The following is a 229,868-nucleotide window of genomic DNA, read 5'->3' as shown; positions in this document are numbered from 1 at the left end:
CAGACATATATATGAGATTGGAAGACTGATTTTGAAAATATAATAACAAGTATCTAATTAGATCCCTATGATTCAAGGATATTTCCGTTATACATTTTAATTATAATATGCTAAAAATGGAAGTAATAAAATGCGATTGCTAACATAATAGATTTCATATTAGTTTTAAAGCAGGCAGACCCGGCAGACCCAGCTTGATCGCCAATGGTCCTAAATTATTAAACGCACACGCTTTAGATAACAGAGTTCATGTATAAGGCATGAAGTATCAAATAATCAATTGTACTGCTGTACAACTGCAAGGTTGAAAGAGGCCTCAATTCTATGAACAATTTATGCTAATAAGACAACCTGAATTTCTCTAGCAAGTTTCTTCACTCGATCATAATCCTCAACATCAATGTTTTTACTCTTTTCAACCACCTGAAGAAAGAATGGAAAAAAATTAGAAAAAAAGGAAACTGTAGAAGAAAAGAAGTAATACATTGGCATAATTTACTTTCAATGTTTCAAATGAATATACCTCCAAAATACAACAGATGTTACCAAAATACATTTCAACTAACATGTGTCAGTTCACGCAATTTCTAAGAAACTGAAAGCTGCAAGTGTTAGTAGCAGGAAAACATAACACAATACAATAGATGTTACCAAAATACATTTCAACTAACATAATCTACATTTTTCTATTATGATACCTCCAAAATCCTTTTCTCCTAGCCTGTCTAAAAGCATTGCAACGAAGTTCATGTATTGGAATAACAAAATCAGACAATGTAATTGGCATAGCTGTATACCTGGCACTGTGTTTATTTTCTTCCCTGAGCTGCATGTTGCTCTCACGAAGTAAGTTCATTTCTCTGACCTACAAAATATTTTTAAAAAAATCAGCAAATTATTTGATTGATTGAACAATAACACCACTAAGAAACACTTATACTGAAATCTATAATCCTATTATGTTTTCAAGAAGCAGGCCAAAGATAATATAGAAAAGTAGATTTTGATGATAGGATTCTCAACCTGGATTTGCAGCGATTTAACTCTTCTTCAGTAAACAAAAATGATTTTGATTTTGTATGCTCAGATTCTAGTGATGAGTGTGCAGACCCTACTGCCTTCAAAGCACTCTCAAGCTACACAGAACCATGAGATCCCAGAAGATTATATCATTAAATACACAAAATATAAATAGCAATATCTCCACCCCATCACAAATCCTTACAAAACCAAGCACACTTATCACCAGTTCAAAACCAATCCCCACCAACATAAGCAAAGAGAACGAGCAATTATCAGATAGTAAGAATCTAATCAAACACACAAAGAGTTAAGGTTCATAAGTAATAAACAAATTTTCAGATAAATGTTTGATTGCAGCAATAGTTTCATCCTTTGACTGGAACTGCATACGTTCATTCAACTCTAGAATGACATGTTCAGATGATTGTGTGATGTGGTCGTCGTCATTGTTGTCATCGTGAAGTATGTTATCTAATTCATCATCGGTGCTGAATTCATCAACATTATCTAATATCAAAGGTTGTTCGTCAATGATTTGCGATGATGAAGATGGGGCAAAGTTCCACGATGCCATCAGGAAATAGATGTGTAGGAGAAAAAAATAAGATTAGAGTAGAATGAGATTTGTTGGTAGTGGAATTTGGATGAGAGGATGGATTGTTGAAGGATTGATATATATAATGAAATTTCAAGTGTGAAGGTAACTTTGTGCATTGTAGGTGTTACGGTTTGAAGTAGGGAAGTACTGGGCAATAGAGTAGTGTGATATATGTATAGGGTTGCATGCATGCAGTAAGTACTGGACAATAGAGTAGTGTAATATATGTATAGGGTTGCATACATGCAGTAACTTATCAGCTATGTATAGGATTACATTTATTTCATAAGGTGAAGTCGTGCACCCCCCACAACTTCACTTTTCCCATTTTTATTTTTATTTAAATCATTTTATATTTACAAAAATTAGTTTTTTACTTTAAAAAAATGCTTAAAAATTCAAAAATAATTTTACAAACTTAGATACATTTAATTTTTTAAAAAAAAATATTTTGGGCCATGTATAAGGTCTTATAATAATTATAATAATAATAACATAGTGTTTGGATTATTAATTGAAGTATTACATATGTACTTCACCTTAGGCTTTGACCTTTGGTCTTAGGTGTGCTATTCATTATGCATGCTTTCTTATTCATTATGCTTGTCTCTCTTCACCTCTGCAGAATTAAAGATTCCTTCACGTTGCACCACTCATTTGTCATTGTTGTTGTGCATCCCATCTTGTCAACCACGTGAAGTTGTTCGTATGGGCATCAATGCTTCGTCAATAAATTGGTGGAGGGAACCTTACTACCATTTTATTCTGATTCTGAATTGTTTGTGCCATCACAAACCACTTTAGTTTTTTTATTGGTTTTACAGTCCAGTTTGAAACAAAATATTTGAAATGGCTTTCGCACGTCAACTTCCCGTTGATATATCCCTTCTACGTCTTCAAGACAAACACATTGTGAAGGCAATTTGGGAAGGTAATGAACAAGTTATTTGTCCACGAAGACATGCAATCTGGATAGCAAACCATGTTAACAAACTTGATGAAAGAATCATGAATATTCTACAAGCAGCGGGGTTTACCCATATTTTGAAAGCGTCAAATATGGAAATAAATCACCAGCTAGTGACTGCCACTACAAGAAAAGTGGTAATTTCCGAAGGGATATTAGCGACGGCCTTTGTGCCCTTCGGTAAATTTTGTTTACCGAAGGATGTACCGACGGTCATGTATGTTGTTCATTACCGAAGGTTTTTTGAATTTACCGAAGGCTCCGTAAGCCGTCGGTATAGGCATCGACCTAGTGAAATGAAAATTTGGGATTTCCCTCTCCCATTCTCCAAATTTTAGGTTCCACAGAAGCTTTCCCCCAATTTTTCGTCTCTCACCTCAGAACCCCCAAGCGTTTTCCTCTGTCGTTCTACTATCAAAATTAACCCTGTTTTCCTGCAATTGGTTTGTCCACGTTAGGATAGTGTTGGTGAGTAGGGCGGTGGTTGAGGGATAACATTATTCCGAGGGGGTTGTTGGAAGGTGGTGGTAGCGGCGTCACGACGGTGTTGTGGTGACCTCAGGAGGGTGTGCTCAGAACTTGAAGGAACTTGGTTAAGGGAGTTGGAGGGGTCGTTGTGGGCTTGTTTGGCTCTCGTGCTATACAAAGGTTGCCAATGTCTACGGCTTTCTTGGTTGAGGTAAGTTGTGCGTTTAAAAATTCATGGAGTAACAATGTTGTTGAATTTGGTTGATGTTCTTGTGGCAGTGTATGATGTTGTTTGATTTGTGTTAGTTTATTGGTTTGTTGCCTTTGCTTCTAATGGGTGCAACTGTGTGCTCTAAGTAGGCAAAACTTCAACTACGAAGTGAACCTTTGATATTGATTGAATGGTTTAAAGTGTATTTAGTAGGACTTGTAGGTTAAAAATTTTAGGTCTAAGTCTAAGTCCAACCTCCATAAAAATCAAATAGTTAGACTAACCACTTATATCGAGCAATTCGTTTAATCGGTTTGATCTTAAATCCACTAGCTGATCACCCTACAATGAAGAATGGGCGCCCTCCTGGCGCCCTCACCATACCACGTCATGCCTGAGGTGTAGTTCACTGATATCGGATTGCATTCATTGCTTGGTTTTAAAGGCTCAAAATCATTTTGTCCAGTTGCAAGAAGCTCATTGTAGTTTAAGGTACCTGGGGGGATTTCCTTAACTGAGAAAGATGGTTCTTGGTCATAACATGGCATTAGAACAATATGGGGTGGCTTGCATTTTCTCTGGGAGAGAATTTCAAACGCCTTGAGGGCAGAATGAATTAAGTGGTAGTCCACAAACATGATTTTGCATGGCTCTAATTGTTCCAATATCAGAGCCAATACTGTCACATCCAATTGAGTATTCAGTGCAGAAAGAACACCCCCTGCCATGGGAACACCAAAATGAAGCTCGTACAGTGCTGGAATATTTGGTGCCAAAGCTGCAACCTGCTTATATTTATGGAAGAAAATCAAGGTCTAAAGAGCATAACATCTTTTGCTATAAAATATAAGAGAAAATATTTATATATAAAAATGTTGATCTATGTAAAATATGAAGTTTGCACAGAATAAAAACGAGTTTCATGAACAGTGTGAAAATATTAAACAAACACAACTGCAAGTTGACATAGAAAATGAAACAATAATCATATGCATTTAATAAGATCACTGAGTTAGAGCAAAGAGCGATTTTCCACTTGAGTGAGTGTCATATGCTAGAAAAGGTGTACATTATGTTATGTTTTTTCTTAATCAAGAATATGTTTCAGTTATTATTTTTTAAAGGTGTGGAAACCATGATCTCACTTTCTATGGATTGAGAATGTAAAAATTTACTTAAGGGTTTAATTTGAACATATCAGCGTAAATTTACACTAAACTGTTAGGATATAATAAGCGCTGCAATAGTAAACAGAACATAGTTAGCTTGATATGATAGTTTATCTGTCTTATATTTATTAGCATATAAAAGTGTAAATACACTACACTAATGTAGCAAATTAAACAACTACACACCTCATTCTAAGTTATAATGATTGAAACAGCTAGCTATCAATGTAAATGACTGTAGAAAGTGTAAATACACTAAACTAATCTTGTAAACAACAACTAAGCATGATCAAACTCGAAGTAGACATTGCGAGGACATTTAAGACGGTAAAAACCATCACTTTTTGAGTTAAAATACAAGTGGAGTAGTGATTTTGAGTTGCAGGCTGTTTATAACTCATTGTAGAGTTTAAAGACAATTAAAATCATCAAATAAACTTATTTGAACATTCAGTTGTGTGTTTAAATCACTTGCATATGTTTTCTAGTATCAAACCACCAAACTAGGACTTTTTGTAGTGCAGAATATTTTTTCCAACTAAGGTTTGATTCTTTTCTCTAGCTGCAGTGCATTGGTAGTCATTTATGAATGATATAAGGGAATGAGACAATGTGTAGCCTTGATTATATGTGCTACATCAGTTAAAACATGATTCTATTTCAAAAATTCTGCACAAAATAGAATAAATCTGGTGCAATCTCATAAATCTGTTCCAGTGTAACTGTTTTGTTTATTAAGTAATGTGCAAGTTTGTATAATGATATTAAACATGTTCCAATTAATAGAAACCTGTATTAATCACAAAACTGCAAAAACCATAGTTGAGTTGGTAATAAATCCTGAAACAAGGTGCTATTATTGCTTTTTTGATCAATCTTTTCACCGTGTTTCATATAATTTCTTGTGCCTTAGGTGTTTAAATTCTTCCAGTTGATTCTGGTAATCGATTACAGAAACCCTGTAATCGATTACAAGTCAAACCCTACCCTATAAATTCAACTTTTTCTCTCTCCTCACGAACACTTACCCCTTCCCACTCAATCTGCAGCGCCTCCCCACGGTTTCAGCACCTCTCCAACCTCAAAAATCACTTCCTCTTCCACTAGTTTCACTTCTAAACAACATTGTTCCACTCTTCTTTCAATTCTCTTCAATTTGCACCGATTGAAATCTCAAATGGCGGAATCTTCAAAGAGGCAAAGGGTTAGGGGCTCATCTTCTACAGTTGCGGGACGTCGCCACTGTCAACCTTCACCCCCTGAAAGCTCACCCTCCCCCTCACCACCACCGTCACCGACTCTAGCACACTAAAATCTTCAATTTTCCACTCCTGCACTATCTGAAAGGTATTTCTCACTTTTTAGTGACCGTCAAATAATTGACCCAAAACACCTAGATGACGAATATTTCGAAGATCACAGTTTTGAATTTTTTGGCATGCTGAAAAATATTGGATTGGATGATTTTGTCTGCGATGTTGTGCCTTATTATCCTTGAATATCTGCGTTGTCATTTTGGTCCACATGGTGGATCATCTTCCTAGATACATTTCAATGTTATTGTACTCTTTTTTTTTTTATTTAAGCTTCTTGCTTTTGTAATGCATTTTGAATTCAATAAAAGACTACAAATTTCATTTATGATTTTGCCTTATGATTTTACTTTCTTTGTTCTATTTACATTAAATTAATTATTCTTCCTACACATAACAATAGATCACAATGTCATCAACAACAATGTGTGCTTACAAATATTCAAATCATTACACATAATTAACTTCAAATAATGCTTTACAACACAATAGAAATTTTCATAAACCAACCAAAACACACTGGTAATCGATTACAACAAGCTTGTAATCGCTTACCAAGGTAGTTCTTGCACACTTAAAACACTGGTAATCGATTACAGAAGTGTAGTAATCGATTACCACTATCATTTTTGCCTACTAGACTGAAGTCGTGTAGGCGAGTAACGATTTCAATATTCTGTAATCGATTACAGGATCTTGTAATCGTACAAGATCCAGAAGTCGTTTTTGGAGTGCACGACTTCAACACTGGTCAAATGAACAGTGTGAAGTCGTGGAGGGGGGCACGACTTCTTCATTTGAAGTCGTTTTGGCCCCCCACGACTTCATATTTGGTCAAAAAAATGCCCATTTACGTAATATGCTAGGCAAATATGCCTAGTTTAGTGCAAAAGCCCATTTTCTAAGATCAGCTCAGTTCAACACAATATGTAAGTCTTCTTCTATTCTCAACACACTTTTGTCGCACATCTCCTTTCCTTTCTTCTTCATTATTTAACTTCTTCAACTTTTCTTAATTATAAGGCTTTGAGAATTGTTTTACCAAACTCCACAACATCTTCTTTCTCCAGGAAACCCCGTAAAAGACTCAGATGCATTAAGTCAGAACTGTCAAATTCATATAAGGTAAAACATTATGATATAAACCTGTCTCTATATATATTAAGTCATGTGTCTACAACTTCAGTGACTCACTTGCAGTACAGTTTTTTCTTCCGTATTCTATTTTTTTTAATTATTTATGTTCATTATGCTTTACTTAGTTTATATTATGGCTAATATTAATATTTTTGTGAGCATTTCTTGTTTAAGAATAAATATGTGAAAGAGTAGGAGCATGAAAATAATTGAATTTATTTAAAATTGTTATACTTGTGTACTCTTTTTATTTGTTTTGTGATGCATCCTTTGATACTTTGAAATATAAATATGTCATTGGAATCATAAATTATTTAAATTTTATATGTAGAAAAACACGTTATGATAAAAAAAACAATTTTTTTATTAATATTAATATTTTTATTTATTATAATAAAATAAATAATTAATAGAATACTATAAAAATAAAAATGAAAAATTAAATTTTCAATCTTAGATACTACAATGTTTTACTTCGATTTACTCATATTAATTGATATGGTTTAACAAATCGTAATTCATAAAAGTTATTGGTCCTTCTTGACTATCATTTAGGACAGGTATTTTGACCTACTATTTTGTTGATAGCATTTTTTATGAGATATATTTGTGGAAACACGTCTGAATCAGACCTAGACCTAATGATAGTGATAATAAATACAGATGGCCAATGCTGATAAGCACTCTACAAATTAATAATTGCGTCTGACTGCTATTTCCACATAATTGTGGTTAGGTAGAATAAAATATTAGAATTTAAGTATTATTGTTGAACATAAATTGATTTTAAAATACCATAAAGAAGAAAGTTAATAATTAAGAATTTACATAAACAAAGTTGGAACCCTTCTCTCTTTCTCAGAAGCCTTTCTTTTTTATGTTTACTTTTGTAATATGTTTCTAAATTTATAAAACCATTTCCGAAATGTTTCAAGCGTGAACAACACGACTTTTTTTATCAGAACAACAAACAAATGAGAAGGAGCGACACGCAACTAACCATATATTCATGTTTATGTATTCCTCGTAAAACAACACCAACACTCTCTTTCTTATGCTAAAATCTGATTTACATCTTCAATTGTGTGTGTTAGAAAGAACTATATTCTTCAAAAACTATTATTATTCTTAAAATTAAAAGAAAATTTCTTCATTATTTTTAAAATTATATAGAAAATTCTTAATATTTATAAGTTTAGAAGAAAAAATTTAATTTATTTTTAAAATTACAAAAAAAATTCTTTATTATTTTTAAATCATCCTAGCTCTATTTTTCACATGTAAAAAAGGTAAACATAAATCTAATAATTATATTTCAATAATATAGTTAGTATTAGTTAAAAGTAATGAAAAAAATATGGGTTAAATATGTTTTTAGTCCTTAAACTAACAAGCGAATTTGTTTTTAATCCCTCTTTTAAACTAATGGTCGTTTTGGTCCTCCTCCTTCAGAAAAACTTAATTTTTCGTCCTCCAAAACCAACGACGTTAAAAAGAAGCTGAGTTGGCTAATCGTGGAGTGTGACGTCTTTGTTTATGACAATCTTCCAAGCTTTTCTCCCTCCGCTTCGTTTCCATTGAAATCTCTCTCATCTTTCTTTCCCTTTTCCCATACATCTTTCATCCATCAACATTACTTCATCTGTTCAAACTCAAAAATTTTGTCTCTGTAAGACCCAAGAAAAATATTTACCTTAATAGTAACAATTTTATTACTAGTAGTAATAAATTTCTTTGTGAATGGAAAATATAATAAGTTTATAAAATGTGTAAAGTTAATAAGAAATTTTGGTAACTTAATTGGTAGAAAATTTTGGTGATGGGTTCAAACTCTTTTCAACCTTTTTGTAAAAAACAAGTAAAATAAAATTTAAAATATTGATAATGGAGAAAGCATTCATATTTGAAGTCATTATTAAGGAATCCATTAGGAATCCATTAGGAATCCATTATGTAAGTGGAAATTAAGAATTAATAAAAAAATAATAATAATATTTAAAAAATTGATGAATAGTAAAATTTTTGGACTATAAATAGCCATGAAGGGGGAGGCTATTTTGCACAAAGAGAGGAAGAATCAAGTGAGAAACCTTGAGAAATAGAGAAGAAAGAGTTAGGAAGAAATTTTTAGTTGCAAGAAGAGTAGAGGCTCTAGAGGATTTTCGGGGAAAACAAATTCGGAGGAAGAGAAGTCTGGAATAGAGGTAGGAGGAGCTAACCTTTCTATGCTTTTATATTATGATTTAGTATTGTTTATTAGTATGCATGTCTTGAAATTATGTGTGAATACGGTTAATGCTTACTGTATGCTTATCTATATTGAATTTCGGTGTTAGTATTATATGCTGTTGTTTTGAATCTGTAAATAAGAAATTTGTTAAAAACTAGTTGAGGAACACTTTGGCTAAGGAAAGACTTGGTACTTAAGTTGTCCATTGTGACACACCTCTCTTTCCTGTAAGTCTACTCGACAAGTTTTTAACTTAAATCCTATTGAACAGATTATGTACTGTTAAATTATTGTGCAATATATCTTGTTGGAATGAATTCATGTTATTGTGGTAGATATGGAATTATGAAATATAATTGTGATGGTAGGATAGAGGAATCTTAAAAACCAGAGTTGGTACATCCCTAATCATAGAGCAGCCCTGGTCTAATCTAGTAAGTTGTGACTAGTCATATGTATTGGCGTTTATGGTCAGTTTGATTCGTCAAACATTTTATTCTTCTCCGGTGACCATTTATGGTGATATTTTAGAATTATTAATTTATTTTGTGATTTATGTGGGAAGTATGTGAATGTATGAGATATGTGGGATTCACTATGATAATATGATGGTATCCGGTTATTCATGTCTTGGGTTAAGTTTCAAAGTGACAGTATGGTTCATGGACGTAATTCCATGATCCTCAAGGAGAGGATACATGGTGGTGCCCTGGTGGTGTGTAGAATGATTGCATGGTAGCTCAGTTTTGGGGGTCATCCTGAAACTCCAATGGTCTTTCTTTTCACGTAGAGAGGATTGAACCATGTGGTGAGGAGTAGCAGAAGGTCCTAGTCTTGGGTGCTTCCAGTATGGCCCAGGGTGAGTGATAACGGATTAACCTTGTGAGTGTGGTAGGGTGGGGGAGCCCAAGTTTCATAAGCCACCATGAGTGCAAGACCCGCCATAGCTCGGTAATCATTCTAGTCCGGACGAGTCGGTTTATAAAGTAACAAGTCGAGTCGGTTTATAAAGTAACAAGACGAGTCGGTTTATAAAGTAACAAGTCGAGTCGGTTTATAAAGTAACAAGACGAGTCGGTTTATAAACTAACAAGTCGAGTCGGTTTATAAAGTAACAAGTTGAGTCTGTTTATAAAGTAACAAGTCCTGTGATGTCATTTTACCATGTTTGAGTGATTATTTTTGCATGTCGTGTGAAGTTGAATAACATGCTTTTATGTCTAGCTCACCCCTACTTGTTTGTGTTTGGGTATGTGCGATGATCGTATAATTCGTTATACGGGAGCAGATGAAGGAATATCGTCTGACTCAGTGCCAAGGAAGGGAAAGATAAAAGAATAAAGTAGAAGAACTCAAGTTAGGATTTTTTTTTTTACAACATGTATGGACATATATCAACAATAAATTTTTTAAAGGGTAAGATTACGAGATGTTACCGTAAATGTAAGGTTAACATATATAAATTATGAATTATCTAGTATGAGATATTTGGGATGTTACATTAATGGTATCAGAGCAGTTCGTCCTTAGGATGACCTTTGTGTTGTGGGTCTGTCGTGTCTTCTCTGTGAGGAATTGAGTCTAAATGGTATAATTTACCATTTCCTCCAAGTCTAGATAGTAGAGTATTGTGTCTAACTACTCATGACTGTTACCAGAGATGATTTTCCTTTCTTAATTCTGAAGGATTGAGGAAAGATATTAGAATTAGTTAAAGCCTTCGAAGATAGGGAGATATAATACCAGAGTTTAGGTTTCAAAGGATGAGTGAAGATGTTGGTGTTTAGAAGTAATGTTTTAAGAAGTTTTCCAGAACCAAATCAGGAGATTAGATATCTTACGAAGAGTTGAGTTCAAAGGCTAGATTAAGAGAAGCTTTGGATAAGCATGAATGTATCAAGGTTTGAGAAATACGTTTGGTTTAGTATATCAGTAACGTTAGAAGTCAGAAGAGAGGGAAGTGTTGGTGAGAAACAGAGTAGCATTGTGTGAGATGGATCGATGTATCAGTGAAGGTTGGAATCTGAATAACAAAGTAGTAGATGGCCTAAAGTTTAAATTAAGAAAGGAATACGAAATTCTAAAGTGCAGTAGGGGAGCTAATCCTTCTTATATATGATTTTTATACATGTTATGATCATGAATATGAGTTATGAACATGTTAAAATTTTGGTAATGGTAGTTATCTATTCACTTGAATAAATTTAGTTTTCATTATTATAATTTTCTTATTTTCGAATTACTGTGGTAAAAGCTTCCTTTTAATTGTTTTTACCTTTGGATTTAGCTAAAAGTTTAATATATGAATCCTAAGACCTATTTCTTCACTTTGACCGTTCGGATCATCAATTAGAAGTCTCTACTTGGAGAAATAAATCCTGCATGTTTGAGTAAATTAATTACCCGTATAATTTGGTTATTGAGTCCTCTCAGTAAAATATAGATTCTGACCTATTTGACCGTTAGATCAACCTGAAAATTGGATATAGGATCCCTAAGATATATTACTACACCTTGACCGATCTGATTTGTAATTGGAAGTCTATGTTTTGAGAAATTAATTTTGAAGGTTTGAAAAATCTGATGAACACTATATTTCTGTTCTTAAGTTATCATGGTAAAAACTTCAGATATATTTCATTTACCGTTAGATTTAGCCTAAACTTTAGTATGTAGTTCATAAGACATATTAAGTCATCTTGATCATATAGATTTGTAATTAGATGTCTGTGCTTAGAGGAATTCCTTCCGCATTTTGAGTATAACCGAAAACCACTTAAAATTCTGTCCCTGAGTTACCTCGGTAAAACCTCAATAACTATCTAGTTAACCGTTAGATCAACCGGAAAGTTTAATATGTAGTTTCTAACATATAGTGAATTACTTTTACCGTTCAGATTTGACATTGGAGTTATAGATTTAGAGATATCAATTTTGTATTTTCTCAGGGATCTCTATATTGCTTAATTTCTGTCTTTGGACCATTTATACAAAAATTATGAGTTTTGCCTTATTAACCGTTGGATTGGACTGAAACTTTTACCACATGATCTAAATATGTTGTTAATTGGTTTGATGGGTTCAGATGATTATTAGGTGTCATTCGGTCAGGTGTTGAGTTGGGCAGGTATTAGAGTTGTTACCGTTTGGTCGAGTGTTAATTGGGTATCGTACGGTCAAGTGTTGAGTTGTTACCATTCGGTCAGATGATTATTAGGTGCCGTTTGGTCAAAATCGTTTTAAGATGGTCAGTTTTAGAGAATCAATTTTCTTAGAGAAAATTTATCAAACAATGGGTATGCGTAAAAAATGTAAAGAGTATAGAGAGCAAGAAAATTCAACACAAAAATTTTATCCTGGTTCGATTCAAAAGAATCTGCATCCAGTTGTTAATCACCATAAAAAGTGATTAACGTTTTCACTAAAAATTAGTTTAAAGATTTACAATAGAGTAAAAAAAATGATAAAAATTCTCCTTCGACAAATGAATCAGAACAGCACAGATTAAAATCATCTTTTGACAGATGAACCGGCAGATGCCATCTTGCCAACTCGAAGAGGATCGCTCCGACTATCGACACACTGTATTCTCAAGCTCAAAGCTCTTTCCTTAGAGTTTTGGAAGAACCTTATATAGCCAACTATTCTGAAATCACAGAGATGAATTATAATTGCCACAAATAATCGATTAACCATTACCCCGAAGATGGTCTTACCCTTGTGATAAATAAAACATATCTTACACTACTTAAACAAAATAAATAAACAAATTAATGCTACTAGATAAAAACAAACCGACAAATCTGACTTACCTTACCGTGAATCAAGGAATCAACTAAAAAAAATGATAGTTAGCTAGTTTACGTTAGATTTAACTCTATAAATAAATATATAATAATACTAATAATACTACTAATAATAATAATAATAAAGATGTTCAAGAGTCGATCACAAGTGATCGTTAATTATTACAGTTCAAAAAAATAATAATAATAATAAAATACATAAGGACAATTATAGTCTCCTCAAGGAGACTATTCATCGACAGAAGGCGGTCGTAAGGAAAGCTCAACGGAAGGAGCCTTCACCTGGAATTGTAGGGGAGGAGAGACCTCTTTTTTTTCAGGAATGGGAGGGATTGGAAAAAGATCCAACGTCACTCGATCTGGAACCGACGGTGCTATCAATGGAAGATCTCCAAACAAACAAAATTAGAAATGTTAAGAAAAATCAAAATAAATAAATAAATAAAAATACAACGTGTTTTACCATTCATAAACGGCGGCAAGAGGGGCAGTGGAGAGTAAGATGTGGTGGCGGTGCTTTGTTTCAAGCATCGTTGCTTTTCATGATACCCATAGTTTTGAAACCAACAATAAACACTATACTCTCCAATTTCTTCGTAAACTTTAAGTCTCGTTGCAATTTCGTGCACTTGCTCTCTATTTGGATTTCAAATCCCAAATGCAAAAAGGGCCTCTAGTAGAGCAATTTGCTCTTTAGTAGGACTCCATCTTTTATACCCGATCTTGTCTTGAACTTCCAAATTCCTTACATTTTTGTTCATTTTTCTAAGGGGCAAAAGTGAATGAATATTATGTTGGTGTCAAAGAGGGCTTATACAATTAGTCTTCTTTTAACTGATATTGTCCATAAGTCCAGTCTAGATGTATTTCTCCGGTCATCGCAAAGGATCTTACTAGATATAAGTCCAAAAAGTTTATATTCATGATTTATTTAAGTTAAATTAATTTTTAGGGTTCGTAGCAACTTAACAAAGATTTTTCGGCTTATATACCCCGTTATTAGTTTATCAGTATATATATAAAAAAAAAGAGGTGAGAGTAGTGAAATAACAAAGCAGACAAACGAGTATAACAAGAACAAATATTAGTTTATCAGTATATAAAAAAAAAGGGGCGAGAGTTGTGAAATAATAAAAAAAACGAGTATAAGAAGAACAAGTAACGAACGTAAATGTAAAAAGAAACATGGATTAAAAGAAAGCTTAAAGGAAAGAAGTAATAAAACGACAGATCGGAAGGAGGGAAACACTTACACGGATACGAAAAACGAAACGCACAGACGCTCCTCACAGATTTAGGACACTCAGACAGAGAAAACTGACGCTCCCTTATGAAACTCGAAGTGTCGCTCAACGCGGAGGAAAGTTCTATTTATAGCCAAAAAATGTTCACTGTAGCAACAGTTCCGGTTGTTGCTACCGGTTGTATAACAGTGCCGGTTAATATATATATATATATATATATATATATATATATAATAATAATAATAATATTGGTATACGTGAGGAGTATGAAAAATTATTGGATAAATTTCTTGTGTATTGTATTTTGATTTGTGAAAGGGCTATTTTGTTATATTAAAAAAAATTAGTATATATATAAATATACACATATGTATCGTACTATCATATTTTTTTTTTTTGAAGTATAGAATTTTCGAGGTCGAAAATTTTTGTTATTGGGGAGAATGTAAGACCCAAGAAAAATATTTACCTTAATAGTAACAATTTTATTACTAGTAGTAATAAATTTATTTGTGAATGGAAAATATAATAAGTTTATAAAATGTGTAAAGTTAATAAGAAATTTTGGTAACTTAATTGGTAGAAAATTTTGGTGATGGGTTCAAACTCTTTTCTACCTTTTTGTAAAAAAAAAAAGTAAAATAAAATTTAAAATATTGATAATGGTGAAAGCATTCATATTTGACATCATTATTAAGGAATCCATTATGAATCCATTATGTAAGTGGAAATTAAGAAATTAAGAAATTAATAAAAAAAAAAATAATATTAAAAAAATTGATGAATAGTAAAATTTTTGGACTATAAAAAGCCATGAAGGGAGGAGGCTATTTTGCACAAAGAGAGGAAGAATCAAGTGAGAAACCTTGAGAAATAGAGAAGAAAGAGTTAGGAAGAAATTTTTAGTTGCAAGAAGAGTAGAGGTTCTGGAGGATTTTCGGGGAAAACAAATTCGGAGCAAGAGAAGTCTGGAATAGAGGTAGGGGGAGCTAACTTTTCTATGCTTTTATATTATGATTTAGTATTGTTTATTAGTATGCATGTCTTGAAATTATGTGTGAATACTGTTAATGCTTACTGTATGCCTATCTATATTGAATTCCGGTGTTAGTATTATATGTTGTTGTTTTGAATATGTAAATAAGAAATTTGTTAAAAACTAGTTGAGGAACACTTTGGCTAAGGAAAGACTTGGTACTTAAGTTGTCCATTGTGACACACCTCTCTTTCCTGGAAGTCTACTCGACAAGTTTTTAACTTAAATCCTATTGAACAGATTATGTACTGTTAAATTATTGTGCAATATATCTTGTTGGAATGAATTCATGTTATTGTGGTAGATATGGAATTACGAAATATAATTGTGATGGTAGGATAAAGGAATGTTAAAAACCAGAGTTGGTACATCCCTGATCATAGAGCAGCCCTGGTCTAATCTAGTAAGTTGTGACTAGTCATATGTACTGGCGTTTATGGTCAGTTTGATTCGTCAAACATTTTATTCTTCTCTGGTGACCATTTATGGTGATATTTTAGAATTGTTAATTTATTTTGTGATTTATGTGGGAAGTATGTGAATATACGAGATATGTGGGATGCACTATGATAATATGATGGTATCCGGTTATTCATGTCTTGGGTTAAGTTTCAAAGTAACAGTATGGTTCATGGACGTAATTCCATGATCCTCAAGGAGAGGATACATGGTGGTGCCCTGGTGGTGTGTAGAATGATTGCATGGTAGCTTAGTTTGGGGGTCATCTTCCAATGGTCTTTCTTTTCACGTAGAGAGGATTGAACCATGTGGTGAGGAGTAGCAGGAGGTCCTAGTCTTGGGTGCTTCCAATATGGTCCAGGGTAAGTGATAACGGATTAACCTCGTGAGTGTGGTAGGGTGGGGGAGCCCAAGTTTCATAAGCCACCACGAGTGCAAGACCCGCCATAGCTCGATAATCATTCCAGTCCGGACGAGTCGGTTTATAAAGTAACAAGTCGAGTCGGTTAATAAAGTAACAAGTCCTATGATTTCATTTTACCATGTTTGAGTGATTATTTTTGCATGTCGTGTGAGGTTGAATAACATGTTTTTATGTCTAGCTCACCCCTACTTGTTTGTGTTTGGGTATGTGCGATGATCGTATAATTCGTTATACAGGAGCAGATGAAGGAATATCGTCTGACTCGGTGCCAAGGAAGGGAAAGATAGAAGAATAAAGTAGAAGAACTCAAGTTAGGATTTTTTTTTTTTACAACATGTATAGACATATATCAACAATAAATTTTTTAAAGGGTAAGATTACGGGATGTTACCGTAAATGTAAAGTTAACATATATAAATTATGAATTATCTAGTGTGAGATATTTGGGAAGTTATAGTCTCACTGCCAATTACCAAAAACACAGAAAAAAAACACCCGTCGGGTGACTTCAACTTCTACCGAAAAATTACACGCCTCGCCGCGCTCTGCGAGAGGATTGCGGCGTGCGCCACTCTCGTTGAGAAGTACTCAATGTCGATTCTAGAGTGAAGCAGTTCTTCAGTTCGGGTCGCGGCCTTACGGGTTTTGGCCTCACTCCAGTTGAACTTCGACCAACTATTCTTGCTCAAATGTGTGGTTGCTGCCGGGCAGGAGCATGTACTATGTTTGGACGGAATAGAATCGCTAGAATCTGCCACGGTCGCTGCGGCTACCCCGAGCGCCGTGAAGAGCGTGCTCTACGCTATTGCAGATAGGATTGAGAATTTGAATTCCTTTGATGGCAATGGTGGTATGGGTTCGGGAATGGCATTGGGGGATTACGAGATTATTGAATTGAACAAGTTGTTAAAAACTTTGGCCGAAAGTGGGCAATTCTATGGCCGAAAGGTCAGTTCTTCGTTTTCCTACTTTTACCATTCAAAATTGAGCAAGTGTTTTTTTTTCCTTTGTGTTTTTGGTAATTGGCAGTGGGACAACGCTCTTGAGTTTGAACAGATGAAGTAATGTCAATGGATGGTGGATGTATGGGGAAAAGGGAAAGATGAGAGAGATTTCAATGTAGTCGATGCCAGTGAGGGAGCGAGAAAAGCTGGGAAGATTGTCAAGAAAAAAATGACGTTACACTCTACCGTTAGCCAGTTCAGCTTCTTTTTAACGCCATTTCAGCTTCTTTTTAACGCCGTTAATTTTGGAGGACGAAAAATTAAGCTTTCCTAAAGAAAGAGGACCAAAATGACCATTAGTTTGAAAGAGAAACTAAAAACAAATTCGTTTATTAGTTGAGGGACTAAAAACATATTTAACCCAAAAACTATTTAATAAAAATATAAATTTTAATAAAATTAACTTTAGTTTTAATATAGACAAAAATGAAATTGGGATTCAATTGAACAAAACTAAAAACCCAATGAAACTAGATTAAAAAACCTTTACGAAAATTAGGACTCAATTAATATAAGACATGTAACACTAATAGTGATTTGATAGGTAGCATTTATATTGTCATGTAGTACAATGTTAACTGGACACAAACAACTTTTTCTAAATTAAGAAAAAAAATATTTTAAAAATTAAAAAAAATCATGAATTTACGCATGATACACTCTTTATCTTCCGTTAACTTAAACAGTGTCATGAAAGCTTGACATAAATAGAAACTAAAAAAGTATTTATGTTTTTTTTTTAATTTTTTTTTTGCATTTTACCGTTGTATTTAGAGATGACAATGGGTCGGGTCGGGCACGGATAGTACCTATCCGCAACCCGATCCGCTACCCACTGGATATCCGCATAAAAAATCCGTGGATACCCGTTTTCAACCCACAAATATTTAAAATATATATTTCGTGAATTTTTAAATAAGGTTTAAATTAAATTACAAGTTAAAGAGAACAATTTAATATATTTTCTACATATTAAATAGACACAATGTAATTTTTAAACAAGTTAAAGAAACACCTACACTTTAGTCACATGTTTAACCAACAAATACCTATCAATGTATGAAACAGAGATAAAGAATTTCCAAGAGAACGCAAACAGAACCCTAAACCCAAATTTCGAAAACGAACCCAATCACAAAAATCTCCAAACCGTGATAACCACCATGGTCTTCAAAAATCCAATCTGTATCAATGAACTAAAATCCAAAAAAATTCAAAACACTCATTTAAATCATAACCCCAAAATCGCGTCACCAATCAACAGGGAAGAAATAAAAAAAAAAACAAACTCCCAAAACGCGAATCAAAACTTACAAAAGAAAGCCCCAAAATCAAAGAACAAATAAAACCCTAATTCCAAATCCCAAATCGGAATAAAACCCCAATCAGAACCAAGAGAGAGAGGAAGAGGGAATGGAGCCTACTCCTTACGCAAGCTGAACCAGAAGGAATAAGAAAAGAGTCCTCTGCTAAGAGAGAATTTTCTAATGGGATTCTATGTATATGTCTCTCTATTAGGGTTAGGTCAAAAGTAATGTAATCTCTTTTTTCTTTTTTTCTTTTTAAAAAAAGGTAATTGAAAGGAATCTAAATCATTGTTATTAAAATTTCCCTTTTTGAAGAATAATAAAAAAAATTAATTTTAAAAAATATTAATTAAATTATTATTATCTTTTTTCAGGTAACGAGTATCCGCGGGTTGGATAGTATAATACTCGCATCCGACCTGCTTAGAAGCGAGTATTAAAATACCTACCTATAACCCGCGGGTAATAAATATTCGCGGATAGTAACTATCCGTCGCGGGTTTTATCCGCAAATATCCGCGGACATGGATTTTTTTGCCATCCCTAGTTGTATTATTAGGTGCAAGAGATTATTTGTAATGAAATAAATAATAATTATTATTTTAATGATAATAATAATATTTTTATTAATGATAATTTTAATTTCATTTTAAGATAATTTTACATATATACATATATATTATCAATAACAAAAATAATTGTAATTAGAAATAAATATAATTATAAGATGGATTCTTGAGCTGCAAGGTTTATTGGATTTGAACGTATGATCACTCTGCACAACAAGGTGTATATTGCTCGATCAGGAACTTCTGCAATCGTGAAGATTGGCTGGTTTCCATGTGGTGTTTGCAGGAAGAAGAATTGTGTTCTTAACTTTGAGGGTGGATCAAAGGGTTTGACAGCAGAAGAGCGTGCTCTTGTTGCGTGTCTTGTTTATTGTATTGCCTATATTAGATTAGAGGGTTAGAGAGGTGTTTTACATTTTTTACGTGAGGTCGCTGTAAAAATCTTGGTGTAAAAACCTTGATCTCTATAGTGCATTTTCTTCTTATAGTTGGAAGGACACTGAATGTAGGCTTGGCTGAACCAGTATAAAAATCAGTGTTTGAATTTTTTGATCCCTACACTTTTTGTTACAGTGGATTCATTTGTTTCTGTATTTGATTAAGTGAATTGCTGCATTACATACCATTTAACTTGTGATTCAAGAAAAGCATAAAAACATCATATTTTGTGAAAAAGATTTTGAAAGCTTATATTTTTACACTTCACCAATTCACCCTCCTCTTGGTGTGAGAATCTAAGTCTTTCTTTTTTAACAGTTTTACATATTTTATTTCATTGTAAGCTATATTTAGGTATTTTTATGCAATGCTAAGATGCTTTTGACTATTTTGAGATGCAGTTTAGGTCTAGAATACATAGTTCATTTCTAATAGTGTAGAATCTCTCTTTTGAAAGAGGTTTTGTAAAAATATATGTCTATTGATGTAATGTGTCTACAAATTCAACTTTGCATTCTCTATTGGACACATGATCTCTAATGAAATTATGCTTGATTTCAATGTGTTTGGTTTTTGAATGCACGACTAGATTTTTTGTTAGATTTATGGCACTGGTGTTGTCACGTTATAGAGGAATTTTATCTAGAAAGATGTTATAATCTTCTAACTGGCTCTTGATCCATAAAGATTGAGCACAACAACTTCCAGCTGCAATGTATTCAGCTTTTGTGGTAGATAGAGTCATACATGCTTGCTTCTTTGAGTGCCATGTAATTAATGAGCACCCTAGCAAGTGGCAAGTGCCACTAGTACTTTTTCTGTCTAGTTTGCGTCCACCAAAATTTGAATCACTATATCCCTCTAGAGATATATTTGCACCTTTAGGATACCATAGTCCTAGTGTTTTTGTTCCTTTTAAATATTTCATGATTCTTTTAACAACTGTTAGATGAGACTCTTTAGGACAAGATTGAAATCGAGCACACATACATACACTATGCATGATGTTTGGACGACTAGTAGTTAGATAGGCTAAGGAGTAAATCATACCTTTGTAAATTTTCTGATCAATATTCTTACCTGCATCATCTTTGTCTAGATAGCAGTTGTGGCCATTGGAGTGGATGATTCCTTACAGTTGTGAATTTTGTACTTCTTTAAGAGCTCATTATAGTATTTGGATTGATGAATGAATATCCCTACAAAGCATTGTTTCACTTGGAGTCCAAGGAAGAAGATCAACTCCTCCATCATTAACATTTCAAATTCCTCATGCATGCTCTTAGAAAATTCCTTGCATATTTGAGAATTAGTAAAGCCAAACACAATATCATTTACATAGATTTGTATAAATAGTAAGTTATCTCCAGATTCTTTTAATAAAGAGAGTGGAGTCAAGTTTACCCCTTTGGAAGCCACTATTAAGTAGGAACTCACTTAACCTTTCATACCATGAACGAGGTGCTTGCTTGAGTCCATAGAGTTCCTTTCTTAGCTTGAAGATGTGATTAGGAAACTCAAAGTCTTGGAAGCTAAGAGGTTGCTCTACAAAAACTTCTTCTTTGATGTATCCATTTAAAAAGGCGTTTCTCACATCCATTTGGAATAGTTTGAAGATGAGTATACATGCAATAGCAAGTAAAATTCTAATTGCTTCAAGTCTGGAAACTAGTGCATATGTCTCATCATAGTCAATCCCTTTTCTACTAGTTTGGCCTTATTCTTTATGATGGCTCCTACATCATCCATCTTGTTTCTAGATACCCATTTGGTTCCAATTATTTGATGGGCATTGTTTCGTGGGACAAGCTCCCAAACATTGTTCCTTGTGAACTGATTTAATACCTCTTGCATGGCCAAGTAATAGTTTTCATCTTGTAATGCATCATTGATGTTTTTTGGTTCTGTTTGTTATACAAAGGCTACATTCATGCAAAATTGTCCTAGTTATTTTCTTGTGGACATACCTTTGGTGATATCACCTATTACATTGTCTATTGACATGTCTCTTGGTATTGTCCAATCCTTGGGAAGATCTTTTGTCTTCTTATCTTCTATTTCAGTAGGTGTTTTTTCCTCTTGAGTGTCTTCCATGTCCTTTGACATATCTGAACTTGTTTCACCTGTATCTAGATTTTTTCTTGGTTGCATAATGTTAGTCAAAGTATCAAAGTTTTCATCAAAAGCAACATGAATAAACTCCTTTACAGTTAGAGTACGTTTATAGATCCTATAGGCCTTGATTGTTAGGGAGTAGCCTAGAAAAATTCCTTCATCTGCTTGGAGTCAAACTTGCCAAGATTACTTTTACCATTATTTAACACAAAGCCTTTACAACCAAATACCCATAATTGAGTGATGTTAGGTTTTCTTCTTTTGAAAAACTCATAAGGAGTAAGCTTTAATATTGGTCTTATGAGGTTTCTATTAAGCACATAGCATGTTGTGTTAACTACATCAGCCCAAAAGTATTTGGACAGTGATTTGATTCAAAGATGACTTTTAAGCCCTTATCAGAAAGTTGACTAATGTTAAGTAGATTGTGTTTAAGTCCATTAACTAGTAATAAATTTAAAATTGTATATAAGAAAGGAGTTTGCACTTTACCAATACCAAGGATTTTACCCTTATTATTGTCTCCATATGTGACATGTCCATTGGTTTTATGAGATATGCTGCTGAATTTTGTAGCATGTCCTGTCATGTGTCTTGAGCATCAACTATCAAGATACCACATGGACTCCTTTCCTCTTCCATCTCCCTATAAAACAGTTTAAGTGTTGATGACATGTACCAGTTAAATTTGGGTCCTCTCATGTTAGGGGGTTTCAATGATTCCTTAAGAATCTACTTGAATTTGCCTTTTGGAACACTCACATTTTTGTAATAGCAAGATTTTGATGCATGACTTATATGGTTACAGTAAAAACATGTAATTGATGATAGTTTGCTAGTGTCAACAAATTTTCTAGCTTTTATTTTTCTATTTTGGCCTGTGTAACCAATTCCTTGTTTGTTTAACTCACTTCTTTGTGATCCTATAAGAGCTTCTAAGTTGGAGCTTCCTAGGGTGAACTTGGATAGTGTTTTCATAAGGTATTTTACTATTTCCATTTGACTTGAACAATTTTCACACTCTTGAGTACACACTTTGTTTCCATGTATATTTTGCCTAGGTGCATTTTCTAAGGACTTTAGTTTAGATTTCAGACTTTTCTTTTCCTTATCCAGATTTTCTAATTTTCCTTCTAGGCATTTGTTTTCACTCTTAAGCCTATTATTTGTGTATTGAGGTTTCCTAGCCTCTTCATGCAGCTCTTGAAATGCATCAAGCAGTTGATAGTATTTATCTTCTATGCTTTCATTTTCAAGACTACTTACACTATTTTCTTATGAAGTTGATCCACCCATCAAGCATAAGTTTGTCTTTTCTTTAATGCTTTCACAAGATTCATTGGAAGTGTTGGAAGAATTGTCTTCCCAAGTTATATACGTGATAACGGTTGAAAATACTGTTATCTGTGATGTGATTTTGATACTAAAAACACCCTTTTTGACTTAAGTTGTGTGAATAAGAGAGTTGAGGTTGAATTTGATGATTTTATGACTAATTCCCTTTGTTTTGATAGAAAATGAGTTAATACAGAAAGCAGAGATGAAGTGCTAATGAGATAGAGCTCAGAAAGGCCTGGAAAAGCATCAAAAGGGGGAACCGCACAAAGCTTGGGCGCCCTACAAGAAGCTTGAGCGCAAAAAATCGACGTCCGCCCCCCGGGCGCCGTCCTAGACCGCCTAAGCGTTGGCCCCCGAAGCTTGGGCGTCCAATTGAAGGCTCAAGCCCTACGGAAATCAACGTCCACAGCCTAGGCGCCCGAGCGTCACGCGTCGCAGATCTGGCCCAGTTTTTGCTCTGTTTCGACTCTTTTGGACCGGGCCATGTTTCTACTCTTTTCCGACTCTATTTAAAGGACCCAGGAACTCAGGTTTTTTATCTCTGGCTGGAGCAACACAACAGCACACTCTTCTACTCTCTGAAGGCAGATTTGAAGGCGGAAGCTTCCTCTTCTACTCTTAAGGTTTTACTATCTCATGCTTTTCCATTATTCATCTAGTTTCTCCATGTCTATGGGGAACTAAACTCTATTTGTTGTTGGGGAATGATGTAACCTTGTGAACTCTCATGTATTTGAATTGATTCTTAATTTATATGTTTTATTCATTAATTGTTAGGGAATTCATATGTTTCAATGCTTGCTCTATTTAACTCATTTAGTTGCATGATTTATGAATTGCATGAGTGCTGGGAGGTTCCTTACAATTCTGGTTCTTGTTGAATTCTCCCAAGGGTAATATTTCTCAAGGATGAGGGTATGAGTACTTGGTCGTCTTAAGCTCTTGATCTTCAGACTTAATTTTCTAGGAATGCTAGGAATTGCACGAACTAGGAATTAAGGCAGACTTATTGCGCCAAGGGATTGGGTTCTAAGTAATTTAGTGAGTGACGTTAACATTAATGCATAAAGAGGAACTTGGTGAAATCTAACCCGAACAACATATGCATCTCATATTAAACAACATCTGTTCATCTTTGTGTTACTCTACTATTGATCAATTTGCATTCATATTTAATTTTTTGTCTTTGCATTTCAAACCAATGAACTCGTTTTATTTAAGTCTTAATTAATTGAGTTATCACACAACTGTTTAGTGCCGAGAGTCTTCTGGGATACGATACTTGGTCTTACCATTTTATATTACTTGTGTGATTCGGTACACTTGCCGATCCATTAACAAGTTTTTGGTTTCGTTTCTGGAGATCAAAAATATTGTCAACAATACGCTTTCTTCTTTTTCTTGTTTCTGCTGTTAGATTCATTCTTCTCCTCCAACTTTTGTTTCATCTTTAAAACAGGGCACTCTGGTTTTATATGGCCAACTTTGCCACATTCAAAGCATGTAGGAGCAACATCAAATTTTTCTTTCTTTCTATAGGACCTTATATGCAGAATCATTGTTAGTTCTATTCACTGTCAGAATTTTCAGCCTCTTGATCATCTTCAGAGTCATTCTTTCTTGAGTTGGGTTTGTTGGTTGTTCTTGCAGCTAATTTAAGGGAAATTGTATGTCTTTTCTCCCTTTCTTCTTCTTCTTTCAGCCTTCCTAATTCTAGTTCATGTTCCCTTAATTTTCCAAACAATGTTGTCATGTTCATGGTGGTAAGGTCTCTTGATTCAGATATGGTTGTGACCTTGTGTTGCCAAGTTCTGTTTAGATTTTTCAAGATCTTGATGTTTAATTCTTCTTTATCAAAGGTTTTACCAAGGGCAAGGAGATGGTTGACTATGTGTGTAAACCTTTTATGCACATCATATATACTTTCTCTATTTTTCATTCTAAACATTTCATACTCTTGAATCAAGGAGTTCTTTGTAGCCCTTTTAACTTCATCGGTTCCCTCATGTGTGACCTTAAGAGCGTCCCACATTTCTTTTGTTGATTCAAACACAGAAATGCTATAAAATTCATTAATGGTTAATGTAGAAGAAATTATTTTTAGCCCTCACATCATAGTGAGCCCTTTTGTTCTCATCCAAAGTCCATTCAGAAAACTCCTTAGGTTTGGTCTTTCCATCTTCAATCTTGGTTGGTTTATAGGAACCATTTATCACAGCATCCCACACACCCTTGTCTACTGATTCCAAAAAGATTTTCATTCTAGTTTTCCAAAAATGATAGTTCTCACCAACAAACAGTGGTGACCTGTTTGTGGATGCTCTTCATCAAAGGTTTGAGATAAATTGGCCATTTAGGATCTTGTTAATCGATTAAAATTTCAATTAACCAACTTTGGTGTCAATTATTATAAAAGAAGCTCTCATATCTCAAGCTAAGAGGGAGTGAATTGGATTAATAAGCTTTTTAAATTCTTTAAAAGACCTTTAATCTTGAAATTATTAGTCAATGGTATTTGAATCAAAGAAAAGTAAAAACAATATCAAGATACACCAAAATTTATAATGGTTTGTCTCTTAAAAATTAAATTTATTTTTAGATTTATAAGTAATCCATACGTTGTAAAGTTATTTTTAATTATAAGTATTGAGAAATGTATATTTTGGATTTTAGTTAGGGGGGTGAGTGTGACCTTTGGGTTGACGTGAAGTCGTCTTCTTTAAATATTACTATTATTACATACGTTGGATGAGTGATGCTTTCCTGATTAAAGGATGAAGACCGAATTATTTAGGAAATGAAGAGGAAAATGAAGACACCTTATTTTCCTTTTTATTGGAAGCCGTGTGGTGTGAAGGATGTTGGAAGTTGTGAATGGAAAAGAGTGAACTCCAAGTTCTCCACAGTGAGAGTGGCCCAACTCAAGTTTGGCTGACGACTGGAATTCAACCAGACAATATATTAATTACCTGGATTTTTTGTCTTCAAATATTTGAAGATTCTCGACTTGTCATTGTGTGTGGAGGATGAAGGTATTAATTACTAAAACTTCATTGCTCTTTACTTATGATTTTGGTTTGATATAGTACAAGTATTTATTTTATATAATTAAAAATAAATAAATACCAATTGAAATATATTAATTACTCTATTTTTAAAATTTATAATAAATCATATTTTCAACTATAAATTATATTTTAAATTTATAACAAATAATCTATATTGATATAAATTTATTTTTAGTTATAGCATAATTGTAGAAGAAGGATGTCTATTAGCTATTTTAAGCCCATCTTTTTAAATTATAAAGAATGAATTTTTATATTTTTATATTAATGTCTTAACACCTTTACTTTACTTCTTATCTCTTTGGATTCTTCGTGAGTCATGGCTAAAGAATCTTCCATTTCTTTAGTAGAATACATTGCATGTATTTGAACAATTTCTCGGACAAAACACAAATGAGAGAGTTCTTCAATTTTGCATTTAATTGATATACATAATTTTAGCAATGTCTAATTTGTTATGTGTAGCAATTCTCCTTTGTCATCTAAGAAAGAGGAATATCTTTTTCAATGATATCTCGCAAGTTTATGTTCATTGCTAAAATATGTCAATATTCTCGATTTTCATAGGTTATACATCTCACCTTTAAAGAGTGGAGTGTAATTTGTGTGTTGATTACTTATTTTCTTTGCATTTTATTGATCAATAATCTCTCTTTCTGTTAAGGGATTTTTCTAAAGATCGAACTCTGATACTACTTGTTGGTGTAATATGACTCTAAAAGGAGAGATGAATAGATCCTAAAAGCAAATTCAAAAACTATGTGCACAAGTATACAATTACAAACAAATTTGAAAATAACAGTGTAAAGATAAAGAAAATGTACACAACAAATTTATATTGGTTCATTTCCACCTAAGGCTAGTCTAGTCTCTTAAGCAACCTGCTCAAGAAGTTCCACTAATCAAAAACTTTGATCAGTAACAAGTATCACCTTTTTCCAAGTTACACAAATTTCAACATCTCTAAATACACAAGTACAAACCTCTCCAGGTTACACTGAATTGTATTTGAAGATGATTGTGACTTTTGGTTGGATAAGTCACCCTTTGTTTTTGGGTGGACGAAATAATAAGCTATACTTTAGTGAATATATATATATATATATATATATATATATATATATATATATATATATATATATATATAATATATATATATATATATATTATACAATTAAAATTAAATAAATAATAATTAATTGAATAATACTAATTATACATTGTTTCAATTTATGATAACCTAATATTTTTAAGTGTATAAATTATATTTTAGATTTATAATAATATTGATATGTCTTTTTTTTTTTAATTATAGAATAATTGTAGACGTATGTCTATTTTGGGTTTCACTTGGTGTTGGTTTTAGCTTATTAGTTGACGTGAAATCAATTTGTTTTCTTAAGTCTTTATATGTTTTAACAAGTATTAATAAGAAGGTCAATATATAATTATTTTTCATAATTAAAACCAATAATATATAATTACCTTTTGTTTACAAAACGTACTTTAAATTTATGAAGGATAATTATTAAATATATAAATTATATTTATTTTAACATTTATAAGTAATTTAAATAGTGTAAATTTATTTTTAATTATAACATAATTGTTGAGAAATGTATGTTTCAGATTCATCTTGAACTTTGAGTTGAGCTCATGTTATCATCTATAAAAAAAGGTTTTCTCTTTCTAATGTGTAATTATTTATTTTTAATTTTAAACTTTTAGTATTTTTTTAAAATTAATATAATTAATAATATTAAAATAATTACTTATATTTATATTTTTAATAGAGGAGATTATATATATATATATATATATATATATATATATATATATATATATATATATTCAATTTTATCCTAACAACTTTTTAAAATTTAAATAATTATTCATAATGAAAAAATTATTTACACAATAAAATAATTATCTATAACAAAATTATGAAAAATATTCTTTTTTATAATTATCTTTTATAAACATTATTTTATAATTTATTGATGTGTTTATTTTAATAATTAAAAATTATTTTATAATTTAATAAATTGGAAAAATATAAAATTAAAAAGTATAAAATTAAATCTGGTGAAAAAAACACTCCTTAAAATATTCTCGTTCAGATAAGCATTATTATTCATATATTAAAAAAATAGAATGAATATATTTTCATTAGTTTTCTTAAGCCGCTGTTTTTTTTATAGAAATGAATTAAATCTGGTTAAGACTTATTCTGTTTAAGATTATGATCGATGAGATGTATAGACTATTTTATAGTAAATCTACAACTATTCTATTATCGTCAAACATATATGAGAGACAAACTCAAAAGATTAAAGAGAAAGAGAAAAAAATTTTAGAAAAAATTGTAGATAGATTATGATTCTTGTAAAATGAAACTCAATTAATAGAAATACCTATTTATATTATAATTTTTATTAATAAAATAATTGAATATCAAAGACTATCACTATTTTTTGTTAGCTTTTAGATCCTTACATAATGAAATTAATAAATAAATAATCTTATAATTAAAATGTATGATAAATAAATATTATTAAATATATAAACTATATTTTAAATTTAATAATTCATATTAATGTAATTTCTTTTAGTTATATCATAATTATTCAGACATGTCCATGTCTATCTTGATGGATGAAGTCAAGTCATCCTCTTTTGGTTTTTCCTTCGGTCTTTATATGTTTTAATTATTAATATTTATTTTAATTAAATAAAATCGATAATTAATAAACAGAGTTTCATTGAATGCTTTATATTATGGTTAAAAACAATAATAAATATTTTTTTTTAAATATGATTTGTGTTTTAGACAAAATTTCATATTATGAAATTTTATTTTATTAATTATACATAATTACTGAATTATGTTTATCGTGCATTTTGAAGATGATTGTGACTTTTGGTTTCATAAGTCACCTTTCTTTGTTTTTGGATGGACTAAATAATAAGCTATACTTTTATATATATATATATATATATATATATATATATATATATATATATATATATATATATATATATATATATATATATATAATTAAAATTAAATAAATATTAATTAATTGAATAATATTAATTATAGCATGTTGAAATTTATGATAACCTAATATTTTTAAGTGTATAAATTATATTTAAAATTTATTAGAAATATGACTTTATTTTTAGTTATAGCATAATTGTAGATGTATGTCTATTTTGGGTTCCACTTGGTGCTGGTTTTGGTCTATTAATTGACATTAAATCAATTTGTTTTTTAATTTTTTATGTCTTTATTTGTTTCTATAATTATTAATAAGCAGGTATATATATAATTATTTTTTATAATGAAAATTAATAATAAATAATTACTTTTTGTGTACAAAACGGATTATAAATTTATGAAGGATAGTTATCAAATATATCAATTATATTTGTTTTAACATTTATAAGTAATTTAAATAGTGTAAATTTATTTTTAATTATAACATGATTATTGAGAAATGAATATTTCGGATTCATATTGACCTTTGTTTGAGTTAAGTTATCATCTATAACGTTGAAAAAAAAGGTTTTCTCATTTTTAAAGTGTAAGTTTTTTTAATTTTAAACTTTTTGTAATTATATTTTAAAATCCATATAATTAATCATAATAAAACAATTATTTATATTTATATTTTTAATAAAAGAGATTATATATATATATATATATATATATATATATATATATATATATTCAATTTTATCCTAACAATTTTTTAAAATTTAAATAATTATTCATAATGATATTTTTTACACAGTAAAATAATCATCTATAATAAAATTATAAAATTTATTCACTTTTATAAGTATCTTTTATAAAAATTATTTTATAATTTATAAAACTTTTAACAGAGACACATGCGCTAGTCTTATTTAAATACAACTCGTAATTTAGTAAAAAGTATAACATATTCTTTTATGTTATTAAAATTTATATGGATTAAATATTTTTAATGTAAAAAGCATACTAATAATTACATTTTTTAGTAAATAAAATATTTTTGAGCTTTTAAACTTGAGTGATGGTTTACGGCTTCAACGTTGAAGTTTCCTCTCTTAGTACGTTTCTTTTATGTATGGTTTTGATATTTTGGATTGGAGTTGCTAAGTATTACTAAGGAAGGACTTTTTATAGCTTGAACTTTAGGCTAGGAGTTGAGGAAAATTTATTGGGTTTCTTCTGTGGCTTAAGCCTTCATAATGGTGTTATAGCTGTATTGTGACATATTCTCATAAAAGTATTATATATCTTTTTATTTTTCTCCAAATTACAGGTTCGACTCTTTATAGTAGCGTTTTTCTGTCACAGTTATCTATCACGTTTATTCTGCAAAAACAAGTGAAATTGAGGTATTTATGATGGATTTTACACAAATCAAAGCAATATAAGTAATAAATTAATATTAAAAACTACTAATATCAAGCATTTATTATCTAGCCCTTTATTATTTAATGTCGTAGTCATCTAACACTTTACTCTGAAAAATAGATACTTAAGTCGTCTAATGTATTCATTTGATGATTTCAAGACTTGTCTAACATCTTGACTCGTATAATACTAATGATATGGCCTTAATTTTTTGAACTTATTGCTTTCGTTGACATATGTAATGCATGAGCATAAATCAATTTAGCACATGTAAGCAATACTACACATCATGTATTTTGATCTTCAAACAACATTGATCAATTTCTCATTCTCACTAAAGGCTTTCTCTCAGTCGTTTAACCACATCTTCACTTCTATCCAGAGACTTACTCATCTAGTAAAGTGTTTTGTTATATCATCAAAATCTTATTGATTGTTGGAACTCATCTACTTTAACAAGATCCTTCCAAGATTTTCCCTCGAGAGTTACATTGTCCCTTGGTGGTGTCCAATGCCAACAAGGGTACTAAAGTTCCCCCAACGCAAGCAAAGTTAGAGACCACTGCTCGATTGACATCCAATGACACTATAGGGGCGCCTAACGCTACACTAGAAGCTTGAACTTCTTCTCTAAGTTTTAATTAGGTAAATTACTCTTCTTGAATTATTCTCCACTTAATGAATTTTAAAAATCTATAGTATAATCATATCTTAACTCAAGAAGTACCAATTTAATCAATCAAAGGTTTCATAAAGAAGCTCTCATCAATAATCCAAAACCCATGTTTTACAAGAGAAAAACACACTCATTGATACCAATTGAATAAGAGTTACTAATTCCTAAAATGGAACCATCTTCAATTTCACAATTTCACAAAACAACATTTATCATAATCATCAATTTGATTCACATTCTGAACCAATCAATTCATTCCAAACATAAAATCCAATTAACCCAAATCATAATTAAACTAGAATACCATTAGAAGACAATCAATTTTAAATATCTAACTTCCCTTACCCATACACTACTCTTCACCAACAAATTTACTATATCAAAGAATCATACTCCTAAATCAAACAAAACCATAATACATGTTAAATTAAATTTATCATAAGAGCAAATTCACCAATCAACACATTCGTCAATCTCAACAAAGCTTTTTAAATATCTAGCTTCCATTACATTGGTTAAATAACCCTTTAACTCAAAGTTGTTCCTTAGAGCTCTATTTTAACTACTTACGCAGACAATATATCTCATGTATAACCATATCATTACGATTAACTAAACAAATATCAGAATCATGTGTGCCTCTAAATGCTAAACTAATTAAAAAATAGAACAAAAAGTGAACTTACTATATTAGAGATATTCATCAGTCAGAAGTATAGTCATCTCTATCATAAATCTATTAGTGGTCTCTGATTGTCAAACACAAGATAAAAAATCAAAAAGTTTGAAAGAATGACATAAAATGTCTATAAAAGGTTTTAAAGTGATAGTAACTCTTGTAAGATGAAACTCGTTCAATAAAAACCTTCATTTATAATATAAATATTATTAATAAAATAGTTGAGTGTCAAAGATTACTACTATTCTTTGTTATTTTCTAATCCTTACATAATTAAATAAATAAATTATCTTATAATTAAATTTTATGATAAAATAAATATTGTTAAATATATAAACTATATTTTAAATTTAATAATTTATATTAATGTAATATCTTATAGTTATATTATAATTATTGAGACATGTCCATGTATATCTTGGATTGAAGTTGGTGGTGGATGAAGTCAAGTCATCGTTTTTTTTTCTTCGTCTTATATGTTTTAACTATTAATATTTATTTTAATTAAATAAAATCGGTAATCAACAAACATTTAAATTGTATGCTTTATATTACGATTAAAAGCAATGATAAATCTATTTTTTTTTTAAATATGAGTTGTATTTTAGATTTCTAAACAAGATTTCATATTATGAAAATTTATTTTATTAATTATAACACAATTATTGATTTATGTTTATCTTGAATTCTATTTGAAGATGATTGTGACTTTTGGTTGGATAAGTCACCCTTTGGGTGGACTAAATAATAAACTATACTTTAGTGAATATATATATATATATATATATATATATATATATATTATATATATATATACATATTTGTCTTATATAATTAAAATTAAAATTAAATAAATAATACTTAATTGAATAATATTAATTATACTATGTTTAAATTTATGATAACCTAATAGTTTTAAGTGTATAAATTATATTTTCAATTTATAAAAATAATCTATATTGATATGACTTTATTTTTAATTATAGAATAATTGTAGACGTATGTCTATTTTGGATTTCACTTGGTGTTGGTTTTGGCTTATTAGTTGACGTGAAATCAATTTTGTTTTAATTTTTTTTGAGTCTTTATATGTTTTAACAATTATTAATAAGAAGGTCAATATATAATTATTTTTCATAATTAAAATAAATAATTACCTTTTGTTTACAAAAACGTATTATAAATTTATGAAGGATAATTATTAAATATATAAATTATATTTATTTAACATTTATAAGTAATTTAAATAGTGTAAATTTATTTTTAATTATAACATAATTGTTGAGAAATGTATGTTTCAGATTCATCTTGAACTTTGAGTTGAGCTCATGTTATCATCTATAAAAAAAGGTTTTCTCTTTCTAATGTGTAATTATTATTATTTTTAATTTTAAACGTTTAGTATTTTTTTAAAATTCATATAATTAATAATAATAAAATAATTACTTATATTTTTATCGTAACAACCTTTTTAAAATTTAAATAATTATTCATAATGAAAAAATTGTTTACACAATAAAATAGTTATCTATAAATAAATTATAAAAATTAATCACTTTTATAATTATCTTTTATAAATATTATTTTATAATTTATTGATGCTTTTATTTTAATAAATAAAATTTATTTTATAATTTAATAAATTGGAAAACTATAAAATTAAAAAGTATCAAAGTAAATCTGGTGGAATAAACAATCCTTAAAATTTTCTCGTTCAAATAAGCATTATAATTCATATATTAAAAAAACAGAATGAATGTATTTTCATTAGTTTTTTTTAAGCCGTCTCTTGTTTTTTTTATTTTTATAGAAATGAATTAAATCGGTTTCTCTAAAAATTAAAAAGTCACTTAGCAAAACTTACACATGGACTTTCTAATTCAAATTGAAAGTATAGATGCATTGGAACATAAAGTATGTATAGGTGATGCTTTCCTATTTAAGAGACGGAGAAGTTGTTCATTCAATGAAGAAAAAAAATGAAGAGTGTGAGAGTGTGTTTCCTAATTTTCCTTTTATTGGAAACAATGTGCTGTGAAGGATGTTGGAAAGAAGAGAAACAAGCACTTTTGGGTCTACCTTTAGATGATACTTTCTCATGGAACTTCTACCCAGATTCTTTCCTCTCTTCGAACATCGACACAGATTCTTTCATCTCTTGGAACGTCGACACAGATTGCTGTGAATGGTATGGAGTGTTCTGCAACTCCTCCACAGGGAGAGTGGCCCAACTCCATCTTGACAGGGTCTGGTGGAAGCCAACAGAACAATATATTAATTACTCGGATTTTTCTGTCTTCAAAGATTTGAAGAACCTCTCCTTGTCATATAACAATATAGTTGGTTGTGTTGGGGATGCAGGTATTCTTTCCTATAATTCTATTGCTCTTTGCTTACTCAAAACTACAAATCTGTCTGTTATGTTTTATGGAATACTCATTATTTCAACTTTCTTTTACATACTTTCCAGAGTTGCCAAATCTCGAACTCCTTCACATGTCTGATAACAAGCTGGATACTGCTGCCAGTATTATATCTTGTTTGGATGGCCTTCCATCTCTTAAGTATCTTTATTTAAGAGATAACAGGTTCAATACATCTTCATTAAACCACGGTGAGACTAGCTATTTTTTATTTTTTTAAGAAAATGACAACTATATTATTTTTTATTATCATGAAGATCTTCTAATTTTTTATAATATATATATATATATATATATATATATATATCTTTTTTTTCAAATTTGTTGGGTTCTTTCACAACTTTTGGTGTGTATATGTAAGTTTTTGAAAGTGTACCAAAGCTACGTAGTAATCTGAAGGCCCTTGACATAAGGTGGAACTATTTGACTAATGACATTTTGCCATCCCTTGAGGGATTCACATCTTTAAAGGAACTGTATTTGGGTGGAAATGAATTGGACTCGGATCTTCACTTTGAAGGTAACTTTTCCATTTCATTAATAAGGCTGAGTAATTGTTAATTAATGGATGATATATTCCTTGCTTGCAGGTTTATGCTCAGCACTGAGGAATCTAGAGGTCCTTGACATAAGTTGGAACTATTTGACTAATGACATCTTGCCATCCCTTGAGGGATTCACATCTTTAAAGGAACTGTATTTGGCTGATAATGAATTGGACTCGGATCTTCACTTTGAAGGTAACTTTTCCATTTCATTAATAAAGCTGAGCATTTTTACGTTTTAATTAACGAACACTAGTAAAAAAAGACTTTTTTAACGCGCTATATATGCCTCGGTTCTACTGAAACCGAAGCGTATAAAAGTGCGATGGCATTTCAGTAATTATTGAGTGGTTATATGCCTCGGTTATATATGAACCGATGCCTATAGATGTTACTGTCTCAGTAGAAGGCCAACCGGGTTTAGACCCCGGTTTGGGGTTTAGGCACCGGTTTTAAATATAACCGAGGTTAAAAACCAAACTTCGCCTCTCACACCTCGCACTCTCGCGATTCTCACCGTCCGCCTCACGATTTCTCCTTTCCCCCAAACTCCACTCTCCCCCAAACTCCAGCACCAGGTCGCCACCACCACCAGCCATCGCCGCAAGCACCGCCGTTCAACCACGCCGTTGGCCACCATGCGCAAACCCGCAAGCCGCCACCACGCGCAAACCCGCAAGCCGCCACCACAGCGCCTTCGTTCTCGTCCAAACTCCATGGACGCCGCGATCACCATCTTCATCTTCTCCGCCATAAGCACATCCATGGCCGTCAACCGGAGAACGCGCAACCATTCCAAGTCGCGCACAACCATCACCTGCAAAGAGGGAAACTCAAACAGATCCAAAAACAGAAACCCCTCTTCTCCACCATCGCGCCAGCCACCACGTTTCAACCTTCTTCCATCACCATCACCGGACCTGCAACTCTACAACAAAAACCCTTAATCGCGCCACCGTCAACAGAATCCCTAAAGCATGCCGCCCCCGTGTGCGATTAGGGTTGATGCAGTTCGCGTTGCTTCCGGAGGCGCGATTTCTGAATTGGATCCCTGTGTGATGGTTATATGGTGTTAAATCTGGTTTCTGCAGATCTGATTGTGGTTGCAGGTGGAGGCGCGATTTTGATTTAGGGCTTCCCGTTCAGTGTTCGCACATGGAGGCTCACATCCCGTTGCCATGGTCTTCCCGTTTCCAATCTCTACTTATTCTGCAGATTTTTCTGGAAGAGGCTTTGTTGGTGTTCTGCAGATTTTTCTAGACTCCTTGGATGACAAAAAAAATGGGAAAGATCAAATTTTGAAACCTATGAAGGTTCGATCACCAGCTGTTTGTTCAAAGGACTCAAAGAATTTCATGTCTCCAACCATTTCTGCTTCTTGCAAGATCAATGAGTCTCCCCCGAAAGAGAACCCTACCTGAGCGGAACGATGAGGATACCATCTTACCACTGAAAGAACTGATACTGATACTGCCTCGGTTCAATTAACCGAGTTGAATCCTAGATACCGTTTCGAGTAAAGAGAACCGAGGCGTATACTTTTTATCAGAGAATGAGACATTTAAATGGCCAACCAATTTACAATATCTACACTTGAGTTCAAACCGTTTGAGCAACAAATTTCTTTCATCTCTTAATGACCTTCCACATCTCCAATATCTTGATTTAAGCTACAATCAATTACAAGGAGCTGTAGATATAAGCGGTCAGTATTTTTATCTATTATTTCAGGACATTCATTATTTATTCTAATGTTTTAGAATTAATATTTAATTATTCATTCAACATTATAGATATATTAGGGTAAATTAATATAAACATCCATATCAATAGAAATATACTTTATATTCATGTAAACATATTCGTTTTACATCAATAACACTTCATCTCAACAACTACATTTTCATACTAAAGAAGTTGCAAAAAAAATTACTATTGAATTACTTTCATCTAAGATATATCAGAATAACATTTTAGCCTTATAACTTTCTCAACTATTAAGAATAAAATATACTTATAATCCATTATCATTTCTATATAATCAATTATGTTTATTAATAATAAACATAAAGATCTACTCCTTATCCTCACTAGTGCAGAAAGGGCTTTAGACGTCTGTTCTTTTGGCTTTTTGACGTCCGACCTATACTCGACGTCTTTGTGAGTGACGTTAGTCAGACGTCGGGGGTATAACTCGGACGTCTATATAGACGTCCGATGTGTCAGGCCCGACGTCTATATAGACGTCCGACGTGTCAGGCCCGATGTCTACGTAGACGTCCGAGGTATACCATCGACGTCTACGTAGACATCTGAGGTGTATCCACCGACGTCCATATGCCTGAAACGGGTTGTTTAGGGATTAGGGGTTGGACGTCGGTTTGTGCACTGCCAGACGTCTATAGACGTCCGTTAGTGCACTAACCGACGTCTACTAGGTGTTTTTTTTTAAATTAATTTATTTTTGCAATAAAACCACACCTAAAAAGCAGAAAATTGTCCCAAAACAATATAATATAATATATATATATATATATATATATATATATATATATATATATGCGTTTCATATAAAGAAAGTTCTACTTAATGTAAAAAATAATCCAATACCAAAACTATCAAGATATAAACTTAAACTAAAATTAAGCAATGTTCAACAACAAATAAAACTATTCCTAACTCCATCTTTGCAGAAGATAAGCTGTCTACTCCTGCCTTATGTGCCTAATTGTTTCCTCTGGTATAGGAGATGTACTCTTGAAGCGCTGCAAAATTGAAGAAAGATTCATTATGGTTTCATATACCTTTGAAGATGAATTTGATTTGTAATGTATTCAAGGTATGCATCATTACCTCATTCCAGTCCTCTGTAATGACAGCTCGAATGATGGTCTTAATCCAACACATGACATAGAAGCCACATTCCCATGAATCTAGCTGCTGGTTACACTAAAATGAGAAACTAAATAGTCAAGAATTTAGATCATTCAATAACATAGGAAATGAATTAGAACTATAAATGACTTACAACCTTTGGATACAAAATTTGAACTAGTTGACCTCGAGATTTACCAATAACTCTGTACAGATTGAAAACACAAAGTAAAATTAATATAACTATATTTATCATAAAAGTTTAAAGTGAACATCAAATTCAAAGTCATTTTTGGAGAAACACTTACCTTTGAAGCATTGTTCTCAAGTCATTTTTCATCTTCCTGTGCAACGAACAAAACCATATAATTTTACATTGTTTGGGAATAATGACCATCAGCTGCCAGTGCGACCTATCACGAAGCACAAATAGTTATTTAACTAATTAAGGAAACTTTAATAATGAACTTTTACATATAACAACACCTACCCATCAATGTATGGCACAAGGTATACGTCACTTTTTGACTCATCCATCCATGTTTGCAAATAACGTTGTCTGTTTTCAAGTGTGTTATCAGAAGGTTGAATGGTCTGAGGTTCAACAAATCTGTACATGGAAGACCAACCTTGGTCTACAACGATTGTGTCCATGTACCTAAAACAACAAAGTTAAGTTGTTAGAAACTATAGGAATCTAAATAAAGTAATATGGAAGACAAAATTAACTATCTTACATGCACCACAGTTGAATGATGGAAATATTCAACATCCTGTCTCCCCCAATCACCTCCAATGCATCAGACAATGTGATATATACCGGCACATGGGGGCGAAGACCAAATACTCTCAAATCCCAGTATAGTTCTAATGGTGCTTTCTTCAACCTGGGTAATCTTGTCATTAACTTTGATAGAGGATCATCCTCCGCTTCAGCCATGTCATCATCTTCATGTATGACGGTATCATGAATCGGCTGCTTCTAAGGACGTGTGAACTGAAGATAAGAATTTCATCAAAGAGTTATCAACAAATATTTTTAAACTTCACATAGAAATACTAATAAAAAAAACATTATACCTGTGGAGTAGCGATGTGTGACATGACCAATCCTCTAGGCCAGGCTATAAATGATCCTATGGCCTCTCCCACAAAATTAATTTCTGGAGTGGGTACAGGCACCTGAGCCTGGGGATCCCGAATCTCGTTAATCGTCACACGCACGTGGTGGGGTAATATGGGAACACCATGAATAGTCTGCCCTCCCTCAAGCACTCGTCCGACAGCCACAATGCGTGGGGGATCCCCATCAACCAATAGCTCATATTGACCGCTATACTGAGTAGGTTCTACAGCATAGCATGATCCTCTATTGCTGACACGAGATGGTGTGGGAGTTTCAGCGGGCCCCATGTTGCCTTGCGTCATGGAATGCAACTTCTCTTCAAGCGCTCTTTGTATTTCTTTTTGTTCTTGTAGCTGCTCCATGAATCGTTGCTCCATTAATCTCATGCTTTGGTTGAGTCTTTTCTCCCACTGAAGATCCATCTGCTTCAGTGCCTCCTGAATCATTAATTGAGTGGTTTTCTGTGTAGGGCCAAAGTAGTCACGAAGACCAATCGCCCCAGGAACTCCACGTACACGTCTTGGGTGCTCGGGCTTTCCAATGGCCATTGTTAGAATGTTGTCCCTACCTTGGCCAACAAATGTTCCCTGAGTCTGCTGCTCAACCAACTCATCCTGCACATAAAAAAACCAAGTTACTTAGAAGACATGCTGTGATAGATACACAATCAAACAATGTTTAGAATTTGAACTTACAATTCTTTGTGAGATCAAGGCAGCTGAGGAAGATGTCATGTTCCCATCAGGTTTAGTCCGAGCAGCCTTCCACAGCTCGTACCTAGTAGGTGCAGGTGCAAGGTCCGGCGACTCAAGTCCCAAGGCATCCGCTCTAGACTTTCTAATTTTCTTTTCCAGTTTTGCATAACCACCTCGTTATATCAAGTGTGGTGCATCGTTTATCTTTTGTCTTTCTTGGGCGGCTAACCTTTTATCCTGTGAAACCATGTATATAAATAAGTGTAAAATCATAAGAACTCAATGAAAGACTTTTCAGATGTTAAGAAACATACCTTCCATTCCTCACACTCTCTAGATGCACGAAACTGTATCCACCCCTCCTCTGTGAAGGTATAATGCTGACATGGATTTTCATGTTGTCTGTCTCCAAAGACATATACTCGTGTCAGCCTTGTCTTGAAATCCCTCCATCTTATCGCTATATGCGATAACACTTTCTTTCTAATTTGTATTGTGTTTGGAATATCATAATGTTGTTGTTTAAAACAAAAAACATGTTATTGATAAGAAAAGATGAAAGAAATAAGTATATCAAAATTCTTTTAAGTAAACGTACCTTAATATCTTGCCATAAGAGGTTCTTGTCGACCTCTGGGACGTCATCCCAAGTTGCATGAAGGATAGAGACATGGCTTTTTGCTAACTTACCCAGATAACTCTTAAACCTATCAACATTTGGCCCTGATGTTTGACCAAATCTGGGGTCAATGTCAACATGTTTTCTCTGCCCATCCACGCGTCCGGATGTCACATCTGCCAATCGTGTGACGCCTCGACCACGTCTGGTCTGTCCCGATCCTGAGTCTGAGGCTGACATACCTGAAAAATTATACAAGGTTAGTAATAATTCAATTATGATGAACATACATATAAAGTCAATACAAAAAATATCACAACTTATTAAGATATTGTTTTTTCCCAAATCCCTTCATTGTGATCATTACGAATTGCCTGGATGACATCGACAACGTCATCAACTGGGTCTTCAATGGGTCTAGATGCAACAGATGTTGTTTCAAGTATATCAAGAGAATCGTCATCATCATGTCCATGCATGTTTTTTACTTTTAAAACCACTAACCATTTTTTATTCGCTGGATGATTTACGTAGAATATTTGTCTTGCTTGACTAGCCATGATAAATGGTTCATCAGTGTAATTCATCTTGTTCAAGTCTACCAATGTGAAACCAAAGTCATCTCTCATGACACCAGAATTTATATAAACCCATTTACACTTGAAAACTAGGACTCTAAAAGTGACATAATCAACTTCCCATATTTCTTGTATTATTCCAAAATAACTCATTGATGCTGTGATTGAATTTTTGTCTTTAGAGCTAGCAAAGTGCACAACCTCAGCTTGTAGTGTGACGCCACTATTTTGAACTCTACTTTTGTCATCTTCTACCTTTGTCTGAAAAGAAATATTGTTTATATAGTACCCACCATATGTAATGACATCTGTGTTCGGCCCACAAGATAACCTCAATAAACTTTCAGAAACATGTGGAGTTGCATAAATCTTTTTCTTAAACCATTGTAAGAAGGTTTTCACATGTTCATTAAGATGCCATTTTTCACTCATTGGGTTTGCTGCCTTTATTTCATTAACGTGGTTAGAAATGTAAGGAATCAGATCAACAGTGTTGTTTAAGATGTACAAATGAGCTTGGTCAACTTCTTTTCTGCTAACACTTTGAATTCTCACACCTCGAACACCCTTACCTTCACATTTTCCTTCATGTCTGCTCTTGGGAAGACCCACGGGTTCATAAGATGTCATATAACTTGAACAAAATTCAATGGCTTCTTTTGCAACGTATCGCTCTATGATTGAAGCTTCTGGTCTATACTGATTCTTGACATATCCCTTTAAGATCTTCATGTATCTTTCAACTAGGTACATCCACCTTAAGAAGACCGGCCCACATATTCGAATTTCTCTGACTAGATGAACAATCAAATGTACCATGATATAAAAAAAAAAGGTGGAAAATACATCTCCAATTGATTATTCCTTCATTTTCCAATTCATCTAAACCTCGAGGGTCAATAATTTTCTTGCAAATGGCATTAAAGAACAAACTCAGACGTGTCAGAATACCCCTAACAGAAGGAGGTAATATGCCTCGAATAACAACAGGTAATAGTTGTTGCATCAATACATGACAATCGTGAGACTTTAAACCAACTAACTTTAACTCTTGCATAGAAAAAAGGTTACTAATATTTGAAGAATAACCTTGTGGAACCTTCACACTTCTTAAACAGTTACAAAAACTTTGTTTTTCTTTTTTAGAAAGTGTGTGACAGGCTAGGGGCAGATAGGTGCGTCTTCTATTATCTGTGGATGTAACTCAGATCGGATTCCCATGGCAGCCAAATCTTGTCGTGCTTTTATTCTGTCTTTGCTCTTCCCTTTGACATTTAATAAAGTTCCGATGACACTGTCACAAACATGTTTTTCAACGTGCATCACATCAATACAATGTCTAACATCAAGTTCACACCAATATAGAAGCTTAAAAAATATTGATCGTTTCTTCCAAATGTTTTTTGCAAAGGTACTTTTATGATGTTTTCCAAACACAATGTCAATGTTTTTGACTTTGTTGTACACCTGTTCACCATTCTGGGGTCTGCACACAACCTCATCCTCAGCACTTCCATTAAATGCTTTTTTCAATCTACGATAAAGATGATTACGAGGAAGGAATTTTCGATGTCTTGTATATACCGTCTTCTGACCATGCTTCAATTGAAGGTAAATAGTGTTTTCTTCACATATGGGACATGCAAAATGACCTTTAACACTATAACTGCTCAAGTTTTCATACGCTGGAAAATCATTTATAGTGCAAAACAACATTGCACGCAAACGGAACTGTTCCTCAACATGTGAATCAAACACATCGACCCCTTCTTCCCACAACAATTTCAAATCATCAATTAAAGGTTTTAAGTAAACATCAATGTCATTTCCTGGTTGTCTAGGACCCGATATCATCATGGACAACATCACATATTTTCTCTTCATGCACAACAAAGGAGAAAGATTGTAAATCATCAACATAACTGGCCATGAACTGTGTTTGCTACTTAAGTTTCCATAAGGATTCATACCATCAGTTGCAAGTGCAAGTCTTAAGTTTCTTAGATCTGCACCAAATTCTGGAAATTTTTCATCAATCTTTTTCCATTGTGGTGAATCAACAGGGTGTCGAAGAAGATTATCGCACTTTCTTTCGTCAAAGTGCCATTTAAGGTTCTTTGCATCTTCTTTAACAGAGAACATACGTTTGAACCTAGGTATTATAGGCAAATACCACATCACCTTAGCAGGTGCACCATCATTACCTTCATTAACCGTGTTTCTGTCAGATTTCTTTTTAAAACAGGATAAACCACATGTTGGACAATACTTTAGCGAAGCAAACTCCTTTGTGTACAAAACACAATCATTAGGACAAGCATGTATGTTTTGATATTCAAGACCCATTGAACATAAAAAAATTTTTGCCTTGTAATTACGAATAGGTAGAGTATTATTTTCTGGAAGCATCAACTCCAACAACTCGGTGAAACTTTTATCGGTCCATCTATTCCTTGCTTTTAAACTAAACAACTTTAAAGTTGCAGATAGACGTGTAAAGTTCGAGCATCTTGGGAACAACGGTTGCTCCGAATCATTTATAAGAGAATCATACAAATTAGCTCTTCCAAAATTATCTTCACCGACATCACGTATCATGTCCTCTAAATGGTCACTCATCCATTCTTCCACATAATCCGTTCCTCGTGACGTGGTAGGCTGGTCCAGTACTTCTCCATGCCAAGTCCAAACGGTATAAGTCCTCATTATGCCGAACATGAATAGATGGTCACGCACATTGCCTAAGTTTTGCCGTATTTGATTAAGACAATGAACACAAGGACAAAAATATGTCCCGTTCACAGACTTAGCATTTTGTTCAACGTATTGCAAGAACTCCGAAACACCCTTATCATATTCTTCACTGATGCGACGTTCATTCATCCAACTTCAATTCATACTATGTTCGTAAAATCATCAGTATAAGTTTTTTAACTCTCACAAGGTTAGGCCCTACCCATTCAAAAAAATTATTTTTGATAATTTGCTAAGACACGTGCAAAAAAGTCTACATCATAAATTTGATAAGATTTCGGTAGCATTTCGCATTGGTCTCCGAAATACACGAAATGGGAATAGTCAACGATGACCACAATCAAATATGCACCCGGAGAACAACACAAATACTGAACCGAAATTTTATTAATCTTATCCATAAAATCCAACTTACATCTTATTGTAAATTATGAAAAATAATTTTCTTAAATTGTCCAATCGGACAATTCAAAATTTAATACAAACGATTAAAAGATTAATCGTTTGTGTTAAATTTCAAACGGGAACTAAGTTTCACTCAATGATTTGATACTTATAATCTAACATGTCAATTATAATAACACAACTAATACATGCATATTCAAATGCCAATAACACATGCAGACCTTAAAGTAAAAAACATGCATATACAAAACCCAATAACATGCATACAAAAAAATTATCAACAAAGAAGCTAACCTTTTTAGCATATTCCAAATGAAATGGAGGGAAATGGAGGAGTGCACGACCTAAAACGTAGGCCAAAAAGAGTCAAAAACGCCGCCCAAGAACACGCAAGAAACTGCACAAAAACGCACCAAAAATTATTTTTAATCAGTTCAAATCAAAGATATTTCATCACAAAGTAATTTAATCAGATTAAAAGTAAATTTAAACGGTCCAAAAGAGAGAAAACACACCTGGAAATGCAATGCCGCAGAGAGAAATTGCGGGGAAGACGATGAACAGTGAGCGTAACTCCTCGCGGGTTCGTCATTTTAGTATAAATGGCACTAGACGTCGGGTACTGGGGGCCCCGACGTTTATAATATTATAGACGTCGGGGCCATAACTAATATGACGTCTTTTGGATTTAAATATTCATATTCGCGGGGGGGGGGGGGGGGGTGGTTTAGACGTCCGTTAGAGGGGCCCCGACGTCTATAATATGATAGTCGTCGGGGCCCCTCTAACGGACGTTTAAGTGGCTGAAAAATATAAACTCTTCAACTACCCTGTTAGTCCTTTAAACGTCCGTTGTGGGGGGGAGGGGGGACGTCTATAATATTATAAACGTCGGGGCCCCTCTAACGGACGTCTAAGTGGCTGAAAAAGTTAACTCTTCAACTACCCAGTTAGCCCTTTAAACATCCGTTGTGGGGGGCCAGACGTCTATAATATTATAAACGTCGGGGCCCCTCTAACGGACGTTTAAGTGGCTGAAAAAGAAAACTCTTGAACTACCCAGTCATCCTTTAAACGTCCGTTGTGTGGGGGTCGGACGTCTATAATATTATAAACGTCGGGGCCCCTCTAGCGGACATTTAAGTGGCTGAAAAACTTAACTCTTCAACTACCCTGTCAGCCCTTTAAATGTCCGTTGTGGGGGGGGCCGGACGTCTATAATATTATAAATGTCGGGACCCCTCTAGCGGACGTTTAAGTGGCTGAAAAAGTTAACTCTTCAACTACCCTATCAGCCCTTTAAACATCCGTTGTGGGGGGGGCCGAACGTCTATAATATTATAAACGTCGGGGCCCCTCTAACGGACGTTTAAGTGGCTGAAAAAGTTAACTCTACATATTCAAGCTATTAGCATACACTGCTAGGCTGACCATCTCTCTCACTGTCTCTTTCTCACTCAAACACTTAGGCTCTCTTAACTTTATGCCAATTTGTTAGCAAATTTGACGTTCAATAATTTCTGGTGTATGCAAAAAGGGTTCAAAAGGGAGGATTTTAATTGAGAGGAAATGTTTAAAATTAGAAATGAAGACTTAGGTTCAAGGTTTTTGATAAGGAAACATTTTCAGAGTGAAAAGAATATGATTCCATGACTTTATGGGATTTTACATTCAGTGAACTAATCCAACCGTGAATTAAAAATATTCAAATTTGGTTTAATATAGGACGGGTTAACAGATTAAACGAGTTGACTCATTTAATTATAATTTTTGTTGTTTTTTCATTCCAAAAAAAATTACAAATTTTTTAATTGAAATCAAAATAAAATTCAATCTAAATACAATCCAAAATGATGTTAAATTCTAAATACAATTCAAAATCACAATACAATTCAAATATATTTATAGATACGAGAACATTCAGAAATTTTAAATTTTTTTAATATAATTTAATATTTAGAATTTATGAGTCAACCTGGATAAATTGGGTTCTTAGTGAACTAAATTCATTTTTGATCTATGTCAAAATTTGTAACTTTTTTAACTTGACTTGAACCCATGATGAACCAAGTTAATTCACCGATTTTATTTGATTTGATAGGTCTTCCAGATCTTTGAGTAGCCTACAAAAATAAATAGCAACTAATCAATACTTCATCAAAAATTAAAAAGCTGATGAAGATTACACGAAGTATATATCCATAGTAAAAAGTGAAAAGATCATGATTCTTACCACTCCTTTTCATGTGCATTGCTCTTAGATTTCAATAACCTATATTATTAATTCAATAAAGTAAACAAAATGAATATTTCCATTGACGAGAATACTTCCATTGACGAGCATATTTCCATTTGGCCGTGGACACAATGACCAAGTTCATCTTTGTTTTCCTCTCCCCAGGTGGCTGATACCTTCCAATATTAATATTTGTTCTCAACCACAAGTATAAAACTCTGCATTAGTACTTAACTTCATAGCTTTGATTCCCGAACAACATATACGTATTAATATTACTAGTGATTCTATCATACACATCAGCCACGAATTCTCCATCTGGAAATCGGTAGAAGAAATGGCCATAAAGCTGTCGAAGTGCCTTTCCACTCGCATCTTTTCTCTGTTTTGAAATTCCCCTTTTGAATCACCAAAAGTATATATTCTTTCCTCTCCTGTCTCTTAAGATTCTCATTGTGCCTGGTGATCATAGCCAGCCGGCAGGCATCCACAACAAACCTACCATGCCCCGCCGACAGCCATCACCGCAACCTAGCACCACCGCTGATCATCTTCACCATCAATGCCGCCGCCATCAAACTCTAATTCACACCACCACCATCAACACAAACCTGCAATCAGAAAAACTCCAATCGAAATTCGCCGAACTCATCTTCTTCACCAGAAACCTCCATTGACGCACCATCACGAAAGCTCCGTTCATCACCACCTAGCTCCGCTGCCAACCTACATGTTCGTCTTCATGGCGCAACCCCGTTCAACCTCCATTCATCATCATCATCAGGCAACGTCAACCTGCAAAATCAAACCAAACCCTTAAATAGATAAATCCTAAATCCCAAGTCGCGCCTCCATGACTAAAACCACAAAGCTTCAACCTCCAACAAGAAAAGCACCATACAGAAATCGAAACTTGCAAGGGATGGTCTGAACCCTAGAATTGCAATGAAGAGAGGGAACCTTGACTTTTTTGGTGTCGACACTGAGGATGGAGCCTCAGCTGTGGAAGAGTCCCAGGCTCTGACAAGCCACCTGGAGCCACCCTCCGAGAGTGCAACCGAGATCGAGAACAGTGATACTACGGTTGATTATGCTGAAGCAGTTTAAAGGCGGAGCTCATTTCACCCATGCTTCTAAATTATTCAATTAACGTGCAGTTTGAAGGCGAAGCCATCTCTCTCATGTTTCTAAATTATTTAATTAACGTGATTCAGGTCCCTTGGAGGTAGAATATCAGGATTAAAAAACAATTTTTCATGTATTAAGGCATTGGTTTTAGAAGTAGATAATGCGAAATTTTACACAAAGGTAATATTAGCAATTAATATGTCCAGTGTTAATTTATATCCAATGATGACCGTCTCGGGCATAATGACCACAAACTTCTACCAGCAGCAACTAATTTACCTACATACGAGAGATTGTAAGTCTTACATTATGTCTGAATTACTGACAAAAACACATAAAAGTTTATTCAACATCTATCTGTGTTAACGTTGAAAGTTATACCTCGATTACAAATAAATTTGATTTATAATATATAATTTAATTTGCAAATCTTATTTTATAAAATTGAATCAACGTAACATAATTATGAGTTAAAATTTATCTTAATAAAATTTGATGTTTGTTAAATTAATTATTCTATCTATTATTAAACAATTAATTATCTAATTTCATATTTAATATGTATATACATTAGTTAAGGTGTGTTAAAAGTTTAATATCGATTAGAAATAAAATTAACGTATAAAATATAAATAAATATAAAAGTGTCAGTGGACTCTCATCTCTTTCAACTTTTTATATTTAAGAGAGTGGATTAAGTTGGAAATCAATTAATAGTAGGGCACCATATACTTTCCATATTACAAATCTTCATCGTTTGTTTTTCTTATTAGAAAGTATATCTAACAGCCTATATAAATGGTTAGATATTTAAAAATTGAGTTATTTGGAGGTCCTTGAGTTAGGAGAGAACTACTTGAATGAGTTTGAAATTATATTGCGGTATTCAGGTTAGTTGTGATTAGTATTTGATATTATTTTATATTTGAACAAGATATCACTTATTTTGAACATTAGCATATGCATCCTCCTTATTATTAATTAGTGATTACTCTTTCAATTTTGTTTTTATCAGAGAATGAGACATTTAAATGGCCAACCAATTTACAATATCTATACTTGAGTTCAAACCGTTTGAGTAACAAATCTCTTTCATCTCTGAATGACCTTCCACATCTCCAATATCTTGATTTAAGCTACAATAAATTAGAAGGAGCTGTAGATATAAGCGGTCAGTATTTTCATCCTTTACTTTATTACAACATTAAAAAAATGATTATATATGCTTTCAGTTTTGTTTTATTTTGAGTGAGTTGACTCATAACACATGCTTTCAATTTTGTTTTTATCAGAGAATGAGACATTTAAATGGCCAACCAATTTACAATATCTAGACTTGAGTTCAAACAGTTTGAGCAACGAATCTCTTTCATCTCTGAATGACCTTCCACATCTCCAATATCTTGATTTAAGCTACAATCAATTAGAAGGAGCGCTAGATATAAGCGGTCAGTATTTTCATCCTTTACTTTATTACAACATTAAAAAAATTCAGATATTATATTATAATATTTTAGAATTAATAAACATACATACACTTGATTACAAATCATAATTAATTTCATGTTAAGATAATTAAGATTAAAAATATCCACAAACTACCGTATATATAATAGTTTATATTATAAAATATTGTAAAAAAATACACTTTTATTTAAGTAGATGTGACTCCTTTCCAATATGCATGCTCCTTATTTTTATTTATAGTGATTACAGATAAGTTGACCCTTGTAGTTTTTAAGAGTAGATAAAATTTGTTTAATTATTGGTAAAAAAAATATGTATTTTTGTATTCTTTTCCTGTGTCACCGTTATCGAACTCATGTTGAACCACTCTTAAATATGGAATTTTATTCTCAATATTCTTCAACCTAAATAGTTATATATATATATATATATTTATTGATTGATTGATTGATTGATTGATTGATTGAGTTTAACACTGATGTGGTAACACTAATGGAGCATTGTCCATGGATGATTTCACACCACGTGATCCGTGGATAAAATTGAGTTGTGGGCATATTTCAACTATTCTTTTTCCTTTCTAAATGATACTTTGCCTATTGGATAGCATATTCTCTCTTTGATGTAGCTTCTTTTCCCTCCAATCTTCCCTTTCTTTATAGAATGTTGAATCAAATGATCCTCCATCAGTACCTAAAGACAAACGCTCCTTTTGAAACAAACTTTCACGAGTCTCAATCTGTTGCAATTTCATACCCAGCTCTGCATTTTTTCTGTTTACCTGACCATCTCTCTCACTGTCTCTTTCTCACTCAAACACTTAGGCTCTCTTAACTTTATGCCAATTTGTTAGCAAATTTGACACTGAATAATTTCTGGTGTATGCCAAAAGGGTTCAAAAGGGAGGATTTTAACTGAGAGGAAATGTTTAAAATTAGAAATGAAGCTCGGATTGGACATTCAGAGTGAAAAGAATATGATTCCATGACTTTTTGGGGGTTGGACCTTCAGTGAACTAATCCAACCTAACAGTGAACTAAATATATTCAAATTTGGTTTAATATAGTAAATTAAACGAATTGATTCATTTGATTATAATTTTTGTTTTCTTTCATTCCAAACAAATTACAATTTTTTTTAATTAAAATCAAAATAAAATTCAATCTAAATACAATTCAAAATGATATTAAATTCTAAATACAATCTAAAATATGTTCAATTCTAAATACAATCCAAAATCACAATACAATTCAAATTATTTATTGATACAAGAACATTAAGGAATTTTGGTTTTTCAATATAATTTAATATTTAGATATTTATGAGTAATTTGGTGAGCCAAATTCAACTCATCACAGATTCAACATATAGGTAAGTTAGATTTTTAGTGGGCCAAATTCATTTTTGATTTGTGCTAAAAGTTGTAAATTTTTTTAATTTAATTTGACTCGAACCCTGAGTGAAGTTGATTCACGAATTTTAATCTATTTTACAGTTTCATTCTTAGGTAAATTATCTCATTCTCCTTTTTCTTCATGTAGTCAATATGTTTTCTGCTGTTATAATCCGTAGATAACAATAATTTATATACTGTGGATAATTTTTTATGAGAAATTTAACATTTGAAGTCACTCTTATTTTAACATTTATCCAATGCTAACGTACGTAAAAGAATCTATTTAATCAATCAATTAATAAATCATGGTTAATTTTATTTTTAAGATAATTAATATTTCAAAAGTTAAATTACAACACAACCCGTTTGTATTATAAAAAAAGTATTACAGATATAAACTATCGATAGTTATTTATTCACTATAAGAAAAGCATATTAGGATAACTATGTTTAGATTATATTTGGACTATTTATCTTTTAAGTTTTGGATTATGGGTGAAACTAAACTTCATTAAAATTATGTTTCAATTTATTTGAATATTGGATTGTGTTATGTTTTAATTTGATTTGTATTAAATATCATTCAATTTGATGAATTATGTTTGAATAAATTTATTTTAAATTATTATATATGATTAAATAATATTGTATTAGGTATTATATAGAGCAAAGGGATAAATAATTTTGATTGTATGGATTTTTTTTCGTACTAATAAATTAATTGACAAAATTGGTTTTGGAAGTAAATAATGTGTGTGAAATTTTACACATAGGTAATATTAGTAACTAATATATCCAATGTTAATTTATCCAATAATGACGACTTGCATGCCGTGAATAACGAACACAGATTTCTAATAGCAACAATTTACCTACATAATGTGAGGCCCAATTACCCACTCATGACATCACAACACTCATAAATTCTCTGCATTTCTCATGAATGTTATCATCAATAACTGTGTTTTTCAATGGTTATTTGTCTGGTCTTTGTTTCTTTATCAAATACTTAGTCAAAGTATTGCAACTCTTTTATGTATTATGCTTGCTAGAAAGATTTCTAACTATCATTTCTACCTCTTTTTTTTCTATGAAAGTGGTGTAAGTAAATATAGTAAAAGTTAAAATTTACATTAATATCTTTCATCATAGTCAACTTTTAGAGGTTAAACTTAGACTAACTTTTTGGACAAATATTACTTTTAGTTATTTGAAAGTAAACTAGTTTTGTAATGCTTCTGGGCGAAGAAAAATATAACTCTTCACATTAATGTTTGTTGACTTTTATTAATTCTTTTTTTTTGCAGGATTATCAACTTCATCCAATTTGACGAATCTTTATCTAAGCCATAATAATATCCATAATTTTGTTACCCATCAAGGTATTAAAGAAAAAATGATTTAAAATGGTTTAATTTATTGTTTAGAGACAAAGAAAAGATATATTAGATAAATTTATAATACTAACACATTGTAGAATCCCATAATTTTCTCAAAGTTGGTATATTTACTTTGCACAAAATATATTTGTCACCTTCCTAAATGCATATATTATCTATCTCATTTAGTCTAATGCTTATTTACATTTGTTTTTAATTTAATTGACATATCTTTCAGGCTTAAAAGGTCTCAGTGGATTGGATGTCCTTGATTTAGATTGGAATATGATAGATGGAAACAAACTAAGAGAGTCATTACGAGCTTTATCATCATCCATTAGAAAGCTTTCTATATCTTACAATTACTTCAAAGGAACAATTTTAGCTGAAGGTAGTAATATTAATGATTTTCACAAAGATAAATTAATTTCATAATTGTGTTACATTAAGATTTATATATATTTTTTCTACTGCGCAGATTTTCATGATTTAAGTAACCTAGAACGTTTGACATTGGATGGAAATAATAACATGGAGAATGAATTTTTCGAAAGTATTGGAAACTTGACATCCTTGAAAGCTTTGTCTCTTGCACACTGTCATATAAATGTCACCCTTCCTGAAGCTGGTAATTATATTATTATTTAACGTTATTCATGAAATAGATGTTATATACCATTTTTCTTAGTTTCATTGAAATCTTTATACCTTTCTGATTATAACCTTTTTTGGTTTTTTCTTTTTTCTTCAAATTTTCATTCAGATTGGTCTAAGATGAAGAAGTTAGAAAAGTTAAATCTAATAGACAATGGATTTGAAGGATCTCTTCCCAATTCTTTTGTTAACATGACATCTCTTCGGATATTGGAACTTTCTCAAAATAATTTCATTGGAAGGTTTGATTCTAACATTGCAACACTTACATCACTTGAAGAATTTGGTTTTGAAGAAAACCAATTTGAAGTTTCTATTTCTTTTTCGTCATTTGCCAATCATTCAAACCTTAAAGTCATCCGGGGTAAAGGCAATAAAATCATAGTGGACTCACAACATAATTTGCGCACTTGGATTCCAAAATTTCAATTAAGTGAACTTAGCTTGTCTTCAAAAATTGAGACTAGCTCTTTTCGGCTCCCAAGATTTCTTCTTTATCAAAAAGATTTAGTTACACTACATTTTAGTAGTTTGAAGTTGGAAGGAAGGTTTCCTCATTGGTTGTTAGAAAACAACACAAAATTGATTGAAGTAACTTTCAGAAATGGTTCTATGACTGGTACTATGCAATTACCATTGCATCCCCTTCTTCAGTTGGAGAGCATTGATGTGTCTAGCAATACCATAATTGGTGAAATTCCAAGTAAGAATATCAGTTCAATTTATCCAAATTTGAAATATCTAAACATGTCTAGAAACCACATCCAAGGTTCAATTCCGCGTGAGTTTGGCCAAATGAAATATTTGTCTGAGTTGGATCTTTCAAACAACCAATTGTCTGGAGAAATATCAGATGACATATTTGAAGCTGCACAACAACTCGTTTTGTTGATACTTTCAAATAACACGCTCGAGGGGCCCATCTTTACAATACCCGCTAATTTAGGGTCTTTATCATTAAATGATAATAAATTTAGTGGTAAACTTCCAAGCAATATTTTTAACACATCCATCGTTTTATTGGACGTAAGCAATAATCATTTGGTAGGAGACATTCCAAGCCTGTTGACAAATTTTTCAAGTTTATCGGAACTTCGTATGTCCAATAACCACTTTGAAGGGTCCATTCCATTACAATTGACACAACAACTTGGAGATCTAAGATATTTAGATCTCTCCCAAAATAATTTGACTGGTCTTGTACCATCATTTCTAAATTCTTCTGTGAAATTTATCCATTTGAGCAATAATCGTTTAACAGGATTGTCCAAAAAGATGTTCAATGGAAACTCTCCTTTAGTGATGTTAGACCTTAGCTACAATGAAATATCTGGCAACATTCAAGATATGATGCAAGACCTTAGTTATACAAAGTTGAATTTTCTCCTTTTAAAAGGTAATCACATTAGTGGGAATATACCTAAGCGATTATGTCAGTTGATAAATTTAACCATGTTGGATCTTTCAGACAATAAATTTTTTGGAGAAATTCCCCATTGCTTGGGGACAATGCCTTTTGATAATAAGAACCTTGATCCATCATTGAAAGCATCAAAGGGAAGCTTCAATGTTGAAGAATATGCTCAAACACCATTACCATCAGAGCATAAGAAAGAGAAAGCAAGTTTCAGTACAAAGAGAAGTACCCTTACTTTCACTGGAAGCATTCTTGGTTACATGTCTGGAATTGATTTATCCCTAAATAAACTGAAAGGAAATATTCCACATGAGCTTGGAAACTTGACAAGAATTCGAGCATTGAACTTGTCTCATAATGATTTGACTGGACAAATTCCAAATTCTTTCTCAAATTTGAAGCAAACAGAGAGTTTAGATCTTTCTTTTAACAAGTTGAGTGGCCAAATTCCTCCTGAGCTCAATGTCCTAACCTCACTTGAAGTATTAAGTGTGGCACACAACAACTTATCAGGCCCAATACCTAAACAGACAAACCAATTTGCCACATTTGATGAAAGTAGCTACGAGGGTAACCCATTCCTTTGTGGACCTCCACTACTAAAGAGCTGCAATCCATCTTCTGCAATTTTTCCAAAGAACTTAAGTATTGATAAAGACAATAATAGTTTGGTGGACACGTATGTCTTTTGTGTGAGCTTTGTTGTATCATTCACATTAGCATTGTTAGCAACCATTGGAGCTTTATACATCAATCCTTACTGGAGGCAAGCATGGTTTTACAACATGGAATTGGTCAGTTTAAATTGTTATTACTTTATTGTGGACAATTTTTGTAGGTTTTGTAATGTGAGGAATATGTAGCATGAACCTTGTATTCCTAGGATATCTATTTCAGAGTTATTCAATAAAGTAAATCATGCCATTATTTCTAAGTTAAGATATGTATATAATAAATAAACTTTTACTCCATGTATTTCTAATTTAAATGAAACCTAACTCTAACCAACAAATTCATCACATTTTAACAACATATATGAACTAAAGTCAATTGAAAAAATGTAAGATATATTAACTTCTTACATGGAGACATCTCGTATTACAAAAAACACAATTTTGATATCCAATAACTTTAAGATGTGTGTTGGACTGCAAAACCAACGACAAGTGCACCAATCGTAGTATAGCAAGTGATAAATATCATTCTCTCCCAAAAGACTCATGCAACACATGACATCAAAGTGAACAAAAACACAATAAACTCTTTTTGGTATTTTTATCAAATAGTTTGTGTAAGAAATTTAACATAAAGTATCTACAATTTGTTAAAACTAGAGTTTATCCACTTTATTCTCATGTATTAATAATCATCTCAATTCCATATTCAAGACAAAATCACAATTATACTTAAAGCCTATCCCTAGTGACTTTGCACCTATGATAAACTCATCAAGTTTCAATTCCTTGAATCCTCAACAAGCAACCATGCATTAAGTTCAAGAGTTTTAAAATTATTAATGTATCATGTTCTATCCCTGGATACAAGCTTCATTAGATATCCAATTTTAGTTCTAAGTTCATTTCATATTTCCCAATACATCAAGAACTACAATTCAAGCCATGGGTGATCAAGCCACAATAAGCATTAAGCACAAAAATCAAATACTAACTTTGAAATAGAAAAGCATATGTATTAACATCACAAAATACATAAGATTCAGTTTATTACATCTAATCTCAACAAATAAGAAAAGCCCTTCATGGAGGAGAACTTAGGGTTTTACAAAATTGAAGAGATAAGGAAGAAATTGAAAACGTAGAGAGGTGCACAACGTTTCTCAAGGTTCTTTGTAGTTGTTCCATGCTCCAATTATGCTTCCCCTTCGCATTTTCACCTCCAATTCATGTCTGTTAAAAAAGAATGTCTTAGTTTCTCACACCAAGAGGGGGTGAATTGGTGAAGCATAAAAATATAAGCTTTCAAAATCTTTTTCAAAAAATAGGATGTCTTTACGCTTTTCTTGAATCGCAAGTAAAATGATATGTAATGAAACAATTCACTTAATCGAATACACAAACAGTTTAATCGACTATAATGAAAAAGTGTAGGATTAGAGAATTCAAATGCTGGTTTTTATATTGATTCGACCAAACCTACATCCAGTGTCCTTCCAACCACAAGAAGCAAATGTACTATAAATATTAAGGTTTTTACACCAAGGTTTTTACAACGACCTCACGTCAAAAATGTAAAACACCTCTCTAATCCTATAATTTAATATAGGTAGTAAACAATACAGACACGTAGCAAGAACACCCTCTTCTGTTGTCAAACCCTTTGGGCCACCCTCAAAGTCAAGAACACAATTCTTCTTCCTGTAATCACAACAGGGAAACCAGCCAATCTTCACAGATTGCAAATTCTTGATCACGCAGAGTACACCTCTTTGTGCACATTGATCAGATGCTCAAACCCAACAAATCTTGCTTCTCAAGAAACCTCTAAGCCTTGATCACCACGGTCAACCTCTGGTTCTTGGAGCTTTTCTTTCCCCTGTAAGGAATCACAGTGTTTTCTGAAAGATATGAAAGTGTTAAAATCCAAAAGTCCTTACATAATTCAAATCAGCGTCAATTTATAGTATTACACACATCAGACACATTTCAATCGATTTAGCTATTAATCTAGTCGAATACACTTTGCAGTTATAACATACTAACAACAATCACAACATTGAATTGAATGCACATTTAATACAACCGACTTGCAATAAATGCTTGGTCAACATATTTAAAAATATGATCGGTATGTTAGTTGTGACAAGCATTTAACAGTTTTCAAAAACTTCACAGACTTAATCGAATACTAGAAGCATACAGTCGATTAAGTAAAACACTTAGAACAATTTTTGAAAACTTTTCTCTTCAAAATATCTCACAGCACACTTGAAAAGAGTTTGTGCAAACCCACGAGTTTTAATCGATTCATCCCATAATGTAATCGACTTAAAACTGTTGTTTTACCAACATTAAAGTTCAACCAAAGTGCTTGTGGTTTTTCATTTCCGAACACTTATGTTATGCATACACATATAAAATCACATATTAAACACAATGGTATGCTTTACACAACACAATAATGTTCACACATATGCTTGTACAAATATAACACAGTAAGCAAAAACATATAACATGTATAACACTGTATACACATGTGTTATTATTAATTATGTGTTGTCATCATCAAAAACACAGTCATCACTGAGATTGTGTAGGTTTTAGCTAAACCTGTGCTCCTCCTATCATCAATCTCAACAATCTCCCCTTTTTCTGATGATGCACAACCATGATTAATAAAATCACCTTCGTACACACATTCACAATCACAGATTATATCAAATTCTCCAATTACATCAAATTCTCCCTCTTTGGGCATTATAAAAAAAGATATACAATTTGTAATTGAAACATTGATAATCAATCAGATAAAGATGCATCAGTTATAGTAATTGAATGATCTAGATGCTCCCCCTATCAATGACAGTCACATGACATTTATGTTTTCTCCCCCTTAATGAAAACATGTGAACTAATCATCAATATGCAATGCTCCCCCTGTCATTACACATGTATTAATCTCAAAGCACAAATACATAATGCAAACATATCAGAGTAAGTATCAGAGCATATAAAAACATATTCAAACAATGTATCAGATCAAATTTTATCACTTCTTGTTTGAGCATATTGATACATGATGAATTATGAAAACATTTTAGTCTCTTATTATCTCATTAATCATATACACAGCGGATAAACATAGAGATATAAGATGAATAAACAATCAAGAGATAGTTAAACAGGTTTAAAGCTATCAGATATCATAAGTTTGGAAACTTCAAACCCAATGACGAAACCCAATTGATTTGAATATCATCATAATCAACTTTCTTTGCTGTACAACATTGTTGATTTTCCATTTGATCTCAGACAGCAAGCATTGTTCCTACATAACCTTTCAAGCTTTTCCAGATCAAGCTTTTTTAGCATTTATTCATTACAATAGTTAACACAGTTAATGTATGAATAAGGAATAATGTGAATGTAACAATATAATGAGCAAATTGCATTCATACACACATGATAAACAATTTCCAATCTGATTAAGTTGATATACACATCAAGTCATTCAAACACAGATTGAAAAAAAATAAATCTGATTTCATTAATAATCAACCAATGAGTACAATCAGATATAGACCAAAAAAGAATTATGGAAAATAATGCCAACCATTACAAAATAAAACATGAAAACATAAGATCGCAACAAAACAACTGATTGATTTTAAATTCTTTTCTTATTCTTCTTCTTCTTCAAGTAATTATTAAGAAGCATGTCATTGTTGCTCTCTTCACCAACATTGTCATCATGACTTTCATCTTCTTCCATCTCATTCGTTTTACTCCCTACTGGTGTACTACCTTCCTTACTAGAATCTCTTCATCTGCCACCTCCTCATTTTGAGCATCCAAAATCAGATGCTCTTTTATATCCAATGCATCTTGCCTGATTCCTTGGCAAACAATCTTTAAAGACCTTATTTCCTTTAGTATAGCATTTTCAAATTCAGATCGAGGTCTGTAGGAAATGGAAGATGATCCTACAACATCATTATCTTCTTCAATATACTCATCTTTAAATTACCAACCATCAGGAGTATGTTGTAGACCCATGTGGTGTAACGCAGATTTGTATATCATGTTTGTCCTGCCATATGACTCGCTTGATTCATTGACACACTCTACTCCAAAATGAATCAAAACATTGGAGATGAAGACACGATAAGGTAGCATGGTCGACTCCAATCTTGTTACCTTTAGCATGTTCTCAAATACTACAGTAAGTCAGTCAACTTAAATGTTCTCCTTGATATCCTTTAGAAGATATAGGTCTTCCGTAGTTGCTTGTGCATGGTTACTACCCCTTGACATCAATATCCAGGATATGACAAAGACAACCAACCTTTCATCCTTCTGAATCTGTCCGGTCTTATAGTGAGAATAGTCTTTTATTTCATCTGGATTTCTTAGACTATCCTGATATACTGAGAATTTATGAAATCCTTCTATGCCCAGATAACATTTCTCTCCTCCTAACTTGAAGCCAGCAATATTCGTCCATACTTTATCAGTCAGCTTGATATCTACACCCTTAACTCTGGAACAAAGTGTTCCATCACTTATTTTTGGATTAGAGTAAAAGACCCTTACAAGTTCAGGGTACCATGGGTCGACCATCTCAATGAATTTCTTTAAGCCTTGACGGCTCAACCAACTTTGAAACAAAAATTCCTCTTTCCTGAAAAAGCTAAGTTTTAGATATTTGTGAGTGATCAGCTTCCTCCTTTTCCAATAATCTAGGAAATTTGACTACGAACTATCGTCGTTGATCCATCTGTCCAAGTTTGATCCTTTCCTCATATTCTTGTGGCCTAGTGTCTTCACTCTCTTTCTTTGAGATGAAGAGGATGCCATTTGATATAGGGTGTGGAAGATAAAACTCAGAATACCAAAGAGGAAAGGATTTCAATGTTTACGGAGAAAGCGTGAGTGACAAATTTCTTTGTTTAGAGTTAATAGACCAGTAAAACTAATTTGGAGGGAACCCAAAATTTCCACTTACGTAGTAAAACAAAATTCAATCGATTTCAACAGTTTTAGGTTTTCAAAACAGAGGAGGCTCATAACAGAGAAATAATCGATTTTGTTAATTTGATAGTCAACTTTGTGTTTTACAAAGCATTTCCAAAAATAGAGAAACACATACAAAGAACATAGTCAACTCTATTCATAATACAATCGATTAAAAATCGCGTTAACAGATTTTCACACAAACAAATCAATCATACAAACATTTATCAATCATGCATATAACAATCATTCATACAGTTATTTATGATGCATGAATGGATGAAAAATAAATTGATACAGTTACCACAAGTAGATACTTCAGAGCTTAAAATTTGTTGCACTTGAAGTTCATCCTTGAGCTCTGTTTCTGGTACAGTAGTAGCTACTTTCCTGCAAAACAACTTAATGGTTTTGATGCAGGTACCCACACAAACTGTTTAGTAGGAATGAAAAATTTGTTTTAAAAAAGAGTGAAAGGTACCCTTGAGAACAATGCATAATTGAGCATCAATTTTCAACCAACACGTAATCGCAACGAAATCAATAGTTTTCATGTTCTGAGTAATATGATTAACATACATCTGACTCTTAAGCCAAAGTTTAACATCTCATGCCCAAATCGCATAATTATTGTCATCTAACTTATCAATAGATAAATGTTGCACATTGACATAGTTAGTATATATGGACGAGTCAGACATATTAGTGATGAAAGAGATGTCAGAAGGGGAAGAAGCCATGACCAAGCAAGAGAGAGTAAAAACCTAAAACCTGAAAGAGGCTCAATCAACACAACAGGATATATCTAAAGAAAGGAGGTTGCGACGAGTCCAACGAATGTGGTCAGCGCCGAAGAGGATGACACACGCACTGCCACTAACGGCTAGTATAGCGGAAGCAAATTGTGATTGGTGCATGAGAATGCGTCTGGACTCCAATGATAGTGATACCAACAGTATTCTGGTCGCTTGGGCGAGACGAGCAAAATCATGTGTTGTCGATTAAAACTGATGCTCGAACGATAGTGATAACGGTGGTAGCGACAACGACGATGATTGTAGTTGAGCACGAACGACGAACATTTTTCCAAAAAACTTGACTCTAGATATTTATGTTGAATATAGTGAAAATTATGTATAAAATTAATCTCTTTTGTGTTGAATATACACATAAAATTTTTTATTTACAATAAAAAAAATATGAACTAAACTCAAAATACAGATAAAAAATAATAACAAAGTAACTAAAGATAATACTCTAATATATAAAATATCTAATACTGTAATATATAAAAAGTTTACCTCTTTTTGTTTGGGTATATCAAGATGCTTTTACTTCTATATACTTAACTTTCGACATCATTAGACTTTATTTCCTCTTTAGCCCCAAATATTGTATTAGATTCAGTAATAATTACTATATAGTTTCCTTTCCAGTATATATCCTTACAAAGACTTTTACGCCTTAACAATTTATTTTATTGGTGGATATGGTCAACATTCATACTTTTGCAAAATAGAAATTGAATGTTTATGGTTAACATTCAATGGTATATTAAAAAGTATGGAAAGGACAATGAAGAAAAAAATTATAAATTTGCAATCAGAACAATACGTATGATAATAAAAACAAAGCACATAAAAGAAATAGAAACAGAAAAAAATAATGCATGCACTAGTAAAAAAACTAGATTTAAAATCGCACAAAAGGCCTCGTTTTCAGTGGAACCGAAGTCTATTAAAACGCGGTGGCAGTATTGTAAATAAGGTGAACTTTTCTGACTCGGTTCACACTGAACCGATGCCTAAAACCTAGAAAATTCTGCACATTTGACTTTAAGGCTGACAGTCAGCTCTATTGCCTCGGTCAACTTGGGATCCGAAGCAATACGTTTTTGAATTCCGCTATACTGCCTCGGTCATCAAGGAACCCGAAGCAATATGTGTTGTCCATCTGAACATCTGACCCATTTGGACATCTGTGCACATGATACGGCATCGGTTAACAACCACCGGGTGTATAAAGCTCGTCTACTACTTCGGTCAGCTGGAGACCCGATGCGATAGGTGCTGCCGTCACGTGATCTTGATGCCTCGGGTGACTGGTAAACCGAGGCTTATAACTTGTTTTTCTGGGCATCCTATAACTTGCTTTATCTTACCTCCAGACGCGTAAAAACATTTTTACGCTACTCTTGTTCCTCTTTCTTCTCCCCGCAAAACTGGTCTTTCTTCTCCAGTCACTGCCACCACGACCGCTGCACTCCTGGACCACGCCTCCACTGCCACCACTGGACCGCGCCGCCAACGCTGCACCGCTGCCACGGCGTTCATTCCGTTTCTTTGTTCTTCGTGGTAAGTTTTCTTAAAACTGCTCCCTTTTTGAAGTTCCACTGCCGCCATGTTCTTTATGATTGTGTTGGGTGAGAAAGATGCCATTGCTGGTGGATTTGCAGACTGTTGTGTCTCCGGAGATGTCGATTGTGAGGTGATTTTGGTGAAGGCTGTTGTAGATCTTGAGCTTAATCAGCTTGAGAGGAAAGCGTGTAGTTTGGTTGAGGAGTGGCTTGCTTCAGAAGCTCGCGGATGTGTTGTTGTTAAATAACTTTTCAGAATAAGTTTGGGTGGACCTGTTACGGGCTATTAATACTTCAAAACAAATACTTGCTTTTTTTTATGAATATCTTCTCTTTCTATATATATTATTTATATTTTTTATAACTTAAATATAATAAAAGATAAAGTAAGAACAAACAGTAGTTACATTAAATGATCGAGGAATCCCCATTACATTAAAAAATGAGATTTTTATAATTTAAAATAAAAGAATGAATGAAACACATTCAAACTGCTTTATGTTTCCTGCTTTGAATAGTTTAACAAGTTTATCTCACCTACAACGTGAATTCTGAGGTCAACTTCAAATTTAAAAAACACAACCGAGGCGGGAAAAAAAAGTCTACTGCCTCGGTTCCTGCTACAACCGAGGCAGTAGGGTGGGATATATTGCTTCGGTTAAGGCTGAATCGAAGCCAAATCCTTTACTTTTATGCCTCGGTTCTCAACCGAGGCCAAAAATATCAGACTTTTTGCCTCGTCTGCATATGCCTCGGTTCGAGAACCGCTGCCTATATGTAAAAATAACCGCTATCGTTTCTGTTTATTGTACTAGTGATGCCTTGTCTCCAAGTTCAAACGGTTACGAAGTTTTATTCTTTTCTTATCTTTCCTTTTGTTTAAATAAAATGTAATTGGTAGACAAAAACATTTTAAGTTAGTTTTTATTTTTTAAAAGATTTCAATTACGTCCTAAGTTCTAAAAGAAATTCCAATTACTTTTTAATTTTTGAAAGAGTGTTTCGATTATATTCTCTTTTTAAAAAAATATTTTAGATGTATATAGTTTGGGTATATCAAGATGCTTTTACTTGCATATACTTAATTTTAGACATTATTAGACTTTATTACAGCGCCAAATATTTTATTAGATTCAATAATAATCTTACTAGTTGAACAAATTTGTGGATATATCCACGCAACATTCATATTTTTATAAAATACAAATTGAATGTTTATGGTCAACATTCAATGGTATATTAAAATGTGTGAAAAGGACACTGAAGAGAAAAATTATAAATTTGCAATCAGAACATTGCGAATGATAATAAAAACAAGGTTTAAATATGTTTTTAGTCCCTAAATTATTTTCCGGCGGTTCTAGAAATCCCGAATAATTCCCGGCGGTTTATGGAAAACCGCCCGTAAAATATTCTTTTTTTAATTTTATAATACTTCCGCACCCATATCCCCTTCCCCGCGCCTTTGGTCATTCGTTTTAGTAACATCTGTTCTAGTTTCAGATATTTTGAACCCTAAAACCTTATCTTCGTGTTCATCAAAATTTCCCCCAAACCCTACCCCGTACCACAATCTTCTCCTTCTTGGCTTCTTCTTTGGCTTGGCTTCATGTTCGTCTTCTCTTCTTGCTTGGCTTCGTGTTCGTCTTCTTCTGCGAGGTGGAGCGTCGAGGTGGAGACGTCGAGGTTGAGGCATCGAGGTGGAGGCGTCGAGGCATTTGTGGGTTGAGCGAGTTCGAGGTGCTCTGGTGGGCTCCCGCACTGACCGTCAAGGTAAGACTGTGTTCAATCTTGGCTGTCCGGTTTTGGCTCTCTCGTTCTTTGTTTGTTCGATCGACTGATGTTCGATCTTTTTGTGGTAACTCAAAACATTTTGTCTCTGGTTTGGTCTAACACTTTAATAACAATTTTTGAAACATTGAACTCCACAATCTAATCTTGCCATGCCAAAATCTGATATCTTTGCATCTCGGCATCTAAAAGAATGTTAGCTTACCTTCAATCTGTTTCCGTGACTTCCTCGTTCTTAAACAGATGCACATAAGAATTACTAGTGTGACAAAGGCTATTGCTATTACAGTTAGAGAAGTGTTGCTCTTTCCTGCCAAAACAGAAACTTCAATAATTAATATATTTATAGGATTGAGGATAATAAATTAGTTCTCAACAAGTCTAATCACTTTCATGGAAAATAATTTTATCAAAAAGTGTTTCAATTTTGTAGGTTGAGAAACGGTAAAATGCACTAACTAATTTCTTAGAATTTATTAAAATCATCAAATTTTGAGTTTCAACATTTCAAGAAGGAGTTGACGTTTACCTTATATAGACAAGGTATCTATCGGAGGAAGAGGAAGAGCAGACACATTTGGTGCTGGTGCTGCTGGTATTTCAACATTGGTAGGATCATAGAAGTTGTATGTCTCATATCTGAAGTTACAACTAGGCCTTACAATTCGACCACCTTTCTTCAAACATTGAACTCCACCGTTGGAACAGAACTTGTAAGAGTTGCTTATAAGTGATGTGGCATGATGATACCCATTGAAAGTAAAATAAGACTTCATGAGAGTTTATTATAAGATCCTGGCATTGTAGTTGTTGTAATGCAATCTTTATAAAGGCCTACATATTGATGTTCAAAGTTGTTCTTTAACAATTTAGATGAGGCAAGGTAGTATCACTCTTGGTTAGGTGTGTTTGTTCATTATTCTAGCACTAATGCATTGGATCTTGTTAGAATTCTGGGTGTTTTGACGCGGTAGCATATCTTGTTCATCCTTGTTGAGTTCTTCTCTTCTTAGGAGAAAACCAACCTGTTTGCTTATTTATTTTATGCAGTGGGTTTTTCCTGGTTTCCTCTATCTAGGAACCTAACAGTCAGTCATCATGCTATTCTATTAGGATCGATAACTATGAATTTAATTGACGCTAAAAGTGTGTTCTATAAGAATAATGTGACTTTCTATGGAGTTGTTACCAGAGCTAGTTTTTGTATTTCTGTATCTGTAATGTGACACTGAAAACAACCTATTTTTTTCATCATGAAACAACACCATTCACTATCTGCTTTATCTGAAATGTTAATTGATTGTCAAATATTGATTTATTCAAGATAGTCCTGCTTAATAATTCTGAATCTGTGGCTGGCAGTAAGTCTTGGATTCTTTGATGATATTTATGTCCCTGCACATCATATGCCCTACCTAAACCACTTTGTTGAGGAATACTTTTGTTATTAAACTTACTTATAATTTAAGCATTTTCAGAAGATATCTTGTGTTGTTTGTAGTTCTACTTGCCATTTCTTATTTGTGAGTTTGGTTTTTCCCACATAGGCAGCAGAGTTCAATGTTCAAGCAGCTCAACAAGGGATTGTTTACATTGATGAAGTGGACAAGATAACTAAGAAGGTTCTTTTCTAATTTTAATGGCTAAGTTCATAAATGCAATATATAACCAAAAACTGTATATTCTTTTTGCTTGTTGAGAACTTAGTTTTTAGATTCAAAGTACTGTTTGTGGGGACTATTCATTTAGAGGATGCTGACTATTTTTATTAAGGGAAACTTGTACTGCAGATATTTAAGATCGACAATGTTGTAATGATACTGAATGTTGAATGTAAAAGGGCAACAAGAGAATATAATGTAGTGGATATCATCTATAAATAACAGAGGTTGATAGAGAGATCTGTTTGTCATTTTAATAAATGATTATACTTTCAGAAAATAGAGACCAGTAGGGAACATGGTCTCTTGAATACCCTAAATATTATTAAAGTTAATTTCTTTTATACTCAGTGTCTGTTAGTGAAAAAAAGAAAAGGTGGCTAGCTAGGTTGAGAACCTAGCTAATAATTTAGTTAATGACTGAACATTTTGGTGCAGCTACCTTTTCCAATTATTATTTTCCTTTAACTTCCTCCTTTGTGTCCTTTCAAAATAAATTAAACTTTGACCAACAGTCGAGTAATTTTGAGGTTCAAAGTAAGATGCCATCTATGCACTAGCCTAGTACCTGCTTGCACTAAAAAAAAACATTATTCACAGTAACATTACACCATATATATAGGTCTGGTTTACCACCCTTAGATATTAGGTCAGTAAGTAACACACTTGCTATTATTATTACATCTTCATTAAAAAAAAGTCCTATTCTTTATAAAGCATCTTTCTATAATATTTTGACATTAATATAAACACAAAAGCTTCTTTTCTCAATTTTGTTTTAGTCAAATCGATTAAGCTTTGTCATTAATATCCATTAAGGGAATAACAACTTGGTGAAGTAAAGAGCAGTTGAAGAAAACAATAACCTAATGCAGATTGATACCTTTAAACACTTGATTGGTTATGTGTAAAAATACAGATTTTTGTAGTATGTGTAATATTTGTTTTTCTCTTAGCTTATAGAAATATTCTTCATTTATTTATGCGGATAATATGGTGGGATTTAGATAGAATCCAATGCCCCAGTATGATTATAAGATATGATTCCTGGCATCTCAACCAACACCAAAGACAAGGGGTTATTAAAACAAGACACAACCATAATAAAAAAACATTATTCTAAGACATAAGTTATTATCATCGTCTCTAACTCAAAATTTTAAAACAATATTAATTTTCTTCTTTATATTATACTATTTTTATTTTTTCTTAAGTTAACTTCATGCTTAAATTCCTAGCAAGAAGAATATTTCTGGTACGCAGCTCCTTGGACTAATATGTGAAGAGAGGAGGATGTGGTTGTGAGAGAGAGAGTTGAAAAGAGGAGAATGAAATAAGTTGTGGGAATGGTGGTGGGGCATGAGATAGGAGTGTTTCTTTAAATCAATCATAGGAGGTGACCCTTGAAAGTTAAACCAGCACTGCCCACTCTGCATGTAGCAGAATTCTCCAAAGTTTTCAACTCTCCTCCAAATTAAAAATAGCCAGATAAAGTTACTAATAACCATATAACTAAAAGTACAAATGTTTTCACTAATGAAATAATTAGGAGACAGGAAAACAGAATTCAGGCATCAGAAGCACAAATGGTATATTATGTAGATGATGAGTTTGATAAAAATTGGTGCATCCCTGTACATATAAAGCCTAGAGACTTGTACAACATGGGTGAAGATGATGTTGACAAAGTTCATGAATGTGAACCGTTTCAACAACAAAACTTAGAAACATTATTTCCCGATGATGAAAGAAATATACCATTAACAAGGTTTTAATTTTAATTTTAATTTAGAAACATTATTCCCCTGCTTCCTCTCTGTGATGAACCAGTTCAATAATCCCATCTTCTCAACTACAATTTAATAGTATAACTTATCTCTAGATGGTCATGTGTATAATTGAAGCTGCTTTCTATTTGAATTAGTTTTGCACTTTATGTCTTTCTTCAAAGTATAAGTGAGGGGTGGATTTAAATAATGGTGGCTAGCACAAACAATGCTGAGTTATAGCCAAAAACTTCCTTCATTAGCCTAGAATCTAGGCTAGCATTAAGATGTTGCTATTGGGGGACATAAGGGCAAGGTTCTTTCAAATTTATATAGTTTATGATTAAGTGAGTGAATAATGGAAACCATGAGGTGTTGTGGTGACAGTGGATTTAGTGATATTAGGAGACAGAGGGGGCAATCAACAGTGATGTTTCTTCTACCTTGGAAATTGATTTCTTAGCATAATGAAAACATTACAGCATATAAGTTCTGGTGCTTCTGTTGGGTTGGTGGCTTGTATTAGGAGTAGAGAAGGGAAAAGGGTTCTTAAGGAGTTTATTAAGGAGTAAGGGGAGCAGTATTAGAATCACATGTTAATTGTATGGCTAGGAAGGTGATTCTTCTTGTCTCCTGTGTTTTTTTTTTCTGCATGCATCTGCACCTTAAACAACATTTCGTTTCAAGAACAATGTACCTAGCAAACATATTTTCCCATAGACAGCATAACAGAGGCTAGAAATACTTAATGCACAAATAATATTGTCATTTTGGAGTGATTTTTCTCGATAACTTAACAAGAGAGATAAAAAGATAACATCAAGAATTATGAGGTAAGATGAAAGTATCTAGTTTTATGTCTACAAACTCTCTGTTTTAGTCTATACTTTTATGATTTTTTTTATTAAATATATTATCGACTAACTATTATGTTATATTGTAGGTATCTGATCAAGGGAGTGCGCCAAACAATGGATGTAATGAAGAAAAAAATTAGATATTGTTATTGAATACTTTTATGAGTCATACTTTTAGTATTGAACATCTATATTGAACATATGTAATGAACCTCTTTCTTTTTAATTTTTATGTATGAACAATTAGTTGTATGAATGATATTAGGTTGAACAATGTAGTTTATTTTATACAATATTATTAAATTTTAGTTCATATTAATTTATTGTTTGTTTTGTCAATAAAACCATTTTTATTATAATCTAATTTTATTACAATAAAAAAAATGAACTATACAAATTCCCGGCGGTTTTAAAACCCCGGTAAACTAAACCATCAAAAGTAGGGGCCGTTTTGAGATAACCCCGGCTAGTTCCGGCGGTTTTTGAGTAGTCCCGCTATTTCCGGCGGTTTTCATAAAGCCCCAACTAATTCCGACGGTTTCTACAAAACCCCTGGAAATTCCAGCGGTTTCTACAAAACCCCTGGAAATTCCGGCGGTTTCTGGGAACCCCCGCTAATACTGGCGGTTTTTTCAGAACCGTCGGTACTTGCTTGGCGACGGACGATTTCCCACCGGTTTTTCCAACCGCGGGAAATATGATTTGCGGGGTTAAAACCGCCGGTAACATTTTAAAAAACCCCCGGTAAAAATACAGATTTTTGTAGTGTTATTATCTTAATTTTAATTCTATTTATATATATGTTTTCTTATTCAATTCAATCATAATTTTTCTAAAAATAGAACAATATTGACTACCTCCAAATTGTAATAAAATTTATTATTTGTATAATGTTATACTAATATTTTTATGAAGAATTATTTTTTAACATATTACACTATTATATATTATTAAGTCATGTTTTGTTAATCTATGTTTTTTATAAGATTAAAACTAAATAAGTATAAATATTTTTTAAAAATTAATATATTATTAATCAATATTTTTTATAAGAATAAATTAATTAATACAATTTATATAAATAATAAATTTGGTCCTTTTTAATTAAGATTAAATTTATTATTTGTATAAATGTTATATTAATATTTATATAAAAAAATTAGTGATTAAAGTTATGTTTACCAAAACATGGGTTAATAATATATAATGTAATATGTTAAAAAGTTATTTTAGTAATATTTATGCAAATAATAAATTTTGTCTTGAATTGGATAGGGATAATATTGCTTTCTTTTGAGAAAAAAAAGAAGGATTAAATTGAATCAAAGACAAATATAAAAAACTAAATTGAAATCAAGACAATGACATTTGATACTGATTCATGATAATATTTTGTCATGTGTCATACTAGGGGCCTGACATATGGCAACAAAATTTCTTAAAAAAAATACATATTGATATGTGACAATGTCATTAATGTTGTTTGTTTTTTTTTTCTCAAAAGACTTTAGACTTTTTTTTCATAAGTCAGGGATTGAATTTTTTTTTTCAAAAGTTAGGATACAATTGGAGCTTTTTTAAAAGTGATAAAACATTCTAATCAAAGTGGGACCAAACGAGTAATTAAGCCTTTAAATAAATAAAATTTAGCCTCTTATTGACAACTCAAAATTACTCATATATAATTAGATATTCTGTTTTACATTTAAATTGTTTTGTTTTCTGATTCCATAAATTTAGGTCATGTTGACCAGAGATATAGGAGGCTAACAGTTTAGCTCCTTAATTTTAGGAAACCACCAACACTTCACGCATGGAGTGGGTAGGATTTTTGCTTCTGAATATTTCTTTAAATAGTTGTAGTTCATTTTTACAAAGTGTGAAATAAGAAGCATCTGTTTCAGAAATCTTATTTACCTGTGTCAGTTAACAATCTGGTATCAGAGCTCCGTAACAGGGGCCTGAACCAGAAATTCTGAGTGAGTTGGGTGGTGAGTTGAGTGATACACCGAGGGTTTTTAAATCAAAAATTGGGTAGAGAGTGAGTGGAACAATCATTTGGAAGAATGGTTGATTCAAAGTATGCACAACCTACAATTCCTAAATTTGATGGACATTATGATCATTGGGCAAAACTCATGAAGAATTTCCTTCGATCAAAGGAATATTGGCATTTGGTGGAACATGGAGTAAAGGTTGTTCCAGACAAAACTACAGTATCAGAGGCAGAAATTAAAGTCATGGAGGAGTAGAAACTTCAGGATTTAAAGATAAAAAACTATCTCTATCAAGCCATAGATAGAGAAATTTTGGATACTATTCTCAATGATGAAACGTAAAAAAATATATGGGATTCCATGAAGCAGAAGTTTCAAGGTTCAACACAAGTCAAACGTGCTCAATTATAAGCCCTAAGCAAAGAGTTCGAAACGCTACAGATGAAGGAGGGAGAATCTGTGAATTCTTATTTTGCCAGAACATTGAAGATTGCCAAAAGCATGAAAGCTATTGGAGGAAGTATGCAAGAAAGTGTCATAACTGCGAAAATCCTACGGTCTATGACAATCCAATTCAATTATGTGGTGTGCTCCATTGAAGAATCAAATAACTTGGATTCCATGACAATAGACGAATAACAAAGTAGTCTATTAGTTCATGAACAAAGAATGATACTTCCAACAACTGAAGAACATGTTATGCAAATCCTAGTAGATGACAGAAGTGGAAGAGGAAGAAGTAGAGGGGGATTTCTAGGTAGAGGAAGAGGAAGACAATCATTCAACAAGGCCGAAGTTGAATGCTTCAAGTGTCACAAGTTTGGACATTTTCAATATGAATGTCCTTTGTGTGAAAAGAAGGCACATTATGTTGAAATGGAGGAACAAGAGGAAGAGGTCCTGCTGATGACCTCGGTAGAATGTAAAGAAGAAAAGAAAGATAAATGGTTCTTAGACTCAGGATGCAGTAACCACATGAGTGGTAACAAGGAGTGGTTCTCAACACTAGATGAGAATTTTCAACACAAAGTAAAGTTGGGAAATGATACCCACATAGCTTTGAAGGGAAAAGGAAGTGTTCGAATGATGGTGAATTGAATTATACATGTTATTACACATGTATACTATGTTCCAGAACTCAAGAATAACCTATTGAGTATAGGGCAGCTGCAAGAAAAGGGATTAAGCATCATAATTCAGAACAATAAGTGCAATATTGTTCATTCAAAAAAAGGGTTGATTTTGGAGGTACATATGAGTGCAAACAGGATGTTTTCTCTGACAACAATCATGAAAGGGGAACCAACAACAATCATAAAAGGGGATCTGACAACCTGTTTTCAGACAAATGAAGAAGACAGCTCCCAACTCTGGCATAATAGACTATGGCATTTAAGTTATGATGGCTTAAAATCTTGTGTCACTAAGCAAATGGTGACTGGACTATCAACAATCACAACCCCTAAGGAGCTCTGTGTACATTGCTTGGTTGGAAAACAACACAGAAATTCAATATCAAAAAAATGTATGTGGAAAGCATCTAAACGGCTACAGTTGGTTCATGCAGATTTATGTGGACCCATTCAGCCAACATCCAGTAGTAATAAGAGATATATCCTAAGTTTTATTGATGACTTATCACGTAAAACTTAGGTGTATTTCTTAAAGGAAAAATCTGAAACTTTCTCTTTCTTTAGAGATTTCAAAACTTTGGTAGAAAAGGAAGTAGGAGAAAGCATCATCTGCTTAAGAACTGACATGGGAGGTGAATTTTCCTCAAAAATATTTGATGAATTTTGTGGAAGTGAAGGGATAAGGAGACAGTTGACTGCTGCCTATACTCCCTAACAGAATGGGGTTGCTGAAAGAAAGAACCGAACCATCATGAAAGAAAGAATGGGGTTGCTGAAAAAGAAAACAAAAGCAAAGATAACCTAAAACCTACCTTTGAGCTCGCCATAACACTGACCTAATCTAGTTCTTTCAAATTTGTTCATCTATTTAAATTGTCGCCACCTAAATGCAGCTCCCAGCTTAGTTTATGTTTCTCTGTTTATTCAGAACTCCATGCTAGATTGCTACTTTTCCTTTGTCAGATACACTTAATGAGCCAACACTACTAGTGTCCCGGGGAAGTCAAAGAAATCCAATTTTTGAAATCTTCAAGATTCTGGTAAGCATACTAAGTTATGTAAGAATTCATTCAGTGCCGCTGGCTACAAATAACAAAAGCCAAGACAAATTTTATGGAGTTTCAGTCATGGATGCATTTAAAAAGGATACGCAATTCAAAACCTGAACAAAATTCTAAACTCAAGATTCAATCAGAATATCATAACAATTTCAAGAAGCTTAGAGCAAAAACTGTGGGGTTGGGAACAAAATGCGAGTGGACTCATCCTGACAAAATGAATGATGTATATGAATGTGAGATAAGAAATGTTATTGGGATGACTGAGTAGGGAAGAGAAGAGAAGATATTGTCAGAACTCAAAATCCTAACTACCACTGCTCGATCTTGTTCATGCACCGCTCGGCCTTAGTCATGCCTCCGCTCGGTTGTCAGGACTCAATTCACCCACCGCTTCACCGACCGCTCGGTCTCGGTCATGCCTCACTGGAAATGCATCCTAATAGTAAAAGCTCCATTCAGGATGCACAACTCAATGCAATTGAAGTTTTCAAAATCATCAACACAACAGGCAGTCTTGCTGAACCGAACCTAAACCCTCTTCCACAAACCCCTAATAAACAAATCTCAAAGAAGAAAAATAGCAGCACCAAGAGACCCCTAACTGCTGAAGTTGTTAGTGCAGTTTTCGGTGTCGTTTTCCTCTCCCTTATCACCTTTTTGTTCCTCATCAAACACAGAAAGAACGTTTATGTCAACAAGGCTCCCAATAAAAAATACGGAACTTCTCTGGGATTTGGTTCATCGTCACTACCCACTCACCTCTACCGCCACTTCTCAATTGCGAAAATCAGAGCAACAACCAACAACTTCAATAAACTCTTAGTCGTTGGCGTGGGAGGCTTCGGTAACGTGTGAACGAAGACTCTTCTGTAGTGAACGAAGACTCTCGAGAAATTACACCTCTAGCGGTGCAAAAGCCACAAGGAGAGAGCTTTGGAGAGGGAAGGTCGATCGGCGACGAGACTTTTCCAATGCGGTAGGCGCTTGGAGCGGGTTCTCAACAGTAACGACAACCTTTGGGTAACTGTTAAAGATTGACTAGATTGAAACGTTTCGGAAAAAAAAGAAAATGGATGTGGCTCGTCATTTGCCACATCAACGAAAGCTTAACGTCGTTCAATTTTAAGGACTAAAAATAAGAGTTTTAAAACTAAGATGATGAAAATGAACAAACCTTTCGAAGAGAGATAAAACCCAAAATTATTTAATAGTTTAGGAACTAATAACATATTTAACCCTATTTTTAATTATCCTTCAAATTTGTTTCCATTTTAAATTATTCTTATTGTTTTTTGAAAAAAATTATGCTCATATATGCCAAACTTGTTACTATTATAATCATCAAATTGGTGAAAATATTCGCTTTTGTATTCAAGTGATACCAAATTGTTAATGATTTGTGAAGACGACACAGAAGATGAAATACCAACCCAGAAGTCTTTCTGAAAAACAAATCTAAGAGATTGCTTCATGTAAATTTCATCTTGCAAATCGCAGTTAAGGAATGAATTGTTTATATCTAGTGGATAAAGAGGTATTCTTGAAGAGTCACCACAACTATAAATAAACTAAAAAAATCATATTTGCCATGAGAGAAAAAGCATATATATGGATGGATCAAATGCAATGGTAACAAAATAGATGTAAGAAGATATCGTAGCCGAAGAAGACATTGATGAACGAGAGAGAATCCTTAAAAATCCAAGATTCTCCAATCAAGACACTTAAAATAGGAAAAAGAGTAACCTCGATGCTTTAAATAGCTGCGTACAACTCACGCACAACGAACTTGAAAGAGGAAAAAGAGCGACCTCAATATTCTAAATTGTTGCCTAGGAAGAAAAGAGACATGTCACATGCACGATGAGAAAAGGAACATATCCATAAGTAGTTGCAATCGTAGACAACGACACTGCCGACAACAGTAGACACTATTATTATTAAAACAAATTATAAAATGAATTTAATTACTTTTAAAGGATATAAAAGTTTTAACATTTAGTATTAGAAAGTAAGTTTTTAAGCATAACTCAACCCCACAAAATCAGTTTGTAAGATGAGTTTGCACCTCACTTATATATTGGTATTGGTGGTATGATAGCAGCCTGACAACAGGTGGAAACAGAAATGCCCACTTAGAACTCGCTAGGATAGGCTCTAACCATGACTCTGATATCATATTAGAAAGTGGGTTTAAGGCTAAGTCAACCCCACAAAATCGACTTGTAAGATGAGGTTTGCATCTCACTTATATATTATAATTTGACTTTATCTCTAGTTGATGTGGAATTAATAACATACTCCCTTCACGTCGAGGTATAAATATTTATACCTCGGCGTGAAGGGAATGTGTTAAAAGTTCTACATCGACTAAAAATAAAACCAATTCATAATTTATAAATGGAGACAAACTATCTATAAACCGATTTTGTACAGTTAAATTAGGTTTTAAATCCACTTTCTAATATTTAGAATGATATTAATAAAAGAAAGTGGAGGAAATTTAAGGATAATATATGCCCTGGAATTTTGTTGGTAGCATTTTTTATAAAACATATTTGTGGAAAACAAGTCTGAATCAGATCTAGACCTAGTCATAATCATAATAAATAGAGATGGTGAATGCTGACAACCACTGTACAGATTAAATAATTGAGTCTGACAGCTGTTTTCAAATAGGTTTAATGTCTCCGTAGGTCCCTATTTTGGTCATGAATTTCAAATAGGTCCTCGTCATTTTCGGCGTATCAATTGAGTCCTTGTTTTTGTAAAATTGAATCAATTACAGGCCTGCCGTTAATTTGGACAAACGGCCGTTACGGTATTGGTTAGGTGGCATGGTTGAGTGCAGTAACTAATCAGACGTGGCATTTAAAACGGTTTTTGTATTAAATAATTGGTATGCACGTCTGATTATTCAGTTTTGGGTAAGGGCATACTAGGAAATTTGAAAAAATTCAAGGCCAACAGGTTTTAATTGACGAATGCACATGAGATTGGGGGAAGAAATTGAGGATTTTTAATATTAGGGTTCGCGTGAGAGGCCAAAAATGGGATCCTAAGTTGGATCCAAAAATCAGGTGTATCTTTGTTCGATTGGAAGTGGGAGGGTGCGCGTTCTTTGTTGGATTCGAAGTGGGAGGGTGCGCGTTCTTTGTTCGATTCGAAGTTGGAGGGTGCGCGTTCTTTGTTCGATTCGAAGTGGGAGGGTGCGCGTTCTTTGTTCGATTCGAAGTACGAGGTCGAAGTTGTAGTTTTGCGACGCAGCAGGGTGTAGTACTAGTTGTTCGAAGAGAATGTCGAAGGAGCACTCTTGGTATTCATCGAGTTGCAGTGCCAGGCGGAAGGAAAATGGTACGCCTTCACCGATCTGCTACTGTGGTCAAAGTTGTGTGGTGAGAACTGCCAAAACTACGAAGAATCGGGGCAAGCAATTTTGGGGATGCTCCAAGTATAAGGTATGTTAGATTCAACTCAACCTAATCAAGTTCTGGTACTGTTTGTGAGAAGAAGGTGGTACTCCCTAATGAAGTTGAATGCTGTCTTTACAGAATGGTGGTGAAGAAAGTGGTTGCAACTTCTTCGAATGGTGCAATGATATTGGTGGTGACGAAAGGGGAAGTTTGTTCAACAGTGAAGGAAAGAAAGAAACACTAGTGAAGAGTGAAGACATGGATAGTACTAGGAAAATGATACTGAATTTACAAAAATCAGTTTTCATTGTTGAAAAGTTGATGAAGGTGGTGATGTTGTTGGTGTCTGTTTTATCTGTAATACAGATAGTTTTAGTTTCAATGTTGATGACGAAAGGATGATTCCTTGTAACTTTGTTGTAGGTTTGGTCTGTTGTAATGAAATTAATGAAATGAATGAAATGGAAGAGTTGTTATAAATTCAGTCCATATACTGTGTACAAAATTGTTGCTAAATTACACAATTGTTATAATGGTAAATCATATTTATAGAATAAGCAGTTTCATTGTTGAAATGCTAAATTACAGCATTGTTATCCTGATCAGACCACAATTTGATTGTTACATTGCTGAGATACTATTGAATAAGCAGTTTCATTTGATAGCTAAATTACGAGCGCCCTCTTAGCTCGCTGGACGAGCGTCCACTGCGGGTCCTCGCTGGACGAGCGTCCACTGCGTGTCTTCGCTGGACGCGCGTCCACTGAGCGTTTTTTCTACCGTGTGTATCGCTCGTCAAACTAGGTCCCTGTTCCCTAGCGTTCGGTTTAGTCGTCCTCCCTCGTGTACCGCTCGTCCACCTACGTCCGTGCTCAAGACCTTTCGGTGTGGTCGTCCTCCCTTGTCTAGCGGTCGTCCAACTACGTGCGTGCTGAAGACCGTTCGGTGTGGTCGTCCTCCCTTGTCTAGCGCTCGTCCAACTACGTCCGTGCTGAAGAGCGTTCGGTGTGGTCGACTTCCCTTGTCTAGTGCTCGTCCAACTACGTTCGTGCTGAAGAGCGTTCGGTGTGGTCGTCTTCCCTTGTCTAGCGCTCGTCCAACTACGTCCGTGCTGAAGAGCGTTCGGTGTGGTGGTCCTCCCGTGTGTAGCGCTCGTCCAACTACGTCCGTGTTCAAGACCGTTCGGTCTGGTCGTCCACCCTCGTGCATCGCTCTTCCAACAACCTCCGTGCTGCAGAGCGTTCAGTCTGGTCGTCCTGTATCGTTGTATATAAGACGTCCGTCCAAGAAGGAAATTGTAATATAACCAAAACATTTTAATACATCCAAAACAGTTCCTGGTCATTGACAAAATAGTTCCTCTCATTGTAATACATCCAAAACAGTTCCTGGTCATATCCAAAGTAGTTCCTGCTCATTGTAATACATCCAAAACAGTGTAATACATCCAAAACCATACATAGTTGGCATCATTGTAATACATCCAAAACCATACACACATCTATAGTTCAGCAAAATTACAAAGCAGTAAAACAATCAACCTTGTTCCTTAGACTATTACATAACCAAAGTTCCTTAAACTTGGCATCATTGTCATTTATACAGACATCTATAGTTCAGCTTCCTCATCATTCATACACACTTCAGATAATTGCGATGATGGCATGATTGGTTCTTGGGTTGCTTTCGGGCAACGACTCCTGTTGTGCCCAACCTCCCTACATATCCTGCATCTCTTCCGCAAACCACCCTTGCTCACTCGTGAATCATCCTTTCTGATCTCCCACTGCTCCAGTCTTCTTTTCCTTTTAGGTCTTCCAGGCATAACCTTTTTCCTAGGAGGCATGACATCCGGATATGGTGTTAGGTCCCACATGTTGTTGCCGTTGATGGGATATACGATTGATGCATAGGTTTCTTCATAGGTGGACTTTAGAAAGCAAGCCGGAATGAACTGCTGGCCATCAATATTAAGAAACTTCATTGCGGCAAGGGAGTGACAACATGGAATTCCTGTGATGCTCCATCTCCTGCACGAGCATGAGAACTCGTCTATGTTTACAACAATTTTTTCTCCACTTTGGGAGACGTGTCTTACTTCAAACAGTTTATGTGCTGACCAACTATAAAGAAATAAAAAATTTAAACAACACATTTAAGTGGCTGACATAAAGTTTACCAAGGAATGAATAAACATTTATGAAGTTATGAAGAAAGTTACCTAGGTATCCAATTCTTGGTTGCTTGGGATTCCTTTGTAAATCTGGCCTGGATCTTTGGACAAATTGGTCCTGAAAATGATTGTATCTTAGCCCTGTTTTTTGCCCATCTTTGCATTATGTATACCCTAATTTCTTCCAGCATTGTTATGATTGGTTTAGTCCTGGTGTGAACTAAGACACTGTTGAAAGCCTCACTGATATTGTTGACCAATGTGTCACATTTTGGTGTTGGACTGAATCTGGACCTTGACCAATATCTACAACAGATGATATATACACATGTTAAAACTGCAACTAATATGGACAAACATAAAATAATATACAAAGGGCAAAAATAATTAATACAAATTGTCAACCTTGGAGGGATGGCAATCAAATGCTTGAATGCGTCTTCATTTATATCTTTAATGTTTCTCATCTCCCTTTCCCAGTTTTGTGGATGAGTGGCAGTAGCTGCCCTCCACTCAGCTGTTTCAGATTTTTACCAGGAAACTTTTTCCTAAAGTTTGAATATAAGTGTCTGACACAAAATCTCTGGTCAACACCTGGGAGTAACTGTTGTATGGCTGGTAGTAGACCCTGTGGTGTTAACGTAAATGATTTATCACCATATCAAATTAATGAACCAATATACGAAAGAAGCAATTTAAATATGATTATTACCTTTTGTTGGTCCGAGACAAAAGTAATTGAAGAACACACTTCTCCACCACCAAGATCATCAATTAAAAGTTCCAAAAACCACATCCATGAATCTTTGTTTTCGACTTCTACCACCGCATATGCAATGGGCAACATTTGATCATTTCCATCCCTCCCAACAGTCGTCAACAGCTCACCACCATACTTCCCTTTCAAAAAGGCTCCATCTAATCCAATTATTGGCCTACAGCAGACAAAACTGTCTTTGCATGCCTTCAGACAACAGTAAAATCTCTTGAAAATTAACTCACCCTCATTATTCTCAACATGGACCTTAACTGTAGATCCTGGATTTCTTTCCAACAACTCATGCGCATAATCATATATCCTCTTATATTGTTCATTAAAGGACCCATCAATTTCATTAGAAGCAATAGCTTTGGCTCTATAAGCTATAGACCTTGATATACCTATGTTCCACTTCCTTTGAACTTTTTCACGAATATCAACACCCTTCATCTTAGGATTTTCCTGAACTGTTTTCACCAACTTTTTGCTCAACCACTTGGCGTCAACTAACTTCAGGTTGAACTCCCTGCTGCATGTATGAATGTCTTTTTTAGTTCTCAGCTGCCATGATTTTACAGCCTCCATATAACCAAAGTATATGGTCCATGGGCATTCTCCTTTTGCACCAAAGCACTTCATCCTCAATCTTCTCTTGTCATTTTTTACAAACTTTATATTCCTCCCATTTTCCAAGGCATACCCTTTTACAACATCTAAAATATCTTGCTTTTCTGCAAAAAAAGTCCCAACTTCCCATGTAAAGTCTACCATACTTTTTGGCATACAAAAAATACCAAACCTCCCATAACCTTCACTGTCATTAACCTCTTCATCACTATCTGTTGCACTAAGAAATTCCTCAGATTTCCACTCAAAATCTGACAATCCTCTATCGTCATGATCATCACATTCAACACTGACATTATCACGGTCATCATCACTATCATAAAGACTTTCTACTTCTACTTCTGCTTCGACATTACAATCTACATCACCATCTATATCACATTCAACACTCACATCTACTAGGCCCTCTAAGCACTCATTAATTCCATGTACATCACCTTCTTCAGTAGATGTACTCCAACTACAAACATAAACTTCTTCCTCCACGACTCCTTCACACACATTCAACTCTTGCTCTTCTTCAACCTCATGCAACTCTTCTACGTGACCATGACCTTCAACCTCTACTTCAACAGCACCACCATCTTCTTCACCCTCGTTCACCTCTTGTAACTCACCATCTACTTCAACAGCACCACCATCTTCTTCACCCTCGTTCACCTCTTGTAACTCACCATCTACTTCAACAGCACCACCATCTTCTTCACCCTCGTTCACCTCTTGTAACTCACCATCAACTACATCATTTACTTCAACACCGTCACCATCTTCTTCACAAACATTGACCTCTTGTAAGTCACCATCACCTTCACCATTTACTTTAACAGAATCACCATCTTCTTCAACCTCTTTTTGTACTGTACCATTACCTTCAACTTCTCTTTCATCATTAGTAATGTCTTCAAGCATATGAATGACTTCGGGATCAGAAACTACATGGACAACATATAAGTGAACTTCACCATTAAGCCTAGCTAAGTTAGCCATATGCATGGCACCTCTGTCATCAATCAATTGTTCCAACCTATTTTCCAACACTAAACCCCCTCCTAAACAGTACCACAAATTTTTAAAATTCTCATATCCTAAACTTTTGACTACACTGACAATCACAAAAAAACTCCACGTGTCAGGGTCAAAGGACAAAGTTGTTGTCTCCCCTTCATACTTTAGGGTACTATCATTAATGAACTTTCCTCCATGGTGGAACACACACACAATAGCGTCCTCCATTACGCACAACACAAAATAAATATATCTACAGACCTATTATGAAAACATATCACGACAAAAAAAATATATATTAAAACAGGCACAGAGATCAAATAACTTTAAACATACGCACTCAGACAAAGTCAAATAACTTTAAACATACATGGGGGACCACCAAAATGCAATCAAAACCAGAGACCAAACCATACAGCAATGGGGGACCACCACAAGTGATTGTAGTTTCGATTGAATCAAAACGAATACAATAAAGCAGAAACACTTACCTCCACTGACCACGTGCTTCAGCTTCTTGCTTCCAACAACAAAAGGACCCACAGACACCGCCCACTGCATGCACTCTGCCGCTTCAGTCTCGAACTTACGATCGCGATTTTTGGCCTCTCACGCGAACCCTAATAATAAAAAGGTTTAATTCTTTCCCCAATCTTAGTTGCCCTTTTAATTTTTTCAAATTTCCTACTTTACCCTTACCCAAAACTGAATAAACACACGTGCATACCAATTATTTTATACAATAACCGTTTTAAATGCCACGTCTGCACTCAACCATGCCACCTAACCAATACCGTAACGGCCGTTTGTCCAAATTAACGGCAGGCCTGTAATTGATTCAATTTTACAAAAACAAGGACTCAATTGATACGCCGAAAATGATGAGGACCTATTTGAAATTCATGACCAAAATAGGGACCTACGGAGACATTAAACCTTTCAAATAATAGTGGTTAGGAAGAATAAATATTAGAACTTAATATACCATCAAGACCGAAGTTAATAATAATTAAGAATTTACATAAACAAAGTTGGACCTGTTCTCTCTTTCTCAGAAGCCACATAATTGTAAGCCTCTGGTTGCTTCAACAAAGTTGGACCTGTTCTTCAATTTATTTTAACGGATTTACAAATAAGTAAAACCACATATTTAAAAGAAAGGGTTAGATTTTCATTTTCACAAAATAAAAGAAGTAATGTGGACGAATTTTGTAATTGTCGTATGATTTGTTTTTTTAATTCCTTTTACATTTTACAGTTGTATGAGATGCAGGAGATTCATTTGTTATAAAATAAAAATAATAATTATTTTCATAATAATAATAATAATAATAATAATAATAATAATAGCTTTTTAATTACTCCACCCAACTAAAGAACTTCACCTTCATCAATAATCTTTGTCAGTGTTCGAACCTAAAAACGCAGTCTGGCAAAAACCTACAACCAAAAAAACCTACAACGAAAATGCATTATGGTCGTTATAAAATAGGGTTAAATATGTTTTTGGTCCCTTAACTTTTAACAAAAATTGAAATTAGTCCTTTTTCATAACTTTGGTCTAATTTAGTCTCTAAATTTTAGAAATGTGTGAATTTAGTCATTTTAACTAAATTTTGTTAGGTTTATTTGATGTTTCAAGTACGTTTCATGATAGTATTTGAGTTGTTTATACCATTTGACACATTTTTGTTTTAATATTCACTTAGAAATGCATTTGAAACATCAAATAAAGTTAACAAAATTTGGTTAAAAGGACTAAATTCACACATTTCAAAAGTTTGGGGACTAAATTAGTCCAAAGTTTTGAAGAGAAACTAATTTCCAATTTCGCTGAAAGTTAAGACACTAAAAACATATTTAACCTTATAAAATATAAAGGATAAACTAATATTTTGAAGAAAAAAAATCAAAGTACAATAATAAATCGTCAGAGTAGAGAAAGAAAAAGCTCAGTTTCTATTATTGGACCAATAGATTGACCCCAAAATTTTAATAGTAAATTTCACATTGTACTCATTCATTCATTCATCATGTTTTCTTCCTGCACCCTTGTAGCCTTATTGAAATAATCTAATTATTCATGATAAAAAATTTAATAAAAAGAAATCTAAAATCACTTCACTTCCACTTGTTCTTGTGTGTTCCTCTGCACAACGCCACAACACCCACCTTATCCTCTCCACATCTATTTTTTTCCATCAACGGTAAAAAGCTTTTGAAAATGAAAGTGTTTGAACTATATAAAAAGTAATTAGTCTTTTCAAACTATTTAATCGAACACTTCAATTCAATACAATATTTAAAAGTATTTTATTATCTTTATTTTTTTTATTAATTCTTTATCAACTTTACATATCACTACAAATAAAATAAACATTATTGATAGTCAAAATTTGTTGAAAGCGTAAAAAAATAGTTGGAAATAACTTATTTTGAAAAATTTCTGATGAACCAAAATCTATCAATAAAATGCAGTTGGGAATATGTTATCGACGGCAATGTTGGTAAATATTAAAGAAAAAATTCGTCAATAATTGTTGAAAAAAAAAATCTATCGATAAATTTCATATCACAAGTTAATTTTTCTCTTTCTTCTCTTCTTTTTTTTTTTCTTTTAGGAATGAAAGTATTTATTTTTCATCATGCAAATGCTTCTACACCCCTCAAGATTCAACTCTCTCATTTTCTTAACCTCCATAATAAGGTTTTGGTAGTTTAGATCAATGGCCTCTCAATTAATCTGAGAATGAAAGCTACCACCAAAACCAAGAGTAGGAGACAATGAGATAGTGATGGAGATGAACATTTCAATCATGCTTCATTAAGATCAAATATGGGTATAATAGAGTAAAAAAAACATAAATAAATGCCTACAATCCACCAATACTCAAAGCAAAAAATGCTCTCAAATATAAACAACAAAGAAAGAGAAACATAAAAAGAAGCAATCATGAGAGACAAATTTCTCTAACCACAAACTTCCAATTGGAAATTTCAACTATCAAACTAAAGAACTATATATCATGAAGGTGCTGCAAAAATTTTAGTTTGATCCAATGAGGAATGAAACAAGAATCACAGTATCAATAAGATGACTATGTGAATTTGCTAACAAATTTTCTCTCTTTTTCTTCTTCCAAAGACAAAGACTTTTTCACACTCTCTTTTGATTGAAAATATCTCTCACCTCTTAGGTTAAGCGCGTGAGAAAACGAGTTTAACTAAACTGGACTTTTCATACGCAACGCTATCACCAAATTTGAAAGCAATGAATTTATGGATAAGCAAAGGACAAACACCTAACTGAGTTTTCAAATTAAAATAAATATTATATATTTTTATATCAAATTTATATTGAATCTTATATATATATTTTTTAGTTAAAAATATTGTGTTAAAAGTTTTATTACTTAATTAGATAACTTATTAAAGAAACTTAATTAACTAAGTTAAAAATATACAAAAAAAAAATAGAAAAGAATAAGAGATCATAATTTATCTCTTAATATACTAATATTTACACTCAAAGTTTACTTACTTTGTAATTTTATATATAACAAAAATATAAATATAAAGACTACGAAACCTCTAATTAAGCACAAGAAAATAAATTATGTCTATGCTATAAGTTGACGTCAAGAATCCATGCTTAGAACTAGTTTTTATTTTTTAAATAAAAGCCACAAAAAAAAACTCAATGTAACAAAAAAAATCCAACTCGTTTCATATCTAAAATGTCTCTTTAGATGATACTTTTTAAAAAATATATAATTTTAAAAAATTCACGGATTTTTGTAGATATTCATAAATATTTAAAAAATGATATTTATAAATTTCTAAAATAAAATATAAATAAATAATAGACGCCACTCTACGGACTATCCAAAGCGAAATTTATCTCCACACAGCAATATTTTTGTCATTCCTAGATACCACTCCTTTGAATATACAAGTGACATTGGAAATAATAGACGCCACTCCACCAACTATAAATGTGACTATAAACTAACTTCTTCATTTTTCATGAACAACCTTATGATGATGTGCTTTTAATGTTGTGGTTATTTATAAATTATTCTAATATTTATAAACATTTATGTTGTGTTTGTTTGAATGATTTATCTATTATCATTTAGGTAAAAAAGGACTAATAGTAAGAAAACAATTAAGACGGAAGCGTCCATTATCAAGGCATCATGGATACAATTGTCTCTACAACTACTGAAAGTGCACTTAATATTACAGCAAGTATGGTCAAACGACAAGTGGGTTACTTTTTTAATTACAAAGACAAATTTAAAGAGTTGGAATCTTACATTGAGAAGTTGGAACATAATAAGGAGAGACTACAACATCAAGTTGATAGTGCACTAAGGAGTGGAGAAGAAATTGAAAATGACGTTCAACATTGCTTAACGCTCATTGATGAGAAGATAAAAGAATATAAAAGTTATATTAATGATGAATGTCATGCAAAGACAATTTGCTCAATTGGTTTCTTTCCAAATAATTTCCGACTGAGGTATCAATTGGGTAGAAAGGCTACAAAGATGGTTGAGGAAATCATAGGAGATGAGCTTTGGAAAACTTCTTTTGACAATGTTTCGTACCAAGAATTTCCATCCATTGATGCTACTTTTTCAAACAATGGTTATGAAAGTTTTGCATCAAGAAATAAAACTATGGAGATGATCATGAAAGCACTGCAAGACTCTACAGTTGGTATGGTTGGAGTTTATGGGCCTGGTGGTGTGGGTAAGACTACTTTACTCAAAGAAATTGCTAACAAAGCACGAGAAAAGAAGTTGTTCAAGATAGTGATCATAGCGAATATTACAGGAAATCCTGACTTCAAAAAAATTCAAGAGCAAATTGCTGGTATGCTAGGAATGAAATTAGAAGAGGAAACTGAGATTGCAAGAGTAGATCGTATTCGAAAGAGGTTAAAGAATGAAAAGGAGAACACCCTTATTATCCTTGATGATCTTTGGGGTGGATTGGACTTTAATAAACTTGGGATTCCATGTAATGATGATGCAAGCCAACAAGAAGTCAATGACATGTCTGATTTTGGTTCCAACAATGACATATCTGATTTGGGTTCGAACAATGACATATCTGATTATGGATATAATAAGACAGAAATGAAAGAGTTGTCAAAAGTTGATTTGGATAAGATGAAAAAGGAAAAGTTGTCTAAGGATTATAGAGGAGGGAAAATTCTTCTAACATCTAGAAATAAACAAGTATTATGTAATGAAATGGATGTGCAACAAAGGTCAATTTTTTCGGTAGGAGTCCTTGATGAAAAGGAATCAGAGACTTTGCTTAAGAAAGTTGCTGGTGTGAAAAATTCTGAGTTTGATAAGAATGCTACTGAAATTGCCAAATGGAGTGCTGGGTTTCCAATAGCCTTAGTTTCCATAGGAAGGACACTAAAGAATAAAAGCTTATCCACATGGGAAGATGTTTGTCAACAAATTAAAAGACAAAATTTTACATCAGAATGGGGATTTACGGACTTCTCGATAAAGTTGAGCTATGATCATCTAAAAAATGAGGAGCTTAAGTGTATTTTCTTACACTGTGCAAGAATGGGAAATGATGCTTTGATTATGGACTTGGTGAAATTTTGTGTTGGTTTGAATTTGCTTCCAGGAGTGCACACAATTACAGATGCTAGGAAAAGAGTAAAGGAGATGATACAAGAGCTAGAAGAGTCGAGTTTGTTGGTGAAAAGTTATTCTATTGACCGCTTCAACATGCATGACATTGTGCGAGATGTTGCTCTTTCAATATCATCCAAGGAAAAACATGTGCTTTATATGAAAAATGCAATACTTGATGAGTGGCCTCACCAAAATGACTTTGAAAGGTACTCTGCCATTTTTGTACACTTCTGTGACATCAATGATGAGCTTCCTGAGAGTATACATTGTCCTCGACTTGAAGTCTTACATATTGACAATAAAAATGAATCTTTTGAAATACCAGATGAATTTTTTAAATCTATGGTTCGACTCAGAGTGTTGATACTGACTGGTATTAATTTATCTTGCTTACCTTCATCAATTAAATGCCTAAAAAAGTTGAGAATGCTTTGTTTGGAGCAATGCACCTTAGGAGAGAACCTATCAATCATTGGTGAGTTGAAGAATTTAAGAATCCTTACTTTTTCAGGATCTAATATAGAAAATTTGCCTCTTGAATTTGGGCAATTGGATAAGCTTCAATTTCTTGACATAAGCAATTGCCTAAAACTAAGACAAATAACTTCCAATATCATACCGAGGATGGCCATTTTGGAGGAGTTTTATATCAGAGACAACTTGATTATATGGGAGGCTGAAGAGAATATGAAAAGTGAAAGTGCTAGTCTCTCTGAGTTGAGGCGCTTGAATCAATTACAAAATCTTGACATACACATCCACAGTTCTTCACATTTTCCGCAGAATTTGTTTTTTGACAGGTTGAATAGTTACAAGATTGTTATTGGTGAATTCAACTTGTTTAACTTGCTTAAAGTGGGAGAATTCAAAGTCCCTGACAAGTATGAGGAGGTGAAATTTTTGGCATTAAACCTAAAAGAAGGTATTGATATTCATTCTGAAAAATGGATTAAAATGTTGTTCAAAAGTGTTCAATGTTTGTTGTTGGGAGAACTCAATGATGTTGAAGATATTTTCTATGAATTAAATGTTGAAGGATTTCCAAATTTGAAACATTTATCCATTGTAAACAATTTTGGCATTAAGTATATTATCAATCCAAGGGAGCGGTTTCACTCTTTAGTCGCTTTTCCAAAATTAGAGTCCATGTGGCTTTACAAATTGGATAATTTGGAAATAATATGTGCCAATCAGCTTGTACGGACCTCTTTCCGCAATTTAAAGGTCATCAAGATTCAAACATGCATTAAATTGGTAAACCTTTTCCTATTTTCTATGGTTAGACTCCTCACTGTGCTTGAAACAATTGAAGTGTGCGATTGTGATTCTTTGAAGGAAATAGTTTCAAAAGAAATTCAAACTCATACTATCAGCGACGATAAGATTGAGTTTCCCCAGTTACGACTTTTAACATTGAAGTATCTACCAACATTTATTCATTTATATAATGTTGACAAGATTCCTGTTAGTGCACACTCGTTGCAAGACCAAGTATTCCAGCAAAGGAACAAAAATATTGTTGTTGAAGTAGAGCACCAGAACACCAATTATTGTCTTCCACTCTTCAATGAAAAGGTACGTGAGAACCTTATCATAATTACATGTGTAATGTTTAATTTCTATGTTGTTCTTCCCTTAATAGAAATATAAAAAATCTATTTGTCTAAGTTTTGTCATTTCTCTTGAGGGAAAAGTCTTTGGAAATGAAGTGACATTTTATGTGTTCTTACAGGTCTCAACTCCCAAATTAGAATGGTTGGAGTTATCCTCCATCAACATTCATAAGATATGGAGTGACCAATGTAACCATTATTTTCAAAATTTGCTTACATTGAATGTGACAGATTGTGGTAATTTAAAGTATTTATTGTCATTCTCCGTGGCTAGAAGTTTGGTGAATCTTCAAAGCCTTTCTGTAAGGGACTGTGAAATGATGGAGGATATATTTCGTCCAGATGATGAAGAGGTGTGGATTCATTTAATATTGAGTTTGATTAATGCTATCATTTGTTTCTAGATAATGTATTACTATTTAGGTCATTCACTTGCTCACCTATCAATGGTTTTTACTGTAACAGTATGTTGACATTTTTCCTAAGTTGAAGAAAATGGAGATCATCTACATGAAGAAGCTCAATACCATTTGGAAATCCCATATTGGTTTACATTCCTTTTGTAGTTTAGACTCCTTGATAATAAGAGAGTGCCACAAACTTCTTCTGATAATCCCTGGTTATATGATGAAAATATTTCAGAGCCTTCAAAGCTTGACAATCAAAAATTGCAAGTTAGTGGAAAACATATTTGATTTTGCAAATATTCCACAAACTTCCGATACAATTGAAACAAACTTGGATAATATACTTCTAGAAAAGCTGCCAAAATTGGTGAACGTTTGGAAGGATGGCATCAATGCAGTACTTAAATATAATAATTTGCAACGCATAAAAATTGCTGATAATCCAAATTTAAAATACCTCTTTCCACTTTTTGTTGCCAATAACCTAGAAAAACTAGAAGTCCTTGAGGTGCGGAAGTGCTGGGTAATGAAAGAGATTGTTTTTTCTGACAAACATTCAAGTGAAAGTGATATCAACTTTAAGTTCCCTCATCTACACACTCTATCATTTATAGACATATATGATTTGAGAAGTTTCTACTCAGGAATTCACACTCTAGAGTGGCCATCATTGAAGAAATTGGATATAGCTGATTGTAGCATGCTCGAAGGCTTCACTTTAGAAATCATAAATTCACAAGATCAACCGATTACTTTAGCAACAAGAAAGGTACACAGAGTTTGTTTAGATTCAAGTCATATACTTTTTATAGCTTTTCTATTGGAAATATAGAACATGCCTTGTTTTTACGAAAAACATGAAGTAGCAACCCCTCATTAGGATATGTGAGATTATGACTTTTATTTTTCTTTTGAAGAAAAATAATACATTATGGTTTAATTGGTATATTTTGATATTGATAAATCTTTTTGTTTATTTATTTAGGTGATATACAACTTGGAGTATATGTCAATGAGCTTAAAAGAAGCAGAGTGGTTGCAAAAATACATTGTTAATGTTCACAGAATGCACAAACTAGAAGAACTTACTTTGTATGGGTTGAAGAATAATGAAATTCTCTTTTGGTTTCTTCATAGACTTCCCAATTTGAAAAGGTTAACATTGGAACTTTGTCACTTGAAAAAGATTTGGGCTCTTAAAGGTCTTATTTCACCTGAAAAAATTGGTGGTGTTGTGCAACTTAGAGAGCTTAAACTAGAAAGCATGTGGTCTTTAGAGGAGATTGGCTTTGAGCATGAGGTGCTTCTTCAAAGGGTGGAACGCTTAAGCATTCAACGTTGTACAAAATTGAAAAATTTAGTGTCATCTTCGGTAACATTTAGTTACTTATCATATTTAGAAGTGATGAACTGTAAATCAATGAGGAGTTTAATGACATGCTCAGCTGCTAAAACCTTGGTTCAACTCACAACGTTGAAGGTATGCTCCTGCCCAATGATTGTGGAAATCGTTGCAGAAAATAAAGTGGAAAAAGTACAAGAGATTGAATTTAAACAATTAAAATCATTAGAATTGGTGTCTCTACAAAATCTCTCAAGTTTCTCAACTATCAAGAAATGTGAGTTAAAATTCCCATTATTGGAAAAATTAGTAGTGAGTGAATGTCCTCGAATTACAAAATTCTCCGAAGATCAAAATGTTCCAAACCTACAAAAGGTACATGTTGTAGCTGGAGAAAAAGACAAATGGTATTGGGAAGGAGATTTGAATGCCACTCTACAAAAACATTTCTCAGACCAGGTATGCTTGAAAATATTTATGGACCATCACAAATTTTAATTGTATCATACCTCCACAGATAATTTAATTTTCATTTCATTGGAATTGTTGGTAACTGATAATTCTATTGTTGTGAGAAACTATATGAAGCATGCACATTACGTCGTTTTGTATAGATTTAAGTAGATTTATATCCTACTTTCAAAGGCCAAGGTTTATGGTTTGAATCATCAAGTTTGATTTGATATCTCTTGGCTGGAAACTTTAGAGGCTTGAAGGAAGTGTTTAAAAATTGAAAGAGGTTAGAAAATATTGAGAAAGGGAAAGACTTGTAATTTTGAGTGCTTCTAATTTTTGGCTTGATTACATATGATGCAATTACAAACACATCCCCCATGTTTATACTAATGAGACCTCATCAACCAATGGTTAGGATCTTGGCACTACAACATTTATCTAAGGATTATAATTCATTCTCTATAAGTTTCTAAAATATTTTTATGATTCTAGACATTATATGGACTTATCTAGAAACATCTTATAAATAAGTACTCTCTAGGTACTTTTATACTTCATTATAAAATCCTTCTAAATAAGAGATTTCTTGAATTCTAATTGGGTATTTTTTAATCTTGGGCTTTTATCTTATAGGTTCAAAATACAAAATCAATTTATCATTCCAACACTCCCTCTTAAATATGATTTTGTACTCAAGTAAATTTCTTAATTGTATAAATACTTCATTCTTTAGTGATTTGGTGAAGATATATTTTACCTGATCATGCATCTAATGAACGTGTGTGGATGTGCTTACTTCGATCATGGAAGACTGGATTTTTTGCTAAAGCTAATTCTTGTCTATGAAAATATTTGTTAGCTCCAATTGTGGCAAGCTCAACTCCTTCAATAGGTTTCATAGCCAAACAACATGACAAACACATGAATTAGAAACTACAAGCTCTGCTTCACATGTAGAAAGAGTGACAATAGGTTGCTTCTTGGACATCCAAGTAAAGGTTGTGTCTCCCATGTAGAACACAAATCCACTTGTGCTCTTTCGATCATCCATATCTCCACTCCAATCGTTATCACTATATCCAACAAGCTTGTAGTCGTTAGAAACAGAGTAGTATAGGCCAAAACTCATTGGACCTTTGATATATTAGAGAATCCTCTTTGCAAACTTGAAGTGAGTCGTTGTTGGAGCTTCATATAGCGACTCACGACTCTAACGGGATAGAGAATGTTTGGTTTTGTACAAGTTAAATAATGCAAACTTCCAACTAGAATTTTATAGAGTTAGATCCATTTTTTCTCCCTCTTCATCCTCACTCAACTTGATGCTGCATTCCATAGGAGTACTATTGGATTAACATCATCCATCTTGAATTTCTTAAGGAGGTCTTTAACATACCTTTTTTAAGTGATGAAAATTCCTTCATCTCCTTGCTTTACTTCTATTCCAAGACAACATGCCATAAGCCCCATGTCGGTCATTTCAAATTCCATGGTTATATCTGTCTTGAATTCCTCAAACATGCTTGGATTGTTCCGTATGAAAATTAAGTCATTGACATATAAGCATATAATCAAAATATATCCTCCTCGAGCTTTGATATAGAGTGCATGCTCATACAGACACTTGATGAAATTCGCTTCTTTGAAGTACTTGTCAAATCGAACATTCCAAGCTCTAGGGGCTTGTTTCAACCCATAAAGAGCGTTCTCCTTTGGAACGAATACTTTGTCATAGTCGATGCCAGATTTTTTACTATAGCCTTTTCGCACTAATCTTTCCTTATATCTTTGAACTTATCCTTTGGAGTTCTTCTTTGCCTCGTAAACACACTTTGAACCAGCTCCCATGTATCATTCTTCTTTATCGCCTTGATCTCTCCATCTATAGAATTTCTCTAATGCTTCTTGGAAGTTCATGGGCTCACAATCTTCAAGTTGACAAAATAGGATAACATTGTCTAGATTTTCAATTACTTCAAAGATATCTTATAGACTTAAAAAATATGGAGTTCTTTCACTTGAGCTTACATTTTCTTGAGGGGTTGGATTTGGTGAAGTACGTGGGGTAGCAAGTGCCTCTTCGGGTTGTTATGGTTGTTCCACCTCATCTACTTCAACACACAGGAAGAAGTTATAGTCCTCACAATTTGTTGACCGGTCTCATTATCCGTCTTCATTAAACACTACATTTCGACTTATGATTGTTTCCCTTGTATTAGAGCTATAGAGCTTATACCCTTTGGTGTTGGCGTCGAAGATATATTTTTCACTTTTGTCATCAAGCTTATTTCGCTTCTTATCTGGTACATGGACATAAGCTATGCTTCTAAAAACTATAAGATGAGAATTACCTAGCTTTCTTCACTCCATGCTTCTTATGGTGTTTTTCCACTCATGTTTCTTGTTGTAGAGTGGTTGGTAAGATAAATTTCACATGCAACAACTTTAGCCCAAGACTCCTTTGAGAGTCTCTTGCTTTTAAGCATGCTCTTTGCCATCTCCAGGATTATATTTTATTCTTCTTTTCCTCCACTCCATTTTGTTGAGGGGATTTGGTACAATCAATTGTTGTCTAATTCCATTGTCTTCACAATACTTCTGAAACTCTTTTGATGTGAATTCTCCTCCACGGTCAGATCTTAAAGCTTTGATCACAATGTCACTTTTCTTCTCAACATAGGTTTTAAACTTCTTGAAGTTCTTGAATACCTTTGATTTTTCTTTTAAGAAATATACTCATGTTTTTCTTGAAAAATCGTCAATGAAGAGAAGGAAATAACCACTCATACTGAGTGATCTTTCCTTAATTAGGCCATATACTTCTGTGTGTATGAGTTTTAATGGCTGTTGAGCTCTTGAGTTCGACTCATTTGGAAAACCCAATCGGAATTGTTTTCCAAGTAGACACATCCTTCATAAACTTGATTGAGGTGAGTAATACAAGGAAACCCTCTCACCATTGCCTTCTTGGAGAGCAACTATAATTCTTTAATATTAAGATGGTCAAATCGAAGATGCCAAAGTCATGATTCGTATTTGTAGCACATCTTGAGACACTGAGGGCTATCACTTTGAATTTTGAGCATAAACATTCTATTTCTTGTCATTGGAACCTTCGTAATGAATTTAATTGTATTATCTCTTATAGAAAGATTATTATTTTCAAGTTGAATATCATAATCTTTCTTTAAGAGTTTTCTTAAGCTTAAGATGTTGTTCTTCATGCTTGGCACATAATATACATTGATGTTCTCCATTCTTTAGTTAGATGAGGACATTACCTTTACCTTTCATTTCCACCTTTGATTCATCTCCAAAAGCCACGTTTTCCATCAATAATCAAGCTCTACAAACATGGTTCTTTTTTCACAGATATGATTACATGCTCCACTGCCAAGGTACCATTAATTATCTTCACCTCTATCTTTGCCCTTGTAAGACAGTGACAAGGTACCATCTTCTTGGCACCTTTCTTCAACATAGTTGACTTTCTCTTTGACTTTATTTCTACTAGGGGTTCTACATTCAAAAGCATAATATCCGAATTTATCCCAATTGTAACATTTGATGCATGATTTGTCATACCTTGAATTTAGATTTCCTTTCCCATGACCTCTTATAGGGCTTTCTCCTCTTTGGTTATTATTGTTAGGTCTCCATCTTTATCCATGTCCATATCTACGCCCTCGTTCTTGTTATTGACTATAACTTCATCTTGATTGGTTGCATGCATTTTCTTCTTTTATTTTGAATTAACTTGTGCCTTGACAACTTGCTCTATGATATCTTCCTTCTTTTATTTCTTTTCTTCATAAGCTTGCAACGAACTAAGAAGTTTCTATATTGACATGACCTCCAAGTCTTTGGTTTCTTCATAATGGTGACAATATGTTCAAACTTTAGATCTAATGATCTAAGAATTTTCATCATAATTCTTAAAGCATATAACTTCTCACCATTTCTTTTTAGATGATTAGTAACTGTTATAACTTATGAAAAGTAATCAAAGGCAAGTTCACATTCCTTCATATGCAAAGCTTCAAATACTTCTCTTAAAGATTAAAGACATACCTTTCTTACTTAAGCTTCTCTCGTGCTTCCTTGGCTGACTTGACTCAAAAATATTCCCAAAAGTATCCTCATATAATCCTTGATAGGTTAGGCAAAGAGCTCTCATATCTCTCTTCCTTGAGTCTCTTAAACTATCCTTTTGAGCTTGAGAAAGACTATCTACATTCTTTGGCTTGGTGTTTCCCTTCTCGACCATCTCCCACACATCGTGTGCACCAACGAGAGCTATGATCCTTAACCTCAAATTGTCGTAGTTGCTCTTGGTGAGCATCGACACTCGAAAGGGAACTTCGATATTTTTAATTGTTATGAAGATCTTCTTGCTCTTGATAACACTTTATTGGGACAAAACTTTAGAGGCTTGAAGGAATTATTTAAAAATTTAGAGATGTTGGAAAATTTTGAGAAAGAGAAATGCTTGTTGTAATATTGAGTGCTTCTAATTTTTGGCGTGATTACATATGACACCTTCTCAACCAATTGTTAGAATCTTGTCACTATAATATCTAAGGATTATAATTCATTCTCTAGAAGTTTTAAAAATATTCTTATGATTCTAGACATTATATTGACTTATCTAGAAACATTTCTAGAATTCTATTTGGACATCTTCTAATCTTGTGTTTTTATCTTATAGGTCCAAAATATAAAATCAATTTATTATTACAACCATGTTTAATTAGCATAATTTTGTAATCAAATGTGTACAAAAGGTGACCTATATCATACTCTTTAAATTATTTGAAACATTTTTAACTTTTCTTCCTATTCCAAATTTATTTCATCACAATTAATGTACTAAAGGGGATACATATACCTTAAGGATTATTATAAAAGCTTTTTATACCAATCATTGATTGTCCTGTGTTTGTGATATTTAGTTTCTTGACTTTTCAAGGTTTCTTTTGAATATTCAAAGCATGCAAGACTTGTTGATTATCCTGAGAGGAAAGATGTTCGACTCGGAAAATCTGCTTTTCCCGACAATTTTTTTGGTTGTATAAAGAAGTTGGAATTTGGTGAAACATGTACAAGAAATATTTTGATTCCCTCTCATGTACTACCTTACTTGAAGAATTTAGAAGAATTGAATGTAGAGAACTGTAAACCAATACAAGTAATATTTGACATAGATGAGAGTGAGCTCAAGATGAAGGGAATGATCTTTCGTTTGAAAAACCTTAATCTAAACAAATTGTCAAATTTAAAATGTGTATGGAAGGTAAACTCTGGAGGAATTGTCAGTTTTCCCAATTTGCATAGAGTTGATATTAATGGTTGTGGAAGTTTGGTAACATTATTCCCTTTATCCCTTGCTAGAAATATTAAGAAGCTCGAGGTACTTGGAATAATCGAGTGTGAGAAATTGGTAGAAATAGTTGGGAAGGAAGATGGAATGGAACATGGAACGACAATGATCTTTGAATTCCCTTGTTTGTCGTGGCTACTTGTTGATAATGTGCCACTACTGAGTTGCTTTTACCCTGGAAAGCATTATCTGAAATGTCCGTTGTTATATAGCTTATTTGTGGCCTCTTGCCCTAAACTAAAGCTATTCACATCAGAATTTGATGATAATCAGAAAGCAACAGTTATAGAGGCTCCAATTAGGCAGCTACAACCTTTGTTTTCGCTTGAAATATTGGTAATGTATATTTAGACCCTTTTTTTCTTCCTTTTCTTTCATTATATATTGTCCATCTATACCTTCTAACTAACATTAACTATGTATTCTCTTTTGAATTTTTATGGCCTCAATTGGCAGGCTTCTCCCAAACTGATGAGATTGTCACTCAATGAGGAAAATGTTATGCTGTTGAGAGATGCACAATTGCCAAAAGACCTCTTTTGCAATCTAAATATTCTTCGATTGTACTTTGAGGATGATAACAATGAGAAAGATAGTTTGCCTTTTGATTTCTTTCACAGGCTACCTAGTTTAACATATCTCATGGTAGAAAAGTTCTTTGGCCTGAGGGAGATATTTCCCTATCAAAAGCTTCAAGTTCACGAGAATGTACTTGCAGGATTGAAACAATTATTCTTGTTGAGACTAGAAGAGTAAGAGTCGATAGGTTTAGAGCACACGTGGGTACAACCATACTCTGAAAAGCTTGAATCATTAAAGATTCACTTCTGCCCTCAATTACAAAAAATAGTTTCTTGTGCAGTGTCTTTCATTAATCTTAAAGAGTTGAGAGTGACATTCTGTGACCAAATGGAGTATTTATTCACACTTGCAACAGTCAAAAGTTTAGTGAAACTTGAGTCCTTAACTGTAAAGTACTGTGAATCAATCAAAGAAATTGCAAAAAGTGAAGATGGAGATGATTGTGATAAAATATTGATATTTGGACGACTTAGATCAATTGAGCTGTATTCCTTACCAAAGCTACTAAGGTTTTATTCTGGGAATGCCACTTTGCGATGCTTGTGTTTGAAAACTGTGATGGTAGCTAAATGTCCCAATATGATAACTTTCTCTCTTGGAACAATAAATATGCCATTGTTTTCAGGGATTAATGTATCATCGAAAGATTCTGATTTAACCTTTGACGACGATCGCAATACAACGATCGAGAGATTCTTTCACGAACAGGTGAGAATTTAATATTTGAGCTCAATACTTATTCTTTTTTCCATCCAACAATCATCTCCTTTTTTTTATGTTCGACATTTCATTAAGCTAGAGATATAGTGTCGGATCATAATTAACCATTTAATTTACTTTAGGGGTGTCCTTTTTTCAAAGTTGTTGGACACCGACTATATATTACAAGGACAGATTGTATAATATCTTACATAATTGGAACTCATTATAAAAATAAATAATAATAATAATAATGATAATGGTAATAACAAATAATTGGGTTGTAGGCTTATTACCAAATAATTAAGACTTAAATAACTCATTCAAATCCAAGTATAGAGTTTTCTACAATCAAAGGTAAATCTGAGTGATCTTATTAATTATTTACGAAACGTATGAAACTTATTAATTATACCCTGATATTGAATTTCTTGCTTTTTTTTTAGGAATTTTTCAACCATTCAAAGCACATGATTCTTGATGAATATCTTGAGATGAAGGGAGTTCAGCACATAAAACCTGCTATTTCAGACAATTTCTTTGGTAGTTTCAAGAAATTGGAATTTGATGCTGCATGCAAAAGAACTATCGTAATTCCATTTCATGTACTCCCTTACTTGAAGAACTTAAAAAAGTTGCATGTGCACAGTTCTGATGCAGTCAAGGTAATATTTGACTTTGATGAGAGTGAGGACAAGACAAAGGGAATAGTCTCTAGTTTGAAAACACTTACTTTAAACAACTTGTCAAATTTGAAATGTGTATGGAAGGAAAATCTCGAAGGAATTGTTAGCTTTCCCAATTTGGAAGAAGTGATTGTCACTGGTTGTAGAAGCTTGGTAACACTTTTGTCTTCATCCCTGGCCAAAAGTCTTGAAAAGCTTAAGAAACTTCAAATGGAGAGGTGTGAAAAATTGGAAGAAATAGTTAGAAAGGAAGATGAAAGGGAACATGGAATGACATTAACGTTTGAATTTCCTTGTTTGACGACGTTATATCTTGAAAAAAATGCACTCTTGAGTTGCTTTTATCCTGGAAAACATTATCTGGAATGCCCCATATTAGATGCATTATATGTGGTCTATTGTCCTAAGTTAAAGCTATTCTCATCAGATACTGGTGACAGTCATAAAGAAGAAGTTATAGAGGCTCCAATTAGCCCGCCACAACAACCTTTGTTCTTGGTTGAAAAGGTAACAAAGCATCAACATTTTGACATTTTTGTGCTTCCTTTTTTTCTTTTAATCATATATTTTCCTTCTTTAATTAGCTTCTAGCTAACTACAACTACATTTTCTTTTAAATTTGATTGGCCTTAATTGTTAGGTTTCTGCCGAACTGAAGGACTTGGCATTCAGTGAGGAAAACATTATGTTATTTAGAGAAGCAAAATTGCCACAAAACCTTCTTTGCAACCTAAGTCGACTTTGCTTGTGCTTTGAGGATGATTACAATGAGAAAGATAGTTTGCCTTTTGACTTCTTTCACATGCTACCCAATTTAGAACATCTTATGGTAGAAAAATGCTTTGGTCTGAAGGAGATATTTCCCTCTCAAAAGCTTCAAGTTCACGACAAAGTACTTACTGGATTGAAAGAATTAATTTTGTTCGAACTAAGCGAGTTAGAGTCCATAGGTTTTGAGCACGAGTGGGTGCAACCATACTCTAGAAAGCTTGAACTACTAAAGGTTGACACTTGCTCTGAAATAGAAAACATAGTTTCTTGTGCAGTGTCATTCATTAATCTTAAAGAGCTGCATGTGACGTTTTGTGAGGAGATGGATTATTTATTCACATTTGGTACACTCAAAAGTTTGATGAAACTTGAGACCTTAATCATAGATAATTGTGGATCAATCAAAGAAATTGCAAGAAATGAAGAGGAAGATGGTTGTGATGAGATAATATTTGGACGACTCAGATCAATTAAGCTGGAATACTTACCGAAGCTAATAAGCTTTTATTCAGGAAATGCCACCTTGCAATGCCCATCTTTACAAACTGTGATGGTAACTGAATGTCCCAACATGATAACTTTCTCTAAAGGAGTCATAAAACTAGCAATGTTTTCGGGGATTCAAACATCCGAAGATTCTGATTTCACTTTCCACGTAGATCTCAACACATCTGTAGAAAGCTTATTGCATGAAAAGGTCAGAATTACTTATCCTAATTATTATTTTTTATATATTCAAAGTAGTCTTCTTTTGTATTACTTTACTATTTTTTTCTTGTATCATAAAATACTCTTCTCAACCTCATATCAATTAGAATATATTATATTATTTAGCAGTAGGCTTGGTTTGATGGATAATTATTTTAAAAATAATTATTTTACTAGGTACACAAATATATTACACATTAATACCCATCATATATATATATATCCTTTTGGCTTGAAAAATATCTATCCCTGATACAACAAACAAATATTTTCATACATGTTCATATCCATTAACAAGTCCATCATTATCATAGTTTCATACATAATTATACACAAGCAAATTAATCAACAAATCCATCAACAATTCCATAAATAACCACAGTATCAAAACTTTGAACCACCAAAACTAGTAAAAGAAATGCAGGAAACAGAGTAATAGAACCAACAACAAGATTGACCCTCAGCGACACTTAAGGTGTGCCCAATGGTAGCGTGACAGGGGCTCACTGTCCAAGTAGGACTCAACGACATAAGCTAGCCACAAACAACAGAAAATTTCTAAAAAGTTTTCTAATGGCACATATGCAAGAGAAAAAAAAAGGTGCTTCATGAAATCTCAAAGTGACTAAAAAAAATAAGGGTAACAATATTCACTTACCCTAGGCTAATATGAGGTGAGTGGAGTTAAGAAGTTATCCTCTTTTGATTGTGCTCCAAACCCTAGACAAAGAGAAAGGAGAGATATGAGATGAAACTGCCTAGTGGGTTTTTTTTTTTTAACCAGAAAAAAGAGAAAGAGTTTGGAGAGTGGTTGCAAGAGAGTTCTGTATTGACTTTTAGAGAAAAGAAAAAAGTTTTACAAATAACACTAGAGATCGATTCTAAAATTGTAAATGTTAATAACTTTATTTTAACATAATGAAATTGTTACAAAACATTTAAATAAATTCTCAGGAGACTTAATATAATCACACTCAGATAAATTTAAAAGTTAATTAGCTTCGACATAACTCACTCTTAATATAAAATATAATTAATTTATGAATTAGTTTTGACTAAGTTACCTTTGACAATAAAATATTAAATGTTAATTATTTTTCCTATTATAGTAAATTTTAAAAGATTAAGTTGTTATATTACTCACCCTATTGACTTTATAATTATCCCATGTTTACTTTGCTTCCTCTTCTTCAGCTTCCTTTTCTCCTCATTTACATTTACTGTCGAAATTCAACAAATATATTTTGCTTTCTCTTTCTTACTTGGTTTATATATTGTAATTTTTTTTTCTCTTTTTTTCATATATATTTGCTCACTCTTTTACGGAGCCTAAACAACACATTTTTTTCTCTAAAAACTATCCTGAATATTAATGAGATTGTGTTGTTCTCTTTTGATATTTTTAATCTTTGAGTCTCTCTCAATAAAAAATGTCTAATTATGCTTTTATTAATAGAAATTTAAGATAAATGTGGCTTTGGACTTTTAAATTTAAGAAATAATTAATCTTTAATATTTGAAAAAATATTATTTTAATTTCCGGACTCTAAATTTAGTGGTTTAAAATTATTTTAACCCTCAAAGTTATTGTTTAAGTACTAAAATTATACTTTTGAAATTTGAAGAACTACACTAGTTTTTTTTATAATTTGAAGAGTATTTTTTGTGGAAAATATGCCAAAGAATTTTTTGGTGACTTCTTATATAAATACGAAACCAAACTTTACATGTAGTAGTGAAAAAAAAATGAATTGAGAATTACCTTCAATTTTAAAAATAAAATTTACAAAAATATTTTAACAAAATTCGAATTGATTCTTCAGGACAAAACTGTAATTTTTGAAGCTGATTTTGTTCGAGTTTTCCAGTTTTTATCCATTCGATTGGAGATTTAGTTTGTAATTCTAAAAGGCCAAACACTAAATGAGTTAACAGATTTTTCTCTTCAAGTGGTCAGTCTATTTCTCAAAACAAAGTTACTTGTTATCACTCCATTGTCTTTTTATAATTTTTTTTTTCATTTTGGTCGGAAAACCTTTAGCCATCTTTTATTCTCATTTTTCTCTTTTTATATCTTCGATAATTGGCTCCTATTATAAAAATAAATAAATAAATAAGCTGCAGGTCTATTACCGAAATGTGACTTAAGTATTCATTCAAATCCAAGTGATCTTAATCAAATATAAAACATATGAAACTTGTCGATTATCCTGACAATGAGTTTCTTGTCTTGTAAGGATATTTTCAACTGCTCAAAGCTTATGATTCTTGATTATTATCTTGGGATGTCTGGAGTTCACCACAGAAAACCTATTGTTTCACACAATTTTTTTGGTAGTTTCAAGAAATTGGAATTTGATGCAACATGCAATAGAACTATTTTAATTCCATCTCATGTACTTCCTTACTTGAAGAACTTAGAAGAATTGAATGTGCATAACTCCGATGTAGTGCAAGTAATATTTGGCAGTGATGAGATTGAGGTTGAGACAAAGGAAATAATCTTTGGTTTGGAAAAGCTTACTTTAAAACACTTGTCAAATTTAAAATGTGTATGGAAGGAAAATCTAGAAGGAATTGTCAGCTTTTCCAATTTGCAAGAAGTGGAGGTTGATGATTGTGGAAGCCTAGTAACATTGTTCCCTTTATCACTTGCCAAAAATCTTGGCAAGTTGGAGACACTTGATATACGGAAGTGTGAGAAAATGGTAGAAATAGTTGGAAGGGAAGATGAAATGGAACACGGAACAACAATAATGTTTGAATTCCCTTGTTTCACATATCTAGTTCTTGAAAAGATGCCACTGTTGAGTTGCTTTTACCCTGGAAAGCATCATCTAGAATGTCCCTTGTTAGACAAGTTATATGTGGCATGTTGTCCTAAGCTGAAGCTATTCAAATCAAGTTTTGATGATGATAGTAAAAAAGGAGTTTTAGAGGCTCCAATAAGTTTGCTACAACAACTTTTGTTCTCGATTCAAAAGGTAACAAAACATTCAAATTTAATTCTGTGCTTCCTTTTCTTTTCACTATATATTTTTCTCTTATAGTATCTAACTAACATCAACACTTTACCTTTTGAATTTCTTTGGTTTTATTGTCAGGTTTCTCCCAAACCGGTGGGATTGACACTCAATGAGGAAAACATTAAGCTTATGAGTGATGCACGTTTGTCAGAAGACCTTCTTTGTAAATTAAAATATCTTATACTATCCTTTGAGGATGATAACAATGGGAAAGATAGTTTGCCTTTTGATTTCTTTCACAAGCTACCCAATTTAGAATCTCTTAGAGTACAAAAATTCTCTGGTCTGAAGGAGATATTTCCCTCTCAAAAGCTTCAAGTTCACAACAAAGTACTTGCTGGATTGAAACAATTATATTTGTCGGAATTAAGTGAGTTAGAGTCTATAGGTTTAGAGCACCCGTGGGTACAACCATTCATCAATCTTACAGGGTTATCTGTGAAGTTCTGTGAAAAAATGGAATATTTATTCACATTTGTAACACTCAAAAGTTTGGTGAAACTTAAGACTCTAATTATAAAGAAGTGTGAATCAATCAAAGAAATTGTAAAAAATGACGATGAAGATGGTTGTGATGAGATAGTATTTGGACAGCTCAGATTAATTAAGCTGAATTCGTTACCAAAGCTAGTAAGCTTTTATTCGGGGAACGCCACTTTGCAATGCTCATATTTGAAAAACGTGATGGTAGCTGAATGTCCCAATATGAAAACTTTCTCTCAAGGAGTCATTAAAGTGTCAATGTTTTTGGAGATTCAGACATCAAAAAATTCTGATTCAATATTTGACGGCGATCTTAACACAACGATCCAAAAGTTGTTTCACAATCAGGTAAGAACTCATTAATAATATTTTAGTAATAGAATGATGTTATATATCCTAAGTCTTTTCTTCACTCATGATACTTTTAGAATGAAACTCATTGGTGCTTGTCCGTTATTTTGATGCAATTGTCATTTGCAATACTCAATAAATTTCAGATATAGTGTGTGTTGTTCAGAGAAAAAACAAAATAGAAAGGAAGGTAGCGAGCTTCTTAAAGTAATCTCCCTTCATTATGCTAGAACAGGGAGCATTCAGAAGATAGTGTCAAACACTGTATTCCTAGCACTTTATTAAATTGAAATTGATAGTGTCTTTTTCAATACAATATCAAAACTTTCATAGTAAATCTCAGGTTTTTTATAAAGTCTTTTAGCTTTTAAAAAACCTGAATCTTTTATATAAAGTTTCTCCTATCAACTCACTTTTTTTTCATATATTCAGGTAATCCATCAGTCGTAACGAACTTTTGGAGTTCTTCTTCCTATACCATTTGGTAAGTATATATGTATTCCTGCATTTGAAGTTCTTATTCCTGCATGTCAACCACACTGCAAATTCTGTTAGTATTTTGAAGTTGTGAAATAAATAGTTAATGGAGTAGAAAAAATGTAGAGATAGTGGAATGTAGAGAAAATATGGAGATAGTGGAATGTAGAGAAAATGTGGAGATAGTGAAATGTGGAAGTAGTAAATGGAAGAAGTATTGTAGTTGTCTTTAGTTGTGTTGTCTTACATCAAATGGTGGAGTACATGAGTATTTATAAACACATAGATTATTCTAGAACATGTGCTTGCCACAACTTATATGGAATTCCTAGCTTGCTTTGCACTTGTGACACCAATTATTATTGAAAAAATTGTGTATCAACTGCTTGTTGAAGGGCAAATAAAACCCTTGAATCCTTCTGTTTTTTTTTTTTTTTGCTTAAACTCCTCCTTATGAGTTGCAGTAAGAGTGGAGGTATCTTCTGAAATAGTGAATCTCTCCTCTATGATGTGTCATAAATCTTGAGAGCAAAAGAATGTCTTCATTTTGACACTCTAAAAACCATAATTTTCTTCTATGAAAATAAATACTAGAATTGATGATGTTTGATTGGGAATTATAGTTTTGTTTGAAGTAGTTGAGAATTTTATATATGCCTAGTAAATGACTGAACGTATCTTTGGTACCATAGTTGGTATTTTGAGGTTGTGAAAGGAATAGTTGATGGGATAAAGAAAATGTAGATAGTGGAATGTAGAGAAAATGTAGATAGTGGAATGTAGAGAAAATGTGGAGATAGCGGAATGTGGAAGTAGTAGTTGGAAGAAGTGTTGTACTTGTCTTTGGTTGTGGTAGATGTTTTCTTATATCAAATGATAGAGTATACGAATATTTATAGATCTATAGATTATTCTAGAACATGTTATCCAAAATTTATGTGAAATGTTCTAGATTTTTACTTATTCTTGATTTGTTCTTCCTATCTTAGGTTTTTCTACAATATTCTGAATCTTTTATTACATTTGAATACTTCTATCTTAAGATTTTCTATATTCTTCTAGAATTTGCATTATCCTTTAATAAATTCACTTCCCTTTTAAATCTTAATAGTGTTTGATATTTTATTCAGCGTAATATCCCTTTCTTCATATTCATATAGAACACTAGAATTGAAATTAATGACTAAATAAATCAGAATGGAAAGATTATCGCATTCAACGATTCAAAAAGTTCAAAACTGCCAATGTTATATTTTCCATAATATCTTGCAAAGATACTAATGTATTTTACATGTCCAAGTTGGAGAGCAGTTACCAATTAATGCCACACCCAAAATTATATATTTTCTTTCTTTGTATACATAAATTTGAAAATAGCAGTTATATTTATTTAGGTATAACTACTATTAATTCTATTATTATGATTGTGTGAGATTTATTTATTTTTCTTCTAATTTAATTACAGTTATATATTAAAACTAATACAATAAAATTCGTTCACTATAAATTTTTGTTTTTCGAAACTCTTAATCTCTCTCTTTCTTTTTATTTCAACATCACCAAATGATTAATCTTTTAAAATCATTTTCTAGCCACAATTCATTAATTACAAGACTATATTTTACCAAAAGTAACAACTTATATGTTTCTTTGTGCTCTTTGAAACCTTCCATTTGTATATATCTTTAAAAGCCATATTCATTATATTGTTAAATTACTTTTGTCTCAAATATATCACAAACATTCCATTGTTTAATGAACTTAATTAGAAATGTTTATAATGAGACGGAGTTAAAAGAGTGTAAAATACTAAAAAAAATCATTACTTATAATCAAGACCAAAATTCGGTAAATAACACATGTTATCTAAAAATTACTTATGAACAAAAATTTATAGATAAAATAATTATAAGCAATATTACCTCCAGATATATCTGTCATAATTACTTACAAATTTTGACACACTTCAACTTTAAGAAAATAGTGTAAAAGCTCGATATCTTTTAAAGGATATTAATTTTGAGGTATAGAAATAATAGAATGTATATGGCTTACCGAATTACAGATGATGCATCTACGTAAACAAGTAAAAAGAGAGAGTAGAATTGTCCCATAATTTGATAAAAAGAGATGAGTCACTTGTAGTGGAGTGAAAACGAAATGCCGTTAAAGTTTGATTGAGTTTATTAAACCATGATTTTGGAGCTTGTTTTAATCCATATATAGCTTTATGAAATTTATATAGGATCATGAAAAATTGAAACCATGTGGTTATTGCATGTAAGCATCTTCTTGCAAAATACCATGAATAAAAGCATTATTTATGACAAGTTGATGAATAGGCCATTTAGCTGAAACAACATATAGGTGAGAACAACTCTAATAGTAGAAGACTTGATATCTGATCATAGGACTAAAAGTTTTATTAAAATCCAAACCTAATATTTGATCATAGGACTTAGTAGCATTCAATTGGGTGGGAAGTAGATTGAGGTGAGGAGAAGGGGACATGGTAATTTAGGGACCCAATATGTGTGAATAAATGTGACAATCAGTGTGTCAAGCGGTGGGTTTTTATAATAACTAGTTTAAAATAAGCAAAAGATAAGTCTGATGAATTTCGTTACATAAAAAGTAAAGTATGGAGACCCGTGTTTATTCATTTCTCTTAATTGTCTCTCTTATTTAATAAGTGGAGACACATTAAAAGATAAGATCGGACATTAAATCTCAAAACAGTAAAAAGAATTCTTTTTAAAATACTTAGGATTTCATTTGAATAAATTAGGTTGCCAACTACACATGGATCACTGTAAATATAAGAAATACAGTAAGAGTATGCTGTTTACTACATACCTTTTCCTAGCTATTTACAATAAGGGGCTGTATGCTTCCATCAGAATAGTTTAATATAATTCTCATTTCTTGTCATTGCATGAATTTGATTACTTTATTTGAAACAGATTAGTTAAACTTCTGTACATATAATTGTGCTTTTATTTATAATTGTTTTGTTAGGTTAGCTGTGATTTCCGCATTGCATTCTCAGAGGCGGAGGGAACAATGATGATACAAGTATCATGAACAAAAGTTTATTCTAAGTCTCTTTTTTGTTGTTTGAAATGCTTGAAATACAAATATACATGGCCATCTATTGTATGGGATTAAGTTAGTTATATTCTGTATGCATGTTAGTCCTGAACTTAAAATACTTTGAAGATTGAACTTCGTAACAATGTCATGTCTGCAACACCTTAAAAATGTGTTTGAATTGAGACTTTAAGATCATCCATTATTTACTGCTTTTAGGAATTTAGTCCTTTATTTTTAATTTCTTAAGTTTTATATTCTTTATATATTTTGGGGGCATGGTTTTGGAAGCGGTGGGCAGGGATATACTTGTATTTCATCACAGAGAGACATATCTCTATCAGGTTTCAAATAGACCTGCGTGAGGGTGAGGGTGACTGCGACTAAGTAACTTCAGTCAATGTACTATAGTTATAAAGTGGTGAGAACGACCAAAGGTTTGATAACTTGAGCCTGTGAATAGAATTAGGTGTTAATTAATGTAGTTATCTCATATCCTTGAGGAGACTAAGTAAGAATCTAAAAGGAAAGGGGAGGAAGATCATACCCATTGAATGTGTTGGTTTGGTGAGGTATCAATCAGACCTGTGTAATCATGGTAATTGAATTTGTTCAATAACTACAGCTGCTATCAATTTTTGAATCTTTATTTAGCCAGAGCTAGAAATGCTTGTTAGAATAAGACTTGTAGGGCTGCAGGAAATCAAAAATGCATGAGCAGAGTGTATGTTCTATGATATCTATCAAATGGGTTCTGTCAGAGTGTATGTTATGTGTTCTGTGATATCTCTGTCATGTATTTTGGTGATGCATGTTTCTGCGGAAATGGGACTAGGATTGTGAAGTTCCTGAGTATCGAACGTCGCCTTGCGTCGATTGACCAGTCGGTGTATGGGAGGTAACTTGCAAAATATACTCTGACGATCAAGTCAGAATTTTTCTCTGTAGGTCTTTAGTAATTCAATAATGAGTCAAAAATGAGTTTTACCTCGAAATTAAATCCTTATTTATAGAGTTTAGAAGAATCTGACCAATTAATTTACCTCTTAATGGTCATTAATGCAAACCTTAACCACTCATCAGTAGCCATTGTAATATTAACTGCGCATTAATTCTGCTTAACTATTGTCGGAACTGAGCGGTTGTGTGGTGCTTTCTCGCACCCGCTCGGTTCTCATCATTCAGCTCGCCATCGTATCCAATCGGTCGGCTATAAGCCTATAGTAACACCTCTATTTATAGAGTTTTAGAAGAATTTGACCAATTAATTTACCTCTTAATGATCATTAATGCAAATCTTAACCACTCATCAGTAGTCGTTATAATATTAACTACGCATTAAGTCTGCTTAACAGTTGTCGGAACCGAGCAGCTGTGTGGCACTTTCTCGCATGTCACTCGCTCGGTTCTCATCATTCAGCTTGCCATCGTATCCGATCAGTCGGCTATAAGCCCATGCCCCCCAAGCCCTAGCAAAATCTTAGAAATTGCGTAAGGTTTCAGTCTTCACCGATCGACTTAGGATTCTTCAATTTCCCCAGGTAATCATGACAGTTCACCAAACATAACATCCCTTCAGGATCTACAAAATGACGGGAAGAACGAAAGTCGAAGAGTCATGATAGTAAAAAAAAAGGCGGGAAAAGGTAGAAAACGTAATGTCACGATGTTTCAACTGTCAGATCTTTTCCCTTTAGACGTTCTAGATGGGATTGATGAACCGCCTTTACCATCTATAAATAGTGGTAGGGTCATCCCATATTTTCACTTTTACCCTCGAGCTCTCTGCCTACCGAACGTTCTTCCTGCTCTTCCCCTCTCAAACGCTCCCAACCCTCTGCTACCAGGTACACATGTCCTCTCCAAGTGCCTCTGAGTCCATTGGGAGAGAAGGTGAGGGTTATGTAGATGACGCTGCTGCTTCTCCTTCCTCTGTTCACTCCTCCGATTTAGCAATGAGAGAAATCCTCCCGCTAGCGACCAGGTCGAATCCCAACCTTTGAAAACTCTTCCCGCCTACTTGAAGACAGTGAACCTGAGGAGGTGGGAATAAACGTGGATTATACCGGCGCGTGGGATGAAAGGTGCCAAGCCCGGCCGACGTTGCTGGTTACGACTTGGCTCCTCATGGGGTAAAGCTTTATGCTACCTCCGTCGTTACTAGACAGCCGCTAAAGGAGCTAGTCAGTAGGGTTAGCTTCGTGAAGGCGGTCGGCGATGCAAATTTCTTTAGGCTGACGCTTTGCTAGTTGAACGAGCGGGCATGCCACAGTCAGGAAGGGAATGCCTCATATTTTTTTCTATGCATATTCCACCTTGTTCTGCGACCTAAAAGTCCTCTTACCCTTTTCAAACTTTCAAATGGGCGTTCTGAGGGAACTCAACGTGTGCTCCCACACCCAACTTCATCCGAGCGATTGGGCTTTTATGCAAGCCTTCTTGGTCGTCTGCGCCACTCTCGCCCTTCGTCCCACCCCTGCCTCATTTCTCTACTTTTTTCGAGTCATGCCGCACCACAACCAACCTTGGGTTTCCCTCATCTCGATCAAGGAGATATAGCTTTTTACGCTATTCAACACATCATATAAAAATTTCAAGGCAAATTTCCTCAAGGTTCTTCCTTTTGAGGCCGGTCATGCCTATTTCTACTTTCTGTACAGCCAGCCTAAGTTTCCCTTCTATTGGACCAACCGTCCTAAGAAGGTGATTTCATGGCCCAAGTCTTCAATGTCCCTAGACGAGCAGGAGTTAATTAGCCAGCTAAATCAGATACCCCTCAAGTCCTCCTCTCGAAAGCTCATAGGCTTCCTGGACTCTAAGAGTCTTCACAATAAAGTGTTCGGTAAGCTACTTTTGATGCCTTACAAAGAGCATGATGGACCTAACAAAGAGCAGTACCTTCACCGGAATGCTTGCCTATCTGGGAAGGGATTTGAAGAAGTATGGCGAAGGGTGTTCCACCCGTGTTCCCATTACTTCTTCCCTCTCTAAGTCTGTAGCGCAGGCTCAACCGGTGCAAACTGATCCTGCACAGGCTCAACCAGTCGACCCTGAGGTCCATACTGCAGCTTCCACCCTACCGGTCGTTGTTGCTAATAAGGTCGAGGCCACCCATATCTCTTCTGATCCTACTCAGAAGAAGAAGAATAAGAGGAAAGTTGCTCAGGAGCCTTCCATGTCCTACCACTAGTAAAAAATAGGGTTTTTAAATCGCGTATTATGCCTCGGTTTTTGAACACCCGAGACATATAAAAACGCGGTGGCAAAAATGTAATTTTAGAGACACTATATGCCTCGGTTCTTTTAAACCCGCTTTTGAAAAGAGTATACTGCACCGGTTCTTTTTAAACCCGCTTTTAAAAAAGTATACTGCACCGGTTCTTTTTAAACCCGCTTTTGAAAATAGTTTACTGCACCGGGTTGGAAATAACCGAGGCCTATATTTGCCTCGATTAGGGTTAAAGTTCGAAACTTTATTATTCACTTTCAGTATTTCTTCTTCCCGCAAAACGCAAAACCTCTCAGACTCTGCTCTCATATCTCGCGCTCTCCCTCTCGTTCTCATCTTTGCCTCCCTCCCTCTGATTTCTCCTCTCCACCAAACCCATCATCAGCGCCGCAAGCATCGCCGGCCACCACGCACAAACCTGCAAGCACCGTCGTTCCACCTCGCCTGCTACTGCATCGCCTCTCGAGTGAAGAGCAAGCGGTGGCCAGATCCAGATCCAGATCCAGATCCAGATCCAGATCCCGTGCCAATGGTGGAGTCGCTTGCCGCTTGCCGTCAGGTGCCGCTTCGCGCTCGCCGCTTGCCGTCGGTCGCCGCTTCGCGCTCGCCGCTTCGCGCTCGCCGCTTCGTGCTCGCCGCTTCGCGCTCGCCGCTTCGTGCTCGCCGCGTGCCGTCGGGTGTCGCTTCCCACTTCCCGCTTGCCGTCGGGAGCCGCCTGCCATTGACGATTTTCAGAAACTGGGAAATGGGGTTTGAGGCTGGGTTTCAAAAGTATGAATCCTTGGTTTCTTTGATTTTTCTTTTCATTTGTTATATGCTCTGTAATATATTTGAACTATTATTTTCTGATTTTCTGATGTATCTGAACTTTCATGCTTTGTAATGATTTTGGGATTATATTTTCTGATTTTGTTTCCATTTGATATATGCTCTGTAATGAACAAGATCTCTGTAATGAACTTTGTTATATGCTCTGTAATGTATCTGAATTGATCTCTGTAATGAACTTTGGTGCTCTGTAATGTATCCCAGCAGGTTCAGCAGTATTTTGAATTTTTTTTTATTGAATTTTCTAAGATACGGTCTCGGTTCAAAGAAGGACCGAGGCAAAAATGGATCTCTTTTTGACCCGGTTTGCAACCGAGTTATTAAACTTATCCTTTTTACCTCGTCTTTATATGCCTCGGTTGCAGAACCGGTGCCTATAAACGAAATTAACCGGTGCCATTTCCGTGTCCTGTACTAGTGTACAAGCGTAGCAAAAGGGCACTTCCTGAAGGTCCTCCCCTCTTCGGACTGCTCGACCCCAACTTGTGGGTGGCCCGACGGATCCACTTTAACATTTTCTCTAAGGAAAAGGATTTCGTAAAGACGATGACCGAAGAAGAGGCTTCCAACATGGCCTTCGAGCTTGTCGCTCGGTCAACCATGTGCATGACCTACGCTGCTGAGAAGAAAGCAGCTGCCTCCACCGAGCTTCATGCCCTCCAAGAGAAATTCGATGAGGGTATTAAGTCCAACAATGAGCTCACCCTTCAATTAGACGAGGTGGAGAATATGGCAACGGATGACATGGCTAAGGCTAAGACCTTGCTCGCCGAGTCTCGCACCTCTGTGCATCAGCTGCGGCAGTCCAATGATGACCTAAAGTTGGACCTTCTACGCTCCACCTAGAAGAATAAGGATCTAACCGCTGTTAGAGCATAATTTTATTTGGATTTAAACTACGAGAATACAATTTACTTGATTTTATATTTTAGATAATTTGTTTAAAGAACAATCATTGTAAAATTGTTCTTGATACTCGCAACTATAAAAGTATTCATGAGTACTTTTAAAACCAATACCAGCATAATATGTAAGCCTTCTTCTGTTCAAAGTATACACTACAAAAGAACATTGTCTAGCTTGTAAATTTGATTGAGTTTTGAAATCTCTCTTCGTTCCTTTTTCACTATCGACTTTTCTTCATTAGAATGACTTGGGAATTATTTGACCACAGTCTGCACCTTTAGGCTTTGATTCAGAATTATAGTGCCTTATTACATGCATCATCAAGGTAGAACTTTTTAACAATTTACCAAAACCTAAACTACATTCTCATTTCACTCTTCTCTACCACTATACCACCTCTGTTTCTCCCGATTTATAAACATACACCTTTTCCATGTTTCTTATGTATTGTCCAGGGACCGAGATCTTTTCATGCCAATTTATCTTCATCCAATATTCACTTGTCTTGCTTTCCTATTGATCTTAAACTGATGTAATATAAAAATAAAATTTAGGGTATGAAAAAATCTGCTTTATTGAATTTGTCTTAACCAGGCCTATACTTTAATTTTCAGTAGAGAGAATATTTCTTCTACATCTAGAATTTTAAAACATATTATTAGTATTCTATCTTATATTCATTTTTTAAAAATATATTTTTTTCAGAAAACTTGAAGACAATAAATATTGAATCTTAAATGAAAAATTAGGACTAACTCAGCATAACAACAATTTAAATTAAACAAAACAAAATCATTATTTTTAACCATATATTTAACATACAAAAAATAAAATTTTTCATTAAAAAATAATTTTAGGCTCATATTTAAAACAAATTTTAAAGGTAATAATAGAAATCTAAGAGCGTGAAATGCGACAACAAGGAATGAGATACAATTCTAAACACGTTTTGAAAAGTGCAACAATATTTGGTCAATGCAACAATACCTGGATAACAATGGCAGTTAGAAAACCCAAACATTATCAACAAAGAACTCAAGCAAGAAACAAACTCAACCAAAAATGCAAAATAAAATAAAAAAATCAATCACCAATTCATAGATGAGTGATGGCAAAAATGGAGGACTCGTGAAGTGAGCTTCAGCAATGATGAGAAGCGGTGAGAATGGAGGTCCTTCAAAGAAAGGTAATAAAAGAAAGGCAATAAGAAAGGCAAAGAAGGTGGCAGCAAAAAGTGGAGAGCTCTTTGTAGTCACAACGGAGAATGAATGTAGGAGGAAGCAAAACATATGTATGGTCAGTTCTCAAGAAACCGAAACCTATAATTCTGCACCACGGTGAGATAATTAAAAAAATAACAGCAAATTTGAAAAATTTAAAAATTTCACATATTTATAGATCTCAGTTGTAAGAAAATCGAAACAAAATATATGGATGGTTTCAGTTTCTTTGCCACCACAACTTATAAATTCGCAAAATTTTCAAAATTATCATCGTATATCTTTATTTGTAATATAAATAGAATCAATTTTTAGTATTATCACCTTCTTTAAAGATGGTCTATCACTACCAACAAGCATCTCATTCGTACTATGAACATTATTTATGATGAAAATTTTGGAGTGTCTTAAAAAGTACTATTTTTTAAATGATTATACTATGTTTTATACCATGCAAATGACCTATACTATGTAAAATGATGATCAAATCAAACCAATTAGTCCAATTCCTCAATCACACGCTAAACTAAATTTGACAGCAACAGCACCAAACTGGCTTTTACAATAAAATGAATTATGCAGTTGGGTTAAGTTGAGATGCAATGCATGAATGCATGATTCCATCACTCTTTTCATCACTCTCCGTCGCAACTGCCTCTCCTCCCTCTCTCTAGTAACTGCCTTCCCTCACTCTCGCTCAGTCTCACTCTCCAACTACAACATGGTTTCAATTTTCTTTTTCCTTCCCGTTGCCATGGTATTCAATCGGGCTCCATGGTTTCAGTGTTCTTCTTCATTATAGTGCCCTAACCTGCAATGGGTGTTCAATCGGAGCTCCAGGTTTCTGTTTTCTTCTTCCTTATAGTGTTTTCTTCATTTTTAATTTTTTGACATAAATCCACTGCTTTTCACTTGATTTTAGTGTTTAAGTGTGAGTAGTGGCCGGAAAGTCATGTTTGGACACCCCTTGATTGAGGAAAGGAACAATGTTTGAGAGATGAACAACTTAGATGAAGTCTTGAGACTTCTGCACCAAAAAATACACTTGTAATCGTTTACAGATGCTTGGTAAACGATTACACGAACAAAATCCAGGATTTGTACAGAAACTTGTACTGGACGAGTCAGTTGTGGTAACCTAGGTGACCATAGCCAAAATTTTTAATTTTTTGACATAAATCAACTGGTTTTCACTTGATTTTAGTGTTTAAGTGTGAGTAGAGGTTGGAAAGTCATGTTTGGGCACCCCGTGATTGAGGAAAGGAACAATGTTTGTGAGATGAACAACTTAGATGAAGTCTTGAGACTTCTTCACCAAAAAATACACTTGTAATCGTTTACATATGCTTGGTAAACGATTACACGAACAAAATCCAAGATTTGTACAGAAACTTGTACTGGAGGAGTCAATTGTGGTAACCTAGGTGACCATAGTCTAAATTTTTAATTTTTTGGCATAAATCAACTAGTTTTCACTTGATTTTAGTGTTTAAGTGTGAGTAGAGGCTGGAAAGTCATGTTTGGGCACCCCATGATTGAGGAAAGGAACAATATGTGTGAGATGAACAACTTAGATGAAGTCTTGAGACTTCTGCACCAAAAAATACACTTGTAATCGTTTACAGATGCTTGGTAAACAATTACAGGAACAAAATCCAGAATTTGTACAGAAACTTGTACTGGATGAGTCGGTTGTGGTAACCTAGGTGACCATAGTCAAAATTTTTAATTTTTTGGCATAAATCCACTGGTTTTCACTTGATTTTAGTGTTTAAGTGTGAGTAGTAGTTGGAAAGTCATGTTTGGGCACCCCATGATTGAGGAAAGAACAATGTTTGTGAGATGAACAACTTAGATGAAGTCTTGAGACTTCTGCACCAAAAAATACACTTGTAATCGTTTACAGATGCTTGGTAAACGATTACACGAACAAAATCCAGGATTTGTACAGAAACTTGTACTGGAGGAGTCAGTTGTGGTAACCTAGGTGACCATAGTCAAAATTTTTAATTTTTTGGCATAAATCCATTGGTTTTCACTTGATTTTAGTGTTTAAGTGTGAGTAGAGGCTGAAAAGTCATGTTTGGGCACCCCAGTATTCACAAAAGTAATAATGTTTCATAGTCGATTTTTTTGTTCAAAAGTCTATTACAGAACTTGGTTTATTCAAGTACGCATTTATCAACAATAATCCGCAAAAGGTTGATGTATACATTCATGATGAGAACTTTAAATTTCCATAAAGCACTTGAGTATTAAAAACATTACAATAGTAAAGTAGCAACATAGTAATCCATGTCTTGCTGGTGTGTGCGGAAAACCAACTTCCACCTTGCCGGTGTGTACGAAATACCAAAACGTCGCCATCGACGAACCTTCAAATAGGAGGAAATGATAGAACTCAGATAGTGCGAAAACACAATACGGGTGTTTCTGAATAATCTTTGAAAGTCGAAAAAGACTGGTGGAAATTCTCAAGAGAGCGGAGAGCGAAGAGCGGAGAGCGAAGAGCGGAGAGCGAATAGCGAAGAGCGGATAGCGAAGAGCGGAGAGCGGAGAGCGAAGAGCAACTTCGCAAAAGTACTCAACTTTGAAAGAAGAAGACTCAAATAGGAGATTCGAAAGAGTGGCAGAAAACGGAGACCGACTTCGTAAGAGTGCAAAACTTTGAAAGAAGAAGACTCACACTGAAGAATCGAAAGAGTGGCAGAGAACAGAGAAAAGATGGAAGGGATGAAAGAACTCTAGAAGTTACACCGAAAATAAGAAAACGAAAACCGCGAAACCAATTTCGTAAAGTTTTAAATTTTTCTTCCAATTTTCCCCTCGGCCTGATAACTTCTCCCCATTTTCTTTTATTTTATTTTGGCCAATCCAAAGACGCCACCTGACATTGTCAATTTATTGACAAAAAATCATTCTCGACGTACCATTTTCCAATATAAATAGAATCAATTTACTATTATCACCTTCTTTAAGATGGTCTATCACTACCGACAAGCGTCTCATTCGTACTATGAACATTATTAATGATGAAAATTTTGGAGTGCCTTAAGAAGTACTATTTTTTAAATGATTATACTATGTTTTATACCATGCAAATGACCTACTATGTAAAATGATGATCAAATCAAACCAATTAGTCCAATTCCTCAATCACACGTTAAACTAAATTTGACAGCAACAGCACCAAACTGGCTTTTACAATAAAATGAATTATGCAGTTGGGTTAAGTTGAGATGCTATGCATGAATGCATGATTCCATCACTCTTTTCATCCCTCTCCGTCGCAACTGCCTCTCCTCCCTCTCTCTAGTAACTGCCTCCCCTCACTCTCCCTCAGTCTCACTCTCCAACTACAACATGGTTTCAATTTTCTTTTTCCTTCCCGTTGCCATGGTATTCAATCGGAGCTCCATGGTTTCAGTGTTCTTCTTCATTATAGTGCCCTAACCTGCAATGGGTGTTCAATCGGAGCTCAAGGTTTCTGTTTTCTTCTTCCTTATAGTGCCATAACCTGCAATGGGTGTTTGGACCAGAGAGAATCAAGGCGTACGTTTGCCTCGGCGTCTCTTTCAAGCCCAAAAACCCAAAAGGCAGGCCCGTTGATGCCATGCGGGCCCTCTATGAGGATGACTACTACATCTTCATATTACAGGTGCTTCCTCTGCCTAGTTCATCTTTCCATTCTTGGCTGTTTCCTCGTAAACGGTTTCTTTTGTTGTTTTTCCTCTTCATCTCTGCCATTGGAATTGGATGTTTTCCAAGTTCACAAAACCCCGTGAATATTTTCATTCCCCTTTTCTTATTCTTCATGTTTATTATCTTTTTCTTGTTGGATTCTCCGTCCACCAACTTATGGAACAGTGAGTAACATATTTCTTAATTGATAATAAGAGTTCGGAGAAAAATGTCTTTGGTCAGTGAATCAGGGAATTTTTTTTTATTTTTCTGGAAATGGTGTCCCCAATTTCTCTAAATTTATCGAAAGTCTCTTCCTTTCCTGTTTGTTTTCGATGATATGCACAAAGAGGATTATATGTTTCGTGGGTTGTTGCAGCCATTGCTGGAGCTGGGTGTTTGACTAGATATTTGAACAAGCTTTCAAAGAATGTCGATGGTTCATCTCCTTTGTCATTAGAGGATTCCTATTTTGAGAATGATGTGTCCCCAATCCAACCCTTCTGCACACAAGCAGGGAGAGATTCTTTATATAGAAGGGCCTCAGATGTGGATTCAGAGGATTGTCTATTGGCTTCTGACGAATGGCTTCAAAGTGACATTCCAAGGGTCTTCAGGAATTGCAGTGAGAGTGATGTCCTTTCTCTATCTAACTTTAATGATTATGGAAATGAGCAAGGCTCCAATGTTGTTGGCAATTGTGGTTTCCTACCCTATGATTTGTCTGCAGGAACATTCGGCCATAGTCCTCATGGAAATAAAATCTCTCACAGGACTAAGCATCTGTATGGGCATATTAGTAGACCTTCAAACTCCTTAGAAAGTTGCCTAATGGCTCAGAAGAGCAAGTCAAATTGGAAGAATCTGTCTTTTTGCCATCCATGGCAACAAGGTCATTTCTTGTTGGTGATGGGAACCAAGTGATCAGAAGAGCCAATGATGTTGATTCTTTCAGTGGAATAACCGGAAGTGAAGAATATAGGTTGTATAGAGAAGGCAATAAGGTGAAGGATAAAAGTGTATTATTCGGAGTTCCTTCCTTTTCCAAGATTGGATCTTCTAATGATGTCAAGAAGATGAAGGCTAATGCTGGCAATGGACGAAGTATGAGATTGTGCCCTAATAGCAATGTGTTAAGTGGAAGGCACATCCATACTCAACGTGGTATGGTTCTTCAATCTTGACTTGCAAATACTTTTACAGTCTCTGTTGTGTTGAAAAAAAATTGCATACTTTCATTTTGGGCCAAAATTTGGATTCACAACTCCATTTTACTTATTCTTCCCTTTGGAACTAGATCAGTATGGCACACACTGGCTTTGATCGGATTTAATTTTTGTGAAACCATTCTTTTAACATATAATTCAGCAACGTGCATGCTAAAATTCAAGTGGATTGGGGATAGTCTTGTGATTTTGCAACTTTCATGTTTAAGCTATAATGTCAATGAATTATATAAATGATATTAAATTATGTGAGTAGATATTTTATTTTAATGGCTGATTTCTTCAAGTTATGTAAAAGAATATTTAACATCTGAACATAATAAAGGTTATAAAAACCCAATACTTTTATTGCACCTGGCTAATTACTTTAATTGTGACAGTTGTTCTATACGTTGACCACATCTTAACACCACCCTTTTTTATTTGCTTTGCAAATCTGAAGAGAGCATTGGAAGTGTCTCCCAATTGCCCCGCAGCTGTGATCAAAGGGGTTTCTTTCCATTCAACTGTTTAAGCTTTATCAAACATTCAATTGCTTTAATTAGAAGTGGTAAAATTTAGCTTGAAATATATCATATAAACGATGTGTAATATAGTACCAGAAACATGCATTCAGTCTTGTATAATTGCTTACTATCCTAAATGTTTTACAAGCAGTTCACTCAAGTGAGGATATATATAACTAAATGAGTAAATAATATATGTTCTTATACTTTCATTTAATTTCAAAACATTATGTTTGCTAACTTGACTGATTGACTGCATAATTTAGTTTGCATGCCTATTAAGCACCACCTAACCACCATAAACCTCTGCTTACAGGAAACTGGGTAAAGGCTCAGGAATGGGCTGCAGTTCCTGGTAGCCAAGCCACCTACCTTGGCAACCCAGTTCCATGGGGCACACTACCCAGGGAAGCAGAAATACCCTGGTGGTGCTTTTGATCCTTTGGGATACTCCAAGGTCCCTAAAGCATTCCAGAACTTGAAAGGATCTGAGGAGAAAGGAAAAAATAGCTTTGGTTAAAATATACAAATTTCAAGGGACGAGTGGATCGACCGTGGGACGCTTCAAAACTCGAAACTGGGGAATGCTCATCTTCTAAACGTCATAAGGTACCACATTTTAATGTTTATGATTTGTAGTTGGATCAAATTATTAAAAAAAAAAACTTATACTGTTTTAACATTATTTTAGAGTTTATAACTTCTATGTAATTATAGTGTGAACTGTAAATCAATTAAAAACATATCATATACAAGTAAACTTTGATATTTTAAAGTTTTTCTAGATTTAAACAAAAAGAAAATAGGAAATTTGAAATGATGCTCTCAAATACTAGTTACAGATTAATGACCGATCTTGTTAATTGTTTAATGCTTATGTGCTTCAGTATGAAACACATAAAACAATAATAAATTCTGAGTCTTTATATATTGTTTGGTAGCAAGAAGGCATATTTTCACATGTAACTCTTCAATTTTCAAACACTACATTTTGTTAGCCACCATCAAGAAGTACTTTTAATGCCCTTTATGTTAATTTAAAACTAACTCCATCCCATCCTTTCTAACACTATTGTTATGTTCATGCTTTTTTTTCTACAACTATGACTAATATTTCAACCTTGTTGATAATTAATTTATGTAAAAGATCTCGATGACTGACTTTAATAGTTTTTTTTTTTAATTTTAATCATAAAGTTTGAAGTGTAAACCTTATCATTCATACTAATAATTTGTTTATTTTTTGTACTTATGAATGTAAACAACTACCTTGTAGGAATGTTTCCATTAGTTATTTTTTATTAATATTATGAACATAATATTAATTGTTTTAATATTGTAAAAGAAATGAGTACGTTTCGATCATACTTTTTTGGGTTAAATATGTTTTTAGTCCCTATATTATCAAGTGATTTTCGTTTTAGTCCCTCTTTCAAAGTAAGGTACATTTTAGTCCTCCTCAACGAAACTTTGATTTTAATCCTCCAAAACTAACAACAGCTGATGTGGCTAACGGTAGACTGACACGGTTTTTTTTTTTTTTTGCGCTGAGTCAGTGTTTCTCACCTTTGTCCCTCTCTCTCCTTCGTCTCTTCCTTCCATCTTCCACCCAACCTCCCCACCCTCTGCAAAAAGGTCATTGACACTGTTTGGATCTAAATCAGAACACATTAGGGGTCTCCCATCTTCGTTCCATTTGCACAACGAGACTAGAGTCTCTTCTCTAGAGTAGAGAAAAATTGCCTCCGCTGCACGCCGCGCCACAGCCTCCGCCGAATCAGCCGCCGCTAGCCGCGAGGTGAGTGTTGCCAGCGTCACCGATCACCACTAGGGTCGCCGCCGGTTACGTAGTCAGCGCCACTATGTCGGATTCCTCTCTTTTCTCTTCTTTACGAGAGGGATATGACGAATAGGGCGGTTCATGCTGCTGCGAGAGGAGGGAACTAGGAGATGCTGAAACAGCTTGTGGAAGAGGGTTGTGGCGTTTTGGGGTTTAGAGATGCTCAAGGTTGCACCATTTTGCATACTGCAGCTGCCAGAGGACAGGTTCAGGTGAGGAATTTGGTTACTCTACAAAACTTAGACACAATACCATAAACTTTTCTAGTTTTTGGAGATAATCAGAATTATAATTTCATCTTATTAATTGTCTTCACATGTTACCGAGGTCAAATTTTAAATCTGATCGAAGAATGGTAATGATACTTTGCTCTTTCAGGTGAATTTATCAAGCATTGTGCTCTTTTTCTTTAAGATTATTCTCATTCCCTTAGACAAAATTTTGATGCAGATTTGTAGATGTTTGGTGGGAGGTGATACCAGTGGGGAGGTTGGTGGAAGATGGAAGGAAGAGACGAGAGAGAGAGGGAGAAAAGGTGAGAAACACTGACTCAGCGCAAGAAAAAAAAATCGTGTCAGTCTATCGTTAGCCACATCAGCTGGTTTTTAACGGTATTAATTTTGGAGGACTAAAATCAAAGTTTCCTTAAGGAGGAGGACTAAAATGTACCTTGCTTTGAAAGGGGGACTAAAACCAAAACCGCTTGATAGTATAGGGACTAAAAACATATTTAACCCTACTTTTTTAAAGATGTTAGGGAGTTAATTGTATATAGGAGAAGAGGTAAAGGCACTGAGCCTAACTGCCAAGGCAGCTAGGAAATGGGGAAATGGGTTTCTGTTAGTTCTGTTAGTAGTTGGTATAAAAGGGGGCAACGAGTGTATGTCAGGGAGTTTTTGAGTCTTATTGATTGTGCAAGAACTCTTGGAGTTCTTTGGGGTGAGGTTAAGCTCTCTGAGTACCTTGTATTCACCATTTTCTTGATTCTTTTGCAATAAAAGGAGGCTGTATAATTCAGAGGACCTGTTCTGTGTTGTGTTTCTAGTGCTACTCATAGGTTCTTGATTAAAAGAACCTATCATTTGGTCTGACCTGCCGGATCCAATAGGAGGAGAACCAGTGATGGGTAGCGAGACGGAGGGAAGACTGGATAACTTGGAGATCACAGTGGAGGGAATCAAAGAGGAGATCGGTGCGATCAGACGCGATTTGCAACAAATGATGAGGTTGATGAGTGGGGGTGCAAACCATCAAGGGGGTGGTTCTGAGGGAAGCAGCAGTTCAGTGAATGAGAATCCGGGGAGGGGCGATACTGGGGGAATACCGCACAACTGGAGGAAGAAAGTGGAATTGCCATCCTTTGAGGGCGGAGACCTATACATCTAGATTAATCGAGCCGAAAGATTTTTCAACATCCAGAAAGTGGCTGAGGAGGACAAAGTCGAACTCGCTTACATTAGCATGGAAGGGATCGCAAGTTATTAGTTCAAGTATTGGCGGGAGAAAACCAAGAACTGGACATGGATGGGTTTGAAGACGGGGTTGATTAATCGCTTCGGTGGTGGGTTCAGGGGAACGGTCTATGAACAAATGGCCACTATGAGGCAAGAGGGAACGCTGGAAGAGTTTGTGAGGAGTTTCGAGATGTTACTAGGTCAGACCCAGGGCTTGTCGGAGGAGTTGATTCTGGGTTTCTTCTTGGCGGGGTTGAGGGAAGACATTAAAGGCCAAGTCAGAATTCAGGGCCCCCCAGACTTGATGGTTGCGATTAGGGTGGCGAGAGACGTGGAGGACGCCATAAACCGTGCATGCAGATGAGTTTGGAATGGGATCAAGGTGACTCACGCGGGTACTCGAACCTCGGCGTCGATCGTAAGGGGCGATGGAGATCGCAGTTTTGCGACAAGGGTCGGCGGGACAGACGGAGTGGGTCCGGCCAGAAGAGAAGGTTCGGCGGTGGCGAATAGCACCAATGTGAGGGGTAATAACCCAACTAGAGGAGAAAACAAGAATCGGATGGTTAGAAACTTGCCTTACCCAGAGTTTCTAAAGAGGCGGGAAGAAGGGAGATGTTTCCGATGCGGAGGACCGTTCGCACTGGGTCACCGATGTGCGGAAAAGGGGTTATGAGTACTTTTACTCGCGGAAGATGAGGAGGGGGAGTTGGAGGAAAGCGCTAACCTGGAGGCGAAACCCATGGAGCTCTCAGCATGTTCGGCGGAGGGCCTGACACCTCCCAAGACCATGAAGTTGACCGGGCTGATAGGAGGAAGACGCGTGGTAGTCTTGATTGACAGCGGAGCCAGCCACAACTTCATTAGCAGAATGGTGGTGGAGGAACTAGGACTTCCGGTGGTAGAAACACCCACCTACGCCGTGAGTCTGGGTGACGGGTGCAAGAAATGGACGAGTGGACGTTGTGAGAAGGTGGAATTGAAGCTGGGAAATGTGACGGTGGAGGAAGACATGTATGTGTTTGAACTAGGAGGAGTTGATTTGATATTGGGTGTTGCGTGGTTGGCAAAACTGGGGGAAGTGGTTATTAACTGGAGAGAGATGTCCATGCAATACGTAGTGGATGGAGAGAAGATGAAGATTATCGGGGATCCAGCCCTGGCCCGACAGTTGGTAGAGCTAGGTGCACTAGCAAAGATCACGGATGCTGAGTCATGGTTCTTGGTTTGGGAAATGTGCATAGTGGAACCCAGGGCAGACGGTGACGGGATGGATGACTTGACGGAGCAGCAGCAGGTAGAAATCAGAGCAGTTCTGCATGCCCATTACAAGGTGTTTCAGGAGAGAGGTGGACTACCTCCTTCACGTGATGCGCAACACTGAATAGTGCTTAAGGAGGGCATAAATCCTATAAACGTAAGACCTTATAGGTATCCTTTCTTCATGAAAGAGGAGCTTGAGAAACAGGTCGCGAATATGCTGCGAGCGGGTATTATTCGGCCTAGTCAAAGTCCGTTTTCCAGCCCGGTAATTTTGGTGAAAAAGAAAGATGGAAGCTGGAGGTTCTGTGTGGACTACCGAGCATTGAACAAAGCCACTATACCGGATAAGTTCCCTATTCCGGTAATTGAGGAACTATTGGATGAGCTCAAGGGTGCCAGGTTCTTCTCTAAGTTGGATCTGAAGGCTGGTTATCATCAGATACAGATGGGTGAAGAGGATATCCACAAGACGACTTTCAGAACCCACCAGGGCTTGTTTGAATTTTTGGTGATGCCTTTCGGGTTAACGAATGCGCCAGCGACATTCCAAAGTGCCATGAACAGATTAATGGCGCCCTACTTGAGGAAATGGGTGCTCGTTTTTTTTTATGACATCTTGGTATACAGCCCCTCGTGGGAAGAGCATCTCCACCACTTAAATTTGGTGCTGCGGCTACTGGAACAGAATGTTTGGGTGGCAAATCCAACAAAATGTGAGTTTGCGAAAAGGAGAATTCAATACTTGGGACATCAGATCTCGGAGCAAGGAGTGGAGATGGATCGAGATAAGGTGAAGGTCGTGCTGGAATCGGAAGAACCCCGAAATCTGAAAGCATTGAGGGGATTTTTGGGCTTAACGGGGTATTATAGGAGGTTTGTGCAGAGATATGGGGAGTTAGCGAGACCCCTCACGGAATTGTTGAAAAAGGGAAAGTTTGAGTGGTCGGAGCGAGCCAGGGCAGCCATGGAAACTCTGAGAGTTGCGATGACGTCTGCACCGGTGCTGACGTTGCCCGATTTTACGCAAGAATTTCATGTGGAGTGTGATGCTTCCGGGAGTGGTGTGGGAGTTGTGTTGATGCAAAATAAGAAGCCCATTGCTTTCTTTAGCAAGGCGCTGTCTGAGGGGTCGCGTACTAAGTCCATATACGAGAAGGAGTTGATGGCGTTGGTCATGGCCATCCAGCATTGGAGACCCCATCTACTGGGGAGGAGGTTTGTGGTTCATACTGATCAGCGCAGCCTCAAATACTTGCTGGAACAGAGAATAACACCGCACAGTCAACAGAATTGGATAGCCAAGTTGATGGGGTATGATTTTGAGATAGTTTATAAGTTGGGAAGCTCGAACAAGGTAGCAGATGCTTTATCCCGGAAAGAAGGTGGTATGGAGGAGGGAGAACTGCGAGCCATCTCCAGGCCTTATTGGCATGATTTCCAAGAGGTTTTGAAAAAAGTGGAAGAAGATGCTGCGCTTCAAAAGATAATGGAGGACCTTAAGGGGGATCCAACTAGCCACGAAGCCTATACGTTGGAGAATGACCGCCTTCACTATAAAGGAAGGTTGGTTTTGTCCGCTAAATCAAATTGGATTCCCAAGCTTTTAGCAGAGTTTCATGTGACGAGTACAGGAGGCCATTCTGGAGTGTTTCGCACCTACCGAAAGATTGCCCAATCATTATATTGGCCAGAGATGAAGAAAACAGTGACAGAGTTTGTTGCGGGTTGTGTGATTTGTCAACAGCATAAGTACTTAGTTGCCTCTCCTCAGGGTCATTTGCAACCACTACCGATTCCGCAAGCCATCTGGGAAGAGATAAGTCTTGATTTCATTGTGAAGCTACCCAAATCACACGGGTTTGACGCAATATTGGTAGTAGTTGACAGGATGAGTAAGTTCAGCCACTTTATAGCGTTGAAACAGCCGTATTCAGCCCATACGGTTGCAGAAAGGTTCGTCCAAGAAATAGTTAGATTACACGGGATTCCTATGTCAGTAGTCAACGATAGAGATCCCCTGTTTTTGAGCGTGTTCTGGAAAGAACTCTTCCGGATGCAGGGTACTCAGCTTAGTATGAGCACGGCATACCATCCTAAGACGGATGTGTTAGATATATTATATCTTTTATCTTTTAGTTAGTTTGTTATTATTTCTCATTTGTATTTTGGGCTTAGCCCATATTTCTTCTATTATAAACAGAAAACCCTATGTGTGTATTTTACACAAGGGAGATTAATCCAAATATAATTTTTCACTATATTCAACATGGTATTAGAGTAGGTTCTCTGATTTTCTTCCGGGGTCTCTGCTGTCTGCAGGCGGCCGGCCGCCATGGCCGCCGGCAGCCCCTAAAATTTCAGTGGACAGCCCTTTCTCTTCTTCTGAAGTCTGTGCCATAGTCAGTATCAGTGCAGCCAGTCGCCTCTGCCATCGACCATCGCCAGCCACTGTCCGCCGCCAACCTCTGTCCGCGGCCGGCCACCGTCGCCGCCGCTTCCGTCGCCGTCACCACCGCCGGCCACCGTCACAGTTTCGACGGGTGACCTGCGGATCTGGACCGTCTCTTCGAGCGACGGCCAACCACGCCGGTTTCAAGAGCCACTTCTCAGTCACGCGCCGCCACGCAGCACTTCTTCCCGGCCAGTCCGCCGCCGCCGCCGCCGTCGTTTGCTCCGGCGAAGTCAAGGGTTAGGTGCGCCTTGAGAAGCGCAACCCAGCCCTAGTGGTCCCGTCCTCCGAAGCCTCCGCACCAGCTGTCACGCGCCGCTTCTTCTCGGCCAGTCTCGGCCGCGTGTTCTGCACGCGCCACCTTCCCGGTGTCGGAGTTTCACCGCCACACCTCCATAGCCGTCGCCGGACCTCCCTCTCTCTGTTCAGACCCTCCAGAGCAGCCATTGCTACCATCTTTGTCTGTCTTCGCTGTCCGTGCGCCGTTTGCCGCTGTCCGTGCGTCGTTTGCCGCTGTCCAGGCGCCGTTTGCCGCTGTCCAGGCGCCGTGTGCTTTCCACCACTGAAGGCCCCCATCACACAGTTAGTGATGGCAGTCCCTGTAGTTTTGTCGCTTCCAACCACTACAGGCCCCATCAGTTAGTGATGACAATTTAGTCCCTGCAGTTTTATAGTTGTCAACTGCCGCTTTAGTTGCTACCGTCTCAGACAGACGCAACTGCGTCAGTTCTTCTTGGGCTAGAGTTTAGCCCGATCTTCTTGTGATACGTAGCTAAGTATCACCACTTGGGAGTTGTCCAGCAAAGAATTTTGGACCTCCAACATGTCTTTGGATCTTTGATGCCTTTGTTTCAGCATTGTAGCTTAATATTTGGTTTTGTTTTAGTGGTCCAGCAACTGTGATATTTCATATTTCCGCCCTTCACACTAAGGGGGAGTACGTTAGTACGTTTCCAAGACACTGCAAGTCACATAAATATGGGTGTAGTCCCTGCAGTTTTGTAGATTTCAGCTACTACTGTTGATCCCGTCACCCATCCATCATTGATGAGGATTTAGTGTAGTCCCTGCAGTTTTGTAGCTCTTAGCTTTCAGCTACTACTGTTGATCCCGTCACTCATCCATCATTGATTGGGAATCAGTCCTTGCAGCTTGTCATTGTCCACCACTGCTCTCCTTCATCCAATTTTGAAGTTGAAGTTTCACAAGCTGTTGTTAGTCCATCTATGTTTGCCTCACACTCTTGAAGACAAATCATCTAGTTCAACACTGAGTTCATCTATTCCAAGCTTAGTTCATACAATTTGTTTGCTCTAGCTTGAGGGGGAGTGTTAGATATATTATATCTTTTAGTTAGTTTGTTATTATTTCTCATTTGTATTTTGGGCTTAGCCCATATTTCTTCTATTATAAATAGAGAACCCTATGTGTGTATTTTACACAAGGGAGATTAATCCAAATATAATTTTTCACTATATTCAACAGATGGCCAAAGGGAAGTTGTGAACCGAATTTTGGAAGGGTATTTGAGGTGTTTTTGCTCAGAGCAGCCGAGGAGTTGGAAGTTGATGCTCCCTTGGGCTGAATACTGGTATAATACCAGTTATCAAAGTGCAGCAAGATGCTCCCCTTTTGAAATAGTTTACGGAAGAGCTCCACCAGCTTTGAGCCGTTTTATCCCAGGTGAGACAGCGGTGGAATCGGTGGTTCAGGATTTGCTGACAAGGGATGAGGCTTTGAAACAACTCAAGGTGCATTTAAGGCAAGCGCAGGAAGCGATGATTAATCAGGCGAATAAGAAAAGGAAAGAAGCAGACATTCAAATAGGAGACTGGGTCTATTTAAAGATTAGACCCCATAGACAGTCTTCCATGCCAACTCGGTTGCATCCGAAGCAATCGGCAAGGTATTGTGGACCCTTTGAGGTGTTACAGCAGGTGGGGAAGGTAGCTTTTCGTTTACAATTACCAGAGGCAGCCAAAATACATCCAATATTCCACGTTTCCCAACTGAAGAAAGTTGTGGGGGAGAAGCGAGTTGAAAAGGAACTTCCAGCTAAGTTACAAGCAGATGGCCCCATGTTCTGGCCAGCGAAGGTGTTGGACAAAAGGATTCGACAGCTAGGGACAGAAGAAATACCTCAGGTTTTGATAGAATGGCAAGAAGGGGGACAAGAGAGTGCCACATGGGAAGATGAGGCGACTATACAAGAGCAATATCCGGAGTTCAACCTTGGGGACAAGGTTGTTGGAGGAGAGGGGAGTAATGTTAGGGAGTTAATTGTATATAGGAGAAGAGATAAAGGCACTGAGCCTAACTGCCAAGGCAGTTAGGAAATGGGGAAATGGGGAAATGGGTTTCTGTTAGTTCTGTTAGTAGTTGGTATAAAAGGGGGGAACGAGTGTATGTCGGGGAGTTTTGGAGTCTTATTGATTGTGCAAGAACTCTTGGAGTTCTTTGGGGAGAGGTTAAGCTCTCTGAGTACCTTGTATTCACCATTTTTTGATTCTTTTGCAATAAAAGGAGGCTGTATAATTCAGAGGACCTGTTATGTGTTGTGTTTCTAGTGCTATTCATAGGTTCTTGATTAAAAGAACCTATCAAAAGAGAATTATTATTTTTCTTTCAAAATTTTGTATAAAAGACCGACCACAAATTTAAAAAGTGATAAATGGGTTTCTTAAAATATAAGAGTAATACAAAAGAAAAGTCTGAAATTTATACCAAGACTAGTTTGATTCGGTTTAATTTGAAAAAATATAAATTACTTTGATAATACTTTGGTTTAAGTTGTTGGATGTAATAAAAGAACCTTATCTCCTTGTCTACATTTATGCTAGCTGTCTGTACACATCGACGTTAGGGAAACATTTTGAAGTTTGAAGGGGACGACATTATTGAATGTATTATGCATTCTCATTGTGATGACTTCCTGAAATCTTGGTGATTTTGTTTTCCCGCAGGTTTTGTTCTAAATGCACATGATGAGGCAGCATTTTGTATTCTATCTTATATTCCACTTCTTGTCTTGTCCCGGGCTCTGATGAGCCTGGTTATTACAAGTCATCCAGGGGACAAGCTGCTTATTCCAAAGCTTCAAGTGTTGTAGAGCAGAAAATTGGCTCTATCCGGACGGTAGGCACACAGGCTAAAACAAACTCTTCATTTTTCCTTTTTGTTACTGCTGATATATAAATCACCTTTATCTCTCTAATGTAGGTTGCGTCATTAACTGTGGAGAGGCTAGCAATAACTAAATACAATCAGTCCTTAATCAAGGCTTACATCAATGGAGTGCAGGAGGCTGGAGCTTCTGGTTTGGGCTTTGCTATGCTATACTTTGTCTTTATCTGCAGCTATGCTTTGGGCATTTGGTTTAGTTCGAAAATGATAATCGAGAAAGGATACACAGGAGGAGAGGTTGTGACTGTTATATTTGTTGTATTGTATTGACTGGCTCTATGTAAGTTGTGTGTTTCTTTTGGTTTCTAATAATCTATAATTTCAAATACTTGATTCTCTCCTCCTGTCTCTATCGAAGGACTCCGAGGATTAGACTTATAATATGTATTTCTGGCTAACTATATTTGGATTCACATGTTTTTTTTTAACAGTAATACTTTTATCTTCATAGTGTACATGACAAAATATGTTTTTTTTTTTTTACTTCTATCTTTATTAGAAAGGGTCCTTTCACCTCTATAATTTTATATGATTTATGAATTTTAGAGCTAGATACAATGGTTGGTCAAAAGCATAGAGTGGCGATAGCAAGAGCGATTTTGAAAGACCCAAGAATCCTATTTCTGGATGAAGCTACAAGTGCCCTTGATACTGAATCTGAGAGAATTGTACAAGAGGCATTCGACAGAATAATGATAAACAGAAAAACTGTCATTTTTGTTAGGAATATAAGAAGAGAGAAGTAAGGGTGGAACGGTAAGAGGAGAGAAGTAAGGGCCAGACGGTAAGAGGAGAGAAGTAAGGGCCGAACGGTAAGAGGAGAGAAGTAAGAGCCGAACGGTAAGAGGAGAGAAGTAAGAGCCAAATGGTATATTAATACCGAACGGAGGCTGGAAGAGAGGAGGAGAGCAAACGACCGAACTGTATTAGGGAAGTGAGTAGCCGAATGTGTCAACACTCAATTTTGTCCGGGTTGAAAAAAAGAAGTGTTTTTATTGGTTTTTTTTTACCTTTTTTGTTTTATTCTATTTTTATGTATTTAGATTTTTGCTTTTAATTCAATTTTTACTTTTCTTATCTTCAATTTTGTTTTAATAGAGTTAATAATTAAAAAATTAAAAAATGAAATTAAAATTGAAAATAAATAATAAATAAAATAAAAATTAAAAAAAAGGGGAAAATAGAAAACGTGGGAAATGGGTATGGGAGACGTGTCTGGGTGAGGGGGACCAGGTGGTTAGAAAGGAATATTTCCCAAGATTTTGGGAGGGGATTTTGTTGGGATCGGAGGGAGAGAATAGAAAGGAGGAGGGCATACGGGGGACCTTCGTCTGGGGATCATCATCCAGATTCACCATTTTTACCTGGAGAAAAAGGATAGACGCCAGCAAAAGGAGGAGGAAAAAACTCATTGGAGACGCAAGGTTGGCAGTGGCAATCGAAAGGTAAGTAATATCTAACACTCCTTGTTCTACTGAGTGGGTTACTGGTTCATGAGCATATCTCCGATTGTTGTTAAATTTGTATATGAATATTGTTGAATGCACTGGATATTGGTATATGTTCGTTATTACCAAACATCTTCAATCTTCACCTCCAACACTTGATTTCCAATATCCATGATCATCTTCATTCCCTGCTGCATATTCCATCCATCATACACCTCATGACCACGGTCCATTATCTTCATCCCTCTCCTCTTCATTTCCATCTTCAACACCTTATACCACGGCCTGACCTCAAACTCCTTGACCCCCTCACCCTTAACCATCCCAACCTCACTGCCTAGCCTCCACCAGGTTCCCATCATCATCTCGCCAACCCATTTTTACGTATGATCTTCCTAGAGTTAGTAGAGATCTCACACAGAGCACTACGAAGAGTCATCCCAGGGAGTGCGTTTTCGTCATTCACGATAAGGGAAAGAGAGAGTTGAACGCCGCAACCGGCGGTAGCTCCGGTGGAGTGTGGTGTCGCTGGCGACGTCGAGACTAATAGAAGGTGGTGGCGCGGTGGCTGGTTCGAAGGCATAGTAGTGCATATGCGAAGGAGGTGAGGAAGCAGAACTTGGCCGCTGTTAAGGGCGCTACGATGTTGAGTTCCGGCGGCCTGGGCTGTGAGGGAGGTGACCGAAGAGGTAGACGGAGATGCGGCGCGGGGAGGTAAACCCGTCCCTGGGTTGGCGTTTTCTAAGCGAGGAGTTCAGGTTGTCACCGGCGAGGCCAAGTCGTGGTCTTGGCAGAGGTGGCGGTGGTTGGTTCCAGCCGAGGTGGCAGCAGCGTGCCTCCCAGATTTAGGGTTTTCCTGGTCAGAGAGAAAGAAACTTGGGTCTCTGGAGAGTGTGTGAGATAAGAGAGGGAGCTTACGGGAGGGTGTTGGATCTGAGTGGGTGAGGAATGAGAGCGGGAAGGTAGAACCCCTAGGAAATTCTAGGTTAGAAACCATTCAATTGGGCCAGGCCCAAAATTGAGCGTACGTCCAGGAACCTTTGGCTTTTTTCGAGCGTTCGTCATCCAACCTCATTTTCCCAACGAACGCTCGTCCATAACGAGCGTTCGCCATCCAGCCTCATCATCCCAACGAACGCTCGTCCATAACGAGCGTTCGTCATCCAACCTCATTTTCCCAACGAACGCTCGTCCATAACGAGCGTTCGTCATCCAACCTCATTTTCCCAACGAACGCTCGTCCATAACGAGCGTTCGCCATCCAGCCACATCTTCCCAACGAACGCTCGTCCAAAACGAGCGCTCGTCATTCGGGCTCCTCTTCCCTCATTTTCCCAACGAACGCTCGTCCATAACGAGCGTTCGCCATCCAGCCTCATCATCCCAACGAACGCTCGTCCATAACGAGCGTTCGTCATCCAACCTCATTTTCCCAACGAACGCTCGTCCATAACGAGCGTTCGCCATCCAGCCACATCTTCCCAACGAACGCTCGTCCAAAACGAGCGCTCGTCATTCGGGCTCCTCTTCCCACATCTTCCCAACGAACGCTTGTCCATAACGAGCGTTCGTCATCCAGCCTCATCATCCCAACGAACGCTCGTCCATAACGAGCGTTCGTCATCCAGCCCATATCTTCCCAACGAACGCTCGACAATAACAAGCGTTCATCATTCAGCCTCATCTTCCCAACGAACGCTCGTCCCAAACGAGCGCTCGTCATTCGGTCTCCACTTCCCACATCTTCCCAACGAACGCTTGTCCATAACGAGCGTTCGTCATCCAGCCTCATCATCCCAACGAACGCTCGTCCATAACGAGCGTTCGTCATCCAGCCCATATCTTCCCAACGAACGCTCGACAATAACAAGCGTTCATCATCCAGCCTCATCTTCCCAACGAACGCTCGTCCCAAACGAGCGCTCGTCATTCGGTCTCCACTTCCCACATCTTCCCAACGAACGCTCGTCAGTAACGAGCGTTCGTCATCCAGCCCATATCTTCCCAACGAATGCTCGTCCATAGCGAGTGTGCGCCATCCAACCTCATTTTCCTAACGAACGCTCGTCCCAAACGAGCGCTCGTCATTTGGCCTCCACTCACCTCATCTACCCAACGAACGCTCTCCCCAGCGAGCGCTCGTAGACTAGCCTCCTCTTCTCAGCGTCCGTTCGTCACATCATTAAATGAACGCTCGTCATCTACCTTCCTGTACTCAACGTACGTTTGTCGTATCACCCAACGAACGCTCGTCATTCAGTCTATTTTTCTCAACATACGTTCGTCAACTCTCCCCAACGAGCGCTCGTGACTCTGAGTCTTTTCCCAACGTACGTTCGGCCTTTACCACGGACCGTTCGTTATCCAAGCTTTTCGGCTGACCGTTTTGGTACCCCCATCTTTATTATTATTTAATTATTCATTTGCCTTTTTATTTATCTTATTTCATTTCATTTTTTATTTTATTACTTTATTTTATCCACTTATTTCAAAATATATATATAATAATTTTACTTATATACACATATAAAATAGAAAATTACAAGAAAAGTTTTAAAGGTTTAAAGCGCACGTGTGACCGCTCGCGTCGTCCTTGTGCTAAAAACCTTTTTCTTCTTTTCTTAAATAAAATTTCAAAAATACGTTTTAAAGGTTTAAGCACACGTGTGACCGCTCGCGTCGTCCTTGTGCTAAAAACCTTTTTCTTCTTTTCTTAAATAAAATTTCAAAAATACGTTTTAAAGGTTTAAGCACACGTGTGACTGCTCGCGTCGTCCTTGTGCTAAAAACCTTTTTCTTCTTTTCTTAAATAAAATTTCGAAAATACGTTTTAAAGGTTTAAGCACACGTGTGACCGCTCGCGTCGTCCTTGTGCTAAAAACCTCTTCTTCTTCCTTAAATAAATTTACAAAAATATGTTTTAAAGGTTTAAGCACACGTGTGACCGCTCGCGTCTTCCTTGTGCTAAAAACCTTTTTCTTCTTCTTTAAATAAAATTTCAAAAATACGTTTTGAAGGTTTAAGCACACGTGTGACCGCTCGCGTCTTCCTTGTGCTAAAAACCTTTTTCTTCTTCCTTAAATAAATTTACATAAAAAATAGGTTTTGAAGGTTAAGTACACGTGTGACCGCTCGCGTCGTCCTTGTGCTAAAAAACCTTTTTCTTCTTTTCTTAAATAAAATTTCAAAAATACGTTTAAAGGTTGAACACTCGTGTGATCGTTCGCATCGTCCTAGTGTTCAATACTTTTCTCTCTTATTTACGTAATATTAAACGAGGGTATGAGTGCTCGTGCGATCGTCCGCATCAGCCTAGCACTCAATATTCTCAAAAGTCTTCCTAAATAAGTAAATAATGGTATGTGTGCTTGTGCGATCGTCCGCATCAGCCTAGCATTCAATACCCTTAAGTTTTCCTAAATAAGTAGATAACGGTATGAGTGCTCGTGTGATCGTTCGCATCGGCCTAGTGCTTAATATCGTTATCTCTCTTTTCAAAAATAATTAAAAATATTTAAATATCATTTTAAAGGTATGAGTGCCCGTGCGACCGTTCGCGTCGGCCTAGTACTCATTACCTTCTTTTTTCTCGAAAATATTAAAAACATGAAAATCTCTAAAAATTAAAAACATCTGCTTTTCCAAACAACAAACAATCTTTTAGCTAGAACTACGTAACCCTGATTTCTCATTTTGAATGAGAATACGTAGGAGCAAGGTCAATCCTTGTCGGGCCCAAAAAACTAAAAAAATATGTTTTGTTTATTTAGAATTTTATTTTAGGGGATAATTAAACATTTTGAAAAACCACATCATATTCGTGCATTTAGTTAAAGGTACTGCCTTAGGGCAGGCGTTGTGGGGTGCTAACACCTTCCCCACGCGTAACCGACTCCCGAACCCAATCTTTGGTTTTCGTGGACCGTGCTTTATCGCTTTGAGGTTTTTCCATAGTTTTCCATAATAAACTATGGTGGCGACTCCAAATCTCTTTTTAAAACCCGTTTCTTTTTGGATCGTCGTCCCGTCGCGATTCCGGTTGCGACAGAATGGTATTGGGAGGTTGCTGGAGGTTGGTGGCTGAACGGTATTAGGGAAAGTAGAAACCGAACGGTAGAATTTGAGGAGTGAGAAGAAACCGAACGGTAGAGGCGGGAAAAGATGGTAGGTTGTTAGAAGAGAGAGATAGTATAAGTAATAAACAGAATGAGGGGAAAGGGCATCATCAAATATTTTGTTTTGGGATTAGACTGGGCCTCTTGGCCAGTGGAGGAAGGAAGGCTTCCTTGAGAACATTTACTTGTATTTTCTTCTTTCTTTACACTACAGATTGAATAAAATACAGATACATACAGTATAATTTCTATTGTTGAGTGTGTGAGTGAGAAGAGAGTTTACGATTTTGGTTTCTTGAGTAAAGAAACCTAACAAATTGGTCTGACCTTCCGAATCTGTTTCGGAGGGAAGAAGAGCTAGTGAGAAGGAACGGTAGCGAAGAATGGAGGGAAAATTAAATGGACTAGAAGGAAGACTGGAGGAACGAATGGCAGCGATGGAGTCGACAATGGAGGAATTGAAGGTGGAGGTGCAATCGATGACTCTCGAGTTCCGACGAACATTCGGACGATGCGCCAGGAACCGAGATCGGAGCTCCGAAGGAAGCTGTGATTCCGTCAAGGCTGGACGACGATCGCCGGAAAACTCGGAGGAGAAATCAAGAGAAAACAGAGGAGAAGTTCGACGCAGTTGGAAGCATGTTGAAGGTGTGGGTCCCATAGGCTGGATCGCATAGGCAGAGAAACTCTTCGATCTCCACAACGTGACGGAAAAGGAGAAGATGAAGCTTGTCTATAGATGCATGGATGGAGGTTTGGCAAGCTATTGGTTCCGCTTCTAGCGGAAGAAAACCACGAATCCGACTTGGAAGATGTTCACTAATGCTCTGACGCGAAGGTTTGGCAGACTAAATCGGGGCACCGATTGTGAGGAGCTGACAGCGGAGCGACAGGAGGGAAGCGTCGACGAGGACATCCAGGAATTGGAAATTTTGGTGCCGCAAGCATCGAAAAACCAGATCACTCTTCACTTTCTGTCTCTGTCAATCTTGGAGTTAGCATTATTAGTGGTGGTGTGGATCCTTATGTGGAAGTGAAGCTTGGAAACTACAAGGGCCTCACCAAGCACTTTGTGAAAAAGTCCAATCCTCAGTGGAATCATGTTTTTGCCTTCTCCAAAGAAAGGATTCAAGCTTCTCTTCTGGAGGGGGTAGTGAAAGACAAAGATGTTGTTATGGATGACTCTGTAGGGAGAGTGATGTTTGATCTGAATGAAATCCCAAAAAGTGTGCCACCAGATAGCCCTTTGGCTCCACAGTGGTACAGACTAGAAGACAGGAGATGTGCGAAAGCCAAGGGAGAGTTAATGTTGTCAGTTTGGACGGCAACTCAAGCAGACGAGCCATTTCCTGATGCATGGCATTCTGATGCAGCAACTGTTGGTCCTGAGGCTGTTACAAACATAAGATCAAAGGTTTACCTTTCACCTAAGCTTTGGTATGTCAGGGTCAATGTTATTGAGGCTCAGGACTTGGTACCAAGTGACAAAACCCGGTATCCTAAAGTCTTTGTGAAGACCAATATGGGAAGTCAATTTTCAAGAACTAGAGCATCTCAGAGTAAAACCATAAATCCCATGTGGAATGAGGCCTTGATGTTTGTTGCGGCTGAGCCATTTAAGGAGCCTTTGGTTCTGACTGCAGAAGATAGGGTTGGTCCAAACAAAGATGAAATTCTGGGAAGATGTGTCAGTCCTTTACACAATGTGCAGAGGAGGTTTGACCATAAGCCTGTGAACACAAGGTGGTTTAACCTTGAAAAACATGTGGTTGTTGAAGAGGAAAATAAGAAAGAGACCAAGTTCTCAAGTAGGATACACTTGAGGGTTTACTTGGAAGGTGGCTACCATGTGCTCAATGAATCAACTCACTATAGTAGTTGTTAGGGGCTGGCGAGTTTACGAGAGAAGAAGATATAGGAGAGAGAGAGAAGGGGTCCGTACGGACAGTGGCCGAACGGTTGAAAGGGGGGAGCACGATGACCGAACGGTGGAAAGGGGGAAGCACGAGGGCCGAACGGTTGAAAGGGGAAGCACGAGGGCCGAACGGCTGAAAGGGGGGAGCACGATGGCCGCAAGGTAGGGGAAGAGAAAAGGAGGACTGAGCGAGTGGACGATGACGAGCGTCCTAAGCGAGTGGAAGCAACAACGAGCGTCCTAACTGGCAACAGTTAGGATAGGCGGGAAATTCAAAGGACGTACCTCAGGATATTATAGAAGTAAATATAGTAAATAAGGATAGAAATATTCTTACCAAATAATTATAATAAATAGGCATAATTACTATTATTCTTTACCTTTTTGGGAAGGAGTAATTAGTATTAATAAAGGAGGAACCTAGGGTTTAGGGGGAGGTTTTTGATTAAGGATTTTTGTAAGAGAGGTTAGGCTCTCATGCAACTGACGGAGACCCTGCTCCCAGTTATTGGTTGTTTATTGTGATACCAATATTTCCAGTTAATAAAGAGTTTTATTCAGTCAAATACCATTGTTTATTGCCTGTGGGAGTTTAAAAGGGTGTGAGTGGCAAGTTCACGTACTCAGGTACGTAACAGTAGTGATCTTAGGCCAACAACAACGCAGCTATCGAAGGCCAACATTGGAATTCTAGAGCTGGGGATTATAAGTGCACAAGGGCTGATGCCAATGAAGACTAGAGATGGTAGAGGAGCCACAAATGCATATTGTGTAACTAAATATGGGCAGAAGTGGATCCGTACTAGGACAATTGTGGATAGTCTTGCTCCAAGGTGGAATGAGCAATACATTTGGGAGGTTTTTGATCCATGTATTATTATCACAGTAGGGGTCCATGATAATGGTCTTTTACATGTTGGAGAGAAATCAGGTGCATCAAAGGATTCAAGAATAGGGAAGGTGAGAATTAGGCTGCCCACTCTTGAAGCTGATAGGGTGTACACACACTCTTATCCGCTTTTAGCACTGCATAATTCTGGTGTGAAGAAAATGGGCGAGGTGCAGTTGGTTGTAAGGTTCACAAGCTTATTTGTGATACACATGTTGTCTATGTATACACAACCTTTGTTGCCAAAGATGCACTACATCCATCCTCTGTCTGTGATTGAACTAGACAGTCTTAAGCATCCGGCTATCCAGATTCTGTCAATGAGGTTGAGCAGGGCAGAGCCACCATTGAGGAAGGAGGTGGTGGAATACATGCTAGATGTGAATTTAGGAGCTACCTGTTTGGCAACCCAGGGAGAAATTAAAGTAGATTGGTGGCAACTGAGCATGAAGATGGAGTAGGATTTTGGAAAAGAGGTGACTAGAATGTTGGAAGTTAATAGGATCCAGGAAGAATGGAAGATAGTGGAAGAGGATTTGCCACCACCCAAGCCTCCAGACGTGAATTAGAGGGCGCCACCTGGGAAGAAGAACATTACGTCAAGTAACAGTTCCCTGACTTCAACCTTGCAGACAAGGTTGATTTTGAGGGGTGGAGTAATGTTAGGAATATAAGAGGAGAGAAGTAAGGGCCGAACAGTAAGAGGAGAGAAGTAAGGGTTGAATGGTAAGAGGAGAGAAGTAAGGGCCGAACGGTAAGAGGAGAGAAGTAAGGGCCGAACGGTAAGAGGAGAGAAGTAAGGGCCGAACGGTAAGAGGAGAGAAGTAAGAGCCGAACGGTAAGAGGAGAGAAGTAAGAGTTGAACGGTAAGAGGAGAGAAGTAAGAGCCGAACGGTAAGAGGAGAGAAATAAGGGCCGAAGGGTAAGAGGAGAGAAGTAAGAGCCAAACGGTATATTAATACCGTACGGAGGCTGGAAGAGAGGAGGAGAGCGAATGACCGAACTGTATTAGGGAAGTGAGTAGCCAAATGGTATTGGGAGGTTGGTGGACGAACGGTATTAGGGAAAGTAGAAACCGAACTGTAGAATTTGAGGAGTGAGAAGAATCCGAACGGTAGAGGCGAGAAAAGATGTTAGGTTGTTAGAAGAGAGAGATAGTATAAATAGTAAACAGAACGAGGGGAAAGGGCATCATCTGATGTTTTGTTTTGGGATTAGACTGGACCTCTTGGTCAGTGGAGGAAGGAAGGCTTCCTTGAGAACATTTACTTGTATTTTCTTCTTTCTTTACGTTATAGATTGAATAAAATACATATACATATAGTATAATTTCTACTATTGAGTGTGTGAGTGAGAAGAGAGTTTACTATTTAGGTTTCGTGAGTAAAGAAACTTAACAAGTGATACCATTGTTGTTTTCCATCAAGGAAAAATAGTTTAAAGAGGTAAACATATAATATAGTAATAGTATCTTTTCCATGACTTACATTTTTTAGGAGGGTCATAAAAATTTAAAACATGTTGTTTATATTCCTCGTTGCATGACTATAAGGAAAATTTTATCAGGTTCACACAATGAGCTCACCAAGGATCCCGAAGGAGCCTATAGCCAGCTCATCAGACTACAAGAAATTAAGAAATCAGAACAGAACGCAGAAGACAGAGAAAACAAGAGAGTATATCGCAGTCTAGAAGTCAAGTAAAAGGTCTTCTTTTTTACGATCTATAAGCTTAGAGTCACCAGGAGTTGGAAACAGAGGTTGTCGTTCACTCAGCATTATTTGATGTGCCCACATCTGCTGGCTTTATAGAACCCGTCGGTGAGGGTCCCCAAGATCATCCTACAACATCTCGTTTACTACCAGAAGTGCCTCTTCGTCGCCTGGGTTACCTAAACAAGCCAGGTCAAACAACTTCCAACTTGGGCCATCTATCCAAGTGAGTGTTCCTTTATTTCATTCCAAAAGTATAGATGCTGTTGTTTTTTCCTTTTTGCCGTTACTTATTGTTTTTGCAATTTACTTTTCAAACTCTGATACATGGATTGAATAGACATTATTACTCCATAGCAATCAATTACAGTAAGAATGAACTCGAAGAGAAGATGCTGCTTCTTTATGTCTCTGTGATGTTGGCTTAGTTGGTGCTCTTGTTTTTGTTTGCTACTGATTTTCTGGATACTTTTAAAGAAAGCTACCATGATTTGCTGTGTTGTGAATGATGATTTGTCCTATGGCTTAGTTCTGAACCAGTCTTCCTCTCCCCTTGCTTTCTAGTCAGTCATGGTGTGTTTTGTATTTGATCTTCCAATCATGGTTGTGGTCTTTAATTATTGAAGTGGTTGAACATTGAGAGCATGCAAATATTGTGAATTTTCATATAGATTAATATATTGTGTTGAATGCTCAAGGAAATATTTTAAAAATTAAAATCTATTGTTATCTTTTAATTTAAAGGAAACAACTGTCTGTTAAGAGATTGAAAAGTCTCATTGTTGGAGTTGGCTGTCTGTATTTTGAGAGAATTTACATGAATCTTAACTTGCAAGAACTCGTAAAAGAAATCTGTAAAATTGCAAGCAACATAAATGGCAATGAAAAGTAAAATGGAAAACAATAAATCAAGGAAACAATAGTGAAAAAAAATGTAAATCTGCATTGAATTAAGAATTGAGTACAAGAGAAAGAGGTTAAGACCCCATTTACCATGTGATGGTTGGAAAAACTCTGCTCAAATTGTAGTCTGGTTCTCTAACTTCCTTCCAGCGTAAACTCTCCAAAACTCCTGATAAAAATGGTCAAAGCTACTCTACGTAAAACTGAAATTGTTGGAATGTAAAGGTATAGGTGATCTGGGCTTTTCTTCTTTCTACTCTAACCTATTTAAAGAAAAAGAATACACAGAATGAAGAACTAAAAACTCTTTCTTTATACAATGTATTTCCTTAACCAACCCAGCTCCATTACGACAATTCAAAGGCTTCTACAATGAAACTACCCTCCAGAAAAGGTGAGTGGTGACCTTATGTTTACACGTTGGTAAGCACTCAACAACTCACGAAGGATGTTCAAGCACCTCCAACCCCAACAAAAACATTTGTGGCTCGGCGCCTTCCAAACCTGTTCAAACCTCCACGTGACAGCCATTCTGAAGCCCCGTCTGATCACCATTGCGATTGGCTGGCAGATGTAGTAGTGCCACACGACTTGTTCATGAAGGGGTTTGGTTGGGTAGAGGAGTTTGTTCAACAGTGCACACAAAATTGGATTCATGCATCGTGCTTTCCATGCATATGAACAATTTTGAGGTCCTCTTAGCAATGCCAGGAAGGGAGTACTTATGTCCATGGGTTTTGATGAGCTTAGAAGCTCGAGGGACTCTTTTTATAGACCTTGGAATGGAGACATATGATGGAATGATTGTTGGAGAGCATTCACAGGATACACAGATCTTGATGTGAATCCAGTAAGGGTCAAAGAACTTACAAATGTCTAAACTATTTTATGACCTACTTGGAAAACGTCTAAAGTACCTTATAATCTACTTGGAAAACACCCCAAATACCTTACGATGTACTTAGAAAACAACCTAAGCATTATCCGACCTACTCAAAAAACAACCCGGAGTACTTTACAAATGTCTTATCATGAACTTACTTGAGAAACACTCTAACTACCTTAGGAGTGTCAGACCATGAACTTACATGAGAAACTCCAAGAACTTTACTAGTGTCCGATTATAGACTTAGTCAAGAGTATAAATTAAGCGTACAAAAGATTTACAATATAAGTGTTCGAGTACAACTCAATCAAGAGCTAAAAACAACATATATAAATTCATTCATTTAAACAATGGTTCATCTACAAAAGTACAACTCAATCAAGAGTTAAAAGTAACATATATAAATTCGTTCATTTAAACAACATGGTTCATCTACAAAAATTAACTTTCATGCTCGGAGGACTTATATACTACCTGGCATATATTTACAATATTATTATTATTATTTGACAGACCCAAAAAGGGCCCTATAAGCAAAGGATCCAAATGTGAGATCCATGTGATATCCTAACTTCCTTAAAATAAGGAGAGAGAATATTTATATAATATATGATATAATTTGTGATATAAACAGAATCTATTAACAATAAACTTGAGATAAAATTATGTTCTTGAGGGCTTAAAAACACCTCTCATGTTCTGTTATTTATATAGATAAATAGTTGATACAATAGAGAGATAGAAGGTCAAGTCACTGTCCTAGACTGCTAGGTACAATGATTAGAGATAACCCAACACACTATCCCCTATTTTAGTCCTACTGACTACACTAACAAGTAGACTTAGTAATTATTCTAACAAATAACATAACCTATTAACATGTTATTCATAGGTTTAAAAAGACTATAAATACATGCTATTACATAGAGTACATACAATCTTATAATCATTTTTACTCACATACTCATTCTAAAATCTTTTACTGATTTGAGGGTCAGAATTTTTCTAAATGAACTTTCTTGTGTAACTGTTTCGGGTGCAGAGTCGAGTATCTCTAAAAAAACACTCTTTCACGCTTTTGTCCAAATTAGCTTAGGTATTTTTATATGTTCTAATCCAACGTTTTTCTTTGTATGTTTTCCAAATCATTGAGGTGTACTTGTTAAAGGCACTCCGACTTAGGTCAATAATTAATCCGATCGGGAGTCACAGTAAAATCTTAAATTCACAGTGCAGTTACCTACCTTCTTACATTTGGTCTCTATTTATACGTTTCAAGATGAGTATGAGATTAGTGAAACTCTAATCACGGTCCAACTATGATCCATTACATGATAAGTAACGCTTACCAATAATCTTTATTTGAGGTGATGTTTAGAGGTGTTTATGGAATCTTAATGAAGTATGATTATATGTATCAGTGAATACTTACCTGGTGAAGTTATGTAAAATAAGGGTGAGAGGTGACACTTAATCTTATTTTGCGATGATTATATATAGATTGAGATTATGTGATCATTCTGATGTGTCAATGATTTGGATATAAGTTATTAAATGACTGATGAATTGGATCCTTCTGATGTGTCAATGATTTGGATATAAGTTATTGAATGACTGATGAATTGGAATTAAATAACTTGAGTTTTGTGGGTGAGTTTGATTGTGTTATCTATATGTATGTTGTGTTTTCTTTTGGTTGTCTCATCCATATTTGTTTGTATTGCGAGGTGTCCGCTCGGTCTTTCATCTTACTTGATCGAGCAGTCAATATGTTGCTTGGCTGGATCGCATGGTGTGTGTTGATGGGTTTCTAACCTGTTTGGCCGGTCTCCCCCTCCTTATGACCTTTTTCATTCGGTCTTATGTGTAAGGACGTTTGACTATATAGTATAGTAACGATTCAAAGTTTCATTACACGTGTGTGGCTGTGCGTGCGTGGGAGTGTTCACTTGTGTGGAAGTCTCTGCGTGTGTGCATGTGTGTGATTCCGTGTGTCCGTATGTGATTTAAGAATTACATAACCATGTGACTTTGAGTTTCCATTGATGATACAAATGGACCAATAGAGTGGACCTAAACTTTTGACGAGTGAAATGACATTTTACTTAATTAATGAGAACACTTATGCTTGGTTAACTTTTCTAATTTTACGTCAAAGATAAAAAATCAAAACAATGAGAAAATTTATATTTAAAATATTCAAATTTTATACTAATTTATTTATAAAGAAAGTTTTTATATTAATTTGATTTGTTATCACGTCTCTATATTTTTTAGTTTAAATTTATAACATATAAAACATATGTTTCTAATAGATACATATTATATATAGTGATTTTATTATCGGTTGTGACAAATAAAAATTTACCTACTTGTGGATACATGATACATGTAGATATCAACCATCCATTTACTAGAATTAAATTATTAAAATAAATTTATTTAAAAAATATTAATAATAGAAGAATTATTGGGAGTTGAATGATGTTATAATTTTATATTTTTAATTATACTTATAAAATTATTTATTAAAGAAATTAATTTTATTTATATTTATATTACAACTTATTTAAGTTATTTTTTCAAATTAATTTTACTTATATTGATATTTTATTACATAATTTATTTAGATTATATTTTTAAGATAAAAAAAATTATTTCAGTTTATATTTTAAAATAATGTACAAATACTTTATTTAAAAAAGTTTGATAAATATCCACATCTATAAACAATTTGGGGATATGTTTCAAGTGTGAACCAGACGACCATTTTCTATCAGAAGAAGAACAAATGAGAGGACCTACACACATCACAACTAACCAAACCATATATATTCATCTTTATTTATTTATCGTAAAACAACACCAACACTCTCTTTCTTCTCCTAAAATCTGATTCACATCTTCAACTCTGTGTTAGAAAGAACCCCATACTCTTCAAACTACCAACTTTCATCCTCTGCAGAAATTCATTTTCTTAGATAAGCTCAGTGCAACACAATCTGTAAGTCTTCTTCTATTCACAGTATTTACTCAACACACTTTTTAGTTTGCACATCTCTCTTCCTTCCTTTTTCATTATTTAACTTCTTCAACTTTTCTTAATTACAAGGCTTTAAGAATTATTTCACCAAACTCTACAACATCTTCTTTCTCCAAAGAACCCTCTAAAAGACACAGATGCGAAGTCAGAACTGTCAAATTCATACAAGGTAAAACATTATCATATAAACCTCTCTCTCTATATATAAAGTCATGTATCTACAGCTTCAGTGACTGACTTGCAGTACAGTTTTTTCTTTCATATTTCTATTTTTTTATTATTTATGTTCATTATCCTTTACTTAGTTTAAATTATGGCTAATATTAAAATTATTTTTGTGAGCATCTTTCTTGTTTAAGAATAAATATTTGGAAGAATAGGAACAATAAAGGCATTGAATTTGTTTAAAATTGTTATATTTGTGTGCTTTTTTTATTTGTTTGTGATGCAGGTGACATCCTAAATATATAATAACAATAATCATATATTATATGCGTCAATATCCAAATAAAGAGAACAGCTAGAGTATGACTTGCAATTAAGTACGAAATTACAGTCATCCAAATAAGAAGACAGAATTTTAAACTTAAACAGTTTAGAGTATTCAACACTTCAAGCGTTCAAATAGGAAATTCCTAAGTAGACTGCATTGTAGCATTAGTGTCCTCCAGTTCTTGCTCCAAAGGTATCTCCTCAACAATTTCTGCTCTCATCGAAGTGGATGATCATCGCAAAGGAAAACATACAAAAGCAACACACAACAAAGAAGCAAGGGTGTCGCAACCGGAATCGCGACGGGACGACGACCCGAAAAAGATTGAAACGTTTGGTTTTGAAAAAAAAGAGATTGGAGTCGCCACCATAGTTTATTATGGAAAACTACGAAAAAACCATAAAATGATAAGGCAATGGTCTACGAAAATGAGATTCGAAGTTCGGGAGTCGGTTACATGTAGGGAAGGTATTAGCACCCTACAACACCTGCCCTAAGGCAATACCTTTAACTAAATATGCAAATATGATGTGGTTTTCAAAATGTTTAACTATCCCTTAAAATAAAACTATAAATAAACAAAATATATTTTTTTAGTTTTTTGTGCCCGACAAGGATTGACCTTGCTCCTACGTATTCTCATTCAGAATGATAAATGAGGGTTGCGTAGTTCTTTTTGAAACTGCTTGAAAATTTTGTTTGAGAAATTGTTTAGAAAATTATTATGGATAAATTTTGAAAAAAAAAAGTGTGTTTGAGGAATTGTTTGAGAAATTGTTTAGAAAATTTGTTTGAGAAATTGATTGTGGATAAATTTGGATTTTTGGGGAAATGAACCTGACAAGGACTAGCCTTGCTCCTACGTATCTCCACTTTTGATGGAGAATCAAGGATCACGTAGTTCTGACATTTTGTGAAGTGAACCTAGCAAGGACTAGCCTTGCTCCTACGTATCTCCACTTTTGATGAAGAATCAAGGATCACGTAGTTCTGGCTTTTGGGGAAGTGAACCTGACAAGGTCTAGCCTTGCTCCTACGTATCTCCACTTTTGATGGAGAATCAAGGATCACGTAGTTCTGGCTAGCAATATCGTTTGTTGTTTTGAAAGTATTGATGTTTTTAGTTTTTGACGATTTTATATTTTTTTGGTATTTTTATAAAAGACAGAGATAAGGTCTTTAGCACATGAACGATGCGAGCGATCACACATGTGCTTAATATTATTTTTTATTTTTATAATTTTATTTGAGAAAGAAGAAAAGGTTTTTAGCACAAGGACGATCCAAGCGCATTTCAAGTAGTTGTAATAAAACCTGACCAGTTGATCCTTTAGCTTTTCCGGAGATACGAACGTATTTTAGCAATTGTCGTTCTGTAAGACCATAATGAAAACGCAATTTTTGTTTTTCTTCTAAACGAATACGATATTGAGATTTTTTACTGAAGCGCGATTGATTTCTAAATTCGTTTTTGACTGTTGGCCTTTTACTAGTAAGTCCTGGTAAATATCCTAGACGACGTATTTTTTTGAAACGAGGTCCTCTGTAACGTGACATAAAAACTCCTTTTTTAAAATGAAAAATCTTATAAATAGAAATGAAAACTAAACGAAATGAAAAATATTATATAATTCTAAATGAAGCGAAATCTACTAAAGTTTTATAGTACAAAGAAGAATTAGATGAATTTTATCAATAACCTTTAAAATATTTTTTTTTGGATTTTGATGTAATATTTAGATTTTTTGCGTAATGAGCACTAGGCTGATGTGTATGATCGCACAAGCACTTACACGGTTTTTTTTTATTTTTTATTTTTTTTGCGTATTGAGCACTAGGCTGATGCGTACGATCGCACGAGTACTCATACGACTTTTTTGTTTATTTTATATTTTGGGTAATAAGTACTAGGCTGATGCGTACGATCGCACAAGTACTCATACCGATATTTATATCATTACATGTTTTTTAAAGTTTTATATTTTTTTTATTTTTTATTTTATTAAGAAAGAGAGGTGAGTTGAAATATCTATGACATGAAAATGTGGAAAAGCATAGGATAAAATTGTGGTAGAAAATAGGATAAATTTATAAACTAAAAAAATGATCAAGACGCATATAAATAGAATGAAAAGAAAAAGTGTACCTTGTTGAAGATTTGAAAGATAAAGCAAGACTTTGCTTGTAATAAGTTGTGAGGAGAGATAGATTGATGGTGAATAAGATGAATTTATAGTAGAAATGTGGTATGAAATTTACTATGTATAGAGGGATTAGAAAATAGTAAAATGTGAGAGAAAAATGAAGTAGAGTTTTGGGATGGAATGAAGAGGTTTTGAGAGAGAAGAGATGGATATTATGTAATTGTGTGTGTGAAGTGAAGGGAATGTAGGTATTTATAGAGTTAAGGATGAAGAAAGTTGATGAATAAAAATAATATAATAAGTTGGTGGAAAATTTAGATGAAATAAAATATAATTAAAAAAAGATGAATAGAAAATGTTAATGTGGAAAATATGTGAAAGAGATAATATAAAAAGTTGGTGGAGAAAGTAAGTGAAATAAAATATAGTAAATAGTAAAAGTTAATGTGGAAAATAAGTGAAAGAAATAATATAAAAAGTTGGTGAAAAATTTAGATGAAATAAAATATAATAAAAAAGATGAATAGAAAAAGTTAATGTGGAAAATAAGTGAAAGAAATAATATAAAAAGTTGGTGGAGAAATTAGGTGAAATAAAATATAGTGAATAGTAAAAGTTAATGTCGAAAATAAGTGAAAGAAATAATATAAAAAGTGGGTGGAAAAATAAGGTGGAGAAAAATGGATAATAAAAAATGTTGATGAGAAGATATAATTAAAAAATGTAAGTGGAATAATTAGAAAAGTTGATATATAAAATTAATATGGAAATGATGTGGAAAAAATAAATGAAAAAAGTAGATGATGTGGAATGAGATGTGGAGGGTGATGTGGATGGTGATGTGGAGAGTGGGGTGTGATAAGAGAAAAGGGGTGGTGAGGAAGTAAAAAAATAAGAGATTATTTTGGACCATTGGATTAAGTGTTTAAAAGAAAATTTGGGGGTGCAAAAAGTAAAATAAATAGTATTTTTCATTTTGGTTTTTTATGTTTTTTTTATTTATTTTTGTGATGAATTTTATTTACCCAGACGAAATTGGGTATTGACAAAGGGTGAGCTAGATAAACAAGCAATAATCATATAGTACAATCAATCGATGTCATCATGCTTAGTTGCATATAAAAGAACAATTAAAGCATACCCTTTGAACCATGACTCAACAACTCACACGACTCATCTGGATTGGTATAACTGTCGAACTATTGGTCATCTTTGCACTTGCGTAGTTCAGCTGGCACTCCCCAACACTATGCAAGGTAAATCCCCCCATATGTCTATGTCTAAACTCTAAGACTATAGACGAGGACCTCCCTCTACTCTCACCACTTACACTGCTCTCCTCTATTAGAGCATGAACAGTGCTTCGAGTGTAGGGATAGACATACCAGTTCAAAGCTCCATACAGTTATACAGAGCAGCAACAACACCCCACACATCACTTTCAATCATCTCACCCTGAGATGTCCAGTTCACACTCAATTTCATCATTTCAATTTGAAGTCACATGATTTCGAGCCACACAATTCAAATATATGGACATACATACATCCTGGCAATCAAACAACATCAAACAGCTCAAGCAGATGTGGAAAAATATGAAACTCACTGAACCAGGTCTCACAATGCACCAAGATGCAAGGCAAGACAGCAAAAATTCGCATAGCACACCACCCTTGGTGCGCTGAGCGAATTTTCCTGACAAGGGGAGTGTTTTTCAGCTAAAATTCACATAGCGCACCCCCTTGATGTGCCGGGCGAATTTTCCTGACAAGAGGACAGCTAAAATTCGCATAGCGCACCTTAATTTGCATAGCGAATTAAGTCGCAGCATACATTAGACTTCAAACCTCTCGTATATCGCACCCAGGTCGCTATGCGAGAACCCAGACAGAGACCAACATCCCCAAAGCTTTCGCTATGCACCTCACTCGCTCTTCGAATTAAATGGGCAATGATCCCAAACCACCACCAGTCACATAGCGACAGGATTCGCCATGGCGAGTCCATAAACAGTGAGCATCACCCTCTGGTAATTCGATAGGGCACCAACTCGCACAGCGAATTACCAAGACAGTGAGCACCCTCTACAGGGTCTCGCTATGCGAGACAATTCGCATAGCGACACTGCATAATCTGCAGAACGTGAATTCTGCAGAATGTGAATTCTGCAGAACGTGAATTCTGCAGAACGTGAATTCTGCAGAATCACACACTCACACTAATCCTTACCATTTTCAGTTATTTTCCCCAACTTCTAACCCTCTTAATTCTTGTATCACACCTAATTAAACTAGTCTAGATGATTATAAACGTTCTTAGCATGATTCTAAAGTGATTACTACCAAGTTTTCAACTTAAATTTCCAAGTTCATTAACCCAAGGACCCAATTTTGATTCTACCATTTTAAACATGACTTTACTCAGTTTTATGACCCTAATCTGTTCTAATTGACTCATACAAGCTAGTCACACTGTCCAATTGCACTCAAGACCACCTATGCTCAAACTCCCTACCTCAGTTCCTCTCAAAGGACCAAAAACAACACTCTCTTAACCTTTTACTCATCTAACATGACTAACATAGGATTTCCACCTCAACCACATCTCCCTAACCCAATTGGTCATCGGAGAAGAATCAGATGTTTGAACGCATCAGTCTCACCTTCGACGTCAACACATATGACTAGTCACAACTGACTGGACCAGGTCAGGGCTGCTTTATGATCAGGGATGTGCCAACTCAGGTTTTTAATATTCTTCTATCCTACCAATAAAGTGCTCTCAACAAGTCATAATTGATCTCTCCAAATTGTTTCAACACTGTAAACTCACCCTAGACCTCTGTTACTCAAAATCACTATGTCACTTCCCTTGAATTGACCTGGACTACTACCAATTTACTCAGAACAGTGCATACTTACCTTACCTTCCATCTAACCCTCCTTTGACAGAACCGAAACCTTAAACTTATCACATTTGAAATATTGCTCAGTCCAACCAAAACCACAATCACCAATTCACATCATAACAACTTACAACAAATACATTTTTACATGCACAATTTCCAGCATCACAACACCAGCCAATTTATACTCAACAAGTAAATCAACAGAAACATAACAGTTTAATTCAACACACCAATTCAGGATTCAACATGCATATATCTCATAAATTAATATCAAACAAAATAACTAGTTCCCCTTACCTTGAAGTTGAGCAGCACAACCCACTAGAACGCTCTAACAGTGCCTCACAGTAAGGACCTAAACAGTGCCCTACAACCACCAAAAATGTGATAGAAATCGCTCTTAGAGCTGGGATGGATAGGGAAAACAAAAGGACAAGCTACCAGCTGCATGCAACTAGTAAATTAGTATGCCCTAGGTTCCAAAAACAGTGGAGGAGAGGGGAAAACGAATTACCAGTCGGAATGAAGAAAACGTTTGGTAGAAATGAAGCTCTCTATGTCGCGGATGCTTGGGTCACACAAAAATCAAATTCCTACGGTTCTTTGAGCTGGAAATCTAGAGAGAAGGCAGAGAGAGTTTAGGGCATGAGAGTTTTAGAGAGAAGGAGAAATGAAGTTCAGGGGAAGAGAATGGGTTCTGAAAAGCCCTCCTAAAGTCAAATTGACCTTAGTTTGATGGGTCTGGCTGCTCCACCTAAGACCCAAAGGCCCTTTGTTAAATTTACATGCCCTTACAAGACCTCCTTTGAACTCTCAAATATGAATATGTTGTTGAAATCATAAATAAATTATTTAAATTTTATATGTAGAAAAACACATTATGATAAAAGAAAATTTAAACATACAACTATTAATAAAAAAAAAAGTAAGTAAAAAGACTTCATGAATTCACACAACATCATTGACTTTAGACATCCACCAACCCAACCCCACAATTATTTCAATTATTATTTTCTTTGCTCTAAGAGACATTGGCCCAACACTACCACAATTCATCAACACTTATTCAGTGTTTTTATTTTTATTTTTATTTTTATTTTTATAAAAGGATTAGAATTTTTTAAAATTTTCTTTCGGGATATTACATTTCTGGGTATATGATCTAATATGAAATCTTACATTTCTGGTATATGATCTAATATGAAATGAAGCACCAGAGAAAACCCAATTAAGGTTATGACAAGGTAACAAGTACTTTTAATTTTTTATTAATATTAATATTTTTATTTATTATAATAAAATAAATAATTAATATAATACTATAAAAATTAAAAATTAAATTTTCAATCTTAGATGCAACAAATTGTTTACTTCGATTTATTCATATTATACAATTGATCTGGTTTACAAATCATAATTCATAAAAGTTATTAGTCTTTGTTTGTAACGATCATTTAGCACAGGTAACTAAAATCATTGTTTTACAACTTAAAATAATATTTTTTAATTATATTTATTGAATTTTCAATTAAAATAATAATATATATTATTGTATCATTAAAAAATTATATAAAGAATGTAATTATTTTTAAAGGATATAAAAGTTTTAATGTTTGGCATGATATTAATAAAAGAAAGTGATGGAAATGTAGAGAGTTATTTATATATGGGAAATGATACTTGAACAATCGACAACATCTTGACACGGAACAGGTGTCAAAATGTTAGTGGTCCACATGGAAAATGGTTTGAGAATTTTTAATGACGTGGAAAGAGAGTTTGCAGAGAGGTTTGAAATTTCGGGGTTTGCATTTCCAGATTTCACATTTTGAATTTGGGACATTGGTAGAGAGAGAATAAAAGATTGAGAGAGAGCGGGAACCCTAGAGTGAGAGTGCGTCTTCTTCCGACCAGCCACGAGTGCCGCCGGAGTTCGTGTTCTTCCACCCAGCCAACCAGTTCCGATTGAGGGTCGTCGTAGCTCCAGGTTTGGCAGACGAAACGAAGACGGCATCGTCTTTTCTCCGACCCAGCCAACTAAGGGCGCGTTTTGTGTCTCGATTCCTCCCACCCGCTTCCTTCCCTGTGCTGGACCCTTGCAGTGGCCGCCGGAGTGCCGCCGGAGCATCGTCGTCACCGGAGTGTCGCCTGAACGGAAGGAATCATGAACGGTAGATAGAGTCCCTCTTCTTCCCTCCGACCTAGGCAGACATTGTGGTTTTTTGAGGTAGTAGCGTGTTACCACTTGGTTCCTTCCCTTGACCAGCGCGGTGCCTTGTCCGTCAGAGTTCCGGGTGTGGAACTATTGTCCGAACCCGTGACCGACGGAGTGTCGAGCGTGACAATCCTTTGTGCGTAGGTGTGTTTTATTTGATTTGTAATTTTTTAGGCCCGATTTTGGTAACGTTATTTTGATGGTTGTGGTTGATATATTGTCTATGGTTGTTTTGTGTTGGTGTAGTGTGATGGATGAACTTGGTTAACAAAGTAAAGGTCGAGATACAAGGAAGAAGGTATGTAGGATTGTATTTGATTTGCATACATTTATTGTTTGACTGTATTAAAATAGTAAGCATGACTTCGTATGCAGTTAGTGTTTAGACACTACTACAAAACCAAGATGATAGGTCTTTTGAACGAACGGTTGAGTTTTGAGCAGAAGGGTTACATTGAGAATACTGTTTTTGGTTGGCTGTTATACTTGCCAGGTTGTATTAAGATAGGTAGGAATTTGTTATCTAAGTTATGTGGTCAATGGGTAGATAACATGAGTGGGTTTTATTTTGGTGACAAAGTTATTAAGTTTACTAAATTTGATGTGTGTTTGTCGTTAGGGTTGCCTATTGTTGGTGAAGTGATAGATTTAAATAAAGTTGGGCATCGTAGTGTTTGTAGGGAGTACTTCCCTGAGGGGAAAGTAGATGTGAGCATGGTATATGACTTTTTGTTAGAGGAACATGAAAATTTTCCAATAGAACATTTTTGCAGCTTGTATATATTGGTAGGGATATTAGAGTTCTTGCTTCCCAATCGAAGCGGAGTAGTATTTCCAATTCTTTTTGACATTGTTTAGGAGTTGGGGTGTGTGGGTAAGTACAATTGGGGCAGTTTAGTTTTTCAGTACTTTGTTAAAAGTGTGTGTAGTGCTTCAACAACAATGAAGAATGAAACAAGCAAAAGTCATATTCATGTTCAAGGATGTGCTTACCTGTTGCAGGTACATGTTTGTTATGTAATTTTTAATCAAAGACAATGATTTGTTATTGTTTTCATCATTTTTATTGTCAATGTTGATGGATTAAAATTTGCAGGTATGGCTTTGTCACCATTTTGTGACATCGAAGTCCATTTATAGTACACGGGTAACAAAATTCCCAAGGTTGTTGAACTGGATTGATATCAATATTGGGGATAAGTTTATCAAAACTGCTTTGGAAAAGGGATCGGTGAGTAGTTGTTGATTATATGAATGTGTTGGTGCAAAGTAATTTATGATTTGTGTTTTTATGAAATAAAATTTGTTAATGATATTACAGGTTGTTATTGATGTTGGTGTGTCCAAAGAGGAGCTTTGTTATGGTATGGTGAAAGACGCTTGTGAGAAATTTGGTATTTCATTTAACAAGCAAAATAGAGGATATAAGGAAAAATTAATTTTTGTTGTACAAGAACAAACACAGATTATTGCGGACATGGAAAGTAGTATTAACGATTTAAGAAAGTTGGTTGAAGCAAAAAATGAAGATAAGGGTGAAGATTTTGTGGAAGAACCATTGTGGGGAAGTGAAGATCGTTGTCAAAGTACACCGGTTCAATATGAGCAGCAAACCCCGGTGTTTGAAGGTGGTTTTGAAATGCAACAAAGCACAATGTATGATTGTATGAAAGCACAACCCTGAATACGGCTTAAGAGTGTCGTAAAAAGAAGTCCTTATACTGCAGATGGTAGAAGAAAACAATGAGTACTTCAATAAGTTGAATTACATTAGGAATTTAAGTGTTAGATAATGTTATGATGTTTGGAATCTTGTTCAAAAACTTGGTTGAATTTTGAAAACATTGGAATCCTTTTTTGAATTGTCATGATTTATTTTTGTTGTCTGTACTGGTTTATGACAGAACCAAGGAGGAACATAACTGGTACCATAGGCAAAATACAGGTGCAGGAACAGAACTGGTACCATAGGCAAAACAACAAATTGGGTAAAACGTTTTGCACATGAAAGTCAATTAAGTACAACAAATTGAATTTCAACTGCGAAATATATTTCTCAACAATGTCTGAAATCAAATGTGATGTGCAACCAATACATAAATATGAAATGTAACAACAAGTGTTCTTTCATCAATATTTCCCAACATTCTACAAAATGCCTAAATCTTGCAACACTTGATTCCTCCGCACGTTGTCCACATCCAAAATCCATTGACAAACATATTGTTCCCTAACTTGTTGTAGTTCTTACTGCAAAGACAATAATGCACAACACATGAATCAAATGCAACATTTGTATGAAAGATCCAGAACATATAAATTTGTACAGCTTATAGTTTTGTAAGTGGGCATTGTGTTTCTTTTGTATTTCTCAATGTCATCCCACAACTCCATAATTTTCAAAACAATTACTCCACAATCAAATCTACAACAAAACAAGTCCAACAACACAAGTATGATATTTAACATATCAATGATACAATAAAATATTATATTTACAAAAATCAACATTACAAACATACTTGTTTGGTTGGATTGGAGTATACAAAAATCAACATTACAAACATACTGGAAAACAACATACTCCCTTTATAAATTTGTAATTACAAAGTAAACATCAATTACTACACATACAATGACATTGTCAATCTTTTGTCGTTCTTTTCTTTTGTGCCCAAAAGAGTCCAGTGCAAACATTTGCAGTGATGGAATCTTCACAGCGTAGCACCACCAATGCCCATCATGGATAATTAGGACAAACAACTACAACAAATAAAATATCTCACCATAAAGTACGAATAACCATAAACATACTTTCCAAATTAATTATATGAAATGTAATTGCACTAACAAATTCGGCATTAACAATGTCATCAAATCCGATGATATTAGACTGGAAGTAGTTGCAGTAGTCATTCAATGTCTAAACTTTGCGATTACTCTTTCTCTTTCTTGAGTCAATTAAAACATGGGTCTGCAAGGAAATCACATAGTTAGCTTTCATCTCTCATGTGAATAGAATATTAAGAGCATAAAATAACTATTATTTTAACCAACCGCATATAATGGACTAAAACATATCCTTTTCACTACTCTAGTACTCCTTCTTTCAAAGAACATGAACACGGATGTGCCAAACAAAATCCCCTACACAACCAAGAACTTCTTAATACTACACAATTCAACCGACATATAAACTAAATCATAAATTAACACACCAATTTTCATTATTACCATGTTGCCAAGCTTCATCCTAGGTCCAAAAGAATAACACTCTTGGGTTTCGAATGTTTGACCGCAAATTTCAGAAACAACCCTTCGAACAAAAATATCACATAAGTCAACATGTTGCATCATCACACTAGTCATAAAAAAATTTAAAAATTTAAAAATTGTCAAATTCATTACCTCCAAGGAAGCTTAAACGGAATAACCAAGTTGTACAAGTATTTTGGATTTACATTCAATAAATTATCATCCTCATTGTCATGATGTCGTGCCACAGTGCATACAAGAGGTGCAACATCCATAACGTCCTCCTTCTCTTCTTCGAAACAACCACCCACATTAGTATACCTGACTGTTTAAAAACATTGGCCTTCCCCATCTGTTCCACCATCAGCATGATCATCATCTGCTTTACCATCATCCCCTTCTTCATTATCACCTTCACCATCATCACGTTCAACATCAACACCACATGTACCACCTCTTTAAAAAAAGAAGGTTGGTCTGTTTCTTCCTTGCCAACACCTACCATTGTAGCCAAAGTTCTTAAATCTTTATTCATTGCAACCATTTTTCTATGGTTGTCTTCAATTTTCTTCATCACCACTTCTTCCCAACTCAACCCTAACTCATGTCCATCATCTTCTGGTATTGGCCCTTCTTCCAAATGAAGGGTCGCACGAATGATTGAGTTCCGACGATCCTCCTCCCGCAAAAACCACTCCCAACATATCTATAAACATCCAAATATAACTAATCATTAAATAACAAAAAACACAATTCATGTACTACATTTCGTAAAAATGTAAATAAAAATAAGAACTAACTTACCTCTTTCCTTTTAAACAAGTCCTCTATTTTATTTGACCTTAACTTAAGCGAAGGTCAATTTATTATTCGCGGGAAGATAATGTGATGTGCACCGTCCGCTAAACCCAAACGTTCAACCGCCCATGGCTAAAAAACAAATATTAACCAAAACGATAATCATATAATAAACAAATTACAGTCACGTGAAATGTAATAAAATTTTAAAATTCTTACCTGCAACACTGCAACATTCCCACTAAGACCTAGGTCCCTTATGTCACGTTGCCTTATCATCCTTGAAGCATTTCCTAAACTATTTACCACAAATGTGTGCACAGCTTTTGCCCAATTATATTGGTACAAATTATCGATGTTATCTAATACTGTAAAAGGCATGTTACCAACTGCCTTTGAATGTCTAGGAAAGTAGAAAACAATAAAACACACTAAAATATACAAACGACAAACACAATCAACATCCATGTCATTATTTTGTATTAAGAACTTTATCCTATGTATGACATCTTTTAGAGTGAACGACTTTGACGAAAATTGATGACAAACAACAACATCAAAGTTATCATCAAAATTTACATCTAAACCACTAACACCCAACCCTAAACCCATGCAAACATCGCCAACTGTAAATGGTACCATTGTTTGCTTCAAAATAAAACATTTGTTGCGGCAAACCCAACGTCTAACCATTTCCTTGAACAAAGGACTGCAGAACTCAATTGGTCTGTTCATATAAAGACACCACTTGAATGGAGTCTCCTCGATACGTGTCCTATCACTTTGGCGTAGTATAAAATTAATGTCGACTATCGGTTTTGTGTAACTCCATGCCCGCAACCGCAACTACAATTCATTTTCAAACAATAAAACCATCATAACCTCTTTTCAAACAAAAAAACCATCATAACCTCTTTTCAAACAAAGTTATAAGTTTTGATAATATTAAATATACTTACATTCTTGTAACCTTCTTTTTTTGTGCAATCCATGACTATCAATCCAACAAAATTACAAAAACAATGTAAGATTAACAAACAACATCTATAAAAAAATATAACACTACAAAATGCAATAGACTTCAATTATATGTCAAATTGTAAAGGATAAACAAGAAATGGACAACCAGACAATATCATTTATTTATATCAAAGGACCTTCTTAAAAACCCAATTCATCCCACCAGTTTTATTTCATCTATTAACTTATCAAATATCTATATTACAAGAAAAGCAGAAAAAGTTAAATTACATTATTTTTGGAGGTCCTCTATTCCATAAATTTTGGCACTTGGGAGAAACATTTTCAGTATCGTCAAACCAAGAATGTTTATGTTCTCATGTCCATAGTATCAATCACCACACAATTTATTTGTTCAACAAATAGTATTAACAAACCACCAACATCATACATAAATAACATTCCACCGCCATCCAACATGTCATATTTGTACAACTTACAAACACCATATCATACATAAGCAACATCATACATAAACAACATCATACATCTATTATAAATTCATTCCACTAAATACAAATAAACCAACATTTAATGAACACATTTGGCAGTGGGAACACACACGAAGAAAAATGTGTGAGTTGGACTAACAATCCCGAAAAGTCTTCTTTTTCGGCCTCTGTTCAGGCGACACTCCGGCAATGCTCCGGCGACACGCCGGAACTCCGGCAGACAAGGCACCGCGCCGGTCAAGGGAGGAAGAGGGACTCTATCTACCGTTCATGATTCCTTCTGTTCAGGCGACACTCCGGCAATGCTCCGGCGACACACCCGGAACTCCGGCGGACAAGGCACCACGCCGGTCAAGGGAGGAAGAGGGACTCTATCTACCGTTCATGATTCCTTCTGTTCAGGCGACACTCCGGCAACGGAGATGCTCTAGTGGCACTCCCACGACCACCGCAAGGGTCCGACACAGGGAAGGAAGCGGGTGGGAGGAATCGAGACACAAAACGTGCCCTTAGTTGGCTGGGTCGGAGGGAAGATGATGCCGTCTTCGTTTCATCTGCCAACGCCGAAGCTACGGCGACCCTCAATCGGAACTGGCTGAGTGGAAGAACATGGAAACTGGAAATACAAACTCCGAAATTTCAAATCTCTTTACAAACTCTTTTCACATCATTAAAAATTCTCAAACCATTTTTTATGTGAACTAACATTTATCCTATATCAAAATATTATTATGTTGTTCAAGTATCATTTCCCTTTATATATAACCTATTCTATATATTTGTGAAAACACGACTGGATCAAACCTAGGCCTAATGATAGTGATAATAAATAAAGGTTTAATACCTCTTTTGGTCCCTCGAAAGGGGGCAAATTTTCAATTGCGTCCTACGTTTTTTTCGATGTTCAATGTGTTCCTGACTTATGAAAAAAATGTGCAATTAAGTCCTTTTTGGTAACGGCGTTAATTTTTTAACGGGCCAGCTAACAGGGTGGACTGAAGTTTTACAACGTGGCTGTGTGAGGGTAATACGTGGCTGTGTAAGGGTAAACGTGTAATCATAATTTTTTGCGTTTGTATTTTGTTTGAATTAAGAACGAGAAAATAAAATTTTGAGGTTGTCGTGTAATCGGAATAGCTTCCTCTTTGATGGAGATGTTCTTCTGTAGCAGCCATTTTCCTCAACCTTCTCAAAACCCTTCGAATCTGCTCCTTCTTTCTGGTCCTCCTTCTTCGTTCGTATTTTCTTCTCACTCTTTCTTCATTTTCCATCTATAATTTCTTGTTTATATTTTTACCAGTGAACGAACGAATGAATCAATGTTCAGTGGGAAAACTTCTCTGCTTTTTTCAATTTGCATTCAATGTAGCACTTCACTCCCATCACGTCATCTTCATTTCCAACCGCCAAAGATTGGATTCCAAAACCCTTTTTTCTTTCGCAGGTCACCAATCTCTTTGCTTTTTTTTTCCTTTTCGTTTCTGCTAACTCGCTGTTTCCAATTCACTATGCAGATTTCAGCTTCAAGAACATCCTTATTTCAAGACACTTCCTCCACAATGATAAATCCCCAAATCATAATTTCTCTGCAACCCAAACCCTAACCTCTGATTTATTAACCACAATAATATACACACGTTTACCCTTACACATTACCCTCACACAGCCACGTATTAACCTTCCCAGATACGTTGCAAACTTCAGTCCACCTGTTAGCTCGCCCGTTGAAAAATTAACGCCGTTACCAAAAAGGACTTAATATAAGTCGGGAACACATTGAACTTAAAAAAAAAACGTAGGACGCAATTGAACATTTGCCCTCTTTCGAAGGAGCAAAAGAGTATTAAACCATAAATAAACATGACCAATGCTGACAAGCACTCTACAGATTTAATACAGATTTAATAATTGTGTCTGACAACTGTTTCCACGTAATATTGGTTGGGAAAATAAAATATTAGAATTTGAGTATGATTTATGGATTTTTAAAATACCATAAAGAGGAAAGATAATAATTAAGAATTTACATAAACAAAGTTTGAACCTTTTCCTTTTTATGTTTACTTTTGTAAAATGTTTACTTTTGTAAAATGTTTACTTTGTGTATGGCTCAGACAGCTTCATGAAACCCTGTGAACTACAGAGCACGTGCAGCAGTTAACAAGTGAGTTAAAATGTCTTACTCTTTTATATTGTTTTTCTTTATCTTATCTCTTCTACACCAATCTCACTCCTTTTGCTATTATATCAACAACTACTTTTTTATATAACGTGTCTAATAACAGAAGTGTTTTTGTATATGAGACACTGTACTTTATAGGAAATTCCGGAAAATCCGGCTTTAGGATGCTGGTGGGGTGAGCATATTATGTCTTTGGACCATTCGCATATGTATATCTTGTGGTCTCCATTCAATTGTTGGTACAATTATAAACCTCCGTGCTACTTTCCCTATAATAAAATATTAAATTAATTTTTACATAATATTATAAAAAGTTAAAATAACTATAATACTGTGACATATTAAAATCCTAAATAAATATGACACGTAAGAATTAATCTTTTTAAATTATTTTTTATTTTAATTTTTAATTAAAATAAACTTAATTATTATGTTCGCCCCAAATTTATATTAAGATCATTAATTCATAGTATGTTTACCACGAAACCACTCCGTGTTCAGTATTTTATAATTTAAGGCTACTTAAAATTAGAAAAAGGAAATAAATGATGAATTAATTAGTATTTAAATTTAAAATTAAGAAATATATGATTAATGTTATGTGGTGAGTGTGGATTTAAGTAATATACATATGAGACGGTGTGATAACCTTTTATAAGATTTTATAAAATTTTGAAAATGAATTGTTTAATGTTGTGAAATAAAAATGGTGGTTAGAGTGAAAATGTTAGTCATAATCTACTATTTTGTATGAGTGAGTGACTAAGTAGAACTATGGCAAGAATTATAATTTACTTTTGATGTGTGATTTATTAAGAATGGATTATGTGAATGTAACTAACCTTACGGAAGGAGTATTTCATTGAAGGTGATGTTTGTAACATCCCAATTATATAATAACAAATATTACATAATAAAGACGTCATCATTCAAATATAGAGAACAGTCAGAATACGACGTGTAATTTAAGTGCGAAATTACAGTCATCCAAAATAAAAGAAACTGAAAATTTAAACTTAAACAGTTTATAGATTCGAACACTACGCGTGTTCAGATAGGAAATTCCTAAGAAGACTACTCCGCAACCTCAGTATTCTCCAGCTCTTGCTCCAAAGGACTCTCCTCGACAACATCTGCTCCCATCCAAGTGGATGATCATCGCCAAAGGAACATATCCATACGGCACACAACACAAACAATGCAAGGGTGAGCTAGATACAAAAAGCATGTTATCATACATAGATTCATATAAAGAACAATTTATGCATGCTCATTTAAACCACAACTCACACATTCACACGACTCATCTAGATTTGTATAACTGTCGAACTATTGGTCGTCTTTGCACTTGCATAGTTCAGCTGGTCTTTCTCCAACACTAGCAAGGTGAATCCCCCAATCTGTCTATGTCTAAATTCAAAGACTATAGACGAGGATCTCCCTCTACTCTCACCACTCACAATGTTCTTCTCTACTTGAGTATGAACAATGCTTTGAGTTTAGGGATAGACATACCATTTCAAAGCTCCATACAATTATACAGAAACAACCACGATATTTCACACAACCACTTTCATCCATCTCTCCCCGAGATGTCCGAATCATTCTCAAATTCATCATTTACAATTACAATCAGGTCGTCACAGTAATTTGTCACGTTTCTCACTCATTCACATACTTTCACAGTATATATTTCAAACATTTGTACACATAATTCAATTCAAGAGAAAATAAACTTAGACAACATTGTAGAATACCATTTGGATGACCACTATTCACCGAACACTTGTGGAACGAACGTTACTGGACGAACGTCGTTTTCCAAACATCAAGCCGAACCCTATTTTGGACGTACGTCATTCACCAAAATGATATGGACGAACGCTATCTGTCGACAGCCACATTGTCGAACACAATACAATTTGAACGAACGTTAAGAGATTTCAGCCGAACGCTAAAACCGAACGTCAAGTTATACCGAACATTAAAACGAACGCCTCACTGGATTAAACTCTATTCCACCGAACGCTAAAAATCATAAATATCCATGAACGAACGCTTATGATTGAAACTTAAGAATCTAAATTAAAAACGAACGCTCTCAAGCGAGACTACTCCATCAAAACCGAACGCTCAACAGAACAAGACCGAACGCTCAAGATTTAAGCTTAAGACTATCAAATGAAAACCGAACGGTCAACATTGGTACCCAAAAATACTACGTTAAAACGAACGCTCATACTCTCTAATATACTAAGGCCGATCGTTAAACTTATAATATCCAATTATGACCGAACGCTACAAACTACTTAAGAATGCTTACTTAAGGCCGAACGCTCCCAACAAAACCGAGACTGAACGTTCACCATCATAATCAAACAAAGGCCTAACGTTCATAATCAGAATTAAGCCAAGACCGAACACTCACAATTAGAATATCTCCTCAAAACCGAACGTTCAATATTTTAAACAGAAAATATCAAATTTAAAACCGAACATTATGATGACTACTTCACTAAAACGAACGTTCGAGCCCTTAAACTAAGAATGTCACATTATACTAATACCCAAAAACGAACGTTCCAGATTCAAGCCTGATACTACTAATTTTACCAATTTAATAACGAACGCTCAAAGTCCATTATTCACTCAGACGAATGCTCTAAATTACTATTAGAGATTACCCAATTAAAACCGAACGCTATCATTATTAAGAGCAAACACTACACTCATAGGACGAACGCGAACGCTCGTCAAACTGAAAACCGAACGCTCAGCATATTTTGGCCGAGCCACTAATTGGTCGAGCCTTTTGAACGAACGTACTAATTTGGCTGCATTGGGCGAACGTTCAGAAGGAAAATACCGAACGTTCAGAAATTGGTCGACCAAATTGTCGTACCCCGTTTTGGACGAACGGCGTTTCTGCAGAATTTTGCAGAATCGCAAGCAGGTTTTCCAGAAATTGCAAAACCCGTTTTTCATCCCCAAAATTCCCAGATTTGCTTCAAAGACAGTAAAATTCAACAATCAAACGAACAAAATCTAACTCCCCTTACCTCTTGAAGACTTCCTTTGTGAATTCTTTGAATCTATCCCCCTCAAGATGTGCAGCACCAAGCAACTCCAGCAACTTTGAACTTCTCCTCTTTCACTACTTTGCAGCAAGAACTTCTCCCCCATTTCAGAACCCAGTACCCCCTTTTATTTCCTACGTCTACAGCTTTTGTTGAATGGTGCCAAACATGAGAGTAAAACCTGGACGTTTGTCTCCCTTATTTTCCAAATAAAACAAAATCCCACCTCTCCCTATGGCAGCTAGTGTTTCCCAGCACTGATTGCTCCCCCTATCCCCTTTTTAAAATAATAAAATTTTAGGTCCTTACAATGTTACGTAGTGTATTAAGAGAAACCTCAAAGAGCCTATTATGGTTTTGTTATTCATTAAAAGAAGATATCTAATTGTGATAGTCGAATAAGATTGTTATCTAGAACCATGAGGGTTGAATCATAAGAGTTGTGTTGTTTGATAAATATTTGATTTTGATAAGAATTGTTAATTTTAAATTTAGATATGAATTGTTACATGTATTTTAAACCTTCACTAACTTATCCTTGTGAAACCCACCAATCTTATATGTATTATGCACAAGTAGAGGATCAAGTTGATGATCCTAGTGGGGATTCTACAGGTGACCATGATGAGCAACAATGAGGCTATAGCTCTATGAGATGATATAGGGGATTCTTTATATGTACATATTCTAGTATCCCTTTATCTTTCTATAAATATATTTTTTATATCTTTTGATAAATAAATTGGATCATAGTCTTCAACTTTATAAATAAATTGGACATGTGTATATAATTGCACATTCTTTATTGTCAATAACTAATTATACAATGATGTAATTAGTAGTATAATATCTGTTAATTAGGATAATTAATTATAGCCTCATAATTTCATTACATAATTACATATTTCATTAATCTTCGAGTTGCAGAGGAACCCTAGGACTGTTGTTCTCACACTCTGATTTTGGGTCACCGTTATTCAGTCTCAATGACTCTGTGGTAAGTCCAAAATGTTGTTCCTTTAATATATATCTTTATTTTTTTGGTGTGTAGTGGTTTAATGTTGCGGTGATTCATAGAGAAGAAGAAGTTCGAATGTCTAAGCATCTTTCAGTGTTCGATGTTGTAGATATGCTGAATTGGTGATTGTTGTGGTAAGTAAATTTTGTTCATTCCTAAGTGATTTCATTTGTAAAAAAATGAGAAAATCCTAAATCCTTTTGTTCTTTGGTATTTCGGGCACAAAATGGGGTTTTGTTTGGTTGGTGTGTTGTAGAATACTTTGGTGCATTGTTAGGACATTGAGTGAACATTAAGAGGCGTGTTAAGGTATGTTTACACAATCTTTAAGGACTATGACATATAATTTATATTAGGCTTAATACCTCTTTTTGTCCCTCTTTATAAAGGAAATGTTCAAGTTTGTCCTACCTATTTTAAAAAGTTCAATGTGGTCCTAAGTTGTGAAAAAAGTGTCCAATTAAATCCTTTTTGATCACGACATTAAATATTTAACGATCCAGCTGACATCATAGAGTGATCTGTGCAACGTGGCTGTTTACCTTCATAATGTGACAGTGACAGTGTTTTTCATTAAAGTTGACGTGGCAGTGATTAAAAAATTCTGAGTTAGGGTTTGGGTATTCGAAATCGTGATTTGGGATAAACATTTTGATCAGTTGCGTCCCATTCCGATCAAAACAACACCACCAATGAAGATCCTTGGCTGATTTCCCACGGTAATTTCCAAAGAGTTTTGGGGGGGACAGTGCAGGTGGGAACATAGTTCACAACATTGGCATGCGTGCTGGGACTGAACCCTTACCTTGTGATGTTAAAATATTAGGAGCTATTTTCTCCCATCCTTACTTCTGTAGTTCGGAGCCAATTGGATCCAAAGCTGTTACAAGGCACAAACAACGTTTGTTCTATTTAGTTTGGGACTTTGTGTACCCTTCTGTGCCGGGTGGCATTGATAACCCCATGGTCAACCCCTTCGCTCCTGGGGCACCAAGCTTGGATGGACTTGGGTGTTCCAAGATTATTGTGTGTGTGGCTAGCGAGGATAAAATTAGGGATATAGGGGTTTGGTACTTGGAGGGTGTGAGAAAGAGTGGGTGGCAAGGAAAACTGGAACTGTTTCAAGAGCAAGTGATGAGAACGGAGAGTGTGATTTTGCCGTCGAAGCCCTTGGTTGAAGAAGCATCAACGGAGAATCCTCCCACGATCATTTTTTGTTGGCTCTGTTTTTCCTTTCTAAACACTGAAAACAGCTATATTGTTGTTAGGTGTAAAAATTACAAGAACTTGACAATTAAATGTAGTCTTAGAGTAGTGTGGGGCTTCCTTTTTCTCTCTCAAAAAGGGCAAACACACAATTTGGTCTGCAGATTTCATCACCCAATTTGTATTTTCAGTTCTTCCAAAATGCTTATCCCCAAATCGCGATTTCGAATACCCAAACCCTAACTCAGAATTTTTTAATCACTGCCACTGCCACATCAACTTTAATGAAAAACACTGTCACTGTAACGTTATGAAGGTAAACAGCCCCGTTGCACAGATCACTCCACGTTGTCAGCTGAATCGTTAAATATTTAACGTCGTGACCAAAAAGGATTTAATTGGACATTTTTTTCACAACTTGAGACCATATTGAACTTTTTAAAAAAGGTAGGACGAACTTGAACATTTTCCTTATAAAGAGGGATAAAAAGAGATATTAAGCCTATATATTATTAATTATGTATATGTTTTATATGGTTTTCTCTGGTTGAATTTGTGTGATATAGAACCGCAAAGTATTCCAAGGGTAGATAAGTGGAGGAAGCTTTTGGGATTCAACAAATTGTTTACTTTGATTTATTTATATTATACAAATGATATGGTTTACAAATCATAATTAATAGAAGTAAAGTTATTAGTCTTTGTTTGTAACGATCATTTAGCACATGTAACTAAAATCATTGTTTTACAACTTAAAATAATATATTTTTAATTATATTCATTGAATTTTCAATTAAAATAATAATATATCTTATTGTATCATTAAAAAAATTATAAAAGAATGTAATTATTTTTAAAGGATATAAAAGTTTTAATATTTGGCATGATATTAATAAAAGAAAGTGATAATGTAGAGGGTTATTTATATATGACGTACTCTATATATTGGTGGAAACACGGCTGGATCACACCTAGGCCTAATGATAGTGATAATAAATAAAGATGCCAATGCTGACAAGCACTGTACAGATTTAATAATTGTGTCTGACAGCTGTTTCCACATAATAGTGGTTGGGAAAATAAAATATTAAAATATAAGTATTATTTATGGATTTTAAAATACCATAAAGAGGAATAAACAAAGTTTGAACCTTTTCCTTTTTATGTTTACTTTTAAAATATGTTTACTTTTAAAATATGTTTACTTTGTGTATGCCTCAGACAGCTTCATGAAACCCTGTGAACTACAGAGTACGTGCAGCAGTTAACAAGTGAGTTAAAATGTCTTACTCTTTTATATTGTTTTTCTTTATCTTATCTATTCTACACCAGTCTCACTCCTTTTGCTATTATATCAAATATTTTGATAATATTTTTTTTATAATATCTTATTTATGTATAATTCTGTAATTGATTTTGATCATTCAAATACGAAAACAATGTTAAAATATTAGAAAAAATGTTGTAATAATTGTGTCTGACAGCTGCTTTTATCTTCAACTCATTTACATATTCAACTCTGTGTTCGAAAGAACCCCCTACTCTTCAAACTACCAACTTTCATCCTCTGCAGAAACTCATTTTCTTAAATATGCTCAGTGCAACACAATCTGTAAGTCTTCTTCTATTCTCAACACACTTTTGAGTTCACACAATCTCCTTTTCTTTCTTTTTCATTATTTAACTTCTTCAACTTTTCTTAATTACAAGGATTTCTGAATTATTCAACCAAACTCTACAACATCTTTTTTCTCCAGGAAACCCTGTAAAAGACTCAGATGCATTAAGTCAGAACTATCAAATTCATACAAGGTAAAACACTATGATATATATACACGTGTGTGTCTACAGCTTCAGTGACTCACCTGCAGTACAGTTTTTTTTTTTCATATTTCTATTTTTTTATTATTTATGTTCATTATGCTTTACTTAGTTTAAATTATGACTATTATTAATATTATTTTTGTGAGCATCTTTCTTCTTTAAGAATAAATATGTGGAAGAGTAGGAACAAGAAAGTCATTGAATTTGTTTAAAAGTGTTATAAATATGTGATGCATCCTGTGATACTCTCAAGTATAAATATGTCATTGAAATCATAAATAAATTATTTAAATTTTATATGTAGAAAAACACATTATGATAAAAAAAAAATTTAAGAGACAACTATTAATAAAAAGAAGTAGAGAGACTCACAAAAATCATTAACTTTAGACAGCCACCAACCCAGCGCATAAGCCACCATTATTTCAATTATTATTTTATTGGCGCTAAGAGATATTTGCCCAACACTCACAATTTGTCAACACTTCTTGAGTGTTTTTATTTTCATTTTTATGAAGGATTATAGTTTTTTAAAATTTTCTTTAGGGATATTACATTTCTGGGTATAATATCTAATATGAAAAATCAAGCACCAGAGACAACCCAATTAAGGTTATGACAAGTACTTTTAATTTTTTTGATAATATTAATATTTTTATTTATTATAATAAAATAAATAATTAATATAATACTATAAAAATAAAAGTTAAAAATTAAATTTTCAATATTAGATACCACAAATTGTTTATTTCGATTTATTCATGTTATACAATTGATATGATTTACAAATCATAATTCATAAAAGTTATTAGTCTTTGTTGTAACTATCATTTTAGGACAGGTAATAAAAGCTGTGAACAACATAACTTTTTTATATCAGAACAACAAACAAATGAGAAGGAACCACAGCAATTAACCAACACTTTCTTCTGTTAAAATCTGATTCACATCTTCAACTCTGTGTTACAAAGGAACTTATTCTTCAAAAACTGATTTTCTTACATTACTTCAGTGCAACACAATCCGTAAGCCTCTAGTTGCTTCAAAGGAGAGTGATCCTTCCATTTAAAATATTTTTATTATTTTAAATGATAATTTTAATTTTATTTTAACAGATTTTTTACATTTTACAGTTGTGCGAGGTGCAGAACATTCATTTGTAATAAAATAAAAAATAATAATTATTTTAATCATAATAATAATAATATTTTTATTATTTTATATGATAATTTTATTTTTATTTTAAGATCATATATATATATATATATTATTAACAACAAAAATAACAATTATTACACATTCTTTATTAACATAAAATATGGCTTTTATTCAGCAAAGACGTGAAGATTCAATTTTTTTCACAAAGAAATCTCCCATCTTGTCTTTTTGTAATCAATAATTTGTACTATTTAAAGTAATTATACTTGTTTTTGTCTACGTTCAAACAAGTAAATATAGGTCCAAAATAGATTCACTAACCATGAGGGAAACAACACACCAACTAAAAATACTAAAGTATCTCATAAAAATAATTTTTCTAAACTTGCAAAAATTTATGAAGAGTAACAATAATAAAAATAGCAACAATAATTATAAAAGAACACTAATATTTTTAACATGAGAAAACTTTCTCAACAAGTAAAAACTCACGGACACAAACCAATTAATTATACTTCACTAAGATCAAATATGGGTATAATAAAGTAAAAGACCACAAACAAGTGATTAAAATCGACCAATAATCCAGAGCAAAAATGTTCTAAAATATGAATAACAAAAAAAGAGAAACATAAAAAAGAAGCGTAAAAAGAAGCAACCGTAAGAGACAAATTTCCCTACTCAAAAACTTTAAATTGACGATCTCAACAGTCAAACTAATAAACTATATGTCACGAACGTGCTACAAAAATTTCAGTGTAATTTAATGGTGAATGAAGCAACAATCACAATTTTATAAAGACGATTAGGTGAATTTGTTAACAAATTTTATCTATCTTTTTTTCTTACAAAGACTACAACTTTTTCATACTCTCTTCACCTAAAAGACCTCTCTCCTCTTAGATTAAGTGAGAGAAAACGAGTATAACTAAGTTGGACTTTTCATACCCAATTGGAATCCAACCTAAAAAAAATACCCTATCACCAAATTTGAAAATAATGAATGTATGGATAAACAAATGATAAAGAACTAATTGAGTTTTAAAATTTAAATAAAAATTATATAATTTTATATCAAATTTGTATTGAATCTTGTATTTATTTATATTTTTTTAGTTAAAAATATTGTGTTAAAACTTTTATTACTTATATAACTTATTAAAGAAACCTAATTAACTAAGATAAAAATAGACCAAAAATTAGAAATAGAATAAAAGATCAAAATGTATCTCGTAATATACTAATATTTACACTCAAAGTTTACTTACTTTTTAATTTTATAACAAAAATATAAATATAAAGACTATGAACCCCTAATTAACCACAATAAAATAAATTATGTCTATGTTATGAGTTGACGTCAATAGGTTTTATTTTTTAAATAAAAGCCAAAAAAAAAAAACACTCAAAACACAGCTAAAAAATCTTAATTTACAATAATAGACACTGATAGGAATGACAATAGATTGGACTCGACACACATCCTACCTGCAAAGATAAATCCAACTAGTTTCTTGTCTCCTTATCATTAAGATATCTTTTTTAAAAAAAAATTATAAATTTTTAAAATAAAATCTAAATAAAAAATATATAATATAATATAAATTAAATTAAACATAAAAAATAATCAAATTTAACCTAACAAAATACAAATTAAATTTTAATTTAATTAAATTTAACTTAATAAAATATAAATAAATTTTAATTATTTTTTTTACAAATATCAAATATTCATAGGTATGAGTAATATAATACCCACATTTAAATAATTTATAGATGGATATTAAAATGATCGTTATCAGTTATATGTTAATAAAATTATTCATCACAAATTTTATTTACAGATAGTCCAGAAGACAATATACAAGTGACATTGGAAATAATAGACGCCACTCCACCTATAAATGTGACTATAAATGTAACTTGTTCATTTTTCATTAACGACCTTATGATGCCCTTTTAATGTTGTGTTTATTTATAAATTATTTTAATATTTATAAATGAAATTTTGCATTTGTATTATTTAGGAGAAAAAGGACTAATCGTAGTAATAAGCAAACAATTAAGACGAAAACGACCATTATCAAGGGACCATGGATCCAATTGTCTCTACAGCTACTGAAAGTGCACTTAATATTACAGTAAGTGTGGTCAAACGACAAGTGGGTTACTTTTTTAATTACAAAGACAAATTTAAAGAGTTGGAATCTTACGTTGAGAAGTTGGAACATAATAAGGAGAGACTACAACATCAAGTTGATAGTGCACTAAGGAATGGAGAAGAAATTGAAAATGACGTTCAACATTGCTTAATGCTAATGGATGAGAAGATAAAAGAATATAAAAGTTATATTAATGATGAATGTCATGCAAAGACAATTTGCTCAATTGGTTTCTTTCCAAATAATTTCCGAATGAGGTATCAACTGGGTAGAAATGCTACAAAGATGGTTGAGGAAATCACAAGAGGTGAGCTTTGGAAAACTTCTTTTGAGAAAGCTTCGTACCAAGAATTTCCATCCATTGATGCTACTTTTTCAAACAATGGATATGAAAGCTTTGCATCAAGAACTAAAACTATGGAGTTGATCATGAAAGCACTGCAAGACTCTACAGTTGGTATGATTGGAGTTTATGGGCCTGGTGGTGTGGGTAAGACCACTTTAGTCAAAGAAATTGCTAAGAAAGCTCGAGAAAAGTTGTTCAAGATAGTCATCATAGCGAATATTACACGAAATCCTGACTTCAAAAAAATTCAAGAGCAAATTGCTGGCATACTAGGAATGAAATTGGAAGGGGAAAGTGAGATTGCAATAACAGATCGTATTCGAAAGAGGTTAAAGAATGAAAAGCAGAACACCCTTATTATCCTTGACGATCTTTGGGGTGGATTGGACTTTAATAAACTTGGGATTCCATGTAGTGATGATGCAAGCCAACAAGAAGTCAATGACATGTCTGATTTTGGTTCCAACAATGACATATCTGATTTTGGTTATAATAAGACAAAAATGAAAGAGTTGTCAAAAGTTGATTTGGATAAGATGAAAAGGGAAAAGTTGTCTAACGATTATAGAGGAGGCAAAATTCTTCTAACATCTAGATATAAACAAGTATTATGTAATGAAATGGATGTGCAAGAAAGCTCAATTTTTCCGGTACGAGTCCTTGATGAAAAGGAATCGGAGACTTATCTTAAGAAAGTTGCTGGTGTGAAAAATTCTGAGTTTGATAGGAATGCTATTGAAATTGCCAAATGGAGCGCTGGGTTTCCAATAGCCTTAGTTTCCATAGGAAGGACACTAAAGAATAAAAGCTTATCCACATGGGAAGATGTCTGTCAACAAATTAAAAGAGAAAATTTTACATCAGAATGGGGATTTACTGACTTCTCGATAAAGTTGAGCTATGATTATCTAAAAAATGAGGAGCTTAAGTGTATTTTCTTACAGTGTGCAAGAATGGGAAATGATGCTTTGATTATGGACTTGGTGAAATTCTGTGTTGGTTTGAAGTTACTTCCAGGCGTCCACACATTTACAGATGCGAAGAGAAGAATAAAGGAGATGATACAAGAGCTAGAAGAATGGAGTTTGTTGGTGAAAAGTTATTCTATTGACCGCTTCAACATGCATGACATTGTGCGAGATGTTGCTCTTTCAATATCATCCAAGGAAAAACATGTGCTTTATATGAAAAATGCAATACTTGATGAGTGGCCTCACGAAAATGACTTTGAAAGGTACTCTGCCATTTTTCTACAATTCTGTGACATCAATGATGAGCTTCCTGAGAGTATACATTGTCCTCGACTTGAAGTCTTACATATTGACAATAAAAATGAATCTTTTGAAATACCAGATGAATTTTTTAAATCTATGGTTCGACTCAGAGTGTTGATACTGACTGATATTAATTTATCTTGCTTACCTTCATCAATTAAATGCCTAAAAAAGTTGAGAATGCTTTGTTTGGAGCAATGCACTTTAGGAGAGAACCTATCAATCATTGGTGAGTTGAAGAATTTAAGAATCCTTACTTTTTCAGGATCTAATATAGAAAATTTGCCTCTTGAATTTGGGCAATTGGATAAGCTTCAATTTCTTGACATAAGCAATTGCCTAAAACTAAGACAAATAACTTCCAATATCATACCGAGGATGGCCATTTTAGAGGAGTTTTATATCAGAGACAACTTGATTATATGGGAGGCTGAAGAGAATATGAAAAGTGAAAGTGCTAGTCTCTCTGAGTTGAGGCGCTTGAATCAATTACAAAATCTTGACATACACATCCACAGTTCTTCACATTTTCCGCAGAATTTGTTTTTTGACAGGTTGAATAGTTACAAGATTGTTATTGGTGAATTCAACTTGTTTAACTTGCTTAAAGTGGGAGAATTCAAAGTCCCTGACAAGTATGAGGAGGTGAAATTTTTGGCATTAAACCTGAAAGAAGGTATCGATATTCATTCTGAAAAATGGATTAAAATGTTGTTCAAAAGTGTTGAATGTTTGTTGTTGGGAGAACTCAATGATGTTGAAGATATTTTCTATGAATTAAATGTTGAAGGATTTCCAAATTTGAAACATTTATCCATTGTAAACAATTTTGGCATTAAGTATATTATCAATCCAAGGGAGCGGTTTCACTCTTTAGCCGCTTTTCCAAAATTAGAGTCCATATGGCTTTACAAATTGGATAATTTGGAAATAATATGTGACAATCAGCTTGTAGAGACCTCTTTCCGCAATTTAAAGGTCATCAAGATTCAAACATGCATTAAATTGGTAAACCTTTTCCCATTTTGCATGGTTAGACTCCTCACTGAGCTTGAAACAATGCAAGTGTGTGACTGTGATTCTTTGAAGGAGATAGTTTCAAAAGAAAGACAAACTCAAACTATGAGTGATGAGATGATTGAGTTTCCCAAGTTACGACAATTAACATTAAAGTCTTTACCAACATTTATTTGTTTATATGTCGTTGATGAGATGCTTGGTAGTTTACCATTGCTGCAAGGCCACGAGAACACAAATATTGTTACTAACGCTGAGCATGGGGTCACCAATTCTTGCCTTCCACTCTTCAATGAAAAGGTTCGTAAAACCTTATCATAATTACATGTGTAATGTTTAATTTGTATGTTGTTATTGCCTTAAAAGAAGCATAAAAATACTATTCATTTAATTTCTTTTCATGTTAGAATATTAGGATAGATTGAGGAGTTTTGTGGGATGAATAGTAATTTAGTAAATATATATTATAGAAGGAAACTTCAGAGATGATGAGGAATGTGGAGTAGTTTTGAATAAGGTAACAATTGCTCTAATGGAAAGAAACTGTATTGAGTTTATGAACTTGTATACAATGAAAGATATATATGTATGTGATATATAAAATTATAAATCATTATAAGCCTCAATTTATAGAGAGAGACTTATAATTTTTCAGAACTTTTCTATAATAGGTTCTTAGAAAAAAGAATATTTAACTTATTTTTTTAGATTGCTCGGATAATGTGTGTGCATATAAATATATATATATATATATATATATATATTTATATATATATTGCTTCTTTTTGTTGGTTGACCTTTATGTAGGTTGGTGATATTGATTGTTTTTATCATGTCTTGTTTGAAATCCATCATCATCTTCCTATTGTTTTATGTTGACTCATTCTTGCTTATGTGAAATCCTTAATTTGGAGCTCATCAATTATGTTATAACATGTTGGAGGAACTTGTTTTAAGGTATATGGAACTTTTCTTAGTTTTAGCTTCATCAAATTTGCTTACAAATCCTCTTTGTTGCACCACATATATTTCTTCTTCAAGAACATCATTTACAAAGCTTATTTGAAATCCAAATAGTGAATGCTCCATCCTTTTTGTGTTAAAAGAGCTATTAGAGCTCTTGTGTCCAGGTGAGCAACTAGGTGAATGTCTAATTATAGGCAATTCTAGATTGCTACCAACCTAGCTTTATGCTTTTGTAAGCTGCCGTAGGGATTTGGTTTTGCTTTATAAATTCATTTAAATTCAATGATATATTTTTTATATGGACAATCTACGAGTTCCCATTACAACAAAAAAAAAATCAACGTTTTCTAGACAAAATCAGTACATTGCATAAAATCCGTAATTAAATATTATTCACGGATTACGTATGAAAAAAATCCGTATGAAAAGAATCTGCATGTTATATAGACGTCATTAATCTTACATACAAAAAAAAAAACTAAATAAAACGTTACATACATATAAATAATAGAATCCTTAAAAAATTTTGTATGTAATTCTGGGTGAATTACATATGAAATATGAAATAATTTGTATGTAAGTTACATACAAAATAATTCGTAGATAATTTATTCAAAATACATAGTTATGTTACATAGGACATAATTCATAGGTGAATTACATAAAAAAAAATTGTAGATAATATTGGATAAGTTACATACTAAATAATCCATAAATAATATTAGGTGAACTGCATGCAATTATTTCCAAAATCTTTTATACACCCTGTTCATTATAGTGAAATTAAAATTAAACAAAATAAAATTTGATACAACAACACTTTTACTTAATCTACATTCAAATTATAAACAACTTAAAATCTAAATCAAAGGTAACACATCTAATCTAAAGAATGCAAGTCAACAAACCATAGGAGTGTCATCTTTGTCACACCCGTGTAATCAATACCTCTTTTTTAGTCACATACCTTTCTATGTTTCCACCACATCAATATCCCTTTCTTTTAACTCCATTAGTGCGTTTAGAGATGTCATTTGAATTCCTCATCCATGGATTGATTTTGACTATTTCTAAAATCAAGTCTCAATTTTTTAACCCACTTAATATGGGCTTTTTAAAAACCCCAACTCCTAAAACTCATATAAAATGGGCTGGAGTAGAGTTAGGATGAACTAGCCCCTAAACTAAATTAATTAATATTTTTTTAGTTATTTTTTTTATTTACTTTACAAGTTCAATAATTTTTAAAATTTACATAATATTTAATGTCTTTTTAATTAAATATTAATATATAAATATTGATTTTATAAAAAATTATTTAAAATAATTTTTTAATTATAAATATATTTTAAATTTATAATTTTATTATTTTGGAAAGTTAAAAAAGAAAACTTTTATTATTATTTTTATTTAAAAGAAAATGAAAAAATTTTCAAAAAAACAATTATAAAAGTAAAACAGTTCAAAATTTGATTTTTTAATAATCGAATTCTGATATCTATATAAATATTTGAAATATTAATTATGGATAAATTTTAAATTCAAATCTACTGTTTGGATGAATTTTTAATATCAGTGTAAAAATTTTATTTTTTATAGTTTTTCATGTAAAATTCTTTTGTTGAATGTTTTGTATAGATATATATACATTAAAAAATTAAACCACAAACTTTATAAAAGGTAGATTTGGAAACGGTGGGTAATGGAGGAGTTTTATAAAAGGTAGTGATTGATTTTATGGAACTAAACTTTATTATGTTTTATAAAGTTACTTGAGCATATTGAAAAATTTCACCACATATATAGGCATGAGATTGTTTCTTCACAATGATCTAGAATTTCTTAGAACTTCACCTAATTTTAGTTTTTTTTTTAACTTTATAGAAGTTGCATCATAATTTAACATTTCTATTGGGAAAAACATATCTTTTGAAATGAAATCTTCTTGTTATGACATTTTATGTGCTCTTACAGGTTTCCATCCCCAAATTAGAATCTTTGGAGTTATCCTCAATCAACATCCAAAAGATATGGAGTGACCAATATGACCATTGTTTTGAAAATTTGCTCACATTGAATGTGACCGATTGCGGTAATTTAAAGTATTTACTATCATTCTCTATTGCTGAAAGTTTGGTGAATCTTGAAAGCACTTTTGTAAGTGGATGTGAAATGATGGAAGATATATTTCGACCGGAAGATGCAGAGGTGTGTGTTTAATATTGAGTTTGATTAATGTTATCCTTTGTTGTTTGATATATTAAGTAATCAGGTCTTTTAATTGCTCACCTATAAAGTATTTTTATTGTAACAGTATATTGATGTTTTTCCTAAGTTGAAGAAAATGGAGATTATCTGCATGGAGAAACTCTGTACAATTTGGAAATCTGATATTGGTTTACATTCCTTTAGTAATTTGAACTCTTTGATTATAAGAGAGTGCCATAAACTTGTTACAATTTTTCCTAATTATATGGGGCAAAGATTGCAAAGCCTTCAAAGCTTGACAGTTAAAGATTGCAAATTGGTTGAAAACATATTTGATTTTGCAAATATTCCGCACACTTGTGATATTATTGAAGCAAATTTGGGTAATATATTTCTAGAAAACCTGCCAAATTTGGTGAACGTATGGAAGGGTGACACTGGTGAAATACTCAAATGTAATAATTTGCAAAGCATAAGAGTTAATGTGAGTCCAAAATTGAAATATCTCTTTCCAGTTTCTATTGCCAATGACCTACAAAAACTAGAAGTCCTTGAGATATGGGATTGTTGGGCAATGACAGAGATTATTGCTTTGGACAAACATTCAAGTGCAACTGATATCACCTTTAAATTTCCTCATCTAAACACTCTATCATTAATAGACTTGCGTGAATTGAGGAGTTTCTACTCAGGAATTCATACTTTAGAGTGGCCACCATTAAAGAAATTGAAAATAGTCGACTGTAGCATGCTCAAAGGATTGACTTCAGAAATCACAAATTCATCAGAACAACCAATTGTTTTAGCAACAAAAAAGGTACATAAAGTTCGTTCAGATACAAATCAGAAGTTCTTTTTTGAAGCTTGTTCTTGGAAATATAGAATATGTCCTGTTTTTTATGAAAAGCGTGAATCCTCAACCTTTAAGAAGGATGTGAGATTACGCCTTTTATTTCTTAAATCAAAATAATAAATTATGATTCAACTAGTATGCTTTAATACTAACAATAAGTCTTTTTATTAATTTATTTAGGCAATATATAATTTGGAATACATGTCGGTGAGCTTGAAGGAAGCAGAGTGGTTGCAAAAATACATTGTTAATGTTCACAGAATGCACAAACTAGAAGAAGTTAATTTGTACCGGTTGAAGAATAATGAAGTTCTCTTTTGGTTTCTTCACAGACTTCCCAATTTGAAAAGTTTAACATTGGGACTTTGTCACATAAAAAGAATTTGTACTCGTGAAAGTGTTAGTTCACCTGAAAAAATAGGTGGTGTTATGCAACTTAAAGAGTTAGAATTACGTAGCATGTGGTTTCTAGAGGAGATTGGTTTTGAGCATGATGTGCTTCTTCAAAGGGTAGAACGCTTAATCATCAGTGGATGCAAAAAATTGAGAAATCTAGCATCATCCTCGGTATCTTTTAGTTACTTAACATCCTTAGAAGTGGTGAACTGTATGATGAGGAATTTAATGACACTCTCAACTGCTAAAACCTTAAATCAACTCACAACGATGAAGGTAAGTTCATGTCCATTAATTGTGGAAATTGTTGCAGAAAATGAAGAGGAAAAAATACAAGAGGTTGAGTTTAAACAATTAAAATCATTAGAATTGGTGTCTCTACAAAATCTCACAAATTTCTCTAATGTTGAGAAGTGTGACTTAAAATTCCCACTACTAGAAAAATTAGTAGTAAGTGAATGCCCTCAAATGAAAAAGTTATCTGAAGCCCAAAGTGCTCCAAAGCTACAAAAAGTACATGTTGAAGCAGGAGAAAAAGACAAATGGTATTGGGAAGGTGATCTGAATGCCACTCTACAAACACATTTCACAAACCAGGTATGCATTAAAGTATGTTGATCATCACAAATTTTCATTGCATCATACTCCATAGATAATTTAATGTTAATTTCTTTGAAAATGTTCATAACTAATAATTCAATTCTTTTGCAAAACATAAATATTATGAAGCATGAACATTATGTCGTTTTGTACATATTTAAGTAATTTATTTCCTATTTTCATTAGGTCAAGGTTTATGGATTGTATTATCAAGTTGGATTTGATATCCAAATGTCTAGCATAATTTCACATTCATATACTCTTCGAATTATTTGAAACAATTTCCACTTTTTTTCATTTTTCCAAATTTGGTTTTATAACAAATTATATAATGAACTAAAGTGCGGGTCACATATACCATAAGAATTAGTATAAAAGACTTTTTATATATTTAATCAATCATTGATTGTCATGTACATCTGACATTTAGTTTCTTCTCTTTTTAAGGTTTCTTTTGAATATTCAAAGGATATAAATCTTGTTGATTATCCCGAGAGGAAAGATCGACGTGGTAAATTTGCTTTTCCGGACAATTTCTTTGGTTGTTTGAAGAAATTGGAATTTGGTGAAGCATGTAAAAGAAATACATTGATTCCCTCTCATGTACTACCTTACTTGAAGAACTTAGAAGAATTGAATGTGGAGAAATGTGAATCAGCACAACTAATATTTGACATAGATGAGAGTGAAATCCAGACGTATGGAATGGTGTTTCGTTTGAAAAACCTTACTTTAAAACACTTGTCAAATTTAAAATGTGTATGGAAGGAAAATCTCGAAGGAATTTTCAGCTTTTCCAATTTGAAAAGAGTGGATGTTGATGGTTGTGGAAGCCTAGTAACATTGTTCCCTTTATCACTCGCCAAAAATCTTGGGAAGTTGGAGACACTTTATATAAAGAAATGTGAGAAAATGGTAGAAATAGTTGGAAAGGAAGATGAAATGGAGTATGGAATGACATTAATGTTAGAATTTCCTCGTTTAACCATGTTACGTCTTTGGAATATGCCACTGTTGAGTTGCTTTTACCCTGGAAAGCATCATCTAGAATGTCCCTTGTTAAATAAATTACATGTGGAATGTTGTCCTATGCTGAAGCTATTCAGATCAAGCTTTGATGATGATAGTAAAAGAGAAGTTTTAGAGGCTCCAATAAGCTTGCTACGACAACCTTTGTTCTCGATTCAAAAGGTAACAAAACATTCAAATTTAATCCTTTTGTGCTTCCTTTTCTTTTCGTTGATATATTTTTCTCTTAATAGTATCTAACTAACATCAACATATTTTTTTTGAATTTTTTTGACTTCAATTGTCAGGTTTCTCGCAAACTGGAGGAACTGACACTCAATGAGGAAAACATTAAGCTAATGAGTGATGTACGTTTGCCACAAGACCTTCTTTGTAAATTAAAATATCTTCAACTATTCTTTGAGGATGATAACAATGGGAAAAATAGTTTGCCTTTTGATTTCTTTCACAAGCTACCCAATTTAGAATGGCTTACAGTACACAAATGCTTTGGTCTGAAGGAGATATTTTCCTCTGAAAAGCTTCAAGTTCGCGACAAAGTACTTGCTGGATTGAAACGATTATATTTGCTCGAATTAAAGGAGTTAGAGTGTATAAGTTTAGAGCACACGTGGGTACAACCATACACTGAAAAACTTGAACTCTTATATCTTTACGAGTGCCCTCTGGTAGAAAGAATAGTTTCTTGCGCTGTGTCATTCATCAATCTTAAATATTTATTAGTGATTCACTGCCAAAGGATGGAGTATTTATTCACGTTTGCAACACTCAAAAGTTTGGTGAAACTTGAAATTCTACGCATAGAGAATTGTGAATCAATCAAAGAAATTGCAAGAAATGAAGAGGAAAATGGTTGTGATGAGATAATCTTTGGACGACTCATATCAATTGAGCTGAAACACTTACCGAGGCTAATAAGCTTTTATTCCGGAAATGCCACCTTGCAATGCCCATGTTTACGAAATGTGATGGTTACTGAATGTCCCAATATGATAACTTTCTCTGAAGGAGTCATAAAACTAGCAATGTTTTCGGGAATTCAAACATCTGCAGATTCTGATTTCACTTTCGACGTCGATCTCAACACAACTGTCGAAAGCTTATTTCATTGGGTAAGAATTACTTATCCTACTTAATTTTTTTATATATACTAAATAGTCTTCTGTTTTTTTTACATTACTTTCTTTTTCCTTGTGTTATAAAATACTCTTCTCTTAATTAACCTCAAATCAATTATAATATATTATATTATTTAGCAATAGGTTTTGTTTGAAGGATAACTATTTTAAAACAATTATTTTACTAGGTACACAAATATGAATTAAATGTTTTACTAACATTACTCATTAATATCCATCATATCCTTTTCTCACTTTCCACGTCGATATCAACACAACTGTCCAAAGCTTATTTCATGAAAAGGTGAGAATTAGTTATCCTAATTAAATTTTTGTATGTAAACTAAATAATCTTCTTTTGTATTACATTACTACTTTTTTCTCCTGTGTTATAAAATACTCTTCTCTTAACCTTAAATCAATTAGAATATATTATATTATTTAGTAGTAGGTTTTGTTTGATGGATAATTATTTAGAAAATTATAATTATAACTCTATAACATCAATTATTCATAAAATTGAAGCGTAAAGACTAATAATAAGATAAAAAATTATAAATTTAAATGACAGTTTTAAAATTTCAATCAACTTTTTAACATTGGTTGTTCATGGAACCGAAATAGAAAATACATATATGGCATAAGTTATTTCACCAACCGAGACCATATGTTCTATTAAAAAAACTCGAATAAAAAGAGAGTTGTATCTAATTTTGGCCGAATTGTAACCGTCCTTGTACGAGTTGTATCTACCTTAGTCGAGCTGTATCCGACTTGATGGAGCTATATTTGATCTTGGTCGAACTGTATCAAACTCATCCTTACCTTATCTAGATATCCCAGAGTGATAATTTTAAAATTTTAATCAACCTTTTGACCATGATTGTTCATAGAACTAAAGTAGAAAGTTTATTTTCCAACGATTATGAAAGATTCGAGCCCATATCTCCTCTTTAGAAAAAAAAATTTGAAAATTTTGGTATACTTTTTGGCCTCCTAAAGGTAAATCTGAGTGATCTTATTAACTAAATACGAAGCGTATGAAACATGTTAATTATAACCTGATATTGAATTTCTTGCTTTTTTAGGAGTTTTTCAACCATTCAAAGCACATGATTCTTGATGACTATCTTGAGATGACGGGAGTTCAACACATAAAACCTGCTATTTCAGACAATTTCTTTGGTAGTTTCAAGGAATTAGAATTTGATGCAGCATGCAAAAGAGCTATCGTAATTCCATTTCATGTACTCCCTTACATGAAGAACTTAGAAAAGTTGAATGTGCATAGTTCTGATGCAGTCGAGGTAATATTTGACATTGATGAGAGTGAGGACAAGACAAAGGGAATAGTCTCTAGTTTGAAAAAACTTACTTTAAAGAACTTGTCAAATTTGAAACATGTATGGAAGGAAAATTCCACAGGAATTATCAGCTTTCATAATTTGCAAGAAGTGGTTGTTAATGGTTGTGGAAGTTTGATAGCATTGTTCTCTTCATCCCTAGCAAGAAATCTCGGGAAACTTAACAAGCTTGAAATAATCGATTGTGGAAAACTGTTAGAAATAGCTGAAAAGGAAGATGGAATGGAACATGGAACCAAAATAATGTTTGAACTCCCTTGTTTGTCGTCGCTATTTCTTGTAAACATGCCACTCTTGAGTTGCTTTTATCCTGGAAAGCATGATCTGGATTGTCCGTTATTAGAAACCTTACTTGTGAGCTATTGTCCTAAATTGAAGCTATTCACATCAGACTTTGATGAAAATCAGAAAAGAGCTATAGGGGCTCAAATTAGCCCACTGCAACAACCTATGTTTTCAGTTGAAAAGGTAGCGAAGCATCAACATTTACACTTTTTTGAGTTTCCTTTTCTTTCCATTTTCCTTTTAATGCTTTTAACTTACAACACATGCACGTTTTCTTTTGAATTTGTTTGTCATTAATTGTTAGGTTTCTCCCAACATAAAGCATTTGGCACTCAATGAAGAAAACATTATGTTATTTAGAGAAGTACAGTTGCTACAACACATTCTTTGCAATATAGTCGTTCTTTTTTTGTGCTTTGAGGATTTTAACAACGAGAAAGATAGTTTGCCTTTTGACTTCTTTCACAAGCTACCCAATTTAGTCTTGCTTGGAATACAAAGTTTCTTTGGTTTGAAGGAGATATTTCCCTCTGAAAAACTTCAAGTTCACGATGGAGGACTTGCGGGATTGAAACAATTATTCTTGATAGATCTAAAAGAGTTAGAGTTGGTGGGCTTAGAACACCCTTGGGTAAAAACGTACTCTGAAAAGCTTGACGAGTTAAGGCTCGAGAAGTGCCCTCAGTTACAAAAATTAGTTCATTGTGCAGTGTCTTTCATCAATCTTAAAGAACTGCGAGTGGAACTCTGTGAAAGGATGGAGTATTTATTCACATTTGCAACAGTTCAAAGTTTGGTGAAACTTGAGACCCTAATCATAAATAGTTGTGAGTCAATCAAAGAAATTATTAAAGATGAAAACGAAGATGGTTGTGCTGAGATGGTATTTGGACGACTCAAATCAATCAAGCTGAAATCATTGCCAAGACTTGTAAGGTTTTATTCAGGGAAGGCCACTCTGCAATTCTCGTATTTAAAAATCGTCATGGTAGTTAAATGTCCCAGTTTGATAACTTTTTCTGAAGGAGTCATCAAAGTGCCAATGCTTTCAGGAATTCAAACATCTAAGGATTCTGATTTAACCTTCCATGACGATCTCAATACAACTATCGAGAAATTGTTTCACCAAGAGGTAAGAATTCATTCTCTCAATTCAATTATTACCGCCAGCTGAAAAATTATGCTATGCATTCATTTTATCATTAATAAATAAGTGAAAATTTTCTTTTAATAAGAAAATTGCAGGCGGCCTCCTAATACATTTATATGTTAAGGTCTTCAAATAACACTACATATCGATTCTAAAATCGTAAATGTTAAGAACTTTATATTAACATAAAGAAGTTGTTACGTAACATTCAATTATAAACTGTCAGGAGACTTAATAATCACTCAGATAAATTAAAAAGTTAATTAGCTTCGAAATGACCCACTCTTAATATAAAATATAACTAATTTATGAATTAGTTTTGACTAAGATGCCTTTGACAATAAAATATTAAAAGTTAATTAGTTTTACTGTTATAGTAAATTTTAAAAGATTAAGTTGTTACATTAGTCACCCTATTGATTTTATAAGTATCCCATGTTTACTTTGCTTCATCTTCTTCAGCTTCCTTTTCTCCCCATTTACATTTACTGTCGAAATTCAACAAATATTTTGCTTTCTTTTACTTGGTTTATATATTGTATATTTTTTTCTCTTTTTTTAAATATATTTTGGTCATTCTTTTACTGAGCCTAAACAACACATTTCTTTTTTATCCTTTTGTACTTTTCCTTTATTATTTTCCTACCTTCATTCTAATTGGATCTCTTGGCCTTATATTTCTTTCGTTTTAATTACAACTAAATAAATCCCCATGCAAGTTTATTTTCATAGGATCTTCCGCTTTAATTATGAGCCCAAAACATTCTATCGTTATTATTCTCTCCTCTCCTTTTTAAAGATCTGATTAGGTATGTGTTAAAAAATAGATAATTCACTTATATGATTAAATTTGTTTTAAACTTACTTATTTTTCTCTAAAAACTATCCTAAATATTAATGACATAGTGTTGTTCTTTTTGAATATTTTTATTCTTTTAATCTCTCTCAATAAAAGAAGGTCTGATTATGCTTTTATTAATAGAAATTTAAGATAAATGTAGCTTTGGACTCTTAAATTTAAAAAAGAAATAATCTTTAATATTTGAAAAATATTATTTTAATTTCCAAACACTAATATTAGTGGACTAAAATTATTTTAACCCTCAAAGTTATTGTTTAGGTACTAAAATCATACTTTTGAAATTTGAAAAAATATGAATTGAAAATTACCTTCAATTTTTTCTACATGTTGAGTTTGCATGGGCTAAAACCGTTATGTGGTCATTCTATGCTTTGAAAACCAAACCATTCGGGACATCACAAGGTTTACTGGTTAAACTTGTCATATAGTTGAACGGTGATTGAAATTAGTATTAATAAATAAAACAATATAAAATAATATACAAAAATAACTTTAAAAATATAATATCATAACTTAAAAAAAATTAAAAATGAAAAAATAACTTTCAAAATTTGCATAAAAATTAAATATTTTCATAGTATTTAGGTTTAAGGTTCAACAGTACATAATAATATCATTTAAAAATAAATGGTTTCTGCGCCACTAGGAGGAACTTGTTCTGCGCTTTGGCGATCGGTAATGGTCCAATTATGTCGAGGCCCCATTGAGCGAACGGCCAGGGAGAAATAATACTGTGCAACTCTTCGGGAGGTGCATGGATGGCGTGACCATGGGCCTGACAGGAGATACATTTCTTGACAAATGTCTCACAGTCGTGGTCGAGCGTGGGCCAATAATATCCTGCGCGGAGAACGCGTGCCCTCAGTGTCCGCTTACCAGAGTGAAATCCGCATATCCCGGTGTGCAATTCGCGGAGTACGTAGTCTGCTTCTTCCTCTGATAGGCATTTCAACAAAGGAGTGCTATGGCCGCGACGGTATAGGTCGTCGCCTATGCATATAAAACGTGCAACGCGTTTGGAATCGGCCACAGTAATGCTTTCTCCTTTATCTTGTTTCTCCATAAGATCCTTGATCTTTTGGCGCCAGTCTGTTACTAGTGTCGACACATTGGTGATGAAAGCTTCCACCACAGGACGGTCGAGCGTCATCTTAATGATTGAGGAGAGCTGTGCTCGCTCCTTAGAATGGGTTAACTTAGACAAGAGATCTGCTCTTGCATTTTGCTCCCTGGGTACATGGATGACGCTAACCTCGACAAAACTTTGGAGCAAGGTTTGAGCCTTGTGGAAATAGCGTAACAGCTGATTATCCTTGACTTGATAAGTTCCGTTCACGTGGCCGACCACCAACTTGGAGTCCATCCGACACTCTAAACGATCGACCGCGAACTCTCTGGCCAAGGATAGGCCAGCAATCAAGGCTTCATATTCGGCCTGGTTGTTGCTAGCTGGAAATTTGAATGTGATGGCCTGCTCTATGACTAAACCATCCGGTCCTTCTAGGACGACACCGGCTCCTCCCCCCCTTTTGTCGGAGGAGCCATCCACACTGAGAAGCAACTTTGTGACTGAGTCCTCAGGTGCAGGTACCAATTCAGCTGCAAAGTCTGCTAAATGTTGACCCTTGATGGATCCGCGCGGCTCGTAGCGGAGTCCGAATTCTGACAGTTCCACGGACCAGGAGACCATCCGTCCTGCCAAGTCTGGTTTGCGGAGGATCTTGGCAATGGGATGGTTTGTTCGGACTACTACCTGATGGCTCTGGAAATATGGTCGCAGTCGACGAGAAGCTGTGAGCAGGGCCAGGGCAATTTTCTCAATTCAAGAATAGCGTTCTTCGGCTCCTTGCAGTGTACGACTGATGAAGTATATCAGTTTAAGGGAAGGTGCCTCTTGTATCAAGGCGGCACTAACGGCGTGGTGGGATGCTGCAATGTACAGCTGCAAGTCGGACCCATCATCCGGTCGAGCCATAATCGGAGGACTGGTGAGAATGTGTTTGACAGTGTCGAATGCTGTTTCACAATCATCGTCCCAGTGTTGAGTGGTCCCCTTTTTCAAATTCTTCAGGATGGGCTTGATGTGCTCCGCTAGCTTCGGGATGAATCTGGATAAGGCTGTGAGTCGTCCCACTAGACGTTGTACATCCCTTAAAGTTTTCGGAGCAGTCATGTCGAGTACAGCTTTGCACTTGTCTGGATTAGCTTCAATGCCTCGACGTGTGAGCATGAAGCCTAGGAACTTACTTGCTGGGACACCGAAAGTACATTTTGAAGGATTAAGGCGCATGCTGTACCGGCGGAGTTGGCCAAACACCTCCTTTAAATCCTGCAGGTGTTGTTCCACAGAATTGCTGCGAATAACCATGTCGTCGACACATACGTCCATACATCGTCCTATTTGATTATGGAACACTTTATCCATGAGGTGCTGATAAGTGGCCCCGGCGTTCTTCAGTCCGAATGGCATTACTTCATAACAGTAATTAGCGCTGATAAGTTTATTTTCATAGGATCTTCCGCTTTAATTATGAGCCCAAAACATTCTATCGTTATTATTCTCTCCTCTCCTTTTTAAAGATCTGATTAGGTATATATTAAAAAATAGATAATTCACTTATATGATTAAATTTGTTTTAAACTTACTTATTTTTCTCTAAAAATTATCCTAAATACTAATGACATATAGCGGTACTTGTTCCCTCTCTGTGAAGCCCAAAATGGACACTATGCGGAAGCGTAAAAATTGGAAGTGTAAACGAAAGTGTAGGAGTAGGGAAAAATAACACCTGAAAGATTTTAACGTGGAAAATCCTCTCGAAAAAACCACGGGACTGAGTCCAAAAAATTATCTCCACTATGAAAGTAGGATTACAGTGTTTCTCTCACTCTCTGAGGATCTCTCTATAAATCTCTCACCCTCTCGGATGGTATACAAAACTCTCACACTCACACTCTCTCTATTTTTCCTCTCCTTCACCGTGGCTTCACTTCTCTCACGATGGATTGTGTTTTTGCTTCTATATTGGTGTGTTCTCTTCTTTGCTTGCTTCTTCCTTTTATAGAAGAACTTCACACAAAACACCAAACAACAAAGCTTAAAACCTGGAGCAAAACATGGAGTAAAGCATGGAGTAAAACATGGAGTAAACCATGGAGCAAAACATGGAAAAAACATTGACCCTTAATTTAGGGTATGAGACCCATTTATGTTTATCCAACAAAACTCCCCCATAAACTTAAATGGATCTTCTTTCCCATCTTTGCATCTTGACTTAGTTGAAAAAAGGCACAACGATACCAGCACCTTCACAACAATCTTCAACCTTCTTGGTTGGTACTGACTTAGTCATCATATCAGACCAATTCAAGTCTGTATGGATTTTCTCTATCTTCAATTTCTTCTCATCCAGCGCTTCTCGTATCCAGTGATACCGCACGTCGATATGCTTCGAGCGTGAATGGAGCATGGGGTTCTTGGTCAGATGGATGGTACTTTGATTATCACAGTTCACCACATAATCGTCTTGATTATGTCCTAATTCACTTAGGAAATTCTTCATCCATAGCATCTCTTTAGAGGCTTCAGTCACTGCTACATACTCTGCTTCAGCGGTGGACAATGTCACACATTTCTGTAGTTTTGACTACCAAGAAACAGCTCCCCCTGCAAAAGTAATCAGATAACCTGATGTTGACTTCCTTGAATCGACATCTCCAGCCATGTTTGAATCTGAATATCCGATTAGCTTTAGGTCTCCATTGCCAAAACACAAGCTTCTTTTGGCAGATCCTCTTAGATACCTCAGTATCCACTTAACAGCTTCCCAATGCTCCTTTCCTGGATTCGACAGGTATCTGCTCACAACTCCTACAACATACCCAATATCTGGCCTTGTATAAACCATTGCATACATAAGGCTACCCACGACAGAAGAGTAGGGTACCTTGTTCATTTCTTCTTTTTCTTCTTCATTCTTTGGACATTGAGACTTGCTGAGTTTGAAATGTCCAGCAATTGGAACACGAGCAGATTTGGCATTGTGCATGTTGAACCTTTTGAGAATCTTCTCAATGTAATCTTCTTGAGATACCCATAGCATTCTTCTAGAACGATCTCTGGAGATTTTTATTCCAAGTATCTTCTTTACTGCACCCAGGTCTTTCATGGCAAAAGACTTGCTCAATGCCTTCTTGAGAGCAGCTATTTTAATTTTGTCCTTTCCTACAATCAACATATCATCAACATACAAGAGAAGTATGATGGACTCACCATTTTCATAATTCTTCACAAACACGCAATGGTGTGCGGAGGTCTTCTTGAAATTATGTTGGATCATGAAGGAATCAAATTTCTTGTACCATTGTCTTGGAGCTTGCTTCAGACCATAGAGGCTTTTCTTCAGACGACACACCAAGTGTTCTTTGCCCGGTTCTTCAAAACCCTCTGGTTGCTTCATGTAAATTTCTTCCTCTAAGTCTCCATCTAAGAATGTTGTTTTGACGTCCAGTTGTTCAATCTCCAGGTCTAGTGTTGCTGCCAGACCGAGAATTGCTCTAATGGATGTCATCTTCACCACTGGTGAAAATATTTTGTCGAAGTCTATTCCTTTCTTCTGGTTGCACCCCTTCACGACAATTCGTGCTTTGTACCTTGGGCTTGGGTTGTTCTCTTCATTCTTGAGCTTGAACACCCATTTGTTCTGCAATGCTCTCCTTTCTTTTGGTAATTCTACAAAATCATAAGTCTGATTTTCCTTTAAGGATTACATCTCCTCTTCCATGGCTTGCAACCATTTGCCTTTGTTTTCCATCTCCATTGCTTCTACAAAGCTTTGAGGTTCACCTTCATCAGTAAAATTAACATATTCATCTGAAAAATACCTTCTTGACGGTTGCTTCTGTCTTGTTGATCGTCTCAATTGGGGTTCTTGCGGAGCATCCTCAATTGGTTGATCTTCTTCCGTCAGATTAGGTTGATCTGCTTCTTCAGCCATTTCATCAAGTTGTAACTCCTGATTTGGCTCAGCTTGATGAGTCTCTCCCCCTAAGTTGTTCATCACAATAGGGCTTTGATCACTTATCAGCTTAAGTGTTGGTTTCTCCACTTTCTTGATGTCTAGGATTGTCTGATCTTCAAAGAACACCACATCTCTGCTTGAACAATCTTTCTGTTTGCAGGATCCCATAATCTGAAACCAAATTCATCTCTTGGAGAACTGAGGTATATGCAATCTTTCGCTTTAGCATCGAGCTTTGCTCTTTCATCTTTCGGAATGTGAATTGATAAGCTTTTATTCCGGAAATGCCACCTTGCAATGCCCATGTTTACAAAATGTGATGGTTACTGAATGTCCCAATATGATAACTTTCTCTGAAGGAGTCATAAAACTAGCAATGTTTTCGGGAATTCAAACATCCAAAGATTCTGATTTCATTTTCGACGTCGATCTCAACACAACTGTCGAAAGCTTATTTCATGGGGTAAGAATTACTTATTCTACTTAATTTGGTTACAAACAAAGTTCTACATCAGAAAAAATAAGAGATGGAAATGAATTTATATACACATAAGATACATTTATTATAATAAGAAGTTTTTTGAAGTGGTACCGAAACAGAATTGGCCCAAAATGGACCATATCTTATCAGTGTGGAGATTTATGTGTACGTGTGTGTTGACCTTGGTCCAAAGTGATGATTTTAATCAACCTTTTAACCATGATTGTTCATAGAACTAAAGTAGAAAGTTTATTTTCCAACGGTTATGAAAGAATTGAGCCCATATGTCCTCTTTAGAAAAAAAAAGTTGTATTTTAAAAAAAAAATTTGGTGTACTTTTTGGCCTCCAAAAGGTAAATCTGAGTGATCTTATTAACTAAATACGAAGCGTATGAAACTTGTTAATTATAACCTGATATTGAATTTCTTGCTTTTTTAGGAGTTTTTCAACCATTCAAAGCACATGATTCTTGATGAATATCTTGAGATGACGAGAGTTCAGCACATAAAACCTGCTATTTCAGACAATTTCTTTGGTAGTTTCAAGGAATTAGAATTTGATGCAGCATGCAAAAGAGCTATCGTAATTCCATTTCATGTACTCCCTTACATGAAGAACTTAGAAAAGTTGAATGTGCATAGTTCTGATGCAGTCGAGGTAATATTTGACATTGATGAGAGTGAGGACAAGACAAAGGGAATAGTCTCTAGTTTGAAAAAACTTACTTTAAACAACTTGTCAAATTTGAAACATGTATGGAAGGAAAATTCCACAGGAATTATCAGCTTTCATAATTTGCAAGAAGTGGTTGTTAATGGTTGTGGAAGTTTGATAGCATTGTTCTCTTCATCCCTAGCAAGAAATCTCGGGAAACTTAAGAAGCTTCAAATAACCAATTGTGGAAAACTGTTAGAAATAGCTGAAAAGGAAGATGGAATGGAACATGGAACCAAAATAATGTTTGAACTCCCTTGTTTGTCGTGGCTATTTCTTGAAAACATGCCACTCTTGAGTTGCTTTTATCCTGGAAAGCATGATCTGGATTGTCCGTTATTAGAAACCTTACATGTGGGCTATTGTCCTAAATTGAAGCTATTCACATCAGACTTTGACGAAAATCAGAAAGGAGCTATAGGGGCTCAAATTAGCCCACTGCAACAACCTATGTTTTCAGTTGAAAAGGTAGCGAAGCATCAACATTTACACTTTTTTGAGTTTCCTTTTCTTTCCATTTTCCTTTTAATGCTTTTAACTTACAACACATGCACGTTTTCTTTTGAATTTGTTTGTCCTTAATTGTTAGGTTTCTCCCAACATAAAGCATTTGGGACTCAATGAAGAAAACATTATGTTATTTAGAGAAGTACAGTTGCTACAACACATTCTTTGCAATATAGTTGCTCTTTGGTTGTGCTTTGAGGATGATAACAATGAGAAAGATAGTTTGCCTTTTGACTTCTTCCACAAGCTACCCAATTTATCCGGTCTTGTAGTACAGAAATGTTTTGGTTTGAAGGAGATATTTCCCTCTGAAAAACTTCAAGTTCACGATGGAGGACTTGCGGGATTGAAACAATTATTCTTGATAGATCTAAAAGAGTTAGAGTTGGTGGGCTTAGAACACCCTTGGGTAAAAACGTACTCTGAAAAGCTTGACGAGTTAAGGCTCGAGAAGTGCCCTCAGTTACAAAAATTAGTTCATTGTGCAGTGTCTTTCATCAATCTTAAAGAACTGCGAGTGGAACTCTGTGAAAGGATGGAGTATTTATTCACATTTGCAACAGTTCAAAGTTTGGTGAAACTTGAGACCCTAATCATAAATAGTTGTGAGTCAATCAAAGAAATTATTAAAGATGAAAACGAAGATGGTTGTGCTGAGATGGTATTTGGACGACTCAAATCAATCAAGCTGAAATCATTGCCAAGACTTGTAAGGTTTTATTCAGGGAAGGCCACTCTGCAATTCTCGTATTTAAAAATCGTCATGGTAGTTAAATGTCCCAGTTTGATAACTTTTTCTGAAGGAGTCATCAAAGTGCCAATGCTTTCAGGAATTCAAACATCTAAGGATTCTGATTTAACCTTCCATGACGATCTCAATACAACTATCGAGAAATTGTTTCACCAAGAGGTAAGAATTCATTCTCTCAATTCAATTATTACCGCCAGCTGAAAAATTATGCTATGCATTCATTTTATCATTAATAAATAAGTGAAAATTTTCTTTTAATAAGAAAATTGCAGGCGGCCTCCTAATACATTTATATGTTAAGGTCTTCAAATAACACTACATATCGATTCTAAAATCGTAAATGTTAAGAACTTTATATTAACATAAAGAAGTTGTTACGTAACATTCAATTATAAACTGTCAGGAGACTTAATAATCACTCAGATAAATTAAAAAGTTAATTAGCTTCGAAATGACCCACTCTTAATATAAAATATAACTAATTTATGAATTAGTTTTGACTAAGATGCCTTTGACAATAAAATATTAAAAGTTAATTAGTTTTACTGTTATAGTAAATTTTAAAAGATTAAGTTGTTACATTAGTCACCCTATTGATTTTATAAGTATCCCATGTTTACTTTGCTTCATCTTCTTCAGCTTCCTTTTCTCCCCATTTACATTTACTGTCGAAATTCAACAAATATTTTGCTTTCTTTTACTTGGTTTATATATTGTATATTTTTTTCTCTTTTTTTAAATATATTTTGGTCATTCTTTTACTGAGCCTAAACAACACATTTCTTTTTTATCCTTTTGTACTTTTCCTTTATTATTTTCCTACCTTCATTCTAATTGGATCTCTTGGCCTTATATTTCTTTCGTTTTAATTACAACTAAATAAATCCCCATGCAAGTTTATTTTCATAGGATCTTCCGCTTTAATTATGAGCCCAAAACATTCTATCGTTATTATTCTCTCCTCTCCTTTTTAAAGATCTGATTAGGTATGTGTTAAAAAATAGATAATTCACTTATATGATTAAATTTGTTTTAAACTTACTTATTTTTCTCTAAAAACTATCCTAAATATTAATGACATAGTGTTGTTCTTTTTGAATATTTTTATTCTTTTAATCTCTCTCAATAAAAGAAGGTCTGATTATGCTTTTATTAATAGAAATTTAAGATAAATGTAGCTTTGGACTCTTAAATTTAAAAAAGAAATAATCTTTAATATTTGAAAAATATTATTTTAATTTCCAAACACTAATATTAGTGGACTAAAATTATTTTAACCCTCAAAGTTATTGTTTAGGTACTAAAATCATACTTTTGAAATTTGAAAAAATATGAATTGAAAATTACCTTCAATTTTTTCTACATGTTGAGTTTGCATGGGCTAAAACCGTTATGTGGTCATTCTATGCTTTGAAAACCAAACCATTCGGGACATCACAAGGTTTACTGGTTAAACTTGTCATATAGTTGAACGGTGATTGAAATTAGTATTAATAAATAAAACAATATAAAATAATATACAAAAATAACATTAAAAATATAATATCATAACTTAAAAAAAATTAAAAATGAAAAAATAACTTTCAAAATTTGCATAAAAATTAAATATTTTCATAGTATTTAGGTTTAAGGTTCACCAGTACATAATAATATCATTTAAAAATAAATGGTTTCTAAAAAGAAATACAAAATATTTTAGGTTTTTTACTTTTAAGGAAATTTCAAAATAAAATTTACAAAACATTTTTAAAAAATTCCAATTAATTCTTCAGGACAAAACTGTAATTTTTGAAGCCGATTTTGTTCAAGTTTTCCAGTTTTTGATCCATTCAATTGGAGATCGGATTTGAAAGTGTAATGGACCAAATACTATAGAACAATTCGATTGGAGATGGAGGAGCGTTGCTCCCTACACTACCACGGATTGCTCCTGTACCTCCTCGTTCCTGTTTTGCCCTCCAATAAAATTTAATTTTTTGGATTAATATTTTTCAACTTGTACCCATTCCATTAATGACCTAATAATAGTCTCTATATGAATTAATGCATGCAACGACAAGCACATAAACTCTTCTTCCTTTTTACCTCGGACTGTTTCATTGTGCGGGTGTGGTGGTTTGTGCTGTGAGTGTGGTGGTGGTGTGAGTGTGTTTCGCAGTATGCTTAGTGGGAGGTTACAAAGGTAGACGGTGGTGCAGGGAACTCATCGAAGATACAGTGAGAAAAGTAGTAAAGGTGCGGTGCAGGTTCGTCCCAGATACATAATAAATCTTAAACGGATGTGAAAATTCGTAGATTTTATAACAAAATATTAACCACTAAACGGATGTGAACATCCGTAAGGTAAATTTATTATAGAAAGTTATAACTTCAACGGATGTGATCTAAGCGGATGTGAACATCAGTAAAAGGTAAATTTATTATAGAAAGTTATAACTTCGAAAACTATTTAATATAGTAATTTATGATTAGTTAATATTTGAATAAATATGAGTGGTAGTGAGATTTTGATGGAAGGAAGAGAAGAAATGTGATGAGGAGTTAAAGAGGGGACCACCTTAGACAATAAGCAAACAAGAAGATGGAAAGGGTGGCGGTTCTTGAATGGATCTAATGGCCCCTTTTGAAATAGCATGGGGAAAGGAACCTATAATACTGAGACTACGAGATAGGAAGAAGTTCAACACTGTTAATCTCTACTGAGGTAAGAAAAACAAGGTAGCACCACTACCATGCTGGTATGAATTTCATTTTCATGCTGCTTCCATTTTTGTTTTTGCTCCAATTAGTCATGTGTTCTTTAATCCTTTCCGACCTTCAAAGTTCCTTTAGTCCTTTCCGACCTTCAAAGTTCATGAATTCATATTTGTTTCTCTTATGCTACAAACAAAGTTTTGGGTCTGATATTTATGACAAACTCAAAATTCTGCATGACAATGTTTTTAAAGTGTGTACGTATACCTGTAAGGCATTTCTGAGATGAATAATAGTTTTTTAAAATAAAATGCTTTTGGAGTGATTAATGAATTTCACACACAAGGAATCAACATGTGTGGACTGGGACTAGTTTGTAGGAGTATCTCTGCTGACTCTATTGGTGTCATTTTTATCTGCTGTTGATGATACAGTGAATACTGAGTAATGAAACCAATAGAAAAATGGGAAAGAAAGAAATGAAGGAAAAAGAAAAATAAGGAACGGAAATGGGAGTGCAGCTGCGTGAAAAACAATGGAGAAGAAGTGAAACGTGAAACGTGAAACGGAGATGGGAAAGAAAGATCCGTAAGATTGAGGGGGTGTAGCTGTCTAGTGAGTAAATAAGGAGAAGTAGGATTTTAAATAAATTAAAATATCCTAATGGTAAAAATAAAAAAAGTTTTAATTTAAGGATAAAGTTGGAATTAAAAGAATTTGGAGAGATGGAGGAAGCATAGTGTGGTGGTGGAGGGAGCACCGCACGAGATGGAGTCTGTAATTCTAAAAGGCCAAACACTAAATGGGTTAATCGATTTTTCGATTCAACTGGTCGGTCTATTTCTCAAAACAAAGTTACTTGTTATCATTCCATTGTCCTTTTATAACTTTTTTTTTTCATTTTCGTCAGAAAACCGTTAGCCATCATTTATTCTCATTTTTTCTCTTTTTATATCTTAGATAATTGACACCTATTATAAAAATAAATGAATAAATAAATAAGCTGCAGGCCTATTACCAAAATGTGACTTAAGTATTCATTCAAAAATCCAAGTGATCTTAATCAAATATCAAGCACGTGAAACTTGTCCATTACTCTGACGTTGAGTTTCTTGACTTGGAAGGAATTTATGGAATATTCAAAGCGAATGATTCTTGATGAATATCTTGAGATGACAGGAGTTCAGCACATAAAACCTGCTATTTCAGAAAATTTCTTTGGTAGTTTCAAGAAATTGGAATTTGATGCAACATGCAATAGAACTATTTTAATTCCATCTCATGTACTTCCTTACTTGAAGAACTTAGAAGAATTGAATGTGAAAGAATCCGATGCAATGCAAATAATATTCGACATTGACGAGAGTGAGGTCAAGACGAAGGGAGTAGTTTTTGGCTTGAAACAAATTACTTTAAAGAACTTGTCAAATTTGAAACATGTATGTAAGGAAAATTTCTCAGGAATTCTCAGCTTTCATAATTTGCAAGAAGTGGTTGTTAATGGTTGTGGAAGCCTAGTAACATTGTTCCCTTTATCACTTGCCAAAAATCTTGGGAAGTTGGAGACACTTGATATACAGAAGTGTGAGAAAATGGTAGAAATAGTTGGAAGGGAAGATGAAATGGAACATGGAACGACAATAACGTTTGAATTCCCTTGTTTGTCATATTTAGATCTTGAAAAGATGCCACTGTTGAGTAGCTTTTACCCTGGAAAGCATCATCTAGAATGTCCCTTGTTAGATAAGTTATTTGTGGCATGTTGTCCTAAGCTGAAGCTATTCAGATCAAGCTTTGATGATGATAGTAAAAAAGAAGTTTTAGAGGCTCCAACTAACTTGTTACAACAACCTTTGTTCTCGATTGAAAAGGTAATGAAGCATTATAATTTAACCTTTTGTGTTTCCTTTCCTTTTCTCTTTATAGTATCGAACTAACATCAACACATCGTCTTTTGAATTGTTTTGACTTCAATTGTCAGGTTTCTCCCAAACCGGTGGGATTGACACTCAATGAGGAAAACATTAAGCTAATGAGTGATGCTCGTTTGCCAGAAGACCTTCTTTGTAAATTAACACATCTTATACTATCCTTTGAGGATGATAACAATGGGAAAGATAGTTTGCCTTTTGATTTCTTTCACAAGCTACCCAATTTAGAATCTCTTACAGTACAAAAATTCTCTGATCTGAAGGAGATATTTCCCTCTCAAAAGCTTCAAGTTCACGACAAAGTACTTGCTAGATTGAAACAATTATATTTGTGGGAATTAAGTGAGTTAGAGTGTGTAGGTTTAGAGCACACGTGGGTACTACCATACTCCAAAAAGCTTGAATTGTTAAGCCTTCACACTTGCCCTCGAGTAGAAAGCATGGTTTCTTGTGCAGTGTCATTCATCAATCTTAAAGATTTATATGTGAAGCTCTGTGAAAAGATGGAATATTTATTCACATTTGCAACATTCAAAAGTTTGGTGAAACTTGAGACTCTAAGCATAAAGAAGTGTGAATCAATCAAAGAAATTGTGAAAAAGGAGGATAAAGATGGTTGTGATGAGATAGTATTTGTACGGCTCAGATCAATTAAGCTGAATTCCTTACCAAAGCTAGTAAGCTTTTATCCAGGGAATGCCACTTTGCAATGCTCATATTTGAAAAACGTGATGGTAGCTGAATGTCCCAATATGATAACTTTCTCTCAAGGAGTCATTGAAGTGCCAAACTTTTTGAAGATTCAAACATCAAAAGATTCTGATTCAACATTTCACGATGATCTTAACACAATGATCCAAAAGTTGTTTCACAATCAGGTAAGAACTCATTAATAATATTTTAGTAATAGAATGATGTTATATATCCTAAGTCATTTCTTCACTCACGATAATGAAACTCATTGGTGCATGTCCGTTATTTTGATGCAATCTGTTATTTTCCAATACTCAATGAATTTTAGATATAATAAAGTGTGTTGTTAATGTTCACACCTTTCGTAATTGAGAAAATAGAACATGGAGCATTCAGAAGATAGTGTCAAACAGTGTATTCCTAGCACTTTTCGTAATTGAAATTGAAAGTTTTTTTTTCAATACAATATCAAAACTTTCATAGTAAATTGAGTAAGATCTCATTATAATCTTTGTCCTACGAACAATACTAGGTTCTTTATAAAATCTTTTAGCTTAAAAAACACCTGAATCTTTTATATAAAGTTTTTCCTGTCAACTCACTATTTTTCATATATTCAGGTAACCCATCAGTCATGATGACAGTAATGAGCGTTTGGAGTTCTTCTTCCTCTACCATTTGGTAAGTATATTTGTATTCCTGCATGTCAACCAACCTCAAATTCCTTCCTTTAAAATCTTAATAGTGTTTGATATTTCCCTTTCTTCATATTTATATACAACACTAGAAAATGAAATTAATGACTAAATAAAACAGAATACAAAAATTAGTCGCATTCAACGATTCACAAAGTTCAAAATTCCCAATGTTATATTTTCAATAATATATTGCAAAGATACAATCGCATGTTATATGCCCAAGTTGGAGAGTGTAACATCCCAAAAATACAGCAATAAACTATATAATAGAATAATCACATTAATAATAATCCAGATTAGTCTTACACTAGAGTCGAGCGTACGCTCATGGCCGAACGGCCTTACAAAAGAGTTACAAATTTAAACTGCACATCGCTACCAAACTATCCGACCGGTTTACAAAATAACAATATCGATCGTTCATACTTAAACAAAAGGGAAGGTGATCGAACGACCACCTTACTATAACTAGACTATTGACCGAACGTCCTACTCTTCCGTCTTGACTTCGCCCTCGACCAAATTTTCTTCTTCCAGCGTATCTTCCAACAGCGCGCCCCCTTTTGCTCACATCCCCACGGATGATCATTGCAATGACAAGACGAATGTACAAAACAAGACAGGACAGGAAAACACAAGGTAAGCTTATGTAATTTAATTCAAGTATAAACATACATTTCTCACATTCAAGCACATAAGATACATTTCAACATACGTTTCAAGCAAGGCCTACTGCTAGACTGACTGTCCGGACTGTATGAAATCTGTGTAGCTACGACGTTCGTGCACCCGGGTGATGTAGTAACTGGAATACTCTCATTAACTACCACCCGAGGTTAGTCCTATATGTCCAAAGTACCCCTAAGGACTAGGACCTCCTGCCGTTCCCACACAAGACCCACCCTCCTCTACGTGAGGACGAGTACTCACGGAACATCAGGATGAACCGCCAGCCAAGCATTACCACTTTCATACTTTACAAATTTCAATATTCATTCATGAGTCGTTCCTCCCTGGAACGCTCGTTCCTCCCTGGAGGTTAGATGAACTGACCCTTGAGAGTTATAACCGGACACAGAAAGAACTAGGCCAAATACTAAGGCTCTAGGCCGGAATCAAATGGACGTATACACTTCAAGACTTTCGGAGAAGAATAATTAGAAGGATTCACCTGAAGAAACCGAACGCTTATGAATATTTAGCTTATTTGAATTTACATCAAGAAATCTGAATGTTAGGCAATGACCGAGCACGGTAGAGAAGAAAATTCTATTGAAGTTAGACGAACACTATTTTCCATCAAGATAAATTATACAAGAAACAAGTACGAGCGCTTGGTGTAAGACCGAGCATTACTCAGTACGAGCGCTTGGTATAAGACCGAGCACTACTCAGTACGAGCGCTTGGTGTAAGACCGAGCACTACTCAGTACGAGCGCTAGGTGTAAGACCGAGCACTAATGAACTTATAATAAAAGGCTTGATAAATATAGTCAGATAGTATTGAAGTAGTGTTTATGAACAACGAAAATATACCATTACATATATAAAAAATTAAGTTATCACAGGATACCCAGATACAACTGTGCTTGGCCGAACGCTCAAGCATAGTATTACCACACGAGGACGCTCGTCCTCAACTAGGATTCTCTCCAAATGAAAGAATCCCATTTCAACTATGTTTACCAGAAGAACCGAACGGTCAATGACCGTTCAGTAACGAACGTACACTTTCATATGAGAAATTTCATATTCAGAATTCATTTATATCTGTCTCATTTCTTAACATATAGTTTCATAACTTTATACATTCATATCATAATCAACTTTCATACTTCATACAATCCATATCATATAAGGTTCATATATTTCATACATTATAACATAACTCAGCCATATTTCATTTCCACTCATTAAATAAACGAACGTTCATGCAATCCAATCATATCAATCATCATGCATCAAAGTCATTAAGTCAACTAACGAATGTTCATACAGTACAATAGCATACAAATTAAATTAAATAAGCTTCCCTTACGTCTGAGCGTGACCGAACGTTCCCAGACGCAGAAATACAATTTCACCACTACAAGTTCTTCTACCGTCAACGCTCGACAATTCAAACTACACCAAGTGATAACCTGACACTATCAGAACCACTCATTTTAAGAATGGTGATCAACACACGAACCCAGAACTGGGTTTGCATGTTTAGAAAAACGAACGACAGAGCGAAGAGAAGGCCTTACCAGCCCAGCTTCACAAACTGAACGGTTTATCTAGAAGCTCTTTACGTCGGAAGTGCTTCTATGGTGCCAGAATAGTGATCGGAGAACAGAAAGGGTGAGTTTTGGTAGAGAGAAGGGAGAACTTTTAGAGAGAAGAAGGAGAAATTGGAGTTTCGGAAATCAAAGAGGGGAATGGTTGCATGCAGAGAATTGTGTAAACTTTTGAAACTTTAAATTTGGCTTCTATCAACCAAAACCGAACGCTCAATTCCTTGCAGCCACTTGTTTTCCATACTCTGAAATTCTAACTCTCGTCTCGACACTTGGTTTCCACTAAAAAAGGTTTTGGAGTGCGTTTTAATGAGATCTGACAAAGAGCACTTACCAATTAATGCCACACCCAAAATTATATATTTTCTTTCGTTGTATACATAAATTTGAAAAGAGTAGTTATATATTTTTAGGTATAACTATACTCTTAATTCTATTATTATGATTGTGTGAGATTTATTTATTTTGTTTCAAATTTAATTGCAATACATTAAAAGTAATACAATAAAATTCGTTCATTATAAATTTTTGTATCTCTCGAAACAATTAAATTCTCTCTTTATTTTTATATCAACGTTGTGAAAATGATTAATCTTTTAAAATTATTTTCTAGCGGAAATTCATTAATTTGGGGGAAAATGCATATTTTATCCAAAATTAGCAACTTGTATATGTTTCTCATTGCTCTTTGAGATCTTTACATTGTAAATATCTTCAAAAGTCATATTCATTATATTGTTAAATTACTTCTGTCTCAAATATATCATAAATATTCCACTGTTTAATGAGCTTAGTTAAAAATGCTTATTAAGGAGACAGAGAGAAAAGAGTGCAAAAGGAAGAAAAGGATTATTCTATTATATTGATTAAAAACAGAGAGCATAGAGTTATGTATAGAAGAATATAACTCATAAAACACTTATCAGTTATACAAACAGATTAAACTATGTAATACCTCCCTTCAAACTTATACAAACAGATTACACTATGTAATACCTCCCTTCAAACTTATACAAACAGATTACACTATGTAATACCTCCCTTCAAACTTATACAAACAGATTACACTATGTAATACACCCTTAAAATTATTGTGAGATATGGATGATGAAAAATTAAGGATATGTCCGTTTTGATATTGAGTTTGAAGAAAGATATTGACGCTATACTAAAAAAAATATGGTAACGGAAATGATAAGTTAGGAGAATGGTCGGCATAACTTATATTCAATATCTACTAATGTTCCATTTAATTTTCATTACGAATTATTATTTCCTATAGGGTTAAATATGTTTTTAGTCCCTAAACTATTGACCGTTTCTGGTTTTCGTCCCTCTTCCAAAGTAAGGTACAATTTAGTCCTCAATCTTTAAAAAACGTTCGTTTTAGTCGAAAAAACGAACGTTTTGAGGACTAAAACGAGGACTAAAAACAAAATTTTGAGGACTAAAACGAACGTTTTTCTAAAGAATGAGGACCAAATTGTACCTTACTTTGGAAGAGGGACGAAAACCAAAAACGGCCAATAGTTTAGGGACTAAAAACATATTTAACCCTTTCCTATATTATTTAATTAAAAGATAAAAATTATAATAAAACTCAAAGACCCTTGAAAATAATATCAATGAACAACCATAAGTTTATTTCTAATAGTGTAGCAAAGGAAGATCTTGAAACTGGTTTGGCAAAGATGTCGACAACTTCACACATAGCTGAAATGTGAATCAACTGAATTTGATGTTGCTGGATATGATCACAAACAAATTGAAGGTCGATTTCAAAATGCTTGAACTTGGAATACATCAATGGATTTGAAGTTATGAGAACAATAACTAAATTATCATAATAAACCTTTGGTATTCCTCCGTTGATGTGAAGTTCAGCAAGAAGAGACTATATTCAGAGTATCTCAGTAAAAACAATAGTCGCACTTCTGCATTCAGCCTTGGTGCTGCCACAGAGACTACCTTTTGTTTTTGGGAGTGCCAGATGAGGTTAGTTCCAAGATAAATGCAGAAACATATTGTGGATTTTATATCTTCTATGTTAGTGGCCCAATATACTTCGCTGAAACCGATGATGGATCAGAGGATGGCTATTAGAGCAAACCATGTTTCATTGTGTCAAAGAGATATCTCATAATACGCTTGACAACAATCCAATGATGTTGCTGAGGGGAATGCGTGAACTAACATACTTTATCAACATAGAAATATATTTCTGGTCTTGTGATTGTTAAGTGTTGTAAAGTACCTACAATGGAGCGATAAAGAGTGACATCTTCAACACTAGGATCCATCATGAGTAAGATGAAGAGAGGATCATAGGACTTGGCTGAGCTTTTGAACTTAACATATTCGCTTTCTGTAGATTATCATCGACATATTTGGTTTGGGATTGTAGACAACAACTCTATTGTAAAAAAACTTGATTCACCTATGTTGTTGTTGTCTTATTCATACAATCAACAATACAATCTATAAACCTACAATTTTCTAACAATATTTGGTTTGGGATCTTCTATTCTTTATTAAGGCTTCCCATGTGTAGTAACTCTTCTCACACCATGCTTGCAGTCGAGTTCTTCTCTTTCTTCATGATTGACTATACTTTTACTTTGTCTGTGGCTGACTTATATTTCGCTTTCACTATGGCCAACTTGTTCTTTGTTCTATCAGTAGTTGACTTGTTCTTTGCATTCTCGGTGGCAGACTTGTTCTTCTCTTTGGCTAACTTGTTACTCGCCGGGTTCTTGTCAACAGACAGAGTTCTTTTTGAGAGATTGAACCACTCCCATGTATTATTGCACTCATTTCATTTCTCTACTTCTTATCTTGCACCTCAAGTGCAACTCTCATATCCTTCTCAGCTTGCAATTGTTCTTACAATCTTAAAACTTCTTGTTCAAGTTCCAATTGTCTCTTATGCAAATCCTGCTTTCCTCTTTCTAAGCTTGCTTGTAACTCTACATTGCCTCTAACCTCATTTCGAATTCTCGAATGCAAATCAACTTTTGCAAGTTTTAACCTTCAAGCAACAAGCTCGTCTCCACACATGTCCAAGCTATCCAAGTTGTACAAATGCACCCATGAGGTTTCCAAACACCTCATTCAGATATACGAGCTCTCCACTTGATCATCGACTTATTCGAGCTATTTACATGCTCCATTGAGCTACCTAGGCTCCCCACCGAGCTTTCCAAGATGTTCACTTGTTCCATTGAGATATCTAGATTTCTTACCGAGCTATCCAAATTTCCCATCGAGCTATTTGAGTTATTCACTTGCTCCACCATCTTGCTTGGGCTATTACATATCTTTCTGACCTCTCTATCTTACTCGGTTGCCTTGTCGAGTTCTCCACTTGCTCAGTTCCCAAGCTACGTCTCACCATCAACAATGACGTTTCTTCTTTAACCTTTTTTGTGAGGTTGATCGTGTCTTCTTTTCCATTAAATGGACAATTTTAAATTTTTAGCAAAATATTCGACCTTATCGTAATTGAAACACTTATATCAATAACGCTCCTTTGCATAATGATCATACATGTCATACTTTGAGTTTCTCAATCGACCTCCTCTCCATGGACCACCTCCTCTTTCGCACCAATTTTTTCCAGATTGTTCTTTCTCTTCTTCTTGTCCTCGACTTCTATTATTAGGACCACTTCCTCCACCTCTTCAATCTCGTCCTGTCCCATGAGTTTTATGAGTCTCTCCCTTCATTTGGAGTAGTTAATCAAGTGGCTTCGCCCTCTTCTTCTTCTTCCACATAAGTCTAAAGGGACCCAACAAGCTTTTCAATCGTGAACAATGATAAGTCTTTAGATTCCTCAATTGCACAAACCACATTTTCGAAATCGTTAGTTAACGACCTCAAAATCTTCTCCACAACTTAGCTAGTGGATACCGTCTCTCCGTTTCTGCCAAGTTGGTTCGCCACGGTTTCAACCTGAGTTATGTACTTGGCTTCTCCTTCGGCCTCCTTCATCTTCATAGTCTTCAATTCACCCTTGAGTTTTGTAAGTTAGACTTGCTTCACTCAGTCATTCCCTTTATACGCCTTCTTTAGTATATCTCACGCTTCTTTTGAAGATTTGGCACTTGCAATCTTCTCAAAGTTGGACTCGTTAACAACTCAGTACAATATGTACAAGGTTGCCTTGTCCTTCACACATACTACTTTCAATGCATTCAATTGGGCATTCAACCAATTTATGGTATTTGTTGGCTCTTTGTGATTATTTTCCACCACCTCCCAATTGTCTTGGGAACCAAGAAGGGCCTTCATTTGGAGACTCCAATTGTCATAATTGACCGTCTTTATCAACTTGGGTAGGGACTCACTTTTTCTAAGATTGACCATCTCACTTTCTATTTTTCAAACACGTAAACATTGAAGCACTCAAGCTCTTTACCTCTCCTTTTTCTTCCCACTAGCTAATTGGCACATCATCCACTTTGTAGACAACAACTCTTTACTATGAAAAAAAACTTGATTCACTTATGTTGTTGTGTTATTCATACAATCATAATAAAATTTATAGACTTACAAATTTTTGATAGTTGTACTTTGAACAAACAAAAATGGCTATAAACAACTAACTCATTAACTACCCAGACTCCAACAGCTATATGTTTCCACATCAATGTTTGGCCCACGAGCTAGCCTCAATAGAGTTTCAGAAATATTTGGAGTTGCATAAACATTTTTCTTAAACTATGCTAAGAAAGTTTTGTTATGTTTATTAAGTGACCATTTTTCACTCATTCGTGGGTGCGCTGACTTGATTTCATCAATGTGTTGCAAAATGTAAGGAATCACATCGATGATGTTGTTGAAGACGTACAAATGAGCTTGATCAACTTGTTTTCTACTAACACTTTCAATCTTCACTCCTCGAACACCCTTACCTTCACATTTAACTTCATGTCTACTCTCAAGAACTCCTATTGGTTCACAACTTGGCATATAACTTTAGAAGAATTCAATGATTTCTTTTGTAATGTACCACTCTATAATTGAAGCTTTCGATCAATAGTGATTCTTGACATATCCCTTTAAAATCTTCATGTATCTCTCAACTAAGTACATCTACCTCAAGAATCTGGCCCACATAATTGAATTTCCCTCATTAGATAAACTATCAAATGAACCATGATATTGAAAAATAAGGGTGAAAAATACATTTTCAATTGATACAATAGTCTAATGGCCTCATTTTCCAAATCATTGCACCCTTGAGCGCTAATAACTTTCTTGCAAATTGCATTAAAAAACATGCTAAAATGTGTTAGAATACCTTTAATAGAAACAGGTAAGATGACACGAACAACTACTGGTAAAAGTTGTTGCATCAACACATGACAATCATGGGACTTGAAGCCAAGTAACTTTAAATCTTGTATAGAAGAAACAAGGCTATTAATATTTGAAGAGTAACCTTATGGAACCTTCACACTACTTAAATACTTATAAAAAAATTGTTTTTCTCTTTTAGAAAGAGTGTGACAAACTGGGGGCAAGTAAGTGCATCTTCCAATTGATTGTGGATGTAACTCAAATTAAAGGCTCATGTCAACCAAATCTTGTCGTGCTTTTACTCCATCTTTTGTCTTTCCTTTTATGTGTAGAAAAGTCCCGATGGCACTATCACATACATATTTTTCAACGTGCATCATGTCTATACAATGTCGTACATCAAGTTTACACCAATAGGAAAGATTAAAGAATATTGATCATTTCTTCCAAATATTTTTCTCAAGTGTCTTCTTTTTATGTTTTTCGAACACAATGTCAATGTTTATCACCTGCTTGTATACTTGCTCACAATCTTGGGGTCTCAAAACAACTTCATCCTTAGAACGTCCATTAAATGCTTTTTGCATTCTACAATAAGATTGATTTTGAGGAAGGAATTTTCAATGTTTTATATACACATTTTTCTGACCATGCTTCAATTGAATATAACTCAGGTTTTCTTCAAAAATGGGACATGCAAAATGACCTGTAGCCACTCAGGTTTCCATATGCTAGGAAATCATTTATGGTGCAAAATAACATTGCATGCAAACAAAATGTTTCTTGAGAATATGAATCAAAGACCTTGAAGCCTTCTTCCTACATCATTTTCAAATCATCTATTCATATCTTTAGGTATACATCAATGTCATTTCCAAGTTGTCTAGGACCCGATATCATCACAGACAACCTTATATATTTTCTCTTCATGCACAATAAAGGAGATAGATTGCAAATCATCAACAAAATTGGCCATGAACTATGGTTGCTACTTAAGTTCCCATAAAGATTCATATCATCTGTAGCAAGTCCAAGTATTAAGTTTCTTGGCTCTACACCAAATTTTGGAAATGTTTACCAATCTTCTTCCATTGTGGGGAATCAGCTGGGTGTCGAAGAAGATTATCACACTTTTTTCATCGATGTGTCATTTCAGGTTCTTCGCATCTTTTTAAATCGTTTCAACCTAGGTATTATAGGATGGTCTTCCAGCATGAAATGAAAGTGATCACTCATGGCCACAATCAAGTTTTCATTTGGAGAACAACACAAAATGATCTCAACCGAAAGTTTATCAAATTTATGCATAAACTTTAATGTACACATTATAGAAAATTATGAGAAATAACTTTTTCTAACTATTCGATCAAAAAATTCAAGATTTAATACAAGTGATTAAAAGTTAAATCATTTGTACTAAATCTCAAATGTGAACTAAAGTTCACTCAATGTTTAACTATCATTATAATAAATCTTAATACAATTAAAATTATTTAAACATACAAATCTAATAATAAATATAAATTTCATCCTACAAATATTTTAAAAATTTAATCAAAAATAAAATATCAAAACATACACTAAAAATTTGTCTAATATAAAAACAATAATGATAAAGACAAAATATAACCAATACCACGTATAAGGAACAAGAGACAAAGTGCAATTAGAATTAAATACAATTTAATCAAATCAAATTCCTAAAAAAATTTGGCTAACTATATGCAAAATGTGGTATCCAAAAATTTGGAAAAGGAAAACACGAAAATCACATCAGTGCGATGTATATCGAAAACCAAAAACTAAAAATTGACAGAGAATATTTGAGGGTGGTGTCACAATCGAAGTGAAGGAGTCGACGCCAGTGAGGAAGAAAAGAGAACTTGTCAAGAGAACTCGTGACTTTTCAAAAATAATGTTCATGCACGAAAACAATCTATCAAAATGAAAGAAAATCATATCCAAAGCATCCAAGCAACATTCATTTGCGTTAAATGAAGAAAAAATTACTTTTGGTGGTGGTCGCACTTGTCGCTAAAATAGTTTAAAGGGCTGAGAAGAGAGAGCGCTAAGAAAGAGTGGAAGGAAAATGTTCTCTTGTGCTGTTTTTTAATTTATAAAATATCGACGAATACTCTAGGGGACCGACGTCATATCACATTAGACGTCGGACAAGTAAGGGGACCAACGCCTAAATATGAGGAAAAAAATTGGAAGAGGAAGGAAATGAATCAGAGTTGATAGTGGCGGAAGATGACGAACTCATGGAGAAAAAATTTCGCTCTAAATACCATATAATTAAGGAGAAAGAGGCAAAAGGGTGCAAAAGGAAGAAAATATTTATTTTATTGTTAGTGATTAAAAACAGAGAGAAGAAGAGTTATATAAAGAAGAATATAACTGATAAAACAATTATCAATTATACAGACAGGTTAACCTATGTAACAATGCTCATAAACCAACCGGGTTTTTATAATAACTAGTTTAAAATAAGCAAAAGATAAGTATGATGAATTTCGTTACATGAAAAGTAAAGTATGGAGACCCGTGTTTATTCATTTCTCTTAATTGTCTCTCTTATTTAATAAGTGGAGACACATTAAAAGATAAGATCGGACATTAAATCTCAAAACAATAAAAAGAATTCTTTTTAAAATACTTAGGATTTCATTTGAATAAATTAGGTTGCCAACTACACATGGATCACTGTAAATATAAGAAATACAGTAAGAGTATGCTGTCTTACCAGATACCTTTTCATAACTATTTACAAGGGACTGTATGCCCCATCAGAATGGTTGAATATAATTCTCATTTATTGTCATTGCATGAATTTGATTACTTATTTGAAACAAATTAGTTAAGCTTCTGTACATATAATTGTGCTTTTATTTATATTTTTTTGTTATTAGGTTAGCTGTGATTTCCGCATTGCATTCTCAGAGGCGGAGGGAACAATGATGATACAAGTATCATGAACAAAAGTTTATTCTTAGTCTCTTTTTGTTGTTTGAAATGCTTGAAATACAAATATACATGGCCATCTATTGTATGGGATTAAGTTAGTTATATTCTGTATGCATGTTAGTCCTGAACTTAAAATACTTTGAAGATTGAACTTCGTAACAATGTCATGTCTGCAACACCTTAAAAATGTGTTTGAATTGAGACTTTAAATATCATCCATTATTTACTGCTTTTAGGAATTTAGTCCTTTATTTTTAATTTGCTACCCCTGTTATTTTTAAGTTTTATATTCTTTGTATATTTTTGGGGCATGGCTTTGGAAGGGGTGGGCAGGGATATATTTGTATTTCATCACAGAGAGACATATCTCTATCAGGTTTCAAATAGACCTGCGTGAGGGTGACTGCGAGTAAAATGTTAGGAAAAGGCAATGTATATAGTTATATATGAAGTTGCAGAAAGGTCATGTTATTGAAGGTGGTGAGAACCACCAAAGGTTTGATAACTTGAGGCTGTGAATTGAATTAGGTGTTAATTATTGTAGTTATCTCATATCCTTGTGGAGACTAAGTAAGAATATAAAGGAAAGGAGAGGAAGAGTAAACGAGATAAGGGATAAGCTGTACATGTATTTTCGTAATGCCTTATGTTTAAGGGAGTAGAATGGACTACCGAAAATACGTTAGTTTTTGGATCTGTCTTACTCCTTGTTATCAACCATATCGGAATGCTAGGGGTGCACCAAATTGGAATTCATTCATGTTTTAAACTTTGATTTAATTTGATGTGAAAACTGACAGAGAAATGATAAAGTGAAACGAATAGAACTTTAATCCTCATTATTCCAACCTAACAAAAGAGTCACAGAATGCTCAATATATATTCAGCATATCTTGAGCAAAACGAAAGAGAATAAAAAGGAAAAGAAATACAGCCTGATCACCACTCACTAACTGAAAATAAAATATCTTGCCAACTAATATAACAAACATAGCAAAAGCACAAAAATGATATTTCTCACACACTCTCCCTCAAGATGGGTGGTGAATCCCATCTTGAACAAATTAATGTTGAAAGGTTCGGGATAGAGTGGTTTAGTGAACATATCTGCTGTAACATCCCAAATTCTCATACTTGATATTACATAAATAATATGAAAACTGTAACATTTCTACAGTCATTCATTTGAAAATATAAAATATCTCACATTAATTACATAAATTTAAACTCAGATTTCAACTTAAAGATAACCCGAGTTTTTCTTTACTATCCTTCCTCCTCCGTCTTCACTTGTATTGGATTAGACGACGCTCCTTCATCTGCTCCCGTATAACAAATACGTTATACGATCATCGCAAAAATATGATTTTTCCGGTACATGCACAAATAAATAAGGGTGAGCTACCATGCAACCAATTATTAAAATGAGGCATGATACTACTACTACGCCTAACTCATATTTATGAAAATGATTTTTTTGCTAGACTCAATTATCCGGATCTAACGTTGATGGAAGTCTCGGATGGTCGTGCACTTGTGATGACCTCCACTCCTCATACTAAAAATCATGGCCAGATACAACTTGTCAACCACAAGGTTAGTCCGTTAACACTATGTCCAAAATTGGGACATAGACAAGGACCTCCTGCCCCTCTCACCACCTAACTCATCCTTCTCTACTTGAGATTGGAGAGTTATTAGAGTATCCAGGATGACCTTCCATACAGGACCCTCAACATCAACGTGTACACAATACCATGCTACTACAAAATCTCTCCGCGAGACTCATATCATGTTCATATTTATCAACTCATACCATACCATTACAAAATCTTCTCATACTACTCATATCATGTTCAGATGCATAATTTCATATCAACATCATAAAATACATTCATCACAGAAATCATACAAGATAAATATATTACAAACAAATTAACAATAATAAAATATTACTATAAATTGTCACCGGAGAAGAATCAAATGTTTGAAGATCATTAAAATAATCTTAATAAAATTTCTTGGGGAAACAAGAAGTTGAATCTGGCAGAGCCGGTTAGACAACTTCTCATCCTTCCAGGAAGATGCAATAAAAATTAAATAGAACAATAAAAGTTCTGGGGAAACAAGAAGTTGAATCTGGCAGAGCCGGTTAGACAACTTCTCATCCTTCCAGGAATACAATGTAATTAAATAATAAGAATAATAACAGGTCTGGGGAAATAAGAAGTTGAATCTGGCAGAGCCGGTTAGACAACTTCTAATCCTTCCAAAAATAAAAACGAATAAGGAAAACAATATAAAGTATGGGGAAACAAGAAGTTGAATCTGGCAGAGCCGGTTAGACAACTTCTAATCCATCCAAAAATAAAAACGAATAAGGAAAACAATATAAAGTATGGGGAAACAAGAAGTTGAATCTGGCAGAGTCGGTTAGACAACTTCTAATCCATCCAAAAATACAACAATAAACAATTAATAGCATACATATGGCATAACATAATCAACATCACATTTTACAACTATCACACTTGGATCTAAACAAAGAAGCATGTTCTCATCCAAAATTCAAAATCATACAGAAACAAAATACTTCACATTCAAGATTTAAGATAAACTAAAAGCAACATATACAAGACTCAAAATAATATCAAACAAAATGTAACTCCCCTTACCTCTATTCCAGACTTAGGTTCCTCTTCTCAAACCGTTCTCCAGAAACTTCCAGAATTTCCCCTCTTCAACTAGAATTTCCTCCAACTCTCTCCTCTCACAATTTCCCTAGAATTTTGGTGCAAATCTTCATCCTCCCCCCTTGGCTATTTATAGCCAAAAATTTTTTACTATTCATTTTTACTATTCATTTTTACTATTCACTTTTACTATTCATTTTTACTATTCAAAAATTATTTTTTATTCACCATTCTTATCTCTGAATAATTGATTCTACGTGGAGTGTCCTCTTCCACAATTTATTTTAATATTTTTTTTTTAACTATTCACTATTCACTATTCACTATTCACTATTTACTATTTACTATTTACTATTCATTCATTTTTTTTTTTAACTTTTAAAATAAATTCTCAAATTTTTAAACTCCTTCCTTTGAAATTATTATTATTGTTACCTATCATAAATTTTAATTTTTTTTTTTTTACCATACTTTTATTAACTTTATAAAAATAAAAATAAAAAATAAAAAAATAACTATTTATTAAATTTAAATATTTTTTTTTCATGGGTCTTACATTCTCCCCAACAACAAAAATTTTCGACCTCGAAAATTCGACACTTCACAAAAAAAGATGGGGATAAGAATGTTTTACATCATCTTCTAATTCCCATGTATAGTCACCTGTTTTCCTATTCCAAACCACTCTGACTAAGTTGATATTTCTCCAAACCATTTTATCATATGACCTTCTATACCGAATGGTTAAATTATTTTACTAGAAGATCCTTTCTAATTTGAATATTTTATACTTCCAAAATGCAGAAAAGATTAGATACTACTACCATTTATTTATTATTATTATTTTTTTTTTTAACCGATACTATTGAAGCCTCCGGTATGCCTGACCGGAACTGTGGGCACAGTGAGATTTTGGCTATATAAGGAGGAGCGAACCGCGTTGAGCGACACTTTGAGGCGTTGCGATTTTTGAGTGTGTGAGAGAGTGTGAGGTCTTCTAAGTGAGAGAGCTTTCGAGCGATCCTCTGGGTGTGAGTGAGATCTGAGCGCTGAGAGTTCTGAGTGTGAGAGCTTGTGGGATTAGAACGACTGAGTGTGATAGATCGGAGAGCCTTTCGGCAAGCTTCAATCTTTATGTTCCAGGGCTTTGCTCCGCCTCGAGTAAGTACTTCTTTTCTCTTATCTTTTCCTTTCCTTTACCCAGCTTCTCCTTCTTCTTTACTTCTTGCTTCTTTTCTTTCCTTTCTTCTTCTTGCTTCCTTTCATGCACTTTTTCTTTTCTGAGCTTTTATTACTCGCAATTATATTCTACTTTCTTCTTTACTTTCCGCTCGTTATATTACTTCTGCTCCTTTACTTGCTTTCTTCTTCTACTATTTTTCATTTTTTATTAACTAAAACTAAGAATACACTGTCTTAACAAAGATAAGGGTATATCGGCTGGAAACCAGACGTTAATCTCCCTTCGTTTGAAGGTATGGCAGAGACAATCGGGTAGAACAACGCCACGTACCCCATAAAAATGAAACTTTAAAAAAAAAAACTTTATATGTATGCACAAAATGGACACGAACATAGATCCGTTTAGGAACATTTGCGAGGACCGTGAAACAGATCTATTTTTGGACATTGAGACTTCAAAAATTGGACAATGAAAATTGAACTAACAAGAAGAAGCAAAATGAAAAACTTAACTTAAATTGGAACCTGACTTCACTGTAATAAATCTTTTTACTTTTACTTTACTTTATGCACCAAAAACTTAGAAAATGGATATGGAAGCCAAGACAGTTCATAAACGATGGCGATCTACCCCGGAACAAGTTGGAATCTTGCTGAACATCTTCAATCATGGGATCATTAATCCTAGTCGAGATCAAATTCGCGAGATTACAGGACGACTCAAGGAGTACGGAGAAGTTGGAGAATATAGCGTCTATTGTTGGTTTCAAAACCATGGAAATCGGGTGAAACATCGACGCTTGCCGCAAAACGTCCCTGGTACATCTGAACCTTCATATGCCCTCCTTCCGCCGTTTATGTATGGTAAACCTTTTTTTTTTTTTTTTTTTTTTTCTAATTTTCTTTATTTATCTCTGACTACTACTATTATTATTATTATAATTTTTTTTTTTTTTCACTACCGAAGATCCTTCATGGGTAATTCCACAGACTCCAAGGCTCCTAGATCTCTTTCCCATCCCCGCTATACATGAAGAAGAAGAGAAAGTTACTCCACCCATGCCGTTTCGCATCAAAGCTCCTTCCACGGGGCTTTCCTTACGACCGCCTTCTACCGATGAATAGTCTTTATGATTTTATTTTATTTTATTTTTGTTGGAGTGTAATAATTAACTATCACTTCTGATCGACTCTAGAACATCTTTATTATTAGTAGTAGTAGTATTATTAGTATTATTAATTAAATCTAACGTAAACTAACTAACTATCATTTTTTTTTTCTTTCTCTTGATTCACGGTAAGGTAAGTCAGATCTGTCGGTTTTTTTTTTTTTTTTTTTTTTTTTTTTTTTCTAGTAGCATTAATTTGTTTAAGTAGTGTAAGATAGATTTTATTTATTACAAGGGTAAGACCATCTTCGGGGTAATGGTTAATCGTTTATCTATGACAATTATAATTCATCTCTGTGATTTCAGAATAGTTGGCTATATAAGGTTCTTCTAAAACTCTAAGGAAATAGCTATGAGCTTTTTGAGAATACAGTGTGTGGAAAATCGAAGCGGTTCTCTTTGAGTTGTCAAGACGGTCAACTACCGGTTCGTCTATCGAAGGAAGATTTTAATCTGCGCTGTTCTGGTTCGTTTGCCGAAGGAGAGTTTTTATCATTCTTTTTATTCACTCTATTGTAAATCTTTAAAAAAATTTAGTGAAAACGTTAATCACTCTTTATTGTGATTATCAACTGGATGTAGATTCTTTTGAATCGAAGCAGGATAAAAATTCTGTGTTGAATTTTCTTGCTCTCTATACTTTTTACATTTTACGCATACCCACTGTTTGATGAATTTTATCTAAGAAAATTAATTTCCTAAAACTGACCATCTTAAAACGAGTTTAATCGAATGGAACCTAATAATCATTTGAACGAACGGTAACAACTCAACACTTGACCGAACGATTCCCAATAATCACTACAAGAATGATTGAGATTACCGACGGTCATAAGTCGTCGGTAATGTATAAAATCCGTCGGTAATTAGCATTTACCGACGGCTTACCGACGGCCAATATACCGTCGGTAAAAACGTTGTCGGTAAACTTTACCGACGGATCTTTCGTCCGTCGGTAATTACCGAAGGCTTTTGGCCGTCGGTAAAGCCTTCGGTAATTACCGAAGGATCTAGGCCTTCGGTAAATCCGTCGGTAAATGTCGCGACCTGGTTCATCTTCTTCCTCTTCCTTCATCGCTGTGTCAATTTTTTTTTACATTTTCACGAACTCCGCCACCAAAACGGCATCACGCGAGTAACAAATTAATGTCCAAAGTATCAAACAACCATTTATTTTCAATAGTTAAAATTATAGGGAATCATGGACAGTTTTTCTACAATTCTCAGATTTGTAAGATAAATGTTCCTAATCCAAAAAATATGGTGGAGAGAACGGTGGTAGAGGGCAGCGGTGGTGAAGAGAACGGTGGTAGAGGAAAACGGTGGTGGAGGGCAGCGGCGGGAGGGCAGCGACGGTGAAGAGTAATGGAGGTGGAGAGCAGCGGTGGAAAGCAGTGGTGGTGGAGAGCAGCAGTGGTGGAGGGCAGCGGTGGTGGAGGGCAGCGGTGGTGGAGGGCAGCGGCGGTGGAAGGCAGCGGCGGTGGAGGGCAGCGGCGGTGAAGAGCAACGATAGAAGAAGTATTAGACTGAGATAGAGAGAAATGAGAGGAGAAATGAGTGGTTGCCACATATATTAGCACTGGATGCGAAGCTGGTCTCGAAAAATCCCGCTCTTTTTACCGACGGCCCGAAGCCTTCGGTAAATCCGTCGGTAATGTCGTCTAGCGAAATAATGGGCGGGAAAAATCCCGCTCTTTTTACCGACGGCCCAAAGCCTTCGGTAAATCCGTCGGTAATGTCGTCTAGCGAAATAATGGGCGGGAAAAATCCCGCTCTTTTTACCGACGACCAAAAGCCTTCGGTAAATCCGTCGGTAATGTGCATGTCACTTACCGACGGCCTTACCGAAGGCTTTTGACCGTCGGTAAAAAAGATTAAAAATACCGTCGGTAATTCCGTCGGAAATTAAGATATATCGACGGATATTAATCCGTCGGTAAAAATCCGTCGGAAATATTAATATTTTTTGTAGTGAATCATTTGACCGAACGGTAACAAACCAAACAGTACTAAATCAGCACCTAACTGAACGGTACTACAACAACCCTATACTAGACATAATATATGTAAATTACACACAGACTAATAATCCAAGATAATATCATGTGAAAATTCTAATACCTACTTCACAACACCAACCAAGGATTCATACACCATAAAGATTTGTCTTTTCTTCACCACTTATCTTCGTTAAACCCATTTTTAACTTGATCAACTTCTGATATATATAATCGTTTGTTTTCCTTAAACTCAACACTTCTTAAAACCATAACCACCTAAAATCGAATTGAAACTATCAAACCTCTCTTATGATCACGCCTTAAATCTATGAAAGAATGACAATTATTCACTTAGACTAAGATCTTAAAATACTTCATTTCTTCTATACTCTATGCCTTATCTGACTGCTTCTCAAAATCTTCTTCTTCTACTTATTTATTTATTTATTTATTTTTTTTTAACCACTATCTTATTGAGATTCCAACCATTACTGATACATCGATCCATGTTACCAATCTCACACAATGCCACTCCGTTTCTCACCAACACTTCCTTCTCTTATGACTTTTAATGTTACTGATATAGTAAACGAAACTGATTTCTCAAACCTTGCTACATTCATGCTTATCCAGAGCTTCTCTTAATCTAGCCTTTGAACTCAACTCTTCGTAAGATATCTAATCTCCTGATTTGGTTCTGGAAAACTTCTTAAAACATTACTTCTAAACACCAACATCTTTACTCTTCCTTTGAAGCCTAAATTTTTAGTCTTCTAACACCTTATCTTCGAGGCAAGAATTTGTCTCAAAGGCTTAAACTAATTCTAATAAAGGTATACAACTCAAGTTGTCCTTGAATCTGCATTCCTCTACTATTATAGAGCACATTACACCACCACAAAGGCAAGAACAAGACATGAATTACTACAGGAAACAACACTAAAACTCTAACTCTTTCTTACCTCAAACCTTCAGAATTAAGAAAGGAAATTCCTCTTTGATAAAGTCATGAGTGTGCACCCTCATTTCTCTTTATCAAGATGCTTTTCTATTCTTAAAACCTTAAGTCGGTTGCACTCATTCTATGTTTTAAACTTCGAAAGACACGACAATTCATGTCATTTATACTCAACTCTTCACGGAAAGGCACACAACCCGCAAGTTCTAAGGACGAACTGCTCTGATACCACTAATGTAACATCCCAAATTCTCATACTTGATATTACATAAATAATATGAAAACTGTAACATTTCTACAGTCATTCATTTGAAAATATAAAATATCTCACATTAATTACATAAATTTAAACTCAGATTTCAACTTAAAGATAACCCGAGTTTTTCTTTACTATCCTTCCTCCTCCGTCTTCACTTGTATTGGATTAGACGACACTCCTTCATCTGCTCCCGTATAACAAATACGTTATACGATCATCGCAAAAATATGATTTTTCCGGTACATGCACAAATAAATAAGGGTGAGCTACCATGCAACCAATTATTAAAATGAGGCATGATACTACTACTACGCCTAACTCATATTTATGAAAATGATTTTTTTGCTAGACTCAATTATTCGGATCTAACGTTGATGGAAGTCTCGGATGGTCGTGCACTTGTGATGACCTCCACTCCTCATACTAAAAATCATGGCCAGATACAACTTGTCAACCACAAGGTTAGTCCGTTAACACTATGTCCAAAATTGGGACATAGACAAGGACCTCCTGCCCCTCTCACCACCTAACTCATCCTTCTCTACTTGAGATTGGAGAGTTATTAGAGTATCCAGGATGACCTTCCATACAGGACCCTCAACATCAACGTGTACACAATACCATGCTACTACAAAATCTCTCCGCGAGACTCATATCATGTTCATATTTATCAACTCATACCATACCATTACAAAATCTTCTCATACTACTCATATCATGTTCAGATGCATAATTTCATATCAACATCATAAAATACATTCATCACAGAAATCATACAAGATAAATATATTACAAACAAATTAACAATAATAAAATATTACTATAAATTGTCACCGGAGAAGAATCAAATGTTTGAAGATCATTAAAATAATCTTAATAAAATTTCTTGGGGAAACAAGAAGTTGAATCTGGCAGAGCCGGTTAGACAACTTCTCATCCTTCTAGGAAGATGCAATAAAAATTAAATAGAACAATAAAAGTTCTGGGGAAACAAGAAGTTGAATCTGGCAGAGCCGGTTAGACAACTTCTCATCCTTCCAGGAATACAATGTAATTAAATAATAAGAATAATAACAGGTCTGGGGAAATAAGAAGTTGAATCTGGCAGAGCCGGTTAGACAACTTCTAATCCTTCCAAAAATAAAAACGAATAAGGAAAACAATATAAAGTATGGGGAAACAAGAAGTTGAATCTGGCAGAGCCGGTTAGACAACTTCTAATCCATCCAAAAATAAAAACGAATAAGGAAAACAATATAAAGTATGGGGAAACAAGAAGTTGAATCTGGCAGAGTCGGTTAGACAACTTCTAATCCATCCAAAAATACAACAATAAACAATTAATAGCATACATATGGCATAACATAATCAACATCACATTTTACAACTATCACACTTGGATCTAAACAAAGAAGCATGTTCTCATCCAAAATTCAAAATCATACAGAAACAAAATACTTCACATTCAAGATTTAAGATAAACTAAAAGCAACATATACAAGACTCAAAATAATATCAAACAAAATGTAACTCCCCTTACCTCTATTCCAGACTTAGGTTCCTCTTCTCAAACCGTTCTCCAGAAACTTCCAGAATTTCCCCTCTTCAACTAGAATTTCCTCCAACTCTCTCCTCTCACAATTTCCCTAGAATTTTGGTGCAAATCTTCATCCTCCCCCCTTGGCTATTTATAGCCAAAAATTTTTTACTATTCATTTTTACTATTCATTTTTACTATTCACTTTTACTATTCATTTTTACTATTCAAAAATTATTTTTTATTCACCATTCTTATCTCTGAATAATTGATTCTACGTGGAGTGTCCTCTTCCACAATTTATTTTAATATTTTTTTTTTAACTATTCACTATTCACTATTCACTATTCACTATTTACTACTTACTATTTACTATTCATTCATTTTTTTTTTTTTAACTTTTAAAATAAATTCTCAAATTTTTAAACTCCTTCCTTTGAAATTATTATTATTGTTACCTATCATAAATTTTAATTTTTTTTTTTTACCATACTTTTATTAACTTTATAAAAATAAAAATAAAAAATAAAAAAATAACTATTTATTAAATTTAAATATTTTTTTTTCATGGGTCTTACATCTGCCGGTTGATGCTTCGAAGGAACATGAGAAAGAACAATAAGCCCATCAAGAACCTTAGCATGAATAAGGTGACAATCCACTTCAATATACTTGATGCGTTCATGAAAGGAAGGATTCTTGGCCAGTTGAATGACAGATTAATTATCACAAAATGTAGGGAAAGGAAGTGGAATTTGAAGACATAAATCATCCGCAACATATTTCAGCCATTGCAATTCACAAGCAACAAAGGCTAAAGCTTTATATTCAGCTTCAATAAAGCTCCTGGACACGGTGGATTGCTTCTTTGATTTCCAAGATATAAGACAACTCCCACAAAATACACAATAACTAGTGGTGGATTTTCTAGAGATGCAACAAGTAGCCCAATCTAAATTAGAAAAAGCTTGAAGTTTGTGAGGATTGTTGGAAGGATAAAAAAGACCTAAGCCAAGACAACGTTTGAGATATTTCAAGATTCTGAAAACAACATTGAGATGAAAGGATCTGGGCTTGGACATGAACTGACTAACTTGCTGGACAGTAAAATAAATATCAGGTCGGGTGTTTGTTAGATACTGCAGCTTACCAATTAATCTCCTATAAGGAGTAGGGTCTAGAAGAAGATCATCATCATCATTCTTGAGCTTATCAGTAGGGTTCGAAGGAGAAGGTGCTGGTTTGCAGCCAGTGAGACCAAATTCGGCTAAAATTTCTAAGCAGTATTTTCGTTGATTCAAGATAAGACCATGTCGTGATCTAGCAACTTCAAAACCAAGAAAATATTTGAGATTGCCCAAGTCTTTGATTTTGAATTCTTGATGTAAAAATTTCTTAACATCAACAATATCTGCCATGTTATCACCAGTCAAAACTATATCATCCACATAGATCAAAAGAGCAGTAAAAGAAGTAGTAGATTGTCTAATAAATAAGGAATGATTGGCGGGACTTTGAGAAAAACCATGAGAGATTAAGGAAGTTGTCAGTTTAGAGTTCCATTGTCAAGAAGCTTGTCGAAGCCCACATAAAGACTTGTGCAATTTACAAACCAAATGAGGTTCCAAAAGAATCAATCCCAGGGAGGTTTCATATAAACCTCTTCATCCAAATCACCACACAAAAATGCATTATCAAAGTCAAGCTGGTGTAAAAACCATTTACGAGAAACGACAATGGAGAGAAGAAATCTTATGGTTGTGATCTTCACAACAGGTGAAAAAGTTTCAGAGAAATCCATGCCTTCAGTTTGTGTGAACCCTTTGGCAACAAGACGTGCCTTATATCTCTCTATATCCCTAGCTGCATTCAATTTGGTCTTGTAGACCCATTTGCAACCAACATCTCTTTTCTTTGGTGGCAATCAGACCAATGACCAAGTTTTATTCCTTTGGAGAGCCTGAATTTTCGCAAGCATGGCCTATTGCCAATGAGCATGTTGACAAGCCTCTTTAATAGAAGAAGGCTCAATGATGGTAGATAAAGACATGCAAAAAATAGTGTGAGAGTTTGAACATTTGGAATATTACAAGTATGATTGTAAAGGATAAGTTGTGCAACAGGAAGTAGGAGTAAAAGAAACAGTGGAACAATCATAATCAGACAAATAAGCAGGGGGCTTCCTAAGTCTATTTGAAGTTCTACCAGGTGGAATAACAGCTTGCACAGTATCATTAGAATCATCATTGAATTCCATAACTGGTTCAACAACAGTAGGATTATTATTACTAGGGACAACATCTGAAGTAATATGAGAATCATTGCAAGTATTAAAGTATGAACCAGGTATATCAAAAGCAATCAAAGAATCAAATGATTGTTAATATGCAACAGTACCAGTGGTATGGTGATGTAAAACAGGATGGGGAGAAAAATATGGAAAATGAGACTCATAAAAAATAACATTGCGATAGAGCAAAAAATGTTGTGTAGTGAGATCATATAAGAGAAAACCTTTGACGCCTGATTTAAAACCAAGAAAGATGCACTTAGAAGTTCTTTTGTCTAATTTGGTTCTGCTAGAAGTAATAGGGTTTGCAAAAGCTAGGCAACCAAAAACTCTCAGTGTGAGAAAGTCAGGAATTTTGCCAAAAAAAAATTCATAAGGAGATTTTCTTTTAAGAAATGGAGTAGGGAGTCGGTTTATGAAATCAATAGTACAAAAACAACGTACAACGTCGAATATTTTTGGCCTTTCACGTCGAATTCGAGAACGACGTCATATCGGGAGACGTTAAATTGATGTCGAATTTAAAAAATTCGACGTTAATTTAACGTCAAATTTTGTCAATATACGATGTTAATTTAACGTCGAATTTTGAACATATACGACGTTAATCAATTTTTATTTTATTGTTTTTAATTAATTGTAATCATTTTTAACAACTCTACGAAACCTGAAAAACAGAACTATGAACGGTAATATAGGATCAACAACAAATAACAATAACAAACAACAACAACAAACAAGTTCAACCAAACAACAACAAACAAATTCAACAAAAAAAAACAACAAACAAGTTTAACAAATAAGTTCTTCAAAACGAAAACGAAAACTAACCTTCAAAAGATGGGTTCATCGGAATAAAGTGTTGTCACTAGTGAGAGAAAAAACAAAATGCGTCTATGCAGGACAAGAACACGAAAATAATCGATGAAAGCAAACGAAAATAATACCTAAAGTAGTTAATTAACATGCATTTGTATCAAATGAAAGAAAGATTACATGTGATGGTCGTCAAACTTCGTTCGAGAAAAGTTTGAGCAGAGAAGAGGATCTCACGCGCTAAGATAAAGTAATGAATTTTCAATCTCCCGCTCAAATTTTTATTGAATTCACTGGCCTTTTAACATCTAACGTTGAGGCATTCGACGTTTTATATCCTCTTACATCGAATTATACTTTTAAACGACGTTTAATTATTGCATTTATTCACAAAATTGACATCGGTCATTTTTAACGTTGGTTATTTAGTGGTTAGACGTTAAACGCGCGACGTTATACATTATTTTTCCACTAGTGTATGAACATGTCTTATAGCATAGGACTAAAAAATAGAAGGTAAATGAGATTGGAAAAGTAAGGCACGAGTTACATTCAAAATATGTTGGTGTTTGTGCTCAACTATTCCATTCTATTGAGGTGATTCAATGCATGCTGTTTCATGAAAAATGCCTATAGAGGAGAAGAAATCAGTTAAGAAAAACTTCTTTCCATTACCAGACCTTAGTCTTTTAAGTTTAATGTCAAATTGATTTTCAATGAGAAGTGTGAAATTGGGAAGAACAATTTTGACCTCGGCTTTTGATTTTAAAAGATAAACCCATGTGAATCTACTGAAATCATCAACGAGTGTTAAGAAATATTTGTGACCATCAATAGAAACATTGGTTAAGGGTCGCCAAATGTCAGCATGAACCAATTCAAACAATTGAGAACTCTTGGAGGTGCTAAGAGGAAAAGGTAATTTCTTATGTTTGGAAAAATGACAAGTGTCACATGGAGCACAACTTTTGTATATAATATCAGTATGTTGGGAAGATAACAATTGTAAAATGGAATTTGAAGTATGGCCTAGTCTATTATGCAAAAGTTCAATGGTATTGACTGCATTTATAGCAAAAGCATTTGATTTATTGATAACAACATTTGGGAAAATTAAATTGCAAAACATAGCATTTGATTCTTCAAGACAGTACAAGCCATTAATCTTCCTAGTTGCTCAATCATCTTGAATTGAGATTTCTGGAAAAGGAAACAGTGAGAATCCCAGAAAACTACCATGCAATCAATAGTGGAAACAAGTTTGGGAATAGATATGAGGTAAATAGAAAAGTCAGGAACAAAAAGAACATCAGTAAGAAATAGGTCACCTATGAGAATATTCCCTGAAAAATTTGCAGTAACAGTAGTGTGATTAGGAAATTTAATGTGTATGGATTTGATGGCATGAAGGTTATGAAAGAAATATTTAGTGGGACAGATGTGGTCCATGGCACCATGATAACTCTCCAAATTTGCAATATTTTCAGTGTTTAGAAGTCTAGGATAGTGTATTTTAGTTTCTTAGGTGCTTAGAATTAGGATAGTTTTAGGTTTTTCCTTTAAATCTTTAGATTTGTAGAATTTTAGTTAAAAATAGGTTTTTAATGGTAATTTTTACCTTTTGTTAATAATTAGAAAATTAATGTTTTAGAAAATCTTTTGACAAAAAATATTTTCTTTATTTGGCTTAATTAGATTTTCAATTTTGGTAATTGCTTAAGTACTTTATTTTTGTTGTTTAGCCTTTTAGTTGTAATTGATTTTTTTAAACTGCAGACTGGCCTGATTATTTTTGGTCAAGGCTAGAAGATTGGAAGGATTGAATCTATTGAAACAATGAGTTGATAGGAAGCTGCTGCACACTGTTGGACCCTACTACAGATTGAAGAATTGGGCCACTATTGTTGGATTGGTAAGGAAAGTGCACGACATTGCTGCTGGAATGCACTGATACACTGCGCTGGAATTGAGCTTGCAGATTTAGTGCAACGACGCCGTTTTGGAGGCTGGCAGCTACAGTTCCTTTGGGGGTCTTCACTCCATCATTTCATTTTGGAGGCAGTAGCACACACGAGCCAAGAGAGTAAGAAAAAAGCTAGGGCTCCTTGCACGATAAGAGGAGACTTAAAGCGCACACGTGACTGGAGCTTGTTCTGCAAAGAAATGAAGAGATGATCAGAGGGTTCTGATGTATGGAGCAGCTGTTGACCGTCCAATTCGAAAGCTCGAAGCGTCATAGCAAGGTTCCCCTCTCTCATTTTCTTTTCCCCCTTCCTTTTCTATTTTTCTTTTCAAACCCTATATAAAGGGGCTTCTCTAGAATGTAAACGACACTTCTATACTACACGCACTTTACTTTGACAGTTCTTAGTTTTTGAGTCGAGTAGAGCAGCTGTAATCTAGGGTTATCGCTTTCATAGATTAGGGTTTACATTGGCTTCTGGATTTCACGGAGGAATTCACGAGAGTGACAGAAGTGAGTTTTCTCTGCGGATTCTGGTATGATTTGTATGATTGTAATGTTAGCTTTCGGTTCTAATAAATCGTAGATGTTGATTTTGATTCTTTGTTTCAATTTATATTTTTTGTGTTTCTTGTGTGTTTTGATTTGAGGAAAATTGATTTGAACTCAGAAATCTGCACATTTTAAATTCCTTTTTGGAATTATATGACCCCGAGGTGGGCGTGTCTTCTCGAGACAGATAGGAGTTCAACCAATGAAAGAATATTTTAATTCATGTTGTTTTAGTTGCTGTTAATTAGTGTTAGTTAGGAATAGGTTCAATTGTGTTTCATTTGTTGATTTGGTTGAAAATCATTAAAATTGAATTGAATCTGTTTTGTTTTGGGAAATCAATCGATTGTTATTCATTTGAAGTTCTATATTAGAACTTGAGACCCCGAGGTGGGCATATTATGAACGGGATGTCTTCCTGTACAATAACAAATCAATTGATACACCATTCCAAATAATTTCAGTTCAGGTTTGTGATTTCTATCCAATGACTTTGTTTTGTTTAGTGTTTTAGGTTATGTTTTTAAATCTGATTTCCATGATTAGATTTTAGCTACTATTCCTGCATACTTTAGTTAGTTTCTGCTTGATAGAATTCATGTTAATAGGTTGATTGAGATAATAGTAGAACAGGTTTCTGAATCTGATCTTGGTTAGAAACAAAAGTTAGAGTTTGATTTACTGTGCTTTGGTGAATTGATTGGAAGATCTCATATTTTGAGTTCATCAAATGAACTTTAAGACCCTGTGATGGGCTTAACTTCCCAGGATGTCTTCCTGAAAAGTGATCACACATTCTTTGCACTGATCCACATGGATTTGATTTTTATTTCTGTTCTAACTAGGGTTTCTTGCTTTGTTTCTTTGATTTTTCGTTTTCCTGTTAATATAGATTAGATACATTAGCTTAGATAATGAGATTTTCTATTCTTTCATTTGGTTTTGTTATGTGTACATATCTTTTATTTTCGCTGAATTGATTTCATACATCATTTGATTTCATAGCCAGTTTATTTCTAGTCTTCTTTTGTCATTGTTTCATAGCTTTTTATAGGTTAGTTTAGTTACTACTTAGAGTTATATATATAGATTCTATAGTTTAGCTTAGGTTTTATTTTCTTACATTTGATTTTCTTCTTTTCTTTTTAAAAAAGATTTCTTTTCTCTTTTCTTTTTAGTTTCCTTTCTTTTAATTTCATTTATTGTCCCCACCTAATTTAGGTAGTTAATAAATAATACAAGATCTAACTTTACATTTTCTAAACTTGATTTTCACTGAGTCTGCGGATTGATTCCCTGGTTGTCCTATACTACATTAGTGGGGACTAGAGTTTGTTGACTTTTAGTGCGACCTAAAAGCAGTTCAACACACCATTGTCAAATATCCAAGGAACAAAAGCAGAAGATGTACCTGAGTTTTTAACATAGGCTTGATTGACTAGGATGAATGATCCTTATTGTGTTGGAGCAAAGCCAAAATTTCTTGATATTGGTCTTTAGAGAAAGTGAATTGGTCATTGGGAACACTACCATCCAAATCAAGTTGCTGTAAGGAAGCAGATGAATCTACTTCAACCAAACTAGAAGAAGCTTTTGTGTTGGGTTTATTCTTTCTATAACCAACAGGGAAACCAATGCGAAAATAACAAGTTTCAATGGTGTGGTTTGTCTTCTTGCATTTTTCAGAAAATTTGTTGTTCTTGGAAGCGTTCTTGATGGCATTGAAAGGAACTTTGTTGGAAGAGTTGAAGCGTGGTTGAGAATTGAAAATGTTGGTATCTATAAAAATATATCTCTTATTTAGAACTTTCAAATATAGGAGTACGTAAACACAACACTCTAAAACTCACAAGTATCACTCTGATTTTTTTCTTCCTCTCGGCACACACAAACTTTCTTATTCCTTCTTCCTTTTCTCTTTCTCTCGGTGGTGGTGCATCCTACAATTATTCTCCCACACTTTTATAAGTGAGGTTCATACAAATGACAAACACAGTGCACAATACAAAAACCATAAAACAAGGAGCACTTTCCGGAAGACTTTAGCTAAAGTGAAGACACATCCCTCAATCAGCATAGTGGTGGGTCCCATCCATTTAACGTTTACCCAACAAAATTCCCCCTAAACGTAAATGGGTCTTGAGTTTTTCTCATCCTACACCAAATTTACTCATTCCATTATTACTTGGATTCTTCCTGTCGAACATCTCTTTTGCTTCGGTAGTCTTCTTCTTGACCTTGACTCTCTTGACCATAACTGATTTTTCACTAATTGGATTCATCTCTACACTTTCATCTATTCTATTCGCCATACTGCTGAAGTTTTCAGCCTCCGATCGCAGTGCGACACTTTCCGTTGCACTTTCTTCTAGTTGCTTCGTCATTTCTTTCTTCTCACGAAAAATATCATCTCCCAAGTGGTCAATTTTTATCACGCTTCTCTGTAGCATCCTGATCCATCATCTTTAATTGCTTTAATGAATCATGCAATTCGGACATCGTATTTTCCGCGGCAACACGGGCTCGACGCTCTCGATCCAGCTCTGCAAGAACCTCTTGAAATTTCTCTGCAAAAACATAATCTGAGTTTCCCACTTTCTCTGATGGACTTTCCGGACTCTCCACCTGCTCCTCTACACTATCTGGCAAAATCATCAGCAAACTCTCCATTGTGCTTTCTGTTGAGCTATCCACCACGCTCTCTGCAAGCTCCTTCGAGCTATACAAACTGACCAAACACCTTTCTGGACTGTCTGATCTCCATGACTTTGCATAATCTGGATGCGTCTCGACATCCGATCTCCACAACTCTTCACACCTCGGACGCATCTCGGCGTCCGGTTTCCACATCTTCACGCAACTTGGACGCAGTTCAGCATTCGATCTCCAACTCCTCAATGTAGTGTCCGGGCTCTTTCTCGGCAACGCTGCGTCTGGGCTCCTTGCCATCAAGAAAATTCCTAACTCTTCACTTTCTTTCTCCGCTTCCTCTGTATGGAGATTCATCTCCTCCTTTTTCTCAGCCCTACAATATTTTGCTATATGACCGGGCTTACCACAATTATAGCACTCAGCCGATCTACAGTCATATGCATAATGGTCGTGCTTACTACATCTAAAGCACTCTACACTTGACCGATCTCCTCGGCCTTTCCATTGTCCTCGGCCACGCCAATTCTACCGACTGGTTTGCTCTTCCTCATCTTCATAATTACTTTGGCCTTGACCTCTTCGTCCTTGGCCTCTTCCTCCAGGATCACCTCGGCCTTGAGTGTTCCGAGCTCCTCTCCTCAGATCAAACTTTGCCTGAAGTGCCTGATCAAGTGGCTGATGCAACTTTCTTCTCCGTTGTTCGTGCGCCTCCAAAGATCCTGCAAGCTCTTCAACCGAGAGTTTTGACAAGTCCTTTGACTCTTCAATGGCACACACAATGCTCTCAAAATCATCTGTTAACGATCTCAGAATTTTCTCCACAACCCGACTGGTTGGTAACTCCTCTCCGTTTCTACATATTTGATTTGCCACTGCTTCCACCCGAGATATATACTCGGTTACTCTTTCTTTTTCCTCCATTCTCAAACTTTCAAACTCGCCTCTGAGAGTTTGGAGCCTGACTTGCTTGACTCGGTTGTCACCTTTGTATACTTTCTCCAGAATCTGCCACGCTTCTTTTGAAGATTTTGTATTTACTATCTTCTCAAAGCCAGATTCATCCACAGCTCGGTACAAAATGTATAGAGCTGATTTATCCTTCACACGCGTTTTCTTCAACGCTGCAAGTTGGGCAGCCGTCTGTCCTTCGTCGTCTGTGGGTTCTTCGTACCCACTCTCCACTACATCCCATACGTCTTGGGATCCAAGAAGAGCTCTCATCTGCACACTCCAATTATCAAAGTTGACTTTCTTTATCAATTGAGGAAGGGACACACTGTTTGCAAGGTTTGCCATTTCTCACTCTCTTTTTTATTTCTCGAACACTCAAGTTCTTACTGCTCTGATACCAATTTGTTGGTATCTATAAAAATATATCTCTTATTTAGAACTTTCAAATATAGGAGTACGTAAACACAACACTCTAAAACTCACAAGTATCACTCTGATTTTTTTCTTCCTCTCGGCACACACAAACTTTCTTATTCCTTCTTCCGTTTCTCTTTCTCTCGGTGGTGGTGCATCCTACAATTATTCTCCCACACTTTTATAAGTGAGGTTCATACAAATGACAAACACAATGCACAATACAAAAACCATAAAACAAGGAGCACTTTCCGGAAGACTTTAGCTAAAGTGAAGACACATCCCTCAATCAGCATAGTGGTGGGTCCCATCCATTTAACGTTTACCCAACAGAAAATATGAGTGAAGGCCAAAGAATCCGAAACAGGTTGTTTGAGATTGATGTCGATGAACTCGTGTTCATGCTAAAGAACAATAGAAAAAGTTTTGACAATCGAAGGCATGGGATCCATTATCATGATTTGAGAACAAACTTGTGCATAACTCTCATTAAGGCCTCGAAGAAATCGAATCACATAATCATCCTCTCTTTCTTTACGAAGTTTGGCGAGAAGCCCACAGGCACAAGGAGTCAAACAATTGCAAGTAAGAACGCATCTATAGAGCTCCAACTCTTTCCATAGGATTTTGAGTTTCGTATAATACTCAGAAACAGACAAATGACCTTGATGACAAGCGATCAGAAACCCTAAATTTATCAGCATGTGAAAATTGATCCTTGAGATCCCTCCAAATCTCTGATGTTGTATCCATCCACATCACTGATTGCTTGATCAAAGGAGTTATGGACTGTGTGAGCCAGGACACCACCATTCGATTGGAACGACGCCAAGCTTCGTGAAGCAGATCTGTGATAATGGGACAAGGGAGAGTACCATCAATGAACTTTTCCTTATTTTTGGTCTCAAGTTCTACAACCATATCTCTCTCCCATTGGTTAAAGTTGTTTTCCGTGAGAAGAGGTGAAACGAGCACTAATGCGGGATGTTCTCCCGAATGAAGGTAGTGGGTTTGCCGGATACACCAGGTGATCCGGTGTTTGTGTAATATGATGGCTGAGGGAAGCCATGGTCAGAAAATGAGGAAGAAGGCTTAAGCGGAAGAAGTAGTAGGTGTCAGCGATGATACCATGACAGAGAAATGATAAAGTGAAATGAATAGAACTTTAATCCTCATTATTCCAACCTAACAAAAGAGTCACATAATGCTAAATATATATTCAGCATATCTTAAGCAAAACGAAAGAGAATAAAAAGGAAAAGAAATACAGCCCGGCCACCACTCACTAACTGAAAATAAAATATCTTGCCAACTAATATAACTAACATAGCAAAAGGACACAAACAATATTTCTGACAAAAACTTTAAAAATTAATAGATATATTGTTTCTAACTTAACTACCTTAAATACTTTTTCTGAATCAAATGATGCTTCAAGCTTTGTGACCAAATTACATTAAAGTTTGGAAGACAAATTTCAATTTTGTATTAAAGTTTAAGAACTAAAAACATATTTAATCTAAAAAGGTTAACTTAATTTAATATAATTTTTTATTGGATTGAATGGTTTGATTAGTAAGATGAGTTATTCATGGTTTATTTAAAGACCTATAAACAAATTATGTCACTAAGATGATATTTGTTTTATTTAAAATCATCACAACTTTATCTACTCCTAAATAAGTCTCCTTTGATCTACCATTAAAAAAAACCTCAGTTCCTAAAGGTCCCACTTAAAATGGGTTAGTATCAAGGTAAAAGTGAGTTTGATCTCATTATAAGACTTTAACTAACCTTTAAATATTGTTTATAGAATCTTTAACATATTTTAAATCACAAATTGATCTCATCATATTTTATATTTATTATGAATTGTTTCTTACTCCATTTTTACTATTTGAAACTTAACATGAAAGTTAAAGTCCAAACCAACTTGTCTAACTAGATTGATCCCTAACATGGTGTCGCAACCGGAATCACGACGGGACGACGATCCAAAAAAGGAAACGGGTTTTCAAAAAGAGATTTTGGAGTCGCCACCATAGTTTATTCTGGAAAACTACGGAAAAACCATAAAATGATAAGACATGGTCCACAAAAACCAGATTCTGGGTTCGGGAGTCGGTTACGTGTAGGGAAGGTATTAACACCCTACAACGCCTGCCCTAAGGCAGTACCTTTAACTAAATGCACGAATATGATGTGGTTTTCAAAATGTTTCACTATCCCCTAAAGTAAAATTCTAAATAAACAAAATATATTTTTTAGTTTTTTGGGCCCGACAAGGATTGACCTTGCTCCTACGTATTCTCATTCAAAATGAGAAATCAGGGTTACGTAGTTCTTTTGGAAACTATTTGAGAAATTTGTTTGGAAATTGTTTGGAAATTTGTTTGGAAAATGATTATGGATAAATTTGGATTTTTGGGAAAGTGACCCTGACAAGGGTTAGCCTTGCTCCTATTTGATGGAGAATCAAGGATCACGTAGTTCTGGCTGAAAGGTTGATTGTTGTTTGAAGATGTGAATGTTTTATATTTTTGGTATTTTTATGTGAGAAGGAGAAAAGTTTTTAGCACAAGGACGATGCGAACGATCACACATGTGCCTGAACCTTAAAAGTATATTTTTGTATTTTTTTTATAAAAGAAAGAGAAAAGCTTTTTAGCACAAGGACGATGCGAGAGATCACACATGTGCTTGACCTTTAAAATGTATTCTTGTATTTTTATAAAAGAAAGAGAAAAGGTTTATAGCACAAGGACGATGCGGGTGATCACACATGTGCTTGACCTTTTAAATGTATTTTTATTTTTTTTTATAAAAGAAAGAGAAAAAGTTTTTAGCACAAGGACGATGCGAGCGATCACACATGTGCTTGAACTTTAAAATGTATTTTTTGTATTTTTATAAAAGAAAGAGAAAAGGTTTCTAGCACAAGGACGATGCGAACGATCACACATGTACTTGACCTTTAAAACATATTTTTTGTAATTTTTAGAACAGAAGAAGAAGGGGTTTTAGCGATCACACATGTGCCTAAACCTTTAAAATATTTTATTATTATTTTTTTTTAGAAAAGGAGAAGAAAAGGTTTTAGCACAAGGACGATGCGTGCGATCACACATGTGCCTAAACCTTTAAAATATTTTTGTAAATTTTGTATATATATATATATATATATATATATATATATATATATATATATATATATATATAATATTTTATTTTTTATGTATTATTAAATATGTATTTTAAAATAAATGGATATTTAGAATAAATAAATAAAATAAAATAAAAACAATAAAAACAAAAACAACAATAAAAATAATAAAATAAATAAAAAAAACAAATAGAATAAGATAAATAAGGGAACAAAATAGAATAAACAAAGAAAAGCAAATAAATAAATAAGTAATAAAAATAAAACAAAAAGTGGGGTGCCTAAATGAGAAACTGGGGTGTCTAAACTATTTTTTTCTTTTGTAAATGAACTGGGCCAAAACCCAAACTGAAAGGGAGTGTGGAAGTGAGAAACAGGGGCTGTGGGAGAAAGAAGTTTTTTTCTTCTTGGGCTTGACCCAGCACTAGCCCGGGGGTGGTGTGGGGGTGCGCGGGTGAGAAAACAAGGTCTGCAGAACGGAATCGAGGCTCCTTTGGTTTGCAGAAACGGAATGGGCTTCAACCCAAAGAGGGGGGTGCGAACGAGACATGCGCGTCAACATGAAGAAGAGGCAGCCCCGCTAAGCCCAAAGCCTCTTCTAACCTAGAAACCCGTAGGGGTTCAACCAAATTCAACTCATTCCACCATTCACAATCAGCACATCAGAGACCCAGGGTCTCTTTCTCTTATCGAACTAGCCTAGGGCTGGGATTGCCTCCCTTGAACACCTGCGCCACTACTTCTTCCAACCAGCCACCGCGCCACCACCTTCTACCCGTCTCGGCGTCGGTGGCGACCCCAAGCGTCACCGGAACCACGGCCGGCCACGGCGTTTTCTCCCCTTCTCTCTCTCGCACTAGCCTAGGGTTGAGGCTTTTCCACCTTGGGCACCGCCTGCCGCCGCTTCTCTTCCGCCGTCGTCATGAGCCGCCGCCACAGAAACGCCCCCCCAAGCCCTAAAATCGCGTCGTCCGCCTTCATAGCAAGCGCCACTAGGACCGCCAACCCCCGTGACCGTCGCAACAACGCCCTCGTCTCCTCCATCATTGCGCCACCGGGTTCCCCCTCAACAGCCCAGGCCGTGGGAACTCAACGCCGTCGCGCCATCAACAGCGACAAAGCCTTGCTTCCCCACCTCCGTCGCATTCATTCGAAACCCATGCTCTCCAGCCCTTGATTTACACATTGTTGTGTGATAGCAGAAAGGCAGAAAACAAAAGGGGAGAACAGGTAGGGGATTTGCAAAGGGAGTCATCGGTGGCGGCCATGGCAGAGGATGACAGGGAGAAAGCGAATTTGAAAGTGGATGGAAACGGAAGTTGAGGAGGTATTTAGGTGACGAAGGTACTGCTATCACTCTCACTCTCACTAAATGCCTAAGCATACCATTTCGCAGTGACCAAAGAGAGTGTTCAGTGTAGGCAAGATACGAGCTTGTGTGTGGGTACTGGCGATTGGTTTTGTTCTTGGTGATTGATTCTTATCTTGGTGGCTTTGTGCGATGTAGGTTGAGGATGGGGATGGTGTTATGCGTGAGTTCAATAAACATGAAGATACTCTTTTATTATCTTTCTTTCTGTTGGGTTTCCCCTTTTTTGGTGAGCATCCAGTTTAGTGATTCAACTTCCATGTTGGTGATTGAAGATAGACATAAGGACTCGCTTGGAGGAGAGAAACAGGACCAGAGAAGTGGATAGGAGTGGGTGTGGGAAGGGTGACGATGATGTTCGGTAACATAA

General features: G+C 34.7%; 9 protein-coding genes, 1 long non-coding RNA gene and 2 pseudogenes across 27 annotated transcripts; 9 read left to right on the top strand and 3 right to left on the bottom strand.

The window, feature by feature from the left end:
• Positions 1-33,617: 33,617 nt before the first annotated feature.
• Positions 33,618-54,322, top strand: LOC148200743 (cuscuta receptor 1-like). Of its 8 annotated transcripts, XM_088112399.1 has the most exons (11): positions 33,618-34,048; positions 34,158-34,301; positions 34,472-34,630; positions 34,701-34,850; positions 36,205-36,360; positions 48,086-48,241; positions 48,363-48,518; positions 51,241-51,315; positions 51,551-51,703; positions 51,791-51,940; positions 52,076-54,322. In XM_088112399.1, the coding sequence occupies exons 1-11, from the start codon at positions 33,667-33,669 to the stop codon at positions 54,244-54,246; spliced, it is 3,852 nt and encodes a 1,283-aa protein (XP_087968525.1). In that variant the 5' UTR covers positions 33,618-33,666; the 3' UTR covers positions 54,247-54,322. The 8 variants fall into 8 exon arrangements, with proteins under 8 accessions (XP_087968525.1, XP_087968528.1, XP_087968529.1 ...); XM_088112402.1 differs by lacking the exon at positions 36,205-36,360; XM_088112403.1 differs by lacking the exon at positions 48,363-48,518.
• On the bottom strand, positions 40,293-41,170 carry LOC148200744 (uncharacterized). Its single transcript, XM_088112407.1, has one exon. The coding sequence runs from the start codon at positions 40,977-40,979 to the stop codon at positions 40,293-40,295; it is 687 nt and encodes a 228-aa protein (XP_087968533.1). The 5' UTR covers positions 40,980-41,170.
• Positions 54,323-62,883: 8,561 nt separating the features above from the next.
• On the top strand, positions 62,884-67,817 carry LOC148200742 (uncharacterized). The gene is made up of 3 exons (XR_015785726.1): positions 62,884-63,202; positions 64,768-64,842; positions 67,591-67,817. It is a non-coding gene; the product is annotated as an uncharacterized LOC148200742 (long non-coding RNA).
• A 16,055-nt stretch (positions 67,818-83,872) lies between these two features.
• LOC148200741 (uncharacterized) lies at positions 83,873-105,614 on the top strand. The gene is given in 12 exon segments (XM_088113424.1): positions 83,873-86,920; positions 87,078-87,311; positions 87,424-88,134; positions 88,351-89,166; positions 94,133-94,879; positions 95,000-95,833; positions 96,271-97,017; positions 97,151-97,978; positions 100,227-100,973; positions 101,094-101,846; positions 102,282-102,333; positions 105,345-105,614. Coding segments are annotated over 11 exon segments (9,483 nt in total). The 3' UTR covers positions 102,300-102,333; positions 105,345-105,614.
• Positions 105,615-114,787: 9,173 nt separating this feature from the next.
• LOC148200738 (uncharacterized) lies at positions 114,788-140,980 on the top strand. Of its 2 annotated transcripts, XM_088113368.1 has the most exons (8): positions 114,788-115,257; positions 115,660-116,444; positions 116,949-117,056; positions 117,329-117,621; positions 126,982-127,153; positions 127,238-127,481; positions 137,135-137,506; positions 140,797-140,980. In XM_088113368.1, exons 2-4 carry the CDS (start codon positions 116,162-116,164, stop codon positions 117,448-117,450), a joined length of 513 nt encoding a protein of 170 aa, XP_087969494.1. In that variant the 5' UTR covers positions 114,788-115,257; positions 115,660-116,161; the 3' UTR covers positions 117,451-117,621; positions 126,982-127,153; positions 127,238-127,481; positions 137,135-137,506; positions 140,797-140,980. The 2 variants fall into 2 exon arrangements, with proteins under 2 accessions (XP_087969494.1, XP_087969495.1); XM_088113369.1 differs by lacking the exon at positions 116,949-117,056 and having other exon boundaries at positions 114,802-115,257.
• On the top strand, positions 121,049-121,690 carry LOC148200740 (uncharacterized). The gene has a single exon (XM_088113035.1). The coding sequence runs from the start codon at positions 121,049-121,051 to the stop codon at positions 121,688-121,690; it is 642 nt and encodes a 213-aa protein (XP_087969161.1).
• On the top strand, positions 133,659-136,844 carry LOC148200739 (FT-interacting protein 3-like; annotated as a pseudogene).
• Positions 140,981-141,866: 886 nt separating the features above from the next.
• Positions 141,867-151,724, top strand: LOC148200737 (uncharacterized). Of its 4 annotated transcripts, XM_088114466.1 has the most exons (6): positions 141,867-142,073; positions 142,182-142,281; positions 150,119-150,170; positions 150,793-150,874; positions 150,969-151,103; positions 151,194-151,724. In XM_088114466.1, the coding sequence occupies exons 3-6, from the start codon at positions 150,127-150,129 to the stop codon at positions 151,554-151,556; spliced, it is 624 nt and encodes a 207-aa protein (XP_087970592.1). In that variant the 5' UTR covers positions 141,867-142,073; positions 142,182-142,281; positions 150,119-150,126; the 3' UTR covers positions 151,557-151,724. The 4 variants fall into 4 exon arrangements, 3 of the variants coding, with proteins under 3 accessions (XP_087970592.1, XP_087970594.1, XP_087970593.1); XM_088114468.1 differs by having other exon boundaries at positions 150,119-150,874; XM_088114467.1 differs by lacking the exons at positions 141,867-142,073; positions 142,182-142,281 and adding an exon at positions 144,169-150,016.
• Positions 151,725-162,454: 10,730 nt separating this feature from the next.
• On the top strand, positions 162,455-163,470 carry LOC148200736 (2-hydroxyisoflavanone dehydratase-like). Its single transcript, XM_088113034.1, has 2 exons — positions 162,455-162,847; positions 163,447-163,470. Exons 1-2 carry the CDS (start codon positions 162,455-162,457, stop codon positions 163,468-163,470), a joined length of 417 nt encoding a protein of 138 aa, XP_087969160.1.
• A 615-nt stretch (positions 163,471-164,085) lies between these two features.
• On the top strand, positions 164,086-205,745 carry LOC148200735 (uncharacterized). 7 transcript variants are annotated; one of them, XM_088113418.1, is made up of 17 exons: positions 164,086-164,151; positions 164,413-164,492; positions 164,638-164,692; positions 167,890-170,961; positions 173,602-173,835; positions 173,942-174,652; positions 174,869-175,681; positions 176,132-176,875; positions 177,001-177,825; positions 178,920-179,663; positions 179,785-180,612; positions 187,434-188,177; positions 188,299-189,126; positions 192,786-193,532; positions 193,643-194,470; positions 194,906-194,966; positions 205,476-205,745. In XM_088113418.1, exons 4-16 carry the CDS (start codon positions 167,956-167,958, stop codon positions 194,921-194,923), a joined length of 11,070 nt encoding a protein of 3,689 aa, XP_087969544.1. In that variant the 5' UTR covers positions 164,086-164,151; positions 164,413-164,492; positions 164,638-164,692; positions 167,890-167,955; the 3' UTR covers positions 194,924-194,966; positions 205,476-205,745. The 7 variants fall into 7 exon arrangements, with proteins under 7 accessions (XP_087969544.1, XP_087969547.1, XP_087969549.1 ...); XM_088113421.1 differs by having other exon boundaries at positions 164,136-164,151; positions 164,591-164,692; XM_088113419.1 differs by lacking the exon at positions 164,086-164,151 and adding an exon at positions 167,707-167,780 and having other exon boundaries at positions 164,170-164,492.
• A 10,302-nt stretch (positions 205,746-216,047) lies between these two features.
• Positions 216,048-226,035, bottom strand: LOC148200733 (uncharacterized; annotated as a pseudogene).
• LOC148200734 (uncharacterized) lies at positions 223,371-224,907 on the bottom strand. The gene is made up of 2 exons (XM_088111645.1): positions 224,131-224,907; positions 223,371-224,028 (listed from the first exon to the last, which is right to left on the bottom strand). The coding sequence occupies exons 1-2, from the start codon at positions 224,895-224,897 to the stop codon at positions 223,371-223,373; spliced, it is 1,425 nt and encodes a 474-aa protein (XP_087967771.1). The 5' UTR covers positions 224,898-224,907.
• Positions 226,036-229,868: the final 3,833 nt, after the last annotated feature.

This window comes from Vigna umbellata, chromosome 4 (assembly GCF_029865625.1).
Source record: "Vigna umbellata cultivar VRB3 chromosome 4, Vumbellata_1.0, whole genome shotgun sequence".
Lineage (NCBI taxonomy): Eukaryota > Viridiplantae > Streptophyta > Magnoliopsida > Fabales > Fabaceae > Vigna > Vigna umbellata.
The sequence above is the reverse complement of the archived record's forward strand: the minus strand, read 5'-3'. Positions and strand labels throughout refer to the sequence as shown.

Coding starts and splice junctions, on each gene's coding strand:
- LOC148200738 (XM_088113368.1), top strand. CDS start 116,162: ATGGCAACAAGGTCATTTCTTGTTGGTGATGGGAACCAAGTGATCAGA. Junction 116,445..116,948: donor GCACATCCATACTCAACGTG/GTATGGTTCTTC, acceptor GCAAATCTGAAG/AGAGCATTGGAAGTGTCTCC. Junction 117,057..117,328: donor AATTGCTTTAATTAGAAGTG/GTAAAATTTAGC, acceptor CTCTGCTTACAG/GAAACTGGGTAAAGGCTCAG.
- LOC148200744 (XM_088112407.1), bottom strand. CDS start 40,979: ATGAGTGAAAAATGGCATCTTAATGAACATGTGAAAACCTTCTTACAA.
- LOC148200740 (XM_088113035.1), top strand. CDS start 121,049: ATGGAGCTCTCAGCATGTTCGGCGGAGGGCCTGACACCTCCCAAGACC.
- LOC148200737 (XM_088114466.1), top strand. CDS start 150,127: ATGAACTTGGTTAACAAAGTAAAGGTCGAGATACAAGGAAGAAG. Junction 150,171..150,792: donor GTCGAGATACAAGGAAGAAG/GTATGTAGGATT, acceptor CTTTGTTAAAAG/TGTGTGTAGTGCTTCAACAA. Junction 150,875..150,968: donor GATGTGCTTACCTGTTGCAG/GTACATGTTTGT, acceptor TAAAATTTGCAG/GTATGGCTTTGTCACCATTT.
- LOC148200743 (XM_088112399.1), top strand. CDS start 33,667: ATGAAGAGTGTGAGAGTGTGTTTCCTAATTTTCCTTTTATTGGAAACA. Junction 36,361..48,085: donor AGGAGCTGTAGATATAAGCG/GTCAGTATTTTT, acceptor TGTTTTTATCAG/AGAATGAGACATTTAAATGG. Junction 51,704..51,790: donor AGGAACAATTTTAGCTGAAG/GTAGTAATATTA, acceptor TCTACTGCGCAG/ATTTTCATGATTTAAGTAAC.
- LOC148200734 (XM_088111645.1), bottom strand. CDS start 224,897: ATGGCAAACCTTGCAAACAGTGTGTCCCTTCCTCAATTGATAAAGAAA. Junction 224,029..224,130: donor GAGGAAGAGCAAACCAGTCG/GTAGAATTGGCG, acceptor ATATGACTGTAG/ATCGGCTGAGTGCTATAATT.
- LOC148200735 (XM_088113418.1), top strand. CDS start 167,956: ATGGATCCAATTGTCTCTACAGCTACTGAAAGTGCACTTAATATTACA. Junction 170,962..173,601: donor TTCCACTCTTCAATGAAAAG/GTTCGTAAAACC, acceptor GTGCTCTTACAG/GTTTCCATCCCCAAATTAGA. Junction 177,826..178,919: donor TCGAAAGCTTATTTCATTGG/GTAAGAATTACT, acceptor TTGCTTTTTTAG/GAGTTTTTCAACCATTCAAA.
- LOC148200736 (XM_088113034.1), top strand. CDS start 162,455: ATGCGTGCTGGGACTGAACCCTTACCTTGTGATGTTAAAATATTAGGA. Junction 162,848..163,446: donor TTTTGCCGTCGAAGCCCTTG/GTTGAAGAAGCA, acceptor TGTGTGATATAG/AACCGCAAAGTATTCCAAGG.